General features: G+C 45.9%; 1 protein-coding gene across 1 annotated transcript; it reads right to left on the reverse strand.

The window, feature by feature from the left end:
* Positions 1-18,125: 18,125 nt before the first annotated feature.
* Positions 18,126-190,040, reverse strand: KAT2B (lysine acetyltransferase 2B). The gene is made up of 18 exons (XM_075315293.1): positions 189,641-190,040; positions 114,132-114,258; positions 111,821-111,966; positions 109,969-110,058; positions 99,544-99,725; positions 93,311-93,502; positions 88,217-88,323; positions 87,619-87,738; positions 84,207-84,343; positions 77,931-78,139; positions 74,339-74,465; positions 70,491-70,601; positions 56,118-56,261; positions 50,342-50,456; positions 41,395-41,425; positions 39,186-39,249; positions 34,618-34,702; positions 18,126-29,411 (listed from the first exon to the last, which is right to left on the reverse strand). The coding sequence occupies exons 1-18, from the start codon at positions 189,884-189,886 to the stop codon at positions 29,224-29,226; spliced, it is 2,421 nt and encodes an 806-aa protein (XP_075171408.1). The 5' UTR covers positions 189,887-190,040; the 3' UTR covers positions 18,126-29,223.
* Between the last annotated feature and the right edge of the window lie 22,353 nt (positions 190,041-212,393).

The raw sequence follows: 212,393 nt of genomic DNA on the forward strand, positions 1-212,393 counted from the left end.
AGTTCTACATTTGGTCACAAAGTCATTTATAACCAACAATGTTGTGTGTGCTGAGGAAATCATCCAGCCCTTTTTTAAAAGCTGTTATAGTATCTGCCATTACTACCTCTTGTGGTAGGGCATTCCACAGTCTGACTGCTCTAACTGTAAAGAACCCTTTCCTATTTAGCTGTCGGAATCACTTTTTTTACACTCGCAGTGCCCCCTGGTCCTTAGCATTGTCTTTGGAAGAAATAAGTCATGTGCCAGTCCTTTATATTGACCACACATGTATTTATACATATAAATGAGATCTCCTCTGAGACGTCTTTTTTCTAAGCTAAACATATCTAACTTTTTCAACCTGTCATCATATGGGAGGCCTTCCATTCCTTGTAGTAGTCTAGTTGCCCTTTGAACTGACTCTAACTTCTTAATGTCCTTTTTAAATTGTGGAGCCCAAAACCGGATCCCATATTCCAGATGTGGCCTTACAAGTGATTTATAGAGGGGTAACTACGTTGGGATCACGGGATCTAATCTCTTTTTATACACCCTAAAATCTTGTTTGCTTTAGCAGCTGCTGCTTGACATTGAGTGCTGCTGCTCAGCTTTTTTGTAATGAGAATACCCAAGTCCTTCTCCTGTTCTGTAGTCCCGAATTTACTTCTGTAACATTATATCCCCCCAGCCTGTATCCTATTGCAATCGGGCTTCAGCAGTAGCTATTGTCCTTGATTTGGGAGGGTTGCATATACATTGTTCTCCTCTGCAGGGGGCTTCCCTAGTACACAATCTCTGGAGACTGTGTCTAGGAACCTTTTTCTAACTAGTAGCTACAAGTTGCAAATGTTAAGGGGGTGGATCTAAGGAGAGGTGGGAGATTCAGCCACATGTTTTTTAGTTTAGTTATGCTTTGTTGGGTGAAGGGCAAGGACCTGTGCTCAGGCCAGCTCCTTTTGGCCCGTACATGGACGATTGGACATTGAGGATCAGCTGCCACGCTGCTGGATTTAGGGAACGCATCTGAGGACTGTTGCATTCTCCTTGGCGTCGGATTGCCCCAGATCTGTTTCCTTTGTGTGGACTCTAAAGAACCATTTGGATATTGGATGTTTTATGCTCCCTGCCTCATTAAATCTTCTTGGATTGTTCATCGGTCTGGTGTCCCTTACTGCTCTGTCGCATACCCCGTCACAACTTCCATTTAATGTATACGCAGCTATAGGTTTACTCCGTCCTAAGTGCATTACTTTACATTTATCAACATTAAATCTCATTTGCCAAGTATCTGCCCATTCTGACATCTTATCCAGATCTTTTTGTAATATTGTACTATCAAGGTCAGTTTTTAATATCCTACATAGTTTGGTGTCATCAGCAAAGACTGTCACTTTACTATCAATCCCATCCACAAGGTCATTAATAGAGAGATTAAAAAGAATTGGTCCTAGCACAGATTCCTGCGGCACCCCACTGCTGACTATAGCCCATTTAGAGAATGTACCATTTATGACTACTCTTTGTTTCCGATCTTTTAGCCAATTTCTTACCCAGTTGCATATAGTTTCCCCCAGTCCTTGCTTCTGGAGCTTTAGTATAAGGCTATTATGTGGTACAGTATCAAATGCCTTTGCAAAGTCCAAATAAATCACATGCATTACCAATATCCAGGTTTGCACTTACCCCCTCATAGAACCCCAACAGATTGGTTAGACACGACTTATCTTTCATGAATCCATGCTGTTTGTCAGGTGTGGGTGTGTGTGGGAGGGTTGTGTGTGTGTTTGGGGGGAGGGGTGTGTGGGAGGGAGGGGTGTGTGTGTGGGGGTGTGTATGTGTATATAGGTGGGGGTGTGTATGGGTGTGGGTGTATATGTAAGGGTGTGTGTGTGTGTATATATATACAGTGCTGGCCAAATAACTGCGAACAACCGCTTCCGGTAACCATCAATGAGTTTCTTATAATGCTTTCCTGGAATTTTAGACCATTCTTCTTTGGCAAAGTACTCCAGGTCCCTGAGATTTGAAGGGTGCCTTCTCCAAACTGCCATTTTGAGATCTCTCTGCAGGTGTTCTATGGGATTCAAGTCTGGACTGATTGCTGGCCACTTTAGTAGTCTCCAGTGCTTTCTCTCAAACCATTTTCTAGTGCGTTTTGAAGTGTTTTGGGTCATTGTCCTGCTGGAAGACCCATGACCTCTGAGGGAGACCCAGCTTTCTCACACTGGGTCCTAAAGTATGCTGCAAAATTTGTTGGTAGTCTTCCGACTTCATAATGCCATACACACGGTCAAGCAGTCCAGTGCCAGAGGCAGCAAAGCAACCCCAAAACATCAGGGAACCTCCACCATGTTTGACTGTAGGGATCGTGTTCTTTTCTTTTGAATGCCTTTTTTTTTCCCTGTAAACTCTAGGTTGACGGCTTTTCCCAAAAAGCTCTACTTTTGTCTCATCTGACCAGAGAACATTCTTCCAAAACGTTTTAGGCTTTCTCAGGTAAGTTTTGGCAAACTCCAGCCTCAGCATAAAAAAAATGGACTGAAAAACTCTGCTTATACTCGAGTATTTTGAAAAGGAGATTTTAGAAAAAAATTGTTCTGCAATTTGTCTAGACAAACTGGCAAAATGCTATATAATTTCTGAGACTGTTGGGACACAGCACGGCTCAGAAGGGAAGGATTGTTATTTTTGAGTGCAGATTTAGCAAAGCCATTGATGTGCTGGAACAGCAGTATCTGCCCCAAACGTGTGCCCACTTTATACACCCCCAATGTATTAATCTAGTGGTGCAGTAACCATGTTGACACCATAGCTGTCACAAAGTGTAATGCCAAGAGGGAAAGTTTTGGCTGCAGTAAAAAAGTGTTGCAAAATGCCAGTTGTGAAATTAACCTTAGGCCTCTTTCACACGTACGTGCCTCCGGTACGTGTGTGGTCCGTTTCCTCACGTACCGGAGACACGTACACACCTAGACCTATGTCTTCCTATGGTGTCGGACACACGTATGTATTTTCGCACGGGCTGTGTGTCTGTTCTGTACATACGTGGGTCCGTGTATTTCTCACGCCGATATGTCCGTTTTATCTCCAGCATCACGGGTGTCACACGGAACGCAATCTGGTTGCACGTAACACACACGGATGTGTTCCGTGTGACACGCACCGGAGAAAAGACATTGTAACATTATATCCCCCCAGCCTGTATCATATTGCAATCAGGCTTCAGCCGTAGCTATTGTCCTTGATTTGGGGGGGGTTGCATATATATTGTTCTCCTCTGCAGGGGGCTTGCCTAGTACATAATCTCTGGAGGCTGTGTCTAGGAACCCTTTTCTAGCTAGTAGCTACAAGTAGCAAATGTTAAGGGGGTGGATCTAAGGAGGGGTGGGAGATTCAGCCCATGTTTTAGTTTTTAGTTATGCTTTGTTGAGTGAAGGGTGAGGACCTGTGCTAAGGCCAGCTCCTTTTCGCCCGTACATGGACGATTGGACTTTGAGGACTTTTGCATTCTCCTTGGCGCCCCCGGACCTATTTCCTTTGTGTGGACTCTAAAGAACCATTTTAATATTGGATGTTTTATGCTCCCTGCCTCATTAAATCTTCTTGGATTGTTCCTTGGCCTGGCGTCCCTTACTGCTCTGTCGCATACCCCGTCACAAACTGGTGGCAGCGGCGGGATCAGAGCAGAAAGAATGGAGGACAACGGCCCATTAACATCTGGAATCAGAACCTCAGAATACAAGAACTGGACTGTGGTGAGCCTACAAACAATGGCCCGTGAATTAGGAGTCGGTTACAAAGGACTCTCTAAGGAGCAACTAATTGAGGCATTGGAAAACGCTTGCCTGCAAGATGGCACCGAGGAACAATTTCCACAGCAAAGGGAGGAAAGACGGGAGCTGGAGGTAAATACCCAAAAACGTCAATGGATTGTGTGGTATGAGGAGGAGATGGCACTGCTGTGAGATGAGGCCACCATAGAAGATAAGAGGGAGGCCATTCACAGAGCTCAAGAGAGGGCAGCATTGCTGGAGAGGAGGCTTGCTGTGGAAGCAGCTAGAGGCTCCAGACAAACTGTAACCACAGCACCAACTATGAGGGAATTCTCCAGAGTGTCCCGCAAGGACTTTAAGCCATTTAATGAAGCTGCAGGTGACATTGAGGGCTTCTTTCAGGACTTTGAGCATCAGTGCCGATTAATGGAAGTCCCAGAAAGAGAGCGAGTCAGACACCTGGTGGGCCTCTTGGAGGGTGGAGCTGCCGACGCCTATAGAGCTATGGACCCTCAGTGGAATTGTGAGTAGGGGGAGATAAAACAGACCATTCTGGAACATTATGCCGTGACCCCAGATACTTATAGGACTAAGTTCCGTACATTAGCCTGTGATGGAGAAGTGTCTTTCAAGATGTTTGCCCACAGACTGAAACAAGTATGCCATCGCTGGCTGGAGGGAGAGGGGGCCTTAACTTGGGAGACCTTCCTCCAGGTCATCCTGAAAGAGCAGTTCTATGCCAGGTGCCCTACTGAAATCAGGGAATGGGTGCGTGAGAGGAGACCAGAGACAGTGGAACAAGCTGCTGCTCTAGCTGATGAGGTGCTCACTATCAAGCCTCAATGGAAAAGGCTACTAGTCGGTGACAAAAAAACTACCAGCTCCCCAACACCAGTGGTCCCTTGTCCTTTGGCCTCCAATGTTCACCGTCCCAATAGACTACCAACACATGGCGGACCCCGTGTGAATGTGCCTCCTACTACTCCTGCCTCCTCTTTGGGAGTACGACGTGGAGAAAGACTCATAGAACGCAGATGTTATGGATGTGGGCAGCCTGGTCATCTGCAAGCTCACTGTCCAGGTGCTCAGAGGCAAAACAGTTACAGACCCCCTTTGCCTGTTCATTATCTACAGACTCCCTCAACAGGAGAAGAGCTGGATTCATTCCCTGATGATTTGCCAAGTGACTCTGATATGTTGACTTCCCTACCAGGAGTCTATGGGGTGCGAGCCACAGCCGCCCATTCTTCTGATCTTAAGCATAAACATCTACAGGAGGTTGTGCTGGATGGCCAAAAAGTTGTTGGCTTTCGTGACACTGGGGCTTTTCTCACCATCGCAGATCCCCGAGTAATTCAACCAGAAGCAGTGCAAAAGGGACCAGGAATTGCTATTGAATTGGCTGGAGGTACTCCGAGATATATTCCAAGAGCGAGTGTGACCCTGGATTATGGCTTTGGAGCAAAACAATGCACGATTGGTGTGATGAGCGGCCTTCCTGCAGACATTCTTCTAGGGAATGATGTGGGGAATCTTCAATGCCACTTTGTCGGCGCGATAACCAGAAATCAAGCAAAGAGAGCATCAGACGTGGACGTGTTCAACCCATCAATGGAACTGAGGCCACCCGAACTGCCTTCACAGCCGGTGAGTGATTCTTCTTGTGGGTCTCATATGAATGTCACTTGGGATAAAGTTCAGTTTAGACAAGAGGTAGAGACTGACCCCACCCTGGCTAGCTTTAGAGCTCGGGCTGCAGTAGGGCAGTTAGGAGAAAATGGGGAAAAAATTATCAGAAAATGGACTCCTATATCGAGTTACCAACGCTGACTCCTTAGATAAGCCCTGGACTTATAGCAAACAGCTGATTGTTCCTCAGAAATACAGAATTTCCCTATTACACCTTGCTCATGACATTCCTACTGCTGGCCATCAAGGAAAAACCCGCACCGAGAGACGATTGACTCAAATTTTCTATTGGCCTGGAATTTCTCAAGCAGTGGCACATTTCTGCCGAACCTGCGACATATGTCAGCGTAGAGGGCGACCCGGAGATCACCCAAAGGCACCCTTGCAACCACTCCCTATAATAGAAGAACCCTTTCAAAGAGTAGCTGTCGATCTCATTGGACCACTGGCTAAACCAAGTAAATCTGGAAAGCAGTACATTCTCACTGTTGTGGACTATGCCACCCGATATCCAGAAGCCGTGGCCTTGTCAAGTATTTCTGCAGCCAAGGTGGCCGAGGCCCTTGTTACCATTTTCACCCGAGTAGGATTCCCCAGTGAAATCTTATCGGACCAAGGCTCCCAGCTTATGTCAGAGTTGGTGCAGTGTCTGTGGCGCACCTGTGGAGTACGGGCAATTCGAACTACAGCATACCATCCTCAAACCAATGGACTTTGTGAACGGTTTAATCAAACACTGAAAAATATGCTAAGGGCCCTCACTGACAGTGATTCCGACTGGGAGAAGTACCTACCCCATCTCCTGTTTGCCTACCGGGAAGTTCCCCAGGAGTCCACAGGGTTTTCCCCCTTTGAACTACTCTATGGAAGAAAGGTCAGAGGACCCTTAACTCTGCTAAAGGAATATTGGGAGGGGCAAGTTGAAGATACAGGAACTCCTGTTGTTCCATATGTCCTCAAGCTTCGTGAAACCCTGGCTCAACTTGCTAGTTTGGCTTCTGAATCATGTGCGGATGGCTCAAACCAGACAGAAGACATGGTATGACCGCAAAGCACGCTATCGAGAATTTGTAGAGGGACAACAAGTCTTAATGATTGTTCCCCATCGGCAAAATAAACTCCAGACAACATGGGAGGGTCCCTTCCGGGTTCTCAGAAAACTAAACGACACCAATTACCTTCTTGCTCTAGATGATCAGGGTCTAAGACAAAGGACTTTCTATGTGAATATGATTAAGGAGTACCATGACCGGACATTACCTATGATAGCAAGCTGTCGGCTGGCTTCAGAAGATGGTCAGGAGGATGAGGACCCATTACCTGATCTTGTTGAAGCAGCCAGAGCCCCATCCACTGTGGAACAGGTTCCTCTGAGAGATCACTTAGATTCCTTACAGAAAAAACAAATGCTGGGAGTGCTCCATCAGAGACAGGCTGCTTTCTCATCCCGACCAGGTCGAACCACAGTAATCCAACATCATGTGGACACTCAGGGCATCCGTCCCATACAACAGGCTCCCTACTGGGTACCAGAATCAGTTAGAAACACCATGCAGCATGAGCTGGAGGAGATGTTACAGCTTGGGGTGATTCAGGCCTCCCATAGTCCTTGGGCCTCTCCTGTTGTGTTAGTACCCAAGAAAGATGGGAGTACTCGATTTTGTGTGGACTACAGACGACTAAATGACCATACCATCAGTGATGCTTACCCAATGCCCCGCATTGATGAACTTCTAGACCGGCTAGCTGGGGCACGATACGTCACCACCTTGGATCTCAGTAAGGGATACTGGCAAATTCCCCTGACGGAGGAAGGTAGAGGAAAGTCGGCTTTTATAACCCTCTTCGGTCTGTATGAATTTATAAACATGCCTTTCGGAATGAAAAACGCCCCTGCAACCTTTCAGACAATGGTGGAACAGATCCTCCGGGGATGTGGCGACTTCGCTTGTGCCTACCTGGATGATATCGCCATCTTCAGCCACACATGGGAGGAACATCTGAATGAAGTAGCTGTTGTTCTTGACCGGATTCTCACAGCAGGCCTAACTATTCGACCTGATAAATGCCAATTGGGGATGGGTGAAGTCCAATATCTAGGTCATACAGTGGGAGGGGGGACGTTACGTCCTGAACCTGCCAAAATCCAGGCTATTAGAGACTGGCCTGTACCCCAAACCAAGAAACAAGTTATGGCTTTTTTGGGCACTGCCAGTTATTACCGAAAATTTGTTTCTCATTTCAGCAGTGTGGCCAAGCCCCTTACAGACCTCACGAAGAAAACGATGCCCCAGCTGGTGATCTGGACTCCAGCCTGTGATGAGGCTTTTAACCGGCTGAAGGACGCCTTGGTCTGCGATCCTGTTCTGGCTGCTCCAGACTACAAGAGGAGATTCATTGTGCAGACGGATGCCTCTTCTTATGGACTGGGAGCTGTCCTCAGCCAGGTGAATGCAGCCGGGGAGGAGCACCCCATTGCCTACCTCAGCAGGAAACAGCTGGACCGAGAAGTGGCCTATGCAACTGTTGTACTCACCTTCTCCTGCCCTCCTGTCTCTGCCGCTGCTGTTACTTGCTGCTGAGCGCCGCTCATTATGCTCATTGAATATTCACTTCACTGCGGCCGGAAGAAGCAGGAGCGGGGAGTCAGCAGGACCGGAGACCGAAGATCAGCACCACGGACAGTAAAGCCAGGGACAGGTAGGTAGAAAGTTCCTGTTCTCCGTGTGTTATCACTGATAACACACGGAGAACACACGTAGGCCATGCACACAGCACACCGAGGGCAATACGCACCTTTGACACCTCCGTGAAACACGTGCGTGATTTTCACGGACGTGTAAAAGAGGCTTTAGACTGTTTTTACCCTGGTTTAGGGAATAAAAAAAAATATGAATGTGAATGCTACTTTAAAAATAAATAAACTATAAGGCCATGTGTCCACGCTGCGGAAAATGCGCGGCTTTTGCCGCGGATTTCTCGCGGAAAAGCCGCGGATTTTCCGAAAATCTGCAGCAGCGGCACTTCCAAGCCATTTCAATGGCATTTTGGAAATGCTGTGTCCATGCTGCGGATTTTTCCGCGGCGGATTTGCCGCGGATTTTGATCCGGAAAAATCTGCAGCATGTCAATTATTGTTGCGGATTTTGATCCGGATTTTGGCTATAGAATGGGGAAAAAAAAAATCAGCATTAAAATCCGCGGTAAATCCACGGCAAAAAAAAGGTGAGGATTTGCCGCGAAAGTCGCGGATTTTCATGCAGAAAAATCCGCAGCAACATTCTACCGTGGACACATAGCCTTATAGTTGATACTCAGATAGATAGATAGATAGATATCTATCTATCTATCTATCTATCTATCTATCTATCTATCTATCTATCTGTAAAATCTATCAACATTTAACCCTGCTGTTCTGTTCGCATTTGCTATACACTTGTACTGTTCCCGGGTCAATATGACCCGAGCTATTTAATTCTTGATTTTTAGCTACTATAATTGTTTTATTTGAATACTTTTTTCATTGAAATACTGTATGTGAACATGGTTGATCATAAACAAATAAAAAATTTAAATTCAAACTTAATTATTTATTTTTTTTCATAAAAAGGTTACACAGGCTTTTTGCAATTATCTTCGATTGTTGACATTCTGCACACAAATAATAAAGAAGCTTTACATTACTATTACTAAAACATGAAATTATACTTTTTGAAAACAAATTTTATAAATCAACAAATGAAAAATCATAAAATCTTCAACCTTTTTAGAAAGAAAAAAGAATAAACTGAACATGTTCATGCGTTTTTACACTGAACACAATAATAAGACACATGTCCTTTGCACAGATATTTTGAACATCCAGCACGTCAGATTAGTCTTATTGTCACAGGAAGATGGACAGAAGCTACATCTCTTCCTTTTTTTGCTGGTAGCTGTGCTGGTGGAGGCCGTGGATGTGGAGTCTCTTTCTTGAGCATGCTGGACCCTTTTTACAATGGCTGTTGCTCCATCACTTCTGGGGGTCACTTTTCTGCTCTCAATATATGGCCTCACCAGGGATTTTCCCAATTCCTCAAGAAATAATCTTCTTTTATGCAGCTTATTCCGGTTCCAATCGGGGTTGATTTCTCTCCATAAGACGACAAATGCATTGTATGCAGAAACGTCCAGTATGTTATAAAATAAAATCATTGGCCACCGATTTGGTTTTGCGTTTGCATGTATATGTTGATATTGCTTGGTCTAAAGTATCAACTGCTCCCTTTGTGGTATTATAATCCAAAATAATGCCAGGCTTTCTGTCTTATCTATCACTTACGGCATTGTCATGGTGCATTGTGCTCATTAGAATTACCTGTTTGGTTTTTTTGGAACATAATGAACAGTTGTTTTTTCAGAAAAATAAAAAGTAGAACTGTACACCTCTCTTTTGCTAAGGATACCTTGCGGTAGTTCAGGTTTGTTTTTTCTCATAGTACCCAGCATGGTAAGATGTTTTTTCTTCAACATCTGGCCTAGTTGATAGGATGTAAAAAAGTTGTCACATGTGATATTTTGTCCTTTTATTCCATGAGTCAAATCTAGAACAACACGCATACCCTGATTTTTTTCAGGTCTTTCATCAGGGGTTTTTCCTGTATACACCATTTTGAGATGAAGTACACATAAAAAAACATAACTTTTGCAGTCAGAAATAATCAGAGACGTGTAGAACAGTATAAAATGCTATCGGGTCATATTGACCCGAACATTACAAGTGTAACAATCAGCGTGTAGCAAAAAGTAAACAAAAAACAAAACAAAAGCAAAAAAACAATGTAGAGCTCCACAAATGAGGAGAAGTCAAGGAACCACTAGTTTCAAATCCTCATTAAAAAAAATCTGCAGGGTCTCAAAAATCATTTCGGGTCATATTGACCCGAACAGTACAGCAGGGTTAAAATCAAGCTTTTACCTTAAATGCCATAAACCAAAAGAATAACCAAAATGCCTGCATTGTTGTGTTTTTTTCTTCATCACACCTACCTAAAGGAATGCATTGCTTTATTAATCGAAACCTCGTATGTATCCTAAAATGGTCTTCATGAAAACATCAGGTCACCACACAAAAAACAAGTCATCGATAGAAAGTCAAATGTTACTTTAATCCGTTCTTTGACAGAAGCCTGTGTCACTCTTGAAGGGTGAGACTGGAGCAGAAGGAGGCGAACACTCACTGGTGGGTTTGGGGCTGCGCCTCTGGAAAACAGCAAACGACCTGTTATGATGATTCCTTGTTCCAGGAATTTGATCGCATATGTCTGAATGGATGACCTATTACATTCACCCATCACGGAAATTTGATGACAAAATATCACCAAATATTCTCATTACATTATAAAGCTAGGTAAGATTTTGTTCATCCCTAATTCCTCAAAAAAAATAACGGGATACGAGTTTAGATCTTACTGATCTTTTTTTCCTGATTTACTATGTTTCTGAACATTTTAGTTTTTTGTTTTGTTTTTTTTTTTGCAATAAATATGTAATCAACAGTTTGACAATAATGTAGTACCGTGGGTTTCACCTATAAAGTTGTGCTTGAACTCAATTGTGTAAGTTCACGTAACTTGATTCAGAAAGTTTCATTTAATTTATAAAAGCGGCTCAAAACAGAAAACAAGTCGTGGGAATGAGTGGAAAGTACAACCGTGCAGAATGACCCACGGTTTATAGAGAGCGAACACTGATAATGAGCGGAGCTTCCACACACTGAAATGAGAGAAAATCTAGCTTTAAGGCAGCCGAACATCATTTCAACTGAAAGGTAAATTCATCGCTCTGTGGAGTTTAACCATTAAAACAAGTTAATCATTCCTTATGGCACAGTTAAAGAGTGAACAATTCTTTGGAGACCATCTACATGGAGTCTACGTCTTGGGATTTGCCGATTGATGTTAGAAACATGGTGATGACTAATAAGTATTTACTCATGTCTTAGAGCAAAGGTCTCCATGCTTCTGTGTGATGAGAACATCTTCAAATATGACACGTTTATATTTGCTCTTATTACTGAGAACTCAATTGCAGGTACAGTGACCTGAACGGACAACATCCTAGGGTTAAATTAAAATCAAAATACTTTGGCAGTCATTATAAGAAAAAATGAAACTTCAGTCTGTCCAAAATTGTGATTTTATTCATGCAGAATAGTAAAGACAGCATCCAGACGTTTCGGCGGTTTTTGCCTTTATCAATGCACACTGTCAAAAGATTTACAAGAAAATTCAGCTAATGTGATGGACGGTTTTTGGGAAATCAAAGCCTAATGAAAATGCTGATTAAAAATACTAGAATTGATGACGTCACTGCTATAGGTATTCCATATCAAGAGCGTCCTCAGACACTCCTGATGAATTCTTAAGGGAATTAATACACCACAGTAATGGGTGCTTTACACGCTGCGACATCGCTAACTATTTATTGTCAGGGTCATGGTTTGTGACGCACATCCGGCGTCGTTAGCGACATCGCAGTGTGTGACATGTATATGCGACCTTCAATGATCGCAAAAGTGGTTAAAATCGTTGGTGTTGGAAAGGTCGTCCAAACACCAAATATCGTTGCCTGGTGAGTAGCAATGTTGTTCCTCGTTCCTGCGGCATCACACATCGCTGTGTGTGACACCGCAGGAGCGACGAACATCTCCTTACCTCCGTCCACCGGAAACGAAGGAAGGAGGTGGGCGGCATGTTCCAGCCGCTCATCTCCGCCCCTCCTCTGCTATTGGACGGCCTGTGTGTGACGTTGCTGTGACGCCGCATGAGCAGGCAACAGCAACGTCGCAGGGAAGGTAAGTAGTGTGACGGGTGTTAGCGATGTTGTGCGCCACGGGCAGCAATTTGCCCGTGACGCAGAACCGACGGGGGCGTGTACACTCGCTAGCGATATCGGTACCGATATTGCAGTGTGTAAAGTACCCCTAAGGCACATCGTTTCAGACAAGGACCATAATATTCCTGGGAAAACCTGATGTATGTTATTAAAATCAGTGCACCCCAGTTTGGCACTATATAAAGGTTCTGGATCACAAGAATTCCTTATGTAACACTAAGCAAGAGCAGACATGTAACAGATTCTCTAATGCACAAGATAGCAAAAATATGCACAAGTGGCACCCATTCCTCAAGACCCCACTTATGAGTGCCGAAGTATTTTGATTTTAATTTGGACTAGTATTTACTTGTGAGCACCAACCACAGTTGAGACAGGCTTCTCTCTTTTTGTAACATCCTAGGGTTGACTTGGGGTTGTTTTTGCAGCATGTACATGGATCTCTGTATGCCCCCATTACAATGAATCAAACATTCGGCACAAAAAAATATCGACTAAGTGTGAATTTACATTTAGAATGTCCTTGGAGTCACAAACTCTAGAATGTTATTTGTTGGTAAGAGTAGAGATTTGGGTCAGAGAGGGGAAGAGTTCAAATGTTAAAGCTTCAGATGTCTCCAGAAGGCCAGGTCACAAGTGGATGATATTAAAAATCCCATATAGAGAATGGAAGATGCTCTATGTAGTGAGATATTGGCTTCTAAATGGAATCTAGAAGGGTTAGAAAGTCTTCTCAAATCCAAGAGACAAGATAGTCAGCCAAATGAACCAGTTAGGGAATGTAGTTTAGCTACTACATGGCTGCAAATCCAAATGGTTTGTTTATTGTTAAGGTGAGCCATGACCATACAGGTTTGTTTGCTGTCACAGGTGCTAATGACTAAAGTAGATCGCAAACAAATTGTTGAATAACTTACGAAGTATGTGTTGTTCATCAAGAAGAAACCTGTGAAGTCACGACTACAGCTTTTGGCTCTTGGGGTGCCCAAGAAACCAAAATCTGTGGTGGCAATTGTAGGGCTGCAGTAAGTACTAGTGCCCTTGTGTGCATGCCCAGTGTGGTATTATGGTGTAATATATATATATATATATATATATATATATATATATATATATATATATATATATATATATATATATATATATATAGATATATATATATATATATATATATATTTTTTTTTTTTTTTTTTTGTGTGTGTGTAGTCATTTGTTCTGGTGAAAAAGATTTAATCATACTGAAGCGCATGAAGGCAGGAGGCAACTTATCTTGCGTTTTTGCTCAATTTGTGACTCATAAACAACAATACGCCTCTAGTTATCTGCTGATCTATTGAATATTCATCTTGGCTAGGTTATTGCAGGAGCATTTCAGTGGATTCTGAGGCTTCCTAAAAATTAATGTTGCTGCTTCCCAAAACAAAAACAAGCCTGATCTCAGACATCTTGAGGTACAGTGCTGTGCAAATTAATTGGGACCAAGCATTTTTCAAGTAAAATCGTAAGTTGGTTACCAGTCAGTTTTAACTGCTTTGAACAGGTGTGAGTGTACAACTTGAGTAACAAAATGTGGTTTAACTGGTTTTAGTCAGAAAATAACAGCTAGCTGCCCCTTCAGCTTCAGTTGAGAGCTTGTTTTTGTGACGAGTGATTTAGTGTAGTTTTTCTCTGTGTGATTTGTGCCTGTTAAAATGGATGTTAGTCCATGGAAGAGGTCTAGAATTAGTACTCTTAATGAACATACAAGTCTGACTGTAAGGGGTACTTTACACGCTGCGAAATTGCTAGCGATGTCGAGCGCGATAGCTCCCGCCCCTGTCGCTCGTGCGACATTTGGTGCTCGCTGACGTAGCGAACATTATCGCTACGGCAGCGTCACACGCACATACCTTTGCAGCGACGTCGCTGTGACCGCCGAACAATCCCTCCCTCAAGAGGGAGGTGCGTTCGGCGTCATAGCGACGTCACTGCGGCGTCACTAAGCGGCCGGCCAATAGAAGCGGAGGGGCGGATATGAGCGAGACGTAACATCCCGCCCACCTCCTTCCTTCCGCTTTGCCGGTGGACGTAGGTAAGGAGATGTTCATCGCTCCCGCGGTGTCACACATAGCGGTGTGCTGCCGCAGGAACGACGAACAACATCGTACCGGTGGCAGCAGCAATATTAATGAAATGAACGACGTGTCAACGATCTCTCATTAGTGTTACACGCTACCGGCGCCGGATGTGCGTCACTAACGACGTGACCCCGACGATCTATTGGTAGCAATGTCGCAGCGTGTAAAGTACCCCTAAGAGAAATTGCTTCCACACTGGTATTGAAAAATCTACCGTTTCAAGAATAATTCGCACACACAATGAAACTGGATTGTTTTCTCCAAAACGAAAAGGGAAACGTGGAAGAGAAAGGAAAATGACACCAAGAACTGATAAAACACTTATCAGAAATAGTAAAATTAATGCAAGAAAAACAAGTAAAGACCTCCAAAGAGACTTGTTCGCTGCAGATATTGATATTAACGATTCGACTGTACGGCGCAGGCTTTTGGAAGTTGGTCGGAGGGAAACAAAGCCAGTAAAGAAACAACTTCTGACATCTCCAATGAAGGCAAAACGACTCGCATGGACAAAAAAATATAAATCTTGGACAACTAGCCAGTTGAAAAAGGTAATTTTCAGTGATGAAACCCATCTTTTTGTTCAAGGGTATAGAGCAAGTGTTGTTTGAAGAAGCAAATATGTACCATTGCGAGCTGATCATATTCAACAAACTGTAAAACACCCTCAAAAACATGTTTTGGGGCTTTTTTTTACAGCTGATGATGCAGGGAGCTTATTTCCTGTTGATGGTATGATGAATTCATCCCAATACATAGACGTTTTATTGTGCCATTCATGCGAAAATTTGAAGGGACATTCCAACAAGCTTTGGCTCCATGCCACAATTCCAAGTGTGTGAAGAAATTCCTGGAAGAAAATAAAGTAAAAGTGCTGGACTGGCCTGGCAATTCACCAGACTTAAATCCTATAGAAAATTTGTGGAGCATTGTGAAGAGACGACTTGGCAAAATGGACTGTACAACCAAAGAACGCATGATAAACAGCAGTGCCATACAAGAGTGCTTCGATGATGAAGAATTTATGCAATAACATTGTAGAATCAATGCCAAAACGCATTGAAAACCTCATATCTGCTAAAGGAGGACATATTTCTTACTAAAATTGGTATGTAACAGTGCATTATAACATTTTATTATTAAATATTCAAAAGTGGGGTTTTTTTTGCTTTGTCTCAATTAATTTGCACTGCACTGTATATTGTCACTATGAAGAATTGCAAGAGGGACCCTTAGGCCAGTTTCACACATCCGGCTTTTCGACGGTTATGGCGCACGCCAGTACACTGTATAACATACACTGTACAATGGCAGCGCGACAAGCGCCGGTCACATGCTGTCATGTGATTGGAGCATGTGACCCGGAAGTTGCGGCGCTACCATTGTACTGTATACACTGTACTGGCGTGCGCCGTATCCGGTGAAAAGCCGGATGTGTGAAACCGGCCTTATAGATGTAATACAGGATTAACTAACAAGTAACATAGCTCCATCTGCTGTTTCCTTAGTCTAGTCCCTCGACAGCATAAGCCTGCAACTGTTAAATACTCCAACATTCTGAAGAACAACACTTTAGTTAACATTGGACAATTCCTAGATTTTCTGTCTTTCTGACACTGCACCTTCTCATTACACTTTATGCAGTATTTCTGGACAGAACCATTATAGAGCTTTCAAGAAACATTGCCAATGTAATGGTGACCAACACCAGGGTTGCACTAGGTATAAGGAGTTCTGCCAGTTCTTCACCCACCATTCAAGAGTCTTCCAAGTTTACAAAGACACCAGATCATGTGTAATCACAAGTGCTATTATGCAATGCTACTTCTCGGTGGGATAAGCCACACAGTGGTAGGCACACGTCAGTGTCTCCAGTACATGTGGTGTCCATTTTCATACATACTGGAGAACCCATTTACACACAGCATACTAATTAAAATCAATGGGGTTCTTTAGACCTCCGTTTTTCTCACAGAGACCTTGTGTCCGTGTGAGCATCCCGTAGAAATATCCGTTTCCTACCAGCAGCATGGGTGACATGTACCAGAAAAAAATACATGACACTGAAATTAATGGTTTTGTTTTAAAGATGCATAGCTTGTATGGCTATTCAGCCAAATAAATAAATGAAAAAATTGGAGAGGGATCTCTATTTTTGATAACAAAATGTAGGCAGGACCCCACACCATTTAAAAATAAATAAATAAAAAAAAATGGCGTGGGGTCCCCTCTCTATTTTTTTTTATATCCAGCCAAGGTAAAGTAGACAGATGGGGGCTAGTATTATCAGGGTGGGAAGGCCTTTGGTTATGTCCGGTATGTGACACACAGATGACATGGATGGCCAAAACAGACCGTGCAACACGTGGGTTTTTGCAATGGACGTGTGAGGGGACTCTTAAGCTAGTTTCACGTTTCAGCATTTCATAGCCCCTTAAGCCTCATGCACACGTCTGTGTTTAAATCAGTATGTGACAAAATGTTACCGATGTCATTTGGATCTGTGTACGATATGTTCCCAGTTTTACCATCAGTTTGTAATCAGTCTTTTTCACAGATGAAAAAAATAAGTTACAAAGTTTCTCCTGTACTTAGCAATGGTAAAATACATACAGTACTCTGATGACATCCATGTGCTGTACTAATGGCCCCCATGACTTGCATTGTCCCTTTTCATATGTGATACCGGAAAAAAACACACAAAAATACCAGACGTGAATAACACCATAAATTATAAAGGGTATGTGTTGTATTAGTGAAAAAAAATGGATACAACACGTATGTGCCACGCGGTAGGCTGAATGAGGCCTTCTAGATAGCCACTGTTCTCCTGGGCTGAACAGATTCATATATGCCTATAAGGCTGTCGAATTTGGTTCCAGTGGTCTGTCACCTGTTCATGCATCACAAAGCATAGCTGTATGAAATCGGCCTATTTTACCCTCTTATTTAAATATACCGTATTTTTCATTTTATAAGACACACCGGATTATAAGACCCACCACAAATTTGGAGAAAAAAAAAATATGGTGTCCATATTATAATCCGGTGGTGTCTTACCAGGGAGGGGGCCGGCAGCAGGGCGGGGGGGGGGGAAATCACAGGAGGCAGGGACAGTACTGGAGTACCGCAATGCTGCGAGTGGTACAGAGGGAGGTCCAGATACTCTGTATGACGAGGCTCTGCTAAGGGCTACTCTGTTCCGTGCGGCTCTGCTCTGTGCGGCAGGCGGGGAGTCGGGCTATTCTGAAGATGTCGGCGGTGAGGGCTTCTTCAAATAATGGTGGCCAGAGTCGGCGCAAGCGCAGATGAGGGCTTGAGCCGAGAGTTCAATGTGCGCATGCGCCGACTCTAGGCGCCATTATTTGAAGAAACCCTCACTGCCGACATCTTCAGAATGGCCCGACACCGCCAGACGCACAGAGCAGCCTTGCACAGACCCCTTTGACCCCTTTTCACCACCCCCAGGTATGCTACATTCAGATTTTAAGACTCACCCCTCATTTTCCTTCCAAATTTTTGGGAGGAAAAGTGCGTCTTATAATCCATAAAACACGGTAAGTGGCAAAATGTAGTGTCGTTATCCTGTTTGACTCATTTCATTGGGTAATAACCCTGTATAACTCATTTCTTTGTCTAATAACTAGATGAGACAAGGTTTTCTGTGACAATAAATGGAATAAACATATTTCCATAAAATAATTTTGTATTTATATGTTTAATGTTATTAACATTCATTATTTAAAACGGCTGAACAAACTGCTATTTACATAGAAATCTAAATGATAGTTACTTTTATCAATATACACAGTATATCTGAATATTTTACACAAAGACAATTCCAAAATACCTGTATATAATTTAAAACCAATACAATATATTAACTTTACAAAGGTAGATTATTCTGCTATAGAAAGCATTTGCGAAACCACGCGTCCTACTCCAGCATCATTGCACAATCTATAAGAAAATATCACTTTAGCTGAAATGAGAAAACATAAAAATGCAGTTTGTGTAGAAAAGTGACAGAAGTAATAGCACAGTGCTGCCAGATCTTGCTAAAATCTCACCGTGGGTAGGGCATTTACACTTCTTTATATCAATTATGACTTTTTGGATGATGTAAGGATCCTTTCAAATTCCAAGAGAATGAAATTAGAGTTTAATGCTTTGATAATCTTCAGAACTAAAAGTGTTACCATAGACTTGTACGAGTAAACAAAACTGTACATCTATTTAAAGGAGTGGCCTAGTTGTTACAAGATAAAAAAAAAACAAACAAAAACTAATCTCTAGAATTCTCGGATGATCAATCTTAGGGGTACTTCACACACAGCGAGATCGCTGCTGAGATCGCTGCTGAGTCACGGTTTTTGTGACCTCATTAGCGATCTCGCTGTGTGTGACACTGAGCAGCGATCTGGCCCCTGCTGTGAAATCGCTGCTCGTTACACACAGCTCTGGTTCGTTTTTTTATTGTTGCTCTCCCGTTGTTAAGCACACATCGCTGTGTGTGACAGCGAGAGAGCAACAATCCTGAATGTGCAGGGAGCAGGAGCCGGCGTCTGACAGCCTGCGGTAAGCTGTAACCAGGGTAAACATCGGGTAACCAAGGTGGTTACCCAATATTTACCTTCGTTACCAGCCTCCGCAGCTCTCACGCTGCCAGTGCCGGCTCCTGCTCCCTGCACACACTAAGCTAAGCGGTGTGCACTGGTAACTAAGGTAAACATCGGGTAACCATACCCGATGTTTACCTTAGTTACCAGTGTCCGCAGCTTCCAGACGCCGGCTCCGTGCAAGTGCAGCGTCGCTTGCACGTCGCTGCTGGCTGGGGGCTGGTCACTGGTGAGATCTGCCTGTTTGACAGCTCACCAGCGACGATGTAGCGAAGCAGCAGTGATCCTGACCAGGTCAGATCGCTGGTGGGATCGCTGCTGCGTCGCTAAAGTGTGACGGTACCCTAAGGGGCACTTTGCACACTGCGACATCGCAGGTGCGATGTCGGTGGGGTCAAATTGAAAATGACGCACTTCCGGCATCGCATGCGACATCGCAGTGTGTAAAGGCTGGATGATACGATTAACGAGCGCAAAAGCGTCGTAATCGTATCATCGGTACAGCGTCGGCGTAATCCATAATTACGCTGACGCAATGGTCCGATGTTGTTCCTCGCTCCTGCGGCAGCACACATCGCTGTGTGTGAAGTCGCAGGAGCGAGGAACGTCTCCTACCGGCCTCACTGCGGCTTCCGTAGGATATGCGGAAGGAAGGAGGTGGGCAGGATGTTTACATCCTGCTCATCTCCGCCCCTCCGCTCTGATTGGCCACCTGCCGTGTGACGTCGCAGTGACGCCGCACGACCCGCCCCCTTAACAAGGAGGCGGGTCGCCGGCCACAGGAACGTCACACGGCAGGTGAGTGTGTGTGTGAAGCTGGCGTAGCGATAACTTTCGCTACGCCAGCTATCACCACATATCGCTGCTGCGACGGGGGCGGGCACTATCGCACTCGGCATCGCAGCATCGGCCTGCGATGTCGTAGTGTGCAAAGCCCGCCTTAGTCTTTGCTTTCAAGCTGACCACTTTAGCTAAGTGATCTCAATAGTCACACACCATATTCAGGCCAGCTTCACAGTGGACCGCAATGCACCGACTGACCGTGGGTCTCTCTAAAGGGAATCTGTCAGCAGGTTTTTCTATGTAATCTGAGTGCAGCACGATGTAGGGGCTGACAGCCTTATTCCCGGGATGTGTCACAAGGTTATATGTGGCTCTTTCAATGAAATCAGTGTTTAATCAGTAGTAGATTATCAATTCAGGACTAGCTGTCTCATGCCTCCTAGTCGACTGCTCTGTGTAACCCTGCCCCTGTACACAGAAAGCTGTCAATCAGTGGTGTATGTGGGTTTATACAGAGCTCTGCAATCTAAGCACAGTTAAGGCCCCGTCACACTAAGCAACATCGCTAGCAACATCGCTGGTAACGAACAACTTTTGTGACGTTGCTAGCGATGTTGCTGTGTGTGACATCCAGCAACAACCTGGCCCCTGCTGTGAGGTCGTTGGTTGTTGCTGAATGTCCTGGGCCATTTTTTAGTTGTTGCTGTCCTGCTGTGAAGCACAGATCGCTGTGTGTGACAGCGAGACAGCAACAACTAAATGTGCAGGCAGCAGGAGCCGGCTTCTGCGGAGGCTGGTAACCAATGTAAACATCGGGTAACCAAGAAGCCCTGTCCTTGGTTACCCGATATTTACCTTCGATACCAGCCTCCTCCACTCTCACTGTCAGTGCCAGCTCCTGCTCTGTGCACATGTAGCTAGCTGCAGCACACATCGGGTTAATTAACCCGATGTGTGCTGTAACTAGGAGAGCAAGGAGCCAGCACTAAGCATTGTGCGCTGCTCCCTGCTCTGTGCACATTTAGCTGCAGCACACATCGGGTTAATTAACCCGATGTGTGCTGTAACTAGGAGAGCAAGGAGCCAGCGCTCAGTGTGCGCTGCTCCCTGCTCTCTGCACGTGTAGCTCCGTGCGGTGGTAACCAAGGTAAATATCGGGTTGGTTACCCGATATTTACCTTAGTTACCAAGCGCAGCATCTTCCACGCTGTGCTGGGGGCTTGTCACTGGTTGCTGGTGAGCTCACCAGCAACTTGTGTAGCCACGCTCCAGCGATCCCTGCCAGGTCAGGTTGCTGGTGGGATCGCTGGAGCGTCGCAGTGTGACATCTCACCAGCAACCTCCTAGCAACTTACCAGCGATCCCTATCGTTGTTGGGATCGCTGGTAAGTTGCTTAGTGTGACTGGACCTTTAGATATGCAGAGTAAACAATGTATGAAAATGACAGCATGCAGGCCGGTAATTGACACATTGTGGAAATCCGTTTCTCAGCTCCTACATCATGCTGCTCTCAGATTACATAGCAGAAACTTGGTGCAGATTCCCTTTAAGGCTGGAGTCACACTTGCGATTGACTCACTTGTGACTTGCGTGAGTTTCACATTGCATACCCTGGGACAGCCTGCTACACTCTGGACAGGAGCGTCTCAGCTGCATAGAAATACATGAAGCTGACCCGCTCCTGTCGAGAGAGCAGCTGCCGTGCTGGGTGATGTGATGCGAGACTTGCATGAGTCGCGTGCGGATCAATCGCAAGTGTGACTCCAGCCTAACCCAAACTCTGCAGCTTCAAATACGCTAATGATTCTGCCAAGCTTGGGTCAGGAGAACTATGGAAAGTCTGTGTATCACAGTCTGAAAACGGGCCTTAACACTAGAAGTCCCAGAAATTTCAAGCTGCATAGGGTTCCAATGGTAGAAATGTTAAATGACCCCTCTCTGGGACTTCTAGTGTTAATGGGGTTCTTCGAGAATTAAATAAAATAGCGTCTATGATCTAATTCAAACTAGTGAAAATCCTAGTCACGTGTCAGGACAGTCTGCAGACAGAAGATATACAGATCCTGAGACCTGTATCTCAACTCATATAAGCTGTATCACACATTCCTCAGTCAGTTGGGAGCAATGCTGTCATATGTGAAGAAATATATCACACACAGAGCACAACGGGGTTATCTGCAGCTTCATCCTCCTCAGTGTTTAGTTTTTGCCACTTGGACGCAGCCAGTCTTTGTGCACAGCTATGAAGCTGTCAGATAGCAGACGGAGGAGGAGGTTGAAGCTGGAGATCTCCTTGCCAAACACAAGGCGTGTTAAAACATTTTTTTTTTACACACCTCACAGTCCTGCTCCTGGCTCCCAACTTAGGTATGTGTTGTACAGCTTATCAGTTGAGACATAGGTCTTGAGAGCTGTATGTCTTTAGTCTGTCCCCTGTCCTGACACTTGACTAAGACAGGCTTCAGTTTACCTAATTCTTGGAGAACTGCTTTAAGGTGCACATACACCTTCCATGGCTGTCAGCTGAGCAAGCATTTTGTCAACTCTCTCTCCAGCACTCCATACATATGCATGCTCATCTGGCTCAAGAGTGCAAATGCTTTCAGTGGGGAGAGCAAAATAAGCTACTGCCAGACAACTTTGGTAAAGGCTTGTCTCCTGGGGAAACACAAGGATTGGCATCAGTGTTATAATTTAAAGCTGGCCATACACGTTGGATACCTGTTGTCTGAACTATTGTTTTGTCCAACAGCTCTCTCCAAACTTTGCCACACATAGGAATGCTTGGCAAAGAATTCTGATGTTTTCTATGAGGGCCACAGCCAGAATCATCTGGTATCGGCTTCTTTCTGTGCTCAACTAAAGGATGTAGCTGTTTCAATTCAACTAGCCGAATCCTTCTCTCCCCCATCAATATTTGTCATAGCAGAGTCGGGAGGTATCCACACATATTAGTCGGCAGAAATTTATCTAAAGTATATGGTGGCCTTGACAAGCCTGATCTTTGTATCTTATATCATCTTTCAAGGGGGAGTAGAGATCCCATACAAACTAGATGGACCACAGGCATAAATCCAAATGTCTTTAATCTAATCAGTATCTGACTATTTTATTTTCCAATTCAGCTATAGGCAATCTGTCAGCAAGATCAACTCCACTAATCCGCCCTCCTTATCTTAGCCATCACATAGGCTTCAATTCATCAAAGTATTTACGCCAGGAAACTGGCATAAAACACTTAGAAGAGTCACAAGCCATTGATGAGATATGCTAAATTTATTAAGTAGAGTGCGTATCCTAATGAAAATGGTGCATCTTATTTCTGCACTCGCCCCTTAAGACTGGCATACAAAATTCCCCCCTTATAGATTCAGGCCATAGAGTTTGAAATCGGGTTTTCTAACCATATAAACCTTTAAAGGGAACCTGTCACCTACTCATCTGTGGGGTGATTCGATGGGCGTCGGCCTCGCTGGTCTTTACAAGGCACTTCCTCTATGCGATTGCGTCCTTCTTGCCTCGTGTAGATGACGCGTCCTAAGTCAGCCACACAGTGTCCTCCATTGTGCTCCTACGCACGTCTCTCTACCGTGCTGAGAGCAGAGCAAAGTACTGTAATGTGCAGGAGGTGGAAAGACCAAAGACCGCCCACACATGCGCACTACAATACTCTGATCTGCCCTCAGCAGGGCAGAGAGAAGTACGCTCGGAGGGCACTGTGTGGATGACGTAGGGCACGTCATCCACATGAAGCAAGGATAGCGGAGTCGCTAGACCCAAGACCAGCGACACCCATTGGAATGGACTGCCCTGTAGGTGACAGGTTCCCTTTAATCTAATTTTGATCACAAATCTGTAACAACTATGAAACGTACTGTAAATGCTACACATAGAGTATGGGTCCATTTAAACCACACGATGTGCAGCATTAAACAACCAGCCCAATTTTTGCCAGTTAGTGGTTCTTTAGTAGCCATTTATATTGCAAACCCCGCTTTAGATCAGTACTGATCCATCTGTAACAGACGGTTCAGTGTGCATAGGCTGCCATTGTTCTCGGCAGCACTAGGCCTCTTTTCGCAGGACAATGTGCTGCTGGTTAACTTTTCTGCACAACAAAAGATCAATTCACCTTATGCTCATTCGTCGGCAGCTTGTTCAGACTGTAAGATTATCAAGAGCAATGCTTGTTCACGATAATTGTGCATTATAAATGTACCTTAAAAGGGAATCTGTCACCTGGTTTTTGCTCCTCCATCTGAGAGCAGCATAATGTAGAGACAGAAAGCCTGATTCCAGCAATGTGTCACTTACTGAGCTGTTTGCTGTCATTTTGATAAAATCAATGTTTTCTCTGCTGCAGATCTAGCAGTTATACAGAGCTCATGAATATGCTGGACTACCTGCAGCACGCTAAGCAGTCCTCTAATGATAATCTACTGCTGATTAATCAGTGATTTTATCAAACCTACACTAAGCAGCCCAGTGAGTGAAACATCGCTGGTATCAGGGTCTCTACCCCTACATTATGCTGCTCTCAGATTAGGTGGCAAAAACCTGGTGACAGATTCCCTTTAAAGGGGGAAATTCTAGCCTTTTACTTTTAGGATGAAGAGAACAATACATTTGGTTAGAAAAACTCCAATTTATATTATCTAAATTTGAAATAGTCCATAGTCTAACATAACTAATACACATATATTATTAAATCATGTTGAATATGAAAAAAACAACCCTGTAATTTGCATATAAGAAAATCTGATAATATGTTTGTAAATAGAACACCAATGATCTGCTGTAAAAAGTTGGAGTCGTTTGTTAGAAAGTACTCCAGGTTTTTTGTTTTTTTTTATCTTTGCCGCCTTCTATATAGTACATCAGGTAAAAGGTAATGCAGATAATTCTATTACTGAGCACTGTCTGACTAATCATGTTATTTAAAATTAAATATGGTAAAAAAAAAGTTTTAGTCACTTGTAAACAGGCAGATTGTTTTGTGGGGCATACTGACTAAAACTGATGGTGTCGTCTTCAGAGGTAACATCATCCAGCTGTGACGAGTGAAGTGTCATACAGTATATTTCATAACACTTCTAGCTTCCTCCCACCAATATGTATGCCGGAAGCAAATGAGGTCAATAGTGGCCTGCGCTTGGATGACTGGTGCCAATGGTGATGGCTGTGCTTCTCCTAGTGGCTTCCAAATTCTTAGCCAAGGTATGTTTTGTTTTTTCTTTTACATTACCCTGTCCATAGTCATTGCCACTTTTTCATTTACTGCATTTTTTTTACAGCACTATAATTAAATTAATCTTTTCAACCCTAATTATGCAACCCTTGCCAAAAAAGTCAAAATAAAAATTCTAGGTAGGTAGGTACATGTATAAAAGCGTGGCAGCAGGGAGCAGTATAGGTGTGGTATGTACAGTTGTCAAGTGGGACTCGTAAAACAGGTCTAAAACAGTCATGCAGTTAAATGTCTAAATTTTTTTAACAAAATTCAAATCACTTCCCAAAAATATTGAAATAAGTAAAACTGGGTAGATACACATCCATAAAGCAAGAATGTACAACACAACACTGTATTGACGTGGTGTGTAAGGATGTAAAATGTAACTTGCAAAACAGATGTGAAAAAAAAAATTGTTACATGCAAACTTTGTGGGGTAGAGTGTTCTAGTAAAAATTTTGGATTTGGGGATATATTCTATTTAAAAAAAATAAGAAATAAAACAAAACAATAATTCTCCTTCAAAAAAAGTCATGCACAAGAAAAATAAAAACTCAGTACATTTGCTTGTGACAAGCAAGCACACCGTTTCTGACACTAATCTCAAATTTTCTTTTCTGTGAAATATATTGTGCTGACTTGCTGCTTTCTAGTCCATTAAGAATGAAAAGAAAATAAGTAATTCATGACAGATGCCAGCAACATCATATATTTGATCAATCACACTGAGTTTTGTAGCACCTTTTATCTCTCATATATGAATTGAATCTCTGTACTATTTGAAGACTACTACACTCATCTTCACTGTTGCAGCTAGACACCTACTGTCTGGAGTATTTATCTAAACTTTTTCCTCATATCTCTATAGCTGAGCTGTGATCTCTGACATTCTCTCAGTATTATAAATCACATCAAAATAACTGCTCATTCACTGCCTCTGCTTTTATACAGGCTAGGATAGTCCCTCCTGATTAGCTGCCCTGTATCATGTGATATAAATGCAAGGAGAAGCCCGGTGGTCGCGTCTGAAGTCATGTGAGCCTTTTGTAACTGAATAGGATAACTGAAGTGAGCACTAATATATATATTATGAGTGCAAGCCAAAAATTACATACTATATACGGATAAGGCTGCACATCAAACTTAGATAATAGTATAATGCCTCAAGCATATGGACAAATATTGGAATATACAATGAAAAATGCTACTTGCTAATTTGAACATGTGAATAATGAATTGCATACCTGCCATGAATATTAGGAAAAAGGAGATATTTAGCAATCGCATTGATCAATGTAACTGAGCCCCAAGGCCTCGTCAAGGCATATCACTGGATGCAGCGGTGGCCGCGGGTAACCTCAGTGACAGCTCAGCTGATCGCACGGCTGTCTTCATTAGCTGCGTGGAGGTGACCGGAGCGGCGGTGTCTTCTGCAGCTCCTGTCACCTCCATGCAGCAGCGCTGGATGCGACGCTGGACCATCCTGGAGTACGCCGGACATGGAGGGCTTTTTGGGGCTGATTAAAGTGGTGAACCAGGGTATATGTGGGTGTTTTTTATTTCTAATAAAGGATTTTTTCTGGTGTGTGTGTGTTTATTTACTGTAATTTACAGATTAATCATGGAGGGTGTCTCATAGACGCCTGACATGATTAATCTAGGATTTATTGGCAGCTATGGGCTGCCATTAACTCCTTATTACCCCGATTTGCCAACGCACCAGGGCAAATCGGGAAGAGCCGGATACAGTCCCAGAACTGTCGCATATAATGTATGCGGCAATTCTGGGCGGCTGCTGACTGATATTGTTAGGGTGGGGGGCTCCCCATAACGTGGAGCTCCCCATCCTGAGAATACCAGCCTTCAGCCGTATGGCTTTATCTGGCTGGCATTAAAATTGGGGGGAACCGCACGCCGGTTTTTTTTAATTATTTATTTATTTATTTTACTGCACAGTATAGACACGCCCACCGGCTGCTGTGATTGGGTGCAGTGAGGCACCTGTCACTCAGTGTGGGGGCGTGTCTCACTGCAACCAATCATAGGCGCCGGTGGGCGGGGAAAGCAGGGAATAGGAGATTGTTTAATGAGCGGCCGGCTTTTTCAAAATAGTAAAAGCCGCCGCAGCAGTGTGAATGCCGTGCAGGGCCGCGCCGGGGATCGAGGAACGGTGAGTATGAGAGAGGGGGGGAAACTTCAGTCACTCGGGGGATTAGCGGTCACCGGTGAATCCTTCACAGGTGACCGCTAATCAGTACTCGACACAGACAGAGCCGCGGTATGAGGATGAAGTCGGGTGAAGTTCACCCGAGTTCATTCTCATCGCGCAACTCTGTCTGCTGTCAGCCGACATTTATAAACGACATTGTGCATCACACACACGGACATTCCACACGGACATTCCACGTACACATACACGTTAATTCTACACGCGCACACGGACATTCTGCAGACAAACATGGCTAGCATACGCAATTCACACAGGTGCCACACGGACCATAAAAACGGACACAAAAACGGGACACGGACCCGAAAAACGGCCCGTAACACACGTGCGTGTTTTTCACGGACGTGTGAAGGGGGCCTTAGGAAGGAGGCGGTTCGCCGGCCAGAGCGACGGTCGCAGGGCATGTGAGTGCATGTGAAGCTGGCGTAGTGATAATTATCGCTACGCCAGCTATCACAAGATATCGTACCTGCGACAGGGGTGGGGACTATCGCGTGCGACATCGCAGCATCGGCTTGCGATGTCGCAACGTGCAAAGCCCGCCTAAATCCGAATTAACAATCCAGATTATACAGACACCACTGTGTGGATTTAATGACCGCCTCGACGCGATTCACGTGAGTGTGTAGAGGAGATAAAGTAGGCTTCATGTAAGGCCGGAGTCACACTTGCAATTGACTCATGTGTGATTCGCGTGAGTCTTGCAGCACATCGCATCACACGACATGGCAGCTGCTCCCTGGACAAGATCGGGTCAGCTTCATGTATTTCTATGCAGCTGAGACGCTCCTGTCCAGAGAGCAGGCCATGCCGGGTGATGCGATGCGAGTGAGTCAATCGCAAGTGTGACTCCGGCCTCTGAGAGCAGGTTATCTGATATAACGCGGACTAGGAACAGAAGTGATAATTCAGCAATAAATCACCTGGTAAGAGAATTACCTGTACTAGATTTTACCTGATGTACTATACAGAGACAAAGATAAAAGTAAAGAATTCTCGGAGTGCTTCCTTATACTGACACAAAAATTAACATGCAATCTGAAAACACTATAGAAAATGTATGATGGGTAAATGAACATTGATATTACCATGTAAAAAAAAAACAAACTAAATGCAAATGACCCTAAAAAAAAAAAAAAAAAAAAAAAAAAGCTCAGATCTCCTAAAAATGTCATCTTATCCCACAACCTTATACTGATTCTCTAGGCTGGGGGACACTTTTATGATGACATTACCAAGCAGTTCTTCATCAACATAAAGTGAATCACTTCCCTTTCAAGCCAGAGTTCTGCATGGATTCCATACACATGATACACGTGCCTATAGGTAGCGGTGACATAGGCTGTTGCAATGTCTAGACAGGCAGAGCAATAAATGGTGCTGGTATATTGCAGGTGACTATCCCCCTTTATAATAGTAACCCAGTAAGTTTTACTTGAAAAGGAAGCGATTCCAGTAGTTATAATAAAAAATTAAATATTAAATGAGGGAATCACCAAAAACGCATTTGCTTAATATTTTTACATCTGCTTCACTTTAGGCCATGAAATACAATTTTTTTTTATTTTTTTTTTTTTTGCTGTAGTTAAACCAGATTATGTTTTAACTTATGGCCGGCATAAGCAAATCTATAATCTACAGTCAGCCTTTCTATATATTAGTGGTTAACATGATAAATCTCATTATACAAAACAATTCTAAATATACAAAACGTCTCATGTCAATGTTATATACTCTAAAGCCCTAAAGGTTATAAAGCACCTTGTCTAATAAAATCTATACAAAATCATAAAGAACAAAAAAAAAGTTTGCGAAAAGCCAAATAATTTTTTTAGTAGGATTTATATCGAGTGCAAATTCCAAAGTGTGATGCGCAAAACAGTAGGCAAGCCAAAAAAATGAGGCACGTTCAAGTCACAATCCTAATTAAAGAAGCCCGGCTTCTTTAATTTTAGTGTAGAAGAATTTCTCCAGGATGTTCGCACATTTGTAGTATTCACTCTCCGGTGGATTGTACTCCTTGCAGTTAGTAAAGATCCTCTGTAGATCTGCCATGAAGAGTTTCTTGGTCACATAATATCTGTTCTTCACACGTTCACTCATGGTTTTAAGATCTGACATGTAAAAAAAAGTAATGTTAATAACTGGAAATATGATGAATGTTTGCTGTGCAGATACATGACAACTGTAATGTGACCAATGGGAAATCCAACTTTCACACTCTCACAGGTTCCACTCAATGGTATATTTTGGGAGGCCTTCTCGACAAATACAAAAAGGGAAAAATGTAAAAAGTTGTCAAAGTTCTAATATTAAAAGGCATCATATGTTATAACTAGCCCTTTGGATAGATAATATAGTTCACCAGAAAATCTCTTTACAGGCTGAGGGATGAATGTATTTCCAGTGATGATTTGATACTGAGATATCCATCAATTTAAGTGACAAGAGACTGGAGGAACAATAGAAAGTGCAATAGGGTCTTATCCCGTGATGCAGAATAAAACAGTGCAAGGAGGTGCTCACCTGATAAGGTGTCACACAGAGTTTTGCACAGACTTCGATGACTGTCATGGTGGCACTGGGCGCTGTTCAGATTGCAGATTCTGACATTCTGCCCGATAGTGTCTCTGTTGTCTGAGAATTGTCTCTTCAGGGAGGAAGGAGACAAACTCTAGTGCCACCTATGGGAAGTAGCCATCCTAAAAGTCAAAAGTGACCCTTTTACGAGCCTTTTCATAAGACTTAGGGGTACTTTGCACGCTGCGACATCGCTAGCATCGGCTAGCGATGCCGAGCACGATAGCACCCCCCCCGTCACACATGCGATATCTTGTGATAGCTGCTGTAGCTAACATTATCGCTACGGCAGCGTCACACGCACTTACCTGCCCTGCGACGTCGCTCTGGCCGGCGACCCGCCTCCTTCCTAGGGGGGCGGGTCGTGCGGCGTCACAGCGACGTCACACGGCAGGCGGCCAATAGAGGTGGAGATGAGCGGGACGTAAACATCCCGCCCACCTCCTTCCTTCCGCATAGCTGGCGGCCGCAGGTAAGGAGATGTTAATCGTTCCTGTGGCTTCACACACAGCGATGTGTGCTGCCGCAGGAACGAGAAACAACATCGTACCGACATTATGGAAATGACCGACGCTACACAGATCGCCGATTTACAACGTTTTTGCGATCGTTTATCGGCACATCTAGGCTGTACACGTTGCGACATGGTTACTGGTGCCGGATGTGCGTCACTTTCGATTTGACCCTGACGATATCGCAGTAGCGATGTCGCAACGTGCAAAGTACCCCTTAGAATTTATGCCGGATAAGAACCTCAATTTTCAGACACAGTGTTTTCGTGTGGTTGCCCCTTGTCAAAGCAAAGTATGAGATATAATCTGGCAATATGAGAAGCTATAGTGGGGTCTAAGGGGAAAACTTTTATCCTTGTGGAGACCTGACAGACCAATCTGGCTGCTATTGAGGAGTCTTATAGCTGCAATGCTCCTCTGGGAAATATTAAAATTGTCTCTCCAGGGAGTTGTCTGAGATCAACATAGGCAGACTCGGGCATCGACCTGCAGTGTGCTGATCCATAGGCAGGCTAGCAAGAGTTACTCTCTGCTTGTCTGCTTGCTCCTTTGGTCACATGTTGTGTGTGGGGAGGCCTATTACATCTGCTCCTCTCCTATTTATGCTGGTTGAAACCTTGTACCCATGCCAGCTATAGTTTATTTTATGTTGGTCTGTGAGGTGTGGTGTTCTAGACTTACTGGTGAAAGTTGTGCTCAGTGCTTGATGCGGTTGCAGACTTTACTTTTGTTGTTTTGTATCTTTCTTCCTGCTCTTGTTTTCCTCCTGAACCTCTTATTGTTTTTATGTGCATACTGTGTGACAAAGTTTTCATTTTCCATCTCTGTCTTTTTCTGTGTGTTTCATCACACTCCTGTCCCGTCACTCCTTGGTGGGAAGGGGAATCAGATCAGGACTGGTTACGAGCAGGGCTAGGAAAGAGATTCAGGCCTCTCCACCATCAGGAGTATCTCTGAAGTTAGTGACATCATAGGGTCCCCTAGCTTGAGGGACAGCCAAGAAGCACCGGTTCCTTGCTATCCCATAGTGATCGTGACATAAGGTTGTATGAAACACAATGACTATAGTAGCTCAATTATCAGCTGCTGCAAGCCAACAATGAAATTCAATGAAGATAAGAAATGGGGAGGAGTGGGTTAACTGCATTGAAGATAACTACTAGGGATGAGTGAGGACTTGAGCACTACCATGCTCAGGTGCTCGGTACTCTTAACGAGCAGTCGGATGAATGGATAGGCTCAACTAGTGTATCAAGTATAATTGAAGTCAATGGGAATCTCAAGCATATTTCCGGAAGATCTTTTGAAAAAAGGCTCAAGTTCCCCATTGATTGCCATTATATTACATAATTTGAGCCCGTCCTAGCACCCGACTGCTTGTTATGGGTATCAAGCACCTGAACATTGGTAGTGCTCCCTCATCACTAATAACCACACTAAACAAAATATAAACACAACAATTATTTATGCTCCTATTTTTCATGAGTTGAACTCAAAGATCTAACACTTTTTCTATGTAGACAAAAGGGCTTTTTCTGTCAAAAATTGTTCATAAATTTGGCTAAATCTGTGTTAGTGAGCGCTCTTTCTTTGCCAAGATAATCTAACCACCTCACAGGTAGCATTACGAGATGCTGATTAGACAGCATGATTATTGCACAGGTATGCCTTAGGCTGGCCACACTGAAAGGCCACTATAAAATGTGGAGTTTTACAGTATTGGAAGTGGTCAAGGGAGGGGGAGGGGGCAGAAAACCAGTGAGCATCTGGTGCGACCACCATTTGCCTCACGCAGTACAACACATCTCCTTCGCATAGAGTTGATCAGGTTGCTGATTGTGGCCTGTGGATTCTTAGTCCACTTCTCTGCAATGGTTATGTGAAGTTGCTAAATATTGGCAGGAACATGATACTCTGACGTATAAGCAGATCCAGAGCATCCCAAACATGCTCCATGGGTGACATGTCCAGTGAGCATAATGGCAATGCAAGAAATGGGATTTTTCAGCTTCCAAGAATCCAGGCGACCATATTCAGTGTGGGTTAGTGCCTACGTGCTTCAAATCATCCCATTTCTTCATCAAGACAAACCACAAGAGCAAACAGCTACATTTCACTATTCCTCCACTCAGTGTGTCTTGGACGTAATGAGTGACTGATGTATTACGGAATCAGGGCGTGCTGAGCTGTCAGTTTGGACGACTGAGCTGTCAGTCACACACCAATCTGGTGCTGGGGCATGCTGAGCTGTCGGTGTGTTGAGTGACAGCTCAATCATCCAATCTGACACTGGGAGGTGCTGGGTTTCTTCAGGCGTTCCCTGTGATTGCCCAGCTACTCAGCTGAGCAGTTAATCCTAGAACACTGCCAGTCATAGCATTCTGCTCAGTGGTTCTTGTTGGCCTACTTGATGTGCGCTCTGTGTTCTGATTTATTGCTACCAGACCTTGGGCCTTATCTTACTTACTATTTGTCTTATCCCTTACTCTAATCCACTAGCCTCCAGGTATTCTGACTCCAGACAGTGACCTGACTACACCTCTGTCTATCACCTTAGTCTTTCTTATGTTCCCTGGTATTTGACCCCGGAATGTTTGACTACCCTGCCTCACGACTTGTCTGTGTAGTGACTAGCATCACACTACACATACAAACTTAAATAGGCAACCCATTCAAATAATGCCATCAAACGGAAGAAGATCACATGGGGTGTAGGGTGACTCATCAGTTGTCAGTTTTAAAGAAGCTCGGCAAGTAGGGAGTTACTGCACACCCATGCGATTTTCCTCCTTTTGGAGCTATTATTTGAATAGATAGCCTATTTACGTTTGTATGTGCAGCTGTTTGTTCTTGTGGTTTGTCCTGATGAAGAAATCAGATGATTTTGAAACACAAAGACAATAAATGTGCTGAATATTCCTTGGTGTTCTGGATTCCTTTTTCTGCTTATCAGCAACAGCGCAATTAACCCCCTCCTCTCCATTTCTGTTCCATGAATTTCAAGAATAGCGTTCGTGAAAATGGATCAGTAGTGTACATTTATGATCACTGCTCTATTCACTCTTGTGTCTATGGGAGCAGTAGTGCATATGGATGAGCACAGCTCCTATAGATCAAGCATGCACATTTACAGTTTATTTACACAATGTTCACAGAACTCCTATTCTCATGGACAGTGACTGAACGAATCAGACCCCCAGAGATCATACATTTAACCATGGACAGGTAATTATTGTTATGTGGGGGTTGACCCCATTAAACCAGATAGTGCTTAGGATCTCTGGTCACTATATACAATCTGGTATTCCTTCAATGTCTCAAACAAAGGTAAGGCAGGCATTTCACAATGGTTAGTTCCCCATGAAGAGACCTTCAGGCTGAGCTGGTTGCTTGGAGGATGGTCCATGACCTTGTTTCCACATAGGAAACACTAAAATTGAGGCATCACATCAGTGAATGTGAATAGTTCAATTGGCGACTTCCATGATAGTAACATGAGCTGCTATATAGAATGAGTTTTTTGACTTGCTGACATGGGTTATATTTTGTGAACAGACGTTCTGGTAGGATTAATTATATTGTGTAATATTAATTAATTTTCATTAACAAAAAGCACCATTTAATGTATATCAATTTATAGGAGTTAGAGGGATTACATGGATTATCCATCTTCAATACACAAATGATGAGTTCCCTGATTTATGAAACCATTTATCCTTTGAATGTTACATATGGCGAGATCCCAACTCCATAAACAGTGAAGACCTTATTTATACCCATCATAAAACATAAGGTAAAACATGTTTTTTGCCATATAGACAAATGTTGAAGGCTTTGCCTAAACGTTCTAAGTTTTGTTTGAAGATCTCAAAGTTTCCGGTGGATTCTGCTCATAACGTAGGAGTAAATAAGATATTAAAACGCAGGTTTGATATTTCAGGGTATCATTTGGGGTTCTTCCTATAAAGCTATGAATAGAAATAGAAGGTAAATGTACTTTATTCAAACAATACATATGTCATTGAGAAGAGTCATAACTAAACTTAGGACTTTCCTCCTACAGTTACCGAATTCCTATGGTGAAGCTTTCCTTCAGCCTTTCTTTATCAGGACATATTGCCATTCAAAGTCTACACACATCTATTCCAAAGAGTGGTATGGAGCGTCTAAAACTGCAAATTATTAGGACGGTGGTAACCTTAATTATTAGGAAAATGCATGTCATTACCCATTGGAAATCTTATGACTTCATAATATCCCGGGGCTTCTGTTCTTTTCACAGGCTCCATAAAGGGCCATGCGCTTTGATGGCTCTGAAATAAGAAAACATTTGTGGAATTTTAAGGATAACAAAAAGTTAAAAAGTACTCACATATCGCTATTTACGTAGCAAGCCATACATACTCTTATTACTGCAATACATGCTACATTCATAGAAGAAATACCAACTGCGACTCCAGCTTTAAAAAATAAAATGTTATCAATTATTAATATTGGTTATTTACTTCATTGCCTTTCATATGCATTTAGATAAGTTTAGACATGTTAATAATATAGATATATTTTATGTTTTATCAATGCAAGGCCCTTATTTATATAAGTTGTAAAAAAAGGTGATCACCCCATGCTATCCCAACTCATGCCTCCCCATTTTAACTTGCAAAATCAATAAAAACATTTGAATCACAAATTACTTTAGTAAAGTTGTTATTACTCATTATTGGCTGACGCGGGAGGCAGGTACGCGATGTTAATCGCTCCCGTGGTGTCACACGGAGCGACGTGTGATGCCACGGGAACGATGAACAACCGTCGCCCGATTTCAGGACCGATATTATGGAACCTAGCGACCAGTACACGACTCATGATTTGTGAGCGATACTGCGTTGCTAGGAGGTGTCACACAGGCCGGCATCGCCAGCGATGCCGGATGTGCGTCACAAAAACCGTGACCCCGACGATCTATCGCACGATAGAGTGTATGGTGTAAAGGAGCCTTTACAGTTGTAGACAGAGTAGGAGTGATGAAAAATCGAGACGTTGGAACTTTAGTATACCGATTCCATAGCCCTAATTAATACTTGAGTTCACTAATAGCATACTACACACAGTGGCACTTTTTACATCTACCGTATGACTATCTTTCTGACGTCTCTAACATCATACCTTCCTCTGTCTGGAACAGAATCAAAACTGAATTGTGTTTCCTCCCTCTACCAACCTAATATTGCCATTTCTGTGGGTGGTTCTACCATAACATCCAAACAGCACGCTCACTGTCTTGGGGCTATACTTAACTCATATCTTTTCTTCACTCCCTAAATTCAATCACTCGCTCACTCATGTCACCTGCATCTCAAAGACATCTCTAAAGTCCAACCTTTCCTTACCTTTGACACTGGAACAACTCTTTATGTTGATTATTGATTCACTTTCATATACACTAAAGCAACTCTCTACTAATTGGACTGCCTCTTACTAAACTCTCTCCTCTTCAATCTATTCTGAATACAGCAGCCAGGGTTATATTTCTGTCCAGCAGCTACACTGATACCTCCCTCCCTGATCTAGCCATTGCACTGGTTACCCATCCACTACATAATACAATATATTTTGATAACTCTCACCCATAAAGCTCTCAACAGTTCTGCACTGCCTTATTTCCCCCCCCCCCCTTCATCCTACCCGTGCTCTCCATTACACTAATGGCTTAAAGGGGTTGTCCACTACTCAGACAACCTCTCCTCAATCAGAGTGTTTGCCCCTGTTAAAATAACAATGCTCATACTCACCTCTGGTGCGATTCCAGTGGTGTCAGCAATTACTCTCCCTGGGCTTATGTGCCATTGTTACGTCATGCGAGCCCCACACCAGATCAAAACTGGCTTAATTCTCCCCATCTTCAGAAGAATCGAACATCAAGAGGACGCAGCAGCTGCGGCTGGCTGCTCACTCCCTCTTGATGTTTGACACGTCAGAAGGCGGGGAGAGTGAAGCTAACGCTGATAGGGCACATGAGCCCTGGTAGAGCGAGCGCCGGGACTGCGGGAACGGCACTGGAGGTGATTATAAGGGATTGTTATTTTAACAGAGGCAAAAACTCTGCTTGAAAAGAGCTGTTCAACTATTATCCCATATCATCTAAACCGCACACTCCCATCTCAAAGACTTCTCTTATGCTGTGCCAGTGCTCTGGATTGCTGTACTCCAGACAATTCGGTTAATTCCCAGTCTATCACCTCACCTCACTCACCTCACCCTATTCTCAGGCCTCACTTTTCTTCAGAACCTGGTCCCTTTCTTTTTACTTTTTGTACACCCTACATGCACTAAGTATCACTTTCTATCTATACTTATACAGATAAGGACTGGTGACCATTTCATGCAGCATTAACTAAATACCCCTATTTATAATATTGATGACTGAACCAGACAATACAAGCACTGTTTACATTTGATGTGAACCCTATTTCTTGTTAGTTTGTAAGTTTGTGAGCAGGGCCCTCACATACGTTACTTGTTCAATATATTAATATATATGACATATATGTCAAATATACGTATTTTCCGGCGTATAAGACGACCCCCAACTTTTCGAGTTAAAATAAAGAGTTTGGGATATACTCGAGTGTAAGCTGACCCGAGTAATGTGCCCCTTGTTTAGTGATGTCCCCTGCTGTAATGTCCCCATTATTTAGTGATGTCCCCTGCTGTAATGTCCCCATTGTATTGTAATGTCCCCTGCTGTACTGTCCCCATTGTATAGAAATGTCTCATGCTGTAATGTCCCGTGCAGTAATGAGCCCATTGTGTAATAATGCCCTCCTGCTAGTTCCCTTCTGTCCTCTATCATGCAGTTGTTTACACACAATAAAAGATATTCTCACATCTCCTCCATTCCCGTGGTGCCTCCAGCTGCTTCTTGCAGTCCGCAGGAACACAGACCCCTCCATGATAGCATCCGGTGTACGGAACGGCCGCTGCAGGATGTAGTCATGGCTTTACTACAGTTGAATGCTTTATGGCGCCACAAAGCATTCAACTGCAGTAAAGTGCGTCCAATACACAGGGCCGCCGCTACTTTCAGCGCTTTACTGCAGTTGAATGCTTTGTGGCGCCGTAAAGCATTCAACTGTAGTAAAGCCATGACGACATCCTGCAGCGGCCGCTCCGTACACCACACGCTATCATGGAGGGGTCTGTGTGCCTGCAGACTGCAAGAAGCAGCTGGAGGCACCGCGGGAATGGAGGACAGATGAGAATATCTTTTATTGTGTGTAAAGCCATGATGACACCGTGCACCGGCGTATAAGACGACCCCCGACTTTTGAAAAGATTTTCAGGGGTTAAAAAGTCATCTTATACACTGGAAAATATGGTATGTGTTAAACGGTAATGTTTGAAAGGCACTGTGTGAAATGACGGTTTTATACAAATTCACTACTATTTATATAGTGGTTTAAATTTGGATATTCACACTTGGTTATAATCAACAATTTACTCAAAGTCTACTTATTATTAAGCCCACTAAATAAACAAGACACTAAAAATCTAAATCAAATATTTACATTTTCATTGCATGTCTTTATGTTTTGGGTCATATGTCTAATATTTGAAGAAATTTATTAAAAATATATCACACGTTTTATATCACATCTTTTTGGTGCGCTCTCAATATATTGGTCTATAAGGATTCTCCTTTGTATTTTCAGGGAGGGGCTATTAATTGCTTCTATTTGCAGCAGTTTTCCATGCCTTGTATTATAACTCTTAATAACTGCTACAGCCTGATATTTATTGAGATAATTTATTAATACCGTCTAATATAAGTTTGCACTGTGTAAAAATTACAGAGTATTGATAATTATGCCCCATATGCTGCCATAGATCTTGGAAAAGCTAAATTCTGAATGTTATGATCTATAAAGTGCACCCACACCAGCACCATACATATCTAAGTTATATCTGAAACACTGCTGCAGATCAATATCTAGCACCACCCCAGCGGTTTTTCTTTTATTTTCCCGCTGGAGAGGTGCTACTAATCTAAGCTCCCTGACTTTAGTCTTATTCTCACCCTCCGCCATCCTCACCCTCTACCGCCGCCGCTCTCATCAGTCTCCAGCAGTTTGTGACCTGCTGGATCTTTCTAGAGCTTGCTGGAACGCGCTGGAGGTCACTTTTCAATGCAAGTCTATGAGAGCCTCATTCTTCTTCTCATAGACTTTCACTAAGAGCTTGTGACCATTACTTCTGACTTCTAGCAATCAGAAGTTGGGATCACAAGATAGCGCTGCTGTGCAGGAACAGGTGAAAACAACGCCGGATGACTATAATACTGGAGTCAGAGACCTTGGATTAGAAGCACCACTCCAGCACTGAAAAAAAAAAACCTCTAGTGGTGCTTCAAGTCACATTGGTCATAACTAGTGCAAATTGAGTAATGTAATACCTTCAACTGGAGGAATATGCCATTCAACTAATTATATAATCTGAAAGGGAATCAGTCATAAGATCAACCACCAAAACCCACACATGCAGCCATGCAGGGTTCTGAAATGTAAATCCATCAACACCTTTCTGACTTCTATCTGTTGCTGCATTCTCCAGTAATTACCATGAAGTGCTATAGGTGTGAAAGATTACTTAAAAATACAATTCCTCCAACGTTTTTTTCCCCCCCAAGTCCAGCACCAGGCTCCTCAAATTGATTGAGCGCTCATACATTTTAAAAGGGGTTGATCTTATTGACAGGTTTCCTTTCAGAAGGAATATCAATAAGTGTTGTGTGCTCACCTTCACCTGCTGCAGAATATTCTTCAGGGTGTTATGCAGCTGATCTGCATCCTTTGGCTCTTTACTTGAAATAAAAAAAATATATAAAGCTCAAATGTAAAACAAGTATATATACAGTATACTATATAGAATATAAAAAACTGTACACCCCTCAGATTTTTATAAATATTTTATTACATAAAAAACTGTACACCCCTCAGATTTTTATAAATATTTTATTACATCTTTTCATGGGACAACACTTTGATATGACACTTTGATCCAACGTAAAGTAATCAGTGTACAGCTTGTATGACAGTGTAAATTTGTTGTGCTCTCTAAATAACTCAACACACAGCCATTAATGTCTAAACTGCTGGCAACCACTACGAGGGGCTGCTGATGAGTCTTTGGCTTTACCCAGAAAGAAACGAGATAGGATGATGAAACTTTACATGTATTCCACATACTCTCCACTGATGTCAACACACTTCTTACATTGGTATTCCAAGTTATGTAAGCCTAGCAAAAAGAAGGATTTTGGTTCTGCCTCAAACCAGGCATCTGTAGCAGCCATGGCATCAGAAATGGTGTGAAATTTGGTACCCTTGAGGTGTTTCTTCAGGTTTGGAAACAGATGATAGTCGGAGGGAGCTAGATCTGGTGAATAAAGTGGGTGATCAACCAGCTTTCGGAAGCCCAGCTCTTCCAGTTTTGCTGTGGTCGCTTGTGCAGTGTGAGCGGAGGCGTTGTTTTGAAGGAACAAGATTCCTTTTGACAGATTGCCGTGCCTTTTGGCCTTCAGAGCTGCCTTCAATTGGTCCAAACAGTCAATGTAATACCTTGCATTGATGGTGGAACCCTTTTGAAGGTAGTCCACTAGCAGCACGCCCTCCTTATCCCAGAACACAGACACCATCAACTTAGTGGCTGATTTTTGCACCCTGACCTTCTTTGGACAAGGAGAACCACTGTGCCTCCACTGTTTTGACTGCTCCTTATTTTCAGGGTCATACAAATTAATCCAGGTCTCATCCATAGTGACCAGTGGATCCAGGAATTTCTTATCAGTCAGGAAACGCTGACAAATGGCTTGGGAAGTTTTCACTCACATGCTTCTCTGATCTGTTGTCAAACATTTGGGGACCCACTTTGCAGATAGCTTCCTCATGTCCAAATGTTCATGGATAATGACACATACACGTTCAAGGGAAATCCCCATGATGTCTGCTATTGCTTTAGCTGAAATTTGCTGATTCTCCAGTATGAGGTTATGCACAGCATTGACGATCTCCAGAACAACAACCACTCTCATTTGTCCAGGACGTTCCTCATCATTGGTGCTAAAGTGGCCCGTTTAAAATTTAGCAACCCAGTTCTGAACTGTGGAATATGAAGGGCATTAATCCCCAAATGTCTGTGACATATCAACATGAATATCCTTTGCGGACTTTCCTTGCAGAGACAAGAATTTTATCACTCCTCTGCTCTCAGTTGCTGTGAATATCGCATTAGACTCCGCCATTTTGTTTTCCCACATGCGTAGAACACTGTTGCCATAAGCAACAAACACAAAATTTTTTAAAACATATATTAGACACATAAGGCTTTTATGTGATGTAACATTCGTTACCATAGAAACAAAAAAAAGATCATAAAGCCAAAGACTTATCAGCAGTCCCTTGTAAAACCAGGAAAAGGCTGCTCAATCTCTGGTTTCTCAGCGTTACATGTGCTGATGTTGGGCGCGGTCACAATATCATTGTTTACCTCTCCACACCTGTAGACAGCATTTTTTTTGTTATGTCATTGGCTATCATTACTATAAAATACCATCTATTGTTAAAATTGTCTCTCCACGGAGGAAGGAGACAAACTCTAGCATCACCTTTTGGAAGTAGCAATCCTAAAAGTCAAAAGTGACCGTTTAACGAGCCTTTTTATATGACTTAGGATTTATGCCAGATCAGAACCCCAATTTAAAGACACAGTGTTTCGAGGAGATTGACCCTCATCAGTGCAAAGTATGGGATCTGATCTGGCAGTATGAGAAGCTTTAGTGGGGTCTAAGGGGAAAACTTTTTTCCTTGCGCAGACCTGACAAACCAGTCTGGCTGCCAGTGAGGAGTCTTATAGCTGCACTGCTCCTCTGGGAAATATTCAAATTGTCTCTCCAGGGAGGAAGGAGAAGAACTCTAGCGCCACCTATTGGAAGTCTACTGTTATTTACCTTCGGTCTTTTGGCTTCCAGCCCGTTTCTCCTGAAAAAATAATAATACAAAGTTAGACTACATGACCATATTTATACGGCTAATCACATGTAACCTCAGTGCTGTTCCTGAATACTACAACCACCACATGAATAAGGGTACAAGTGTACAGGAGCAGACAAAGCTCACACCCAATCATTTATGGAACCGAAGACATACAAGTACTGCACGTATCAGTATCACCAGCTAGAGGTATAGACTACTTCATGATAATCTGTTAATTTCTTGTGTACTCCCTCTAGAGTCGGATGTTTCTGGCAGAGCCAGCTGATCACTTAATGGGGGACCCCAACGGATGATGTTGAGTTTCAACACCTGATTCACTTCTTCTCCAGGGAATAAGTCACCACCAAAGGTGTCTAGCAGCTGCTTTTTCCACTCTTCCCCCATTGATAACAAATTTCAACTTAAGCATGTGTATGGGAAATGGGGGCATGTCAGGAAAATAAGTTCTCACACAAACAAGCTTGTTCAGCTGCCTGCAATCTAAGGTATATGAGAACTTTTAAGGACCTTCAAACAGCTATAAAAATACCACCGCTTATCCAAATCATTAGTACTCAAAATGATAATTATGCAGAATAAGCTATAAGTTCAACTGTGAGAACCCACAACGGTCTATAGGAACAAACTATGCAACCAAGAGCTGGAAAGCCCTGTCTTGAATGGAGCAAAGTTGTGCATGCTTTATCTCCACCCCATCCATTGTCTGTGGGATTACTGGACAAAGCCAAACACAGAACTCTGTATGGCAATACCATAGACAATGAATGGAGCAAAGGTCGAGCATGTACCTGTTTTAGGGTGCCATCTCACTAAACGACGTACCAGCGATTCCGACCACGATACGACCTGGTCAGGATCGCTGGTACGTTGCTACATGGTCGCTGGTGAGCTATCAATCAGGCAGATCTCACCAGTGACCAGCCACCAGCGACTGGTGTAACGATGCTGCGCTTGGTAACCAGGGTAAATATCGGGTAACCAAGCAAAGCGCTTTGCTTAGTTACCCGATATTTACCCTGGTTACCAGCGTACGCTGCTTACACAGAATCGGTGCTCGTTGGTCTCCCGCCGTCAAACACGGCGATGTGTGCTGCACAGCGGGAGACCAACGAGCAAAAAATGAACCAGGGCAGTGTGTAATAATCAGCGATTTCACAGCAGGGGCCAGGTCACTGCTTAGTGTCACACACAGCGAGATCGCTGATGAGGTCACTGGTACGTCACAAAACCTGTGACTAAGCAGCGATCTCGCTATGTGAGAAGTACCTCTTATTCAGGATGGGCTCTGGTTCTTGAGTTCTACCACGCCATTCTCGGGATCCCTTTTGTTTAGTGAGTAACTTACTGTCTTTCTAATGACACTTCTAGTAATAGTTCCACCATATAATATAATATAATTGGCCATCTCTTTAAAAGATACACTTCTAAACATTTAAATTATACCACCCAGAAGGAGAAGCCATAACGTTATCCAAATCAAGAAAGTAGCAGGTGTCACTAAGATCTGCAAATGATCAATATTTCAAAAACTTAGCTTTAATCTGTGACAAGTGGGAGGGGCATAAAATCCAAATTGACAGAATTTTTTTACTCACATGAAACCTCAAAAATTGGATGAAATATTTTGGGATGATGGTGTGATACCTCCTGTTAATCAACATGTCAGTTATCGTCACTAGTGGTAAACTGAAAGGGACAGAACCCTTGAACTGAGAGACCTTAGTTTATCACTACGGCAGATCTAAACGGCAGAGACATAAACACTGTTCAACATTTAACCTCTAACTAAGACGTACACTCCCTGACAGAAGTTCTGTCGCTTATCCATGTTATGTAAATAAAAGCTTATAACCTGACTTTAAATTCATCCATTGGTTTTATAAATTACTCTTTTGAAAGCTGAAACCCTCCCAAATTTGGTTTAGGTTATGAACATAAAGTTGTTGCAAAGCTGAAATATTGATCATTTAATGAACACAGAAAGGTCAGATTTTAGCAACACAAAAGTTTTGTCGCCCACATAAAGTAATGTGAAATTCAAACAAATAATTAACTTCTAATACAAAGATATGTGGCATAACATTTGTGAATGAAGTTGTGGTGCTATTAGAGCCATATTTAATATTTTGAGTGACTTCCATGAGCTTGAAGGACTGCATCCATGAAGTTCAACAATGATTCATACAATTTATTGATGAAGTCATCAAGAATATTAAAGAATGCAGTCTTCCATGCCTTCCAGAGTTCATTTAGATTCTCGGTTTCGTCTTCCAAGCTTCCTCTTTCATCATACCCCAAACATACTCAGTGATGTTCATGTCTGGTGACTGGGCTGGCCAGTCCATGAGCACCTTGATCTTCTTTGCCAGGAGGAACTTTGTTGAAGAGATAGATGTATGAGATGGAGCACCATCCTGCTGCAGAATTTGACCCCTTTTATGATTGGGAATGTAAGAGGTACCTAATACTTCTTGATATTTTAGGCTATAGATATTGCCTTCCACCTTGCAAATGTTTTGCACACCCCCATCCTGAATGTAACCCCAGAACATGATCTTTCCACCACCAAACTTAACTTTTCTGAGTGTATTTTGGATCCATACAGGCTCCAGTAGGTCTCCTGTAGTATTTGCGGTAGCTGTAGTGTAATTCAACTGAAGATTCATCAGAGAAATTCACCTTCTGCCACTTTTCCAGCGTCCATCTGTTTAGCAGGCTGTGGGACTTGGCAAATGCCACACGGTTTTTTAATTGCCTTTTGTTTAGTGCAGGCTTCTGGGCACGGATTCGACCATGGGGGCCATTTCGAGACAGAATCCTACAATCTGTTCTCGTTGACACAGGGACTTGAGGTGACCAGGCCTGTTGGAGCTCTGCTGCAGTGGAAGAGGGGCTGGCTTTGGATTTTCTAACCAACAAACGTTCCTTCTGAGCAGTTGTCTTGCGGGGTCTGCCGGACTTGGGCTTGTCAAAAACATCTCCAGTGTCTTCAAATCTTTTTTTAAATTCTTTGTACTTGACGCTGAAACACATTAAAGGTGCCAGCCACCTCTGCAGTGGATCTGGTCTTCAGCCTCTTGATAATCAAGGCTTTGGTCACAGGGTGGATTTTGGCATGTTGTCAGAGGTCAAGTTGCAGTTCAAGTGAAGGTCTGGGGTTCTTTTTTTACACATCCACTAATTAAGCGATCAATTAGTGAGCACAGGTGAGGAAGTAAACTAGGATTGCCAAAAAAGAAGTACGGGTGTGCACTACAGTCGTGTACCTTGTGCTGGTGCCCGGTAGGAGTGAGACTAGTACAGTAAGAGTCAGCCACTGCGCAGGATCCTGGGTGCTCGTGGAGACGAGGTAAGAATCCAAGAATTCCAAAGAAGAAATGAGATCACGGCACTCACAAGGAAAATCCAAATTGTTCTTTATTCAAACTATGAAGTGGAGTAAAACAGGGGTAAGAGAGCCGGGTGCCAGCTCCCTCAGGACGACGGCCGTTTCGTACCTCCTGGTACTCCACGGGTCCACTACCTGTAAACTAGGATTGGGTGCATTATATGACAAGGTGACAAAAGTTTTGTCTTGCCAAAATCTGACCTTTCTGTGTTCAATAAATGATCAATATTTCAGCTTTGTAGCAACTTTATTTTCATAATCTAAACCAAATTTGGGAGGGTTTCAAAAGAGTAATTTATAAAACCAATGGATGAATTTAAAGTCAGGTTATAAGCTTTTATTTACATAACATGGATAAGCGACAGAACTTCTCTCAGCGAGTGTACAGCTATTTAATCAAAGGGCGTTTATTTGCATAACGTACAATATTTAAAGTAGATCATATGGGAAAATATACTCACGGATAAAACTTATGGCAATGGAATCTATGGATTTCTATTTATTTCATTTTAATTTTATTCTATTATTATTATTTATTTTTATTTATCTCTTATATACTTTTTCACTTATTATATTTTATATAATTGAATTGTGTAAGGTATTTTAATGATGTCATATTTATTTGCAGCTATATATAAGCACTTCTGTACCTCCCATTATGACTTTCACTTTGTCACTACTCTGTAGCTTTTATACTGTAGATAATATATACATACACAATAATGCAATACATATTTTTCCCTCTCACACATTTCACTTTCCTCCTTTTCATTTATTATCATTTTCTCCTTCCTTTCTTTCCACTTGCTTCATCCACACTCAAATGTTTTTTCCTCTTGCTAGTTCTTACTAGAGTTTTTAGTTCCCCCCTTTGTTTTGATTTTATTCCCCTATTCTGTATACTTGTACAATGCAGCGCTATTTTTCCAGCCCTGCACTCTAACTTGTCAATTTCTCCCTTTGGCAGTCATTGGGAAATGCACAGTGTTCCCCCTCTACTCGCTCTTTCCTATGTCCTCCAGCGTGCAGAGCACACCAACACCGTCTCCTCTCTGTACTGTGCGCATCCTATGAGGCACGCCGTCCCGACAGGATGTGACGCAGGCCTTCCCCACATGGCCATCTGGCGTCATTCCTTGTTCCCTTGTCAAAGCACAAGTGAAACACGCATTGGGTGCTCCTCTTGGCATACGGGTCTATATTCTTTACATATGTAATCCCAACTTTTCACATTGTTATCTTATTATTGTTCTTGCTTCCAGCTGTGAACACCGAGACCATACTTTACTTGATGTATAACCATTCTTTGGGGCATATATATTCCACTCTCTGTACAGCTACCTCTCTGCAGTGCTTTATATACTTAAACAGGCAATTCTGTCTGCATTGATCCTACATTGATATAGTGACTTGTTTATCAGTTCTTCCTGCTTTGTTCCCAAATTTGCTAACATTCATAGCTCTGGGACACCTCGTATATCCTTTTTATTTATCATCTACTGTGCTGTGCCTTGTAGTTTTCAGGGTTAACCCTTTGAATGTGATTCCACCATGTGATATGTGATTCCACCATGGATATATATCATTTTGTCTGCTATCGGATTTTATTAATCCGTTACTATACATTTAGGTTCTGTATACTGTTTGGTAATTTTGCACAAGCTACTTTATATTTATAGAACATACTGGCCAATTAGATGTGAATTTATATTGTACATGACAGATTCCATTGCTAATAATTTTATCCATGTATATATTTTCCCATATGATCTACTTTTAATATTATACATTATGCATATAAACTCTTTTTGATTAATTTTCGGTTCCTCTTATTTATAGGTTTTACGGTTTTTTTTTCAGATGCAGCCATCTTTACCATTGTGTTTGCTCTTTATAAACATTTGCAGAACATTGGGCTACGAGCCAGAATTCCAGTTACTGTTGCACTGACTTCACATCACCGCTCTCAAAGTCTATCATGGTGCAGAGTTCTACTCCTGGGATTATAGTGTGGCATAATGTACGCATACTAACAGCTCAGCATTACATTGATTTAGTCATGGAACGAACATTTCTCCAAAGTGTCCCAGGAGCGTTTTTTAGCACAACAATGTCATGCCACATGTTACTCTTTCTAGTGTAAGCAGCTTACTTGGCTGAAAAGTAAAGAGTTACCATGTCCTGCAATGTATTCAGATTTGCCTACCATCGAGCATAACTGGGATATCATTGGACGGCAATTGCAAAGAGAGCTGCCAGCAGCAGATCTTGACGATTTACCCAAGTGCATTCAGAGTTGCAAAATATTCCTCAATCCACCATTAATAACATCACTTATAGCATGACAAGCATGTACTGTATTTTTCGCATTATAAGATGCAATTTCGTTCCCCCAAATTTTTGGGGAAAGTAGGGGGTAGGTCTTATAATTTGAATATATGGATTATATACCACAGGGCCCAGAGGAGGTGGGGGCAGCTCTGGAGTGGTGCTGGGGGCTGAGGCAGGCTGGTGGGAGGCCGCAGGAGGCAGCGGGAGATCTCCTGCTCCCGCTCATATAATGTGCACTGCCGCTGTCCATCACCGTGGTGCTGAAACCGCCACGCGGTGATGGGCTGAGGGAGAGGCGCATTTATATATGCCTGCGCCCCACTTTGATGGCACATGCCCCCCCCTTCCCGTGTTAGATATGGCCCCCATGCTACTGCCCATCTTAAAATAAAAAAGCTTTACTTACTTCCTCCAGTGCTGATCTCCTGGTGTCTCCACGGTCTCCCTGCTGCCGCTTTGATCAAGCACACAGAGATGATGTCACTCTGCTGTGCCGATCACATGAGCGGCACCAAGAAGCAGGAAGTGGAGGAGCTCAGCAGCACAGAGGGAGACACGGGAGATAGTGCTGGAGAAGGTAAGTAAAGAGTTTTTTATTTTACTATGGGCAGCAGCATGGGGGCCATATCAAACACAGGGGGATGTGTGCCATCCATAGGGGGCCATAGGCAGCACAGGGGGACGTGTGCCATCCATAGGGAGTCATGGGCAGCACAGGGGGACGTGCGCCAACCATAGGGGGCCATGGGCAGCACAGGGGGTCATGTGTCATCCATTGGAGATGTGTGTCGTCTACAGGAGACGTGTGCCAGCTAAAGGTTACCTGTGCCAGCTGTAGGGGACAAGTGCCAGTTATAGGGCATGTGTGCCAACTATAGGGTAGGGGACGTGTGCCATAAATAGGGGATGGGTGCCATCAATAGGAGATGTGTGCCATCAATAGGGGATATGTGCCACCAATGGGGGACATGTGGCATCACTGGGGGACATGTGGCATCACAGGGGGACGTGTGCCAGCACAAGGGTGCTATATTCAATATAAGGGGGCCATATCCAGATTAAGGGGGTTAATTTTTGGATGGGGGGGCTAATGGACATATACCCTATATGATTTGTTAGACGGACACTGGCATTATAAGATGGACCCCATTTAACATTAAAAAAAATAATTCTCTTTTCCTTCACCAAATTTGGGGGTGCATCTTATAATCAGGTGCATCTTATAAAGCGAAAAATACGGTAAGTGCTTGTATTTTTGTGTGTGGCTCTCATAACCGATACTGTATAAATCAAGATACTTTGGAAAGATTGTTTCCATTTTTCACCACTGGCATATCATTAACTTGTCTATCAATTCTTTGATTTCCATAATTCTGTGACTTTTCCTTCATGATGTCGACATTTGAATGTTGAGAAGTGTACTTAAAGGGAATCTGTTGGCAGGTTTATGCTACTTCATCGGAGAGCAGCAATGACATTCTGAATCCAACTATGTATCACTTAGGCGGGCTTTACACGTTGCGACATCGCTACCGATATATCGTCGGGGTCACGTCGTTAGTGACACACATCCGGCGCCGGTAGCGACATCGCAACGTGTAAATCCGAGGTGCAAAGATGAACGAGCGCAGAAGCGTAAAAAATCGCTGATCTGTGTCACGTCGTTCATTTCCATAATGTCGCTGCTGCTGCAGATACGATGTTGTTTGTCGTTCCTGCAGCACCACACATCGCTGTGTGTGAAACCGCAGGAACGACAAACATCTCCTTACCTGCATCCACCGCCAATGTGGAAGGAAGGAGGTGGGCGGGATGTTATGTCCCGCTCATTTTCGCCCCTCCGCTTTTATTGGCCGGCCGCTTAGTGACGTCGCTATGACGCCGAACGCACCTCCCCCTTGAAGGAGGGATTGTTTGGCAGTCACAGCAACGTCGCCGACCAGGTAGGTGCGTGTGAAGCTGTCGTAGCGATAATATTCGCTACGGCAGCAAGCACCATATATCGCATGTACGACGGGTGCTATCGGGTGCTATCGCGCTCGACATCGCTAGCAATGTCGCAACGTGTAAAGCCCGCCTTAGACTACTGGCTGTAGCTGTTCTGAAACAATCTGAATGTTTAGCTTTAGTCATGTAGCAGAGCTGAAAGAGCTGCCCCACCCACATCAGGCTCTCTATAGAGATTGTAGATTGACAGTGAGGTGTCAATCACAGGAGAGGATGTGTTGGATTGCTCTGCATGTGCCAGCTAGACCTAGCAATGATAATCACCAGGTGATAAAGCCTTTAGTTTAGGTACACAACAGCACGGAGCCTGATAAGAGACTCACAGCTGATTTTTGTTTTTTTAACCACTACAGCATGCTGGCTACAGCTTATTTAGCAAAAAACTACTGACAGATTTTCTTTAAATGATCTTTTAAAAATCTTTCTAGTCTCCTATTGTATCTTGAAGTCCTGAAACCAGATATCAATCATGCTTTTAGAATAATGGACACATTTTAAATGTTTTTTTTTTTCTAGAGGGTTGTGGCAGAAACACGATTCATTAGTCCCAGCTCCTGCATCGTGCTTAATTAGTCAACTTCAAATGCACAGCAAATATCTCTGGATGTTGTACTTATTTGCTAAAATCTACAGACACACAGTCATGAGACTTTTTGGATAGCACTGGATGCCTCTCCTGACATGTCTGTTTTAGTAAATATTGATATTCCACCTAAAATAAGAAACCTGTAGCATATTTCCTTATAACTCTATATTGTGCTGTTCCTAGAAGTGTATTTATAAATTCCCAGCTTGGCGTTACCAGTTAGGGGTGTGTCCCTACACTGTCCAATTATTGATATTGTCAGACTTTGTAGGGACACACCCCTTTAACAAGAGCAATAGTAACACCCAGTTTTCAATTTATTCATACATTTCTAAGAGGAATAACAGGGAAACAACACCACACAGAGTTCTAAGAAAAGAAGTTCTACAATTGATATTCTATGGAGAACTGAAGTACTTACTCAAAGAGACATGTCGGAAGAGGTGACAAGTCCCCTTTAAACAGTTTTTTTTGTAAATCACATTGTATATAACATCTGTGATTACAAAAATTAAACATAATCTCATTCTCTTGTTACTTTTCTAAAAGTACAAAATGTTGAACACATCAGTGAAAAAGAAATACATACGGATTCCAGGGATACTTTCAATAGGTATTTGTCGCACTCCTTCTTTAAAGCATGACAATCCGGGGTAAACCTTCCTTATCTGCGCTTGTTTCCGTTCAATCATTTTTTTGATGATCTGTTAAACAATGTAACTCCTGTTAGTCATCAAGCAATAAACTTTCCGTGTGTAGACTGTCAGGCACAAAAAGATTGACCATAAGTTTCATAAATTATGGGGGAAATTCATTAAAGTTTCCAGAAAGACCCTGTTGCTAGGTTGCAGTTTTGTTTAAAATAAATAAAATGTGCTTTACTCACCTTTCTTGGGTCCAGCGCTGAGTCTCTGCCACTGGTCCAGGTGTCTTTTATTGGCAATGCATCAAATACAGTAACTGAGCCCAACGGCTCTGGGAGGCTAGTGCCGTCATCTTGGGCAGAGCTGTGAAACTTAGTTATTGGCTTCAGTGCTATTGACATCACATCATTGTTACAGACACCGGGAACATTAGTGGAGACTCGGCGCTGGACCTGGGGATGGTGAGTAAAGAACAATTTGTTTTTAAAACAAACTGTGGCTTGGTGACAGGGGTTTTCCAAAGCTAAAACCCTTCTTTAAACGATTTGCACCAATTTTGTGAAAGTCAGTATTGTTCTCTACGTTGCGGCACATGCCAGTAATAAATTTAGTGCATCTTACAGCTCAGCAACATTGAGGTCACCTTTCTAGACATTGCAACAAGCCAACATCTGTTCTTTTTGGTGCAGATAATAAATGTGTCTAAAAAGTATTCTGGCAGAAATAACGACGGAATGCTGGACCATAAGAGAGGTCGAGTTCACAAGAGCGTATCTCAAGGCGCGTATACGGACCTCAATGCCAGGACTTACAGGATCTCCCGACACATATGAGGCTGTAAGTTCAAATCGGGAGATACAGTCAGTCCAGGCACTGTGGTTTATATACAGAAGTCAATGCCAGTACTGACTGGGTTTATCAACAGATATGAGGCTGTAAGTCCAGATCAGGAGATACAGTCAGTCCAGGCACTGTGGTGTGTATACAGACCTCAATGCCAGGACTGACAGTGGGTCTCCCGAAACATATGAGGCTGAAATTGCGGATCAGGAGATACAGTCAATCCAGGCACTGTGCTCTATATACAGAAGTCAATGCCAGTACTCACTGTGGGTCTATCAACACATATGAGGCTGTAATTGCGGATCAGGAGATACAGTCAGTCCAGGCACTGTGGTCTGTATACAGATCTCAATGCCAGGACTGAGAGCGGGTCTCCCGACACATATGAGGCCGTAATTGCGGATCAGAAGATACAGTTAGTCCAGGCACTGTGGTCTGTATACAGATCTCAATGCCTGGACTTACAGCGGGACTCCTGACACATATGAGGCTGTAAGTCCAGATTGGGAGATAGTCAGTCCAGGTATTGTGGTCCATATACTGACCGTGAAATACACTCTTGGAAACTCGGCCTCACAGTAAATGAACCCCGATGATTAGGGTTGACGGTCAGAGCCACGTCACAAGACTGATGTTTCTTCCCGAGCTGTTCATATGTAACTATTAACATTTCATTATCGTCTGCAGGTATCTGTCCATGTGTTTGAGTATTTAATATACCAGGCTGAGATACCATTAACATTTCCCAGGAGTTCAGTGATTGGAATCATTAATGGCTTTAATTTTATGCTTTACTGATTTATAATAACATCATGGAAGTCATCTATTCAGGAACACAGGTTATTGATTTACTCTGGTAGCTGGTAAATGTCATTTATGGGTAATATTAAGTGCGGTGCTATAAATATCATCATTAATTTCCACTTAATGAAGCATGTTTTACACTTACCGCTCATGCTCATATTCATCAGGGTAAAAAGCTCCCATTATTGTATTTTATGAAGTGGCGTTGTACTTTTGCTACCAGAACTACATAACAGATTATATTGGATTCATAAATGTCCGATATACTATTAGCGTAAAATGACTATTTGTAGCTGTATCACATCTGTGTGGGGTTATTTTTCACTTTTTCACCATGTGTTTGTGGCCATCCAGACACAACTCATATACAGTACATGTACCCATCCCAAGACTTCCTATGATATTAATGATACTAAGATACTCAGAATCGAACCTTACACACTAGGTAGACCTATGAACTGTTATGACCGCCCTGCTTTTTGGGCTAACAACTAATGATTTCCTTCCCCCAAATGGTTGAGGAATAGCATGTATTAAATTTGGCATGGTTTGCTCACTCTAACCATGTCAGGTCCCCCACCCTCTGTCCAATTGTTTAACCTGTTCACCCCCGGGCGATTTTCCGTTTTTCCGGTTCTTTTTTTTGCTCCCCTTTTTCCGGGAGCTGTAACTTTTTTATTTTTCTGTCAATCTTGCCATATGAGGGCTTGAGTTTTGCGGGACAACCTCTACTTTTAAATGAAACCACAAGTTTTACCATATAATGTACTGGAGAATGGCAAAAAAATTGCAATAAAAGTGTGATTTCACGATTGTTTTTGAGATATTTTATTCACGGTGTTCTCTCTATGGTAAAACTGATGTATCAGTATGATGCCGGAGGTCGGTATGAGTTTGTAGATACCAAACATGTATAGGTTTACCTTTATCTAAGGGGTTAAAAAAAATTCAGAAGTTTGTCCCAAAAAATGAGACACTTTTTTCGCCATTTTCCGTGATCCGTAGTGTTCTCATTTTTCGTGATATATGGCTCAGTGATGGATCATTTTTTGTGATTTGAGCTGACGTTTTTATTGGTACCATTTTTGAGCAGATGCTACGTTTTGATCGCCTGTTATCGCATTTTGCGCAAAATTTGCAGCAACCAAAAAACGTAATTTTGTAGTTTGGAGTTTTTTTGCTACTACGCCGCTTATCGATCAGATTAATTGATTTTATGTTTTGATAGATCGGGCATTTCTGAACACGGCGATGCCAAATATTTTTTATTTTTTGTTTTTTTTTAACCCTTTAATTTTCAATGGGGCGAATGAGGGGTGATTTGAACTTTTATTTTTTTTAATTTTGTAAAACTTTTTTTTTTTTTTACTTTTTTTTTATTTTACTAGGCCCCATAGGAGACTATAACAATAAGCAGTCTGATCGCTCATTCTTTCTTGTAGATCAGAGCGGCATTGCTCTGATCTGCACAAAAGCTGCTCTCCTCTCACAGACAGCCCTGTTCCGGCTGTAAGAGGAACTGACTCATCATAGCTACAGGAGTCATCCAATGACCCCGTGCTACCATGGCAACCATCAAATCTACGTGATCACATCACGTCACTTTCGATGGAGCCGGGTAAGTGAATGCTCACCGCGGCTCGCTGTTAGGCCGGGGCCACACGGGGCACTAGTGCGATCTTCGTATGACACTCAGTTCACTCTGGCAGCACAGCGGGAGCCGAGTGTCATCCAATTGTCACTGCTACTGAAGTCCGATCATGCGATCGGACCTCAGCTGCGGGGGGCGGGCTGGTACTCAGGAAGGGCGGGCCGACGCTGAGAAGGGGAAGGCCGGCGCTGCGGAGGGGAGGGATTTATCTCCCTCTCTCCTCCGTAGTCGGCTATTGCCATTCTCACCCTGCACTTGTAGTACACCGGTGTACTGTGAGTGCAGTGCGATTTTTCTCTTGCCCCATAGACTTGAATGGGTGCGAAAGAAAAAAGGAACGCATTATAGTCGCATGCTGCGATTGTTTTCTCGGTCCGATTAGGGCTGAGAAAATAATCGCTCATGGGTGCTGACACACAGGCTAATATTGGTCAGAGTGGAATGCGATGTTTTATCGCATTCCACTCGTACTGGTTTTCATACCGTGTATTTTAGACCTTACATTGCGCTGTGACATTTTCACAGCACGATCTAAGATGTTAACAGGCGCGAGTGGGTAGCGAATCTACTCGTGCCTGATAGCAGCACATGTCAGCTGTTCAAATCAGCTGACATGTGTAGCGATGGCTGCCAGCGGCAGCTGGCAGGCGTTAACCTGAAACAATCAATGACATACCCAGTACGTCATCTGTTGTGAAGAGGTTACTCTGCCACAATTCATTTTTGGAACTACTTCGACAACTCCTTTCCATTCCCCTTGTTCGTCCCCGTAAAAATACATAAGCCTATATTCACCTCTGGTGCGGCCGCAGTTCCAGCAATGTCTGAAGTCACGTTCCCGAGCCCAGGCGATATTATTATGACACGCAAGCCCGCAACCAATCAGCGCCTGGTGTCTGTCTCTCTACTTTCGGCATTTGAGCAGGATGTCAGTACTGCACTCACATCCTGCTCCAATGTCCCAAGGCGGGGTGAATGGAGCCATTGCTGATTGGTTGTGGGGCCCGTGTGGGCCCTGGGAACGGGACTTCAGAGACTGCTGGAACCGCAACCACACTGGATGTGAGTATAGGCTTATTTTTACAGGGATGAACAGGAGAAATGAGTAGGAGATGTCTAAGTAGTGGACAACCAGTTTAACCCATACTAGTCTGAAGGGATGTGTCCCCTGGTCATGAATGATTGTTTTTGCATTGCCCATGTTTTCTCCTTATCTATAGAAATCTTGCACAAATGCACATCTTTGCTGCCTGAGCACGCAAAAAGAAGCCAAGTGAACAGCCTCAATGGTGCACTATGGATGCCCCTAAAGAAGTAGTGAACAGAAGTTACCTGAGTGAGAGTTGCAAACTGAGTTCCACTTGAGAGACATTTCTGGGGCTGAGGAGATGACAGAGGCAGCGCAGAGAACCTCAGTCATGTCTGGAGGGGCATGAGTTAAGCAAGTGAAGAGTAACCCCTTAATGACTGGGCAATTTTTCATTTTTGTGCTTTTGTTTTTTCCTCCACTTATTTCAAGAGGCATAACTTTTTTATCTTTAATCAATATAGGGTTACGAGGGCTTGTTTTTGGCAGGATCAGTTGTACTTTTGAATGCACCATTCTATTTATTATGTGATATAATGGTAAGCGGAGAAAAAATTCCAAGTGTGGCAAAATGGAAAAGAAAGTGAAATTCTGCAATAGTTTTTTTGTTTTTTATTTACAGCAATCATTTTACTATAAAACTGAGCTGACAGTATGATTCTCAGGGTCAGTACGATTATGTAGATACCAATCATAGAGAGATTGACAGCGGCATTTAACTGATAAACTGCCGAGGGTGGATCTCCGATCTAACCAGCATTCACAGGAAAATCATGACAGACATAGATAGTCATCAGCTGACCCCTGGCTGTCATGACAACCCAGTGGCACCCCACAATCATGCCACGGGGTTGCCAATGGGAGAGGAGAATGACGTGCCCCCCTGCCGGCATGTGTTAAATCCTGCTGTCAGAGGTTAACAGTGATGGGCGGATCTTCGACCCACCCACGGCTGTTAGAAGCACATGGCGGCTGATCAAATCTGCCAATATGTACAGGGAAATTTGTGGGATCAGTATGTGAGCTTGCATCAAAGGCAGGGAACTGACTCATGACGGACATAGTATGTCATGAGTCCTTAAGGGGTTAATTCAATTATTTCCAACCTTATCACTGCAGGAGAAGTCTTGAAAATGTTTCTACTCTTTGCTTCAAAGTGAACGGGTGGGTAAAACCTTCTATGATTCTTGTCCGATGCTTTACTTAAGTTCAGTGATGATTACTGCTGTGCAGACCATCCTTGAAATCAGTTTGTCTTTCCTAGTGTAGAAGTGACAGGTCTTGTTGTCCTTGTTAGCCTAAAGGACCCCCATGCTAAATGACACCAATACTCTACCTCTTTCTGCTTCTTAATGATGACAGAGAATTCGGTGTAAGGAATTCTGGGATTAAGCTCACATCCCATTAACGTGGCTCCTTCATAGTCCTTGATATAGCCACCGTACCTCGCTTTAGGTACTTTAATATCCTTAGAAAAGCCCTAAAACATAAAATAAACAGAATTAATGGCCCTTCTTTCAAAATATAACCCAATAATATACATGAAAAAAATGAGAACATTTTTTATTGATATCTTTTGAAGTAGAATAGTTAAAATGTACATAAAAAATGCTTGTGATGCCAATTGTTTCTGCAGATGGTTTTGAAAAACGTTTGAGAAACAATATAAGAATTGTTGAGTTTCATGGTGATTCCCAGATGTTAATGAATTCTGCAGGGGTGTTAAAAGAATTGATAGTGTCAGTAGAGGTCCAATCCTTTTCCTTTTTGATGAGGCTATTTTCAGATTTAAATTCCCAGAGAAGCATTGCAAGGCTAATAAGTCTCCTTACACTGATCTTACCCCTTAGCCCCTCTGTCACAGGTCTCTTGCCCTAACAAATCAGATCGCCTGCTTTTCTATGATAAGGGGCAAACACCATAAAACACATCTGCAAATGGAATCTCTGATTTGGCTTCCTGTATCGTCAGAGTTTCTGCAGACTTACTCACCGCCCTGGCCGCATCCTCACCCGCACTCCCCCGGCCATGGCCATCCATGTGTGCTGCTGCCCCTTTCCCCTCCTGAGCCCTGTACATGAGCACAGGGTTCCCGAGAGTGCACCTAAGACACGCACACCAGCTCCTCTTAAGGGGTTCCCGGAAATGTCTCTCAGCCTATGGTTGAGGCACTGTGTATTTAAAGCAGCCTACCATTAGGGGAGGGGCCTGTGTAACGCCTCCAGTTAGTCAGTCTCCAGTCTGCTAGCTAGTTGTCCTGTTATCCTTGTGTCTGTCTCCAGTATCTGCCTTCCCATATCTGTGTGCCCCTGCTATTCCCACTATTCCTCTCTATAACCACCTATCCAACCTGCCTCAGTGATCCCGCCTGTAGCCGTCTATACCTGAGTCTGTCACCTGTCCTGAGGGTCAGCTGCTACAGTCCCGGTCAATGCCCTGGGAATTGTACCTGGCATTCACCTTGCAGTGGGCGCTTAATTAAGCCCCTCCCACTAAAGCGTAAGCCAGAGTCCCCCCTGTGGTCCAGTGTGTCCACTTATCCTGCTCGCTGCCATACACTGGCCGTGAGCGTTACACTTCCTATCCTAATTGATGTGGCAAAGCCCTTTAATGGGTTGATATTGATTCTTAGGGTTGTTACACTCAATAGGTGGCATTATACTTACCATCCTCTTCCTCTCTGAAGAGGCTATTTACATATTGGGCCTTGTATGTAATTCAGAAATAAGACCTCTATCTTGTTCCAGTAAACTAAACTGTACCTAGGGTTAAAAATGTCTCCGTCCATTGTACCAAAATAGACTGAACCTGCTGATCTTAATGGGACAGACATATGGTGTGGAGGGGGAGAATGATCAGACATGCTGAATATCATCTGACTATGATCATTTAGCAGCTTATTTTTATATTATATACTTTAGACTTGTTTGTAAGAGACAATAATAAGGAATGAGCAATCGGTCGTCATCTTGTTCAGCCAATCGTCAGCCCGGGTACATAGGCTTTAGCAGTTCAGAGGATTTTGCTGTGCAGCAGTCACCCGGGGTGACAATTTTATTAGGTATACTAGTGACAGTGTTAATAATCAAATTAAGTTTTATTTCCATGGAAACTCATCAGCAATTACCTGGATGTTCATCAGAATGAAACGGCACCATACAAGTGTAGAAAACGGATATATAATACATGACACAACATAAAAGTAACATAATTGCCATGTTGTACAGTCATATGAAAAAGTTTGGGCACCCATATTAATATTAACCTTTTTTCTTTATAACAATTTGGGTTTTTGCAACAGCTATTTCAGTTTCATATATCTAATAACTGATGGACTCAGTAATATTTCTGGATTGAAATGAGGTTTATTGTACTAACAGAAAATGTGCAATCCGCATTTAAACCAAATTTGATTGATGCAAAAGTATGGGCACCCTTATCAATTTCTTGAACACTCCTAACTACTTTTTACTGACTTACTAAAGCACTAAATTGGTTTTGTAAACCTTGAGCATTAAACTTCATAGGCAGGTGTATCCAATCATGAGAAAAGGTATTTAAGGTGGCCACTTGCAAGTAGTTCTCCTGTTTGAATCTCCTATGAAGAGTGGCATCATGGGCTCCTCAAAACAACTCTCAAATGATCTGAAAATAAAGATTATTCAACATAGTTGTTCAGGGGAAGGATACAAAAAGTTGTCTCAGAGATTTAAACTGTCAGTTTCCACTGTGAGGAACATAGTAAGGAAATGGAAGAACACAGGTACAGTTCTTGTTAAGCCAAGAAGTGGCAGGCCAAGAAAAATACCAGAAAGGCAGAGAAGTAGAATGGTGAGAACAGTCAAGGACAATCCACAGACCACCTCCAAAGACCTGCAGCATCATCTTGCTGCACATGGTGTCAATGTGCATCGGTCAACAATACAGCGCACGCTGCACAAGGAGAAGCTGTATGGGAGAGGGATGCTGTGAGGTAAATCCGGAGATATGACGATAAATCATGACATTCAAGTCATGTCAGGAAGCCCTCTCCTGGTGTCACTACCCCCTTCCCTTCACACAACTGGTTTAGCAACAAATCCATGGCCATGTCCTGTGATATGGAAATTAGGTGGCTTTAGGACAATGGACACAGGATGACTCCCTGCCGTCACCCTGTAGTAGGAGCTGCTAGCTAGTTAGCAAGGCTATGGAAATAGCCAGACAGAACGACTCCAGTAAAAAATGGTTCATATCTCACAAGCCATATTTCCGATAAATATGGCAACCATAAAAATGGTGTCTCCGCATGTGGACGATGCTGGCACACCCTTTTTATGGGAGCAGGACATTGGGAAATGCCCCAGGCGTGATATCAGCCAATGGGGAACTGGCAGACAGGTCATGAGTCCCCTCGTTCTGTAGCTAAATTCATAACTGTCACAATGAGAGCATTGGCGTCTGCCTACGACGCTCCCAGGCAAAGTTATAGCCAAAATCCCCTTTGCTGGATAATTCTGATCCATGCAGGGGGAGTGGCAGTGCTTCCCTGTGAGGTCACTAAGGTAGGAGGGGACCTGGATCTGCCCAGGTTGATAACCCTACTTCGGCCATTTTCCAGCGTTCTTCTGCTCGGGGGCCTGGTTGGGACAGACCTGTGAGAGAGTTCCTGGAAACCTGGTCTACAGCGCCCCCCTGTGGCCAGACGCACAAGGTAACTGATTGAATTGCATACCTGTTGTAAACCATGCTTTATCTGTAACTGTACTCTGACATATGTATATTCTGTAGATTCCCTATTGTATATATTGTAGTTTCTAGTGTGCTTTAGGCGATTAAATTATATAATTAATCTTGGGCTGTTCTGTTATCTCGATCTTGAATCCCACGTCTGTGTGTTCGGCTAATAGTTACCGTAAATCGGTTGGTGGCAGCGAGTTGTGCCAAGGATTATTGTGGGGAGGCCAGTGAGATTCGGGAAGATATTATATATTCCGCCCGCGGAGGTCGGGGGAATATATACCCTACTCTCACCGGGGACCCTTCAATAATCGGCATAAGTAGTATAGCGGCCTCCTTGCTTATTGTCGGGCAATTCCATAATTGGCCTGACTATAAGAGGGGCGCTAGAGAGCGCGTCACGTGCTCTGTCTGTCGGTCGGGAGGTATAAAGGAGGGTTGACTCCTGCTTGTTACCCCCCGATCGTGACGTACTGGTAGCCAGCGCGGGGGATTTCGGAGTGACCCCCCCGGTGGTTTGTGACATATTGGTGGCATAGCGGTGGGATCGAGATAATAGTGTGTGTGAGTGTGAGACCCATACTCCCAGACACTAAAGACTGCCTGCAGCAGCTGTGGCTGCTGGGGTCTTCAGACCAGCTCAACACTAGAGTGTCAGAGTGCAGATACTGTAAGGTGTGTGGAGGCATCAGGTGTCAGTTCTGTGTCAGTGACCAAAAGTCTGCAAGAATGGCTGATGGCACCAGGAGCAGAGCTATGCAACTGGCCAATGCTAAAGCAGGAGCCGAAGAGAGGGAGGACGGTGCTGTGGACAGCAATGAGGAGGTTGCCCACGAGTCCTCCAGGAGCTCGACGCCAGAAAAACCGTTCTGCCGAGGACATTGCGCAACCTGGCACTGCTGGACAAGATGAGGAGGAGCTCACCCAAGGTTCCTCAACGAGCCAGACGCCAGCCCTCCGCTCTGCAATGGACAGTGAAGCACCAGGCTCCGCAGCGGGCCGCAGATCACCACGTGCCATTCCACCGAGCCTGGGAGGCTCGGATAGCCTTCTTCAAATGGCTATGGCCCTACGCCAGGCTGGAGACCGGGAGGGCTACAAGGAACTCATGGCCGAGTGTGAGCGGCAAGCAGCGCGTGAAGAGCGCCAGGCAGAGCGTGACTACCAGCTGCAGCTAGCTCAGCTCCGGCCCTCATCAGCCACACGTGACCTTCGAGACACCAAACTTCCAAAGGTCCGTGTTGAGGACTTCCCAGTGCTGGAGAAGGATGGAGACTTGGACTCTTTCTTGACTGCTTTTGAACGGACTTGCTTGCAGCACCATCTGGACAAGGACCAGTGGGCCAAATACCTGACCCCCCGTTTAAGGGGTAAGGCCCTGGATGTCCTTGGGGACTTGCCTGCTGAGGCAGATCAGGGCTACGACACCATCAAGCGGGCCCTGATCCAACAGTACAACCTCACTCCAGAGTCCTACCGCAAGAAGTTCCGGAGCCTACAGAAGGGACCAAAGGACTCCTGGGCTGACCACAGGCGGGCACTTGCCCGAGCTGCCGACCACTGGACCCAAGGCCTGCAGCTTTCCACCGGACCGGAGATCCTGGACTTGTTCATCACGGAGCAACTCTTGTGGAACTGCCCTGAGGATCTCCGCCAGTTCATCCGAGACCAGAAGCCAAAGGGATCCACGGCTACAGCTGCCCTGGCAGATGACTACACCAACAATCGGGCTCCTGAGGCCAGGAGAGCAGCCACCAGCAGCACCTGGAGAGGGGGTAAGATGAACTCTGCGACTGCCCCACCTGCCCCTAGACTGCAGGGGGTGTCCCCCTCAACTCCCCTCTCCAGGCCCGTGGCAGAACCAAGACGGTGCCACCAGTGCAACCTACCTGGACACTTCAAGGCCATGTGCCCTCAGCGTCCCAAGGCCCCGGCTCCGTCCCCGTCCCAAGGGCCGCCCAAGGTGTATTGTGTGGGTGGGGGTGGTGGTAGGTCCCTGGACAGCTTCCAACCTGTCACCGTCGGCCAGTCTGTGACCATAGGACTGCGAGACAGCGCCTCGGAGGTGACTCTGGTGCGGCCTGAGATGGTGTCCCCCCAAGACTTGATCCCTGGAAAAACCCTCGCTGTCTCCGGGATTGGAGGCATTGACCCGGCGCTGCCTGTTGCTGACATTTATGTGGACTGGGGCGCAGGGCGAGGGGTGAGGGAGGTGGGGGTAACTGATCGGATCCCTGCAAACGTGCTACTTGGGACAGATTTGGGGCAAATAACCTCCCAGTTTGGCCCCGCCCCAAAGGCTGAACCTTCAGCCAGTGCTGACATGACTCCTGACAATGTTAATGTGTTATCTATGAATGATGTAAGGGAGGAGGGAGTGAACTCTGATATTTCTGCTTGCACAGACACCATAGACACACACGCAGCTGCAGCTGTGACAGGAGGGGAGGGGGTCAGAGAAAGGTGTGACAATGCCTCTACAAGTAATCAGCCTGTGAGCTGGGATCTGTTGCCCTCTGCAGGGATAAGCAGAGAGCAGGGTGCTGCAGGGGGAGGACCAGTGTGTGGGGTGGGGGCTACCACAGCAAATGTGGGGTCCCCAGAGATTTCACAGCGGGGTTCTGTTGCTGCAGGAGGGGAACAGGCAGGTGAGATTGGGGCCGGTCCAGGAGCGGAAGTGCTCCCAGGTAAGATCTCGGTGCATGGTTCCCCCACAACCGGGGTGTCAGGAAGCCAGGTAGGTCTGCCTGAACCGGCGGCTTGGTCAGGAACGGAGGAGGAGCAGGCACGACCCACGGTCGCAGCGGCTGTGGCCGCTGTCACCCGCAGTGGGAGTGCTGGAAGCCAAGGGGCCTCCCGGAGGTCCGATAGCTCTTCCCCTTCTGACCAAGTGGCAGCCGAGTCAGGTGGAGGCCAGGACACAGGTCCCGGGGTACTGACCGAAGATGTGACAGTCTCGTCGATTCTGGCCACATCTGGTCAGGGGTTTCAGGCAGCGTTAGAAGCTGACGACAGCCTGAAAGCTCTAAAGGAGCAGGCGGCACAGCCTCCCTCGGACTCGGACCCGGAGCGAGTGGTCTGGGACCAAGGACGGCTGTACCGGGCCACGGTCCAGCAGGGTTCACCGGAGGCGTGGCCCAGGGACCGACAGTTGGTGGTACCCTATCCGTTCCGGACGGAGTTGTTGCGGATCGCACATGAGATTCCGATGGCCGGACACCTAGGGATCGCTAAGACCAAGGCCAGGTTAAACCAGCATTTCTACTGGCCAAAAATGGGGGCCGATGTGGCTGCCTACTGCCGTTCGTGTGAAACCTGTCAGAGAGTGGGGAAGGCGGGGCCACACCCCAAAGCCCCACTAGTATCTCTGCCAATCATCGATGAGCCTTTCAGGAGGGTGGCTGTGGATCTGGTCGGCCCGCTGGCCATCCCCAGCAGCTCCGGGAAACGCTTCATACTGACGGTAGTTGACTATGCCACCCGGTACCCAGAAGCAGTGGCCTTGTCGTCCATTCGGGCTGACAAGGTGGCCACCGCATTGCTGGAGATTTTCTCCCGAGTGGGTTTTCCCCAGGAAATGCTCACCGACCGGGGGACCCAATTCATGTCCCAGCTGATGGAGACCCTCTGTAAGCAAGTCCAGGTGCGACATCTGGTGGCCAGCCCGTACCATCCACAGACTAATGGCCTGTGCGAGCGGTTCAATGGCACCTTAAAGCAGATGCTTAAGATGTTGGTCGACTCCCATGGGCGTGACTGGGAGCGGTATCTCCCACACCTGTTATTTGCTTACCGGGAGGTTCCACAGGCCTCAACAGGATTCTCACCGTTTGAGCTCCTGTACGGGCGACGTGTGCGGGGCCCCCTGGCTCTGGTGAAAGAGGCTTGGGAAGGGGATTTGGCCACCCCTGGAGTGTCGGTTATCGAGTATGTCATGCGCTTCCGGGACAAAATGCAGGCCTTGACGCAACTGGTACACGACAATATGGCTCAAGCCCGGGCTGATCAGAAGCGTTGGTACGACCAGAACGCTTGTGAGAGGACCTACCAAGTGGGTCAAGAGGTGTGGGTACTGGTCCCCGTACCACAGGACAAGCTTCAGGCAGCCTGGGAAGGCCCATACCTCGTGTACCAGCAGCTCAACCCTGTGACGTACCTGGTCACCCTGGACCCTGCCCGTGGAAGGCGGAAGCCCTTCCATGTGAACATGATGAAGGCACATCATGAGCGGGAGGCATGTGCGCTCCCCGTGTGCAACCTGCCCGAGGAGGGAGAAGCGGAAACCCTCTTGGATATGCTAGCCCAGGTTAGGGCAGGCGGATCCATTGAGGATGTGGAGGTTGGCCACCAGCTCTTGGAGGACCAACGGTCCCAGCTGTGGGCCACCCTACACCCCTTCCGGGGGTTGTTTACCAACCAGCCCGGAAGGACTGACTTGGCTGTCCATCACGTGGACACTGGGGATCATCCCCCGATCCGGCGTTCAGCATATCGGGTCTCCCTGGAGGTGCAGCAACACATGCGCCAGGAGATTGACGAGATGCTGGAGCTGGGGGTGATCCAGGCATCCAACAGCGCTTGGGCCTCGCCTGTAGTCCTCGTCCCTAAGAAGGACCGAACCACTCGGTTCTGCGTGGACTACAGGGGGCTCAATGCTGTCACGGTCGCCGATGCGTACCCAATGCCACGCATCGATGACCTGCTCGATCAGTTGGCCGGGGCTCAGTACCTGACCATCATGGATCTGAGCCGGGGATATTGGCAGATCCCCCTGACTCGCAAGGCCAGGGAACGCTCTGCCTTTATTACCCCATTTGGACTGTACGAGTCCACGGTGATGCCATTCGGGATGAGGAATGCCCCTGCCACTTTCCAGCGGATGGTCAACACCCTGCTCAAGGGACTTGAAGGGTACGCGGCCGCGTACCTGGATGACATTGCCGTCTTCAGTCCCACCTGGGAGGACCACCTAGAGCATCTAGCACAGGTGCTCAGGCGGATCCACCGGGCAGGTTTGACCATCAAGCCGGGAAAGTGTCAGCTGGCCATGAGCGAGGTCCAGTACCTCGGTCACCGGGTAGGTGGGGGAACGCTGAAGCCCGAGCCTGAGAAAGTGGAGGCCATCGCATCCTGGCCCACCCCCAGGACCAAGAAGCAGGTGATGTCCTTCTTGGGGACCGCTGGGTACTATAGGAGGTTTGTTCCATGCTATAGTAGCCTGGCAAAGCCCTTGACGGACCTCACCAAGAAGAAGCTGCCCTCTGCAGTCGATTGGACAATGGACTGCGAGACAGCCTTCCGGGCCCTAAAGGACGCCCTGTCCAGCCCGCCCGTGCTACAGGCAGCCGACTTCACGCGGCCGTTTGTAGTACAGACCGACGCCAGTGACTTCGGCCTCGGTGCGGTGCTCAGCCAGGTGGACTCTGCGAGCCAAGAGCACCCAGTCTTGTACCTGAGCAGGAAGCTGTTACCAAGGGAAGTTGCCTATTCCACGATGGAGAAGGAGTGCCTGGCCATAGTGTGGGCCCTGCAGCGTCTGCAACCCTATCTATACGGGCGCCACTTCATCGTGGAGACGGACCACAATCCCCTCAGCTGGTTGCACACCGTCTCTGGGACGAATGGGCGATTGTTGCGATGGAGCCTTGCGCTCCAGCAATACAACTTCACCATTCGCCACAAAAGGGGCCGTGACCACGGTAACGCAGACGGGCTGTCCCGACAAGGAGAGGTCGCGGACGGGCGCACGGGGGAACACCGGAGTGTGCTGCCCCCTAGCGCCCTCAAAAGGGGGGAGGTGTGAGGTAAATCCGGAGATATGACGATAAATCATGACATTCAAGTCATGTCAGGAAGCCCTCTCCTGGTGTCACTACCCCCTTCCCTTCACACAACTGGTTTAGCAACAAATCCATGGCCATGTCCTGTGATATGGAAATTAGGTGGCTTTAGGACAATGGACACAGGATGACTCCCTGCCGTCACCCTGTAGTAGGAGCTGCTAGCTAGTTAGCAAGGCTATGGAAATAGCCAGACAGAACGACTCCAGTAAAAAATGGTTCATATCTCACAAGCCATATTTCCGATAAATATGGCAACCATAAAAATGGTGTCTCCGCATGTGGACGATGCTGGCACACCCTTTTTATGGGAGCAGGACATTGGGAAATGCCCCAGGCGTGATATCAGCCAATGGGGAACTGGCAGACAGGTCATGAGTCCCCTCGTTCTGTAGCTAAATTCATAACTGTCACAATGAGAGCATTGGCGTCTGCCTACGACGCTCCCAGGCAAAGTTATAGCCAAAATCCCCTTTGCTGGATAATTCTGATCCATGCAGGGGGAGTGGCAGTGCTTCCCTGTGAGGTCACTAAGGTAGGAGGGGACCTGGATCTGCCCAGGTTGATAACCCTACTTCGGCCATTTTCCAGCGTTCTTCTGCTCGGGGGCCTGGTTGGGACAGACCTGTGAGAGAGTTCCTGGAAACCTGGTCTACAGCGCCCCCCTGTGGCCAGACGCACAAGGTAACTGATTGAATTGCATACCTGTTGTAAACCATGCTTTATCTGTAACTGTACTCTGACATATGTATATTCTGTAGATTCCCTATTGTATATATTGTAGTTTCTAGTGTGCTTTAGGCGATTAAATTATATAATTAATCTTGGGCTGTTCTGTTATCTCGATCTTGAATCCCACGTCTGTGTGTTCGGCTAATAGTTACCGTAAATCGGTTGGTGGCAGCGAGTTGTGCCAAGGATTATTGTGGGGAGGCCAGTGAGATTCGGGAAGATATTATATATTCCGCCCGCGGAGGTCGGGGGAATATATACCCTACTCTCACCGGGGACCCTTCAATAATCGGCATAAGTAGTATAGCGGCCTCCTTGCTTATTGTCGGGCAATTCCATAATTGGCCTGACTATAAGAGGGGCGCTAGAGAGCGCGTCACGTGCTCTGTCTGTCGGTCGGGAGGTATAAAGGAGGGTTGACTCCTGCTTGTTACCCCCCGATCGTGACGTACTGGTAGCCAGCGCGGGGGATTTCGGAGTGACCCCCCCGGTGGTTTGTGACAGATGCAAAAGAAGCCGTTTCTGCAAGCACGCCACAAACAGAGTCGCCTGAGGTATGCAAAAGCAAATTTGGACAAGCCAGTTACATTTTGGAAGAAGGTCCTGTGGACTGATGAAACAAAGATTGAGTTGTTTGGTCATTCAAAAAGGCGTTATGCATGGAGCAAAAAAAACCACGGCATTCCAAGAAAAGCACTTGCTACCCACAGAAAAATTTGGTTGAGGTTCCATCATGCTTTGGGGCTGTGTGGCCAATGCCGGCACCGGGAATCTTGTTAAAGTTGAGGGTTGCATGGATTCAACTCAGTATCAGCAGATTCTTGACAATAATGTGCAAGAATCAGTGACGAAGTTGAAGTTACGCAGCGGATGGATATTTCAGCAAGACAATGATCCAAAACACCGCTCCAAATCTACTCAGGCATTCATGAAGAGGAACAATTACAATGTTCTGGAATGTCCATCCCAGTCCCCAGACCTGAATATCATTGCAAATCTGTGGGATGATTTGAAGTGTGCTGTCCATGCTCGGCGACCATCAAACTTAACTGAACTGGAATTGTTTTGTAAACAGGAATGGTCAAATATACCTTCATCCAGGATCCAGGAACTCATTAAAAGCTACAGGAAGCGACTACAGGCTGTTATTTTTGCAAAAGGAGGATCTACAAAATATTGTCACTTTTATGTTGAGGTGCCCATACTTTTGCACCGGTCAAATTTTGTTTAAATGCGGATTGTACATTTTCTGTTAGTACAAGAAACCTCATTTCAATCCAGAAATATTACTCAGTCCATCAGTTATTAGATATATGGAACTGAAATAGCTATTGCAAAAACCCAAATTGTTATAAAGAAAAAAGGTTAATATCAATAGGGGTGCCCAAACTTTTTCATATGACTGTAGAACACAAGTTTTGAAGAGAATGTGTCATCAGAAAATGACCTATTGTTTCAATGAGGTTTTAATGTTAAATGTTGCAACTTGCACATTGGCCACTAGGCCTAATATTAGACTCCCGCTTCCTGTTGGTCACATGGACATTAAAGGGAACTTGTCACCGGATGTTTATAATACTCACCTAATGGTCAGTGCAGAGCAGACTGGTCGGATGGGCATCTCTGTTCCTTGGGTCCCGCGTCTCCTCTTTCGGCCATCTTTGTCCTCCAATTTTCTGAAGCTAGTGGGGAAGACTGCTCAATGTCCTCAATGTCGGCTAGTGTAGATGACGTAGAACACGTCATCCACACTAGCTTCAGAAGGAGGACAAAGATGGCTGAAAGAGGAGGTGCGGGACCCGGAGAACGGAGACGCCCATCTGACCACCGACCGTTAGGTGAGTATTATGAACATCCGGTGACAGGTTTCCTTTAACAGTCATTCTTCTCAACTTTTGAAGAACAGAAAAAGAGACAAAAGACAAATTTTGACCACACTCTTAGTCACACCCAAAGCCACACCCACTTGGAAGTAAAGGACATTCAGCAAATGCCCGGGACTGTTCATTCCTTCATAGTCGTAGCAGCCAGAACTTTCTCATCTTTATGTAGCTCCACTATATGATACGACATTGCTTTTGTGGTCTGTAAGGCAGTGTTCACATGTTGCATAAATACTGTGTTTTATGTTGTCTACAAGTGTCTGCAACAAACTATGCAATATTAATTTTTTATTGCATTTTTGCTGCATTTTTTTATGCCTTTTCCCCCTTAATTGATGCATTTTTGGTGTAGATGTGAAACCGCATTGTTAAATGTTTTTAAAAGTAGCTTTGATATTGTACTTAAAAAAAAAAGTAGCTGTAGTTTTTACATGTATTTTAAGCTCCACATAGGAACCTCTGGAGAAAAAAAGCACCAAAACTGCAGAGTTTAGCGGCGTCTTCACCATGGGTGAAGTTTTAAGGAAATCACATTCACTTTACTTGGACAGTTAAACACAGCAGAATTTCTGTTAAACAAAAAAGCAGCAAAAAAAAAAATAAAAAATGAACACTTTACGCTACATGTGAACACGGCATAAATGCCCAAGCAAAGTGGATGTGATTTCATGAAATCTCCACCTGATAAAGACCAGTACTGATGAACTGTTCAGTTTTGATGGTTTTTTTTTTCTGCATAGGCTTCTATGTGGAGTCCAAGGCGTTCACGAGTTCAAGTCCCGGGAAGACCAGAGGAGAGGAAAATTGTTTTACACTTTAGAGAGTTTCCGTCCCCGTCCCCTGAGGAGGAGGAGCTACACAGCCAGCGAGGAAGAGATGAGAGGAAGCCGGGACAAGAGCAGTGTCTGCCGGGTCAGCGGGACTGAGCCCTCAAATCAGGACAGTCCCGCTGAATCCGGGATGGTTGGGAGTTATGTTGACAGCAATAGACTGACAAAGAAAATATTTGTTTGTATAGAATACACCAGGACCTGGGAAAAAGTGTTTGATGGTGTGTACATTTCCCATAGATCCCGGTCTTATACGGTGTAAATGAACCAGGCAGTTTGGTTTCAGAGATCTGTGTATTCTCTCTGCCCCATTGAGCCTCTCCAGGTCTTATGATGACCCTGGCTTATCACCGGCAATGCTAAGGTATGGTATAAATGGGCTACATAGTCCACAAGCTCATGGCTCTCTGTACTCCTGGTAAACTACTGTGGGGAAAGCAATTTTTCGATTAGGAGCCATCAAATAGACCCATTTTGGTGAGTAAGGCTTTGCATGTTTAGTTAGTGGCCAGCCAGACTAGGATTTTAGCTTGTATCCTTTGTATTTTCCTTTTCTTGTTATAAAACAAGTCACGGCCAGTTATATCAAATCTGACTAGTGCATAATGTGACTTGGAGTTCTTTAAGTGCTTATCTGACCCAGGAGACTGCGATCCTATGAACTAATCCCCCTACTGCTGTCACAAGAAGAATAAATTAAGCAATCTGGGCAAAGGAGAATGTGAAGGGAGGAGGAGGAGGTGAGCTGTGACCATGATTGTACATAGAGGTGTTATCTGTCATTATAATCATCTCTGTGATGAAAATGAGACTGCTGAAAACTCTTCTTATAGACCAGGAAGTGTAAAGGGTGCTTTACACGCTGCGACATCGCTAGCGATTGCTAGCGATGTCGCGAGCGATAGCACCCACCCCCGTCGTTCGTGCGATATGTGGTGTTCGCTGCCGTAGCGAACAATATCGCTACGGCAGCGTCACATGCACATACCTGTTCAGCGACGTCGCTGTTGCTGCCGAGCAATCCCTCCTTCAAGGCAGGGAGATGCGTTCGGCGTCACAGCGGCATCACAAAAAAGCCGCCCAAAAGAAGAGGAGGGGAGGAGATGAGCGGCTGGAACATGCCGCCCACCTCCTTCCTTCCTCCTTTCCAGTGGACACAGGTAGGATGATGTTCGTCGTTCCTGCGGTGTCACACACAGCGATGTGTGGTGCCACAGGAACGACGAACAACCAGCGGCATGCACCACCAACGATATTATGAAAAGGAGCGACGTGTCAACGATCAACGGTTTTTGACATTTTTGCGATCGTTGATCGTCGCTCCTTTTACTCACACACAACGATATCGCTAACAGCGCCGGATGTCCGTCACACACACCGTGACTCCGACGATATATCGTTAGCGATATCGTTGTTTGTAAAGTACCCTTTAGTCCGGAACTAGTCGTATTGGCTAGTGTGCAAATTGCAAGATTTCAGCATTTTTTTTCTTAATATAGAAAGTGATATTGAAAAAAAACAAACACTTTTATTTAACCATGATTTATACAAAAGGGCATTTCCCGATGACATATTCCTTTTAATATCAGGCTTATGTGAATACAAAAGATAATAAATTTAATCCTTCAAGTGCCAGGTCTCTAGAAGCGATCTCCTGTAGGATAACACGTTGTGTAGAAGATATAACTGAAGCACTAAACGATACCTGTTTCTTGAAATAGCCTATTGCATATTCATCTGCATAGGTGAGGAAATTAAGCACATTATGCTTGATGTGATACTCCTTCAAATGATTCATTAAGTGAGTTCCATAGCCCTAAATAATAAAAAAAAACATAATAGTTTACATACTGGGTACACGGCACCATGGTATGACAACACAAATCATATATTCCTGCTAACACACCCATCTCTTCTCTAAGCTAGGGGACAATCCTGTGTTTGCTGCTGGAACAGATGAATGGAAGCACATTTCATTTCACTTGTCTTTGAAGAGACCCTCCAGAGAAAACAATACTGTCACTATACATGGCACAAGTATACTTAAAGGGATTTTCCCACGAACAAAGTTAACTTTAATCAATAGATGTTGGAATAATATAATAAGTTTCACACTTGGTTACTCCTGAGTGGAGATAATTTTATAAATGTTCCCCTTCTATGTACTGTGTAATGGTCGTATCTGACAGTACAGGGACATGGTCTGATCATACCATATCTTTTAAGCATGGAAGGACCCAAAAGAGAGTATACAGACTGGACAGCATGATTCTTTCTGTGAGGTAAACAAGCAGGGAAAGGATTTACCTCACAAAAAGAATCAGCTAATCCCTTGCTGTCCTGTTTGCATACTCTTTTACTTCCCTCCGACCTCAGAGAAGTGGTATGATGAGACCATGTCCCTGTATGGTCAGACACTGCCATTACACAGCACATAGTAGAGGCACATATATATTATTATCTCTGCACAGGAACATTTTTTTTAAACACATCCAATTATGGAAATTATTATTATTCCAATATGTAATGATTAGAATCAACTTTAAAATTAACTTTGTTCATAGGAAAACCCTTTTAACTGACCAAGTGTCCTCCTACCACCATTCCTCCATTTAGGCTTCTAATGTTTTTCCTCCAAAATATGGCACCACTATCTCAGACAGTAATGAAGAGTACAATAGAAAAGCCTAAAGCCTGCTTTACATGTTACGATTCTGCATACAATATCGTATGCGATCGTAACCGCCCCCATCGTAAGTGCGGCATGTTCAATTTTGTTGAATGTGCCGCACAAACGATTAACCCCCGTCACACATACTTACCCGTCCATACGACCTCGCTGTGGGCGGCGAACGTCCACTTCCTGGAGTGGGAGGGACGTTCGGCGTCACATCGAAGTCACACAGCAGCCGGCCAATAGAAGCGGAGGGGCGGAGATGAGCGGGACGTAAACATCCCGCCCACCTCCTTCCTTCCGCATTGCTGGTCAGGAGCCGCAGGATGCAGGTAAGATCTGTTCATCGTTCCCGGGGTGTCACACACTGCGATGTGTGCTACCCCGAATACGATGACCAATCTGACGTTCAATTCATGAGGAATGAATGACGTGCGTGCGATGAACGTTTAACCGTCCAATCGCAATCGCACGTAGCTGTCACACACTGCAATGTACCTTACGATGCCGGATGTGCGTCACTTACGACGTGACCCCGCCGACACATTGTAAGATACATCGCAGCGTGCAAAGCGGGCTTAAGGCAGGCACCCGTTTCCTCCTCGGATAGGTCATCAGAGAAGATGTCAGTAGACTGGTTGAGGATTATCTACCTCTTTAGTATTGTTTGAGATGCTGGTGGCCATTTGGAAGAGAAGAGCTTGAAGGATGGGGCCAAAATGAAGGAATGTAGACAGCAAGCTTCATACAGAGGACACCAGGAATGTTCACTGTAAATGCGCCAATTATCAAAATGTTAGTGTTCGATTTCAATATATACAGTATTTACACAACTTGACTTAACATTTACATTTGTTCTTATGCATGTAAAAAGACAGAACAAACATTTAGTTTGGAAGATTATCGAGATGAGAATTCAATCACCAGGATATTCGTCTATAAGCTAAAGCCAGTGCTCTACTGGCACTATCAGGCTGATTCTATACATACCTGTAGTGGTCAGTTCAGATATTTAGGTTTTGAAATCCAAAAAAGTAAAGTTTATAAAATTAGCTGCTTGTTGAGTGACAGCAGCTGAGGAGCAGATAATATATTCATAGTTATGGCTACTTTCACACATCAGTTTTTTCCCATCAGGTACAATCCGGAAAAAAACGGGTAAACCGGATCCGGTATCGCATCCGGTTTATCCCCATAGACTTGCATTGTAACCGGATTGTACCTGATGGCTTTGCGGTGCATCCGGTTTTTTCCGGATGCGGCAAAATAAATAAATGCGGCGGCCGGATAGAACGTTCCCTGCAACGTTTTTTGCTCCGGCAAAAAAAAAACGCATCGCGCCGCGGCGCATTTTCAATGCATGCCTATGGATGCCGGATGCGGCGCGATGCGGAAAAAAACGCATCCGGCCGCCGCATGCGGTTTTTTCCACTGCGCATGCTCAGTAGCGTGCCGCAACCGGAAAAAAACGGACCGGCCGCATGTAAAAACTTATACAAAGGATGCGGTGTTTTCACCGCATCCGTTGCATAGGTTTCACAGCCGGATTGAGCCACACGGCTCAAACCGGATGTGTGAAAGTAGCCTATCCCCTTCCCCTGTTTGTATAATACTTATGCTAATTCTAACAATTCACTTTGTCTGTTGCAGGACCTGTGTGAGGTCATACCCATGTGACCATAAGAAGAGGCAAGGCCTCAGGCAACAAAGCTGGATACCAGGTCACATGGGTATGACCTCACCACAGGTCCTGCAAGAGACTTAGTGAATCGTTTGTATAATACTTATCCTAATTCTAACAGGAGGGGATAAGTATGAATATATTATCTGATCCTCAGCTGCTGTCACTCAACAAGCAGCTCATTTTATAAACTTTACTTTCTTGGATTTCAAAACCTAAACATCGGAGCTGACCACTACAGGTATGTATAGAATCAGCATGATAGTGCCAGTATAGCACTGGCTTTAGCTTATATACGAAAATCCTGGTGATTGGTGCGCTTTAAAGTAAAGAAGGGATGTTAAGGGAACAAGATGGCACCGGGAACCAGAGCAGCGCCCCTGGTAGCTGAAACCCCGGAGATTTTCTAACGCTGGGGGGCGCTATTCACTTATTTCTGCCTGCCGTTTATAAACAACAGATCAGAATAAGTACCTGATTCTGCCGCCGTTTATCTCCGTAAGGTTGTCATAATGGGGTTAATAGCTCCAGCAGTCACCAGATGTAAATAGTGAAAAGAGCTGAACAGCACAGCTCCAGCAGTGCATTGACTGATGCTGAGTACTGCAGATCAGCTCTTATTCTCTTACATATACCTGGACAACCCCTGTAAAATAGTCTCCAATTCTCCTATATCCTCTATTATAAGAAGCGCACCGCTCCCCATCCTCCTATCCTTCTGGTTGTTCATGTGTGGGGGGGGGCAGAGAGGTCAGGACTGAGTGACAGTTCTGGCTAGTGGCACCATTGTGTGACCGGCCTGTGTGTGCTCCAACGATAATATAGAAGCAGCTTTGTCTCTGCAGTATCAGAAGGACAGTGCTCAGAAGCTGGTTGGGACTAGGAGATAACCATGGCGCTCCAGCAATTCCATCATGCCTCAGGGCAGTGCTTACAAGACCCATAGGAAAGAGCTTAGGAGCACGGCAAAAGACTGACGACAGCAGCAGAATACAATAAAAAATAAAAGAAAGGCTATAGAGAGAATGGGCGTAAAATTTAACAAAAAGTGTTCTGCATTGTGACTCTCTTTAGACGTTGCAAACATGGTCATCTTAGAACATGGGATTATAGGTACAAGACTACACAGTGCCATGTTTTACAGCTAATTCCTCTAGATAAATGGAGTGTTTCCTACACAATGAAGACAGGCTCCTACCTTTACTTGTTCATTTGACGTCACTGCACAGAAAACAATTTCTGTGAATCCTTGACTTGGAAACATCCGAAAACAGATTCCCCCAATAACGCGACCGTCTTTGATTAAAGCAAGAGTTTTGTGTTTTCTGGAAAAAAAAGTAATGTTTAACTACTGTGATTTATATACAAACGCGTGCATAAATCGATATACATATTTCCTGTCTAGGACAGGGCAGGATATAATTTAGCCAATGTATAGCAGTGGGATGAAAGCGCTATCAGGCGGCATTGCAGTCTGGGGTGCGGGGTTCAAATCCCAGCAAGGACAAAATCTACAAGGAGTTTGCATGTTCTCCCGATTTTTGCGTGGGTTTCTTCCGTTTTCCTCCCACACTCCAAAGACATACACATAGGGAATTTAGTTTGTGAGTCCCAATGGGGACAGTGTTACCAATGTATGTAAAACACTTTGGAATTAATGGCGCTATATAAATGAATAAATATTATTATTATTATTATTATTATTATTATTATGAATAGTATTATTAATGGGAATCTAATGAAAATGAACTTGAATTGTGATTTGGCAGTAAGCCTCTAAAGCAATAGTCCTTAATCAGGAAATATCTCCAGCATATAGAGCATATCCCCCAATGACTAGACCTAGATAACTTCTATATACATTAGTGTCATAATGACAGAAATAGCCCTGTTCTCCCAAGATAAAGCAATTACTCATCAATCAATTCACTCTTAAAGAGAACTTGTTATTAAATTCATGATGCCTGGACCATGGTACAAACATATGGTGCGATCTGTCAATCAACTGGACTGGGGAGAGAAGTCAGCTAGAGATCACATCAGATTAGTCAGATGAGACACATAGTCCCCTATTAGCTTTTCAAAGTATGTTTTCTGGAGTGGAGATAGCCAAAACCAGCTGCGGACTGCAACGAACTAAACAACTGAGATACAGAGTCTTTGGCCGGCATGTTAAAGTATGTTTTTTCTTACACGCGGCAGCATTCCACAGTAAAGGCCGCTTTACATGCTGCGACATCGCTAGCTGATGCTGGAGATATTGAGCGTAATAGCACCCGCCCCCATCGTACGGCCGATATGTGGTGATCGCTGCCGTAGCGAACATTATCGCTACGGCAGCGTCACACGCACATACCTGGTCAGCGACGTCGCTGTGACCGGCGAACCGCCTTTCTAAGGGGGCGGTTCGTTTGGCATCACAGCTACGTCACTAAGTGACCGCCCAATCAAAGCGAGGGAGCGTAGATGAGCGGGACGAACATCCCGCCCACCTTCTTTCTTCCTCATTGCTGGCGGGATGCAGGTAAGGAGAGGTTCCTCGTTCCTGCGCTGTCACTCGTAGCGATGTGTGTTGCCGCAGGAACGACGAACTACATCGTAGCTGCAGCAGCAACGATAATTGGGAATAGGGGGCATGCCACCGATTAGCAATTTTGAATGTTTTTGCAACGATTCAAAATCGCTAATAGGTGTCACACGCAACGACATTGCTACCGCGGCCGGATGTGAGTCACAAATTCCGTGACCCCAACGAGATCGCTTTAGCCACCCTAAGACATACCTGCTGCAAATCGAGCAGCCAGTATCTGATTCATGCTGCCCGAGGTTTGGGAACCATGAATCTGATGACAGGTTCCCTTTATGGGGTGTTCTACTATTCTCTTGGCATAGCTATGTCACGAGATCTCTGCAGTCAATCAGCGCTGGCTTCACTTTCTCCTCCTTTGCACACATCAAGACATCCAGAGGAAATGAGAGCTGCTCTTTCTTCACTTCCTAAAGATGTCTTTATGCATCCAAAGAAGGGAAAATGCCACGCGATCTCCAGGAGAGGTAGTGCTGATACACCTGGAATGCCGCTGGCACTGGAGGTGAGTATACATGTTGCTATTTTGTTGGGAGGAAACATGGGGTTAGAGAAAGGGTTGTTTGAGTAGTGGACAACTACTTCACAATACATTACACATAGGCAAAATGTCACCATCAGATCAGATATCATATATATATATATTTACAGTGGGTACAGAAAGTATTCAGACCCCTTTGAATTTTTCACTCTTTGTTTCATTGCAGCCATTTGATAATTTCAAAAAAGTTAATTTTTTTTCTCATTAACGTACACTCTGCACCCCATCTTGACAGGAAAAAAACTGTAATGTAGAAATTTTTTCAAATTTATTAAACAAGAAAAACGAAATCTCACATGGTCATAAGTCACCCTTTTGAGCTAGTACAGCTATGAGGTTTTTTTAGGAATGATACATGTTTCACACCTGGATTTGGGGATCCTCTGCCATTCTTCCTTGCAGATCCTCTCCAGTTCTGTCAGGTTGGATGGTGAATGTTGGTGGACAGCCAATGTCAGGTCTCTCCAGAGATGCTCAATTGGGTTTAGGTCAGGGCTCTGGCTGGGCCAGTCAAGAATGGTCACAGAGTTGTTCTGAAGACACTCCTTTGTTATTTTAGCTGTGTGCTTAGGGTCATTGTCTTGTTGTAATGTGAATCTTTGGCCAAGTCTGAGGTCCAGAGCACTCTGGAAGAGGTTTTCTTCCAGGGTATCTATGTACTTGGGCACATTCATCTTTCCTTCAATTGCAACCAGTGTCCTGTCCCTGCAGCTGAAAAACACCCCATAGCATGATGCTGCCACCACCATGTTTCACTGCTGGGATTGTATTAGGCAGGTGATGAGCAGTACCTGGTTTTCTTCACACATACTGCTTACAATTATCACCAAAAAGTTCTATCTTCACCTCATCAGACCAGAGAATCATATTTCTCATACTCTATGCAGACTTTCATATGTCTTGAGGCTTTTTTTTTTTAATAAATTTGCAAAAATGTCTAAATTTTTGTTATTTTTCTGTCAAAATGGGGTGCAGAGTGCACATTAATGAGAAAAAAATGAACTTTTTAGAATTTACCAAATGGCTGCAATGAAACAAAGAATGAAAAATTTAAAGGGGTCTGAATACTTTCTGTAACCACTAATATATATACACACACACACACACTATATCACAAAAGTGAGTACACCCTTCACATTTTTGTAAGTATTATATTAGATCTTTTTATGGGAAAACACTGAAGATAGGACACTTTGATACAATGTAAAGTAGTCAGTGTACAGCTTGCATAGCGGTGTAAATTTGGTGTGCCCTCTAAGTAAATCAACACACAGCCATTACTTTTGTTGCCAGCGGTTTTGACATTAATGGCTGTGTGTTGTTATTTAGAGCACACCAAATTTACACTGTTATACAAGCTGTTCACTGACTACTTTACATTGTATCAAATGTCATATCATCAGTGTTGTCACATGAAAAGATATAATGAATATTTACAAAAATGTGAGGGGTGTACTCATTTTTGTTAAATTCTGTATATAAAACATCTCGCAATTTAATAAGGGTCTATTAAACTAGGATATTTGTTTTTTCCTTTACAGCTTGCTAGGCCGTACATTATACACTGCATAGTAAAACAAAATACAGTCATGCATCTGTCAACAAGAGAAACATCAAAAATGAAATGTATTCTTCAGTTCATAGCATAGATAATGTACTTACGGATCAAAGACAAGCCGGGTGATGTATTCTTTAGGCATCCTAGGCAGCTGGTGTGAGAAGACATTTTGTAAGCCAATGAGCCAGATCATGATCTTCTTGTTTGGTTTCTGGTTTAGAGAATTTCCGACCACATGAAACTCAATTACTCCCCTGCGTTCCTCCAGCCTGGCTGCCTCATCTCTGGCAGAAATAGCAGATAGGAAGCTGGTCTTATGGAAAACAAAACATAGAACCTGGAGTCCAGTACTAACCAAAAGATTTCAAAAGGAGTAATAATGACAGGGGGACTTTGCACGCTGCAAAGGGTCAAATCGGGGTCAAATCGAAAGTGATGCACATCCGGCACGGGTAACGATGTCGCAACATGTAAAGCCTAGATGCGCCGATAAACGATCGCAAAAGCGTCGAAAATCGGTGATCTGTGTAGCGTCGGTCATTTCCGTAATGTCGCATCAATAGGAGATACGATGTTGTTCCTCGTTCCTGCGGCAGCACACATCGCTGTGTGTGAAGCCGCAGGAGCGAGGAACATCTCCTTACCTGCTTCCACTGGCAATGCGGAAGGAAGGAGGTGGGCGGGATGATTACGTCCCGGTCATCTCCGCCCCTCCGCTTCTATTGGCCGCCTGCCATGTGACGTCGCTGTGACGCTACACGACCCGCCCCCTTGGGAAGGAGGCAGGTCGCTGGCCAGAGCGACGTTGCAAGGCAGGTAAGTCCGTGTGAAGCTGCCGTAGCGATAATGTTCGCTACGGCAGCTATCACAAGATATCGCATGTGCGACGGGGGCGGGTACTATCGCGATCAGCATGTCGCAGCATGCAAAGTACCCCTTAGTCATAAAACAATAAGGAAAAGTCGTGAAATTATGAAAATTAATAGACATGTTAATGATAAGCAGCTGCTGAAAAAAGATGAAACTAAATTTGGAAACATCTCAATTTATTCAGTATGAAGTACAAGCATGCTGTCTATGAGGTTATTAATAGTGGCTGAAGACTGTTCTGCCATGATGAATACACTTGGGCAAATCATCGAGATCCACTGCTGGCAGCTCCTTTTGCAATCGCCGACCAAAGACATCCAAGATGTGCTCGATTTGAGACAAGTCTGGAGATAATGCAGGCCAGAGGTATATCTGGAGAATAAGTGGTAAAACAATGAAGAGGCCTTCATGAGGGAACGTCACACCAGTCCTAATGCCGGGATTATGGTGTTAGGTGACACAATGTATAGTAGCCAGACGCCTCTAGTTTTCATTCCAAGCACACCAACAGCTCAGCGTTACATTGATTTGGTCATGGAACTAGTGGTATGGACATTTCTTCAGAGTGTACCGGAACTAGTTTTTTAAGACCATAGCGGCTGCATGTTGCTCATGTTACTGTGAGCAGCCTCCATGACCGAAACATGCAACCATGGCCTGCAGAATCTCCGGACTTGTGTCTTATTGAGCACATCTTGGATGTCATTCGACGGCAATTGGAACGGGAGCTGCCAGCAGAGGATTTTGATGATTTGCATGCCCAAGTGCATTCAGGGTGTGTGTCTGTTTCAGCGTGTTTCACTCGTACTCAATACTGAATAAATCCTGATGTTGGAAAATGTTTGTTTTTTTTTCTATTTTTCCAATTATTTGCATATCATTAACATGTCTATTGATGCTGTGATTTCCTTAATTCCACGACTTTTTAATCTTTTGTGTTGCAATTTCAATGTTGAAGAGTGCATAAAACTTTATACCAGCTGAGGAGATACGGATACATTGTTGTGACCTTAAGGGGTTATTACCATCACTAAGGGGTACTTTGCACGCTGGGACATCGCTAGCCGATTATATCGATGCCGAGCGCGATAGTCCCCGCCCCCGTAACAGATCCGATATCTTGTGATAGCTGGCGTAGCGAACATTATCGCTACGGCAGCTTCACATGCACTTACCTGCCCTGCGACATCGCTCTGGCCGGCGACCCGCCTCCTTCCTAAGGGGGCGGGTCATGCGGCATCACATCGACGTCACACGGCAGGCGGCCAATAGAAGCGGAGGGGCGGAGATCAGCGGGACATAAACATCCCGCCCACCTCCTTCCTTCCTCATTGCAGGTGGGACGCAGGTAAGGAGATGTTCCTCGCTCCTGCGGCTTCATACACAGCGATGTGTGCTGCCGCAGGAACGAGGAACAACATGGTACTTGTTGCTGCAGTGAAATTATGGAAATGACCGACACTACACAGATCACCGATTTACGACGCTTTTGCGATCGCTTATCGGTGCTTCTAGGCATTACACGTTGCGACGTCGTTACTGGCGCCTGATGTGCGTCACTTTCGATTTGACCCCGACGAGATCGCAGTAGCGATGTCGCAACGTGCAAAGTACCCCTAAGATTCTATCCATATATATAGTAGATCTAATAATAATATTAGCAAATACCTCCATTTAGAAACGTAGTATAGTTCTCCTGATATAGCCATGTTGCTTACCTCATGCTTACCTCATGGGCAGGGTATTGCAGCTTAGGTATCTATGTCTATGACCATGAGCATCTATCTATCTATCTATCTATCTATCTATCTATCTATCACTATATGAGTGGTTGTAATCATGGATACCTAAACTTCAATGTCCTGCAAATGAGGTAAGAGAGATAGCTAACCAGGAGAACTATACTACATTTCTAATTGCAGGTATTTGCTAATAATATTATTATACCTCTTACATAATGGGATCTTGGAAATGGGAATACCCTTTTATGTACAGTTCATGCTTCCATTAATGGGATATTTTCAAGTTTGAAAATGTTTCCCTAACCATGGGATACGGGAGAAGATTATGATGATTGTAGTCTGACTGACTTGGCCTCACCGTGACCCCAATAACACGTGAACCCTGAAGAACCCAGGCTCAATGGAGCGTAGATCGATCATGCGCACAGATGCTCTATTCATTGTAATAGAAGCACGGGTGATTGCCGATTGCTGAGCGCGGCTGATATTCGGCTCTGACATTGTAATACACGGAGCGCCAGTGGGTATGATCGACTTCTGCGCCAATCTGCGAGGGTTCTTCAGAGCCCCTGTTCTCGTTATCACTGAGGGCCACGGCAGTCGGATCCTCGGCGATTAGAAAGTTATCGCCTCTCCCTTGGAAAAGGGATAAACTTTCAAACTTGAGAATAACCCCTTACATGAGCACATCCCGCTCATAAAAGACACCAATAAGAGAGCAGTGCACACATACATATGTAGCAATTATACTGTATATTTTTGCATAAAAACACGAATGGATGCCAGCAAACTAAAGAAGTAAAAACTTTTTCCTATCTTACGTTAAAGTGACAGGGCGGATACGCCCTTACTTACGTAGCTCTCACTAATATACAAATTAGGCACACTGAATACAGTTTTATGGTAAAACAATAATGTAACAATTTATTACGATTGCATCAGGATAATGTTCAGTTATGGAATGGCAGAAACAATATTACCCTGTTCTATTGATTCAATTAATGTAATCATAGTATATATAGAAATAAGCATCAATACATTACCAAGTATTGTAACATCACTTCTCAACCGGAGGGACCTCAGTGTCAGCGAGAAGGAGAATACTCTGGTCTTATCATCACAGAAGAAATGCGTCCACTATACCTTCTGGAACATCCCTAACTCGCTGAGCAGGATCCCCCCTTTTTTTACACAGCTCCCACATCCTCTTCCATCACAGCTCCGCAGTATGTTTTAGCGAGACCATCAGTTTCTTGCAGTTGCGCAGTATGCTGTTTTTCACAAAGTTAAGTTTTATGATCATAGCACAGTGCTTCAAGGTTGTTACTAATTACAACATAACAACACAAGGTTTGGTTGCTACTGATTATAGTATAACAATCCAAGGTTTGTTTGTTACTAATTTCAGCATAACATTTCAAAGTTCTCCGTTATGCCGTGATCATGAAGAGTTAACATTGGGAAAAACAACATACAGCCAAACCATAAGAAAGGGATGCCTTTATGTGTTGGAACAGTGAGATGAATTAAGTTAAAAGTTTTGCTAATAAAGCAGAAGAGAGCCAAGCATCCATGTACATTGTATACAATATTTAATGACTAAATATTGCAATCCACACTGTGAATCTGGACATCCCATCCTATGCATTCTGGATGCAATTGGATATAAAGAAGAGCTATAGCTGAGGTTAGCTGAATTGTCTATGTTCTTACTATGGATAATGATCAATAAATGTTTTCTATCAATTCTACAAGGATGCTGGGCTTTCTCTTGGCTTTTGCTGCTAATGCCTCTGGGCTGGCCGGGCACATGTGTGTCCAGAATGGGAGAATTCATGAGACCACAAACATCCTGTTTTTTTGATTGTCTCATCAGAATTCATCAACATCATAATAAATATGAGCAATAAAATATTTCTTTGGTCTTCAAGGGGTTCCTCATTACTACGACAACCCCTTCTGATTCCACTTGTGTCCCCAGGGAAAATAAAATATCCTATACTCACCTCCGCGGTTTCAGCGGTGTCCGGGCTCGCAGATCTGGGGCTCTCATGACGTTGTGATGTCACACGAGCCCCTAGTCCAATCGCTGTTGACTTCTGTCTCCCCGCCTTCGGACAAACAAATTACCGTATTTTTCGCTTTATAAGACGCACCCCAAATTTAGACATAAAAAAGGTAAAAAAAAGAAAAATGGGGTCCGTCTTATACTCCGGTGTTCTCTTACTGGAGGGGGGCAGCAGTGGTGGTGAAGCGGGTCACAGGAGGCACAGGTTGTGCTGGCAGGCACGGCAGGTCAGTGGTGGCAGGTGCCGTGGTGGCAGGCGCGGTGGCGTCCGTGGTGGCAGGAGCCGCGGGGTCCGTGGCGGCAGGTGTGGTGGCAGGAGCCGCGGGGTCCGTGGTGACGGCAGCAGCGGCGGCGGGTGAGTCGTGCAGCAGGCCGGTGCAGTGAGAGTGTCCGCAGTCCCGGTTCAAATGGTGGCTCAGTGGTAGCAGCGGCGGTGACGGCTCAGTGGTGGCAGCGGCGGTGACGGCTCAGTGGTGGCAGCGGCGATGACGGCTCAGTGGTGGCAGCGGCGGTGATGGCTCAGTGGTGGCAGCGGCGGTGACGGCTCAGTGGTGGCAGCGGCGGTGACGGCTCAGTGGTGGCAGCGGCGGTGACGGCTCAGTGGTGGCAGCAGCGGTGACGGTTCAGTGGTGGAGCAAACCAATGCGGTGTTTTCCCAGTGTGTCCGCGGTCCCGATTCAAGTGATGGCGCCCGGAGCCGGCGCATGCGCAGATAGAGCTCTCATCCCAGGGCTCCATCTGCGCACGCGCATGGCGCCATCATTTGAAAGTGGGACCGCGGACAAACTGGGTAACTTGCTGCACAGCCGCCCGCCCCGCCAGCAGGCTACCCGCCCACCCTGTGTGCAAGCGGCAGGGTACCTGTGCTTGCGTGCGGGCGGCAGCCGGGTGCCTGTGTGAGGGCGGCAGCCGCCTGACGCCGGCACACAGCACCCGGCTGCCGCCGGCACACAGCACCCGGCTGCCACCCGAACACAGCACCCGGCTGCCGCCCGCACACAGCCACAGGTACCTGGCTGCCACCGCACGCAAGCACAGGTACCCGGCCGCTTGCACGCAGCCACAGGCACCCCGCCGACGGATCGCCGCACAGACAGGACACCCAGGTACCGCTATATTCGAATTATAAGACGCATCCCCCATTTTCCTCCCAAATTTTTGGGAGGAAAAGTGCGTCTTATAAAGCGAAAAATACGGTAATCAACAGGAAGTGACGCTGTGGTTGCCGCTCACTTCCTGTTGCTTGCTTCTGTGGCTGAAGGTGGGGAGACAGAAGCAGACGCTGATTGGATGCTGGGCTCGTGTGACGTCACAACATCACGTGAGCCCCGCTACGGCGAGCCCATAGACCACTGGAACAGTGCCGGCCTTGGATGTAAATTTAGGCTTTTTATATTACCTGGGACAAACAGGTGGAATTGGAAGGGGTTGTCCTAATAGTGGAAAACTCCTTTAAGGCCTCTCTGAACCAAAAGCACATTATACAATACAAGGTTAAAATATCTTATATGACTGTATGTCTGGGGAGGTTTTTTTTTTATAGGCTTGTGCTCATTTCCGTGTTTTCCAAAGACACGCTGATAGGGAATTTTTAATCTGAACCCCAATGGGGACAGTGATGATAATGTCTGTAAAGCTCTGTGGAATATGATGGCGATATATTAGTGAGTAAAATAAATAAAATAATTTCATTCATTTACCTCTGGACCCAGCATGGCAGCTGGATCTGTGATCGTTGACATGACCTCATTGATTAATTCAATAGGAATGTCTCCTACAACTCTTGGTTTCTTGGCATCTTCTCCACCATAAGGTTCACTGCTTTTTCGTTTATCTCCTGTGACAATAAAAATGTAGTTCAGAACTGGAACTTATTTAGGCTTAAAAGCTGTGCATATCTTTGATGAGAATTTGATAATAATTGAAATAGTTGTCATTAAAAATGTTCAATGTTCAAAAATGTTCCATTTTCAGACTTTCTGTGAGTCCTTTACCTAGCTGAGTGCTTTTAGGAAAATGTTGCAGTTCCTGACTGTGGTCCGCTCTCCTTCACCCTTCCATCAACATAAGGCTACATTCACACAAACGTCTGTCCGGTTACTGTCTGTATACGATGGTACGCAGATGTGTAACTCACCTTCCGGTGGAAACCTATGGGCTAGTGAATATGAGTGATTTTCCAACTTGTAAAGAAAAAGTTGCAGCATGCACTAATTTAGACTGCTTCAAGGATATAATAGCGGCTGCTCCTGCACCCCTCAACTATGCGGCAAAGCAGAGCAAACACAGCTTGTCACATCTTAAATTTACAGCCATAACTGGCGGGCGACAATGTCAATGCTTGTCTGAATTTAGCTTCAGAGATAGCAGCAGGGAGGGGTAGGGGATGTACATAGATCTTAAAAGCAAGGAGAGCGAAGAAAGTAGCTACAGTCTCGGAAGGCAGAGAAAACAGACAACAGAGAAGGAAGTGGGCCGACACTAGGTAGGCGAGCTGCACGGATCCGGGATTACTGTGGCTCGAGGGTCCCCGGACGCGGGTTTAGCGGACACTCAATAAAGGGTGTATTTACAAGGAAGAAGTGTTCGTGACGCCACCGGCGGGTTGCGGTAATGGGTATACCGCCGCTGATGTGTAAGGGGGCTGATAGAATGGAGCAACTAGATGTGAGTCTCTCCGCTGGTAGGGAAGGCTCCCGTGCCCTCGTTGTGTTGGATGAGGTGGATAGTACAGAAACAGTCTATGAGACCTCTTGGTGTTGGATGAGGTGCACAGTGCAGGAAACAGGAGCACACACTGCTGATTACCGTGGTGCTGGATGAGGGGGACAGTGTAGGAGACAGGGAGCACACAAATTCTTACTCACTCAGAGCTTTGGGACGCCCATTTCGGTCTTGGAACTATCAGTGCCACATAGTGATCCAGTTGCTCTACCTTTGCACTTTGTGTTGTAGTCTGTGGTGAGATGCCAAGCCTGAAACTTTAGGTTCTCCGGCTGTTTTACAACCCCTTTGTCCGTCCTGCTGGCAGCGTGGACCCTGTAGGGCCGGTGCTTGGAATCTCCTGACCCTGGTCTGGAATCGGTGCTGCTGATGCCCCCGGATCTTTTGGGTTAAAGAGGGTCATGAAGATCCCGCCCTGGGCAGGTTAATTATCAAGGCCCCTGAAGCTCTTCCCTGATCTAGGGCTCTGTGCCCCGTCCGTGCACAGATCCAGAGGGATTTGCTGCACCGTCTTGGCGTTCACTGCCCCCTCTAGGCAGTGTCCGTGGCAAACCTCAGGTACAGGTCACCCCTGACTGCCAACTGTCCGCCTCTGCCGCTGGGTCACTTCTACACACCCAGCTGGCAAGCTCCTCTCCTGGAAGCTCTGCCCTCCACCTCCAGCTCCTCTCCCTTCGGAGCTCTCCCCTTCACTGACTTGTTCCCACCCAAAAGTCTGTCTAGTCACCCCCTCGGGCTGGCCCTGGGACATGGGACTCGCCCCCCGGACTCTGACGGTCAGGCACTGGTGTGTGTGGTAGCTGGGATTTTCTGTGTTGTGATGGTAGTGGCACTGAGTTCCCTGGGACCCTGGGGGTTGGCCCTGCACCCTAGGAGAGGATGCAGTTCCCTGTAGTACCCTGAAGCCTTCAGGGGCGCTACAGAAGAAAGCAAGCGTAAAGGAATAAAGGCAGGAATGAAGTTATGCTGATATATGAACAAGTGAAAACTGAAGCACTGTGTACACACATAGAGCTCCCATGAAACCTACATTACTGGGAGGGACAGTCCCACAACAGAAAAAAACTTAGGTCAGACTGAAAACTGTGTATCATGCGGGTGCGACCATAATTGAAGATTCTATGTTTCCACATGTCTTGGTGCTTTACCTTTTGCTTGTGTTTTGTGCCCTATTCTGACTGTGTTCTCCGTCCATCAGCCACAGGGTGGTTTAATTAGTGACAGATCCTATCTTCCCATATATTTGTAGACTTCTAGTTCAGGAGAGGCATGACACTAGTATAGGTTCCATCAAAGAAAGATCACCTTCACGCAATTTTTGTGCATTTTTCTAATTATATTATATATTATATAGCATAGGTGCAGTTTAAATTTTATATATTCTATATTTGCATATGTCTTGACGCTGTCAGAGTGCAGCTGCATCCCTTCGTTTGTGTTTCGTGTAGTTTTAGCAGCTGGCATCTGTTCACATTTGCTATATATATTTGGAGATGCAGCTTTTTGTTGTTTTTTTTAAATAAATGAGGATTGCAGACTAAAATTTAATGCAATTTTATGTACTAAATGTAACCACTAACTGGGTGTCAAATGAATCCAGTCATTATCATTATCAAAACTAATGGCCATATTTACTCTTAGGTTTAATTTATGATCAGGCTTTTTTTTCCTATAGGAGATGCCTGGTGAAAAACTCATTGAATAAGTGCAACACCTACAGCATGATGCTTTTGGAATAGAATGGTAAAGAAGTAAAAAAAAAAAAAAAGCCTCAAAAGCATAAAAAAATAAATACGCACACAAAAAAAAAATAAAAACACTTTTTGTAAAGCATTTTATATTTTCTTATTGACTTTCAGCCAATATTTGGCCACAGCGGTGACTCATTAGGGTCTTTAAGGGTGAGTAATCGGTGAGCAGGGGTGCTTTATTAGGGTGCCAACCTCCACGGCAAGGTAGGGTGAGATCGTAGGGGCAATGGTGGAGCCCTTTATGTTTACCTAGATATTTGCTTATCTCACCTTTTTTGGTCCTCTCGATTTTTTGGAGTGTTTTTATATATCCACTTATTGTGTTTTTTAATAATATATCTATTAAAAATTGGAATTTTTAGGAATTTTTGTTCTGTTAAATACTAGTTGGATTCCGCCTATATCCTATATTGTTAGCCAACTCCACAGCGCTTCGTGCTACAAAATAAAAATAATAATAAAAAAAAACAAAACGAGGATGTGTTGCAAATTTTCAGGGAGAATTTGATAAACTGCAATAAATTGACAGTACAATGCTGCTTTTCTATGCACCAATCACATATTGATGGTATATCCTTAGTATATTGCATTAATAATTATTGGCATACCGCCCCTTTCATTTGCATTAAACACCAACCTGCATTAGATTCCAGCGCTGGTTTACTGGATGGGCTTAGACTTCCGCTGTTGGACTGGTCTAATGACGATGGGCTGGTCACATAAGTGACTGTTCGGGCGACTGGTGGATTTGTGATAACTACAATTGATAAAAAGAAGTCAGTAATTCGGATGATTACGTAACAGCACATGATTATTTACACCTTTTTATGTATTTCTTTTTTGTTTTTACGGTCATAGTTTTTTTGAAAAGCTTTAATTCGGAATATTATTTTTTTCCCCCCAATATTAAACAGACATTATACAGACATATACAGTAGACACATTGGTTTTGTAAGAAAACCGTATGATGTACAATTCTTTCTTCCCTTGTAAACACATCTTCGATATTTAATGCGCTCATGCTAAAGATAGGTGATAACTTCTAAAAATGGAAAGAACTCTTTAAGTAAACTGTGTTAATTCAGTTGAGCCCACAGTAAAACAAATGCAGTGTGACAATCTGGAAAAATCCTGTGACCCTATGGGCAGAATATGGCTGCCTAGGCCTAAAAAGAAAAAAAGAAAAATAAAGCTGACACTGCGACTTCTATACGCTTGGTGCGCCTCCTACATACCTGCTTGAATTCCAAGCTCATTTGCTCGAGAAGCTGTAGATAAAAAATCTTCATCCCATATAGGTGAATCATGGCTGTAAACTTCTTCTTCCAACATGGACAAGAATCTGTAAAAATATTTCAAATAACATTAAATATTGTGCAATTTAGATACTGAACTTGTGAAGAAATATAGAAACAGCAACAACTCAGCCGAGAAGCGTTTACAAAGAAATACTCCAAAAACGGGACGGCATAGTCTGCAGATGTCGCCTGATTTAACCACCCGTTAGTACGAAAGTCAGCAAATGCGAAACGTGACTTCAGTCGGATTTTAAAGATTCCATTTCTGTAGCTAAAAAGCAAAGCACAAGCCTTAGGATGCGGGATCATAACTACTATTCTCCAATCAAACTACAAAGACATACAGCTCCAATATTATCAGAAGGGATTGAGCATAAATAACCTATCAGTATCTGGTAAAGGTTATTTATCCAATTGTTAGATTTACAGTCACTATGATGACTCTATGATACCGGCTATTCATGAACGTGGTGGTAAAAAAAGTACTTTTCTGCAATTATTTGATTTTTTTTACCTATATCATGGTTACATGGAAAGTCAAAGAGGGGAAATCTCAATATTAGTAGTTTTAATATGTAGAAACCATGGATCCCAGATAGTTTAGTAATTGTAACTGGACACTGTATTTGCACCATTACAATGAGATTGTAAGGTCTTGAATTACACACATTATTGTAGAGTAAACTTGAGTTTACCCACAGGGATAATTTGATAGGGTAGAACAAATTATCATTTGATAGGGTAGAAAAAATTATCATCTTCCTTTTATATTCCTTACGGGCTCACGCAGACGTCCGTGCATATTAGTCTGATCTCGGACTGGACACGGCTCTCCAGATCTGAGCGTCACAGCCTCGTAGAAATAAATGAAGCTCTCATACTCCGATCGGGAGAGCCACGGCCAGTCTGTGCACTGGGGTGAAAGATTCAAAAGCCCTACTCGGTTTTCTTTCCGTTGGGTCTAAATGGTAAAAATAGTGACTGGAATACCCAGCATGTCAGATCACTTTTCTAGTAGAATATACTTTTACACACTTATTGATTGGATCACTAGTGGACACAGACAGAAAAGGAAGAAGAACAAAATAGGAACCTTTGCAGCCCAACAGCTCATCAAAATCCACAATCCCACCTGCTCCGGAGGTAGAAATGGGCCTCCTTATCTCAAGGGCTACTATGTACCTACAGTGGCATGCAAACGTTTGAGCACCCCTGGTCAAGTTTACTGGTATTCTGAACAATTAAGCAAGTTGAAGATGAAATTATCTGTAAAAGCCATAAAGTTAAGGATAACACATATCCTCTGTATTTTAGACAAAAAAAAATATATATATATATATATATACATATATATATTTTACATTTTTAAATTCACTACAAAAAATAAAGTTGGCCAATGCAAAATATTGGGTACCCTGCATGGTTAGTACCCTGCAGCACCCCCTTTGGCAAGTATCAAAGCTTGTAAATGTTTTTTGTAGCCAGCCAAGAGTCTTTCAATTCTTGTTTGAGGGATTTTCATGCTTTCTTCCTTGGAAAAGTCTTCTTGTTCTGTAAGATTCCTGGGTCCTCTTGCATGCACTGCTCTTTTGCGGTCTAGCCACAGATTTTCAATGATGTTCAGATCAGGGGACTGTGAGGGCCATTGTAAAACCTTCATCTTGTACCTTTTGACATAGGCTAATGTGGATTTTGAATTGTGTTTAGGATCTTTATCCATTTGTAGAAGTCATCCTCTTTTCAACTTCAGCTTTTTTACAAATGGTATTATGTTTGCTTGAAGAATTTGTTAAACTTTAATTGAATCCATTCTTCCCTCTACCCGTAAAATGTTCCCAGTGCCATTGGATAGAACACAACCCAAAGCATGATTAATCCACCCCATGCTTAATGGTTGGCGAGAAGTTCTTGGCATGACATTCTGTCTCCTTTTTTTCCCCAATTTATTTGGTGATTTGATGTATCTTGTGCTTGCTGGTCCTGAGGAAGGGAGCTGAGCCTCCTGAAACGCGTAGACCTATGCCAAAATAAAAATACATTAATTCAAGATTACATCTGGGATCTTTGGCGCGGTTTTCAAAAGCCCCTCTCCACTATCTCTCTCTGTTATCTGCCGTTTGGGGTACTGCTGCCGTTGGTCCATATACATGCTGCTACAGGAGTTGTGCCTGTCACAACCCTGATCGGTGAGTAGGATTACTCTCTTTTATACCCCCTGGTTATCGGGGTAAGACCCTATGCGCTTTTTTTTCCACAGGTGCTTGCCTTTGTCCTTTTTTTCCCAAACATTTGGTTTGATCATTGTGGCCAAGGAGTTATACTTTAACCTCATCAGTTAACACAACTTATTTCAAAAATACATCAGTCTTGTTTAGATGTTATTTTGCATACTTTTTGATGCTAAATTTTATGGTTAGGACACAGGAGAGGTTTTCTTCAGATAACTCTTCCATGAAGGCCATTTTTCTGTAGGTGTCTCTGAACAGTAGAACAATGTACCACAACTCCAGAGTCAGTAAATCTTCCTGAAGGACTTTTGCAGTTAAGTGAAGGTTCTGATTTACCACTCTAGCAATCCTATGAGCAGCTCTCACAGAAATTTCGCTTGGTTTTCCAGACCTTATCCTGACCTCCACTGTTTCTGTAAGTGCCATTTCTGAATTACTTTTCGAACTGAGGAAAGAGCAACTTGAAAACGCTTTGCTATTTTCTTCTAGCTTTCTTCTGCTTTGTGGGCCTTCACCATTTTGATTTTTCAGAGTGCTAGGCAGCTGCTTTGAAAAACCCATGGCTGTTGTTTTATTTGCACAAGGTTAGAGGAAGCTGGGTTTTTATATAGCTGTGAAATTTGCATCACCCGCCCTTTCCTAACTATGATAATGAACAAGCCACAAACCTAGCAGGTTAATTAAGGTCTGAAATGATAGTCAAAGTTATCTGAGCACACAAATATCCAAGGGTGTTCAAACTTTTGCATTGGCCCATTTTCATTTTTGTAGTTTTTAAAATGTTAAAGATGAAAATATTTTTTTTTGTGCTTACCTAAAATATAAAGGAAATGTGTCATCTTTAACTTTATGCCTTTTAGAGATCATTTCATTTTCAACTTGATTAACTGTTCACAATAACAGTAATTTTGACCAGTGGTGCACAAACTCCTGCATAGCACTGTATAATAAATCTACCCTTTGATTGGTTAGAATTTCTTCAGAAAGCTGAACATGTAAAGGAGCAACGCCAACCACCATTACTCTTCACCATCTGGAAGTCTGCGGTCTGAATATAGATATTGTAGATGCTTCCTCCCAAGGATGTGAAGACTATCTGGAGCGGTGTGACCTGAGCCCCATAGCTGAACATGGAATGTCGTTCTAGTGGAACCCTTTCCTGGTTTAGCATGACGATCCTCTTGCATGGAAAGTAAAGGTGCCGCTAGACCACCCTGCACAATTGCAGCTACGGTATAAGCCCACCGCGGCTTTATATGGATGCATGTGGTTTTGGAAGGAGATGTCCCTTTTTGGACTGATCCGCTGATGTTTTTGTGTCACTTTTGGCCTTAAATCTTTGCAGATCAGCCATGTTATTTTAGAGATCCTATAAAGAGTTCTAAAACAGAGCCATAACAGTAAGCAGTCCTGTTAATAGGTTCCTTCCCATTAATTCAATGGTTGCCCTTATCTCATAAACACACTTCATTTACCTCACTGCTTTTTCGGATTTAGAGGACAATTAGACACATTTTGTTTAATGAAGTGTATTTAAGTACCTGAGACTATTGCCAACAATTTAGCCATTTATCTTTCATATTCATTGGTTAAATTGAAAATCTGCATCGTGGTAATGAATTTCTAAGGCCAAGTTGTGGGTGTTAGGAGCTCTGCATCCCGTAATATCAGCAACTTAGAAGAACAATAGACTTTCCGAAGATTCCATTACACTTATAGCTAATCCTAAAATGTAACATAAAAGTATATGCATATGATGATAGATGCTTCTTTATGTAGACACTTCTCTCATACTGCAATTTATTTTAGTAATGGATCGGCAGATAAGTAGGAAAGTGAACAAACCTTGCAGCACTGCAGCCTTCTATATAAAAGGGAGTTTGTCACCCCCAAAAGGCTAATTAAACCATTATTAGGCCCTGTAGTAATAATACCTGTGGTATAGACTTTAGTGATTTTGTTGGCATTAAATAAGACAATGTATTTTGTATGCAAATGAGGAGGCTTAGTTAACTTGTTACGTCCCCTCTAAATTTGCATACTGAGCACTTTGTTATATGTTTAATGATGGCACTCAAGGGAGGGTTGTCGAAACTCAATCAGCGGCTCTAAACCTCCACACAAACACTACAGGAGCCTAGCTATGCTCAACATCAATGTGAACTCTCATTGCTGGATAATGTCTGTATTACAGACAGCAGCAGACAGGAGTCAGTGATCAGCGTGCACACTGACACACCATTAGCTCCTGTCTACAGCCAGATCTGCCTGTTCTGACACCCAAACCAATAAACCATACACTACACACATGACTGTTATAGCTAAGACCCAGAGGCATACATACAATAGCTGCAGGGGATGCAATCGCACCCAGTCCCTGAAGCCAAGGGGGCCCAAAAAGTCTCTTTGACCTGTATAAAAAGACCAATGGTTTGAAAGACTTTAATAATTAGAGGCATGTTGGAGCTTTTGGTTTGGGGACCATGACCTTCAAGTGATGCCACTGCTAAGTCCCATAGATACCTGTTAACCCACCACTGTTAAACTGGCCCTATATATTAGATAGCTGTCGGCCATATCATTTTGCTGTTATTTCTCCCAACTACCCACAAACATAGGATTGCTCAGATAAGCCGAACGCGCCTTTGTTTTCTATAAGAGCGGCTGCTAAATAACTCATAAGAATCAGGAGATTGATTAAAATTCAACTTCCGTTTACTATAGATGGTCAGCCGATCCTGACTACATCGGTGGGCTTAGTTTAGGTCGAAGAGGTCAAAAGCTTTGGGTAAGTATATCATACTTTGGAAAATGGGTTAATATCAGCGTTCTCTTCTCCTGTGGCAGTTTATCCTTCTCCTGCCTGGCTTGCTCCAACAGCTGCCGTCTCATGACAGTGAACACGGATCGCAGCAACGTTCGTCCAAACACTTGCGTTGTTTCGTATCGGTGCAAGCTGTCGCAGAACTGTGGGACATTGCAGTAACAGAGCCACCTGCAATAGCAAGGACAAGCAGAATATAACATGAAACGTGCCAGTAAAATGTAGTATTGTACAAGGGATAATGAAGAAACTACACAACATAAATAACGAATATGAGGCAAATCAGATGGATGCGATCATATTAAGGGATATCAGTGTCACCAATATATCAAGTCTTTATGGGAATAGGAGAGAAGTGTTAGTCCATAACATATCAGGGAAAATTTTGGAAGGGTAAGCAAGGCAGTTGGGAGATCAAGAGGGGGAGGAGAAGATTTTGAAAGAATGGATGGTGTTGAGGTAGAAGATTGTGAATGAGAGCTTAAGGGATACCCAATTCAGGATCCTACATAGAGCTATCTATGGACTCAACATATTGGGCGCTAGACATCCAGACAAACTGATGAGCTGTCCAAAATGTGGTGTGGAAAAAACAGATCTATATCATGGGTTATGGCAGTGCGGGATGATTGAAAGATTTTGGAAGCAACTCCAGGGGGTAGTGAGGAAAATCTGGAATAAAAACGTGGAAATGGATCCAATGGTTTTGGTATTTCACTATCAGCATCAGGAGGAGGGAGAAAAAGGGGGAGATAAGTTACCGAATCTTTTCCATGATATAGCAATGATAAGCAAAAGGGCTATTCTTCAGAAGTGGCTGGTAAAGGAAATACCAACGAAAGAAGAGCTGGTTAATCAATTGAAAAAAACGCATATGTTGGAGAAGGTGATGGTGGAGAGGTGCAAAGATAGGATGACCGCAACATTTTTTAGTAAATGAAGAAAGTTCATAAGCATTATATGTTCAAGAGAAGAAATAATACAAATAATGTCCGCATTTGTGTCCACTGAATGGTATATGAAGGAAGATCTGTCATGGTCCCTGTGCAAGCTGAAAGTATAGTTGGCCAAATTCTGGGTCGTGTCGCATGGAGAGGGGGGGGGGGGGATGGGAGGGATAGTGTTTATAAGTAGTTTGTTACAAGTTATGAAGGAAGGGTGAAGGGGGGCAGCAGAGATTGACCAATGGAAATATATACTTACGAAGAAGGGGAAGGGGCAAATTTGATGATAGTGATAGATATTTGGTTAATAAACTGTGGAGACTATGTCATTTGCTATGTTTATTTGTTGACGCCTATTCTCTTCATTCTGTACTCTATTCTACTATTGCAAGAAGATGAATAAAAATTTGGTTTAAAAAAACAAAACGTAGTATTATATACAATAAATATTTGGATAAATGGAATAATACAATATATATATATGTATATATATATATATATATATATATATAATTCAATTCTAAAGGACAGAGTGGCCTGAGGAGGACGAGAGCCAAAAATATAGCCCTAATACAAAATATGCAGAGCTGCTTTTTAATCAAAGAAGTCTTGTAATGGTTTCTCTCTGCTAATTCCTCTGGTCCTCATCAAAACCCAGATTACAGCCATTTCATTTAATTTACACCAGTGTATTCATTAAAAATGTCCGACTTAAAGCAGATTGGTTACATTAATACAGGTCACAGGAATTGGCAGGCAGCTGTGTGCGAAGATAGCTCCAGTTGTCAGTCACTGATCATAACTATTTGGATAATGTGTATTTCATCAATCCTGCTAACCAAATGGCGCAAAATTTTGTGTCATTTCATCTAGAAGGAGACACAAATGGGTACTCCTGGGAGATAAAAAAAATATATATATATTTTCAGGGTACGCTCACACGAGCGTGAAAATCGGACGAGTGCAATGCGAGAAATTCTCGCATTGCACTCTGACCAATGTTAGGCAATGAGGTTGAGCTGTTGGTCAGCTTTTCTCGCATCCAGATTCTGGATGCGAGAAAAGCGGCAGCATGCTACGTTTTGCTGCTACCGCCGTATCTCTCGCACCCATTCAAGTGAATGGATGCGAGAGATACATCGGACTGCACTCGGATGTTATCCCAGTGCAGTGCGATATACGCACAGGCTGACAGTGGAGGAGATGGGAGGATTAACCCTTTCCCTCTCCTCCGCAGCGCCTGCACTCAGCTTCACAGCTGTGACCCGATCGCAAGATCGGGTTACAGTCGCATGACACCCGGCTCACGCTCGCAGCAGAGCCTGAGCCGGGGGACATTAGCATATCGCATCCGATGCTCTCGCATCGGATGCCATACGCTCGTGTGAGTCCAGCCTCATGGTCATACTCTCAAACTATAAAGATGAGATCCATAGTGCTGTTCTTGTATATTTACTTCAGTGTGATGCTGGAGCTGCTCCTTGCTGCTCCCCCTTCCCCCTTGGATGTTACATCACACATCATTGATAACAGCCAAGCTCCTGATACATATCTGTTCCCTGCAGTCAAAAACCAGGGGGTGTGGTGGGGGAGAAACAGATATTATCTGAGGGCTTGTGATTACCAACAGCATGGAACAGGCCTCGCCCCCTAATGTGTGATGTAATATCCCAGAGGGAAGGGGGAGCAGCAAGTAGCAGCTCCGGCATCACACAGAATTAAAGGTACAACAATATGGATCTCATCTTTATAGTTTATAAGAGCATGGCCATTGGAAGAATTTTTTAGCTCCCCGGAGTATCCCTTTACATTTTTCTTTTACATACATCTCTTAGATTCACTAGGTCATTTCCTCCACAATCTTATGAAGTGGTCCAAGGATACCCTATTACCAGGCATAAAACTAAATGGACAAACATATTAGGACACAGCTCTTAATTGTTGAGTTCAGCTTGTTAATTTAATCCCATTGCTCCTGGTGTATAAAATCCAGCCCTACGCCATGCAGTCTGCCTTACGCTGGTTTCACATCAGCGTTTTCCTGCCGCACTCGCAGATCAGGCACAAGGACAGTACAGTACATTAAACTTCACTGGCAAGCTTCGGGCACATGCGGTCATGTGACCGGAGCATGTGACAGCATGTGACCGGGGCTTGCCGCACTGTCTGTGAACTGTATTGTACTGTACTGCCCTTATGCCGGATCCGGCAGTGCGGCAGAATACCGCTGATGTGTTTGTGCCCTTAATGTGCCTTTTGTGAATGAATGGCTCATTGTAAAGAGTTCACTGAACCACTACAAATTAATGTATATGGATTTAGTATGGGATGTCATAAACGCTCCTATACGTGTAATGTGTAAATTACTTTTGCCCATACAATGGACATGCAAAAGAGAAATCAAAGTGACATATAAAACTAACTAATCAAAGCAAACTAGTATTATACCATGCTGCCAATGAGCCTCTCCTCTGACTCTCCCTGGAAGACTAAAGGGGGCTTAACACACAACGACATCGCTAATGTGATGTCGTTGGGGGTCACGGAATTTGTGACGCACATCTGGCCTCGTTAGCGACGTCGTTGCATGTGACACTTACGAGCAACCACTAACGATGTAAAATACTCACCAAATCGTTGATTGTTGACACGTCGTCCATTTCCCAAATGTCTTTGCTGATTTTGGAGGCAGGTTGTTCATCATTCCTGAGGCAGCACACATCACTACATGTGACACCCCAGGAACGACGAACAACAACGTACCTGCGTACTCCGGCAACAAGGTGGGCGCGACTTTAATGCGGTTGCTCTCCACCCCTCCGCTTCTATTGGACGCCTGCCGTGTGATGACGCTGTGAGCCTGCACGAACCGCCCCCTTAGAAAAGAAGCTGTTCGCTGGCCACAGTGACATCGCTAGAAAGGTAAGTACATGTGACAGGTACTAGCGATTTTGTACCCCACGGGCAGCGATTTGCCCGTGATGCACAAACGACGGGGGCGGGTGCTTTCACGAGCGACATCGCTAGAGATGTCGCTGCGTGTAAAGCCCCCTTAAGACTGCACCTGTTAGTACAGGTGCCCAACAATGGATTCCCATTCCCCATCGCTGACGTATCTCTATATTCATACCTCGGCACTCCACAACAAGCAGCAATGAGGTATAAACCTTTTTTTTCCACTCGTTACACCTTCTATCCACTAAACCCCCTCTCTCCTCTAGTTTTTGACTCATCAGAAGCTTTTCAGGCTCGGATAAATGCAGATTTGATTAAGCTCCACAAACCTTTACCTCGAATCTACCATGTATTGTTTGGTGCTTTCCCATGGGATTCACCTTTCTGTAGGGAAATAACAAATTCCCTGATCATCTCTTCTTGGCGTTAATTGCGCCATTCTCCTTCCTCTTCTTTATTCTACAATATGTGATCCTCTAAGTCATTATTATAAGAGCCTTTTGTAATTTTCTTTTGCGGTCTATTAGGGCTCATTCACATGTCCGATTTTCCATGTATGAGAAAAACGCAGATTATTCTGTTTGGATGCTGATCAGGGTGTGGATCAATTGTCTTCAGTTTTTCCCATACGTGGAGAAATTTTTAAAAACATTCTTCACCTCCATTCTGTCTGACAGTGAGTGACAATCAGACTGCACTCTGATGTCATCCAAGTGCGCTCCGATTTTTTCATGAACCCATTGACTTGCATTTATGATTTTAATACATCACTTAGATGAAAATCAGACATGACTCTGAGATTTCAAGCAGTCTAAAGCCCGCTTTACACGCTACAATATATCTTACAATGTGTCGGCGGGGTCATGTCGTAAGTGACGCACATCCGGCATTGTAAGGTACATTGTAGTGTGTGACAGGTACGTGCGATTGCGATTGAACGTTAAAACGTTCATCGCATGCACGTTGTTCAGTTCCTAAAAATTGAACGTCAGATTGTTCATCGTACCCGGGGTAGCACATCGCTGTGTGTGACACCCCGGGAACGATGAACAGATCTTACCTGCGTCCTGCGGCTCCCGGCCAGCAATGCGGAAGGAAGGAGGTGGGCGGGATGTTTACGTCTCGCTAAGCTCCGCCCCTCCGCTTCTATTGGCCGGCTGCCGCGTGACGTCGAACGTCCCTCCCACTCCAGGAAGTGGTTGTTTGCCGCCCACATCGAGGTCGTATGGAAGGGTAAGAGTACGTGTGACGGAGGTTAATCGTTTGTGCGGCACATTCAACAAATTGAACGTGCCGCACATACGATGGGGGCGTTGCAAATCGCATATGATATCGTATGCGAAATTGCAACGTGTAAAGCAGGCTTAAGAGGTCTGTAAAAAATCTGAGACATGTGAAAGGTGCCATAGGCTAGCACAGGTAAGAGTTCAATCTGTGAAAACTACAGATAGCACTCATACGTGAAAATTGGATGTGTGAATGAGCTCTTACTCACAACTATGTTTTGAAACTCAATAAAACAGTCCAAAAAAAGAGCCTTCCATGTAGAAAAACCATTCAAGGGAATCTGTCACCAAATTTTTTCTATCCCATCTGAGATCAGCATGATGTAGGAGTAGAGACTTGGACTCCAATGATGTGTCACTTACTTTACTGGCTGCTGCAGCTTTGGTTACGGTTATATCTTCTGGAGATCTAGAACATCTCTGAATGCCGAGCTCTGTATAACCCCGCCCACACCACTGATTGGCAGCTTTCTATGTACACTGTGCAAAAGTAGAAAGCTGCCAATCAGTGGTGGAGGCGTGGCTGGACTACCTGGCAGCAGGTTTATTAGTAATCTAGTGATAATCTCCTGCTGATAAAACTGTGATTTTATAAAAACAACACTAAGCAGCCAAATAAGTGATATGTCAATGGAATCAGAGTCTCTGCCCCTACATTCTGCTCTCTAAACCTGGTAAAAACCAGCTGGCCCAGAAAGGTGGTAAGTATTGGTTTAGATAACACCTGTATGTGTCGAGGAAATCTAATGGTAACTGTAACTGAAAACAAAACCCCTGAAAATATGTTCCCTTGATAATTATAGACAATACAGTAAATACTTTTATATAAAACATTAGGTATAAATAATAAGAAATATTATCATTTGCTGGTAGAACCATAAGTAACAATCAGGACAGCAAACCACATCCACAATAATAACCTATGGCCTGCAGATTTAGAAGACGCCTCACGGTTTCCGTACATGCACTTCAAGAAATCTACTCAGTAAAATGAACCATATTTATAATTACCTGATAAAATATATACCTTGTATAATTGACTTTGTAGGCAGCAATGTCCTCGGCCGGGGATCTCTGCCTTCGCTGTGAAGGGGTTTCTAGATGCCAGTAGTTGATGCGATTTACAAACATTTTAGCCAACTCTATAATAGTTTGCCGTTCCTTCGCTGGTAAATGACTAAATTTATATTGTACAAAATTGTTTACACCCTATAAAGAAAAGAAAAGGAAAAATAAATAAATATATTGGAAGTTCAGTGTAGAAATCATACATCAGCATTACAAAATATACTAACCATGCATTAGGGAATTATTCAATAGCTACTAGATGCCAATCAATACAAAATGACTGTGCAAACCAAGCACAGATGCTCCGTGAACCCTTGGCATGGTCAAACAGTTCCCAGCACATTGCCACCAACTTGTTTTCAATCTATTTCAATCCTCCTTTGGCTCCTGTACAGCCAAAGTTGTCAAAAAAGGAAAAGGAGGTGGTGATAGATGACAAATAAGTAGGTGAGAAGGTGCAGTGAACAGTTGGGTCACACCAAGGGTGCATCGAGCATCTGGGCTGGGTTTGAACAGTCTGCTTCAATTCACCCTGAGAGATAAAGGAGTGATGAGGAGAGGGATAAAGGAGTGATGAGGAGAGAGAAAAAGGAGTGATGAGGAGAGAGAGAAAGGGGTGATGAAGAGAGAGATAAAGGAGTGATGAGAAGGATAAAGGAGTGATGAGGAGAGAGATAAAGGGGTGATGAGGAGAGGGATAAAGGAGTGATGAGGAGAGGGATAAAGGAGTGATGAGGAGTGGGATAAAGGGGTGATGATGAAAGGGATAAAGGGTTGAGGAGGAGAGAGTTAAATGAGTGATGAGGAAAGAGATAAAGGAGTGATGAGGAGAGGGATAAAGGGATGATGAGAAGAGAGATAAAGGGGTGAAGAGGAGAGAGATAAAGGGGTGATGGGGAGAGAGATAAAGGGGTGAAGAGGAGAGAGATAAAGGGGTGATGAGGAAAGAGATAAAGGGGTGAAGAGGAGAGAGATAAAGGGGTGATGAGGAGATAAAGGGGTGAAGAGGAGAGAGATAAAGGGGTGATGGGGAGAGGGATAAAGGGGTGATGGGGAGAGGGATAAAGGGGTGAAGAGGAGAGAGATAAAGGGGTGAAGAGGAGAGAGATAAAGGGGTGAAGAGGAGAGAGATAAAGGGGTGATGAGGAGAGAGATAAAGGGGTGATGATGACAGGGATAAAGGGGTGATGAGGAAAGAGTTAAAGGAGTGATAAGAAAAGAGATAAAGGAGTGATGACGAGAGGGATAAAGGGATGATGAGGAGAGATAAAGAGGTGAAGAGAAGAGAGATAAAGGGGTGATGGGGAGAGGGATAAAGGGGTGAAGAGGAGAGAGGTAAAGGGGTTATGAGGAGAGGGCTAAAGGGGTGATGGGGAGAGAGATAAAGGGGTGATGGGGAGAGAGATAAAGGGGTGATGAGGAAAGAGATAAAGGGGTGATGATGACAGGGATAAAGGGGTGATGAGGAAAGAGATAAAGGAGTAATGAGGAGATGGATAAAGGGGTGATGAGGAAAGAGATAAAGGGGTGATGGGGAGAGAGATAAAGGGGTGAAGAGGAGAGAGATAAATGAGTGATGAGGAGAGGGATAAAGGAGTGATGAGGAGAGGGATAAAGGGGTGATGATGAAAGGGATAAAGGGTTGAGGAGGATAGAGAGAGTTAAAGGAGTGATGAGGAAAGAGATAAAGGGTGATAAGGAAAGAGATAAAGGGGTTATGAGAGGGATAAAGGGGTGATGAGGAGAGAGATAAAGAGGTGAAGAGGAGAAAGATAAAGAGGTGATGAGGAGAGAGATAAAGGGGTGACGATGACAGGGATAAAGGGGTGATGAGGAAAGAGATAAAGGGGTGATGGGGAGAGAGATAAAGGGGTGATGGGGAGAGAGATAAAGGGGTGATGAGGAAAGAGATAAAGGGGTGATGATGACAGGGATAAAGGGGTGATGAGGAAAGAGAAAAAGGGGTGATGGGGAGAGAGATAAAGGGGTGAAGAGGAGAGAGAAAAAAGAGTGATGAGGAGAGGGATAAAGGGGTGATGAGGAAAGAGATAAAGGGGTGAAGAGGAGAGAGATAAAAGAGTGATGAGGAGAGGGATAAAGGAGTGATGAGGAGAGGGATAAAGGAGTGATGAGGAAAGAGATAAAGGGGTGATGAGGAGAGAGATAAAGGGGTGAAGAGGAGAGAGATAAAAGAGTGATGAGGAGAGGGATAAAGGAGTGATGAGGAGAGGGATAAAGGAGTGATGAGGAGAGAGATAAAAGAGTGATGAGGAGAGAGATAAAGGGGTGAAGAGGAGAGAGATAAAAGAGTGATGAGGAGAGGGATAAAGGAGTGATGAGGAGAGGGATAAAGGAGTGATGAGGAGAGGGATAAAGGGGTGAAGAGGAGAGAGATAAAAGAGTGATGAGGAGAGGGATAAAGGAGTGATGAGGAGAGGGATAAAGGAGTGATGAGGAGAGGGATAAAGGGGTGAAGAGGAGAGAGATAAATGGGTGATGAGGAGAGAGATAAAGGGGTGATGAAGAGAGAGATAAAGGGGATATGAGGAGAGGGATAAAGGGATGAAGAGGAGAGAGATAAAGGGGTGATGAGAAGAGAGATAAAGGGGTGATGTAGAGAGAGAAAAAGGAGTGGAAGAGGAGAGAGATAAATGGGTGATGAGGAGAGAGATAAAGGGGTTATGAGGAGAGGGATAAAGGAGTGAAGAGGAGAGGGAAAAAGGGGTGATGAGGAGAGAGATAAAGGGGTGATGAGGAGAGGGATAAAGGGGTGAAGAGGAAAGAGATAAAGGGGGTGCAGAGGAGAAAGAATGAGGTGAAGAGGAGAGAGATAAAGATAAAGGGGTGATGAGGAGACAGATAAAGGAATTATGAGAAGAGGGATAAATGAGTGAAGAGGAGAAAGATGAACAGGTGATGATGAGAGAGATAAAGGGGTGATGAGGAGGGAAACACAGAGGTGCTGAGGAGAAAGATGAAGGGGTGAGGAGGAAAGAGATAAACGGGTGATGAGGAGAAAGATAAAAGGGGTTAAGGATGAGGAGAGAGATAAAATAGGGGTTTTTCCCTTTTAACAAACTTTTGAACATATGCTCAATTATTAGTGAAACCTTCCCCCTAATGCTTTAGTTACCCTTCCAGGGTCCAGCGCTGCCTCCCCATTGCTGCTCTGGTCTCTATTGATTGACTGCAATGGTGACATCATGTCAACAGCACTGCAGCCAATCAATAGCCTCAGTGGCTCATGAAGACTACATCAGTAGAACCACTCAGTTCAGTGTTGGCCTCCATTGCTGTCAGTGTCCACTATAGTGAGTCAACAGAGACTGGGGCAGCGGTGGAGACACAGTCCTGGAGAAGTAAAGTTCAGTTGGTTTTGTACAGCACTAAGAGCTCTGGCACTGATGCCTGTCAATAGGGAAAAACATTAAGACCTGATACTGTGCAAGTATTTAATCACAGCCTGCAATTAATCTGTTATAGGGGTTATCCGCTCTTTTAAAAGGATTTCTATATTAGCTTAATACACCTGTGGAGACACGGGGCTCAGTGGGTGCTCTCGTCCACTAAAACCCGCCGCCTTTAGAAAGACAGCGTGGCTCAGGGCTCATCCCAACTGAACGCCGGCCTCCTTAACCGTGGGCGTAACACTACTCAGACAACACAGGGTGAGGGAACCACAATAATTAGACTTTATTGGATCCCCAAACAATTAACGGCACATAACACATAACCAGCAAAACACACAATGTAACAGGCAACAAGTCTCACCCTTCCGGTGGCTCACCAGGGATTTAGAATGTCCATGCCTCACAGGTTCCAGGGCTACTCACTCCAATCCAGCAGCACCCCGCTTTTGGCGGGCACCCACCAAGAAAGGAATAATGCCAGATTTAGGAAGCTGTGTGAGGTCTGCAAAGTCTGTAACAGGTGACCGGATTGTCCCAACCTGAGTGTCCTCCTTAGGTAGTCCTGGTATGATGATCTAATCCTGGCAGCCGGGATCGAAATCCCTAGGCTGTGGATATGGTCTCCAACCGGAACCGGAGTCCCTAGATTGAAGCCATAAGATATCCTGATCCTTTAGTCAGCTCCAAAGAGCTTAGACTGGATCCATCAGCATCCATCAACCTTCATCAACCCTGGTGGCTTAAAGAAGTCCCTTTTATAGCCATAACCTTCCCATAGGATACACTGCGTCCTCATCGATTGGTTGGACAAGATTGCTTCTCCCATTGGATCAATTTCAAGCTGCATGGATAATGTTCATTTAAATGATGTGCATAGAAAGACTCAGTATATCTACATGGAGACGGCAAGTCACCGACTAGACAATGGCTACTAAGGAAATTACATTATCAATACACAACTACAATACAATGATTACTGGAAAAGTCTGGAGAGCAATAGCTAAGCAAATATGACTTAGCACACATAAGAACAATAGTCTGGCTGAATGTTAAGAAACTTTAACCCATGAGAGTCCATGTCGTCACAACACCTAATAACAAATTAATGATGACTTTTTCAGGGATTCTGCTCTGAAATTAGGACACGGGATGGCAATCTCGCAACATGGTTCTTTTGTCTGTGGCGTTTTGTACTTTGATCACGTTTCACTTTCCCACTGAATCCAGAAAACATGAAATGCCAGAGATCATGTGACAATTCATCCACTACGGTACCTGAATAAGACTCTGTTCAGGTGTCCAGTAAGTAATCATCTGTTAGGATGGATCCAGCAGAGATCTGTTAGCAAAAATGTTCTACAAACACAACTTTTTTGTCCGTTTTCAAAAAATTGATTTTTGCAGTATCCGTTTTTTTTAATATGGGAGTTCGATGGAAAACGGATCTGTTAATTAGTCATACGTTTTTTTTTAATGTAAAGGATCCGCTTTTTGCTTACTGGATCCTTTTCAAATGAAAGATAAATAGAGATCATTTAACGGATCCGTTCTCCATAGACTCCAATGTTAAAAAAATAGATTCTGCAAAAATCATTATTTTTAAAACAGACAAAAAAGTTGTATTTGCAGAACTTTTTTGCCAACACATGGATCTCTGTAGGATCTGTTCTAAGGCCAGAGTCATACTTGCGAGTCTCACATCGCCATCACCCGGCACACTCGCTGGACAGGAGTGTTTCAGCTGCATAGAAATATATGCAGCTGACCCGCTCCTGTCAAGAGAGTGTGCGGCCGTGCCAGGTGATGCCCATGTGAGACTCGCCGAGTCACTCGCAAGTGTGATTCCAGCCTAAGGCCCCTTTCACACGTCAGTGATTCTGGTACGTTTGTGCTTTTTTTTAAACGTACCAGAATCACTGACATACGCAGACCCATTATAATGAATGGGTCTGCTCACACGTCAGTGATTTTTCACTGCACGTGTCTCCGTGCGGCGTACCCGCGTGTGCGTGATTGCCGCACGGAGACATGTCCATTTTTTTCTGGCATCACTGATGTTCCACGGACCACGCAGTGGTGTGGTCCGTGAAACACGTGCCAGAAAAAAACGTGCATTTAAAATAATAAACATTTTTACTCACCCGGCTTCAGCGGCGCTCTCTGCAGCCCGTGCAGCCTGCTGCTTCTAAGACGGCTGATTACTGTCGAACATATTAATGATGCACGACACAGCCGACCCAGAAGCAGCTGCTGCAGGGGTCAGCGCCAGCCGGATGCTGCACCGCGGGAGCGATCAGCACCATGGACAGCGGGAGCGCGCACAGGTGAGTTGATTTCTAAGTGCAATCACGGGCCACGGAGAACGGAGCCCGGATTGCACTTAGACAACCCACATGTGCCGTGATTCACGGCACGCGCAGGGACATGTGCGTGTTTTACACGCCAGTGAAAAACGTCTGTGTTTTTCACTGACGTGTGAAACGGGCCTTAAGGACGATTACTGGATATGTGAACATAGCCTGGGTCATCACAGATCATGAGCTGATTCTTCCCGCAGATCTGCAGCCCCCTTCATCACTGGGGCAATTAGTTCATTAGATCTGAATCATGTGGGTGTGCTTTTCAAGTTAGAAGTGTAGTAACAGGGAATCATGAGAGATGTAATTATCCAGGCTATCATTTTAGTTGAGAGGCCTCCAAAATTTTTAAAGCCGCTCCTGTTAAAAATAGGGCTAAAATAGCAAAAACAAGTGGAAGAAAAGACAAGAGAGCCATGGAGTCAGTGTGCTAAGAGTACGGACTAGTTTTTTCGCACTGCCCCTATAAAGTACTGGAAGCATGCCGAGGGATCAGCAAATATTTGAGGAAATGATTTTATTCCCTGCCCTTTCTTTTGCTGCATCTGGAGTATTTCCTTTGTTAAAGTCCTGACTACAGCAAATTTATATTATGGGGATTTAAATGGCTGATTTGTTTTCTACCCTGACAAGCTGAGGAGGCTGCACGCCGTGACCATGAAGCAGCAATGATTTTACAATGACAGACTCTTGATTCAGCGTTTCAGGTCTGAAATTGTGCAGTCACAAGAAATGAAATGCTAAATGAATGAAGCCAGCCATGCATCGCAACACTGCCGGACTGGGAAAACAACCCCGAGAGGTGCACTACAACACACCGGTGGAATGTCACACGGAACAATGCCATCACTATGTGCTTAAAAATATGTGAAATGCCGAAAAATATTTCATTACGCAGATTTCCATAGTAAGTGTACTGTATATAGATTACCGAGGTATATACAATATATAATGCTGAGAATGTTCTGTACTGTGCCGATCAATCAGGCGGCTGCGATATGAGGAAGCCACGAAATTACTATAGGTCCGTATGTTTTATTCTCCATTATGGAATAATGTATTCAGGAATCTTTAGTGCACTTATTCTTAAACTTTTTATGTGCTTCATATAAATTTATTTCACAGTGGTGTCTTAAAAAATACTGATCTTAAAATACATTAATTATTTTGTAGGCTACGGGGCTTGTCATCAGCCCTTCATCAGGCTGAAACATGCTATGATGGCATGCAATGGAGAGCATACGGTACCTTCGTCCTCTGTGCCCCCTCCCCTCACCTCCCCTATGTTGTCTCACCTGTTTGCATGAAGCAACATTAAAACTTCTCACACCGCAGAGTGCTGCCAATCTTACTTTTTTGAATGGAGAGCATATGGCTACCACAACTGGACTATTGTCGGGTGTATACGCCTATTGGAGGTGGATTCCCAGACGCAGTCTACTATACGAGGATGTTAAGGCTACTTAGGAGTGGTAAACTTTAATTTAACGCAACAGACCGGTTTCATGTGATATACGCTTCTCTACAAACTCATTGAGTCCTTGAAATAGGCCAAGGTTGTGGCCGAAACGTTGGACTGGAAAAAATACATTTAATTTTTTGACATCCTCACAAGAAAAAAAACACAATAAAAATCCTCAAAAAATATATTAGTGTCATCTATCTTATTAGTGTGCCGGATTCATTCTATTTTTTGCAGTCTACTATGTCTGGGTGTCCGCCTCCAATAGGCGTATCCAACCGAAAATGGTGCACAACAGAGCACACGGTGATTCCATCTCCACCGTTATAGTCAGGCCCCATCGGCGCATACATCTGAGTCCCGTTTTGCGGGGCGTTCAAGAGGAAGCCGTAACGGAACCACTGAACAGATATAGGAAGGCAATGTGAAAGCACCCTTATAGGAGCTGTCCAGTACCCAATAGTGAGGACATATTTCATTTGATCTGTGGAGGTCCGACACCCAGCAGCCCCACTAATCAGCTGTTATCAGCGGCTGGATGTAAGTAATGTAGAGAGCAGAACACACCATTGTTTAGTGGCAGTTCCAAATAAGTCCATATTCGTTTGATTAGGAGCTGTACTTCAATATCCAGTAGCGGACACAAAACAGAGATGGTACGTTTTTTAATTTTTTTTAACGCCCTTCAGCTCGATCTCAAGCCATGGCGACTTAATGAATGAACTCTCTTGTAGGAAGATCAATCTTGTGCAAGCCTAGATAGGTCCACCAGGGTCTTCTCTGCTGTTATCTTGATAGCATTAAGCAATCTTCCTCTTCGCCTTGTTCCTTTTATTATTTCTACCATGATTTTCTTCTCCTTTGATTGCTCTCTTTGTATGATGTGACCATAGAAGACAAGTTGTAGCTTGGTGATCCTTTCTTCGAGTGACGTTTCTGGCTTGATTTGTTCCAAAATTGCATTTGATTGTTCTTCTTACCATCCATGGTACTGATAACATCCATCTCTAGCATCACATTTTGAAGGCGTTGATTTTTCTACTGTTTTGTTTCTTTATCATCCAGGTTTCGCATCAATATGTGACCACAGAAAAGACCAAACTATGTAAGAGCTGTGTCTTCATCTCCCGTGAAATGTTATTCCCTTCTATACCTTGCTTCATCTGGCTGCTGACGGAGCTGGTAACAGTTGACTAGTTGGGGTGCTGAATGTCGGACTGCTACACAACTGATAGCACAGGTCATCAATTCCCAAGTAGTGGACAACCCTTCTAAGCTGGCAGTACACATTAGATTAATGGGAGTTTGACCTCCTAATTCTTCCCTAGTAGCAGGTTAATTAGGAAATTCCAATTTGATATGATCTAATTTTCATCTAAGGGGTGACAAGACACAAAAATACCAAAGAAGTGCACCCCTGGAATTGGTGTATTGGTGGAGTCATGAGATTTAACTGTTGGTTGAGCAAGTGTATAGGAGTATGGCTTTACAACCGGGAAATACGCTTATGTGACGCCCCTGCAGTAACCAGGTGTCACAAAATAAGGTAACAACAAAGCAACACTAGCGCACCAGGACATTTACACTCACAACCCGGGTGGGAGGTTCCCCCTTAGAGCCAGGTGACAGGGCTGGGCACTGTGAGCTAACAGGCATCCAACTGGGAAGAGAGGGACCATACCTGGGGGAGGAGAGAGTGACCTGGGAAGTGTGGGTAGACAGCGGGAGGAGTTAGTTAGTTGGTTGGTAGGAGAGAGAGAGGAGAGGAGTGAAAAGTGAGCGGTAGTAAAAGAACAGGTGTCAAGACAGACAACAGACTTTTGAGACAGTGAAAGTAGCAAAGACCCCGCAAAGACCTGAGTAGAAAGATCAGCCACTCAGAAGAGAAAGTAGCTGGAGAGCGAGAGAGCAAGCTCCAAGGACAGAGGGATCCTGTGGGATGGACATCCAGGGCTCCCAGTACTTTGCACGCACGGCATGCAGATCCCAGAACAGACCAGGACTTCAAGCCATCTGTTAACTCTGCCAGGCGGGTGGGTTTCCAGGACTCAACTGCCACCACTAACGTCCGAGGCATCAGCAGCAAAGAGGGGACCGGGAAACATTCCCTTAAATAGTCCAAGCTGCCTGCGGCAGGACCCAGACACAGACGGACCTCCAGGAGCTCCACGCCAGGGAGAACCGACAAATACACCAGAGTGCATCGGTGGGAGAATGGCACCAGGTTGGCTGGCACAGCTATAGTGCTCTCGGGCGCACCAGGGATCCAGAACTTCTCCAGGGTGTGAACCCAGTAAGTAAACACAACCAAACTTATTCCCTGTCTGGACTGATTTATTGCCGTGCGCCTGCACGTTAACCCTTCACCAACCCCTGGGGAAAAGCCCTGCTTGCGGAGGGCTCCACCATCCACACTGCCCCCCATCTATCATCCCCAGTGGGAACCCGCAGCGGTGGCCCTACCATCCCTGGCCGCACACCACAAGTGGCGTACTCGGACTATATCTTTATTTTTCTTTAAAAACTGTTTGATGGTGCCCCTGGCTCCGGGACCCCCTCGAGCCACGGATCGCCGGATCCGAGCAGCTCGGCTGCCCAGGAGTGCGACACTTACGTCTTGCTCATGTGCAAAGCTAGAGAGGTGACAGGTTGAATATCCAGAATATAACCACTTGTAAATCCAATACATACACTTCCTTACCAGCTACTAGTGGGGCTCATAGTGTCCCAAAAATCTCTGTGTAGCCCAGGACCAAGCAGCATGAAATCTACAGGCCCCCGATATTAGACAAGTGCTGCTGCTATCAGTAGAATAACTTTCACTATAGAGAACATCCATTGCCATCTAGTAATTGTGTGAACTCCCATAATTCTTCATTTTTAATATAATTATAATGAATCATATACATGCAATCTCTGCTCGGCTGAGCGTGCATGTGTTCTCAGTAGGAAGAGGTCAGCAAGCTGCTACTAAAATCATCTAGTGGCAGCTTATTTTCATGAGAAAATAAGGATTGGACAAATTAAATCCAAAGAATTAATCAGAAAACTGTGAAGCTGCCCGAAAAGCACAAACATTTTTCAGGTAAGGTGGTAATTCCTGTGTAGACACTATAGAAGATGCTTTTCTGAAAAAACAATATAAAGGTTCTTACCTGTTCTATACTCGGCTTCTCGAATGGCGGGCTTTCCAGTGATCCCTCCACTAAGGGTTTCCCCATTTGCAGAATACATTTTCTTAAAAGCTGAAAATGAAAGGTAAAATGTGTAATTGAATCCTGCAGGAGTGTCAGTCTGTCCTGGGGGAGTATATGCATTATATTATGTGGTCAGCTGCTGATATTCTAACAGACCTAGGTGTGAAATAACAACACTAGTATCAAAAATTAAATGTGAAAAGCAATAAACTGAGATCTTTACATTATAAAGTTAAATGATTTTAAAGTTAAAATTGCCTCCTATCCAAATGATAAGTGATCGTGAATCAGAAGCTGTCCCATCATTTAGGCGCCACTGATCCTGAAAACACGTATTGAAAAGCCCAATCTGAATGAAGTGGTGACTGAGAATTCAAACCACTGCTCCATTCATCTTCCATGGGGCTGCCAGAAAAGCAGAAAGCTCAACGACTTCTCTGAGTCCCATAGACAATGAATGGATTGATGCTGTGCATGATCAGCTACCACTCCATTCCCAGGACATTTAAAAGCCCTCTTCTATTTCAGAGCCCTCTTCTATTTCAGAGCCCTCTTCTATTTCAGAGCCCTCATCTGTGTTAGAGCCCTCATCTGTTTCAGAGCCCTCATCTGTTTCAGAGCCCTCATCTGTTTCAGAGCCCTCATCTGTTTCAGAGCCCTCATCTGTTTCAAAACCCTTTTCTTTTCAGAGTACTCTTATTTCAGAGCACTCTTATATTTCAGAGCCCTCTTCTATTTCAGAGCCCTCATCTGTGCAGAGCCCTCATCTGTGCAGAGCCCTCATCTGTTTTAGAGCCCTCATCTGTTTCAGAGCCCTCATCTGTTTCAGAGCCCTCATCGGTTTCAGAGCACTCATCGGTTTCAGAGCCCTCTTCTATTTCAGAGCCCTCTTCTATTTCAAAACCCTTTTCTTTTCAGAGTACTCTTATTTCAGAGCACTCTTTTATTTCAGGGCCCTCTTCTATTTTAGAGCACTCTTCTATTTCAGAGCACTCTTCTACTTCAGAGCACTCTTCTACTTCAGAGCACTCTTCTACTTCAGAGCACTCTTCTACTTCAGAACCCTCTTCTATTTCAGAGCACTCTATTTCAGAGCCCTCTTCTATTTCAGAGCCCTCTTCTTGGGATCAATGATTTGGATGTGCAACAACTTTTTATAAAGGGAATATTCCTTTAACATTCTCCTTATACAACAATGATAAAAATATGTCCATATATTTATAGAAGGAAAATACAATCCGAAGTAACACAATCATGCTTCAAGTTGGGTACAGTGGGTGCTCGTCTTTTCACTTTCTACTTAGAAAGATAAAAAAATGGTAACCTTGTAGCTAATACATAAGACATCAAAAATGTCCAGTCTAGATCAAGTTGTACAGCAGACAAATAGTAATCTGGGTAAACGATCATTAAAGGCGACACCTTTTTTTTAGATGAATGCCTATTATTGGGGCTCAGTCTTATTTTACAATTGGGTTTCATTAAAAATGTTATAACGTTTGCCTTCTATAGCCACTAAACTGTATTGTACATTGCTGGCCGCAGAACGCATTAACTGAGAATCCATCAATAAGCATGATTTAACGGTCTGTCAGGAGAGTTTTTAACTTTTTCTGGGTGCCTCTCGGCAGATTTATGACTTGGGAAAGTTGAATGTGCAGGGAAATGCAGCCTATTGTGCAACCTTTTTAATGCAACTCAATTGCAACAATTATTTTTATTCCCACATACATGCGTTTTAGAAAAAAATATATACCCCAAAGTCGAATGATCCATTTAACAACATCAGATTTTGGATGTCTCGCAGTACCTTAAAGAGATAGAAATAGACTTGTTTGGTGTCTGCATCTTCTTCCTTGTGGACACAAGTGAACAAGTATTCCACATCTAGCGCAATCCCCAGGAGTCTATTAATCTCCTCTTCTGACACATTCTCCAAATGGGAAACATGTGATGCTGGAAGACAGGAAGGTTAAGTAAGGTAGGATTAATAGCGGAATATCGGGATAAATGGAAACTGCCTGTTTAGGCTATGTTCACACACTGCATCTTTTACTGCGTTTTTGGTGGTCACAAAGATGCACCTAAATGCATGCATTTCCTTCTCCCAGCAAAGTCTATGAGGTTTCTATTTTGCTGTCCACACAGTGCAACTTTTTTTTGGCTGCATTTTTGAAGATGCAGCATGTCAATTCTTTTTGCCGCGTTTTTGATCCCTTCCAGTCAATAGATTTGACTTAAAAAAAATGCATTGGGCAAAATGAGGTAAAAACGTGGCAAAAACATGTAATAAATGCATGCAATTGAGTTTTCTCCGCAGGTGCGTTTTTGGGGTCATAAACGCTGCATCTTTGTGGTTAAGAAAGGATGCAGTGTGTAAACATAGCCTAAAGGGGGCTTTACACGCAGCGATATCGCTGGTGAAAGCCCCCGCCCCCGTCACTTGTGCATCACGGGCAAATCGCTGCCCGTGGCACACACAATCGTTAGGAGCCGTCACACATACTTACCTGCCTAGCGACGTCGCTGTTGCCAGCGAACCGCCTTCCTTTCTAAGGGGGCGGTTCGTGCGGCGTCACTATGCAGCCACTTAATAGAAGCGGAGGGGCGGAGATGAGCGGCCGTAACATCCCTCCTTCCTTCCTCATTCCCGGCGGCCGCAGGTAAGCGGTAGCTCGTCGTTCCCGAGGTGACACACGTAGCGATGTGTGCTGCCTCGGGAACGACGAACAATCTCCGTCCTGCAACAATCAACGATTTTTAGAAAATGAACGACGTGTCAACGATCAGGTGAGTATTTTTGATCGTTAACGGCCGTTCGTTGGTGTCACACGCAACGACGTCGCTAACGATGCCGGATGTGCGTCACAGAATCCGTGACCTGAGCGATATATCATACGTCGTTGCGTGTAACGGGGCCTTAAGACTTCAGCAGAAAAGATTTGCAGGAGCCTGGTCCAGTAGGTTGTGAACTTCCACTATCAGTGACATCCCCGGTGCCTTCTGTAATTAGTAGGCCTTGGAATGACAATGCGGCACTCGGCCTGACACAGACAGGACCCTACTCTTCAGAAGAGGCTGGATGTGCCGCACATATGAGGTCTTCAGGCTCTGGCCCGGCAGCCAGTCACTAGACCAGGGTCCTGAAAGCTTTTTGCTCAACTATCCTACAGCCTATGAATCAAAAACACCTTGTTGACATCACAAGGTTCAGTTGAGTACAGGGTGACGATGAAGATGAAAATGTCAGGTTTGCGCTTTGTTTAGTCACCAAATATAACTTGGCCCAATCTTACTGGACAAAGTATTTTCAGACCATCAGGATCTTACTACACTGATGGCACGGGGACGTTTCTTTTGAGGAACCATTTAAGGGTTTTTCCCATTTGTTTTCTATTCTATAGGTTTTAACATTGTAAAAATAATAAAATAAGCTAAAGCCACCCACAGGAGGCTACGTCCTGCCCCCGATCATTAATGATGGGCTGCAGCAGTGTCGTCATGACTACAGTGCACATGACTGGGCTCAGCGGTTTCATGATTGGCTGCAGCAGTCATATGCACTGTAGTCTTGATGTCAACGAGACCAAAGAGAGATGTGGAGAGGCAGTGGGTGACTACAGCCTATTTCATTATTTGTACAGTGGGGAAGAATAAGGAATAAAAGAGAAGGTGCTCTAATACTTAAGGGGGCTTTACACGCAGCAACATCGCTAGCGGCGTCACTAAGCGGCCGCCCAATAGAAGCGGAGGGGCGGAGATGAGCGGGCGTAACATTCGGCCCACCTCCTTCCTTCCTCATTGTGGGCGGCCGCAGGTACGGTGATGTTCCTTGTTCCTGCGGTGTCACACGTAGCGATGTGTGCTGCCGCAGGAACTACAAACAAACAACCAGCATCCTGCAACAGCAGCGATTTTATGAAAATGAACAACGTGTCAACGATCAACGATAAGGTATTTTTGATCGTTAACACTCGCTTGGAGCTGTTACACACAACGACGTCGCTCACGACGCCGGATGTGCTTCACGGAATACGTGATCCCAGCGATATATTGTTACGTCGTTGCGTCTAACGGGGCCTTAATTCTATGTTTAATATATAGCAGAACATTATTCTTACCAAGAGCGTGAGAACAACTACGACACGGCTCCGAGAGACTCACAACGGTCTGCTGGAAATCCATTCTGGGTGGTGTGGGAGGAGGATTGGGGTTTTTCCATCCATTGCATTTACATGTCTCATCGGCCTGAAATAGTATAAAACATATCTAATTAAATGCAAAATTACTGACTGTATTTTTTTTTATATTTTACTTTACACAACAAGTACCTAAATTCCACCCAATCTGAGAGCACCTGTATGTGGAGTGTTAAGGCTGCATAACAAGCTACAATTTCATATGCGTTCTCGTATGCGATGTGACATGCCCAGGTCGTATATACGATCTGCAGAGATCGTACATAGGTCGTCTAGGAGCCGTCACACGTGCATATTCTACACGATGCCACATCGATCAATATCTCGTTAGATCTAGGAGATCGTGTTTACGATGACACCAGCATATTATTCCCCTTTTCCGGGAATGAAAGAGGCGTAGCTTCGCACATAGTTTACACCCTTGCGTGTGTGAAGTCTCGCCCTACCCACGCACATACTTCCTTAATTTCTTGATTTCTGTTCACCTGATCTTTGCGTTTGGACGACTTGACTATAAAAGGCTTCATCTGCGGCAGAGTTTTTGCGCAAACACCGGTGACGCACGTGCGTTCTGTGGTCTTGGTTCCTGTGTTGATTTCATTTTTGTGTTTGCGTATTTTAAGGTAATTTTTTTGTTTTTTTTCGTTACACAGTTGGTAACACCAATCATAGCGGTGGGCATGAGGCATGGCGTGTAAAGACACGCCCGCGTCGCATATGATGTACATAATAACGATGAGCCTCGTAGTTGGTAGGGTGTCAAACGTTACAATATACCGGTTTCGTTCAACAAGACGAACAATAGTTAGAAAATGAACGACGTGTATGCGATCAATGTTTTTGCGAAAAAACATACTACTACAACTACTTCACTAATGCCGGTTGTGCATCACTTACGACGTGACCCCGCCGACACCTCGTAAGATATATTGTAGCGTGTAAAGCCCGCTTTAGATCCTTGGAATCGGGATCTAACACTCCACAAACAGGTGCTCTCAGATGATGATGATGATGATGTGTCACTTACTCGGTTGCTTGCTATAGTTTCGATAAAATCACTGTTGTAGGATATTATCACTAGAGGACTAAAAAACCTGCTGTCATGTAGCCATCCATATTCTTGAGCTCTTTTTAACCCACCACCACCACGGATCAGCTACTTTCTGTCTATGCACAGTATTATGTGGTGTCGGCGAGGTTAAACAAAGCTCAGCATTCAGAGGACAGCTAGATCTGCATCAAAATTATGCAAACAGCCTAGTAAGTGATATATCACTGGAATCAGGGTCTCTGGTATCTGGTATCTTTTTGCCCAACTCTGGACCCCTTATTACATTCATATTTTTAAAGAGGTCAAATGAATACGGTTGTTTTGATAAGACATATCAAATTTAATGAGAAAGGTGACAACTGAAAGGTTTCTGATTGGTTGGGTCTGTGTGGTGGCTGTCCGGGACCACAGACATAAGGTGACTGTCACGGACAGACTGGGCACAAGCCACCCACTAAACAGGATCCCGAAGTACCCTGAAACCTTTTCACCCCTATACAGGGATCTGGATTTACTGCAGGGCTCAGGAGATCGCTTCTGTGGAAAGGCTGCAGTCCAAGGAGGGGGACAGTCACCAGGCAGAGTCAAAACCAAGATGTCTGCAAAGTACTAAATCAGCAGGCAGAAGAACTGTCAGGAAAATAGGCAGAGTTCAAAACCAAGATGTCAGGCAGTGTAAAAAAAAATCAGCAGACAGATGAAACATCAGTAAACAGGTAGAGCTCAAAAATACAGGGAACTTTAGCACGAAACTAGCAGGGGGAAACTAGAGACGCAGCAGTACAAGTACACTAGGCTATGTCTGGTATGGAGCAGCAGGCAACTGAAAGTATAAGGCCCCTTTCACATTGCACTTTTACTTACGTTCAGTGGTCCCGTCAGAGCATCCGTCCGTATCGCCCCTCCCCCACCTTGCAAAGCGTGTTTCGAACGCATGCGCCGACAGGGCCATTGACTATAATGGAGCAGACTCCATTAGCGTGTGCTCTGTCTTGCACCATTTTTGCACATATACGTTTTCTGCAGGCGGACACCTGAACAGAGTCGACTGAGCACACGCTAACGGAGTCTGCCTAAGAAGGGTGTGGTGCCTTTCCTTAGCATGGAGTTGGAAGCTGATAACTTCAGCTGGAAAGCACACACCACCACAGTCAGGCAGTGGTACTGCCAGTCCCAGGCCTACCAAGCTTGGTGGATGTGTGGCGCCCCTGACCTGGTCAGGCACCACTGAGTACTGCACCCATGCTGGGGACAGTACAACACAGGTAATCCAGAAGGCTGACCGGGGTGTGGAACACAGGCGCATAGTGATCAGGTCTCACACATGTACCCATGAGAGGACCCCTGGGGATCCCAGGAGGGGGCAAGCCTTCACCTTCACTGGAATAGTGGAGGGGGTAGAGCCTCCATCTCCTCTCAAGGGGTGTGGTGGAGAGTCTGGTTGCTAGGTGGCGTAGGCAAGAACAGGAGAGGAGGAGCAGTGAGCCAGTTCAGTGTAGAGTCCAGGGAGCTCAAGTGAGGAGCAGATCCCTGGAGCTGTGCAATCTGACAGCGTCCGCGCAGTGGCTACAGACGGGGGAGAACGGTCAACTAGGAGTGCTACCTGAAAGCCAGCTTCAGCTAGGGAGTGCACGGAGTGGGAAGTAAGGAGACTGCTAGAGAGCACCAGGCCCAACCGGGCGGCAGATCCCGAAGCGAAGATAGATCCAGCTTTCTTCTGCTAAACCTGCCGGTGTGGGGCTCTCAAAGCCCACACCACAACACCACAAAAGCTGCAGCCACGTAACCGCAGTGAGGGCCCATAGGTCACAGGAGGCAAGCAGCTGGAGTGGCCTGGTCCGGGGAACAAGCAAACGGCAAACAAAAGGGGGAGAGAGGCTGCAGCATCTTCCCTGGGCGACCCCCATAGGGACTAAAAGTCGGGGTCACCCCAAACCACCAAGGGCTAAGGAAGGCGAGTCAGTAGTCACCCTCATAAAGTCAGCCTGAAGGATACCTGGTTCCCATCTGGTTCATCTCAGCTACGCCCGGGCTACTCACCCTGCCATCAAATGTGAGTAAAGCCCTTGAAAGACAATTCTGCCTGTGTGGAGTTATTCTGCGCCTTGTGGTACTACAAACTTACACCGGGCCCTGGGGCTTGCCTCACTCTCAGGAGGCTATTCCAACTAACTGCACACACCATCAGCCCCAGGCGTCCCCTAACCTGCAGTGGCGGTCCCCACTGACCGCAATACTGAGAGTGGCGTCACGATCAAACAAGAAGATTTCCTACCAGTGACGGAGATCCAGCAACGTGGAGTCCCTGAAGGTAATGCACCGACACTGATACAACACCTGCGGGGCTTCACATCTGGCGTCACGAACAGGATAAGGACTAGACCTGTTCCGACAGGTGACCATGTGCCTAGGCGGTCCGCTTGAAAAATTGGAAGCGCCGCCATATTGCCACCATGAAAAGCGCGCTGAAAAACAACAGCAGCCCGCGCTGGAAGAAGTTACCGCCCACGAAGAGGTGTGGCTACCCAGAGATCCCCTGCAGAGTCCTGACCTCGCTGATGAAGAAAGCGGAAGCGTCCAGAGACGGCGGAGCAGAAGAGAAGCCAGCAGCTTGTTAGAGAAAATGGAGTCCAGACGCGGATACCCAGAGCCAGGCTCTGCTGCCTGGTGGTGCCGGGAGCTTGCCATCTTCTGCGACCAGCTGGAGGCCAGGATTGTGCGACAGCTCAGGGAAGAACGCACGGAGCTCCTGGAGATGGCTGCGGCGGTGCGGACCTACGAGGAGGGAGCCGCGCGACGCATGCCAGACCGAGCGGCGACGACGCAGACCCCGATGCTGCCACAGATGGGTGAGTCGAGTGATGCCCCGGCCAGCGCAAGTGCCCCGACCCCTGCTGCCACGCCCGCGGTCCCAGAAGAGGCGCCCGGCGCGGCGCCACCGAACCAGGCCGCAGCCACGCTAGATGCGGCCCGTCAAATCCAGGCCGCCGCAGCCATGCCCCGCCTGGCCCGCAAAGGTCCGACTACCACTGCGATACTGATCCGTGCCGCAGGTGTGACACTGACCCAGGCTGCCACCCTGCTGAGCCCAGTCCGCCAAGACCCCACCGCAGCAGCGACGCTCGTCCGCGCCGCAAGTGAGATGCTGAACCAGGCCGCAGCCCCGCCGGGTGCGGCCCGCCAAGCTCCGATCGCTGCAGCGACGTCCAGCCCAGCCTGCACAGAGCCCCCTGCAACAGCGACACTGATCCAGGCCGCCGCCATGCCGGGCGCGGCCCGCCAAGACCAGGCCGCCGCCATGCCGGGCGCGGCCCGCCAAGACCAGGCCGCCGCCATGCCAGGCGCGGCCCGCCAAGACCAGGCCGCCGCCATGCCAGGCGCGGCCCGCCAAGACCAGGCCGCCGCCATGCCAGGCGCGGCCCGCCAAGACCAGGCCGCCGCCATACAGGGCGCGGCCCGCCAAGAGATTGCATCACTATTTTCCCCGGCCTGCAAGGCCAGAGCAGACACCGCTCCCCAGTCCAGAGAGGTCCCTGCTAGGAAGACCCTGATAGGAGAGGACCCTGAATACTGGAAGCTGAAGGCTGACCTAGAGGCCCAGTTCCCACAAGAGATGGTGGATCGGTATCTGCTCCCTCCGCATACCCCCAAGGAGATTCAGGCAACCCCTGCAGCCGCGCCAGAGAGTCCACCGCCCAGACCAGCTGAAGAAAGCCCATCCCCAGCACTGCCACAACCAGAGTGCAGCGAAGAACTAAGGGGGAGAGGAGGCCAGGAAGCTGAGGAGCTGACTCCGGAGCCACCAGCAGTGGACCTATACTCAGAGCCAGAGATGCTGCCCTATTCTCGCTGGGATGAGGAAGACCTGACCCCGTCTGCTGACGAAGATCAGCCCAAAGACCTCACCTGGGAGCCCGCAGGCATGAACCCAGCCCGCAAGACACGGCGCAGCAGAACAAAGTATCCTCCAACACCACAGTCTCCAGAGCAGAGAGAGGTCACAGCCAGAGACCTGCAGGAGAAAAGATTACTGAGAAGGTCTAGAGTCCAGGTCAGAGGACCCCTTTACAGAGGAGTAGTAGAGGACTTCAATTTGAAAAGCGGATACGGCTTTATTGTAGCAAGAGGAATAAAAGAGGGCATATTTGTGAATCGGAGAGATGTTCAAGCCCACCTGCCCAGAGGACATTCAGGCAGAAATTTGAAAATTGGAGACGCAGTACAGTTCACCTTGCATCAAGGAGAAAGGGGCTACTATGCCTTAGACGTAGCACCAAGTCCCAAAGAAGAAAGAAAAGACAGAGATAAAGAAACAGATGCAGAAAAGGAAACAGATGAAGATCAAGAAAGAAAAGACAAAGAGCCTACAGATGAAACTACCTCAGAGGATGACAAGGAGCAAGAAAACAGCAGGTGCCGTAGCCCAATAGGCCAAAGCCCTGGTACCGAGGAGTAAAGTAAAGAAAGAAGTACCGAAAGTTTGACCAGTTTGACAAGTTGAAAAGTTTGCAACGTTATTGTTTAAGCATGTGCCCACAAAAACTATTGTGAGAAATAAACTTTAAGGCTATGAACTTGCTATAGCCACAAACTCTCGCAGTGTAAATAGTTACACCAGTGGCACCACCACCAGGGCCAGCCTGTTTAGGGGCTTGGCTCGTCTGCAACCAGGAGGGGCCCGTCCGTATATAGGGCCTTGGCTCACTTGCGACCAGAGAGCACGCCTGTTTATGGGGCCTTGGCTCACCACCACAAAGAGGGTACCTGGTCAGCACCAACTGTGGAGGCCGCCTCTGCATCCTGCCAGAAGAGGCTGAAGGCGCGGATCCACCAGGCCAGGTATACCCTGAAACCACCAGCCCATGAAAGCCGCCTCTACATCCTGCCAGAAGTGGCTGAAGCCGCGGCCAACGTGAAAGGGTTTTGGGTGGGTTAACGGACTTGTGGGTGGAGGGTGGTGATGTATGGTACCTGGTGCTTTTAAATGTTTTACCATGTTTTAATGTTTTATGCATTTTAAAATGTTGTCTTGCAGCCCGAGGACGTGCTGGTGATAACTAAGGGGGAATGTGGCGCCCCTGACCTGGTCAGGCACCACTGAGTACTGCACCCATGCTGGGGACAGTACAACACAGGTAATCCAGAAGGCTGACCGGGGTGTGGAACACAGGCGCATAGTGATCAGGTCTCACACATGTACCCATGAGAGGACCCCTGGGGATCCCAGGAGGGGGCAAGCCTTCACCTTCACTGGAATAGTGGAGGGGGTAGAGCCTCCATCTCCTCTCAAGGGGTGTGGTGGAGAGTCTGGTTGCTAGGTGGCGTAGGCAAGAACAGGAGAGGAGGAGCAGTGAGCCAGTTCAGTGTAGAGTCCAGGGAGCTCAAGTGAGGAGCAGATCCCTGGAGCTGTGCAATCTGACAGCGTCCGCGCAGTGGCTACAGACGGGGGAGAACGGTCAACTAGGAGTGCTACCTGAAAGCCAGCTTCAGCTAGGGAGTGCACGGAGTGGGAAGTAAGGAGACTGCTAGAGAGCACCAGGCCCAACCGGGCGGCAGATCCCGAAGCGAAGATAGATCCAGCTTTCTTCTGCTAAACCTGCCGGTGTGGGGCTCTCAAAGCCCACACCACAACACCACAAAAGCCGCAGCCACGTAACCGCAGTGAGGGCCCATAGGTCACAGGAGGCAAGCAGCTGGAGTGGCCTGGTCCGGGGAACAAGCAAACGGCAAACAAAAGGGGGAGAGAGGCTGCAGCATCTTCCCTGGGCGACCCCCATAGGGACTAAAAGTCGGGGTCACCCCAAACCACCAAGGGCTAAGGAAGGCGAGTCAGTAGTCACCCTCATAAAGTCAGCCTGAAGGATACCTGGTTCCCATCTGGTTCATCTCAGCTACGCCCGGGCTACTCACCCTGCCATCAAATGTGAGTAAAGCCCTTGAAAGACAATTCTGCCTGTGTGGAGTTATTCTGCGCCTTGTGGTACTACAAACTTACACCGGGCCCTGGGGCTTGCCTCACTCTCAGGAGGCTATTCCAACTAACTGCACACACCATCAGCCCCAGGCGTCCCCTAACCTGCAGTGGCGGTCCCCACTGACCGAAATACTGAGAGTGGCGTCACGATCAAACAAGAAGATTTCCTACCAGTGACGGAGATCCAGCAACGTGGAGTCCCTGAAGGTAATGCACCGACACTGATACAACACCTGCGGGGCTTCACAGATGGGCGCAGATTGTGCTCACCAGAGCTACTGGTACTGACTCCCCCCCTTTCACCACCACTGCCCACAGTGGGAATGTGGTGGCAACTGGTGGCCAGAGCACAAGTCACGGAAGCAATTTCCAGAGGAGTGCTGACTCCTCCCCTACCAACCGAACTGCCCACTGTGGGAACTAGGCAGCGCCTGGTGACCGAAGAAGTGAAGCTATGACAGTCTGGCTGCTGAGACGCCTATCGGTCTTAAGCATCGTGAATGAAGTTGCAGCTTTCATGACTGTGTAATGGGCAGCTCGGCATACTGCTGTACTTTGCTATCTTTAGTAGTCCTATAGTAGTTCTATATACATTGACTGGAGCACAGCTGTGGATACTGCGATGCTTAGCTATCCTTATGACTCCTATAGACAGTGTCTGGAGCACAGCTGTGGATACTGCGATGCTTAGCTATCCTTATGACTCCTATAGACAGTGTCTGGAGCACAGCTGTGGATACTGCGATGCTTAGCTATCCTTATGACTCCTATAGACAGTGTCTGGAGCACAGCTGTGGATACTGCGATGCTTAGCTATCCTTATGACTCCTATAGACAGTGTCTGGAGCACAGCTGTGGATACTGCGATGCTTAGCTATCCTTATGACTCCTATAGACAGTGTCTGGAGCACAGCTGTGGATACTGCGATGCTTAGCTATCCTTATGACTCCTATAGACAGTGTCTGGAGCACAGCTGGGGATACTGCTGTACTTAGCTGTCTTTAGTAGTCCTATAGACAGTGTCTGGAGCACAGCTGGGGATACTGCGGTACTTAGCTATCTTTAGTAGTCCTATAGACAGTGAATGGAGCAGTAGTCACACTACTATTCTATATGCATACGTGTCCCAATGAACACACCACCACAAATTTGATTCCGATCACCTTTCCTGTGGATAGATGAATCTTTAATGTATACAAATATTGTATAATATTACTCCAATACACCCAATTTATACAGAATAGCATTAAGTATATTCAGGAAAAAAGGGAAAAATATAAATGGTATGTACAGGTTTCCAGGACAATTATAAAAAATCAAGTAAACACCATTTAGCTAATTTCACATTTTTCAACAGCAGTTTAAAAAGGGCCACATAATATTATGCTGTGACTGCAGGATAGAAAGGGGCTCCTATACTTTCCCTTACGTTACGGAACTTTACACAATCACTGATCTCTGGATTACCCCTGAAAGTGGAGAAGACGGAGTCCCATACCTTACTATTCTCTTGACCCGATCTAATCTGTTACAGATAAAGACAAAGGAGAAAAGGAAGAGCAGGAAGGCAGCAACAAAAAGACAACAGGAGTTAACACTATAACTGCTCATAGCATTAATGCACAACAACCACCAGTAAATCTGGATCACAAGACCTCACCAGACCAGTATAGGTAAGCTACAGCTGGCATTAATGGAATAGTCCAGCCAGCATATATAGGAGGTGAATGTATATGACTGGCTCCCACACAGCATGTGATCGATGAGACTAACAAGCAGCCCAGCAGAAATTAACTCTTGCTAGTCTGCCTAAGTCTGTGGGCCGACTCCCACGTCTCCGTGCGCTGATCACAGACATCAGAGAAGTTAGCAGGAAGAGTGGCAAAATCTGTAGTTTTCACAGATCCTGACGCCACCATGACAGTTGGCGATGTCTGCAAAAATCTCCTTGTGACAAATAAAAATGTGAATTATTACTGGCACAGGTGCCCATCCCTCATATGAATACAATTAAACATTTATTTCACAATAAGTTAGACGATAGGATGGAATAATACACAATGCCCCAAACTGCACAGAAATCTTACACCGTAGTCCTTCTATTTTGATTTATTATTTTATTCACTTATAAAGCACCATTAAATCCCTAGACATCAACCTCACAGTCCCCATTGGGGTTCACAATCTAATTAATCTAATCAGTATGTTTTTGCAGTGTGGGAGGAAACTCACAGAAACACAGGGAGAACATACAAACTCCTTGCAGATGTTGTCCTTGGTGGGATTTGAACCCAGGACCCCAGCGCTGCAAAGAAACAAGTGCTAACCACTGAGCCACCGTGCTGTGTAATACTACTATGTTTATACACCGATCAGCAATATAATTAACACCACCTGCCCGATAGTTCTGATATTCAGGTACCCTACATAGACTATTGTGCTGGTGGAACTGGGATCAGTGATGGCACTCTAATTGTCTGTTTGACCTTCTTTCGACTCCTTTTGGTCAGTACTACATACCTACCGTAGCAAAACCCACCAGACTTGCTGTTCCGGAGCTGCTCTGACCCAGCTGTCTAGCAATTACAAGTAACTCAGTTCATAAAGCCCCCATTCAGATTCCAAAGCCCCCTACGCACCCCCCATTTCAAATAATGGTTCAGCCGATCATATATATAAGATTGGTCATACACAGAAGTTAGGAGGCCCCCATACACATTACACTATGGGCTGACCCCTCCCATATCAGGCCCCCATATACATTACACTATGGGCTGAGTCCTCCAATATCGGCCTCCATACACATTAGACTATGGGCTGAGCCCCCGATATCAGGCCCCCATGCAAATTAGACTATGGGCTGAGTTTCAGGGCAGGAGAGAGGGAACAGGGCACTACTCAGCAAAAACCATATCCATATGGTACAGTCCACAGCATATAGGATGAATCAAAGCCGATCCGGGGTGCACGTGTGCAGAAAGACAAGGTATGATCCAATATAGGAAGAAGGAAACAGCACTCACTATGGGCTGAGCCTGACGATATCAGGCCCCCATACACATTAGACTATGGGCTGAGCTCTCCGATATCAGGCCCCCATACACATTAGACTATGGGCTGAGCCCCTGATATCAGGCCCCCATACAAATTAGACTATGGGCTGAGCCTAACGATATCAGGCCCCCATACACATTAGACTATGGGCTGAGCTCTCCGATATCAGGCCCCCATACACATTAGACTATGGGCTGAGCCTGCTGATATCAGGCCCCCATACACATTAGACTATGGGCTGAGCCTGACGATATCAAGCCCCCATACACATTAGACTATGGGCTGAGCCTGCCGATATCAGGCCCCCATACACATTAGACTATGGGCTGAGCCTGACGATATCAGTCCCCCATACACATTACACTATGGGCTGAGCTCTCCGATATCAGGCCCCCATACACATTAGACTATGGGCTGAGCCCCTGATATCAGGCCCCCATACAAATTAGACTATGGGCTGAGCCTAACGATATCAGGCCCCCATACACATTAGACTATGGGCTGAGCTCTCCGATATCAGGCCCCCATACACATTAGACTATGGGCTGAGCCTGCTGATATCAGGCCCCCATACACATTAGACTATGGGCTGAGCCTGCCGATATCAGGCCCCCATACACATTAGACTATGGGCTGAGCCTGCCGATATCTGGCCCCTATACACATTAGACTATGGGCTGAGCCTGACGATATCAGTCCCCCATACACATTACACTATGGGCTGAGCTCTCCGATATCAGGCCCCCATACACATTAGACTATGGGCTGAGCCTGACGATATCAGGCCCCCATACACATTAGACTATGGGCTGACCCTGCCGATATCAGGCCCCCATACACATTAGACTATGGGCTCAGCCTGACGATATCAGGCCCCCATACACATTAGACTATGGGCTGACCCCTCCCATATCAGGCCCCGATACACATTAGAATGAGCTGAGCTCTCCGATATCAGGCCCCCATACACATTAGACTATGGGCTGAGCCTGACGATATCAGGCCCCCATACACATTAGACTATGGGCTGAGCCTGCCGATATCAGGCCCCCATACACATTAGACTATGGGCTGACCCCTCCCATATCAGGCCCCGATACACATTAGAATATGAGCTGAGCACCCGATATCAGGCCCCCCTATACATTAGACTATGGGCTGAGCCCCCGATATCAGGCCCCCATACAAATTAGACTATGGGCTGAGCCTAACGATATCAGGCCCCCATACACATTAGACTATGGGCTGAGTTCTCCGATATCAGGCCCCCATACACATTAGACTATGGGCTGAGCCTGCCGATATCAGGCCCCCATACACATTAGACTATGGGCTGAGCCTGACGATATCAAGCCCCCATACACATTAGACTATGGGCTGAGCCCCCGATATCAGGCCCCCATACAAATTAGACTATGGGCTGAGCCTAACGATATCAGGCCCCCATACACATTAGACTATGGGCTGAGTTCTCCGATATCAGGCCCCCATACACATTAGACTATGGGCTGAGCCCCCGATATCAGGCTCCCATACACATTAGACTATGGGCTGAGCCCCCGATATCAGGCCCCCATACACATTAGACTATGGGCTGAGCCCCCGATATCAGGCCCCCATACACATTAGACTATGGGCTGAGCCCCTGATATCAGGCCCCCATAAACATTAGACTATGGGCTGAGCTCTCCGATATCAGGCCCCCATACACATTAGACTATGGGCTGAGCCCCCGATATCAGGCCCCCATACACATTAGACTATGGGCTGAGCTCTCCGATATCAGGCCCCCATACACATTAGACTATGGGCTGAGCCTGACGATATCAGGCCCCCATACACATTAGACTATGGGCTGAGCCCCCGATATCAGGCCCTCATACACATTAGACTACTGCAGGTTCGGCCAACAGTGTAAAGGGGCTTTAACAATGGTTTTAATGTTATAGCTGATCAATGTACATAGAAATCTCGAGTAATGGAAGTCTTGCAATTTTCACTCCAACAAGTAAACAAAAACAAGTACCACACATGGATCTAATGGAGACGGCATCTCATGAACTGAAACAAATTAACTGCATCCAATTACTTACACATTCACAGACTCTTTATGCAAATTAATGACATGGTTAGCACTTTCCTGGAAGGCAGAATAAGCGGAGGAACACAACCACAAGCCCCCAGAGAGGTGTGATCATAATGTGCAGCAGGGAGCGGAGCACCCGGTGCACCAAGATATCCAGACAATCAGACCAAGCAGATGGGGAAATAGGACCACGGAGAAAGAAATGTCCTGAAGTGTTGAGGCTGAATTCCTACCTTTCCAATCTGTGAAGCTACAGCAATACGATATACTAATAACATCAGCGAATCTATTAATGCAAAGCGATTTCTTAGGAAACCGAATGATTTCATGGACTTATTTCACCCTGGTGAGAGAGGGGATTGATTTTTCTATCCTTTATTTATATGGAAAAGAAATGAATACTGTGAAATTGAAGTTTAATATAAAGAAGTATTGGAAAGAAAACGATTTTCTGTAACGGTTCTTTTCTTTATCGCTTGTTAAAAGGAATGTGTCATCAGAAAAAGGCCTGTTATTTAAATTGGGGGTTTGGTTCCTTCTGTTTCCTTTAGTTCAATGAAGAAGAACCAAGCTGTTCCTCCAATTTGGGGCAACTGCATTTGGGTTTCCTTTCTTCCTGACGTGGACACTGTTTATCTCATCACCACTAAGACATTCTTAATTGAAAATGTAGGACGCTTACTTCCTGTTGGGCACATGCACATTAGCAGCAATATACTGAATCAGGCCCTATGTTTGGTATAAGGCTGTGTGCCCACGATCAGTTTTACTCGTGTTTTTGACGCTACGTGTTTTCTCGGAGTCAAAAATTTTACAGTACAAGCAAAGTGGATGGGATTAAAAAAAATCTGAGGCCCACTGAGCTTCTATTTTACTCTACGTAAACTCACCTGCGGTGTGTGTTTCTGACCTGCAGCATGTCAATTCTCTTATGTGTACACTGAGTTTTCTGTGTGGATTTTCCCCACAGACTTGCATTAGAAGCGTAAAATCCAGAATTTAAAAAAAGCATATGCTGTCATGATTCAGGACCGGTATTCTCTGCTCCAGAGTTTCCCAGACCCGGCCTGGTCATGTCAGGGGTTAACTCCTATCAGCCTCGTTCTGGTTTCAGGAGACACTATATTTGGGCGCTGAACCGTCATTCCTGTGCTGGTTATAGTTTTGCTCTGCAGCCTGTGACTGGCTCTGGTGAGATTTCCTGTTTGATCTGATTCCTTGTTACCGTGCCCTGACCTGTATCCTCCCCTGTTCGTCCGTCTGTCCCAGTTCTTGACTTCCTGCTCCTGTCAGTTGTTTACCTATCCTGGTTCATCCTCCTTCCAGTGTTTGTGTCTCCTCACCCTCCAGTCTTGTCTTCTGTTCCCTGTGCCCTTTGTGTTTCACTCTGCATACCTGACCTCCCGGCATCCGACTTCGGTTCTGTTTTCTGACCTGATTTTGATCCTCCCTTTGCAATGACTTGACTTTCCTGGCAAGTCCCTGACTGCTTGACTGCTCTATTGCCCCCTGGTGGTTCGCCTGTGAACTGCCTGCTGAAGTTACTCTGCTGTACTTCAGCTGCGTTTCTGTTACAGTGTTACTTTGACTCTCCTTCACTACTCTGCTGCCATCTAGTGGGAAATACGCTGTACTACGTCTTACCAGCTCTTTGTACAGCGTGACATATGCGATTTTAGTGCAGTTACGCAGTGTACACACATAAAAAAAACTTCTAAACAAATCAGATCAGGTATCAATAAATTTGGTTGAAACACAGGCAGCAGAACAAACAGGAATTTGCCCAAAGCAACACGTATAACATCGCAATGCTCGCAAACAAAATCTATTCAAACACACCAAAAAAAATGATAACGCTCTAGCTATATTTTTATAATAATTTTGTGGTGTTTGTGTGTATTGGAATGTGAGCAGTTATTTTGTTTCTTATGAGAGGGTGAAAGTTATAATTACGCATGATTTTATACCACTATAATCTGTAATAATCATCTTGTTTCTTGGCTTTCGGCACCTTCCTGTTTGCTCTGCTGCCTGTGTTTCAACCAACGTTATTTAGACAACAACGCATGCGTCAAAAATGTATCAAAAACACATGGAGCAAAAAACGCACACAAAACCACAAGGAAAAATGCAGGTAAACTACAGTGCAGAATTGGTGCAGAAATTCTGCAGCGTCAAAAACTCAACAAACACTGATGGTGGGAATGTAGCCTAAAAGTCTTTGTAGCTTCTAATCTCAGCTCACTCCAATCTGGCCAAAGATACATTTGAAGGGCCAGAGAGAAGAACTCTGACATTACCTATTGTGAATGGTGGACCCTGTGTTCTCTGCGATGTATAGAAGTGTTATCTGTAATAGTAATCCTGTCTGTGATGATAATGACTGCTGAAAAGTCATCTGTACTAAACAAGAAGTGAGCACGTATAAGGTACTCTATGACTAAGGGCTTATAGCCAGAAACACATCAGAGAAATTATATATTTTAATGGATGGACATTGTTTGTAATTGATATTTTTGTCACTAATAAAGACTGAACACAGGATTTTAAGGAAGTGCTGATCCTACTCTCTTTTTTTTTTTTTTTTTGTGCTAATTGACCGGGTAAAATGTTTTTCTCTCTCCGCACCCACCTAACAGCAAGTCCTGATATCTAATATTGGAATAAAAATAATTTCCACAATTGGATGTGTTAAAAAAATGTTCTTGTTCTGAGATAATCTTATGTACAAATGGTTCTCAATAAATTAGGATATCATCAAAAAGTTAATTTATTTCAGTAATTCAATACAAAAAGGGAAACGTATATGTAGTGGCGCGGTCCAGATTGTGTCTGTTTCTTTAAGTACATTTACTTATATGTAATATTATGCTATATATTATAAGTAAAGCATTTTTCATTTGTTGTGTTCTAGCACCATCTACTGGTGAAAACTGTAAGAATCTGAAGTGTTCATTGGGTGTTATCCTATTGGCTAGTTCTTGGTCACATGGCTCAATAGGTGGAGCTATTCTCCAGCCTCTGTCTAGAAACAACTGGAATGAGCTGGTTCTGGCTGAGTCTCCTCTGAGGGGAGACATTATGTGGAGAATCTCTTCACCACAAGACTCCTCCTAGGCCCGAGGCCTAGAATTTCATCATTTCCTGATTTTTACAGCCAATATGCTGAAGGCTTCCTATCCTGACATTGTGCATCTCTTCAGGCAGTAGGGCATACTGACTATATACCAGACCCTACTCCACGCACATTGGGGTAGTTTGAGGGTCTCCCGCCCCACTGCAATATTAGTGGCTTTCATGCCATTGTCCACGCACCAGCCGTTCGCTCCCCGTAGCACGCTGGGCAACTGTCTTCATTTGCTTACAAGTACTGCACGTGTCTGAACTAGCAGTGAAATTAACCCCAGGACTCCAGGTCTGTACAATCTTATCATATCTACCCTCAAAACTCAAGAGACTCTGAACCTAAAGCATACCAGTATTAATTCTGAAACAAATCGTGCTCTTAAAGCTCCAGTACCCTAATTGCACTTCAGCATTCAACTCCAAGCTGTATTTGCCGTGGCCTACCCACGAGAGACTGTGAAACATATATTCCGCATTGATTTGCTTTGTTCCTGCTATATTAAAGCAACTGTTATCCCCAAGACCGTGTCTGTGGACTGTCCATCAGCTGTGGATACTGTGTGGGGGTGGACAGCAGGGAACATCTGGGCCCTTACAAAGGTCGAATTTGGCGTCACGAACAGGATCATTCCTCTGTGCCTATCTTCTCTTACTGCACTACAAGTCTCAGCATTGCTCATTAACCTCTATCTTGCCAGTGAATACTGCCAAAGACTGTTTCCTGTTTCATGCTGGGGTTAACAGCACCTGCACCAGCTCTTCTACTCTGCTGCCTTTCAAGTTACTCAAATAAGTGCAAATCCTCATTCACCGCAGTGCTATTTTCAAGAGGGGGAGCCTTCCATCTCAGAGACTGTGTTGGTGCATAACAATGCATCCCTTAAAGCTACAGTGTCATCATTATTCTTAAAGAGACAGTACTAGCATCATCACCAAAATGTCTGAACCTCTTCATAATGGCCAGGCCGAGTCTGTTAACTCTGTATCATCATCCTCATCAGCTAGTGCTCCAGTGGAACGGGCTAATGCCGCCAACCCAGTTCCAGCCCCTGTCATGGCTACCGGCATGCCATTCTTCATTGGAACCTCTAGTCTCCCAAGCTACAGAGGAGATCCTCATACACTTGCTGGGTTCAAAGAAAAGATGATGCATACTCGAGCTTTTCTCACTTTCTCCCCATCAGCAGGTACAACTTCTCCTGGGACAGCTTGATGGACCAGCTGCTGAGGAAGTCCGTTCCTGGCCATCTACTGAGAAAACCAATGTAGAACAGATCCTTACCCGCCTGAGAAAAGAATTTGAACGCCAATCACCCACCGAGGTTCGTCTCAAATTTTACAACAGACGTCAGGGACCAGGTGAGACTCTTAGGGACTACGCACTAGCTCTTCAGTCTGCCTACAGGGCCTTACAGCAAATAGACACTATAGATCCTGCTGCTGCAGAAAACATAATCACCGACAGATTCATAGAAGGTGTCGACTCCAGGCTAGTACAAAGTCAATTCCACATGCTAGCAGCACAAAATCCAAACATGACTTTCTTAGACTTTAAAGCTCTAGCCCTGAGAGTAGTGGGTACTGATTCACCTTGTACCAGCTATGCTCTTGCGCCTCGTTCCTCAGACCTTGCTGCTGGAACTTCTACTGTATCTCCTCTTTCACCTGTTTCTCCTATGCAGGCCACACAGTCTGTGCAAGCCCCTACTCTCATTCATGCACCTCCTACCACGGATGCACTTGTCCAAGTCCTTGAATCCGAATGCCAAGCCTTAAAGGAACTAAAAGGCCAACCCCCTGCATCATGTGAATCATCTGTAAATCGGACATTGTCCCAAGAGCCACATTCTAGTAGGTCAAGTCCTGATAGACTCCCTCCTGGAAGGCCTCCATCTAGTGATTGTGTGTACTGTACTTATTGTGAGCGTCTTGGACACTACAAGTATCAATGTTATAAGTTAAACGGGACGCCCCCGAGGCCAAGGGCTATCCCTCGGGAGGTGAATACAAGGGCCCAAAGGGACAATCACAATGGATTTCCCGGTTCATCTCCAAATGCCCATATATAACCATATGGATCGATGGTGTACCTCTAGAAGCTTTAGTGGACACTGGTTCACAAGTCACCACAATTGAGCGATGAGCCTTTGAAAAGAATTGGGACTTTGATCTCCTGAATCCAGTAGCCTAGCTGGGAAATAGGTTGACCATTACTTGCAATTAAGTCTAACTTTGCTTTACCCACTGGAGTTATATAGAGTCATTACAGAGTGATCTATTTCAAGTGTTTATTTCTGTTAATGCTGATGATTATGGCTTACAGCCAATGAAAACCCAAAAGTCATTATTTCAGAAAATTAGAATAATTAATAGAAAACACCTACAAAGGCTTCCTAAGCATTTCAAATGGTCCCTAAAGGTGGTGTCACACACAGCGACGACGACAACGACATCGCTGCTACGTCACCATTTTCTGTGACATTGCAGCGACGTCCCGTCGCTGTCGCTGTGTGTGACATCCAGCAACGAGCTGGCCCCTGTTGTGAGGTCGTTGCTCGTTGCTGAATGTCCTGCTTCATTTTTTCGTCGTCGCTCTCCCGCTGTGAAGCACACATCGCTGTGTGTGACAGCGAGAGAGCGACAAAATGAAGCGAGCAGGGAGCAGGAGCCGGCGTCTGGCAGCTGCGGAAAGCTGTAACCACTGTAAACATCGGGTAACCAAGGGAAGACCTTTCCCTGGTTACCCGATATTTACCTTCGTTACCAGCCTCACGCGCTCTTGCTGCTAGTGCCGGCTCCTGCTCTGTGCACTTGTAGCTGCAGTACGCATCGGGTAATTAACCCTATGTTTACTGTAGCTAGAAGAGCAAGGAGCCAGCGCTAAGCAGTGTGCACGGCTCCCTGCTCTCTGCACATGTAGCGACGTTATGATCACTGCTGCGTCGCTGTGTTTGACAGCTAAGCAGCGATCATAACAGCGACTTACAAGGTCGCTGTTACGTCACAGAAAATGGTGACGTAACAGCGATGTCGTTGTCGCTGTCGCTATGTGTGAACCCAGCTTTAGTCTGGTTCAGTAGACTACACAATCATGGAGAAGACTGCTGACTTGACAGATGTTCAGAAGGCAGTCATTGACACACTCCACATAGAGGGTAAGCCACAAAAGGTCATTGCTAAAGAAGCTGGCTGATCACAGAGTGCTGTATCCAAGCATATTAATGGAGAGTTGAGTGGAAGAAAAAAAGTGTGGTAGAAAAAGGTGCCCAAGCAACTGGGATAACCGCAGCCTTGATAGGAATGTTAAGAAAAAGGCCATTTAAAAATTTAGGGGAGATTCACAAAGAGTGGACTGCTGCTGGAGTCAGAGTTTCAAGAGTCACCACACACAGAGATGTATCCAGGACATGGGCTACAAGTGTCACATTCCTTGTGTCAAGCCACTCATGGCGAATAGACAATGCCAGAAGTGTCTTACCTGGGCCAAGGATAAAAAGAACTGGACTGTTGCTCAGTGGTCCAAGGTGTTGTTTTCAGATGAAAGTAAAATTTTGCATTTCATTTGGAAATCAAGGTCCCAGAGTCTGGAGGAAGAGTGGAGAGGCCACAATCCAAGCTGCTTGAGGTCTTATGTGAGGTTTCCACACTCACTGATGATTTGGGGAGCCATATCATCTGCTGGTGTAGGTCCACCATGTTTTATCGAGACCAAAGTCAGCGCAGATGTCTACCAGGTAATTTTAGACCACTTCATGATTCCCTCTGTGGACAAGTTTTTTGGAGATGGAAATTTCATTTTCCAGAAGGAGTTGGCACCTGTCCACACTGCCAAAAGTACCAATACCTGGTTTAATTATCAAAATATCACTGTGCTTGATTGTCCAGCAAACTCTCTTGACCTAAATCCCATAGAGAATCTATGGGGTATTGTCAAGAGGAAGATGAGAAATACCAGATCCAACAATGCAGATGAGCTGATAGCTGCTATGAAAGCAACCTGTGCTTCCATAACACCTCAGCAGTGCCACAGGCTGATCGCCTCCATTCTATGCCGCATTGATGCAGTAATTCATGCAAAAGGAGCACGGACCAAGTATTGAGGCATTTACTGCACAGACTTCAGTAGACGCCAACATTACTGAGTTTAACATAATTTTTTCATTTGGTCTTATATAATATTCTAATTTTCGGAGACAATGACTTTTGGGTTTTCATTGGCTGTGAGCCATAATCATCAACATTAACAGAAATAAACACTTGAAATAGATCACTCTATGTGTAATCGCTATATATAATATATGCGTTTCACTTTTAGTATTAAATTACTAAAATAAATTAACTTTTTGATCATATCCTAATTTATTGAGAAGCAAAAGTGTAATGGCCATGTCTCACCGTATAGGAACATGGTCTGAATATAATGGGTAGAGGAGGAATTAGAAGAGAGTATACAGATAGAACAGCACAGGATTGAAGCTGATATTTTCTGTGAGGTAAAACATTTGTTAAAAACAAAAATTGAAATGTTTTACCTCCCAAAAAGAGTCAGATATAATCCCATGCTATAATGTCTTTATACTCTTTTCCACCCATAGGAATAAATTGCTCCAATTCTGGCTATAGAAATATACCACATGTAAATATTCCCTAAGAAATAATTGCGAGTAGATGTTCCAATGGAAGTCATTGTCACAGAGCAGTAATGTCTGAGCAGAATTGAAAACTTTACAGAAAAGGTCACCTCAGGGACTTCCAATTGTTGTTTTTTTTACTTTAGAAAGAAATCTTCTCTTTCATGTGATGATGACATTTATTCTCATTTTCCTTACTATATTTCATTCGCTTTTTCTTATCCTAACCTTTCAATTTCTCCGACCCTCTGCAATTCAATATCATGTTCTGCCAAATAGCCTATTCATTTTGGGGGTATCTGTAAAGATGGAAATTTTACTCTCAAAACCAAGGTCATTAATACGTGTTTTTAAACCACCCGAGCCCATACTACTCACGAGACCTCTGACCTGATCCATACATGATCTGTTACTGCCCTTTAACCCATATTATATACATTTTTCTCCAGTGCTAGCATCCCTACTGTACATGATGTTCAGTGTCAAACACAATGAAATTGTCTAAATACCCCAAACCATTGCCCAACATGGGTCATACAACACGTCAAAGTATAAAATTACATTAATGTCCTATATGCTGCACCTTATCATTAAAGGGGTATTCCATCTCCAAGATCCTATCCCAATATGCCGAAGGTCATAACTGTGGATACCTAAGCTACTCCAATGCCCTGCAAATGAGGTAAGCAACATAGCTAATCAGGAGAACTATACTAAATTTTTAATTGGAGGTGTTTGCTAATATTATTACACCTAATGCATATTGGGATAAGATCTTAGGCGGGCTTTACACGTTGCGACATCGCTACCAATATATCGTCGGGGTCACGTCGTTAGTGACGCACATCCGGCGCCGGTAGCGACATCGCAACGTGTAAATCCTAGGTGCGATGATGAACGAGCGCAAAAGCGTAAAAAATCACTGATCTGTGTCACGTCGTTCATTTCCATAATGTCGTTACTGCTGCAGATACGATGTTGTTTGTTGTTCCTGCAGCTCCACACATCACTGTCTGTGAAACCGCAGGAACGACAAACATCTCCTTACCAGCGTCCACCAGCAATGCGGAAGGAAGGAGGTGGGCAGGATGTTATGTCCCGCTCATCTCCACCCCTCCGCTTCTATTAGATGTGACAATTCCAGAACTTTACCCAGCTCTTCCCAACTGTCCTGGTGCAGTGGCAATCAGGGTAATAAGGGGTTAATAACAGCCCACAGCTGCCACAAAGCCCTAGATTGGTAATGGGAGATGTCTATGAGACCCCCATTACTAAAGCTTTAAAGGGAACCTGCCAGTAAACCACATTAGAGCCGACAGTCTGTGCCGGGGGCGCAGTTACACCCGCTGCTCATTATGCACAGAGTTCCAGCACTTCCCCAATGACTAAAAGATCAAAGTTGCCAGAAGGAAGACAGTCAATTTCCTCCGGGCAGTGGAACATGATTAACCTGCAGATCAACCTCTTATGCCCTCTACTCCCTGTATGGAAATCAATTATCTTTGGCCAAGTGGGTGTGGACCTCAAATCTTCTTTTATGAGTATTTTCATGCATGGAAATAGTGGTCAGAAATGCAGAGGAACAGAAAACAAAAAGCAATGCCAGGTCCAGGAGAAGCTGCTGCTTCTACACCACATAAAAGTATATGTATTGGGAGTGACAGATCCTTTATAAAAAATGTTTACCTCTGTTAAAGAGAACCTGTCACCTTGTATTTTAGTGAAAGGACCATGCCTACGATTGGCGATAGTCCTGGTGTCCACCCACCTAATAAACTAATTACATTAAATAGTCAAGCAACTCTGGTCTTGGTCAGCTTCTTCACTAGTGCATTAGATCTCGAAAGCACAGCAGTCAGGCTAATCTGTGTAACCTCACTCCAACCACTGATTGGCAGCTTGCTGACAATTCACAGTGTACAAAGGAAGCTGCCAATCAGGGGTGTGGGTGGAGCTACACACAGCTCAATTCTTACCCCTACTACATCTACAGCAGAGAAAACTGGGATTCTATTAAAACTGCACCAAAATGTCTAGAAAGTAATATATCACTGGAATCAGGCTATCTGCCCCTACATTATGCTGCTCTCAGATTATACAGCAAAAAAAACCTGCTGATAGCCTTAAATTTGCTATGCTATTCCAGAACATACTGTATTATAAGAAAGTCCTTAAATATCCAGAAAAGGAAAACTATCACAGCTCATAAATCCCGGAGAACACGTTGGTGTTTGCCATCTGGAGCTGGGGACTTGTCTATTTTGGTGCATTGAAGGCAGGTCTGCAGTTCTGTATTTGGCTGCAGAAATATAATAGTGAGTTCATTACTATTTCAGCCCTTTAGTTTATAAAATTCTTTAAATATAGTCCTTTTCCTCATCTCGGTTAATTAGTACACCCCAATGATTCAGGATAGATGTTACTTTTTACGTCCTCAGTGGTTTATGTAACACATTATGTAGTGAAATGTAGCTTATCCCCCTAGAGGGCTGCAAGTCTGCACAGATACATGCAAATAGATGTATTTTTAGCCTTTGTTCATTGTTTTATACTACAGTACCCCTACGTTGGATGGGGCACTGCTGCTAATCTTCCTGGAAGAAGCATTGACACTGTATGCGTCTGCAATTATTGATTTATATCCTTGAAAGCAGGTCCTGTCATCAGGTCCATAGTGGCCCAGGTTTTGCTCCTGTTTTATCCCCTCTGCTCACTTGACCATTCAATTATTTTGTTTATTTTTAAATCCCCCATACGGTTAGAGGGATATCACTCTCATTATTTACTGCTAATTATTATGGTCTTTACCAAACGGGCATTGCTCAAAAGGTAATGATGCAGAGCAGCCTAAAGCCCGCTTTACACGCTACGACATCGCTCAAGCGATTTCATTGGGGTCACGGAATTGGTGACGCACATCCGGCCGCTTTAGCGATGTCGTTGCGTGTGAAACCTATGAGCGATTTTGCATCGTCGCAAAAACATGCAAAATCACTAATCGTTGATATGCCCTCCTCTACTAAATTATCATTGCTGCTGCGTGTACGATGTAGTTCGTCATTCCTGCGGCAGCACACATCGCTACGTGTGACACCGCAGGAACGAGGAACCTCACCTTATCTGCCTCCCGCCCGCCCGCAATGCGGAAGGAAGGAGGTGGGCAGGATGTTCATCCCGCTCATCTCCGCCCCTCCGCTTCTATTGGGCGCCCGCTTAGTTACATTGCTGGGACGCCGAACGAACCGCCCCCTAAGAAAGGAGGCGGTTCGGCAATCACAGCGACGTCGCCGGGCAGGTAAGTATGTGTGACAGGTCTGAGCGATGTTGTGCACCATGGGCAGCAATTTGCCCGTGTCGCACAACAGATGGGGGCGGGTACGCACGCTAGCGATATCGGTTACGATATCGCAGCGTGTAAAGCAGCCTTTAGGCTATGTTCACACAGGGCAGTTTTGGTCAGGTTTTGCAGCGTTTTTAGCTTCGGAATTGCCTTGGCTTTATGCAAATCCATGCTAATAAAATGCTGCTTTTACAGCCCCAGCAAAGTGTATGAGATTTCTGAAATCTCATGCACACACACACAAAAATTCGTCCGGATTTTTTCCTGACTGTTTTGACAAATACCTGCGTTATGAGTCAAGTTTTTAAAGAATGATCACGTCAATTCTTGTAGCGCTATTATAGCGTTTTTGCACCCAAAGAGAGCAATGAGGAAGTGCCAATACAGCTGTAAAACCTGACCCATAGCGTTTTTTGGCTGCAGATTTGCCTTCGTTTTATGCAAATCCATGCTAATAAAAAGCTACTTTTTACAGTCCCAGCAAAGTCTATGAGATTTCAGAAATCTTATGAACACACAAACATGTCAGGATTTTTTCTTGACGGTTTTGTGAACCACCTCCGGTTTTGCTGCGTTCTGAAAAGAATGAACATGTCAATTCTTTTCAGTGCTTTTTCACCCTAGTGACAGGTGGACTTGCAGATACCCTGGATCAGTGGGTCTAACCGGGTTAATAAAAAACCCAGTTAGGCCTGGAATTGATCCAGGGAATCTGGCCGGCACCTAAATGGTACTGGGGATAGGGCGATTTTAGCAGGCGCGCTATATTTACCGAATCTCCGGCGCGGCTGTACCTCCCGCGGCTCCTCCACTTCCCCGCTCTTTCCATATTCACTGCTTTCATCTGTGATTGGTTGCACTCAGACGCGCCCCCAGTTTGTGACTGCAACCAATCACAGACCCTGTCTGCGGGTCTAGTATAGCGAATGAGTGAGCCGCTCATTCAGCGGTGACCTCACTCAGGCTATTTATGGCCACAGGTATCGCCAGCTGTGACCAGAAATCACCTGAGTGAAGTGATCGCTGACCGTGTGGCTCATTCATTCTCTGGAGCTCACAGCGGGCCGTCTTGTTCTATGGCCGCTTGCTGTGATCTTCAGATGTAGCAGAGCTGAATCGCTGTGGGACCTCGAGTGGATTACGTCGGACCTGCAGGGGTGATTATGGGGTTAATAAAGTGGTGAGAGGGCTTTCTGTATTTTATTTCAAATAAAGGATTTTTTCAGTGTTTCTGTTTATTTCTTTTCATTTATTACAGATTAGTGATGGGGGTATCTCATAGACACCTGCCATTACCAATCTAGGGCTTAGTCACAGCTATGATCTGCGATTAACTCCTTATTCTGCCGATTGCCACCAAACCAGGGCAATTCGGGAAGAGCCGGGTAAGGTGCTGGCATTGTCGCATCTAATGGATGTGACAATCCTGGGTGGCTGCAGGCTAATATTTTTCTCCATCCTGAGAATACCAGTCTCCAGCTGCGGGCTTTATCTTCGCTGGGTATCAATATTGGGGGGGGACCGCACACTGTGTTTTTTTTTTAATTACTTATTTAAATAATTAAAAAAAACAGCATGGGGTCCCTCTTATTTTGATACCCAGCCAAGATAAGAACCCAGCTGCGTGCTGCAGCGTGAGTCTGTAGGCTTTATCTGTGCTGGGTATCAAAATATGGGGGGACCCTACGTCATTTTTTTTTTTATTTTTTACTGTACGATAGACCCACAGACTCCAGTGTGGGTGGGAACGCATATGCATAAGCATATATATGAGACTAATGAGTGGCACCGGAAGTAGGAGGGGGCCGCGGGAGCAGGTACGGATGATCCTAAAATGTATAGTCTCCTTCCAGGTTAGTGGGCGTGACCAGCTGGGTTAGTGGGCGTGAACGGCTTGGTTAGTGAGCTTGGCGATGTTTTCTCCCTTCCACTACAATCATGCTTCGCCCCGTGCCCCCCATGTGATAGGGGCCTGTTGAATGACGTCATACCTGGAACGAGCCCATACAGCATACAGTATAGCACTCCTGCTTTACTTTTCTTTTTTCTTTCTACCTTTTTTTTACTACCCGAGTGCCGGATCCAGATTAATAGCGATCCGGCCCAGTACTCGGGTTCTCTCGAACTCTTGCAGGTCTTGACATCACAGGAAAAAAACGCTGTAAAAACGTCACAAGACACGCCACATAAACCGCACCAAAACTGCAAATGACTTCCAGGAGACATCCTTCCACAAGGTCAGATATTGGTCAGGTAAAAAACGCTGCAAAAACATCCTATGTGAACATTGCCATAAAGTATTCATCCGGTTTTCATCAGGTTTTGGTGGCAAAACCTGATGAAGAGTAGGAAGTCACCTCACATGACAGCACAACACAGAACTCATAATCGCCCAACACTGGAGTCAGCTGAACTACTGACCTCACAGCCTGCACGAGCTGCAATGGATGCAGGTTAACAGCAGTCACTGCCCGCTGCTGATCACGTGTGACCGTGTGCGGGCTGTGTGGTCAGGAGTTCAACTGAGTTCAGATCAGCTGACTCCAGTGCCGGCCGATTACTTGTTCTGTGTCCCGCTGCATCCATCGCAGTGTGTGCAGGCTGTGGAGTTCAGCTGAGTTCAGCCGGCATTGGATTCAGCTGATCTGAACTCAGCTGAACTCCTGACCTTACAGGATGCAGATTCAGATCAGCTGACTTCAGTGCCGGCCGACTACTTGTCCTGTATCCCGCTGCATCCATCGCAGCGGCCATAAAAAACCACACCAAAACCGCATTAAAAACTGCACCAAAAACGCCATAGAAAACGCACCTAAACTGCAGAAGACTGCCAGGAGAATTTCTGCCACAAGATCAGGTTTTGGTAAAAAAAAAAATGAGGCATCATCCACGTCAATCATAACAAGAGAACGGTTATCAGTGCAGAGAGGAGGAACAGACGCCACAGCAAGCATGCCCATCGGACCGGACCGAAAGCTTTACATAAAGCGAGGGAGATTTTCAAAAGGTATTTGGGGTGTATACAGTACATGGGGAGTCAGGGGATAATATGCATTATCCTGAAAACACCAACCCCACCGTCAACTATGGTGGTGGCAGCATCATGCTGTGGGGACAGGGCGTAGGTTCAGCTTCCAGCCGGACAACGACCGTAAACATTCTGCCAGAGCTACAATGTAATGTTTTAGATCAAAGCATATTCATATGATTGAATGGCCCAGTCCACACCTAAATCCTATTGAGAAAATGTGAAAAGACTTCAAAATTGCTGTTCAAAGACGTCTCCATCCAACTTGGCTGAGCTAGGAAACATGGGCAAAACATTCAGCCTCTAGATGTGCAAGCTGGTAAAGTTCATCCCTAAAACACTTACAGCAGTAATTGCAGCAATGGTCCTACAAAGTATTGACTCTTGGGCTGAATACTAATGCATGTCACAATTTTCAAATTTCGATTTTTAAAATAGAGAACCATGAAATATATAAGTTTGTGGGTGTAACGTAAAAAAATGTGGAAAACTTGATGGGTTATGAATACAGTGGAACCTTGGACAATCCGTTCTGGGAGTGTGCTTGTAAACCAAGTTACTCATCTAGCAAAGCAAAATTTCCCATAGGAAATAATTGAAGCTCAAGACAATTCGTTCCATAACTTGTTCAATGTCCTATCCTGGCCCCCTATTGTGCCATTCCACACACGCACAAACACATACAAACACACACATATTATGCTCACCTTACCCTCAGTTCCCTCACCGGCCTCCTGGTTCTTGTAGTCAACAGGCAGTGCCGGACTGGGACTAAAATTCAGCCCTGGCATTTGGGGTTACACAGGCACACTTTTCGCGTGGTGAATGTGTAATATATTTCTGCACTTGTATATGTGAGTACTGTATGGCATTATGTGAGCACTGTATGGCACTATGTGACACTGTATTGCACTATGTGAGTACCGTATGGCACTATGTGACACTGTATAGCACTATGTGACACTGTATCACTCTGTCACACTGTATGGCGCTATGCGACACAGTATGGCACTAAGTGAACACTGTATGGCACTAAGTGACACTGTATGGCACTATGTGAGTACTATATGGCATTATGTGAGTACTGTATGGCACTATGTGAGTACTGTTTGTCACTATGTGAGCACTGTATGGCATTGTGACACTGTATGGCACTATGTGAGTACTGTATGGCATTATGTGACACTGTATGGCACTATGTGAGTACTGTATGGCACTATGTGAGTACTGTATGGCACTAAGTGAGCACTGTATGGCATTATGTGACACTGTATGGCATTATGTGAGTACTGTATGGCACTATGTGAGTACTGTATGGCATTATGTGAGTACTGTATGGCACTATGTGCCACTTTTTTGCAGTGTGTAGCAGATCTTGATGTATTTTCTGCTCTTTGCTTCCCTGATTTGTGGATTGTTCCGCCACATACCTGTGTCCTAATCACTCTACAAGCGCTGCAGTCACTACAGGGGATTGTACTTGTGCGGACATGTCCATGACTAATATCACTGATATCACACTAATTAGTCCTCGATTAATGACTCAGCATCCCTCCCCACACACACACAATACAATGCACCCCCATTACCCCTCCCCACACACACACAATACAATGCACCCCCATTACCCCTCCCCACACACACACACACATACAATACAATGCACCCCCATTACCCTCACACATACACACACACAATACAATGCACCCCCATTTCCCCTCCCCACACACACACAATACAATGCACCCCCATTACCCCTCCCCCCCCCCACACACACACATACAATACAATGCACCCCCATTACCCCTCCCCTCCCACACACACATACAATACAATGCACCCCCATTACCCTCACACATACACACACACACACACACACAATACAATGCACCCCCATTACCCCTCCCCCCACACACAATACAATGCACCCTCCATTACCCCCTCCCCAGGCATCATACAATGCATCCCCCATCACCCTCTACAAACACAAATTACACTACCCCATCACTACCCACTCCTGCCTCTCCCCCCCCTGGAATACAGTACTCCCCCTCTGCCTGTCACAAAGCTGTGTTCCTTCACAAGTGTTCCCCCATTATGTGTCCTCAGCCCCTCCCCATTCATCCCCATTAACTAAACCTGTCTCTTCGCCTCCTCTATGGAGCGCTTACCACTTCCTGAAGTCTTCTGTGTGGCGCCCGCAGCACTGTGATGACGTCAGCAAGGTGCTGATCTCATCACATTGCTGCACGTCGGGGGCAGGGCCCAGTCTCGGCGCACTGTTCAAATGTATTTATGTCTGAAAGACGCAAATACATTTGCATAGGAAGGAGGAAGCTGCGGTCACCGGCAACGCCGCACTCCTCAGCAGTGTGTGCATGCTGGGCCAGCACAGCAGCACACAGCAGGGCCGGCACAGCACAGCGCTGCCTCCTGCTCCAGCTAGTGTGCCCGGCATGTACACACTGCTGAGGAGCGCGGCGATGACTGCAGATACAGCGGCCCACTACAGGCACTGGCCCAGTACAGGGACTGGCCCATCTGGCATTTGCCAGAATTGCCCAATGGTCAGTCTGGGCCTGTCCACATACTCGCACACCAAGTAACTCGTAAACTGAAGTTCCACTGTTCTTTTTCAAGACACTTTACACAACCTTTCTAACATGGTTCATTAAAGTAAATACAGCATCATTATCAGGTGTATAATTTATGCCGTTTGTACTTTGGAATATGGTGAAACATTTGCCTTAAGACAGGGGTCTCAAACACGCGGCCCGCGGGCCGCATGCATCCCCTCAGGGTAGTTCGTGTGGCCCCCAGGCCCATGCCCCTGTTCACTATTGCGGCAGGGGCCGCAGCCACTGTCTGCACTTTATGTCAGATGAATGTGTTGCAGGCTCTGCGCTCTCGCGCCGGCAATACAATCATCTCACATAAATCACTGACAGTGACACTGCACCTGCCGCGATAGTGAACAGGGGCCGCACGAAGCAGAGATGAGGCAGCGGGGGGAGCGCGGGACAGGTGAGAAGAATGGTGTGTGTGTGTGTGTTGGACGTTAACCCCTTAGCGACCTATGACGGACTGGGTACGTTATGGCTCACTGGTACTTAAGGACCCATGACGTACCCAGTATGTCATGGCGAAATCGCAGCCCCGGTGGCTACGATCGCTGCAAATACCTTAGATTTGGGGAGGAGGGGACCTCAGGAGGGGTGGTGTCTCCTCCCCGGATCTACGGAGGCTGTGATTGGCTGATGAACGCCACTCAGCCAATCACAGACACTAATGTTTCAGCCATTGAAAATCGCTGAAACATTGAAATCCAGCCATGGTCAGTGCAGCTGTAGCTGAGTGATCATTGGCTGGAGCTGGGTGACCTCTGTTTCACCCGCCCCCAGCTCTGATTGGAGAGACCGGCCTTGTGACCGATCTCTCAAATCACTGTGGATCTGGGGCCGGAGACCGCCCCCTCACCTTCACTCCGGCGTCTGTGGCAGGTGAGGGGAGCTGCTGACCCATTACTACAGGATGAAGACAAAGTGCGCACATTACTATGAGATGGGGATAAGGCTGGGGACATTACTATAGGATTGGAACATTACAAGGATGGGCACAATACTATTGGATGGGGACGTTATTACTATAGTATGGGGACATTACTATAGGATAGGGACTAGGATGGGCACATGACTATAGAATGGGGACAAGGCTGGGGACATTACTATAGGATGGGGACAAGGTGGGCACAGTACTATAGGATGGGGACAAGGTGGGCACAGTACTATAGGATGGGGACAAGGTGGGCACAGTACTATAGGATGGGGACATTACTACAGGATGGGGACAAGGTGGGCACATTACTATAGGATGGGGACATTACTATAGGATGGGGACATTACTACAGGATGGGGATAAGGTGGGCACATTACTGTAGGATAGGGACATTACTACAAGGGGACAAGGATGGGAAACATTACTATAGAATAGGGATAATGCTGGGGACATTACTATAGGGTGGGGACAAGGTTGGCACATTACTAAAGGATGGGCACATTACTATAGGATGGGGACATTGTACAAGGGGACAAGGATGGGGATCATTACTATAAGATGGGGGACAAGGATGGACACATTACTATAGATTGGGGACATTACTATAGGATGGGGACAAGGATGAACACATTAGTACAAAATGGGGACAAGGATGGGGAACATTACTTTAGGATGGGGACAAGGGTGAGCACATTACTGTGGGATGGGGCACAATACTACAAGGGGACAAGGCTGGGCATATTACTGTGGGATGGGGCACAATACTACAAGGGGACAAGGATGGGCACGTTACAACAAGATGGGGAACATTACTAAAAGATGTTGATCAAAATTTCTATATAGTGCTAATTGTAAGACTATTAGTTACAAGAAAGGAATAAAATATAAAAAAAATGTTTATATTTAAACAAAGAATGTGCACGTTTGCTATAATGAACAAGTGAAAATGTTCAAAATCAGTGATCCCAAGGTGTGTAAAAAAACAATAAAATATATTATATATGGTACCAATAAAAATGTCACTTTGTCCTGCAAAGAATGCGGCCCCCCAAATTATTTTTTCTCCTCTGTGCGGCCCATACACCCAGCCGAGTTTGAGACCCCTGCCTTAAGATAATTAGAGAATATATTTGCAGCCAGTCTCTATGATGGAATAGGGATAGCCATATATTTCCCATCATCATGAAAAAAGTATAACACATTTGTAAATTTAATGTAGTTCTAATTCCATTACATTCTGCAAAAAGTGAAGATCTGTCATTTTTAAAAACTATTTTTATCAAAAATGAGTAATCTGAACTAGTAGTTACTGACAAATAACGGTAAAATACAATGTTTCACAAGATATCGGTTGGGAATTGGCCACCAACATTAGATTGCAAAGAATATGTTCTTCAGATGGTTCCTTGCGGCCTTCTTTTTTCTAACAGGCACAGCTCCATACTCTTGGAGCTGCTGAGCCTGGTGAACAATGAAGGAGACATGTCTAAAAAGTTTGTGAAAATTGTGTGAATGGAGATTTTACAATATTTTACTACACATTTTAAAGTGATATTTCATTTCTTAATTTCCATCGAAAAAATATAGATCACCAAAATGAAATCGCTGGGTGTATAACCTGCCATAGGAACATTTTTCTAATGCTGGATTTATTGAAATCATTTGGGGCAGAGTAAAGCCACATATATTTCAAAAACAGAAATACCCATCAATGTTTCACTTCCTCCTGTAACCTTCAAAAATAACTTCACACCCAGAATAAAAAAATAAATAAAAAAATAACATTTCAACAACACAAAAGTGGCCGCATAATAGAAGGTCAGAAATCATTTTGGCTCTTGGAGAGTAGATTTGTACATTACACAAAATGACTATATATTATGAAAACACTGGAGACAGTTTTAACCTTTGAAAAAAAACATGTAGAAATCTGTTGAAACACTGTCTGAAATTATATGATGTGATGTCCCAAAATACATAGAAAGTGGCTCCTAACTGCCCCCATTAGGATAAAAGTGAGATTCCGATGCCAGCCACAGATACTTTTATTTATCTATACTAGTCACATAAATCCCCCACAGTGCCACCACACTCCCCCAAAAGTGCCATCCTCAACAAGTCCAGCCATAGACCCCTTGGGTACAAGCCGGAACTGAGCTTCCAGTTGGGAAATTAGTTGAAGACAGATAGATAGATTCAACATGGCTCTTCATGGCCAAGAATTGAGGATCTGAAAAAAATAATTGTTTTTCTACATAAAGATGGCTTAGGCTATAAAAAGATTGCCAACACCCTGACACTGAGCTGCAGCATAGTGGCCAAGACCATACAGCGGTTTAACAAGACAGGTTCCACTCGGAACAGGCCTCACCATGGTTGACCAAACGAGTTGAGTGCATGTGCTCAGCATCATATCCATAGGTTGTCTTTCCAAAATAGACTTATGAGTGCTGTCAGTATTCTTGCAAAGCATAAAGGGCTGGGGGGGATCAGCCTTTCAGGGCTCAAACCATATGCTGCTCACTGCATCAAATTGGTTTGTATGGCTGTCATCCCAAAAGAATGATGTACAAGAAAGCCCACAAGCAGTTTGCTGAAGACCAGCAGACTAAGGACATAGATTACTGAAACGTGTCCTGTGGTCTAATGAGACCAGGATACACTTATTTGGTTCAGATGTTGTTAAGCGTGTGTGGCAGCAACCAGGTGAGGTGTACAAAGACAAGTGTGTCTTGCGTATAGTCAAGCATTGTGGTGGGAGTATCATGGTTTGGGGCTGCATGAGTGCTGCCGGCTGTGGGAGCTATAGTACATTGAGGGAACCATGAATGCCAACATGTACTGTGACATAGTGAAAGCAGAAAACTGGGTCATGATAATAACGTCAAGCACACCTCCAAGAACACTGCCTTGCTAAAGAAACTGAGGGGTAAGGTGCTAGATCTAAACTCTATTGAGCATCTGTGGGGCATCCTCAAATGGAAGATGGAGGAGCACAAGGTCTCTAACACCCACCAGCTCCTTGATGTCATCATGGAGGATGGAAGAGTATTCCAGTGGCTCCTGTGAATCTCTAGTGAACTCCATGCCCAAGAGAGATAAAGGGAACCTGTCAGGTGCAATATGCACCCATAACCACGAGCAGTTCTGGGTGCATATTGGTAATTCCTGCCTAACCGTCCCTGTATACAATAGCATAGATAAAGAGATCTTTAGAAAAAGTATTTCTAAAAATCTTTTACCATATGCTAATGAGCGAGGGGACTAGTTCACTGGGCATTAGTTCCCAGGCGAGTCGCCCCCATTAGCATGTTAGCATGCTCATAGGGGCGTGCTATCATGCTAATGATTACTCACCGTCACAGGATGATCTCACTCACCTCTCCACCGCCACCGCGTCCAACGCTGGTTTTCGGAACCCTGGAGGTTCAGTCATGCACAATACTTCAGTTTGAAGCCAGGACATGTACACCCGGCTTCATAGTGCGCATGACCCTAACTCCGGGGTCATGCACACTGAGCCGAAATCCCCCGTCGGACACGATGGCAGTGGAGAGGTGAGTGAGGTCATCCTGTGACACTGCGTATTCATTAGCATGATAGCACGCCCCTGTGAGCGTGCTAACATGCTAATGGGGAAGACTGGCCGGGAACTAACGCCCAGGGACTAGTCCCTGCGCTCATTAGCATACGGTAAAAGATCTTTAGAAATATTTTTTCTAAAGATCTCTTTATTTATGTTAGTGTATACAGGTTCAGCAGGGACTAGCAATATACACCCAGAACTGCTCCTGGTTCTGGGTGCATATTGCACCTGACAGGTTCACTTTAAGGCAGTGCTTGAAAATAATGGTGGCCACATAAAATATTGATACTCTGGGGAAAATTTGGACATTTTCACTTAGGGGTGTACTCACTTTTGTTGCCAGTGGTTTAGACATTAATGGCTGTGTGTTAAGTTATTTAGAGGACACCAAATTTACACTGTTATACAGGCTGTATGCTGACTACTTTACATTGTATCAAAGTGTCATATCTTCAGTGTTGTTCCATGAAAATATATAATAAAATATTTACAAAAATGTGAGGGGTGTACTCACTTTTGTGAAATACTGTATATACAGTGCCATGCAAAAGTATTCTCCCCCTTGCCATTTTTCATGTTTTGCTACCGCACAACCTGGAATTTCTCTGTTTTTTTAGGGTTTGCATCAGTTGATGTAAAGACGATGCCCACAAATGTAAACATTTGGTTTTGATTTTATTGTAAAGCAAATCATAAATTGAACAAAATAACTGAAAACGTCAGTGTGTATAACTATTCATACCGCTAAGGCTGCTTTCACACATCCGGTTTGAGCCGTGCGGCTCAATCCGGCTGTGAAACCTATGCAACGGATGCGGTGAAAACACCGCATCCTTTGCATAAGTTTTTTACATGTGGCCCGTACGGTTTTTGCCGCTTGCGGCATGCTACTGAGCATGCACAGTGGACAAAACCGCATGTGGCGGCCGGATGCGGTTTTTGCCGCATCGCGCCACATCCGGCGTCCATAGGGATGCATTGAAAAATGCGCCGCATCGGCTGGATGCGGCGTGATGCGGGTTTTTTTGCCGGAGCAAAAAACATGCCAGGGAACGTTCCATCCGGCCGCCGCATCGGGTAAATCTGCCGCATGCGGCAAAAACTGGACGGAACGCAAGCCCATGCAGCACAATGCGGCGCCAATGCAAGTCAATGCTGGAAAAATGAAACCGGCGGCAAAAAAAAACGGTTTTGTTTTTTCAGCAGAGCGCCGGATTGTGCCGCACTGCTACAGCCGGATGTGTGAAAGCAGCCTAAAGTCAGTACTTTGCAGAGCCGCCTTTTGCAGCAATTACAGCTGCACGTTGCTTTGGATAAGTCTGTATGAGCTTTCCACATCTTGCCACTGGGATGTTTGCCCATTCCTCAAGGCAAACTGCTCCAGCTCCTTCAAGTCTGCCACAGATTCCAATTGGATTAAGGTTTGTGCTTTGACTCGGTCCACTCCAATACATTTATGTGGCGCCCCTGACATGGTCAGGCACCACTGAGTACTGCACCCATGCTGGGTGAGTACAAACAGGTAATCCCAAAGGCTGAGTAGGGTGTGTACGCACAAGCACACTTTAACCAGGTCACACACACACCTTAGAGGGGACCCCTGGGCAGACCCAGGAGGGGGCGTGGCCTCCATATCTCAGCTAGAGTGGTGCTGTAGTGAAGCTGGGAGAAGGAGTTGTGCAGTGGCAGTCAGAGGAGAAGGAGTGGAGCAGCCAAGTCTGAAGTGTGGACGCAGAAGAGCAGAACACTGGTCAGACCCTGCACGTGTAGTGGCTGCTGGCGGGGGAGTACATTACCACCCAGTCAGTCTGAAAAACACCCGAAGAGAGAGAGCAGTAAGGAGTTGAGTACGAGGACTCCTGGTAATGATGCATGCATGGGGTACAGGTCCCTAGAGCCAGATATCCATTTAGTGGTCTGCTAAATCCTGCAGGTGATGGGGCTAGAGGTTTCTCACCAACCATCACAGAGCCCGAGCATCAACAGCAACGAGGGGGTCCATAAGGAGGATCGAGCCTGGAGCCATCTTTTCCTTGGTCCACGCTTTCAGCAAACGGGTCAGAAAGGGGAGAAAAGGCAGCTGCGACTTCCCTGGATGAATCCCACGGTACTTTAAGTCAGGATTTGTCCGAAACAAGAAGTGCTAGGAAGACGAGTCAGCAGTCACCCCTACACAAGCCTGAAGGATAAGGATACACAAGCCTGGTTCTCTCTGGTTCATCGCAGTATCGCCTGGATTGCCTCACTCTACCACCAAAACGTGAGTAAACCGTTGAAAGACATTTCTGGACTGAGACTGAGTTCTTCTGCGACCTGTTGTTCCACACACATACAACAGAGCCCCTGGGGCTAGCCTCACTCTCGGGAGGCCACACCATCTAACTGAAAATACCCTCAGCCCCAATTGCTCGTTAAACTGCAGTGGCGGTCCTCTATCACCCTGACCGCAAAACCGAGAGTGGCGTGACGACTCCCATGAAAGTGAACCTGACATACCTGTGGCCAGAAGGGTCCCTACAGAGAAGTCCCCGCAGTGTCCCGCAGGCGACCGCTGAGAGCGCTGTGGTGGGCGACTCATTTACACATTTTCCCTTAAACCACTCAAGTGTTGCTTCAGCATTATGCTTAGCGTCATTGTCTTGTTGGAAGGTGAACCTTTGTCCCAGTCTCAAATCACTGACAGATTGAAACAAATTTTGCTTAAGAATATCACTGTATTTCGCACAATCCATCTTCCGCTCGACTCTGACCTGTTCCTGCTGCCAAAAAACATCCTCACAGCATGATGCTGCCACCACCATGTATCATTGTGGGAATGGTGTTCTTTGGATGATGAGCTGTCGGTTTGGTGCCAGACATTGCGTTTACCTTGGTAGCGAAAAAGTTTAATTTTGATCTCATGTGACCCCAGCTCTTTACTCCATACATTAGGAAGTCTCCCAGACCTCGAGACACTTAAGGGTACTTTACACGCTGCGATATCGGTACAGATATCACTAGCGAGCGTACCCGCCCCCATCGGTTGTGCGACACGGGCAAATCGCTGCCCTTGGCGCACAACATCGCTAACACCCGTCACACGGACTTACCTTTCCTGCGACGTCACTCTGGCCGTCGATCTGCCTCCTTTCTAAGGGGGCGGTTTGTGCGGCGTCACAGCGACGTCACATGGCAGCCGTCCAATAGCAGAGGAGGGGCGGAGATGAGCGGCTGGAACATGCCGTCCACCTCCTTCCTTCCTCATTGCCGGTGGACGCAGGTAAGGAGATGTTCGTCGTTCCTGAAGTGTCACACATAGCGATGTGTGCTGCCGCAGGAACGACGAACAGCATTGTACCTGCAGCAGCATCGATATTAAGGAAATGAACGACGTGTCAACGGGCAACGATTTTTCACGTTTTGCGCTCGTTAATCATCACTCCTTGGTGTCACACGCTGCGATGTCGCTAACGGCGTCGGATGTGCGTCACTAACGTTGTGACCCCAATGATATATCGTTAGCGATGTCGCAGTGTGTAAAGCACCCTTTAGATTGCACACAGATGGGCTTCCTTTCACTAAGCATGTGACTATGAACAGTGATGGCCGGACTCGCAGATAACCGGGATCGGTGGGTCCATGTAATCTGTTTTTTTAAAAATTGATTCTGGCCCGGATTCTGGTGCTCATATTTGTCTATGGGGACCAGAATTCGGTGATTAAAAATGTTGGTAGAAGAGACAGGGGGATTGAAGAGCGCGCACTTTCCTTATTGAGCATCCGTCATGGGGGAACACTGCATCCAGACCGCACATTCTCTTCTGGGGTCGATAATTAACCCTCATTGAATATTCACTGCTTTCCCTCCCACCAGCGTCTGAAATTGGTTGCGGTTAGATGCACCCCCACCTGAGTGTCAATGTGTCAGCTGACTGCTTCTAATCACATGCCCTGTGTGCATCTATATTGTACAGTAAAAATAAATAAATAAATAAAAAAATTGTCATAGGGTCCTCCATATTATGATACCCAGCACAGATAAAACCATGGCTACAGGCTGCATCCCCCAGCCGTGCACTCATATAGGCAGTGTATCAAAATTAGATGTGTTTATCTACTTTCACTTACAGATTAGTAATGGGGATGTGGCGCCCCTGAGGCTTCCGTCGCCACAGGAACATTGCACCCCATCCAGCGGTGTGATGTCCCATTCTGGGTAAGGAAAGGAGTGAACGCCGGTACTCAGGCAAATCTACACTACACCCATTGTTAGGTACACACTGGGACCAGGGATAGTGGCAGCAACCCTCCCATGCTGCATGCTGGGAGGGGCCGTAAGACCCATCCCTGCTCCTATAGGGTACAGTTTAGCAACTGGGGAGGTGGGAGGAGCCACCCGAGAGCAGACAAGGAAAGGAAGGTCAAGTTTAGTCAGTTGAAGTCGGAGAGTGAAGGGAGAAGGAGGAGGAGGTCTGAAGGAGGCAGACGAGAAGTAGAAGCAGAAAGAAAGCTCTAGTCAGACAGGAGCTAAGAGAAGAAAGTGACGCTTCCTGGTGAAGAACCTGGGACTCAGAGGGTCCAGGTGACACCAAGTAGAGAGAAGAAGGGATTCCAGGGCCACAGATAGCTTTTGAGCTGGTGGCCTGTTCCACAGGAACATCGGTGGAGGGATCAAGCTGCATCAGGGGACGGTCCCTAAACACTGGAGGAGGAGAAGTCAACTCCAAAGGTTAACAACCGAGGTCCAGGGAGGCTGCATGCTCCCCGGACCACAGCCCACAGCAGAACCTCTAGAAAAGGGGCAAATAACCGACAGGCGAGCTCCCAGCCCGGAGGCTGTAGTGGAGGCCGAGCCAGGTTCATCCTACAAGGGCAAGGCTTAAGGAGACAGCTGAAGACAGAGACACTTTAGAGGAGGGTACCGGACCGGCTTTCATTCCAGGATCTACCCTGGATCGGCGGAGGTCCCTGACAGTGGGTCCCAGCCGCCCAAAGGCACCAGTGTGCTGCAGCCCAGGAAGTGTGAGTAAAGACCTTGGAATTGCACCCTCTGGTGTCGTCTCAGTTATTGTCGCCTGCATAAACTTCCATCACACCATAGACTCTCACGAGAACCAACTGTGCCCCGGGGCACCGCTCCACCTATGGGGAGCAGTACCACCATTGCTGCCATTCCATCACCCCGGAGGCCTCATACAGCAGCGGCGGCCTAATAGCCACAAACCACAGGTGGCGTTATGACAAATATAAACTTTATTCACCCCAAGTCACCAGCCATATTTAATTGAGACCCACCAGGGCCACGGAGTCGGGCCCCGCCACCACTGACAACCCCCGGACTAGTCCGGCCCGGCACTGGGTGTCCCATAGCCATGGGGTGGGCGAGTCAACTTTGGCGTCACGAACAGGATTTCGTGCTTGGCGCCCACAGGGTACTGTGCGCCTTTGAAAAGACTGTGTGTTTCACTGTGAAAACTGCCGCCATTAGCGCTGCTGAGAGCGGGAAGAAGGGGGGCGTGCCAGAAGAAAGGGTGCAAGAGAGGCCCCTCCCCCTTGGTCTTGTCGGAGAAGCGCGAAGAAGTGCCCGCCATGGAGAGCGGAAGAAGAAGACATGGCGCCTAGAAAAGCTGGCTGGCTGGCAGAACGAGCCTAAATGCCAGACCAGCAGATAAAGAAAATGTACCTGATTGCAAGCGGAGCGGTGCCGGCCGTGATGGGCTGGGCACCAATCTGGCGCCAGATGCTGGTGCAGCCTCCGGCCCCGCCTCCAAGAAGGGAAAGGGTGTAGCCGAGTGGCGTGGTCGAGCACCCGAGCAATGTGGCAGTGAACGTTCCCCAGGTCAGCAGCATGGCGGAGGAGCCGCAGAAGTGCACACCAGGGACCCGGGAAATGGATCCCGAGCTGGACCTGCTCCGGGAGGAAATGAAGATCCTGGCCCGGAGGCTGAGCACCATGCAAATGGAGGTGGACTGGCGGAGAGAGGACCGGATGGCGCCTGAGGATGGGGGCCACAGGATGGAGGCCGCAGAGCAGCACCCTGGTGAGCAATATACTACCCTGACCCACCCGGACCCACGGCCCTACCGAGCGCCGTCGCCCAGTCCCTCCACAGTCCCGCTGGTCTCCCCCGCCAGCCCAGCTGACGTCCTGTGGGGCACCGGAGGCCTGCCGGAGGCCTCCGAAGATGGCGCCTGGGGTGGGGTGGACCCCGAACAGTTGGTGGGCCCCCTTCCAAGTCCCCCTGTTAACCTCCTGGGAGCAACATCACTGGGGGTGAATTGGGACACTGCGCCCATTGACAGTGGGAGACTGCAGGAGCCGCTGCGCCCCAAAGAGACTGAGATAGCCACTGAAGTGGCTTGCCAGAGGATGCTGGAGGAATACCAGCGGGAGAGCCGGGAGGAGAGACGCCGTGCAGAGGAGGCGTCTAACCTGGCTGCTAAGGCTCGAATCCGACGGAGCCGCAAGGAACACCAGGGCCCAGTGCGGAGGGGCCAGGTGCTTGAATTCAAACTGAAGGAAGGCTGGGGGTTCATCAGGGAGCCCGGCCTAGGAAAGGACGTCTTTATTGCACGCCGCGACATAGAGGAGCACCTCACTAAAGGTCACCCAGGGCATGAAGTGAAGCCGGGTGATGTGTTAGAATACATTAGGCTGATGGGGAGCCGTGGTTGGTATGCCTTGTGCGCCCACATCGTGCGGGAAGAAACATCCCAGGAGGAGCCAGAGTGGCGCCGTACCGCCAGTAACCCTCGGCAGACCAGCAGCCCTGTGCCAGCCAGTAACCCTCGGCAGACCAGCAGACCCACTTCGGTGAGCAGCTCTACTCCAACACAGGCTGCAGCGCCCCGCAGCAGACTGGCCACTAACACCCAGGAGACCCAAACCCTGATCTCCTCGGCCTACCTGTTGCCTGGGGCAATGCCGGAGTGGGATCCTCGCATCTATCCCCGCAAGTAAGAGAGTAAGAAAGAAAAGAACTGAACTGTATATAGACCCTGTCTGCCCCCATCCTTTGTGAAGATGCCCCTTTTGTACTGCCCCATGTTCTTTTTGAAGATGACACCCTTCCCTGAAGTTCTGCCCCTTTGTGCTTTGTGAAGGTGTCACCCTGCCCCCTGTTTGTATGTTACCGGGCCACGGAACTGGAATGTGGTCCCCGGTGAATGTGTTATGTGTCTTGTGTTACCAGGCCACTGGACTTAGTGGCTGGTACATTGCCCTTTCTAGTTTAAAAAGTTGAACGAACTGCCAGGCTACTGGACTTGTAGTCAGAAATGTAAATAGTTGCACCCGTTGTGCCCCCTACCAGAATTATGGTAGAAGTGTCAAACCGTGCAATGGACTGGAAGTGCACACTTAGAGTCTCTTTATAAGAATGTTTGCAACGTTAAAGTATCTGTGCCTTCCATAAAGGGAAGAAAAGTTTTACAGTTGTACAGTTATGCATAACAAAAATTTTGCAATTCCTTCCACAATTTTCTGTTGTTTTTCAGCCTGAGGACGTGCTGGGATTCGCTGTGGGGGAGTGTGGCGCCCCTGAGGCTTCCGTCGCCTCAGGAACATTGCACCCCATCCAGCGGTGTGATGTCCCATTCTGGGTAAGGAAAGGAGTGAACGCCGGTACTCAGACAAATCTACACTACACCCATTGTTAGGTACACACTGGGACCAGGGATAGTGGCAGCAACCCTCCCATGCTGCATGCTGGGAGGGGCCGTAAGACCCATCCCTGCTCCTATAGGGTACAGCTTAGCAACTGGGGAGGTGGGAGGAGCCACCCGAGAGCAGACAAGGAAAGGAAGGTCAAGTTTAGTCAGTTGAAGTCGGAGAGTGAAGGGAGAAGGAGGAGGAGGTCTGCGGGAGGCAGACGAGAAGGAGAAGCAGAAAGAAAGCTCTAGTCAGACAGGAGCTAAGAGAAGAAAGTGACGCTTCCTGGTGAAGAACCTGGGACTCAGAGGGTCCAGGTGACACCAAGCAGAGAGAAGAAGGGATTCCAGGGCCACAGATAGCTTTTGAGCTGGTGGCCTGTTCCACAGGAACATCGGTGGAGGGATCAAGCTGCATCAGGGGACGGTCCCTAAACACTGGAGGAGGAGAAGTCAACTCCAAAGGTTAACAACCGAGGTCCAGGGAGGCTGCATGCTCCCCGGACCACAGCCCACAGCAGAACCTCTAGAAAAGGGGCAAATAACCGACAGGCGAGCTCCCAGCCCGGAGGCTGTAGTGGAGGCCGAGCCAGGTTCATCCTACAAGGGCAAGGCTTAAGGAGACAACTGAAGACAGAGACACTTTAGAGGAGGGTACCGGCTTTCATTCCAGGGTCTACCCAGGATCGGCGGAGGTCCCTGACAGTGGGTCTCAGCCGCCCAAAGGCACCAGTGTGCTGCAGCCCAGGAAGTGTGAGTAAAGACCTTGGAATTGCACCCTCTGGTGTCGTCTCAGTTATTGTCGCCTGCATAAATTTCCATCACACCATAGACTCTCACGAGCACCAACTGTACCCCGGGGCACTGCTCCACCTGTGGGGAGCAGTACCACCATTGCTGCCATTCCATCACCCCGGAGGCCTCATACAGCAGCGGCGGCCTAATAGCCGCAAACCACAGGTGGCGTCACGACAAATATAAACTTTATTCACCCCAAGTCACCAGCCATATTTAATTGACACCCACCAGGGCCACGGAGTCGGGCCCCGCCACCACTGACGACCCCCGGACTAGTCCGGCCCGGCACCGGGTGTCCCATAGCCCTGGGGTGGGCAAGTCAGGGATGTCTCATGGGCCCTCCCCATTAGTAATCTAGGGCTCAGTGGCAGCTGCGGGCTATTAACACCTGCTATTATCATGATTGCTACTGCACCAGGGCAATCAGGAAGAGACGGGTAAAGCGCCAGGCTTGTCACATCTAATGGATGTGACAATCCCAGGCAGCTGCAGGCTCTATTTTTAGACTGGGGACGTTCCAATAAGCATGGTGGACCTCCCCAGTCTGAGAATACCAGCCTCAATCTGTCGGTCATTATCTTGGCTGGGCATCAAAACTGGCGGGACCGCATGTCGTTTTTTTCAATTATTTATTAAATTAATTTTAAAAAAAAGTTGCATGGGGTATGGGGTTCTTCTTATTTTGATACACAGCCAAGATACGTGCAGGACTGGGGCTCCAGCCTGTAGCCGTGGGCTTTATCGGTGCTGCATATCATAATACGGGGGGACCCTACACCAAATATTTTTATTTACTTATTTTTATACCACGATACTGACCCACAGACAGTGCCTGTGATTGGTTGCAATCAGATGCTGTCACACAGGCTGGGGGTGCATGTGACTACAACCAATCATAGATGCCAGGCCGGCCTGTGGCCGGCGAAACCAGTACATATGGATGAGCCTAATGAGCAGCCCAGGAAGTGAAGGAGAGGCCGCGGGAGCAGTGTGCAGCCGCAACGGAGCCTCGGTAAGTATGAAACGTTCACTTCATTCTTATTTTCTTTATCTTTCCTTTATTTTTTTAATTTCTTGAGTGTCGGGGTCCAGATCAAACACCCAGAATCCCGGGGCCGCCACCCGGGTACCTTTGAAACTGCGCGGATCCGGATTTTTACAGTCCAGGTCACTACTTATGAAGATAACTGCTTGCACGTCAAATTTTGAGGGGCTTCATAGCAAAAGGGGTGAATACATATGCACATGGCAATTTTTATTTATGTTATCCCATAAGTTTAATGTTTGCCTATATTTTTCTCACTTCATTTCCCCAAGTTAGACTATGTCCGCACTTTGCGTCGTCCTAGTTGCAGTTCTAAATGCATCCTCTGGAAGAAATTGCCTTTGCCAAAGTTGCATTTGAGCCCAGAATCGTGGTAAATACGCGTGCGTTTTTACCGTGTTTTAGCTGCGTTTTTAGCGCTTTTTACATGTTTTTCCATTGCGTTTAGACAGATGCGTATAAAGACACTGCTAAATAAAGTTTAAACAGTGAAACACAATGAAAAAAGGGAAAAAAAAGAAACACAAATGTAATTATTTAAATCATAACGACAATAGTTATATTTAATATAATTATAGTGGTTTTATGCTATTTATCGCTAAAATAACAAATTAATATTTTTCATTAATTTAATTGTCGGACTGTGTGTGTGTAAAGGGATATATCATGCGATTATTTTGATGTCAAAAAAGCATGCGTTTATGTAGTCCAAAACGCATTCTTTCTGCAGCTAAAAAGCAGGTAAAACGCTGGAATTTTGATGTTTCTTGCTTTTCTCAACTTCTCATTGACTTCAATGTTAGCAAAACGCAGCCCAAATGGCAAAAACAATTGACATGCTGCTTCTTTGAACGCATGGTTTTTGCCCAAAATTATGCAAATTAAATGCAGCGTTTTGAACTGCAAAGTGAGGACAAGAATTCCCCATTTTCCATAGACTTTGCTGGAAAATCAAAACGCATGCATTTTGGCATGAAAACGCTGCAGTTCAAAACGCTACGGAAAAGTAGGTGAAAATGCAGGTGAAAACGCAAAGTGCGGACACAGCCTTAGACTATTTAGTGCTCATGTATCACACACAAATCGGATTACAAAAATATTTAAACAGTCTGTACTGTAAGAAAATAGGTAAAAAACCAAGAGGGGGTGAATACTTTCAAACGATACAATATATGTATTACTTGTGTGGTGTGTGTGTGTGTGTGTGTGTGTGTGTGTGTGTGTGTGTGTGTGTGTGTGTGTGTGTGTATGTATGTATGTATGTATGTATATATATATATATATATATATATATATATATATATATATATATATACATACACATATATATATATATATATACATATATATATATATATATATATATATATATACACATACACATACTGTATCTAATCCTCTACTTCAGCATGCATTTGGCAAACAGACAGAAAAATTAGAGCAAAAAATAATTTTGGGAATATATTGTGTTATACTTTTTTGTTTACTTCCTTATCCAGAAACCTGATTCGCAAAGCCTGTGAAAGTCCCACTGATCCCTGGTGGGATTAGTGTGATACAGAAGTGTTCTACTGTGGGGTGTTTAGAAAGCTCATATGCATAAGCTCCGTACAGCAAATATTCCCCTTTTTCCAATGCTTTTGTCCCACTTTTCTATTACTGTGTCACTCAGCTAAAGATGGTACATGAAAAAAAAAATATTCTCAACGGTCTAAATCCCCATTTATAAAAGAAAACTGGACGTTACAGTGTAACTATGTTTATGAAACAAAATATTATTAATCATAGTACATATTTATACTATGGATTCTATTTAGTAAACAAACAATGAGCTCGCCGTAAACAATGCATGTTCTATTCAGTGTATTGGCCAGCAGATAATGGGTTAAAAATGTATGGCCTCAACCGGGAGGGGTGTGTTCAGTTCAGAAGAAGAAGCAACAAGTTAAGCGCCACCTCCAAGAGCTGTCAAAACAAGACAAGTGGAGCCAAACAGAAATAAAGCTAACGCTGCACTCTGCCAGTCCCCTCCTCACCACACTCCACAAGCACAGACTGCCAGAGGGGGACAGATGTGTGCTGGTATAAGGAATACCATTTACTTACACCAAGTAAAGGCAAGGCCATCTGGGCTAAAATCTACACAACCAGTCAGCGAGCCACAGGGCTGTGTACAAAGCAAACAACAAACAGTATACACATACAGCCAGGGCAGTGTACAAAGCAAACAACAAACAGTATACACATAAAGCCAGGCCAGTGTACAAAGCAAACAACAAACAGTATATCCATACAGCCAGGCCAGTGTACAAAGCAAACAACAAACAGTATACACATACAGCCAGGCCAGTGTACAAAGCAAACAACAAACAGTATATCCATACAGCCAGGCCAGTGTGCAAAGCAAACAACAAACAGTATACACATACAGCCAGGCCAGTGTACAAAGCAAACAACAAACAGTATATCCGTACAGCCAGGCCAGTGTACAAAGCAAACAACAAACAGTATACACATACAGCCAGGCCAGTGTACAAAGCAAACAACAAACAGTATATCCGTACAGCCAGGCCAGTGTACAAAGCAAACAACAAACAGTATATCCATACAGCCAGGCCAGTGTGCAAAGCAAACAACAAACAGTATACACATACAGCCAGGCCAGTGTACAAAGCAAACAACAAACAGTATATCCGTACAGCCAGGCCAGTGTACAAAGCAAACAACAAACAGTATACACATACAGCCAGGCCAGTGTGCAAAGCAAACAACAAACAGTATACACATACAGCCAGGGCAGTGTACAAAGCAAACAACAAACAGTATATCCATACAGCCAGGCCAGTGTGCAAAGCAAACAACAAACAGTATACACATACAGCCAGGCCAGTGTACAAAGCAAACAACAAACAGTATATCCGTACAGCCAGGCCAGTGTACAAAGCAAACAACAAACAGTATATCCGTACAGCCAGGGCTGTGTACAAAGCAAACAACAAACAGTATACACATACAGCCAGGGCAGTGTACAAAGCAAACAACAAACAGTATATCCATACAGCCAGGGCAGTGTACAAAGCAAACAACAAACAGTATACACATACAGCCAGGCCAGTGTACAAAGCAAACAACAAACAGTATATCCGTACAGCCAGGCCAGTGTACAAAGCAAACAACAAACAGTATATCCGTACAGCCAGGTCTGTGTACAAAGCAAACAACAAACAGTATACACATACAGCCAGGCCAGTGTACAAAGCAAACAACAAACAGTATACACATACAGCCAGGCCAGTGTACAAAGCAAACAACAAACAGTATACACATACAGCCAGGCCAGTGTACAAAGCAAACAACAAACAGTATATCCGTACAGCCAGGCCAGTGTACAAAGCAAACAACAAACAGTATATCCGTACAGCCAGGTCTGTGTACAAAGCAAACAACAAACAGTATACACATACAGCCAGGCCAGTGTGCAAAGCAAACAACAAACAGTATACACATACAGCCAGGCCAGTGTACAAAGCAAACAACAAACAGTATACACATACAGCCAGGGCAGTGTACAAAGCAAACAACAAACAGTATATCCGTACAGCCAGGGCTGTGTACAAAGCAAACAAGAACAGTATATCCATACAGCCAGGGCTGTGTACAAAGCAAACAAGAACAGTATATCCATACAGCCAGGGCTGTGCTACTGGAACGAATGTATCAACGTGATACATTCGTTCCAGATAGATACATTCGAAAATCGAGTTAATAAAAACAAAAGAAGTGAGGCACGGGATACCGGGAGGGGGCATTAATAGGATATTGTGACATCGTTTCTCTAGAAAACGGCATTCGTGCATGTGCCAAATTTATACTGGGAAATGCCTACAATTTTGTCGTGGTGCCAAGGAGAGGAGCAGGAAGGGGAAGTGGTTAATGTTCTGCATCTCTTGGGACATACTTAGAAACAAAGTTGGAGATACAGTTGCAATTACATTTATTCAACCTCAGTTGTAAATTCGGTTTAGTAGCCAAATGTGTAAACTTTCTGCCGTTAGTAATAAAGCAATCAGACAAGAAGGTGATTACACAGAATTCCCTGGAATAACGAACAGGTTACACCCATATAGACTGCGACTCGGCCAACAGAATGGGAAATGACAAGGGATGATCGAATACTTCACGGATATTTTACTAATATCTCGCCGCTATTCGACTATTTGATGCACAATGTAAGTCTATGGGAAGCCCGAATAGTTCCGAATAGTTGTTATTCGGGTTTCCCATAGACTTAGGGGTACTTTGCACGTTGCAAAATCGCTACTGCGGGTCAAATCGAAAGTGACGCACATCCGGCGCCGGTAACGACGTCGCAACGTGTAAAGCTTAGGAGAGAAAATGATCGCTGATCTGTGTCACGTCGTTCATTTTCATAATGTCAGTGCGTCCGCAGGTATGATGTTGTTTGTCGTTCCTGCAGCTCCACACATCACTGTGTGTGAAGCCGCAGGAGCGACAAACATCTCCTTACCTGCGCCCGCCGTCCACCGGCAATGCGGAAGGGAGAAGGTGGGCGGGATGTTTAAATCCCGCTCATCTCCGCCCCTCCGCTTCTATTGCCCTCCTGCCGTCGCTGTGACGCCGCACGACCCGCCCCCTTAGGAAGGAGGCGGGTTGCCGGCCAGAGCGACGTGGCAGGGCAGGTAAGTGCATGTGAAGCTGCCGTAGCGATAATGTTCGCTACGGCAGCTATCACAAGATATCGCATGTGCAACGGGGGCGGGTACTATCGCGCTCGTCATCGCTATCATCGGCTAGCGATGTCGCAGCGTGCAAAGTACCCCATAGATTGCGCATCGCATATTCGTGAATAGTCGAATAGCGGCGAGGTATTGAGTGAGAAAGCTGTCACTCAGCTGTCACTCAGCGTGGGGGGCGTGTCTGACTGCAACCAATCACAGGCGTCTGTGGGTGCGGAAAGCAGGGAATACGAGATTGATTAATGAGCGGCCGGCATATTCAAAGTAATTGTTGCCGCGTATTCTCTGCACAGCTGTTCCTCGCCGCGCTGGTGATCGGGGAGCGGTATGAGCCGGGGGAAGAAAAACAACGAGCGCCAATGTAAGTATGACTGAGAACAGCAGAAAAAAAGGTAAGTATACTGACTTTAATTTAAAAAAAACAAAAAATAAGATCACTAGTGTAAAAACGCACACGCACGAAACGTGCTGAACACGAACATACTCCGTGTGCGGTACGTACAGGCACGGACTCATAGACTAAAGCGGGTCCGTGCCTGCGTGCTGCCGGCCAAAAACGGACATATCGTCCGTGTAGAAAAGCGCACACACGTACTTACCACACGGTCACACGTTCTGTGTGATTTTACGTGTGTGTGCCATGTGCCATTGAATAACATGGGTCTCCGTGTGTACGTGTCTCCGGTACGTGCAAATACATACTGCACACGTACAAATTAAACGGATGTGTGTTGCGGGTCTAACTTAAATATGTAACCATGAGTAGTAACAATTCAACATGCACTGGATGCAACCGCAATACAAGAATATTACTAGCCTGGAAGCCATTGCCCATGTGAAAAGGGCTAAGGTTCCCCAGAAGTTGGTGTCTTGTTCTGCATCAGGTCATAACAACCAAATAGTGCACAACTAAGCGCTAAAGACGCTTGTCATGAAGAGGATGAATAATTCTGAGACTGGAGAAGTCACTTAAAGGGAACCTGTCAGGTCCTGTATGCACCCAGAACCAAGAGTAGTTCTGGGTGTATATTTCTAATCGCTGTCTTGCAGTCCCAGCCTATAGTAGCATACATAAAAAAATCTTTAGAAAAAGTATTTCTAAAGATCCCATATGATATGCTAATGAAGCCAGGGACTAGTCGCAAGGGCGTTATTTCCCTTGGCTAGTCGGCCTCCTTAGCATGTAAGAACACCCTTGTGGGCGTGCTATCATGCTAATGAATGTGCAGCGTCAATAGATAGTCCCTCTTACCTCTGCTGCCACCATGTCCGGCGCTGGATTTTGGCTCAATTCACAAGATTCCCGTACTTCTGGTCATGCGCACTATGAAGCCAGGTGTATGTATCCTGGCATCAAACTGGTGTAGTGCGCATGACCAGAAATCTGGGGATCATGCGCATTGAGCCAAAATGCAGCGTCGGGCACGGTGGCAGCAGAGAGCTGAGAGCGACCATGCCTCTGACGCTGCGCATTCATTAGCATGTTAGCTTGCCCACAGTACTTACATGCTAAGGGGGCCGACTAGCCAAAGGAAATAACACCCTTGTGACTAATGCCCTGGCCTTATTAGCATATCATAAAGGATCTTTACAAATACCTTTTATAAAATCTCTTTATCTATGCTACTAGATACAGGGACGGTTAGGCAGGAATTAGAAATATACACCCAGCTGCTCGTGGTTCCGTGTACATATTGCACCTGACAGGTTCCCTTTAAAGTGTCATTTTGGAGAAATTACTTGTTATGTTACTTGTGTTTTGCTATTTATATTGATAGTTTATTACAAAAAGCAGAAAGTTTGTACATTTCAATAATAAACCAAATTTGCAGAGGAGGTCCTAGAATTTTGATTGCGACTGTTTATTGTGGTAATGTCCATATTTCAATATCTGGACAGTCAAGCTCTGTTTTGAAATCCTCTCTCACATAAATATTATATATACACGTTGACTTGTCAGTTTTGGTTTCCTATACTGAGTAGATTAAATAAAATCAGACCAAAGTTATATTTAGCGTGCACGAACCAGAGAGTAAAACCACATGAGAACTGCCTGCGGTTTTAGCATGAATTGCTGCTGTGTTGTAATGCCGCTTCCCCAGAGCTTTTATTTTAACACAAGTACAAATATTTGCATAACAAAGCTACAGTAAAATAGTGCTCATTGTTTGGGTGTGATGCGGCACACAGTGGAATAGGTTACCCTGTTTTTTTGCAGGATTTTCCTCTGGCTCTTGTAGTAGACTCAGCTTTTCTATGCAATTAAGAAAAAAGGCATACAATGAATAAGATGGCATACGCAGTGTGAATATAGCCCAAAGTGATTCCTTATAATGAAGGGAACCATAAAGGGAACCTGTCAGGTCCAATATGCACCCAGAACCACGAGCAGTTCTGGGTGTATATTGCTAATCCCTTCCTAACTGTCCCTGTATACACTAACATAGATAAAGAGATCTTTAGAAAAAGTATTTCTAAAGATCCTTCATTATATGTTAATGAGGTCAGCAACTAGTCGCAAGGACATTCGTTCCCTTGGCTAGTTGGCCCCCTTAGAATGTAAACACGTCCCTGTTAGCATGCTAACATGCTAATGAATGTGAAGCATTTGAGACATGGTTACTCTCACCTCTGCTGCCACTGTGCCCGATGCTGGATTTCGGCTCAGTGCACATGACCAGGGACTTCTGATCACTATGCCTGGCATTCTGAGGCTTTGCAACGGACACAGATATGTGCATCACTGCAGATGGTGACGCTGGGTAGTGGGCATTGAATAGCATGTTAGCACGCCCCTATGAGTGTGCTAACATGCTAAGGCTACTTCCACACATCTGGTTTTTGATGTCAGGCACAATCCGGTGTGTGCCTGATGCAACGGATGCAGCGCAGATTGTGTAAAAACTGATGCGACGGATCAGTTGTAGCACTTTGTACCAATCCAGCTGTGGCCGCGGGTAACCTGAGTGACGTCACCACTGACAGCATGGCTCACTTCAGTCACTCAGGTGACTTGCTGTCACAGTTGTGGCCACGGGTAACATGAGTGACGTCATCCGCCAACAGCGCAGATCACTTCAGTTGCTGCCTGGAGCTCACAGAGAGTGGTCATGCTCTACGGCCGCTCCTGTCAGCTTCATGTAGCAGAGCTGAAAGTGTCGTGGGACCTCGTGTGGATTACGCCGGACCTGGAGGGGTATTTGGGTATTTTAATAAAGTGGTGAAAGAGGGTGTTTTTTTTGTCTTTTATTTTAAATATAGATTTTTCGGTGTTTGTGTTTATTTACTTTCACTACAGATTAATCATGGCAGGTGACTCATAGACGCCTGCTATGATCAACCTAGGGCTTAGTGGCAGCTATGGGCTGCCTTTAACTCCCTATTACCTCGATTGCCACCACACAAGGGCAATTCGGGATGAGCCGGGTAGAGTCCCGGGACTGCCGCATCTAATGGATGTGGCAATTCCGGGCGGCTGCTGGCTGATATTTTTAGGCTGAGGGGCTCCCCATAATTTAGTGCTCCCCATCCTGAGAATACCAGCCCTCAGCCGTGTGGCTTTACCTTGGCTGGTATCAAAATTGGGGGGACCCACGTAGTTTTTTTTTTTTTAATTATTTATTTATTTTACTGCAAGATTTAGACCCGCTCACTGGCCGCTGTGATTGGTTGCAGTGAGACAGCTGTCACTCAGCGTTGGTGCTTGTCTGACTGCAACCAATCATAGGCGCCAGTGGACGGGGGAAGCAGTGAATACGAGATGGAGTAATGTGCGGCCGGCATTTTCAAAAGTAGGAGAAGCCGCGGGAGCTTTGTGACAGCTGTGCAGCACCGCGCCGGTGATCGGTGAGTATGAGAAAGGGGGTGAGAGGGGGAGACCGACCGACTGACAGAGAAAGACCAACATTGACAGACCGACCGACAAACAGAATGTTAATTATATATAGAGAGGGAACCACGGGTATATGCCGCGCTTAAAAACCACTGAAGTGGAAATGATGTTAAAATTTCTCTTTTATTTACAGCATTCCTACGCGTTTGATTTCTTTTTTCCCTGAAGAAGGAGACGGTCTTTGTCTCTGAAACGCGTAGGAATGCTGTAAATAAAAGAGAAATTTTAACATCATTTCCACTTCAGTGGTTTTTAAGCGCGGCATATACCCGTGGTTCCCTCTCTATATATAATTAACATTCTATATTGTTATACGGGGCCGCTGCTTGAATCACACGGACACTCACATGCTTTTGAAGGAGTTGTGACTGGCACAACCCTATCAGGTGAGTGTTACTGTTCCTTTCCTATCACCACTTGTTATATCGGGTAAGACCCTATTGCGCCCTTTGTCTCCCCACTTTTTAGTTTCGACCGACAAACAGAGAGAGACTGACATCGACAGAGACCAACGGATAGAGAGAGAGAGAGAGAGAGAGAGACCGACAGACAGAGAGAGAGAGAGAGAGAGAGAGAGATTTTCTAACCAGAAAGGAATTTACACATCTGAGCATGCTCAGTTAAAAAAAACGGATCCGTTGGTGGAATGCGTTTTTTCTGGCGCTCATAGGCTTTCATTTTACAACACGCCGCACGGCGCCGCATCCGGCGCGGTGCGGTTTTTTGCCGGTGACAAAAACATTCCCTTGTGCGTCCTTTCCGGCAGCCGGACCCAGAAATTTTGCCGGATCCGGCGCATACCAGATGAAACGCAAAAGCATCAGGCACAATCCGGTGCTAATACAATTCAATGAGGATAAAAACGCATCCGGCGCTTGATGCGTTTTATCCGGTATTCTCCGGATTGAGCCTGTCGGCAAAAAACGGATGTGTGAAAGCAACATAAGAGGGCTGTCACGGCCAGGTGGACGGGCAGACCCAGGAGGTGGATCCACTGGGCCGAACTCCTAGATGGTAGTAAAGAGTCCGGTAGCTGGAGCACTATAAACAGCAGAACAGTCCGTGCACACGAGTATAGCGGAGAAGTCCCTGGGACCACGGAGTCACGGGTGGTAGTCCGGGTGACGCAGCTCTGGTTCGGAAGCCGAGATGATGTCAGGCGGGGTCCGGAACCTTTGGAGCGAGGTGATGAGTCACCGCAGGGATCCGGGATGGTGCGGACTGTCAGGATGGCAGAAGGACAGCGTTCGGGGTTCGGGATACGGCAGGACTGGATGGCGAGGCAGGCACGGCTCTACGAGAGAGATAGGTAAGTACATGCACAGAAACACCAGGAGACCTGACTCCTAGCTTAGGAAACACGAAGATCAGGCCCCGCCCCCTTGGACAATAACCCCTTTTATACCCTGTACCTGTTTAGCCTCATTTCCTGTTAATGGACGCTGGCCCTTTAAGAAAGGGTCAGTGACCGCGTGCGCGCCCTAATGCGCATGCGCGCCGCCCGGGTGCCAGAAGCCAGGGAAGGAGGCTGCGAGGAGGACGCAGGGGAGCCGGCCAGGACCTGGGAAGCCGTCGGGCGCCGGGATCGGGGACCAGGGGACCTGGGAAGGACGGGCACCGGAGGCTGGAGAGCGGGGAGCGTGGCAGGTGAGCCGGGGAGCGGGGGTGAGGACCCGGGGAGCGTGACAGTACCCCCCCCCCCACGCCCCCCTCCCCGCAACCGGGACATGAAGGCACGGATCAGAGGAGTGCCCACGTTCTCCCTGGGCTCCCAGGACCTATCCTCAGGACCATACCCTTCCCAGTCCACCAGGAAGAACTGTCGACCTCGTACGGTCTTCATGGCCACGATATCCCTTACCGCATAGATGTCGTCATCGGCAATAGGTGGAGGAGCCGGACTGGCAGCAGCGGAGAAGGGACCAAGGACAACCGGCTTGAGCAGGGAGACGTGGAATGAGTTGGGTATCCTCATCGTGGCCGGGAGCTGTAGCTTGTAGGAGACCTCATTGATCTTGTTGAGGACTTTAAACGGCCCAATGTAGCGAGGGCCCAGCTTGTATGATGGTATCTTCAGGCGGACGTACTGGGAAGCAAGCCAGACGAGATCTCCAGGAGAGAAACACGGAGGGTCCAGACGTTTCTTGTCAGCGTGTCTTTTCATCCGCAGGGAAGCACGCCCAAGGGACGCTTTGACAGAGTCCCAAATAGTTGCAAAGTCACGGGCTACTGTATCTGCAGCAGGGACATCCGAAGAAGGAGATACAGGCAATGGGATGGAAGGCTGAAGTCCGTAAACGACATGGAAGGGAGAGCTGGAGGAGGACTCACTGACGTGGTGGTTGTGGGAGAATTCAGCCCAGGGAAGAAGAGCGGACCAGTCGTCGTGATGGGCGTTAACATAGTGACGTAAGAAAGAGGTCAAGATTTGATTGACCCTCTCTACCTGGCCATTAGACTGAGGATGGTATGCAGATGAAAAGTCCAGAGTCACTCCCAGATGTTTACAGAGAGCCCTCCAGAAGCGGGAGGTGAACTGAGTTCCTCTGTCGGATACGATGTGTAATGGAAAGCCATGCAAGCGGAAGATGTGTTGTATATAGGCGTCCGCGAGTTCCTGAGCAGAGGGCAGTCCAGCCATAGGGACGAAATGGGCCATTTTAGAGAACCGGTCCACCACGACCCATATGACTGTGTGTCCGGAGGACAATGGCAAGTCCGTAATAAAGTCCATTGCTATGTGTTGCCATGGAACTGACGGTATCGGCAGAGGCAGAAGACGGCCATATGGGAGGTGTTTGGGCGTCTTGTTCCTGGCACAAGAGGTACAGGCGGATACAAAAGCAGCGACGTCCGTGCGAAGGGATGGCCACCAGTAATGACGTACAATCGCACCCCATGTCTTTTTCTGACCAGCATGACCGGCTGTTTTCGAGGCATGTCCCCAGTGTAACACTTTTTCTCTGTCTACCTCGGAGACATAGGTCTTCCCAGGCGGTATCTGGGCCAGGGTGACAGGGGCCACCGGAATGATTTTACTAGGACAAATGATGGGTTGGGTAGTCTCTTCCTCCTGCTCCATGGGCATGAAAGACCTGGACAAGGCATCAGCACGTACATTCTTGTCCGCGGGTCGGAAGTGAAGCTGGAAATCAAACCTGGCAAAGAATAGGGACCACCTGGCTTGCCGTGGGTTCAGTCGCTGAGCGGACCGCAGGTATTCCAAGTTCTTGTGGTCCGTGTAAATAATCACGGGGTACACTGCCCCTTCCAGGAGGTAGCGCCATTCCTCCAAAGCCAGTTTGACTGCCAAGAGCTCTCGGTCACCGATGGTGTAGTTGCGTTCAGGCGCTGAGAAGCCCTTGGAGAAGAATCCGCAAGTCACCATCTTCCCGGAGGAGGACTTTTGCATGAGCACTGCTCCGGCTCCTGAGGAGGAGGCATCCACCTCCAAGGTGAACTGGCGGTTTAACTCCGGACGGTGAAGTACAGGAGAGGAGGCAAATGCCCGCTTCAGAGAGCTAAACGCGGCGTCAGCCGCAGGTGACCAGTCCTTTGGATTAGCCTCCTTCTTAGTCAGGGCGGAGAGAGGAGCAGTCAAGGCAGAGAAGTGAGGTATAAACTGGCGGTAGTAGTTGGCGAATCCCAGGAAGCGTTGGATTGCCTTCAGTCCAGAAGGAGGAGGCCAGTTGAGAATGGCGGAGACCTTCTTGGGATCCATCTGCAGTCCGGTATCAGAGATGATGTACCCCAGGAAGGGGAGAGAAGACTGCTCAAAGACACACTTCTAATACTTTGCGTACAGACGATTCTCTCTCAGTCTTTGTAGAACCAGCTGTATGTTTTCTCTGTGGGTTTGGAGGTCCGGAGAGAAGACAAGGATGTCATCTAGATACACTACCACACAGATGTAGAGAAGGTCCCGGAACACGTCGTTCACCAGTTCTTGAAAGACAGCAGGAGCGTTACACAGGCCGAAGGGCATCACGCAGTATTCATAATGTCCATCGCGCGTATTGAACGCGGTTTTCCATTCGTCACCAGAGCGGATGCGGACCAGATTGTAAGCACCCCGAAGATCCAGCTTGGTGAACACACGAGCTCCTCTAAGCCGGTCAAACAATTCGGGAATGAGCGGCAGTGGGTACTTGTTTTTTACGGTGATTTGATTCAAACCCCGGTAGTCTATGCATGGGCGTAAGTCGCCCTCTTTCTTCTTGACAAAGAAGAAACCTGCTCCAGCAGGAGAGGAGGATCTCCGAATGAACCCCCTTGCCAGGCTCTCTGAGATGTAAGCAGACATGGCCCTTGTTTCGGCTGGAGATAAAGGATATATCCGTCCTCGTGGTGGTGTTGTTCCTGGGAGCAGGTCGATGGCACAATCGTATGGACGATGTGGCGGCAGTACCTCGGATTCCTTTTTATCAAAAACATCTGCAAAGGACCAATAGGCCGAGGGCAGCCCCGGTAGGTTCTCTGGAACCGGAGGTCGTCGGATGGGTTGTATGGACTTTAGGCACCTCTCATGACACGAAGAGCCCCATCGGGTGATTTCGCCAGTGCCCCAACTGACTGATGGTTCGTGTGTCCGCAACCATGGAAGTCCCAGCAGGATCTGGTGGGACATGTGTGGGAGGACGTAGAAAGCGATGTTCTCGGTGTGAAGGGCACCGATACGCAGTTCGACCGGCCTGGTGATCCAGGAGATGGTGTCAGAGAGGGGTCTCCCATCCACCGAGGCAATCACTAGGGGCTTGTCGAGTGGAATAACAGGCACCCGGTACTTGTCCACCGTGGTCTGCTGGATGAAATTGCCTGCTGCCCCGGAATCGAGGTAGGCATCAGCCGTGAACCGCGTCTCTCCTGTTGTCACTTGCACTGTCCATGTAACCGGGTCAGAGAGAGTCCCAGCACCTAGGGTGGCCTCTCCTACCAACCCTAGGCTTTGGAGTTTCCCGGCCTCTCTGGACAGGAGCGTAGCAGGTGTGTGCCCTCACCGCAGTAAAAGCAGAGACCCTTGGCGAGCCGCTCTGCTCGACGTTGTTCAGACTGACGCACTCGGTCGATCTGCATGGGCTCGTGGACGGGAGCCCCAGCTGTCGATGACTGAAGTACGGAGGGTTTCTGCGGAGGAGGGGAATGCCGTACCGGACGTCTCTCACGGGACGCTTCCTTGGATCGCTCCTGAAAGCGAATGTCCACTCGATTCGCTAGGGCAATCAGGGCATCTAGGGTGGTCGGTACGTCACGACCCGCCAGCTCGTCTTTAATTCGCCCTGAGAGTCCTTCCCAGAAGGCGGCGGTTAGGGCCTCGTTGTTCCACCCTAGTTCTGAGGCCAGGGTGCGAAACCGGATCGCGTATTGACCCACCGTCAGAGTCCCCTGACGTAAGCGGAGAAGAGACGAAGCAGACGCGGAGGCGCGTCCGGGCTCATCGAAGGTGCCACGGAATGCCTGCAGGAAGTCCTGGATGTTCGTGGTCACAGGATCCCCCTTCTCCCACAAGGGGTTCATCCACGCCAGTGCCTCACCCTCTAGATGGGACATGATGAAGGCGACCTTGGCTTGGTCGGAGGCAAACAAATGCGGCAGCTGCGTGAAATGGAGGGAGCATTGGTTTAAGAATCCCCTGCAGGTCTTGGGGTCTCCGGCGTACCGGGGTGGTGAAGCCAACCGAAGTCTGGTGGTATCTGAAGAAGTCGCCACAGGAGCTGGAGCCGTGGCTTGACTAGTGGAAGCCCGGGATGTTGAAGTCGTAACTGCCGCTTGTAGCGTGTTCAGGCGGGCGTCCACAGAAGACATGAATTGCAGCATGCGGGTCTGAGTCTCACGCTGGCGTTGGAGTTCCTCCTGTACGGCTGCTAGTGCTGCAGCGGGATCCATGGCCTGATCTTACTGTCACGGCCAGGTGGACGGGCAGACCCAGGAGGTGGATCCACTGGGCCGAACTCCTAGATGGTAGTAAAGAGTCCGGTAGCTGGAGCACTATAAACAGCAGAACAGTCCGTGCACACGAGTATAGCGGAGAAGTCCCTGGGACCACGGAGTCACGGGTGGTAGTCCGGGTGACGCAGCTCTGGTTCGGAAGCCGAGATGATGTCAGGCGGGGTCCGGAACCTTTGGAGCGAGGTGATGAGTCACCGCAGGGATCCGGGATGGTGCGGACTGTCAGGATGGCAGAAGGACAGCGTTCGGGGTTCGGGATACGGCAGGACTGGATGGCGAGGCAGGCACGGCTCTACGAGAGAGATAGGTAAGTACATGCACAGAAACACCAGGAGACCTGACTCCTAGCTTAGGAAACACGAAGATCAGGCCCCGCCCCCTTGGACAATAACCCCCTTTATACCCTGTACCTGTTTAGCCTCATTTCCTGTTAATGGACGCTGGCCCTTTAAGAAAGGGTCAGTGACCGCGCGCGCGCCCTAATGCGCATGCGCGCCGCCCGGGTGCCAGAAGCCAGGGAAGGAGGCTGCGAGGAGGACGCAGGGGAGCCGGCCAGGACCTGGGAAGCCGTCGGGCGCCGGGATCGGGGACCAGGGGACCTGGGAAGGACGGGCACCGGAGGCTGGAGAGCGGGGAGCGTGGCAGGTGAGCCGGGGAGCGGGGGTGAGGACCCGGGGAGCGTGACAAGGGCAGAATGAGTGCAGGAACTAACACCCCTGTGACTAGTCACTGGCTTCATTAGCATATCATATGAGATCTTTAGAAATACTTTTTCTAAAGATCTCTTTATCTATGTTACTAGATACAGAAACAGTTACGCAGTAATTAGACATATGCACCCAGAACTGCTCATGGTTCCAGGTGCATATAAGACCTGACAGGTTCCCTTGAATGTCAAGGGGTTGTCCCGGTTTTTCCCGAAAGTCTGTGGTCAGTGGTGTGACCGCAGACTTGTGAATCATCACATTGTGAGCAGGGAGGATTCTATGGTGCTGGCGGTGAGACCAAGTAGTCATGTGACCGCAAGTATGCAATATTTCCATCCATATTCCGACTAGACGTGCACAGCCTCATTCAATACAAGAGAGCAGAGTTCTTCCATGCAAGTCTAGTTGGAATGTGGCCAGGAGTATGCAAATCGCATACTTGCATATGGACACTCGATCTTGCCCCCAGCACTGGAGAATCCTCACAGTGCATATTACGCATGCTGTGACTTTTCACAAGCCTGTGGTCACACACATTGACTATTGACTTTTGTGATAAACATGACCAACCCCTTTCAGATGCATTTTCATTAGCATACGTTGCACCTTTAACCGACCACTCAACGCTAAATATTCCGTTACACTCTGATCGATCTGTAATAATCAATGTGCATAATCTGCCATTGTTCTCACCAGCACAGATCCGTCCTGTTTACAAGGACTATGAGCTGCCGAGAAATTATCTTTTGTGCAAACCAAAAGATCATTTCAACCGACAAATGAGTCTGTTGCTCATTCTTTGGAGACCAGCAGCTCGTGTAGACAGCGCGATTATCATGAAACGAGCGATCGAGGAATGCGCGATAATCCGGCAGCGTAAATGCATCTTTAATCCTAAACATATAAAAACTGCTTCTGATTCTATATAATTTCAAACGAAACCGAAAACTCAGAATTAATCATCAACTCAGTAGCTAATGGTTGCCTTTAATAAAGTCATGTATTGTCTGTTGCCCTTAATCACTTAGTAAAGATTAAGAGAAGACATAAGCCAGGCGCTGGCTCTGATTATATCCCCCTCCCCCGGCAGGAGAGATACTAGAGAGCAGCACGGTCCTGATTACAATCGGCCCACTGTGTGTATTCAGACATTATACACAAATCCTTTCTATGGCTGCCTCAAATTCACTCAAGTCTCGCTGCATAGCGGGAGACAACTGGAAATATTCCACAGTAGTCCACAGTGTACTTAGATGATTAGGGTTTGGGCTCCTTTGCACGTCAGTTTCACAGGCCGAGCATCATCAATGTTTTTGGCCCGGTGTCATCAGAGTTTGATCAGTGTCAAATTTCACCATCAGAGCTTGGTCAGGGTTTCATCAGTTTTTCTTGGATGGGAAAAAAAAACTGATGGAGGTTTCTCAACATTCTCCTATTATACAGTCTGTGAAAATCAGACAGCGCACAGATGGCATCTGAGTGGGGTTCAAATTTTTCATGGATCCTTAGGGGTACTTTGCACGCTGTGACATCGCTAGCATCGGCTAGCAATGCCAAGCGCGATAGTCCCCGCCCCTGTCACACATGCGGTATCTTGTGATAGCTGTCGTAGCGAACGTTATCGCTACGGCAGCTTCACACGCACTTACCTGCCCTGCGACGTCGCTCTGGCCGGCGACCCGCCTCCTTCCTAAGGGGGCGGGTCGTGCGGCGTCACAGCGACGTCACACGGCAGGCGTCCAATAGAAGCGGAGGGGCGGAGATGAGCGGGACGTAAACATCCCGCTCACCTCCTTCCTTCCGCATAGCCGGTGGAGGCAGGTAAGGAGATGTTCCTCGCTCCTGCGGCTTCACACACAGCGATGTGTGCTGCCGCAGGAACGAGGAACAACATCGTATCTCCTATTGGTGCGACATTATGAAAATGACCGACGCTACACAGATCACCGATTTTCGACGCTTTTGCAATCGTTTATCAGCGCATCTAGGCTTTACACTTTGCGACGTCGTTACCGGCGCCGGATGTGCGTCACTTTCGACTTCACCTCGACGATATCGCAGTAGTGATGTCGCAGCGTGCAAAGTACCCCCCTTAGACTTGAATTAGCCAGTTTGATCTGGCACTTGGATCAATATCGGACAAGTCTCAGTGTTTGAGAAAAGTCTCAATGGGTCCGAGGAAAAAACTGGATATGTGAACCAGCCCGTAGACCAGTGCTTTCAAAATTCTAGTCCCCCCTATTCAAATGATTTTTATTAGGTTTTGTAAATTCTGGTCTAGTCATTCTAGTCCCCCCAATAGGTCATGTTTTCAGGATTTCCTTAGTATTGCACAGATTAGAGAACATGAGACAATTTCTATTGCCTTCATACTAATTCCATCACCTGTCCAATACTATGGAATTCATTGGGTGGCTGTGAGGAGTAGAGGTTGGGAAACACTGCCACAGACTATCATAGGTACAAGCAGGGGCAGAGACACCATTGCTGCAGCCGCAAAGGAGCCCAGGAGGTTAGGAAGGCCACCTCCACCTCAAAAGCACGTGCAATTGGGTATTATGGTGAGCTACTGGACGGCACTGGGGCCTTCTTTAGTCTGTGTCCACTCCTGGCACATACGTTTCAGTATTTTTCTAATTATAAGACGCAGTTATTTCCCCAAAAATTGGGGAGAAAATGGTGGGGCATCTTATAAGCTGAATGTAGCTTCCTGGGGAAGGGCCATAAGGCCGGTGGAGCAAGGTCACAGGAGCCCTTAAGCGGCACTAATATGGCGATGCTGCAGACCTTGGGTTGGGAGGAGGGATGTACTGGAGGCGCGAAGCAGGTGCCATTGATCATCCGTCAATGGATATGATGGACTTCAGGAAAATGGTGTCGGAGGCGGCGTATGTGGTGCCTCCGGCACCATTTTCCTAAAGTCCATCATATCCATTACTGGGAGATCAATGGCACCTGCATCATGTTACCAATACACCCCTCCTCACAGCGCAGGGCCCGCAGTATTGCCCCACTAGTGCCGCTTAGGGGGTCCTGTGACCTTGCTTCACCAGCCCCATCCTGTCCCTCCCCAGTAGGCTATGATCAGCTTATAAGACACCCCCCTTCCAACATCGCCCCATTTGTAGCTTCGCCAGCTTCCTAGGACCCCGTGTCCCACGGTAAGCTACATTCGGGCTATAACACAGACCATAAGACTACAAGACAAGACGGACCCCCATTATAACATTAAAAATTATTTTTTTCTATTTTTCTCCTCTAAATTTGGGGGTGCATCTCATAATCCGATGCGTCTTATAATCCGAAAAATACGGTATATCCTTTAGAAACACAGAGAGCACTCGCTAGTACGAGAAAAACTGATGAAGGCGGTGCAATGTACTGGCTTTGCAATTTGCACTATATTACAGGGGTATTGAGGTGGTTTACTTTGCACAAATGCATTATAAAGATCAATATCTATGGTGCATAACAGTATCAAAAATTAACAAACTGATGATGTGGATGAGAAAACATAACTGATGCTTTAAAATGAAGCAGACTGGAGAATGTGACCAGTGTGAACATGCCCAGAGGGTTTCAGAGCCTCAAGTTTCATTGAGTCTCGATCTTGATCTGAGTCTTAGTATAAACACAAAGTATATTATAAAAAATAAAGTAGATAAAACTACAAACGGTATAAAGCCTCCAAAATAAGTAGGTCTTATCCCGGCACCACATCACTAGCATGTCGGACCCTATGTGGAGCATTTCTGGAATATGCAGGGCCGCACGGTATAATAGGGTAATGCAATTATCTGAAACACGTATTATGATGACAGCTGTCCAGGAAACGCTCCCAGACACCACACAGGACCCGGCCACATTCACTCTGATAAGTCAATACTTTAGAGTCGTATACACAGTAATAGCTGCCAGGACTGCAGCATTACATAACATGCTAGATTTACCTTCACACATGAATGGATGGCTATCTTCCCTTTCATGACCAGACAAAATACATTCAGTCAGTATTATGACCCAGGCCTTAACCTAGATGTTGCCGATATTTTCAGTGTGGCAAAAGGCAGGGGGAGTGGGACAATCCAAAGATATACCACGATATGATTTTAATTATATTCTGCAGGGAGATCACAACTCAGAATTAACATAAGGATTAAGGGATTAATATAGAAGATAAATCAAATTATCAATAGAATGGATGCCACTTAGTAATGTACTTAGATATACGCGAGGAAACACTCATCTCTAAGTACGTAGACCCTGACGTCTGCTGAATAGGACACCTGTCTGTTTTGAGACTGGAGGTATCAAGTCCCCTATTTCCAGTTTCAAGACAAGAAGTTTCAAGACAAGAACATAAAAGTATGGTCAGTCTACTCTACAGAAGCCACTGAAGATTCCCACCATAGCTGCAGTTTCCGGTACCAAAAAACTCCCAGTGTATGGATCAGACAGATCCATGTGCACCCATTCACCTAATAGAGCGCCTTTTGGCATTCATACCTGTCCATAAACCATCAGAGGCCCTCTATACATCCATGCAACGAATGTGTGTGATGGTCTGTGGTGCCGGTCCATATAGCTGTTCGTGAGTCACTGTGAGTGTTCTCTGTGTACTGTTCGTGTGCTATCTGTGACATCCGGATAGCATGAACTTGTATACTTACTTGTCTCCAGCACTGCTGTCATACTTGTTTCCAGGTCCGCAGTCAGTGCAGTGAATATTCATGAGGCATAATGAGTGGGACCCGGAAGTAACAGCAGCGCTGGAGACAGGTAAGTATAAAAATTCATTTTATTTCAGTGAATAAGTGTCCTCCGGTACGTGTCACACTGATGGCAAAGGGATCACATTAGTGTTGCCGGCAGAAACGGACATGTCACCTTCTGGAGCACATGAGCAAACGTGTGTTCCACATGGACACGAGGTCTGTATCAAAACATGAACATGTAAGCAAACCAGTGATATTAATGGGTCTATTTGTGTCTGTGCTTCCATTACGTGTCGAAACAGACACCACACGTACCGGAAACATGGACGTGTGAAGGGGGCCTTAGAAGCATACGGTAGCGTCCTGCTAAATAGCATGATGTAAACAGGACATATGCTACTATACAGCTATATAAATGCACACATCTCTGAAGGGTGCCTCTCTCGCTATATTGCGATACAGTGCAAAACATTTAGGTAGGAATGAAAAAAATGCTGCAAAGTAAAAAAAAAATTAAAAACTAGAAGTGTTAATAGTTTATTTTTGTCAGTTAACAACATACAAAGTGAACAAACATAAGAAAAATCGAAGTCAATGAAATCGAAATTTAATGTGACCATTCTTTATCTTCAAAGCTGCATAAAAGTATCAATTCTCCTAGGTGACCATGCACCAAGTCAGGGATTTTGTAGGATTATAGCCAGGTGTATGCGTGAGAAATTATAACATCATACCAAAAGAGGTGATAATGATAATCATCATCATCTGTAGGTTAAAACACAGTTATTAACTGAAAAAAGTTGTGTAGGAAGCTTAAAACTGGGTGAGGAACAGCCAAGTTCTGCTACAAAGGTGAGGTTGTAGATGACAGTTTCATGTCACAGGTTATACACTATGAGCTCAACATGACACAAGGTAGTTATACTGCATCAGCAAGATCTCTCCCAGGCAAAGATTTCAACGCAGAATTGGGTTTCAAGATGTGCTCTTCAAGCTCTTGCGAAGAAGCAACTCAAGAAATGGACAACATTAGGATGGATGCAGTGGTCAGCGAAAGAAACGTAGCATAGCAGATGAAAGACATATGCTTAAATCAGAAGCTGTACAGCAGTGACATCAGCTCAGAACTGGTAACAAGTAGTGGGACAAAGCTCAGAACTGGTAACAAGTAATGTGACAAAGCTCAGAACTGGTAACAAGCAATAGGAGAAAACTAATCTCTTGTACTGTTCAAAGTCTGGCCAGAAGTGGTCTTCATGATAGAATTGGAGCCAAAAAAACATGCATGGTGGAGGATCCTTAAAAGTTGGAGTCTCACGTTCAGAAAATGGAGTTATAGATTTGATCAAGATTAAAGGTTTCCTCAATGCAGAGAAATACAGGCAGATACTTATCCATCCTGAAATACCAGTGAGGCATCTGATTAGCTCCAAATTTATTTTGAAGGAGGACAACTACCCCAGACATCAACCACTTCAGACATACCGCCAATGTCATTAAGAACTATCTTCAGCGTAAAGAAGAACGATTACTAGAAGTGATGATACGTCCCCACAGAATCCTTATCTCAACATCTTCGAGTCTGTCTGAGTTTACATGAAAAGACAGCAATATTTTCTCAAGCCTACATCACAGATAATCTGTGGTTACTTCTCCAAGATGTTTGGAAAAACCTCCCTGCTGGGTTCCTTCAAAAACTGTACCCAGAGGAATTGATGTTTTGACGCTGTTTTGAAAGCAATAATGATTTTATTTTGATTTCTCTTCATTCACTTTGCATTTTCTTAAAAAAATTCAAAAAGTTTTAACAGTTGTAATTTCTGATTTTGTGGCAGACGTCTGTGCCCAGGCTCATGTTATATGTCAGCATTTAATGCCCAATGACTTTTTATCATTATAATGTTATAAAACGTTGAGTCAGTTCCCAGTGTGTGGTTATTATTACACAATTAGTGTCCTGTATGTTATTATTACCACGGTTCAGAGTTTTGTCACCGGTCAGTGTTGTACAGCTTAGTATTATTAGGAGTACACAGTATTATGCCGTGTCAGCAGTTAGTGCTGAACTTTTTCTATTACACCGGTAAAAAAATGTGCCAACAATCACTACACTGCCTGTTATTAATCAGTACAATGTTGTGTTAGCATATTTTGTCCAGTGTTTTATCATACAATGTTGTATCATCAGTCTGTCCACAATACTATCATTACACTAGAATATGTTGTGTCAGCAATCAATACCCAATGCACCATATTCTGCTAATAAATTGCCTTACAGGCTGTGTTGTCACTGTCACATCCAATTTTTACACAAAAGCTTACCAGCAGAGAACAGTCCCCATTACGCTGTGAAGACACTGTTATGCACTCCTCTACCCTATGGTTGTCACTTTTACACACTTCTCCTTACAAGGTGTTGTTGATACAATCACACACTCAAGCTGTGTTCTCACCATCACAAACTCCTCACAAGATGTTGTCACCATCATACCTCCCTATTACTGTCACATTTCCCTACTTACATAGTTTTGTCACAATCATACACTCCCTGTAACACTCTGTTTCACTGTCACACAGTCTCCTGCACACTGTCTTGTCACTTTCACATACTCCTAGTTTACACTATTCGGTCACTATCACACAAGTCTCCTTCAAACCGCATTATTACTGGCACATGCTCCATCTCAGTTTTGCTGTCACACGCTCCTCCTCACACTGCATTGTCACTATCACACCCTCCTCCTCACAATGTGTTGTCACTACCACTCCCTCCTCCTCACAATGTGTTGTCACTATCACACAATCCTCCTCACAATGTGTTGTCACTACCACTCCCTCCTCCTCACAATGTGTTGTCACTACCACACCCTCCTCCTCACAATGTGTTGTTACTACCACACCCTCCTCCTCACAATGTGTTGTCACTACTACACCCTCCTTCTCACAATGTGTTGTCACTACCACACCCTCCTTCTCACAATGTGTTGTCACTATCACACCCTCCTCCTCACAATGTGTTGTCACTATCACACAATCCTCCTCACAATGTGTTGTCACTATCACACCCTCCTCCTCACAATGTGTTGTCACTATCACACAATCCTCCTCACAATGTGTTGTCACTATCACACAATCCTCCTCACAATGTGTTGTCACTATCACACCCTCCTCCTCACAATGTGTTGTCACTATCACACCCTCCTCCTCACAATGTGTTGTCACTATCACACAATCCTCCTCACAATGTGTTGTCACTATCACACAATCCTCCTCACAATGTGTTGTTACTACCACACCCTCCTCCTCACAATGTGTTGTCACTACCACACCCTCCTTCTCACAATGTGTTGTCACTACCACACCCTCCTTCTCACAATGTGTTGTCACTATCACACCCTCCTCCTCACAATGTGTTGTCACTATCACACAATCCTCCTCACAATGTGTTGTCACTATCACACCCTCCTCCTCACAATGTGTTGTCACTATCACACAATCCTCCTCACAATGTGTTGTCACTATCACACCCTCCTCCTCACAATGTGTTGTCACTACCACACCCTCCTTCTCACAATGTGTTGTCACTACCACACCCTCCTTCTCACAATGTGTTGTCACTATCACACCCTCCTCCTCACAATGTGTTGTCACTATCACACCCTCCTCCTCACAATGTGTTGTCACTATCACACAATCCTCCTCACAATGTGTTGTCACTATCACACAATCCTCCTCACAATGTGTTGTTACTACCACACCCTCCTCCTCACAATGTGTTGTCACTACCACACCCTCCTTCTCACAATGTGTTGTCACTATCACACCCTCCTCCTCACAATGTGTTGTCACTATCACACAATCCTCCTCACAATGTGTTGTCAGTGTCACACACTCCTCCTTAGTGTTGTAGCTGTAATACACTCATCCTCAAAGTGTTTTGACTGTCACATAATCCTTATTATTGTTGTCACTGTCACACTCTCCTCACAGTGTTGTTTCTGTCACACACTCATCCTCAGTGTTGTTAATGTCACATTCTCCTCCTTAAAGGGAACCAATCATCAGGATTTTCGTGTATAAGCTGCAGCCAGTGCAGTACTGGCACTATCAGGCACGTTGTGTACATACCATCAGGGGGCAGCTCGGGTGTTTAGTCAGTGAAATACAACTTTATAAAGTTTGAAATTTCGTGCACTTTTTGATTGACGTGTGCACCTCTGCAGATAATGTCCGGGCGGGTTATGCAGGAGTTCCCCGCCCCCCCCCCCCCCCAGCCTGTTCCTCCCTCTCTCCTGATGTCCGGGCGGGTTATGCAGGAGTTCCCCGCCCCCCCACCAGCCTGTTCCTCCCTCTCTCCGGGCTGGTTATGCACGTGTTCCCCGCCCCCCCCACCAGCCTGTTCCTCCCTCTCTCCTGATATCCGGGCGGGTTATGCACGTGCTCCCCGCCCCCCCCACGCCGCCTGTTCCTCCCTCCCTCCCTCTGGCTGTATGTAAATATCTAATCTTCAGAAACATGGCGCCGGAGTGGGCTTCTGCGCACAGCGCTTATCTCCGGCGCTATGTTTCTGAAGCCCCCGCATTACACAACTTGGTGTCTGAGAGGGCGGCGCTACAGCGATGTCACACTGGCTGGTGTGTTGGCCCGGTGTCCTGGGGCGGCACGATACAGGAGCAGCAGGTAATCGCGTCCTCCGGTCAGCTGTTCTGCAGTCCTGTTGTGATCGCGCTCGCTCCTGTGGTCACAACGGGATCAGAAGGAGCGAGGGCGCATGCGCCGCCCTCTAACACCAAGCTGTGTGATGCGGGCTTCAGAAACATGGCGCCGGAGATAAGCGCTGTGCGCAGAGGCCCACTCCGGCGCCATGTTTCTGAAGATTAGATATTTACATACAGCCAGAGGGAGGGAGGGAGGAACAGGCGGCGCGGGGGGGGGCGGGGAACACGTGCATAACCCGCCCGGACATCAGGAGAGAGGGAGGAACAGGCTGGTGGGGGGGCGGGGAACTCCTGCATAACCCGCCCGGACATTAACAGAGAGGTGCACACATCAATCAAAAAGTGCACGAAATTTCAAACTTTATAAAGATGAATTTCACTGCCTAAATACCCGAGCTGCACCCCAATGGTATGTACACACTGTGCATGATAGTGCCAGTACTGCACTAGCTGCAGCTTATACACGAAAATCCTGATGATTGGTTCCCTTTAATACTGTAACTGTCACGCACTCATTATACAGTGTAGTCACGCTTACATAATCCTCAGTGTTGTCACTGTCACACACGCCCCTCACACAATGTTGTCATGGTCAATTTTGTCATGTTCACAGATTCCTTGCACTGTGTTGTCACTATCACACTCTTCTCATACTGTGTTGTCACATTTACACACTTCTCCTCCTTCTGATGTCACTGTCCCATCCTCCTCACACTGTGTTGTCATTGTCACACATTCCTCCTTAGGCTAGGTTCGCACACTGCGTCTTTTTGACGCTGCGTTTTTGTGCGTTTTTGGCCGCTAAAACGCACCTGCGTCGAAAAAACGCACCAAAAAACGCATGCGTTTTTGCCGCGATTTGGTGCGTTTTTGGCTGCGTTTTGCTGCGTTTTTGATCTCTGCGTTTTGCTGTGTTTTTCAAATGCATTGCATGGGCGGAAAACGCAGAAAAACGCAGGAAAGAACTGACATGTCCATTTTTTTTTTTAACTCAAAAACGCAGGTAAAAAAAACAGATGTGTGCGGACAGCAAAAATGAAAACTCATAGACTTTGCTGGGGAAGCAAAGTTCTGCAGTTTTGAGGCCAAAAACGCACCCGAAAAACGCGCAAAAACGCCGCGAAAAACGCACTGTGCGCACATAGCCTTAATGTTGGCATTCTCGCACACTCCTTCTAAGCATTGTCCTTGTCACACTCTACTTCCAAAAATTTGTTGTCAGTGTCACACACGTTTCACACTGTTTTAGCTGTCAGATACTCCACCTCATAATGTGCTGTCACTATCATACACTCCTCCTTGGTATTTCCATTATCACATATTTATTCTCACACAGTGTTGTCACTTTCACACTCCTCCTCAAATTGTATTGTAGCTGCCCCAAACTCACCCTCACTCTATGCTGTGACTTTTACACCTTCCTCCTCACACAGTTTCATTACTGTCACACACTCTTTCTTAGGGTACTTTCACACTTGCGTTATTTTCCTTCCGTTACAATCCGCCCTTTTGGGAAACAGCGGAATCCGTTAACGGATTCCGCTGTTTCCCATAGACTTGTATGGTTGACGGATTGTACCAAAAGGAGCTGCGTTGCTTCCGCTGGGCGACGCTCCGTTGCTTCCGCCCAGCGGGAGGAACGCAGCATGTAACGTTATTTTGAGCAGCGGAATCCTCTGGATTTCACTGCGCATGCTCTTTTTTTTTTTTTTTTTTTTTTTTTTTTAAATCAAACTTTATTTTGGCTCGCGGTGGCCGAACGTTCAGCTGAGCGCCCGGCCGTCGGCAAGCGACAGCGCTCAGCTGAATGACCGGCCACCAGCATGCCCGGCCGCCGGCAAGTCACAGCGCTCAGCTGAGCGCCCGCCCGCCGGCATGCCCGGGCGCCGGCAAGTGACAGCGATCAGCTGATCACCCGGCGGCCGGCTGCAGGGAGCGATCAGCTGATCACCCGGCGGCCGGCTGCAGGGAGCGATCAGCTGATCACCCGGCGGCCGGCTGCAGGGAGCGATCAGCTGATCACCCGGCGGCCGGGAGCGATCAGCTGATCACCCGGCAGCCGGCTGCAGGGAGCGATCAGCTGATCACCCGGCGGCCGGCTGCAGGGAGCGATCAGCTGATCACCCGGCGGCCGGGAGCGATCAGCTGATCACCCGGCGGCCGGGAGCGATCAGCTGATCACCCGGCAGCCGGCTGCAGGGAGCGATCAGCTGATCACCCGGCAGCCGGGAGCGATCAGCTGATCACCCGGCGGGCGGGAGCGATCAGCTGATCACCCGGCGGCCGGCTACTGGGAGCAATCAGCTGATCACCCAGCGGCCGGCTGCAGGGAACGATCAGCTGATCGTTCACTATAGTCTGCCGCTGGTAAAACCGGGAAAAAAAAAAAAAAAAATATCAAAACGAATTGCGTTGTTTTGCAGCATCCGTTGCATCCGTTGTGTCACTATATGCAACACATCCGTTGCATCCGTTACACAACGCAATGCAACGGATACCGTTCAACGCAAGTGTGAAAGTAGCCTTAATAACTGACACTGTTAAACACTCCTTTTCACTCTGTATTGCCACTGTTAGACACTCCTCCAAACAACTACATCTCTCCGTGTTGCCACAGTAATAAACCCCTTCTAACACTTTTGTCACTATCACAAACTCCTCCTTAGTGATATCACTGTCACACACTTAGTGTTTTCATGGACACACACTTTTCACATTGTTGTCACACATTCCTCACTGTGTTGTCACTGTCACATTCATCCTCATGTTGTTTTATAACTGCCATATGCTTCCTCTTAAACTGTGGTGTGACTATTAAAAAAACCTGCTCACACAGTATTGTCACTGTCACACACTCCTCTTCACACTGTTGACACTGTCACACATCCCTTATTAGTGCTGTCACTGTCACACACAACTCATTACTCTGTTTTGTCACTGTCACACACTTCTTAGTATGCCACACTCCTCAGTGTTATCACTGAAACACCCTCATTCTCACACAACTATCAGTCACACACTCCTCAGTGTTATCACTGAAACACCCTCATTCTCACACAACTATCAGTCACACACTCCTTCTTAGTGTTATCACTGTCACAAGTTTATCCTCACAATGTGTTTTCACACACTCTTCCCAAATGTTGTCAATGTTACACAGTCCTCTGTGTTGTAACTGTTGCAAACTCCTTCTTAGTTTTGTCACTGTCACACACTTCCCCTACCAGTGTTGTCACTTTAACACAATCTTCCTTAGTTTTGTCACTATCTTGTCACTGTCTCACAATATTCCTCAGTGTTGTCACTGTCACACATTCTTCCTTAGTGTTGTCACTATCACACACTCCTCCTTAGTGTTGTCACTGTCACACACTCCTCACACTGTGTTGTCACTGTCACACACTCCTCCTTAATGTTGTCACTGTCACACACTCCTCAAACTGTGCTGTCACTGTCTCACACTCCTTATTGTCGTCACTGTCACACACTACTCACACTGTGTTGTCACCCTCCCATTCCTCCTTAGTGCTGTCACTATCGCACAATCCTCTTACTGTTGCCACTGTCACACACTCCTCCTTACTGTTGTCACTGTCTCACACTCCTCCTTACTGTTGTCACTGTCTCACACTCCTCCTTACTGTTGTCACTGTCTCACACTCCTCCTTACTGTTGTCACTGTCTCACACTCCTCCTTACTGTTGTCACTGTCTCACACTCCTCCTTAATATTGTCACTGTCTCACACTCCTCCTTACTGTTGTCACTGTCACACACTCCTCCTTAATATTGTCACTGTCTCACACTCCTCCTTACTGTTGTCACTGTCTCACACTCCTCCTTACTGTTGTCACTGTCTCACACTCCTCCTTACTGTTGTCACTGTCTCACACTCCTCCTTAATATTGTCACTGTCTCACACTCCTCCTTACTGTTGTCACTGTCACACACTCCTCCTTAATATTGTCACTGTCTCACACTCCTCACACTGTGTTGTCACTGTCCCACACTCTTCCTTAGTGTTGTCACTGTCTCATACTCCTCACACTATGTTGTCACTGTCTCACACTCCTCCTTAATGTTATCACTGTCTCACACTCCTCCTTACTGTTGTCACTATCTCACACTCCTCCTTACTGTTGTCACTGTCTCACACTCCTCCTTACTGTTGTCACTGTCACACACTCCTCCTTACTGTTGTCACTGTCACACACTCCTCCTTACTGTTGTCACTGTCACACACTCCTCCTTACTGTTGTCACTGTCACACACTCCTCCTTACTGTTGTCACTGTCACACTCCTCCTTACTGTTGTCACTGTCTCACACTCCTCCTTACTGTTGTCACTGTCACACACTCCTCCTTAATATTGTCACTGTCTCACACTCCTCCTTACTGTTGTCACTGTCTCATACTCCTCACACTGTGTTGTCACTGTCTCACACTCTTCCTTAGTGTTGTCACTGTCTCATACTCCTCACACTATGTTGTCACTGTCTCACACTCCTCCTTAATGTTATCACTCTCACACTCCTCCTTACTGTTGTCACTATCTCACACTCCTCCTTACTGTTGTCACTGTCTCACACTCCTCCTTACTGTTGTCACTGTCACACACTCCTCCTTACTGTTGTCACTGTCACACACTCCTCCTTACTGTTGTCACTGTCACACACTCCTCCTTACTGTTGTCACTGTCTCACACTCCTCCTTACTGTTGTCACTGTCTCACACTCCTCCTTACTGTTGTCACTGTCACACACTCCTCCTTACTGTTGTCACTGTCACACACTCCTCCTTACTGTTGTCACTGTCACACACTCCTCCTTACTGTTGTCACTGTCACACACTCCTCCTTACTGTTGTCACTGTCTCACACTCCTCCTTACTGTTGTCACTGTCTCACACTCCTCCTTACTGTTGTCACTGTCACACACTCCTCCTTACTGTTGTCACTGTCTCACACTCCTCCTTACTGTTGTCACTGTCACACACTCCTCCTTACTGTTGTCACTGTCACACACTCCTCCTTACTGTTGTCACTGTCTCACACTCCTCCTTACTGTTGTCACTTTCTCACACTCCTCCTTACTGTTGTCACTGTCACACACTCCTCCTTACTGTTGTCACTGTCTCACACTCCTCCTTACTGTTGTCACTGTCACACACTCCTCCTTACTGTTGTCACTGTCTCACACTCCTCCTTACTGTTGTCACTGTCACACACTCCTCCTTACTGTTGTCACTGTCTCACACTCCTCCTTACTGTTGTCACTGTCTCACACTCCTCCTTACTGTTGTCACTGTCACACACTTCTCCTTACTGTTGTCACTGTCTCACACTCCTCCTTACTGTTGTCACTGTCACACACTCCTCCTTACTGTTGTCACTGTCTCACACTCCTCCTTACTGTTGTCACTGTCACACACTCCTCCTTACTGTTGTCACTGTCTCACACTCCTCCTTACTGTTGTCACTGTCACACACTCCTCCTTACTGTTGTCACTGTCTCACACTCCTCCTTACTGTTGTCACTGTCACACACGCCTCCTTACTGTTGTCACTGTCTCACACTCCTCCTTACTGTTGTCACTGTCACACACTCCTCCTTACTGTTGTCACTGTCTCACACTCCTCCTTACTGTTGTCACTGTCTCACACTCCTCCTTACTGTTGTCACTGTCACACACTCCTCCTTACTGTTGTCACTGTCTCACACTCCTCCTTACTGTTGTCACTGTCTCACACTCCTCCTTACTGTTGTCACTGTCTCACACTCCTCCTTACTGTTGTCACTGTCACACACTCCTCCTTACTGTTGTCACTGTCACACACTCCTCCTTACTGTTGTCACTGTCACACACTCCTCCTTACTGTTGTCACTGTCTCACACTCCTCCTTACTGTTGTCACTGTCTCACACTCCTCCTTACTGTTGTCACTGTCACACACTCCTCCTTACTGTTGTCACTGTCTCACACTCCTCCTTACTGTTGTCACTGTCACACACTCCTCCTTACTGTTGTCACTGTCTCACACTCCTCCTTACTGTTGTCACTGTCACACACTCCTCCTTACTGTTGTCACTGTCTCACACTCCTCCTTACTGTTGTCACTGTCTCACACTCCTCCTTACTGTTGTCACTGTCACACACTCCTCCTTACTGTTGTCACTGTCTCACACTCCTCCTTACTGTTGTCACTGTCTCACACTCCTCCTTACTGTTGTCACTGTCACACACTCCTCCTTACTGTTGTCACTGTCTCACACTCCTCCTTACTGTTGTCACTGTCACACACTCCTCCTTACTGTTGTCACTGTCTCACACTCCTCCTTACTGTTGTCACTGTCACACACTCCTCCTTACTGTTGTCACTGTCTCACACTCCTCCTTACTGTTGTCACTGTCTCACACTCCTCCTTACTGTTGTCACTGTCTCACACTCCTCCTTACTGTTGTCACTGTCTCACACTCCTCCTTACTGTTGTCACTGTCACACACTCCTCCTTACTGTTGTCACTGTCACACACTCCTCCTTACTGTTGTCACTGTCTCACACTCCTCCTTACTGTTGTCACTGTCACACACTCCTCCTTACTGTTGTCACTGTCTCACACTCCTCCTTACTGTTGTCACTGTCACACACTCCTCCTTACTGTTGTCACTGTCTCACACTCCTCCTTACTGTTGTCACTGTCACACACTCCTCCTTACTGTTGTCACTGTCACACACTCCTCCTTACTGTTGTCACTGTCACACACTCCTCCTTACTGTTGTCACTGTCACACACTCCTTACTGTTGTCACTGTCACACACTCCTCCTTACTGTTGTCACTGTCTCACACTCCTCCTTACTGTTGTCACTGTCTCACACTCCTCCTTACTGTTGTCACTGTCTCACACTCCTCCTTACTGTTGTCACTGTCACACACTCCTCCTTACTGTTGTCACTGTCACACACTCCTCCTTACTGTTGTCACTGTCTCACACTCCTCCTTACTGTTGTCACTGTCACACACTCCTCCTTACTGTTGTCACTGTCTCACACTCCTCCTTACTGTTGTCACTGTCTCACACTCCTCCTTACTGTTGTCACTGTCACACACTCCTCCTTACTGTTGTCACTGTCACACACTCCTCCTTACTGTTGTCACTGTCACACACTCCTCCTTACTGTTGTCACTGTCACACACTCCTCCTTACTGTTGTCACTGTCACACACTCCTCCTTACTGTTGTCACTGTCACACACTCCTCCTTACTGTTGTCACTGTCTCACACTCCTCCTTACTGTTGTCACTGTCACACACTCCTCCTTACTGTTGTCACTGTCACACACTCCTCCTTACTGTTGTCACTGTCACACACTCCTCCTTACTGTTGTCACTGTCACACACTCCTCCTTACTGTTGTCACTGTCACACACTCCTCCTTACTGTTGTCACTGTCACACACTCCTCCTTACTGTTGTCACTGTCACACACTCCTCCTTACTGTTGTCACTGTCTCACACTCCTCCTTACTGTTGTCACTGTCTCACACTCCTCCTTACTGTTGTCACTGTCTCACACTCCTCCTTACTGTTGTCACTGTCACACACTCCTCCTTACTGTTGTCACTGTCACACACTCCTCCTTACTGTTGTCACTGTCTCACACTCCTCCTTACTGTTGTCACTGTCTCACACTCCTCCTTACTGTTGTCACTGTCACACACTCCTCCTTACTGTTGTCACTGTCACACACTCCTCCTTACTGTTGTCACTGTCACACACTCCTCCTCACACGTTACCTTGCAGGCGGAGTACACTCCGAGTTTCTCCAGTTTCTTGGCCCTGGGGGCTGAGCGGTGCTGCCCCTTCTTGGCAGCGATTTTTAGCGGTGCAGCTCCAGCACCTCCCACAGTCGGACTCTCCGCTCCCCGGGCTGCTCCTCCGGCTGCAACCGTAGCCGCTGCTGCTGCAACCACCACGGCCGGAGAGCCTTGGGGCGCCACCGTGCCCACCACCGCGCCTCCGTCTGCAGCCGCCTCGGACATTGCAGGAGCCCTGGAGCCTGCCCGGGGAGAAGAATGCCCCCAACCCTCCTCTGGTGCACAGATCCCTGGGCGAGGTGACGAGATCTGCAGCCGATCCCCCAGCAGGGAGGCAGCTGGAGCACATCACCGCCTCCTCTCTCCTCCTTCTTCTTCCCAGTCCTCCCTCCTTGGTGCTGCTGTCCACTTCCATCGCTGCTGTCAGGTCGCGCCGGCGGCTGCGCTGTGTGCTCCGTTATGGGGCCGGCTCCTTCTGTAACCCGGAGGGGCCGACATATGATCGTGTCCTCTAGTAAACGAGTCACCAGGAGGCCCCCAACGTGACCGATAATGCTAAACTAGGGGGCGCTATTCTCAGCAGTGGACGTTAACCATTAGTTCTCTATGCACCCGCTCACTTCTCAGCTAGTGTGAGCAAAAGAGGCCACATGACAAAGTCCACCGGAGTTAGTAAAGTGTCCATGTATTAGTCTTAAGGGGGCTTTACACGCAACGATATCTCTAACGATATGTCGTCGGGGTCACGGAATTCGTGACGTACATCTGTCGTTGTGAGCGACGCCGTTGCATGTGACACCTATGAGCGAGTGTTAACGATCACAAATACCTAATCGTTGATCATTGACACGTCGTTCATTTTCAAAAAATCGTTGCTGGTGCTGGACGCAGGTTGTTCGTCGTTCCTGAGGCAGCACACATCGCTATGTGTGACACCCCAAGAACGACGAACAGCAGCGTTCCTGCGTCCTCCGGCAACGAGGTGGGCGTGTCGTTAATGCGGCTGGTCTCCGCCAATCCGCTTCTATTGGCGGGCCGCTGTGTGACGTCGCTGTGACCACGCACTAACATCCCCCTTAAAAAGAGGTTGTTCGCCACCTACAGCGACGTCGCTAGGAAGGTAAATACGGTACGTGTTACGCGTCCTAGCGATATTGTGCGCCACGGGCAGCGAGCACAAACAACGGGGGCGGGTGCTTTCACGAGCAACATCGCTAGCGATATCACTGCGTGTAGAGCAGCCTTTGGTGTAGGAACTCCATCGAGCAAGAAAATTCTCCACCCTATGATGGATTCATCAAAGCTTTCATTCCAGAATTCTGGGGTAAAAGCTTTGAAAAGTCAAAAATTACGCTAAACTCGGAGTAGCAGTACATTTTGAGACTTTGGCGTTTTTACACCAGTTTTTCGTGACCGATCGTCCATCTCATGATGAGCTGGGGCATCCGTACGGCAAAAGCCTCACCGCAGCACCCAACCCGGGTGAGATTTCTGGTATAGGGCATGGCGGTGAAAACCAGATGCTTTAGATACATGTAGGGCCCTGCACCTCTTCATGAATCAGGAGCGTCTGACTCCAGCACATCGCCTCAAGAGCGGCGTGAGCAACACCACCTGAAATCAGCAGGTACCACTGTTTCAAAGAAAACAATAAGTAATGCACTGAACCTCCATGTCCTTTAGGCACGCTCACCACGCAAGACTCCATAGCTGAACGAAAAGCATGTTCAAGTGTGTTTAAAGGGGTTGTCCACCACTTGACATTGATAGCCTATCCTTAGGGGTACTTTGCACGTTGCGACATTGCTACTGCAATATCGTCGGGGTCAAATTTAAAGTGCCGCACATCCGTCGCCAGTAACTACGTCGCAACGTGTAAAGCCTAGATGCGCCGATAAACAATCGCAAAAGCGTCGTAAATCGGTGATCTGAGAAGCGTCGGACATTTTCATAATGTTGCACCAGTAGGAGATATGATGTTGTTCCTCGTTCTTGCGGCAGCATACATCGCAGTGTGTGAAGCCGCAGGAGCGAGGAACATCTCCTTACCTGCCTCCACCGGGTATGCGGAATGAAGGAGATGGGCGGGATGTTTACGTCCCGCTCATCTCCGCCCCTCCGCTTCTATTGGCCGCCTGCCGTGTGACGTCGCTGTGACACCGCACGACCAGCCCCCTTAGGAAATAGGCAAGTCGCCGGCCAGAGCGACGTCGCAGGGCAGGTAAGTGCGTGTGAAGCTGCCGTAGCCATAATGTTCGCTACGGCAGCTATCACAAGATATCGCATGTGCGACGGGGGCAGGGACTATCGCTCTCGGCATTGCTAGCATCGGCTAGCGATGTCTCAGCGTGCAAAGTACCCATTAAGATAGATCATCAATGTCTGATCAGCCGGGGTGCGACACGCCGCACCCGCGTAGATCAGCTGTTCTCAATCCGGGAAGCCGTAGCAGGCGGCCAGAAATGCTCATTTCTGGAGCTGCTCCGCCTTCTGATAGCGGCTACGGCCGGGCACTGCACATTCGCCTTTCATTCTAATCAATACAAGGTGGATGTGTAGTACTCGTCCGTGGCCACGATCAGAAGACGGAGCAGCTCCAGAACTGAGTATTTGCTGCCGCCGCCAGTGGGACTGAGAACAGCTGATCGGGACTGAGAACAGCTGATCGGGACTGAGAACAGCTGATCGGGACTGAGAACAGCTGATCGGGACTGAGAACAGCTGATCCGGATTGAAAACAGCTGATCGGGACTGAGAACAGCTGATCGGGACTGAGAACAGCTGATCGGGACTGAGAACAGCTGATCGGGACTGAGAACACCTGATTAAGACTGAGAACAGCTAATCAAGACTGAGAACAGCTGATCGGGACTGAGAACAGCTAATCAAGACTGAGAACAGCTGATCGGGATTGAGAACAGCTAATCAAGACTGAGAACAGCTGATCGGGACTGAGAACAGCTGATCGGGACTGAGAACAGCTGATCGGGACTGAGAACACCTGATCAAGACTGAGAACAGCTAATCAAGACTGAGAACAGCTGATCGGGACTGAGAACAGCTGATCAAGACTGAGAACAGCTAATCAAGACTGAGAACAGCTGATCGGGACTGAGAACAGCTAATCAAGACTGAGAACAGCTGATCGGGATTGAGAACAGCTAATCAAGACTGAGAACAGCTGATCGGGACTGAGAACAGCTGATCGGGACTGAGAACAGCTGATCGGGACTGAGAACACCTGATCAAGACTGAGAACAGCTAATCAAGACTGAGAACAGCTGATCGGGACTGAGAACAGCTAATCAAGACTGAGAACAGCTAATCAAGACTGAGAACAGCTGATCGGGATTGAGAATAGCTAATCAAGACTGAGAACAGCTGATCGGGATTGAGAACAGCTAATCAAGACTGAGAACAGCTGATCGGGACTGAGAACAGCTAATCAAGACTGAGAACAGCTGATCGGCAGGGATGCAGCATGTTGGACCCCGGCTGATCAGACATTGATGACCTATCCTAAGGATAGGCCATCAATGTCAAAATAATGGACAACCCCTTTAAAGTTTCCCCTACGAAATTTAGACAACCTGTGAAATACTAATAAATGTGATAACCTGGCTCACTATATAAGTGGGTGCACGGAAAAAAAGAGAACAAATTATATAGAAAAAGTTCCGGCACACTCCAAGAAATATAGAAAAAAAATTTAAGTTTTTTTTCTAGATTTCTTGGAGTGTGCCGGAACATTTTCTATATAACCTGTGAAATACTGGCAGAATATAGTCTGGTTCAGGGGTGGGATTCAGATTTTTAATAACAGTTTCCCTGTTTGTATTTGGAATCCATGCCCACTTGGATGTTACTCCCATTTGTTAGCCACACCCATTTGGCACACACTTTCCTCCACTACAAAATATAAGTAAAATTACAGAAGCTTAACCCTTCCAATACCTTCATTGTCTCATTGCCTCCTGTCGAGTAGCAGTTGTTCCAGTAAAATTGTCAACCACTTCTTATTGTATTGTATTAAAGGCATTTTCTACAATTTTTGAAAATTATTACTAAACGAACTCTACTTAAATTGGAAAAAACGATCTCCCATCCATGTGTAATCTGGACTGTCTGCTGCACCCAATCTCTGGCCTCAGCAGCCACAGGCCCAATATGTGCAAGTAACCACCGAGGCCAAGGGATGACGGAAGCAGTCAGGATACATCCCATACAGTTAGGAAGCTTCTCCACTCCCGGACAATGCTTTTCAATGTTCCTAATGTGGTTAGTAAACTAAAGAAAGCATACCTACCTCCTGGACGAGCACTGCTCCAAGCGCTGCAGTCTGTCAGCGGATGCTGGGGCGGTTCAGCCCTCACATGATATAATGTGCAGTGTACCCAGTGCTCGGAGTGAAGCCCTCTCAAGAGGTAGGTATGCTTTTTTTACTAGACACATTAGGAACATTGAAAAAGGGGTTATCCAATCATGGACAGCCCTTTTAATTTACAACAGAGCAGACCACCAGAGCAGACCACAGAGCAGTGCTGGGGAGGCAGAAGCACAATGTGCTATTATAGGACAATCATTCCCTTTGAAAGCTTTTTAAAATCGTTAAAAAAAGGGCGTAGGTTACACAATGAATAATAACCCTCTCAGAGAGGCAACACTAGGACCACAAAGGCATGTGGTGTGTGAGGCGGCGTCACCAAAGAGGCAAATAGATGGCGACAAGGCACCACCAAGAAACAATGAGGCATTCAGAGTAATGGTTGAAGAGGCACAAAAATGGGTCAGTGAGACCCGGCAATAGTTCAGTCAGGACTCCAGACCCTTTTTTCTTGTCTTCTGACCCACTGCATGCTAGTCCTTAATGTCCCTTATTCTTCCCTTCTGACCCAGTACATGCCAGCACTCACTAATCATTTGTCTTCTCTTCTGACCCACTGCATACGACCAGTTACTGACCCTTTTTCTTATCTTCTGACTCACTGTATGCTGGCTGTAATTTAACCTTTTCCTTGTCTTCTGACCCACTGCATGCCGGCCCCCACTGACCCTTTTTCTTGCATTCTGACCCACTGCATGCCAACCCTAACTGACCTGTGTTTTTGTCTTCTGACCAACTGCATGCCAGTCCTCACTGACCCTTTTCTTGTCTTTTGATCCACTACATGTCGGCCCTCACTGACCTTTTTCTTGTGTTCTGACTCACTGCATGTTGGCCCTCACTGACCCTTTTTCTTGTATTCTGACCCACTGCATGCCGGCCCTCACTGACCCTTTTCTTGTCTTCTGACCCATTGCATGAGAGCTCTCACTAACACTTTTCGGTGCCTCCAAACTCAGGAGGCACTAAAAAAGGAGAGCAAGGGCTGATGTGGTGGATCAGGAAGCATTACCATGAGTACAGTTACATGAATAGTTGAAACCAGACGTTTACATACACTATCTAGAAAGACACATCTGCAGGTTTTTCTTACTATCTAACATGAAATCAGAATAAACCTTTCCCGTTTTTGGTCAATTAGGAACCAAAATTATTTATTTTTGCCAAATGCCAAAATAATGAGAAAGATAATGTTTTATTATTTTTTTATTACTTTCTGCAAAGTCAAAAGCTTACATATACATAAGGGTGCTTTACACGCTGCGACATCGCTAATGATATATCGTCGGGGGTAACGTCGTTAGTGACGCACATCCGGCGCCGTTAGTGACATCGCAGCGTGTGACACCAATGAGCGACGATCAACGTGCGCAAAAACGTTAAAAATCGTTGCTCGTTGAAACGTTCATTTCCTTAATATCGCTGCTGCAGGTACGTCGTTCCTGCGGCAGCACACACCGCTATGTGTGACACCGCAGGAACGACGAGCATCTCCTTACCTGCGTCCACCGGCAATGAGGAAAGAAGGTGGGCGGCATGTTCCGGCCGCTCATCTCTGCCCCTCCTCTGCTATTGGACGGCGGCTTAGTGACGCCACAGTGACGTCGCTATGACGCCGAACGCACCTCCCCCTTGAAGGGGGAATTGTTCGGCGGTCACAGCGACGTCGCTGACAAGGTATGTGCGTGTGACGCTGCCGTAGCGATAATGTTCGCTACGGCAGTGATCAAATGTCGCACGAGCGACGGGGGCGGGTGCTATCGCGCACGACATCGCTAGCTATTGCTAGCGATGTTGCAGCGAGTAAAGCACCCTTAAGAGTACTTTGCCTTAAAACAAAATGAAACAGCCAATATGATGATGGCATGTCTTTGGAAGCTTTGGATATGTTTGTTGGCAACGTTAATTAGAAACACACCTGTGGATGTATTTTAATGCACACCTGAAACACACTGCTTGTTTGTGTAGCATCATGAGAAACATAAAAAAAATTAGCCAAGATCTCAGGAAGAGAATTGTGGACTTGCACAAGTCTGGCTCATCCATGGGTGCAATTTCCAGATACCTGAAGGTGCCTCGTTCAACTGTACAAACAATTATACACAAGTACAAACAAGAAGAGAATGTCCAGCCATCATACTGATTAGAAAGGAGATAGGTTCTGTGTACCAGAGATGAACGTGCTTTAGTTAGACATCTGCATATCACCCAAGAACAAAGTCATAAGACCTTGTGAAGATGCTGGCGAAAGCTGGTAAGATTGTGTTATTATCCACAGTGAAACTTCTGTTTCAACTGTAAGTGAAGCAGTTCAAATGTTTTAATAAGAGCCAACAAAAGCCAGGACCATAGGGTGGATGGTCAGGAGATGACTTGGAGGGAAGAAGGGTGGGGTAAGTACATAGAAGGTGGAAGGAACATATGATAGACACTGCTTGATGTGTGGATAGAGAGGGAGTCACCTCATGGAAGGTGAGGAGTCAGTAGCTACAGTACTAGTGACATCAAGAACAGCTGATAGGTGGGGGTGCCTGGTGTTAGACCCCAGCCGATCATACATTGATGACCTATCCTAAGGATAAGCAATCAATGTTAAAGTAGTGGACAACTTCTTTAAATAAGTTTCCGTAAGCGTGTTCAATACTTTTCCCCTGTGTTATTTCTCATTATGACACATAACTTAATTTATGGACATACAGTACATGGTTTGATTTATTTGCCTGTGTGGATTGGATGGGTTGGTACTGACATCTGATAAGAAATTCATTCCAATAGCACCTTTAGAAACATAAATATTTAGAAAATTGGAGACAATAGCAGTTAAAACATTCCTGTTTTTCTGTGTATTAGATGAATAACAAAGGATTGATCTAGTTTGAGAGCGCTATGCTTTCTTCTTATGTTGTCAAGAATTGTAGTTTCCGAAAAGTTTCATTACTAGTAATTTTGCAGAACAAAAGGTAGAAAATCCTTATAGAACCGATATGCGAGTCCATGATATTTCACATCTACAAAGGGATTATTTTTCATCAGCGTGCTGGATCAGTGTTTATCTATCTGTGTGTCACTTACTTTACTGGTCTGCAAAAAAACTAAAATAAATTAATGGGAGGTTTTTCAAATTCTTCCAGTAACCAGTTAGTAATAGACAGCACACATGCTATATAAATGGCATCCACGTGCTGTCTGTTTTCTTGTGGCCTCATGCACTGGAATAGATGAATTTGGTCAACAAATTAAACCAAGTAGTTTATCTGCTATCTCTTCTGCAAATATCTGCAAACAAACCCAAACTTTTGAAAAGACCCATTGCACTTACGGTATTGTGTTTATGTACTTTCCATTAAAAAACGGACAGCACATGGGTGATAACTGATAATCACATGTTAGTAAAGCCCAGCCCTAACTGCACAGCACTTCAAAACTTGATCAGACAACACCAGATTCTACTCGTTTCAGATGAGAACATGAAACTGATAGAGGTGGTGCAAATGATTTATCAGGACCTGGTTCAGCAGCCACGTTAATAATCTGTGGCCATCAGACGGGATTCTTGAAAACCTTCTTTTATATCAGCCGATTATAACCTGGATTAGTAGCTGGCCCCTGGCATATGATGTCACATGTGTGTCACAGCCAATGACAACGATGACATCATTGTCATTGTGGTGTAACACACATTACATCATATGCCAGGCTGGCTAATCAAAAGAGGATGTCACGATTTCACCACTCACTGTGTCCTAGAGATGCAATGAGTGACTGATCAGCCGTATTATAGAATTAGGGGCATACTGGGCTGTCAGTAGTGTTGGTGACAGCTCATGGGCCCAATCAAGAGGCAGGGGCATGCTGGGCTGTCAGTTTTGTAACAACCCAGCCGCCCAATCTGGCCTGACCCTTTTGCCTTTGAAGTGCTTTCCTGGTATTTGACCCTGCACTCATTGACTCTCTTGCTCCATGACTTGCCCGTGAGATGTGACTCAGTGTCACATTACGACTGACTGGACAGAATTTTCTTTCATCACTATGGATCCTATTCACATGCTCTAATCAGGTGGTAAAACTGACCCAGATGATTCAGGAGCTAGCTAAAGAGCACCAGAATCTTTACGTATTGCAGTTCCAGTTGGAGGGCCAGCTTTATGAAAGCTCTTGACTGCCAACAGTGACTGCAATGTCCGTACCTTTAGATGTGCAGTTTACCTCTTTCGAACCAGAAGTGGCCCATCCTGATAAATTTTCAGGGAAAAAGAATCAGTTTAGGGTATTCAGGGTGAGCTGTAAGTTATTTTTTTACCCTGCAAACTCGGTATTTAGGGACTGAGCCCCGGCAGGTGGGAATAATTATGTCGCTCCTGTTCCTGTAAGGGACATAATATTCACTGTTCCACAAGCCTCAGAATGAGTTTCTGTTGATGCCTTCTTTGACTCGTTTGGGCTAATTTATTATGAACCTGACATAATCCACATCGTCAAGACTAAGATCATAAACCTGACATGATGGAGCTACACCACTGAGTACTACAGTACTGAATTCCGGCAATGGTCCATTGAGGTTCAGTGGAACAATATGGTTCTTAGGTGTCAGTTCCTTATAGGACCTTCTGAGGCTCTTAAGGAGACTCTGGCTCTTGATGCTCCCCCTTGTTCTTTGGTGGACGTCATGACCTAGGCCATACGGATGGACCACAGAATCCATGAGAGACCTGATGGACAGTAGGGTGCCTTTTATACCCCATATACGTTTACCAGAGGTGGAGCTGATGGAGGTTGGAGTTACCAGTTCTCTTGCTGCAGAGAGGAAACATAGATACAATGTTAGACTCTGTTTCTACTGTAGTCTCACTGGAAAATTTTGTACAGAACTGTCTTGCCCTCAAGCAAGCAAGCTGTCGGGAAACGACTCAGTCTGGGAGATTTTCGAAGGGGTCCCCTGAACATCCATATACCTTTTTTCTCCTGTGATAAAGTACTGCTTCATACGGTTTTGTACTTCAATAACCAGGTATTACCAGCATTGGCTTTCATTTACTGCTTTTCTGCAGCTAACTTTATTGATTCAGGACTGGTTCTCAAAGTAGGATTAGGGACATTCAAATTTTTGCCATTGACAAGACATTGCTACTTCAGAACTTTGTCAAGACGGTAGTGGTGGATTTCATGCTCCAAGTGAGAGCATTCACTCTAAATTCAATTCTTGTTTTGTTTTGGATAATAGACCTTCTGGGGTGGTACCGGGACTTCCTTGGCTGCTTATTCACAATCCTGTTATTGATTAGTTTCTGAAGGAAATTTTTAAGTCAAGTCCCAATTGTCATAAGAAATGTCAAGGTTTGGTACAATTATTCTCCACTAGTCTGGAGGGTCTGCCAGGGTCCCTGAAAGACTTCGGAGATTTGTTCTCTGAAAGAAAAGGCTGAGATACTACCTTCCCATCGTCCCTATGATTGTGCTATTAATCTTGTCCCCAATGCCAAATTACCTAAAGCTCACATTTATCATTTATCTGGGCCTGAATGCATCGGCATGAAAAATTACGTCAACAAACGTTTATAGAAGGGTGATATTCTTCCTTCCTCCTTCTCTGTAGTCGCTGGATATTTTTTGTTGAAAAGAAAGATGGTTTCCACCATCATTGCCTCGATTTTTGAAAACTGAACAAAATCATGGTAAGGATACATACTCACTTCCACTGATCCCTGACCTATATAATCAGCTTATGGGGGCTAAGTGGTTTTCTAAGTTTGATCTTTAGCGGGCTATACATGCTACGATATATCTAAATTGTCTCTCCAGTAAAGGAGACAAACTCTAGCACAGCGCCACCTATTGGAAGTAGCGATCCTAAAAGTCACAAGTGGATTTTTGACAATCCTTTGCAATATGACTCAGGATATATAAGCCAGATCAGAATCCCAATTTGCAGACACGGTGTTTCGGGGTGCTTGCCCCTCGTCAGTGCAAAGTATGGGGGTGTCTGATCTGGCTCATGAGAAAGCTATGTGGGGACCACGGGGGAACACTATTCTCCTTAAGGAGACTTTGCAAGCCAGTCTGGCTGCCAGGTAAGGGGACTTATAGCTGCAATGCCCCTAAAATTCCACGGGGGAACACTATTCTCCTTAAGGAGACTTTGCAAGCCAGTCTGGCTGCCAGGTAAGGGGACTTATAGCTGCAATGCCCCTCTGGGAAATATTCAAATTGTCTCTCCAGTAAAGGAGACAAACTCTAGCACAGCGCCACCTATTGGAAGTAGCGATCCTAAAAGTCACAAGTGGATTTTTGACAATCCTTTGCAATATGACTCAGGATATATAAGCCAGATCAGAATCCCAATTTGCAGACACGGTGTTTCGGGGTGCTTGCCCCTCGTCAGTGCAAAGTATGGGGGTGTCTGATCTGGCTCATGAGAAAGCTATGTGGGGACCACGGGGGAACACTATTCTCCTTAAGGAGACTTTGCAAGCCAGTCTGGCTGCCAGGTAAGGGGACTTATAGCTGCAATGCCCCTAAAATTCCACGGGGGAACACTATTCTCCTTAAGGAGACTTTGCAAGCCAGTCTGGCTGCCAGGTAAGGGGACTTATAGCTGCAATGCCCCTCTGGGAAATATTCAAATTGTCTCTCCAGTAAAGGAGACAAACTCTAGCACAGCGCCACCTATTGGAAGTAGCGATCCTAAAAGTCACAAGTGGATTTTTGACAATCCTTTGCAATATGACTCAGGATATATAAGCCAGATCAGAATCCCAATTTGCAGACACGGTGTTTCGGGGTGCTTGCCCCTCGTCAGTGCAAAGTATGGGGGTGTCTGATCTGGCTCATGAGAAAGCTATGTGGGGACCACGGGGGAACACTATTCTCCTTAAGGAGACTTTGCAAGCCAGTCTGGCTGCCAGGTAAGGGGACTTATAGCTGCAATGCCCCTAAAATTCCACGGGGGAACACTATTCTCCTTAAGGAGACTTTGCAAGCCAGTCTGGCTGCCAGGTAAGGGGACTTATAGCTGCAATGCCCCTCTGGGAAATATTCAAATTGTCTCTCCAGTAAAGGAGACAAACTCTAGCACAGCGCCACCTATTGGAAGTAGCGATCCTAAAAGTCACAAGTGGATTTTTGACAATCCTTTGCAATATGACTCAGGATATATAAGCCAGATCAGAATCCCAATTTGCAGACACGGTGTTTCGGGGTGCTTGCCCCTCGTCAGTGCAAAGTATGGGGGTGTCTGATCTGGCTCATGAGAAAGCTATGTGGGGACCACGGGGGAACACTATTCTCCTTAAGGAGACTTTGCAAGCCAGTCTGGCTGCCAGGTAAGGGGACTTATAGCTGCAATGCCCCTAAAATTCCACGGGGGAACACTATTCTCCTTAAGGAGACTTTGCAAGCCAGTCTGGCTGCCAGGTAAGGGGACTTATAGCTGCAATGCCCCTCTGGGAAATATTCAAATTGTCTCTCCAGTAAAGGAGACAAACTCTAGCACAGCGCCACCTATTGGAAGTAGCGATCCTAAAAGTCACAAGTGGATTTTTGACAATCCTTTGCAATATGACTCAGGATATATAAGCCAGATCAGAATCCCAATTTGCAGACACGGTGTTTCGGGGTGCTTGCCCCTCGTCAGTGCAAAGTATGGGGGTGTCTGATCTGGCTCATGAGAAAGCTATGTGGGGACCACGGGGGAACACTATTCTCCTTAAGGAGACTTTGCAAGCCAGTCTGGCTGCCAGGTAAGGGGACTTATAGCTGCAATGCCCCTAAAATTCCACGGGGGAACACTATTCTCCTTAAGGAGACTTTGCAAGCCAGTCTGGCTGCCAGGTAAGGGGACTTATAGCTGCAATGCCCCTCTGGGAAATATTCAAATTGTCTCTCCAGTAAAGGAGACAAACTCTAGCACAGCGCCACCTATTGGAAGTAGCGATCCTAAAAGTCACAAGTGGATTTTTGACAATCCTTTGCAATATGACTCAGGATATATAAGCCAGATCAGAATCCCAATTTGCAGACACGGTGTTTCGGGGTGCTTGCCCCTCGTCAGTGCAAAGTATGGGGGTGTCTGATCTGGCTCATGAGAAAGCTATGTGGGGACCACGGGGGAACACTATTCTCCTTAAGGAGACTTTGCAAGCCAGTCTGGCTGCCAGGTAAGGGGACTTATAGCTGCAATGCCCCTAAAATTCCACGGGGGAACACTATTCTCCTTAAGGAGACTTTGCAAGCCAGTCTGGCTGCCAGGTAAGGGGACTTATAGCTGCAATGCCCCTCTGGGAAATATTCAAATTGTCTCTCCAGTAAAGGAGACAAACTCTAGCACAGCGCCACCTATTGGAAGTAGCGATCCTAAAAGTCACAAGTGGATTTTTGACAATCCTTTGCAATATGACTCAGGATATATAAGCCAGATCAGAATCCCAATTTGCAGACACGGTGTTTCGGGGTGCTTGCCCCTCGTCAGTGCAAAGTATGGGGGTGTCTGATCTGGCTCATGAGAAAGCTATGTGGGGGCCACGGGGGAACACTATTCTCCTTAAGGAGACTTTGCAAGCCAGTCTGGCTGCCAGGTAAGGGGACTTATAGCTGCAATGCCCCTAAAATTCCACGGGGGAACACTATTCTCCTTAAGGAGACTTTGCAAGCCAGTCTGGCTGCCAGGTAAGGGGACTTATAGCTGCAATGCCCCTCTGGGAAATATTCAAATTGTCTCTCCAGTAAAGGAGACAAACTCTAGCACAGCGCCACCTATTGGAAGTAGCGATCCTAAAAGTCACAAGTGGATTTTTGACAATCCTTTGCAATATGACTCAGGATATATAAGCCAGATCAGAATCCCAATTTGCAGACACGGTGTTTCGGGGTGCTTGCCCCTCGTCAGTGCAAAGTATGGGGGTGTCTGATCTGGCTCATGAGAAAGCTATGTGGGGACCACGGGGGAACACTATTCTCCTTAAGGAGACTTTGCAAGCCAGTCTGGCTGCCAGGTAAGGGGACTTATAGCTGCAATGCCCCTAAAATTCCACGGGGGAACACTATTCTCCTTAAGGAGACTTTGCAAGCCAGTCTGGCTGCCAGGTAAGGGGACTTATAGCTGCAATGCCCCTCTGGGAAATATTCAAATTGTCTCTCCAGTAAAGGAGACAAACTCTAGCACAGCGCCACCTATTGGAAGTAGCGATCCTAAAAGTCACAAGTGGATTTTTGACAATCCTTTGCAATATGACTCAGGATATATAAGCCAGATCAGAATCCCAATTTGCAGACACGGTGTTTCGGGGTGCTTGCCCCTCGTCAGTGCAAAGTATGGGGGTGTCTGATCTGGCTCATGAGAAAGCTATGTGGGGACCACGGGGGAACACTATTCTCCTTAAGGAGACTTTGCAAGCCAGTCTGGCTGCCAGGTAAGGGGACTTATAGCTGCAATGCCCCTAAAATTCCACGGGGGAACACTATTCTCCTTAAGGAGACTTTGCAAGCCAGTCTGGCTGCCAGGTAAGGGGACTTATAGCTGCAATGCCCCTCTGGGAAATATTCAAATTGTCTCTCCAGTAAAGGAGACAAACTCTAGCACAGCGCCACCTATTGGAAGTAGCGATCCTAAAAGTCACAAGTGGATTTTTGACAATCCTTTGCAATATGACTCAGGATATATAAGCCAGATCAGAATCCCAATTTGCAGACACGGTGTTTCGGGGTGCTTGCCCCTCGTCAGTGCAAAGTATGGGGGTGTCTGATCTGGCTCATGAGAAAGCTATGTGGGGACCACGGGGGAACACTATTCTCCTTAAGGAGACTTTGCAAGCCAGTCTGGCTGCCAGGTAAGGGGACTTATAGCTGCAATGCCCCTAAAATTCCACGGGGGAACACTATTCTCCTTAAGGAGACTTTGCAAGCCAGTCTGGCTGCCAGGTAAGGGGACTTATAGCTGCAATGCCCCTCTGGGAAATATTCAAATTGTCTCTCCAGTAAAGGAGACAAACTCTAGCACAGCGCCACCTATTGGAAGTAGCGATCCTAAAAGTCACAAGTGGATTTTTGACAATCCTTTGCAATATGACTCAGGATATATAAGCCAGATCAGAATCCCAATTTGCAGACACGGTGTTTCGGGGTGCTTGCCCCTCGTCAGTGCAAAGTATGGGGGTGTCTGATCTGGCTCATGAGAAAGCTATGTGGGGACCACGGGGGAACACTATTCTCCTTAAGGAGACTTTGCAAGCCAGTCTGGCTGCCAGGTAAGGGGACTTATAGCTGCAATGCCCCTAAAATTCCACGGGGGAACACTATTCTCCTTAAGGAGACTTTGCAAGCCAGTCTGGCTGCCAGGTAAGGGGACTTATAGCTGCAATGCCCCTCTGGGAAATATTCAAATTGTCTCTCCAGTAAAGGAGACAAACTCTAGCACAGCGCCACCTATTGGAAGTAGCGATCCTAAAAGTCACAAGTGGATTTTTGACAATCCTTTGCAATATGACTCAGGATATATAAGCCAGATCAGAATCCCAATTTGCAGACACGGTGTTTCGGGGTGCTTGCCCCTCGTCAGTGCAAAGTATGGGGGTGTCTGATCTGGCTCATGAGAAAGCTATGTGGGGACCACGGGGGAACACTATTCTCCTTAAGGAGACTTTGCAAGCCAGTCTGGCTGCCAGGTAAGGGGACTTATAGCTGCAATGCCCCTAAAATTCCACGGGGGAACACTATTCTCCTTAAGGAGACTTTGCAAGCCAGTCTGGCTGCCAGGTAAGGGGACTTATAGCTGCAATGCCCCTCTGGGAAATATTCAAATTGTCTCTCCAGTAAAGGAGACAAACTCTAGCACAGCGCCACCTATTGGAAGTAGCGATCCTAAAAGTCACAAGTGGATTTTTGACAATCCTTTGCAATATGACTCAGGATATATAAGCCAGATCAGAATCCCAATTTGCAGACACTGTGTTTCGGGGTGCTTGCCCCTCGTCAGTGCAAAGTATGGGGGTGTCTGATCTGGCTCATGAGAAAGCTATGTGGGGACCACGGGGGAACACTATTCTCCTTAAGGAGACTTTGCAAGCCAGTCTGGCTGCCAGGTAAGGGGACTTATAGCTGCAATGCCCCTAAAATTCCACGGGGGAACACTATTCTCCTTAAGGAGACTTTGCAAGCCAGTCTGGCTGCCAGGTAAGGGGACTTATAGCTGCAATGCCCCTCTGGGAAATATTCAAATTGTCTCTCCAGTAAAGGAGACAAACTCTAGCACAGCGCCACCTATTGGAAGTAGCGATCCTAAAAGTCACAAGTGGATTTTTGACAATCCTTTGCAATATGACTCAGGATATATAAGCCAGATCAGAATCCCAATTTGCAGACACGGTGTTTCGGGGTGCTTGCCCCTCGTCAGTGCAAAGTATGGGGGTGTCTGATCTGGCTCATGAGAAAGCTATGTGGGGACCACGGGGGAACACTATTCTCCTTAAGGAGACTTTGCAAGCCAGTCTGGCTGCCAGGTAAGGGGACTTATAGCTGCAATGCCCCTAAAATTCCACGGGGGAACACTATTCTCCTTAAGGAGACTTTGCAAGCCAGTCTGGCTGCCAGGTAAGGGGACTTATAGCTGCAATGCCCCTCTGGGAAATATTCAAATTGTCTCTCCAGTAAAGGAGACAAACTCTAGCACAGCGCCACCTATTGGAAGTAGCGATCCTAAAAGTCACAAGTGGATTTTTGACAATCCTTTGCAATATGACTCAGGATATATAAGCCAGATCAGAATCCCAATTTGCAGACACGGTGTTTCGGGGTGCTTGCCCCTCGTCAGTGCAAAGTATGGGGGTGTCTGATCTGGCTCATGAGAAAGCTATGTGGGGACCACGGGGGAACACTATTCTCCTTAAGGAGACTTTGCAAGCCAGTCTGGCTGCCAGGTAAGGGGACTTATAGCTGCAATGCCCCTAAAATTCCACGGGGGAACACTATTCTCCTTAAGGAGACTTTGCAAGCCAGTCTGGCTGCCAGGTAAGGGGACTTATAGCTGCAATGCCCCTCTGGGAAATATTCAAATTGTCTCTCCAGTAAAGGAGACAAACTCTAGCACAGCGCCACCTATTGGAAGTAGCGATCCTAAAAGTCACAAGTGGATTTTTGACAATCCTTTGCAATATGACTCAGGATATATAAGCCAGATCAGAATCCCAATTTGCAGACACGGTGTTTCGGGGTGCTTGCCCCTCGTCAGTGCAAAGTATGGGGGTGTCTGATCTGGCTCATGAGAAAGCTATGTGGGGACCACGGGGGAACACTATTCTCCTTAAGGAGACTTTGCAAGCCAGTCTGGCTGCCAGGTAAGGGGACTTATAGCTGCAATGCCCCTAAAATTCCACGGGGGAACACTATTCTCCTTAAGGAGACTTTGCAAGCCAGTCTGGCTGCCAGGTAAGGGGACTTATAGCTGCAATGCCCCTCTGGGAAATATTCAAATTGTCTCTCCAGTAAAGGAGACAAACTCTAGCACAGCGCCACCTATTGGAAGTAGCGATCCTAAAAGTCACAAGTGGATTTTTGACAATCCTTTGCAATATGACTCAGGATATATAAGCCAGATCAGAATCCCAATTTGCAGACACGGTGTTTCGGGGTGCTTGCCCCTCGTCAGTGCAAAGTATGGGGGTGTCTGATCTGGCTCATGAGAAAGCTATGTGGGGACCACGGGGGAACACTATTCTCCTTAAGGAGACTTTGCAAGCCAGTCTGGCTGCCAGGTAAGGGGACTTATAGCTGCAATGCCCCTAAAATTCCACGGGGGAACACTATTCTCCTTAAGGAGACTTTGCAAGCCAGTCTGGCTGCCAGGTAAGGGGACTTATAGCTGCAATGCCCCTCTGGGAAATATTCAAATTGTCTCTCCAGTAAAGGATATATCTAACGATATATCTAACGAGATGTCGGCAGGGTCACGTCGTAAGTGATGCACATCCGGCATCGTTAGTGATATCGTAGCGTGTGACAACTATGAAGGAGCAGAAATACTCACCTTCTTGTTCATCGCTGACACGTCGCTCATTTTCAAAAAATCCCACATCCTGTTCTTCATTGTTCCTGAGGCAGCACACATCGCTCCGTGTGACACCCCGGGAACGATGAACTACAGCTTACCTGCGTCCCGCCGGCAACGCTGAAGGAAGGAGGTGGGTGAGATGTTTACGTCCCGCTCATCTCTGCCCCTACGCTTCTATTGGCCGGCCGCTGTGTGACATCGCTGTGACGCCGAACGTCCCTCCCCCTTCAGAAAGTGGATGTTCACCGCCCACAGCGAGTTCGTTTGGAAGGTAATTACGTGTGACGAAGGCTTACAACTGTGACGGGGTATGCGACAGAGCAGTAAGGGACACCAGACCAATGAACAATCCAAGAAGATTTAATGAGACAGGGAGCATAAAACATCCAATAATAAAATGGTTCTTTAGAGTCCACACAAAGGAAAAAGATCCAGGGGCACCGCCTGGTATTCCGATGCCAGGGAAAATAGGGCAATGGTCCTTATAAGAGTTCCTTGAGTCCAACAGGGGAACAATAAAACACAATCCCACGTGGCCACTGATCTCCAGTCTGCAACAGTCCATACACATTCTCTATGATCCAGCCTCAGCCATAGGTCATCATCCTTCTCCAGCCGATATCCAACTAACCTAACATGGGTCTCATTGTTCTTCTCTCTTGGGATCAGCCCCTTAGGTGGGCACACCTCCTTCTAGACATCTGATTCATGAATGGACTTTAGACTCCTGGCTCTGTTCTGTTTACCAAGTTGTGGTTGGAGAAGTTCCAAACTGAGAAGAACAAACAATCCCCCAGCAGAGGAGAACAATATATATGCAAACCCCACCAAATCAAGGACAATAGTTACTGCTGAAGCCTGATTGCAATATGATACAGGCTGGGGGGATATAATGTTACAACCAAGGAGAGACAGACTATTAAAACATGAGCACAGGCGGGGGAAAGGACACACTGTTACAATCCCTTCCCCTCTCAATTTGTGTACGGACTAGTGACCTTAACAGGTCGCTTGTCAAGTACACGTAAACATGGTGGACCTGACTCAGGACTCCTCTTGCCTGGACAATCCGTCTGCATTTTGGGTGTTGGCTCCAGGTTCTTTAGTGTATGGTGAAGATGTAGGGTTGAATGTTCGGCTCCAGTTTGTATCCTCCTTCCCTTGAACGCTGCTTCCTGCATCCACAAATCGGCATTGTATATCTCCCACATCATTGCCTAGGAGAATGTCTGCAGGAACGCCGCTCATCACACCGATGATGCATTGTTTTGCCCCAAAGCCATAATCCAGGGTTACACTCGCTCTTGGAATGTATCTTTGAGTACCTCCAGCCAATTTAATGGCAATTCCTGGTCCCTTTTGCATTGCTTCTGGTTGAATTACTCGGGGATCCGCTATGGTGAGAAAAGCCCCAGTGTCACGAAAGCCAACAACTTTTTGGCCATTCAGCACGACCTCCTGTAGATGTTTATGCTGAAGATCAGAAGAACGGGCGGCTGTGGCTCGCACCCCATAGACTCCTGGTAGGGAAGTCAACATATCAGAGTCACTTGGCAAATCATCAGGGCCTAAATCCAGCTCTTCTCCTGCTGAGGGTGTCTGTAGATAATGGACAGGCAAAGGTGGTCTGCAGCTGTTCTGCCTTTGAACACCTGGACAGTGAGCTTGCAGATGCCCAGGATGCCCACAACCATAACATCTGCGCTGCGTCTCACTCCTTCCAGTTTGCCTTCTGGAGAAGTAGGTAGGAGACCTTGGTGACTGATAGGGAGGTGCAGGTGCTGGAGGTGGTTGTCGATTTGGAGGATGACTCCACAGGATAGATGGGCATGTGGCCCGCAGATGCCCGGGATGCCCACAGCTGTAACATCTTCGCTCTTCTACTTTCTCTCCTCGTCGCATTCCAGAAAATGTGGTCGAAACAACTGGAGGCACATACACGCGAGTATCCACATGAGGTGGTGATCTAGGAGGTTGAGGAACATTGGGCACTGAAGGACAAGGAACCTCTGGAGTTGAGGTGCTGGTCATTTTTGCTCCCTCTGCTAGCAGCTTCTTCCACTGAGGCTTGATAGTGAGCACCTCATCAGCTAGAGCAGCAGCTTGTTCCACTGTCTCTGGTCTCCTCTCACGCACCCATTCCCGGATCTCAGTAGGGCACTTGGCATAAAACTGTTCTTTTAGGATGACCTGGAGGAAGGTCTGCCAAGTTAAGGCCCCCCTCTCCCTCCAGCCAGCGATGGCATACTTGTTTCAGTCTGTGGGCATACATTTTGAAACACACTTCCCCATCACAGGCTAACGTACGGAACTGAGTCCTATAAGTATCTGGGGTCACGGCATAATGTTCTAGCATAGTCTGTTTTATCTCCCCATACTCACAATTCCACTGAGGGTCCATAGCTCTATAGGCGTCGGCAGCTCCACCCTCCAAGAGGCCCACCAGGTGTCTGACTCGCTCTCTTTCTGGGACTTCCATTAATCGGCACTGATGCTCAAAGTCCTGAAAGAAGCCCTCAATGTCACCTGCAGCTTCATTAAATGGCTTAAAGTCCTTGCGGGACACTCTGGAGAATTCCCTTATAGTTGGTGCTGTGGTTACAGTTTGTCTGGAGCCTCTAGCTGCTTCCACAGCAAATCTCCTCTCCAGCAATGCCCTCTCTTGAGCTCTGCGAATAGCATCCATCTTATATTCAATGGTGACCTCATCTCCCAGCAGTGCCATCTCCTCCTCATACCACACAACCCATTGACTTTTTTGGGTATTTACCTCCAGCTCCCGTCTTTCCTCCCTTTGCTGTGGAAATTGTTCCTCGGTGCCATCTTGCAGGCAAGCGTTTTCCAATGCCTCAATTAGTTGCTCCTTAGAGAGTCCTTTGTAAGCGACTCCTAATTCACGGGCCATTGTTTGTAGGCTCACCACAGTCTAGTTCCTGTTTCCTGAGGTTCTGAATCCAGATGTTAATGGGCCGTTGTCCTCCATTCTTTCTGCTCTGATCCCGCCACTGCCACCAGTTTGTGACGGGGTATGCGACAGAGCAGTAAGGGACACCAGACCAATGAACAATCCAACAATCCAAGAAGATTTAATGAGACAGGGAGCATAAAACATCCAATAATAAAATGGTTCTTTAGAGTCCACACAAAGGAAAAAGATCCAGGGGCACCGCCTGGTATTCCGATGCCAGGGAAAATAGGGCAATGGTCCTTATAAGAGTTCCTTGAGTCCAACAGGGGAACAATAAAACACAATCCCACGTGGCCACTGATCTCCAGTCTGCAACAGTCCATACACATTCTCTATGATCCAGCCTCAGCCATAGGTCCTCATCCTTCTCCAGCCGATATCCAACTAACCTAACATGGGTCTCATTGTTCTTCTCTCTTGGGATCAGCCCCTTAGGTGGGCACACCTCCTTCTAGACATCTGATTCATGAATGGACTTTAGACTCCTAGCTCTGTTCTGTTTACCAAGTTGTGGTTGGAGAAGTTCCAAACTGAGAAGAACAAACAATCCCCCAGCAGAGGAGAACAATATATATGCAAACCCCACCAAATCAAGGACAATAGTTACTGCTGAAGCCTGATTGCAATATGATACAGGCTGGGGGGATATAATGTTACAACCAAGGAGAGACAGACTATTAAAACATGAGCACAGGCGGGGGAAGGGACACACTGTTACAACATTGTGCGACATGGGCAAGAAATTGCCCGTGCCGCACAAACGATGGGGGCGGGTGCGATCGCAAATGCGATCGCACGAGAAATCGACACATGTAAAGTAGCCTTTAGAGGGGATTATAATTTGATATGCATCTGTTTTTAACATTGGAGGGTTCATTTGAAAATCTTGTCATGCCATTTAGATTAACTAATGCACAAGCAGTATTTCAAAACTTTATGAATTATATTTTTTCTGATTGCATTGGAAGATTTATTGTGATTTATGTTAATTACATTTAAATTTTTATCCAGATTTGAATTCTCATCAGGACATTTCTATGTGGTATTACAAAGGTTGCCAGAGAATTATTTGCTAAATTCGAGAAAAGTATTTTTTCTGTTCAGGAAATTTAATTCCTGGGGTTCATTCTATCTGCTAGTGGTTTTAAGATGGATCCTGGCAAGGTGCAGGTCATAATAAATTGGGTCCAGCCTAAACCTCAAAGTGTTCAGAGGTCAAGCTAGAGTCTGTTTTATCTCAGAATTCCAAGTTTGACAACCTTGCAGCCATGTGCATTTTTCTCAAAAATTTTTAGTTTGTTGAAAAAAATTATGATATGGGGAAATTGCAAGTTACTTGCAGGTAAATTAGCCTTTGAGGAATGGAGACATTTTTTGGAGGGGTCAGTTCATCAAGTCATTGACCATAACAATTTAGCTTATAAGGAATCAGTTAAACGGCTAACTCCTAGACAGACCAGATGATCCTTATTTTTCTCTAGATTCAATTTCTCTCAGGCAGGGGTCCAAGAATGTAAAGGCTGAATCATTATTACACAGTTTCCTCAACCTCCATACTCCATTCTCCTTCAGAGCATTGTGGAAGTGAAAATCCGTAAGATCCAGTCGTTGGCCCCTTCCGCTACTCTAGGATCAAAATTATTTCTACCTGTGTACCTTAGATGGAATCTGTTGCAGCAGTTTCATGATTCCACCTGGAGTGGCCATTCTGGGGTCACAGCTATGCAGAAAGCCATTGCTAGGCTCTTTTGGTGGCCGTCTATGTATCCTGATAGTAAACTTTATATGCGCTCGTAAAGTTGCCATTGCTCATTCCAAAAAGATCATGGACTCATCTGTCTATAGATTTCATCACCGATTTGTGTCTCTCTGGTGGAAATAGTTATTCGAGTGGTGGTTGACCGATTCAGAAAACAGGCTAATTTTGTTCCGTTATCAGGGTTACCTAATGCTGAGACACTTTACAGATTATTTACTTGTCATGTTGTGACAGTGCATGGAATTCCTCTTAATATTGTGTCTGATAGGGGAATACAATTTGTCTGCAAATTCTGGAAATCTTTTTGTAATAAACTGGGGATTAACTTGTCATTTTCCTCTGCCTATCACCCTAAAACCAACAATCAGACAGAAAGGACAAATCAATCCTTGGAATAAATTTTGACCCCTTTACAACCTTGGATGTATATATATGTCCTAGGTTGTATCCCCACGGTAGCCGCTTTGGTGGCGAGTCCGCGGTTATCCCCACACATATCTGCTGATCCATGAGGTTAAGGTGTTTTGTAGCAGCTCAGTAGGAGAACTGGTCATCATTGCTACCTCTAGCTGAATTCGCCTTTAA

The sequence above is a fragment of the Anomaloglossus baeobatrachus genome, chromosome 6 (genome assembly GCF_048569485.1).
Source record: "Anomaloglossus baeobatrachus isolate aAnoBae1 chromosome 6, aAnoBae1.hap1, whole genome shotgun sequence".
Lineage (NCBI taxonomy): Eukaryota > Metazoa > Chordata > Amphibia > Anura > Aromobatidae > Anomaloglossus > Anomaloglossus baeobatrachus.

Coding starts and splice junctions, on each gene's coding strand:
- KAT2B (XM_075315293.1), bottom strand. CDS start 189,886: ATGTCCGAGGCGGCTGCAGACGGAGGCGCGGTGGTGGGCACGGTGGCG. Junction 114,259..189,640: donor GAGTGTACTCCGCCTGCAAG/GTAACGTGTGAG, acceptor ATACTATTTCAG/GCCGATGAGACATGTAAATG. Junction 56,262..70,490: donor TAGGCTATTTCAAGAAACAG/GTATCGTTTAGT, acceptor TTTATGTTTTAG/GGCTTTTCTAAGGATATTAA.